This window comes from Semicossyphus pulcher, unplaced genomic scaffold (genome assembly GCF_022749685.1).
Source record: "Semicossyphus pulcher isolate SPU_LCO1_2020_fin unplaced genomic scaffold, fSemPul1.0.p SCAF_9, whole genome shotgun sequence".
Classification (NCBI taxonomy): Eukaryota; Metazoa; Chordata; class Actinopteri; order Labriformes; family Labridae; genus Semicossyphus; species Semicossyphus pulcher.
Genome location: NW_027211770.1, coordinates 11,653,346 through 11,941,703, shown reverse-complemented (window position 1 = coordinate 11,941,703; position 288,358 = coordinate 11,653,346). Strand labels below are relative to the sequence as shown.

Genomic DNA, 288,358 nt, shown 5'->3' with positions numbered 1-288,358 from the left:
ACTGTTTTCGCCTCCTCCTCCTCCTCCTCCTCCACCTCCTCCTCTTCTTGCCTCTCTGTGTATCTGTCCAGTCCGGGAATGTTGACCACCGTGGCCTGATCCTCCTCTTCATCTCCTGACTGCCACTCTGCGTGTTTTTGTCTCTGACGGTCGTACTCTTCCACAACTCATCCAGCTGTAAGGTGAGTAGCACGTTGCCGGGTAGAAACGCTGTGCTCATGCTTCTTGCTCGTAAGGGGAATGAAAAGTACACGAGGAGTGGGCAGGGAGCGCGTGTAATAAAAGTTTAATACGCTGTTGTGATGACATAAACTGTTTTGCGGGTCGGAACACGTGCGCACTGCGCGTAACCGCCTCGCGAGACCCGGGTCCACTGCCTCTCTGACACTGCCGCTCATTGAAGTTTGCTAACAAGTTTATTCATCGGCTAGTGCTGTTGCATTCAGCTACAGGAGGACTTTACTGTATTTCTACTCGTGTGAATCTTCCGCCGTACACTGTTCCGGGGTAAGAACGCGTGCCGACAAGCTGTCTGCTGAATCTCGTGCACTTTTCTGCACCTTACCCAACTGTTACTGTGATTCAAGTGTGTCTCTGGGGAACAGTATTTTGATCCCAACAGCCTGCCTTGTTTACAATTGCATAACAGCAGTCTACAGTGGCCCATAGCCTACTTTCTGTCCAGTAGGACTCGCGCTCCCTGCGTGAACCCCCCCGCCCCCCCACCAAACTAAATTCTGTGAGAGTTTCGCCAGTCTCGCCTTATCGCCTTATCCTTTTGGCAGCATTTGCTTTGGGGGTGGGGAGGGGGAGAGAAAAGAGGCGTTTTCCCAGGGTTACTCATGTAGCCCTATTGCAGTGGTTCCCAAAGTGGGCTCCGAGGACCCCCAGGGGGTCCTTGGGTGGGTTCCAGGCGGTCCTCAGTAAAGTGAGGAGTTGAATCAGCTTTAGTGCTGCTGCAGCTTAACACAAGGAGAGGAAGACGTTTTTAATCACTGAGCTGACTGTAAAAAGTGTTATCAGTGCACTTGTTAAGCTGTGCTGGAGTTCAGAATCAATGGAAAAGCAAAAGTGCTCCCACAGGGACTGAGTTAAAAACTCTTATCAAGCTGAGGCCTAAGATGTGGGCTTCTTTCTTGATGTGAATCTCAAGCTATCCCTGGCCTCGTCATTTACCTCCAATCATCTTAATCTGGCTGTTGCCTGAGTACTGTAAATTCATACTGTAACTCCTCTGTTGAATATTTTTTTCCTTGTAACATTTGTTTCAAACCCTGCTGCAGGTTACATCATCTTGATATTACAATACTTATTCTCAGTTAAACAATTCTCTCAGAAACTATGCTCAATGATGCTAACACTCACACACACACACACACACACACACACACACACAGGGAGAGAGATGGCCTGATCATTATCTAATCTAAATGAATGTGCAAACGTCTTGACAAAGCAACTCTTCATAGATAGCCTAATCTGCCCTGTCATTTGGGCACTCCTCCAAATCAATTTCTTTATTGGCTGCATGTGGTCTCAGCAGAAAGTTGCATAACCAGCCAAATTTATGATTCTGGGAACTATCGACGTCGGCCTGTGTGTTTTGAATGCAGATGGGGGCTCTCACTGGGAATGTGGGCTTAGACTGGAAGGAGGCACACAGGGATTGATGCACATGGTTAGAGTTTGTAGGTGATGCATACTAAATCTGATCTGGCAGTGCGCAACTTGAAATTTAGGGTTTGTCTGCTGCACAGGCAGGATTATTATTGCAATGCTTAAAGTACTGATCATATTTGAGTTATATTTTGTTGGTTTGTATAAATGTAACCTAAAATATTACATGGGCCTGTGATATCCACGTGTATCGTTTGCGGGCCCCTGCAATGGACCACATCACAAACTTATCGTAGCTGAATTTAATAACCCTTTCCCACCAAAATTAGGGTGTTGATGCAGGTTTTTCAGACCCGAGAAGACCCGCTAATGCCGATTGTCTCTTTTCCAATTGCCAGTGGAGTATACTCCTTTCGGTCTCTTTTCCGCTGCATCACATCCGACGTCACAAACGGGCCTGAAACGGGATTAGTAAACAATAGAACGCAGAAAGCTCTTACATTATACTTATGGGGGCCAGTGAAGATGTTATGGTAGTTAGGTCTTTATTGTATCTATTACTCATTCAAGTCTATTTATCAAACTCAGCGCTGACAAATTTGGAACGATGTTCGAGCGCTGCTTGGACGGAGACGGGTGGAATTTGTAGCTGCGATGACAAGGAGCTGCGTCATAGCATCGCGCTGGAAAGGGGGCGGAGATTAGCGTGTCGACCCGGGTTTTGTGTTTGCGTCTTTGCCGATCGGAGGCGAGGCGATAATTACCCGAGTAATTTCACCCGGGTCTGAATGCCGTTTATAACCTTTCCCACTAAGCAAAAAGCCGGATGTTAGCGGGTTTTTTGACCAGTGGAAATGGGGCTTAAGATATTTTATCATCGTCCAAAGAATTGTTATTCACTCCCCAAATTTCTAATGGTAGGACCTTCCTGATAAGGGAAATACAAGTTAAATCAAGTTCAACACTTGGCAGGTTAATAACATCTTGATTAATTAAAGTCTAGAGTACTTAAACTCATAAGTATGTCTTAAGTTTAACCTTAACATACCTTTCAAGATAAAGACAAGCAAAGCACAGTCAGCAACCTCTCTGGAGTCACTCAAGTGAAACACACAACCTGGCCGGCCGCTGATATTCCACTCAACTTGGCACCTCACACTCCTGCTAAAGTGTGGCTGAATATGGAGCAGTCTGATCATGTGACTGCTGCTACATACAGTCCAAAAACATACTAAAGCTGTGTCTTTTCAAGCATGTCATTTTTCTGACACGCTCCCATTCATAACCAAAAGAGGATTTCTCTTTCCCTCGCCCCTGCCCATTATTTCCTGCTTTCTTTCATTTAATTATGTTGTGGTCACATCTCTGTGCACATGGCAACCGCTCTCGCTGCGGTTTCTTTCACCCCCTCAGCACCGGCCCTGCTATTTCAAGTCCATGCTCAGTAAGCACAGGCATGACGGGGCATGAACTCCGCAAGACTACAGGCTGCCAGAAGGCTGCTGACTGCACATATTGCACATAATTATACTTACAATAAGCTATACTCAACGTGCTCGTGGATTCAGACTTGTATATTCTGTCTTTTCAGGAACTTAAGAGTCAAACATGCCTTTGCTTCTGCTCCCAAGCTCCCTTGGTTTTTGATTGAAATGCTGTATGCTTGGCAGGGATCACCCAAGAGACTTGTTGTATAACCAGAACCTTCGCCTCATTTAAACTCAAGGACTTTTCTTGATGTACAAATGCACTTAAAGTCAGATACGCTGCTTGCCCTTGCTTGTGTGCATATAGCTCCAGCTGCCACCCAAAGGAAAAAGTAACAGAGATATCCTATTAGCTGGTATTGGTGGTATAAGAGCTTGTGGTCGTGCTCTAGGCAGCATTCCATTGGGTCTTGCGTCAGCCAGCAGTCATTCAGCACTGGTTAGTCTAGGCTTATACACTGTTAATACCCCCTCCCTGATGTCATGACACCATTAACCCAAGCCTGCTGGGGGAGCGCCGCGCAGTTCATGTCAGTCGACTGACGCTGCCTGGATCTAAAAGCAGAGCGACTTCAGCCACTGGACAGAAATGCGCAGCTGGGCTCTCAGTGGTCAGAAACTAGTTTGTACTTTCAGCTAAAGAATAACTTTGTTTGCAGTCGCATTATCAGGCAGAGTTTCTAGATACTTTTATCTCCTGTCCAAATGTTCTACATTAGGTTCAGTTCCCACAAACTTGGCATTACAGCATGCTACTTCTGCCTTTGGTAGTTTCAATTGGTACTTAACCACAACTTAAGACAAATGTGACCACATATTGCAGACATTATAGCCCAATTAATGTTTTATGTACATGCTATGTCAACTTTACCGCTGAGTAATCATGTTCTGCTTTGTAAGGAGTCATTTCTAAGAACCCAAACCCCTGCCATAGCCGATATAGCAGAAACTTTGTGGTATTATTCCTCCCTCTCCTCCTCCACACTGTAAATATGGACCTGTCCTATACACACCCCATTCTCACCGCTTTCCTCTTGTGACCTAAGGTGATGCAATGCTTGCTTGCCTAACCCACAAAGTGTACAATGGATTGGGTTTCTCACTGTCTGGTGTTGGTCCAAATGTGGCTGAAACCCAAGCCTGCGTGAGAGGCAAGAATGTTGCCTTTATTCTGAAGGTAACTGAACACCTGAAGGACTGTTTCCTGGGGTGGGTGCAGGTAACGTTGTGTGGATACGTAGAGATGCGTCAGACAAGCTACCATGTTTCCCTTTGCTCTCATATTCTCTTGCTATTATCTCTGTATGTCTGACGTTTCTCAGTTTATCTTTGTCTTTTTGTCCATCTGTCTACCCCTTTGTCTGCCCCCCTTAATCGTCTCTTTCTTTAGCTAGCGTCTCTCCGAGTTTCACTGTCCTTATCTGCCTGTCTCCCTCCAATGATCTGTGTCTCACCATACCAACTGGAATCTGCCATGCAAAATCAAAACAAACCACGCTTAGTTGGCTTTAGTAGATGTACCGTACAATTTTTTTTATCTCCCAGTCCAAAACCTCAGAACAATACAGACAGTTTTATGCCCTTAACCTCATCCTGGTTCCCTTATACGACCTACAAACAGCCCCTTTGACTGGGCCTTCATGTACTTTTGTGTACCGATTGCATTTAGTGCTCTCTGGTTTTCTTGTATTATACCCAGACTTTGAGGCGATCAGGGCTTACAGTGGTGTACTTTGGTAGTTAGAAATCGGGCTTATGCTAGTCCTTCCTAATATGAATTTGCCACCCAAGGTAGTTAGCATTCCTAACTGCAAGAACGTAAAATAAATCCTCAAGCGGTCACACCGTCTCTTATACAAGTTTGCTTCCAGGGTCGGTTTTATTTTTGTTTGATGCACAAACTCAATTATGTTTACACCAGTTAATGTGAGAGTACAGTGTCCCCTACAGCGTCAGTCAGTTTGAAGAAGTTATGTGCTACCAACAGGTGTAGTAAAGATGGCCTCATGAGAAGGCGAATCCACCCAGCGTCGCCCTCTGGGGCCACCATCACAGCCAACTGGTGCACAAGCACAATTGCTCCCAAACCCCCTCCATTCATCTACGCCATTGCATAAGACCAGTTCTCCCATGCAGCCCAATGAAATCCTCATCCAATTAGGCACTGTCCATGTTTCCAAAAGGCCTTTCTCTCATAGACTGGTGCTATTCAGCCTCCCCCGGCATGACATCAGGCCCTCTCTTATAGCCCCACTTTACGCTGCTGCTCTCAAATAATGAAAGCTGCCAATTAATGACTAATCAACATGTGCAACAAGCACATCCAGCGAGGAGTGACTACCATCTAATCTGCTGATTAAAACAGAAGACAGAGATGCTCTGTTCGACTCTCTCGCCCCGTCTCGCAGTGTTGCATTGCTGCCGAAACAACCGCCGGCCCACACACGCACACACACACTTGAGTTGATGTTTGGAATTATTTGAAGATTTAATTTTAGAGTTTCTGGAAATAACTGAAGTTTTCACCTTACTGAAAGGAATTTCCAATGATTTTAAGCGTTCTCAGAGTTCGTTTGCAGATTTAAAGTTGTATTAGGACCTAATTCTTTCCGTGTTCTTTATCATTGTTTTTTTTACACAATTTAAAGACTTGGCTGGACTGTAATGTTCAAGTTGAGCTCTTAGTTGCTTGTGTTAAAAATGCACACATTTTTAGTGCTGCCCAGTGCCTATGGAGCTAAAGGGCTAGTGGGAATCGGAAATCCTACACAGCCCGTTTCCATAGGTCGCCTCGCCATCGGAAGTTTTGATAACTCACAGCGTCCGCCTAAATATCCACACTTATGGCGTCCGGCCACTTCAAACATATATTAGAATAATTGACCTCCCCTCTGTAGGGGTTGGGTTACGGTCAGTTCATTCACTTCAATGGGCTTTCCATAAGTCCCCAGACGCAGAGTTGGATCTGTGCCATTTCTTGAATTAAGACGCTGTTTATGTTCTGGACTGTAGCAGGGCAGGATGAGGGTAGGGGTCGGATAGGGGGGCCAAGGCCGGTAGAGAGTCTGGAGGAGAGGGGGGAGGTAGCTGGTGCGATACAGTGCAGTAGGGGTACATAGAGGGATGGGATGCTTGGGTGAGTTTGGCGGGCGTGGTGCTTGAGGGAGTGGTGTGACCGTACACTGTAAAGAAGCAGATGTAGCCAAAGTGGCGTCATCCATTGGTTTGAAACCCACGTTTCGAAGTCTTCAGCATTTTGGCCATTGAACCAGAAGTGTTTGGACGAAAAGGTGGATACATATTTTTATGTTTCTGTCCTTGTTGACAGGCCACCTTGGTAGTGATCACTGGTAGCCACACCCTAAAGCATACACTTTATTTTACTCTTAATGGGAACATAATTTACAAAATGACCATCATGCTGTAGCGATTTAAGACCATACACTCATTCGGAAAATGTTTACTGCGGCATCAACTGAGAAGTAAGGTAGTTTTACCATCTGGGTTCATGCAGTCAGTTTGCAACCAGTAGAGTCTCCCCCTGGTGGCCATTAGAAATAAAGCAGGTTAAGGTAATTTTGTGTTGGCTTCACTTTTGAAAGCAGACACTACGCTCAATTCTTATACAGTCTATGGGTGTGGCTAATGTCTGACATTTCAGATTTGGAAAGGTCGATGTCAGGGACCCGTAGAATTTGTTATACTGATTTCAGGTGGATATCTTATCCATATAGGATGGAAAATGTGTTATCAATAGCCTCAGTCAGATATGCAATTTGAGTCCATTGTTGTCGATGGTTTTCTGCCAAAGGGGAAGGATAGAGAAAGAAAGATACATACCGCTAAACCCCCCATAACCCCATCCAAATTTTTCTTTGTGTGGATAATCTTGAAACCTGCAACAGTAGATCTGGGCCCCTTTAAGGGCAGCTGATACCTACTGTTAAAAGAGCACTGCCCAAACACCATTATATTGGAATCGGGCTTTTGACACCTGGTGAATCTATGTGAAGTACCCACTCTTCTTTTGGCCCCCTTTGGTCTCCACCTAAAGACATGTATCTCCATAACTGATAAATGCATCACTATGTATGTTCACCAACTAGTTGCTAACATTGTTTGTCTGCAAGTAGCATTTATCAGATCTTTCTCAATGAAAACAGTTGTCAGCTCTGGTTGTAAATAATGCAAATTAGAGTGTAAAAAATGAATTAAACAGTGATGCGGCCTTTAGGCCATAAAAACAAAAACTCTAAGCTGAAAGACACGACACCGCTCCATAGAGCTGAAGGGCACCTGTTTTTCCCATTGTAAATCAACATATTGATAATAGGGCAAACCTTGACATGTGCGGCTCTGATCTGACACCTGGCCATGTATCATCCTTCACAGCTAATTTCACCTGAGATTGGTCTGTTGAGATTCTGGGACGGTCTCTCAGCTGGCTATGGCTGTGAGTGCATCAGATTTATAGCTGGAGTTGCATGGGGTCATAAGCACCAGCTGCCAGCCAAATGGCCATCTGCCTAATCGAGATACATTTCTCTCGAACCAATTTTAATCAACACAGTTTTCTCTAAAGTAGTGCTACTCTTATGTTTAACCCAACCAAACAGCATAAAATAACACTGTTTATTTTTGTTATTTCATCCCTGCTACGTTTGACATCTATCTCTGTGATGCCCCGGGGCTGCTGTAGGAGTCCACAGATCACAGGAGACCCAACGCAAAAGTGACGGGCGTGGGACGTATTTATTTGCATTCAGTCAGCTTCATTAACACAGGATGAAGTTTCAGATTTGAAAATATGAGAGGCTGTTTATTATCTGGAATATATAGTGTGTGTAAATGCGTCGTCTTCCAGTGAAACATATGTAACCTACCAGGAAGTCATATCCACCAGGTGCGTTATTGCACTAAAGACATTTCCTTGCATCTTCTTTATATCTCTATACATTTAATTAAGTCTCATTTGAGCTGGGCATGAACCACCAAGGTTTTAACCAGTCTTCTTTTAATGCGCCTCAACATACTGCTTACTGCAATCATGATTTGGGGGATCAGGGGGGATCTCTACAGTATTGTGCGTCTGCAGGAGTGGTTGGTAATGGTTTAAAATCCTGCAGGAGCGGTTGGGTGCGACACAGAAACTACAGTCCTGTTAGACCTCTACCCCAGGGTGTTGCAGATAAAACACTTCCCTGACACTATGCGACCCCTAGAGGCATAAAAAAGTCCCCTTTTGACCTTATGATACCTGAGTAGGAAGCTTACAATCAATGTGAGTGCGTGTGTGTGTCTTTATTTTTGCGTTGCATGCAAATTCTCGCACATATATGTTGCTCACTTTCTCTGCTCACCATCCAGCTGGCCCACAAATCAATGCAGGTTGGGGTTTACTATATTGCACGTTTTTTCACCATGTACCCTATATGGAAAGAATGTGCTCTCTGCATTCCAAAGATGACTGAGCGGAGCTGAACGGCCCCATGTTAAGCTGTGTCCAGTCCAATCAGCTGAAGTCAAGTTGACTGAGATGAACACATTTTACAATTAAACACACAGGGGAAGAGGTTGACACAGCTGCACCGATGCCGCGATAGAGCACTAGTTGGTTTTGGTTGTTGGTTACATCGGCAGAGGTTCCATTAATTCCAAATCTAACCAGAGAGAGTATATGCTGGGTTATTATTTGACCAACATTACAGACTTTAGGCACCCGTTTCCATACAGTAACTCCACATTTGTTGGTTTATGTTCCTGCCAATCTTAGCTAGCATGCATTGATCGATTCAGTATCGTACATGGTTGTTGTATATAACCACATATGTTCCAACAAGTTACGAAATACAAGACCTTTTGACACCGTAACAAGCTCCTCTGGTACGCCACCTTTGCCATCTCACATTGAACCAAGCAATGCCAGCATAAATCCCAGTGTGTGTTTTTATGCTGTACCTTCCTGCCGGCTCCGCTGTTTACACAGACGCCATTACACCTCTGATCCTACTTCCAAAGCCAGCTTAGAGAGGCAACGACTTTGCCCCACCTTTACGCCTCCATGTGTTTTACTTTGAAGAGGTGGAGTAACAGAGGCATAACAGTCCCACCTTGAAGTGGCAGTGTAAACGGGGCTCCAGACACTTCAATCCAGCATTTTAATTATGCAAAAGAAATACTGGAGCAAGGGAATGTCTTTTAAAAACTTATAGTGCAACTTTGAAGAAAACATACCGTAAGATCCGGAGTTATTTCAAGACTGTTTCAGTTCATTTTAATTTGAAACACATTCAAAACAGCAATAAAAGCCTACCATCTGTATTCACCATGTCGAGTTTGCAATCCTGCTAGCTACCAGTGCGCTAGTTGAGCTCAGCCTACGGTAACGTTGATTGTTGTGAGGGTGGCAGCTGCACTGGCGATCATGACAGCGTACGTCTGTGACGAAGGTTTAGCTAGATTATAGCGCCATCTTCAGGTAGTATACCGTAACCCCAATAAAATACTGCTCTCTGCATTTTATACTAGTATACTGGTCGCATCGGTATATAGGACGCAGCCCACTTTTTAGAAACAAAAGTATAAAGAGTGTGTCTTATCCATCAAATTAGACGGTAATCCTTCATTACAATTTGATTTAATTAAGTTAAATTATATGTTGGATAAAGTTTTCAAGACCCTCTTTTAGGAGCTATAACACAGCTCTTCTAGCGTCTGACTTCCCAGCAGACTGACTTTCCTGACTTGTAACCTGCACAAATGCATGCTTAAGTCTTTTCTGGATGCCCCACTATAAATAAAGTGACAATGTTTTCCTCGTTGGGAAGGGACAGGAATATGTATCGTGCTGTGAACGCCTTATCGAAAGCGTTGCGGCTGGCAGGCAGACAGACAAGTACTGACAGCAGACGTGTAAAGAGAGACACAGACAAACGGACAAAAAGTGAAGCAGGAAGACAGACGGGCAGAGATACAAACTAAACAGGCAGACAGGTTGACAGTTGAGATAGACGGGATGACAGTTAGAACTGACAAACCAGACCAACAGGCAGATTAAAAAAACAGGACATGTTTGGCAGTTCAGCTCACATTTATTCCAGGTTTGGCCTACACACAGTTTGTGGGGTTAAAAGTTTAATATTTCCATTTTCCACTCTCGGTATTTTTATTGGACTCCTCGGAAAAGCTTCAGGAAGGGAAGAACTTAATGACCTGTTATTTAATATGGGAGGAAGTTGTGGTTTAAATAAGTAATGAGTGTATTTAAACCATAATGAGATTTAATATACAGGATTTTAAATGTATATTTATCATTTGCAAAGAAAATATTCTTGCAAAAGTTTGCATAAAGTCGGTTTTGCTTTGGGATCTCTTATCCCTCATGGCATTCGTTGCCAACGGAGCCCTGCAGCATTAAAGGCCTCTGAACGTCCATGTTTGGTGTGGTGAGCTGGTCAGCCACTGATCCAGCAGCATGTCAAACAGGAGAACTGTTCAGGGAAATGTTTCAATTAGGCTTTACTTTAAATAGCCCAGGTTTCTGGTGATCCCAGGCCTCGCCTTTGGCTTCTCTGCAGGACTTATCACCCTGGGATGTTAAAGCTGGACCCTGGAGATGTAAGCAAATATCATCAGCACATTAACCCTGAGAGTGACTAAGCATGCTGACCCATCAGTACGTGCACAAGAGCAGCTACACCGCACGTCTGGCTGCTTTTGATGATTGAAGTCGCTGAGCTCAGGGAAAATACAGATATCTTTATAAGTGTTCTGTTCTGACTAATCAAAATAACTTTTTGTTTATATGTTAACATCCTGCAGAGTATGCAACACTTGTGTTTCTGGCACCAGTTGCACCACAAAAGTGATTTTTGTCATTTACTGATTTCATATAATTGATCTGAAATGTTACAGCGTAATTAAATTGACATAGTGAAATAAAAGCCTAAACTAATTATTATAATTGTATTAGTTTATATGATCTCTGAAGGTGTGCTGAGGTATCTGGCTTCAAGACGTTAGCAGCAGATCCTTTAAATCCTGTAAGTTGCGAGGTGGGGCCTCCATGGATTTGATTTGTTGTCCAGCACATCCCACAGATGCTCTATTGAGAGATCTGGGGAATTTGGAGGCCAAGTCAACACCTTGAACTCGTTGTCGTGTTCCTCAAACCATTCCTGAACCATGTTTGGAGTGTGGCAGGGCGCGTTATCCTGCTGAAAGAGGCCACTGCCATTAGGGAATACCGTCTCCATGAAGCAGTGTACTTGGTCTGCAACAATGTTTAGGTAGGTGGGACGTGTCAAAGTGACATCCACATGAATGGCAGGACCCATTAAGGTTTCCCAGCAGAACATTGCCCAAAGCATCACACTGCCTCCGCCGGCTTGCCTTCTTCCCATAGTGCATCCTGGTACCATTTCTTCCCCAGGTAATCCACGTGATGTAAAATAAAACGTGTTTCATCAGACCAGGCCGCCTTCTTCCATTACTCCGTGGTCCAGTTCTGATGGTCACGTGCCCATTGAAAGCGCTGGACGGGGGTCAGCATGGGCACCCGTCTATCAGAACCAGCATTAGCTTTTTAGCAGTTTGAGCTAGTAGCTCCTCTGTTGGATCGAGCCACACTCCCCATGCGCATCATGACCCTCTTGCAGGTTCACAGGTTTTCCTTCGTTGGACCACTTTTGGTAGGTACTGACCGCTGCAGACCGGGAACACCCCACAAGAGCTGCAGTTTCGAGGTGCTCTGACTCAGTCGTCTAGCCTTCAGTATTTGGCCCTAGTCAAAGTCGGTCACATCCTTACGCTCGCCACGCTTTCCATCAACATATATCCCACCCACTGACAGGTGCCATTGTAACAAGATTATCAATGTTTGCGCGACCTGTCAGTGGCCATAATGTTATGGCTGATCAGTGTATATGTAACCGTGCTGCGAACTGTTTGCTAAAACAGGAACATTTTTTGGCTGATCTTCTGTGATTTTGGCAGCAGAACCCAACAGGAAACTTGCATGACATTACTAATCCATCACAATGAACATGAAGGTCCTGTTTTGTGTTTGGCTCCACGTATTGGCACCACGCTGTACAGCTTTTAGAAGCTGTAACTATTCTTAAAAGCTTTCTTGTAGGTGCGATTATGTGAAACTCAAGACATCTGACATTTAGACTTTGGACGAAATGATCTTTTATCTCAAAGACTGTGTTCTCGTACTGTTTTTCTTTTAGATTTAGTTTCCTAATTAAGAAATGTGTTGGTCATTGGCTTAACCATGGCCATGGACCCTCAATAATTCCCTCCACATCAGGTGGATGTTGCTTAAACCTGGGAGCAGAACACCTCCGTACAGTGTCGTGTTCGGTGCCGGTGCTCCCAAGGATTTATGATTCATGATGGGCTTTATTAGGGCCCTTGCGTTTGAAGTCGCCCTCATGCAAGTTTGAGCAAAAATCACTTTAATTAATCCAGATGCTGTCACCTCACCGCTGGGTACAGCCACCGTACCCCCAAAGTTTCCCCCTTTCTAGTGCAGCGACAGCGGCTGGATAATTGCACTGTCAAGGTCAGAGATGGTTAGCTTTCAGTACGCTGTTGGAGTGGAAGGAATCATATCAAAGGGCTCTGAGAGGGTCTAATCCCCGCACTGGAATGGCTTTGATTGTGTCAGGGAGCAATTAAGCATAGGTGCGTGTGTGTTTGGTCAATAAATCAGTCACAGAGAGTCACTGTGGCACCTTTGAGCACTGGGTTGAGAGGTATTTTAATGCTACATGGAACGCCTGAGCTTTTTCCCTTATTTCATCACGCACAGAGGAAGCACGATTTACACCAGTGATGTTAAAGGCCATACATTAACTTCACTGGAATTTAATATTATGTATGTAATCCTTATAATATACAAGCAGCTGCTTTGATAGGGGATTTAATTTAGCTTCCACTGTAGAAAGTTGAAGTCTACTTTTGTCCCTCTTGCACAACCTGCTGACTCCTGAAACATAACAAACACACACACAGTTCAGCCGCAGCCAGTCAGCGAGTGTGTGGCGGCCGCCTAATGAGGGGCCGCTCGGAGAGTTTAGGCTGATGTTAATTTGTTTTGTTTTTGTTGTAAACTGTGTGTCTGTAAATAATGTGTAAATGACGAGCTGTCCTTGCATGCCAGCCGGCCCGGCCACCAACACAGTAACACACACACATACACACGTACTGTATACACACACTCATTACGAGAAAGCCCTTTCAGGGGCCCGAGTGATTCTGGTGCCAAGCTCTTTGTTTAGAAAGCATTCATGGTTTGCTCATTATTAGCGTGCCCACATTTGGAGGTATGAAAAAAAACTAGTTTCATTTTTAGTTCTTAAAAAGTATTTGGGAAGGCAGAGCGCTGAGTTTAATTTATCCTATCAGCTGATACAAGAAACGTATTAACGACGGCATGTTATCATGAGCAAATCAAACTCTAATTCTGCTTGTAGCAGCTTAAAGCATAAGTAGATGTTTGTACTCTGTGCTGATTTTCTATCTTACAGCCATAAGGTGTCTGTATGCTGCATGGGAAGTGCTTGTTCGATGGTTGAATGGCTTCAGAAAACCCAGGCGACCAGACATTTGTATGGGAAGTGTTCTTGTTTCCGTTTGTGTTACGTTTTTAGTCCGAGTAGTATTGACCAAACAAGTATCAGCATATGCAGGAAAAACAGTTTTTAATAATCTCTACAAACAGACATCTGCAGCAAGTTCAGGTAACAATCCGTTCTAGATCAAAAATTCTACTTGAGGCATTTGCTTGACGCTGTCTCACAAAAGCCGTTCAGCGTTCAGATTTCCCTGACTTCCCGGAATGCACCAGAAACGATCGATCCGACCTCGTGTTCAACAAACGTGCAAGTAAATCACAAGAACACATGGTCGCTTCTCAAGTTGCTAACTGGACTGTAAACAATGCAGCACACAGAAATTATCGCTAAGTGCTGGCTAAACAGGAATGCCCGACATGTTGGCCATTGTCCCTAGAAGCTATATCGTCGTCAGACTATAGCCGATGGGTTTTAAGATTGACGACCAATTAAACACCTTTTTACAAGAGACCGCTAAAAATGTATTCATACATAAACTTTAGTTCTGGCTGATACCAAGTACCCCACACAAACCAGTGCAATGAAAAAAACATACATAGTATTGGTGCAAAAACGCAAATTGCTGACATAGCTAGCTTTGGGTTATGGTTTACTCTCTGCTAGCACCGCACTTTTGTTGTTTGTTATCATCATAATAATTTATATGAAAGTAGTTCCTCTCTCTCTCTTGCTAGTGGTATCTAATACATACAGTATATTATTGGAGGGTTAGAAAAAAGTTGATTGTCTTAGACCAATCCAATCCAACACCACAGTATATTAGATTATGATGTTGGACTGATGCAAAGACAGAAGACTGTAGATTCATGATACAGCATTTAAGGCTGTATCTGTGGCATTCCTGATACTGGTATCTGTATTGGAACAATTTAAATTACTGAACCTCACCCACCAGTTTATCACCATGCCATAAAGCATTTGCACCTGGAACGTCCACAAACATTCGCGTCTCCTGACTCGGGCAGACAACACTTCATACACAGATTTGTCATTCGCTCGTGTTACCTGTGTCAAAAAGTTTTGTTATTCAGCAGCCTGTCCCGTTTGCAGTGTGTTTTCGACTGTACGAGCAGCAGAGTGGCCCCATCACTGTACACTGACTAGCTGTTAAGAGAAAGCAGGATACACAACTCTAAAAACATCAGTAGAGCTTCTCAAAGACCTTGAAAACTCCTAAAAATAGAGACTTTACACACCCACGCACAGCCACACATGTGCAGCATATGTAAACATACACACATACTCATGCATGCAGAAACACATGTGTGTACAAACTGTACACACACTCCGCAGCCACAAGGGCAGCCTGCTCCAAACCGCTAATGCAAACATGAGATAATATTAGCGTGCTGTAAAACAGGCAGGTCATATTTTTAAAATACCAGCAGGGGGTCATGAACTGCCGCATAAAAGAGCATCACAGTTGTGAGCCGAGCTGCTCGGCTCCAAATAAACCCCGCTGTCTAACTTAAGACCTGGAGAGGTGCCTGCGGGGTATTTTTGGGTGTGTGTTTACAGGTGTTTGTTCAGCTTCAGCAGTGCCAAGAGGTTAATAGGATACCCACTTTAAGAAGTTCAAATAGACTAAAGTCCATGTTGTTGAATTTGTGGTTATTTTGACCCAGGGATGGCCGGGAGGGAGGCTGCATGGAGGAGAAGAACACCTTAGAGCAAGAGCTATTAAATGACTTGAGAAACAAAACAAAACAAAAGACAAGACCTACAATGATAGTCTATTTGCCGGCACATAGAGCCCCATTGTGAACGCGGAAATGTTGAGTACCAAAAGGTTTTAAGGTTGAAATGTCAAGTATGGGTTCCCAGCATTTAGAAACTGCCAGATGCTAACTTGCATATTTGGCAATTAGCATAACTAGCATAATTACCGATATGCCCAATATTTCAAACGATTTGGACAATATTGAAGTGGTTTGGGGTTTTTTGAGGATGCTAAATCCATTTCTGATATCGTCAAAATAAAAAAATGGCTGTTTAAACACTAACACCACTAAATGTCCACCAATGGCGCTTTTTGCGGTGGCAGTGCCCACAACCTCAATTTCAGAGCACTTCTCGTCGGCGCTTACTGTTGCTAGGTTACGAAAGTTGTCTGGCGGCACTTCCGCTTCACTCGGTAGTGATCTTTAAGTCTGTTTTAAATCGCTCTGTATGCTTCATGTTTGCTTTAATTCAATGACATTTTACAAAGAAGACATAAAAATGTTGGAAAGGAATTGTGTCCTGGCATTAGCAGCAACTAATGCCTCAGAGGATTCAAAAATTCATCAAAATTGACCCACCGGGAGTTGAAATATGGCCACTTCGGGTTTAAACAGCCATTTTGAATTTGGAAAAATAGCAGAAATTGATTCAGCATCCTTAATAACCCTGGAAATCGCACCAGTTGGTCCAAATTGGCCAAGCAGTTGCTGAAATATTGTCCATACAGGTGATTATGCTAATTATTGCTAGTTATTCTAATTGCCCTATGCAAGTTAGCAACCAGCATTTTGTAAATCCCAGCGACCCATACTTTACATTTCTAACACTTCTAACACTTTGGGGTACTCAACATCTCCGGGTTTACATTGCTGGGAAGTAGACTGTGAGGGAAGCATCACGTTTCAGTCTACAGGCTCCACGAAGTGAAACCAGCTCTTTTATTGAACAAATAATCTCCAGTTCCTGCACTTTAACCCGATCAATAAACAACAAAACCTCTGCTTGGCTGTGCCAAAATCTTGTGTGTTGTTACAAGACTTGTTGCTATGGTAAAGTAGCTCTACCCTAAAGTGGAAATCAAACATGAGACCTGGTAGTTTGAGTAATTTCTGCTGTAACATGATCACCTTATTGGGGACTGGATTTGCTTGGTGCGAACTGCAAAGTGACTAAGAAGTTTAATGTCTTAATCCTGTTATAAAATACTTGGGTGTATTACAAAGCAGCTTTAATATTAGTACTGAAGCAGATTTTAACTCTTTTTCTGATGCTTCACATTTACAACCAACCGGTGTTGCTCCCTTGATGCTTGTTGCTGTTGTTTACAGCGAGTATATGTGGGTTAAGAAGTGCTCTGCGCTATATCCGTCTCCTCAGAAGCTAGACTTCATCTTCCGTTCCTTCTGTCATCCTCCTCTCCTTCCTCCCTAGGACCTTCTCACCCTCCCCTTTTCCTCCTTTGTAGTTTTCCACTAACCTCCATTTGTCTGCTCTTCTTCCTCTGCAGGTTGTGCTCTGTCCATCTTGTATTGAAACCGAATCCAGCCCAGCAAGTTGTACGAAAGAGCTGAGAAACGCAGAACATGGCTGTGGCCGGATGTCCGGATTATTTCCTGCATCATCCGAATTATCAGGTAAATGTGATATCCTGTGTGGGGTTTCCTTTCAGTGAGTTACAATCTGTCTTTAATCAGAATTTATTTGCTACTTTAGCAGCTTTAAATGCTAGAAATGAAAATGCCAAGACTAATTTAACCAGAAGGGACTTAATTTAATAGAAACTTAAAGTAGAAATGTGCCAGTGTTCAATGAAGTTACATTGCATCCTGTCCGTAATCCATAACTGAATCTTCTGGGAAATTGTTAGCTGGATGAGATTGTGAAATGTGAACCGCGTCGCTGCACAAGTCAAATGCCTCCTTTTATTTATATATTTAACACAGGAAACTAATAATAAACCATCCAAGAAGAACTCGAGGTACTGTAATGTGCTTCCAAGAACTCTGAAAAAAGGTGAGGGTGCGGATTCAGGTCACTGCGGTGCTTGCCAACAGTGCCGCCTTTCTCAGCCTCGCTCTCTAAGATGCTCTTAGAAGTGCATTTGACCTATTAGTAAGAGTACACCAGAGAGAGGAATAAAAGAACAGTATGGTCATAGTATTTCCTGTTTTATCACAACATTCCACCTCTGTGAGCACATTGAATTCACAAAGAGCTGCAGGGGGGACAGACTGTTAAAGAGTGTTGGTCCAACAGACACACAGAGGCTTCTTCTCTTAGCTGACACGCCCCCAGGTAACAGCTGCTCTTTTCAGTTCTAGTCTATGGCCGGCCCATTTACTCACAATCCAAAAGGGCTTAGTCTGTGTGTTTTGTATTGAGTTTATTTAGCGTGTTTCCTTGTGCAGAGGAAGTCATTTTTCATGCTACTTGTACCAGGAAATCCTGTTTTATGTTCCTAATTCAAGTTATCAGCTGCTAACCAACTGAATTGAAATGAGGAATGACTCTATGGCAGAAAAACATGAAATATTTTTTTCAATTTGACATCATGCAAATTTTTATAACCTGTGTTTATGACGATTGACTGTAGCTCGCCTCATTATTAGAAAAAAAACTCACCTAATTTTAATATAATGAAGTGGTAATCATGATAATCAGCAGCACTTGTTATGAGCAGTTGTGCCCCATAGTCTTAAGTTAACCAAAGCATAACAAAAGAAACGAGTAAATCTCATTGAAACTACTGTATGTTGATAGATGTATGTAGATATTCAGTAAAGGCAAGTATCACAGTCTGACAGATATATCGCTTGGCCGATATTATGGGCCAATATGGGCCTATAACAGATATATCAGTATCAGTTTATACAGTATGTTTTCCAATATAGAATAAATATATATATATATATATATATATATATATATATATATATATATATATATATATATATAAAGAGAAATGAAGTAATCGTGTTGTTTGGTCGCTTGGCAATTCATAGTCCTATCGGTGCCAAATCTGTGCACAATCCACACAGTAAAGGCGTATTTTCCTGTAAAATCATGATTTGTATCGGCCTTAAAATATCGAGGTAGTTTTGTATATTTTGTGAACTTTTCCTTGAAAAGGCAGAGCCATCCTTTTTTCGTTTAGCCATGCCGTATTCCAGAATCAGAATCTGGGTTTTTCGGTTAACACATACAAGGAATTTGTTTTGGTGCAAGAACAATTAACATAGAACTAGACTAAAAATAATTAAAAGACTCACATAGAACAAGATAAAAAAAACAGGCAATAAGAATTTAAAAAATATATTAAAAAACAAAACATATAATAAAGGTATAATAAAAAATTATACAGATGTATTTGTAAACATCCCAAGGTTGTAAACATCCCTAGGTAACACAATTTGTTAACTAATTCTCTCACTGTGATCCTTGAGATGCAGAGTCATGTTTGGCTAATGCCCATTAATCTCATCTTAATTCATTAGGTTGAGTTGTACACTTTGTTCTTTCTTGTTTCTTGCACGCAGCAGAGAAGCGGTAAGGTATATGAAGCAAAGAGGGACAAAATTGATTAGGTTCTTTGAGTTCAAGCCTGAGAGACCTGACGTCTCTGGTTTAGTAGATTTGTTCACACCGGCCCCTGTGGAGCAAAGGGCTTCCAAACATTAGTATTAGGGCAGTAGCACTATTAGCCTGATCAGAAGCAGCTCTGTTGTTTGCTTGTCATCTGGGCCATGGGTTTATCTCTGACCTTTGACCTCTGAGCTGCTAGAGGTCAGAGGGTTCAGCCTGTTAGAGTCACCCAGATCTGCAGAGCTTAGAGAGACAGACACCAAAGATTCACACGAGGTACTGTGTGTGTGTGTGTGTGTTTGTGTGTGCTCTTACTTACATGAGTGAAGTCAGGGTCGCTAGTTTGAACACAGCAGATTTTAGTGTCCAAAAATAGAGCAATGTAAATGTATATTGGCTGATCCTCTCTGCGTATACATGTATGTGCTCTCGGCATTTGTAGGTGAACACCTTTCACACTATATCCTGTTATTAAGACATTTTCAATGGAAATAAAAGAGGGATATTCGTGTTTGGCACGGACATGGACTGTTCCATTATCGGCCGGGGGTGAGGAATCATTTAGTTATTATGTCTGCCAACAGTTTGGATGACTGCTGCTGCTGGAGCTACAGTGTACAGCCCCTATTATACAGCACACGTACAGACACACAGTCACTCTGCTGTTTGCAAAGCATCCAGCTATAACAGAAGTACCTTGACTGGCAGAATGAGAAAACCCATTCACTGTAAAATTCCAGAGTTACGTAAGATTTTTCGCCCGATAAAACTGAGGCTGCGATTCAAAACAGATTCGAGTGAAGATAACATTCATACTGAACTCGCAGGGATTATATCACCTCTTTAATCTTGTTTCTGTTGTATGATAGTGACTGGTGATTAAATGCAGGTATGTGCAAAGCAAAGCCAATCTGATTGTGTAAAAAAAAGCACTGTAAGTGGCAGATGATAGCTGATTTAAGAAGCCTATCCAGAGCCTCTATCATATATTTAATAAGGTTATATAAATGTAACCTTTGCCCTCATGTTTTATAAAACTTGATCGGATTACACACTAAAATGCTGTATAAGCAGAGCTCAACAAATCTCTGTATTCCAAGGAAATAATATTGTCTTGTACAAACGTCTGTACGCCCTCCGGTGTATTAAGCTCCTGCAAATCTTATGTATGATCTCTGGACAAACAAGCAGAGTCCAGCACTCGAGCATCATTTGGCTGTGAGAGAGCCTGAGATTGTTTTATCTGGGGCTAAACATTAACAAGATCCTGCGATGTTTCCCATAACCTACCAGTATTCCTAGAAATCACAAGATTAAATTTATCTTTCCTTCAGATTTTGCAATGTAAATATTTCATTCATTGTATTTGTTAAAGAAACATTGCACAAAAACCTCAAGTCAGTCTGCTGTCACTTTCAGTACTCTGGAGTAGGAGGGGTGGGAAAAACCCAACGACATATCATCGCAATATAGTTAGACACAATACATATTGTGGGGATTTCAAACATTGTAATATCCTGAGGGGACTAAAATGCTATTACAGGGATTTTAAACAATACAAATAGCGCAAAAATATTCATGCAGCCCCTTCAGCACCTTGGTGATTTGGATGTGAATTACTGCGTAGAAGTATTTCTTAGAAGCTAAACTTGTATCTACGTTATTACTGGACATGTAATATTTCCAATATTGTGATAACGATATGAAGTGTGATAAAAAATATTCAACCTCAGTCCTGTCATGTTATTATGGGGAGCTAATGCCATTATGGTAGAAATTTGAGGACGCTATCCTCTTCTCCAACGGGCCCTGGAAAACCTCCGCCAGACTACGTAAAATGCGCCATCTGGCGGAGGCCAGGGAGCTTTCTAAACTACACTTCCTCAATCTAGGATGCCCGCCTCCGATGTCATGTCTTGTTCAAAATCGTCAGGTTTGAAATGTAGACTGCAGACCTGAAGATTTTTTTAGGCGATCCACCAGTATATTCTCGTCGTATTTCAGATTCTGTACCGCTCTGAGCCATTGCCTGCAGCAAACAGTAGTGTTTCACTCCAGCGTCTCTCGCTGGGCCGTTCCTTTCAGAGGGAGGGGCGCAATGCATGCTGGGTGTTGTAGGAATGTAGAATGGGCGAAACCACGAGCTGTTTGTACAACTCTCCCCACAGCTATGGCACCAGTTTCAAATATTATTGCTTCTATTGGTTACAAAGAACACCAGCTCTGACTGTGAAATGCACCTTTAAGCATGCATATTGGCTATAACTTACTGTTTCTTTTTCTGTCTGCTGCTCTGTATGTTTAACACAATACCTAAACACAAAACCGAAACACATCCAAAAAGCAGGTGCTTATCACACCCATGTATTAATACACTATTGCCACACAAAATATCGAGGTACTATGCTGTTTTGTTTTTCCCCCCACCCTAGAGCTTATAGTCACTATAATAACTTTATTATCATAAATGCATAGATTCCGGTGCGCTGGTGTAGCTCAGTTGGTAGAGCAGGTGCCCCGCATGTACAGAGGCTACAGTCCTCGACACACTGATTGCAGGCTCGACACCGTCTGTCGATCATTTGGTGCATGTCCTTCCCCACTGTCTACTTCCCACACCTCTTCTCTCTTCAGCTATCATGTATTCAATGGCAAAAGCTAAAAGAAATAATCTTTAAAAAATACAATCACAATATAATATAATAATGTATATAATTGCATGCTTTATGAGCAGAATTATGTCTGTATTTTCTGCTGCAGGATAAACAGCCTAGAAATTCACACATTTATCCAAACAAGATGGCCTGATCACGACAGGGAGAACCTCACATGTTCTGGTTTCTTTTGTAACATCTTGGATTTATGATTTTAAACCGTAACCAAACTTTTGTTTCTATCTTATTTTGAATGTATTCCTGATTTACAGAGGGACCAGCGAATAACAATCACTGACAACTGTTCCAAATAACCGGCGTAAAGCTTTCAGGAAGTTTTTCTTTGAGCTTAAGACACTTGATGGATGTATTTAGATAAAAATGTAGTATTATACATATAAAATATATTAACATAGGACATGCAGTAGTCTGGGTAAGCTGCATAATACAGTGTAATCATACTAGTAGTTTAACATTGTCTAAGTATAATGAACAATAATGAAGGCATTACAAAAAAGAACATAGGCCAATCTGAATTAGGAAGAAAAACGATAGTAAGAAACCTGACCTAGCTTATGTTGTGTATATACTGTATGTGTCATAGTGCAGCTTGTCAGGCTCTCAGCTGAGCTGTGGCAGCAGCTAGAGCTACAGCTGAGCCTCTACTGTATAAACAAACAGATAAATGAAGCAGTAGAGCAGACATCGCTCTGACCCCCTGATCTCATTCTGTCTAATTATGTAAGAAGGGATTTCCTCTGGCTGTCTTGTGTTTCTGTATGTTGCAACAGGACTGTGTCAGTTAGCGTTAATGCTGTCAGCAGGAATGGCCCGCCAGACGTCCTGGGAGACGACCCTTGAGAAAGATTTTTAAACCTCTGAGATAAAATCTGCACCGAACAGAAACTGCAGTTTTGTTTTGTTAAACTTCGATCAAGCTGGCTCTCAGCTGTTCCTTCCTTTCCCAGAGCCTCTTAGCAAGTCAAGTATTGATCATATTCACTCCCCGGTCACAACATTTAACCTCAGTCTGACCTCTTCTAAAGGCGTAGCTTTGACATGCGTCTCAGTCCTTTCCTTTTTGTTTGAGGCCCGATCTGCAGACCTTTGTGTCTGTCCTGCTTTCAGGGCCTTAACCTTGTCTCTGGCCCCTTTTAAAAGAGCTGAACCCTCAACCTCTCAGAGTCCCTTTCAACTTCATCAATATGAAAGGGCTCTTATATGCTGCCTGTCAAAAGTCGGCATGCCCTCAGACCTGTTTTGACCCCTCTTTAAGAACTCACGCAACACGTGTGTGTCTGTGCGTATGCGCCCGTGCCTTTGTGTCTGAGTGTTAAATAATTTGTGAGACTAAAGCAGGATGAGAAAGTGCAAGAATGACGTGTGCTTTTATTTTCTTATTTTCTCTCTCCTCTTTGTACTCGCACCTTATAGGCGCCTATAAACCTATAACCCAATGCAGAGTTAGCAATAGCATGGCTGAGAATTATGCTAAATGGGATAAAATCCCAAAGTTAACATGCTGTCAATTGTCTATAGAGGCGTCAAAGGCTGTCTGGGTTTTGGATTTTTGTTGGTACGACCCACAAAAGAGATCAAGGTGAGCTTTAAAGGTCCTTTAGTCCCTTTAATGTGTTGACTCATTTACTCCCAGACAGCCATGCAAAGCAGCATTCAAGACCAGTATATGGTGTGAAAGAGTCCCTGCGTTTTTGCTCAGTGGAGCTGAACCATGACCATCCTGTCCTGAATACACACACAGACACACACACACACACACACACACACACACACTGCCGTTGTGCTGTACCATCCCACCAACCAACCAGCGTCCCAGTGCTGTTTGGGTGACTGGGTAGGGATCAGTCACAGTCTGGTAGCTGGACCCCCAGACGGAGTGTGTGGATGATGGGGTTTGCTGTGTCACGGGGACAAATGGGGTGACGCGGTGGTTATTTTACTGTTTTTTGTTTTTTTTAATTCAATAGAAGGTTAGTCCCATTAAGCTCCGAAATCTCTTTTCCGATGCAGCAAAGACGGCTGGAACTCGAGACAATACAAAGACGGAACAATGCAATGTAATGATTGGATGCGGTTGGGTTAGTTGGTATAGAAGAGGGGTTGGGGGGGGCGGAGGTGGACAGAACCCTATACTGACGGTGAGCCACCAGTTATATCCAGTTTAGGCTGAGAGGTTGCACCAGTACAAACGTCCCGGGGAGGAACACCTGCGGCTTCTTCTCCACTGAACATTAAAGTTAAGCAGGGAAATGATGGATTATACAGATCCGAACTGTGCAGCCGAGCTTTTATTTTGAAGAATGGAGGCATCAGAGTGGAATCCTACTTCAAGCTTTCTCACAGTGAGTTCATTTTCTTTGCACTGCCCGTAAAGTCTTGTTAATACAGTTACTACAAAATGTAAAAGTAATCTAAAACCTTCAGATTGTAAAGCAGCTTTTATTTACAGTGTATTTGGTTTGTTTTAATATTCAGGGTAAAAAAATGGTGTTAAAGTTGATCATGTTCGGATATAAATCTGTGGCACTCGGTGTACAACTGCTCCGTATCTCATACTGTAAGGACATGCACGTATGACATCACTTTGACCAGCCTGGACCTGCTTCAGCAAATGAGATTTTCAAAATAAATCTGTGGGTCTTAAAAAAATGACATGATTGGCACGAGACCGTCGTCTTACAGTGTCTCTGGAGGCAACAAAGATAACTTAAACTGACGTGATGCAAAAAGCATCTGTCATGGAAAAGTAGGTAGAATAAATAATCATAGATAATAATGTGTGTAAAAAAAAAAGGAAGGCGCTGCCTGCATTGTCTGTCGCTGCTGTAAATGAGGCAGAACAAGTAACCGCAACAGCTTTTATTACAGCATCAGAGGAGGTCTGCTGTTACACACAGTCGTGTTTTTTTATTCTTTCTGAGCACAGTGGACCGCCCCAGGACGTTCTGTTCCCACTCGTGCTGTCAGGCCCTGAGCGGGACATCCCCCCCCCACACTTACACACACACACACACACACACACACACACACACACACACAATGGGTAACCTACAATTGTCCTCTTTAGAAGTTTATAAGTGAAACAAATAAACATGAAATATGTTGAAATGTTAAATATGTTAAACATGCTTTTGGGGGTATTTGTTTGTTTTTGAGCCGTTGTGCAGTGACTGAATATATGGAGAAAGAGGTCAAATGAGGACACTGTGGTTCAATGTTATCATCCAGCCATGTTCACACTCTGTTTTCAGACAGTGAAAAGGGCAGAGGCTTTACAAGTTCAACTTTGTTTGAGTGTTTTGTACTTTATGTACCATTTCAAAATGTCATCATATTTCTTTTTAGGTTTCTGAGCATTGGTATTGTTTTATTTTAACACCTCTTCATACGTAGATGTAGCTTTAGCTTCACACAGGAATATTTATAAATAATAATATATAAAGAAAGTGTTAACCCTTCATGCTCCTAGCCCACATTTTAAATTCTGTATGGTGTTGCACGTTGTCTCTTAGACAACCAGCATTGGTGCACTTGTAGAACTTTTTTGACCACAGCACTGTTTGTACTGACTGTATTTAAAAGTTTCCCCATATTGTTCTTGGATTTTTCAATGGGACGCATAAAATATAAGTCTAAGGGGCGCTGGTTTAGCTCAATTGGTAGAGCAGGTGCCCCATATACAGAGGCTACAGTCCTTGACACACTGATCGCAAGTTCGACTCCAAGCCTGCTGATTATTTGGTGCATGACATTCTCCACTCTCTGCTCCCATGTTTCCTGTTTTCAGCTGTCCTATGAATAAAGGCAAAAGCCCCAAAAAATCTTAAAAACTAAAATAAAGGAAATATAAGTCTAATGAAGTGGTGTATGTGTTGGGAGGCTTAACCACACTTTTATACTATACTATAACGTGAATTAATTCACTGGTGTTGGACCCTCTTCATTATCTGTATCTCTGTCTACAACAAGAGGTCAATTTTAACTCTGTGAACTTCATTTGAATAAGTATCTCCTCTGCCATGTGAGTGATTTAATGCTCAGGCACTTTTACCAGTTGAAAACCAGTAAAATAAACAGGCGGCTGTTGGACGATGGAAATGACTAAATGTTTTCTCTTTTTTTCTTCTCTTTCTTTCTCAGCAGGACAATATAGACCGGGCCTCCAATCACAGACAAGCTGACCTAATTGGTCCGGGCTTCCAGCAATCAGCCAATCGGAGTTCTCCTAGCCATCAAGGTTGGTCTTTAGCTCCCAATAGATATGTATGTGTGAGTGAGGTGTGTACTGATGCGTGCACAATAGACATATGCATTATTCTATGGTTACATTGGGGTTGTATGACACGGAAAAGTATACTTGGTTATGCACTGACATCAAATTACATAGGATTATACATACGTAACAGGACATACGATATGGTAATGCACACTATTGGGACCTACTGTACGTTGACTTGGTGTAACATAAACCTGCTGTGTATTTTCATACATAACTGAATATGAAAAGGTCATAAATATGACCAGGGAATCTGGGATAGCTACAATGAGTTTGTATATCTGTGTGTGTGTCCCAGGGTGTGTCCCAGTACAGGGTGGAAAGCAGCCCGCTGCTCATTATCCTCCTCTGGTCCGGCGGCGGGTCGAGGGGGATGATATATATTTGGGTCTCTTCCGCTGTAAACATTTCAGCAGTTCAAAGTGTGATCTGCGTGGACACAGGGTGCCATTATAATTACGCCGCCTATCTAATTGTGCCATACAGGGTTCATCCATGACAATCGGAGCATGAGATTTAAGCACAATATTGGCCCAGCATGGGAGGTAAGGGCGGGGAGTCTGCGAGGACTCGACGACTGAATTAGAACGCTTGGCCCCGGCATGGGAAATAAATGGAGCAGAAATTACATTGTCATTTTACAGAATCAGCCGGGACGGAGGGAACACGGAGCGACCGGAGAGGCGGGCGGAGGGAGATGACTTTAACTAAGGAACATTTCTGTTTACACTGTCTGATCAATGATATTTGGGGGCACGGTACAGTACATTATGTCTCACACGTGTTGGAGCCTGATTGATGCGCCCTGGTTTTTTACACATTCTGTCCCATCTTCTCTATCACTCTTTTTTTTTTATAGCTAATCAGGTAATTTGTGACTATTTCTAGTCAACTAGCTTCTAAGGTTCACAAGCTACATTACAAAGTCTGCATTATCTGAGAAGAGATTTAGCCCCGGTGCCTCTGGTGTTATTATTGGGAAGATTATCCTTGCTGACGTACTTTAACTTGTTTTCCAGTAAACCCTCTCTTTAATACTTTTTGGACTATTATAGAGCCACCAGCTACTTGCTGTGTTTGCTACATAAACCTATTAACTTTGGAGGAAACAGTACGGCTTTGTTGGAACATGACCTGCCATTATTTCACATGTTTGGAATGAGACGCGATTGAGCAGCTTATCGGGGTATTTGCAGGCCAATATTTGATGTCCAGAAATAGAAGTTGCTCCACAGGATACTCCCAACTTGTAATCCGTGGATTGTGCCATGCACGTAATATTTTTCTGTGAAGTCGAGGCTTTTAGAAAGTTTAATATGCTTTGCCCACTTGTGTCTTTAAATAACTATGAGAATGACGAGGCCGCATTGTCCCGAGCAGAGGCATGACACGTATGTGAGTCCTCTCCAGTCTCTCACTGATGCGATGTCACAGGCTTGCACTGTGCAAATGCTGTCTCCTCTTTGTTGTTTCTCTCAGCCACACGCCACAGTGACTTCAGTCGTATAGCTGAGTTCATTGTCTCTCGGGTTAGAGAACTTGCTCCCTGCACGAAAGCCTCGTATGAAAGTTTGAAATACACAAAAAGAGGTTGTTATCCGCATTGTGTTTGTCTGTGGGTGCGCTGCAAATGTAATATGTTGAAAGAGAAATGAGGTGTATTCTCTTGAGTCCAGATATATAATATCAACAAGCACCAGGAAAGTGTGTCGCTCCAGTTTTTGGTTGGCGCACAGGTGCTCAAATTCAGCAAGTGCAGTAGTTCCTAGAAGAAACAAGTGTCGATATATTTTCTGAAATACGTTGCAGTTTTTTTTGCCTTGCATCACTTTTTCATCTCCTCAACATAACTTTCATGTAAAGTTCAGTAAGTAGATCTTCTACAGTTCAGAGGCAGGAGACGTCATGCGTGATTGTGACAGCTCTAACCGTTTCTTCTCCTCACAACTTTTCTTTACCTTTTTTAATGACGTCTGAACCACACGTTTATGTATTTGGGTCTTTCTATATGAGAGGTGAAAAGGGGTTTGTCGCACTCAGACGAGCCTGCAGCTGCTAGGCAACAAATCCCATCAATGCTACCAATGCATTGGAGTAATTTGAAGGCGTAGCTCTGGATCTCCAGCTCCAGTTGTTCCAGTTATGCTTTTGTAGAGGGAGAGTGTCATGCCATCGGCATACATGTGCGGGCACACATGCACACAAACAGTGGGGGGATTGCATTCCTGTAACTACTGTTTAAATATAAAGGTTGGCTGTTCCTTTCACATTAAGCAAACATGTTTCAAGTTGTTTGGTAGAGCAGAAAGTTCTACAAATTCAGGTTATATCTCTGTTTAGTAAAGATAAACAAAGCTAAAGTCCAGCCATGCTAGCTGCTGTGAGGTTAACATATGGTTAGTGTAAGATAAATGCTAACTTCTGCATGCTAACATGCTCACTATGACAATGTAACGGTAACTCATGTGGCTGACAAATTGAACCCCAGTCATTGTGTATTGCAAGCCAATTTGCTGCTCAAAGCATGCTGGGTTACCTAGCGACGCGCACCAGGCAAGCGGTGCCACTTTTGTAACAGCTTTTGTCCCTAATTATGTCATAATAATGCATCTAAAGGAAACGGTGATATACTTTTAGTGAATAAACCTTGTGGGGTGTTGGTTTGATTGAAAAGACACCTTAATTCACCCCAACAGCAAGTTGGAGCGACTGTAGGTGAATTGGTCGCATGCAGCGGTATGCGGTACCAGTATGGCCATCCCTATTTTAAAATTCACAGTTTAAAATTCAGAATAAATGGTTCTTCCGATACTAAGTGATACTGAGCATTGTGTGGAGTAAAATAGCCCTATCACGTGGTCTCGTTCACCCCGTTTGAACCCACTCTCCCTTTTCCTTGCTCCTGCTCCACAGCTCCCTCTAAATGGGATCCTGTCTCTCTATTTACTCCCGTCCCTCCTCTCCATGTTCATCCCTGATTCCCCTCCCTCCCTCTCTCCTCCTGTTTCCCACTAACCTTCCCGCACTCTCCCCTCCCCAATCAGGAGGCTTGGCCCTTGGTGGGTGTGTGAGCTGTCACCACTGGCATTGTACTCGACAGTGCAGAGCCACGCTTTACAGTTTAGACCAGCTCTGTCTATCCTCCCACTGATCCCTCTGAATGGAAACCCCTCTGCTGGGCTTGTATTTATCCCCCTTGTGTGTCTCCTCTGTGTGTGTGTGTTCAATTCAGGCACTGTATACCCCTTACATTCCTCTCTTCTACAGAAGGATTGCCCCTCCTCTTTGTTTTTAACTAGCAGGAATGAATAAAAATGCATAGACCACATTCCTGAGCTGAGTAAAAACAGAGCGCCATATGGATCCTCCGTCCACACAATGGTTTTGTTTTCCCTTTGCTAATGATCAGACACGTTCAAAACTACTTATATGCAGATTTTCACCAGTCTCTTTACTCGTGTAACCGTTGGGTGATACTGTATTTAGTGTAGCTCAGACAATAGAGCAAGCTTGGGCTATTTTTACCCCTAATTTAACCGGTTCTAGGTTCTTATACGGGGGGGGGGGGGGGGGGGGGCGGGATTGAACTGAAGCCATGGGAGAAATTAAACAATGAGGAAATGAGAACAATACTGCCAGTGTTATCCTTTGACCCATCAGAGGTGTTTGTGTGTGGTTATGACTTCTACAGTGGCCCTGAAAAACGAACGGGTGAATAGATAAAGGCCTGATTATAAAGTTTTTGGGACATAACAAGCATTTCAGAATGTCATGATGGGCATGCTTGTGTTTTTTTCTGCCACTTTATAGATTAAAGATCAAGAAAATAATTGTCTTATTAATCACCATTGTGACTAATGGGTTCTATTTCTGTAGAGCAAAGAATTAACTAAACAACTTAAAGTGGTAACCTCGAAGATCTCAGTTTCGTTCTCTTTGGCGGCACCTATGGTGATAAACAGTAATTGCGGGAGCACACTTCCCAGATATGCACATGTGTGACGTCCACGGTTGGCTACGGTTGTAACTGTTGATTTCCCTTGCTGACGGTCGCTTTCCTTTTCAGACCGTTTGCCTTCATCTGAGCGTTGAATTTGTTTCTTTTTTCGGAAAAGCAGCTGCTAAGCTCCGCCTACCCTCTCTGGCAGACCAACCACTGCTGGGTGATGGAAAACGCGTCACTAACTGGGCGCCGCTTGTGATTGTTTCCTTTGTTATTGCACAGTTTTAGCCATGAAGCTAACCTCTCTTCTCCTTCATGAAGCTCTAGACGTGTAAATACATCATTTTTATACCCTTGTTTTCATGTTGTCTCTGCTGCATTCCCAAACAGAAGAGCTTCAGTCATTGTTTTTTGTAATCTTTTGTGTCGATACATCTTCAAATATGTTCTTGCTGTCTGTCAGACATCCCGAGCTGCTGGTGGTCCACTTTGTTGTTGTCTTTGATCTTTACATTATAGGATTATTTTCCATTTTTGAACCGTCCAGCAGATGCATCCAAACTGTAAAATGTCCCCGTTACCAGCTCTATCTGCAGCTCGGTGTGCTCCCTGCTGCCTGAGCCGCTCTGATGATTTGAGCGGATCTAATTAATGGCTTTAATATTGTGGCGTGCTGTGACCTCTGTGTGTTTGGCTGCCAGAAATAATGTCTCCTCCTGAACCTGCACAGGCCCAGTATCCCACTTCTATTTTCTGTACTCCATGTCAAAGTAAGACCAACCATGGCTGTCTCCCTGGTCCAAATCTTCATGGGTTTAAATCCTGTGTGTGTGCGTGCCTGCCTGCATGCTGTCTGTGTCATCAATCTGTCTGTCTAACAGCCCTGTGCATGACGCAGGCCTTTGTTTGCCTGATTGTGACATGCATAGGTGATGGGAGGAAATGACTGATAATGACGCAAAAAACCTACGTCCACGAGCGAGCGTGTGGGTTGTGTTTCACCTTTGTATGAAAACAAATCTGTCGTTCCCGTCGCGAGGCCAAACTAGGTCAGAATCATGAGGAAACGTATTCTCTCTCCCTAGCTTGAGGGCACATGTCTCACCCAGTGAGAATGATGGATGATGAGCAGATGATTGATTCAAGGTAACACGCTTTTGCACACTTTTTTATGTAGTTCTTGTTTCCTTGTAGCATTTCTTACTATGATCATGTTATCCCCACATTGTTATAAGCGCTGCTGCTGGATCCTGGTCATATTTTCCATCATGAGTTGCAGGTGTCTCGCCCTGTCCTTAGCCTTGTGTACGGCCTTGTATGCATCCTGTGTCCTGTGGTATATAGCTCTTTAGCTCTCCAGGCTATCTATAAGTAGCTGCTGCAGCTTACCTGTCACTATTAATACCTACAGATTAACCACCTGTGATTCAGTGTCACCCGTGATACAGCTACCTGACACGTTTTCTGGAAAAGCTCCTCTCTTTAGTTTTAGCAGGAAGCTTTTAGCATCAGTGCTAAATGCTACTGCAGACAGGGACTGCGTGCTTTTACCAGCATGCTAACCTGTGGCTACTGTTTTATTTAAATAAAAATTAGAAAAAATCTAACTGGAGCTGATTTATTGCTAGGCTAAGGAGCTGAATTTCCCCTTTAATCGATCAGGCTGTTTCTCCGGTGTCTGGTGTCAGCAGAGCAGTGGGACTTTTAGCTGCGTTAGAGTGGCATGACCCTCGCACCACCTCTCATGATCCAGCTGTCAGCTGTCCTGCGCTGTGAGCTGTAGGGGAAATTACATGAGTCATACAGGACATGGCACATTTTAAGCCCTGGAGTTGTGACAGTGGACTGCATGATTAAAATAAATAAAAAAATTGAGCTGTATATGCTTTAATTCGTCCATCAATTCATTTGTGCAGGTTTTATTTATACTGTAGGAGCTAACAAAAAGTTAAAAACGGCATCTATGGTATAATTATAAATAGAAAATACAAATAAAACCGCATTGAACCATATTTTTACTGTTTGAAGAGACTTAATCTGTTGCATTAATATACCAGGATTACATTGTAGGGCCACTGAGAGATGAGAGAGAGAGGATTCAGCTACATTATAAGTTCCCATCATACTCTCTCATTAAGTGTAAATACAATGTTCCTTCATCCTTCCACATCCAATCACAAATGTCTTTTCACATTTTGTTATACTGTCATTAATAATATGTACATGTGAGGCTGTGTCCTAAGATCTGCATGGGGTCCCCTCACATGAACCCCACACACATGTGAGAGCCTCCTGCCTGCAAAAGTAGAGTCTGTCTCCCCCTAGTGGTGAACCGGCGTCCTGCAGTGCAGTCGAGGCCTCATGCAGAGATTTGATGATGAATTCATGGGATAGATTTCTCTTTCATAATGAGGAATTATTAAACATAAGATGAGTCACCGCTGCAGATTGTGATTTAAAAAAGAGCAAAGTTAGGCGCCCCGGTTTACCCAGATGATAAAACTTTCACAGCGTGAAGCAATTAGGAGAGCGAGCCTTCCTTCAATGGAGCTCGTTTCAAACTAAGATTCAACATGCTGCTGCAGTCGGTTGAAAAATTCACTTCATGAATTTAAATGTGCCTGGAGGTTTTCACGGCGGCTTTGAGGATAGACTCCCCCGACTGAAAAGAATTCCACCTCCTGCCTTTAAAGACCTTTAAAAGGAGAATTTTTGATACATGGGGGGAATTTAGAGTCTTACGGTGCGCTGCCTTCACCATGAACTCCAGTGGTAAGAGTTTGAAGAGTGTTACAGGCAGGTTTGTACTTGTACCTGTTATCCCTGGAGATTTGGCTCACAGGGCAGCACAATGTACGCAGTCAAGATAGTCATGCTGATTGAGCACTCTGGCAAAACTGGTTACGAGTGTGTGTGTGCGTGTGTGCATGCCAAGGTTTTGTGTCCTTCTTTTTTTGTATTACTTGGAATTAAGGTGGTGCAAAGTGAGGTCACAGGTTCAAATCCTGGCCACAATGAAATGATAGAGAAACTGAAATAGAAACGGAAAGTCCCAACAATATCCAGAGACTTAACTTTTTTTGTTTGCCTCAACTATTTTAAACCAGAGCAGGAAGCTTACAGGATCTTTTCTCTTATTGTGTTTTATTGCAGTTTATTTCCAGCTGCAGAGATTTATTTCCTGCTCCACGCTGCACTTTCTCCTCAGCACTTCTAAAACAAACTTCTCATTTGTTTTATAGCAGCATGTCTTGCTTCAGTCTTGCTGTCAGTAATGTGTTCCTGTCTATCTGTGTTTCCCCCAGAGGATGATGTCGATCTAGAGGCCCTGGTGAATGATATGAACTCTTCGCTGGAGAGCCTGTACTCCACCTGCAGTGGTCAGCAGACAGAGTCCACCCCACTACTGCACAATGGACAGACCTCTTCCTCACACCACCATCATCATCACACGCAACACAACCAGCCTCGGCAGGGTCAGCACTCGCACGCTCTAAGCCACGTATCGCCTGAACCGCCCTCATCCTCCTCCTCGTCCGCGGACTCACCCCAAAGTGGCCTCCGACGGTCACAACCCATGCACATCCTCGCTGTCAGGTAGGTGTTTGCACAGCATACTGCAAGTAGATTCTTAATGCACATTGATAACTTTTTTTTATCCACTTCAGCAGCTCAATGTTGGAGATTTTGTCTGGTAGGCAGCAGATGAGAAAGGAGCTGAACCCCAGAGGAAGCTGTGCAGTTAGCATGAAAGACAGCTTTCAAATCGAATGCATAAAAACTTCAATAAACCATAGACTGTATATGAGAAGTGGAAGCATGCCCACTCTTTTGAGTCCTGAAGATCGGCATTTTGCCTCCACCATCTTTTTTTTAGGAACAAGTAGTGACCATATTTACAGTGTTGATATGCATTGTTACTTCCATACCCTACCAGAGACGCATAATCTGCATTATCGTTGATTTAACTTTAAATTAGACCATTATTTTAATAAAATATCATCATCCTGTATTGAAAAAGGCTTGAAACTTGCATTTGAGACCATAAAATCATTTAAAGGAGCAGTTCGCCCCCTGGAAAAAGCCTCTGTCAGTCAAAGCTGGTGTTCTCTGTAATCGATAGAAGCAATAATAGTTGAACTTGGAGCCATAGCTGTGGAGAAAGTTGTATAAACAGCTCGTGTTGTCGCCCATTCTACATTCTAAAGGAACGGCCCAGCAAGAGACGCTGGAGTGAAATACAAACGTTTTTTCTGCAGGCAACGGCTCAGAGCGGTACAGAATCTGAAATGCGACGAGAATATACCGGTGGATCATCTAAAAAATCTTCAGGTCTGCTGTCTACATTCCAAACCTGACGATTTTGAATGAGACATGACATCGGAGGCGGGCGTCCTAGATTGAGGACTACATAAAACGCGTCATCTGGCGAAGGTTTTCCAGGGCCCATTGGAGAAGCAGATAGCGTCCTTACAAAGGCACAGAGCGAAAATGCATTTTTTTCCTACCATAATGGCATTAGCTCCCCATGATAGCATGATAGGACTAAGGTTGAAAATTGGCGAACTGGCTCTTTAGTAATAAACCAACTGAAAAGCGGGGTCATTTGTCATTTTCTGTTCAGAGAATGTTTTTATCCAGTAGAGTCTCCCCCTGCTGGTCATTAGAAATAATGCAGTTTTAAAGCACGTCTGCATTGGCTTCACTTTTGATACAAGATGCTAGGTTCGCTTAGAGTCTGTGATATAAACATACATGTGGCTGCAGAGGTCCATATTGAATAAGAACACTGCCCTTTAAAGATAGTACTTGTCACCGTGAAGTAACCAGCTTTAATTGCTTTCCTTCTTCCCCTAAGGGACCTGGTTTCATCCTTATGCTTGTGTTGCGTTTAAGGGAACAGAGTAAAAGGATAGGTTACACTTACTTAAAAATATCTTCATAATAATAGACCCGTTACTAAAAGAAAGGTCAAAATAAGACTTCAGTAGTGCATGTGCACACACACACTTCAGGTACATACAGATACACACACCTGGGTAACAGACGTATGGCACTAAGCATCAACCATGCTCCATCCAGTCCATACATTTGCACATGCAAAGCCACACTCGCACATAAAGAGCTGCGACCCTTTCTTGTCTCATGCTGGAAAAGAATCCTCTCACTATACACTGCCATCCCTCCACACCATCTTGATAATTGGGCATAGCGTCTCCTCCCCGCTCCCTATCTGTAGCCCTTGAATGACCCGTTCCTCCCTGTCACTCCCTTTTTGTCTCAAAGTGCACCATCAGGAGGAGAAAGGTAAAAACTCGCATTGTTTTAGAACCAAGTGCAAATGTCTCTCTCAATTTAAAGAGCGGTAAACCATATTCTGCATACTGCTGTTATCGTACACACTCAACAGTGGGTATGCACACTCACACATGCACAGAAAGGCAGCAGAAGTATGGCTGCATACTTACAGTACAGAGCTGGTGTCAGCTCTTATTATCCACCTCTGGAGGATATGACAGGAACAGAGGAGGGATGATCAGGTAGTGGGGTATTCTGTCTTATGAGCTCTCTCTCTCTAACACACACACACTCACACACGCACAGACTGAGGCACTGAAGATCTTATTATTCAGGCCTGACCTCTGGATAACCCTGTTCTCAAGCTCAGATGGGACGACATCAAAAGGCCCGCTCTCTTTTGAACTCACTGGGCTCTACAGAGAGAGTTTGACAGAGAAAGAAAGAAAGCGTCTTCCACAGTGATTCTCTCTGTTAGATCCCCAGCTAGAATTTCGCAAACTGACCCGCCCATTTTTAAAATATAACTGAATCCTGAAAAGTTTATGATCAGCTGTCAAATCATCATTCCTCTCTCAGGCCGTACACTATATGTGCCTAATTTAAAAGCTGCTTTAAAGTGTGCTCGTTTCAATATTGATGCGTGATGAATATTGCAGAAAATTAGCCTGCAGGCTGCAGGGGTCTGTGATTTCCACTTGCTGGGAGACGGTTCATTATGGCTAGATCAGATGGAAACAGACATGAGGCTGGATACTGTACAGCAATGCTTTATTAATTCCAACTCTCTCTCCAGCGCATATTTCACATGTGTCAGCGGCTCTCATTTCAAAGTTTTCCCATTGCACTTCTTGGGGTCACGACCTCAGACTTAAACTACTTAGCATGTTTGACCACATTAAGACTTTGTCCTGTTTATGGTGCAGGAGGTTGCAGGAGGAGGAGCAGCAGCTGAGGACATCATCTCTCCCGGCCATCCCAAACCCTTTCCCCGAGCTCTGCAGTCCAGCCAGCTCCCCTGTGCTCAGTCCTGGATCCCTGCCTCCAGGAGAGGCCTCCTCTGGCACATATGTAAGTCACACCCCGTGAAGACGCTCTGCGGGCGTGTTTCAGGAATTAAGAAGAAAACAGTTTACGTTTTCCCAGCAGTGCTGTGGGTTTAATAATTTACTACACGTCTTAAGTTTGTGTGGTTGGATACTAAAGTTAGTGTTCTTACGGAAAGTCAGATGCTTTCGTTTTGAAAACAGGATATGAGACATCAGCTGATTTACTGTTATTAGAGAGGTTCTAAGCCAGACACCGATACCATTCTCATCACACAAGCATTTACCTGAAACCAGTTGATTTTGTGGAGGAAATTTGTTTGGAATGCAACAAGTTATTATCCTTTCTGTCCTTCTTTGTCTGAATGAATGGCATATTTGGTGGCTTTAACGTGCCCCAAAACTCACAAAACTTTGATCATGCATCAGGAGTGGCCCTCGAGCATGTGTGTGGCAAAATACCTCCGTAGCGCCCACTACAAAATATCAAAAAGGGGATGGAGGCTACTTTCATTCACATGTATGAAAGTTGGTGTGCATATTTACCAGGTCAAGACCTACAAAAAAGCCTCTTGCACCCATACCCAAAACCCAACAGGAAGTCAGACATGTTGATTTTCATTTCAGGTTATTTGCTTATATTTGGCGATTAAAGGGTCCATATTTTAAAGCACTCCTAAACTCTTAAAAGTTTACCCTGAGTTTTCGTCAAAGGGTGTGGCCAACAAGTTTGATGTTTCACCATTAAACAGGAAGTTGTTCTAACTCTCATATACAATGTTTAATCTTCTCCCAATTCAAAATGTATGATGAGAGTCCCAGCACTGAGCAGATCTACAAACCATTTCTATCACAGTCATAGCGCCACCGACTGGTAAGAGCTAAGAGCAACTTTCATATACAATGTTCAATCTGCCCTAAATTTCACATATTTCATAAGGCTCCCTTCCTGAACACGATAACGTGTCTATATTTACTCATAGTCATAGCGCCACCTACTGGTAAGAGCCGGCAGTAACACTCATATACAAATTTGCTCCAAATTTCACATGTATGATTACAGTCCCAGCCTGAACAAATCAACATATAAATGTGGGTTATGTTGACCTACTGGTGCATACCCCACAGCCTGTTCATCGCTGCTTGCAGCTTCTGTTGGATACGACATTGGGTCGGTGCACTGACTGGCATACTCTAAAATACCCGAGTTCGCATTTTAGGCTGTTTCTGAAGGTGGTATCAGAACAACTCTTAACTTTTATGTTCTGTTAACTGAAACATGTTCGACTCAGGATACTTGTTTTGAAGGATGCAGTATTTGAGTATCATAAATTAGCTGTGTTTAGCGGTCAACTGTGTCGGCATTCGGGAATTTTCCCTGCTTTCCATCTGCCCCATGTTCTGCTCATCTGAGGCATGTTGATTGCTTTCATGTGATCGCACTGTGCTGTAAAGTTCATGTGTGTGCTCAAAGGGTTTGTGGCTTTGCTGAAGAGGTGAAGAGTGGAGGAGCAGACGCTGCGCGGGCACGTGTGTGTGTGTGTGTGTACCTGCACACACTCTGCTGCATTTCTCTCAGCCTGTTTACATTAGTGTCTTCATTTGTTGAAGAAGATTTAGAGACCGGTCTGTCTATTCCTGGAAGTCGGAGTCCCTCCATCGTCACTTTTAATGATCTTCACATGGGGCCAGCCAATGCGGGTTACAGTAACATACCAGCTTACAGTAATGTGAGGGCGGACTATTTCTCATAAATACTCTTGTGGCTGTGATCCTGGCCTGTTCTGGTCATGGTTGTTATGGTGCAACAGCTGCCAAAAACGACCTGCTCTGTTTTTCAAGCGTCAGCTCATAAATCACTTGATGAATTGATGAATCTGAAGCGTCCAGTAAATGCTTAAAGAGTTGGGAAGTTGTGGCTTTGATTTACCATCTGTGACATAAATAAAGCTCTAAATATTTAATGTTGGACTTAGCCATGAAAGGTTAAATTTCTTTGTAAGCTTCACGTGTGGGAAAGTTGTTTCTTCTTCTGTGGGAATGTCGGAGGCTTGAATTACTGGCTGCGGCATTAAATTCAACACTGCATGGTAAATGTTAGTTCATACAGTAAATAGGTCAAAGATTAATGTCTGACTAAGTGGTTTTGAGTTCTGCGCTGAATTACTGGCTGTGATATAACTTTGGCTCCGTACAAGTAAAACAGGCGTGTCTGGTTAATATTCAAAAAAGCATTTTATTAGGCTGGGGGAGCTGCACGGGATGGGGAATGCTGTTGGTTTTTGAATTCCCAGACGGCCTGTTAAGCGTGAGTATTAGAACAGGAAGTTGAGAGGGGGAGTGAAGGAGGCGCAGGGGAATGGGAGATTAGCAGAGGAGGTAAATTATTTCTGTGATCACACGATGAAATATCTGTAACAGTGTGACAAGGAGGTCAGTAAAAATGGACGCAGGTCCAACAAACTTTTCTTTATTTGAGCCATTCATCTCTATTAGGAGCTACCAGATATGTGTTTGCCATTCATTACAGTTATGGCTCTGAATCAAAGAAAGCAGTTCCCTATTTATCAGCTGGTGCCAAGACTTCAAAGAGCAAGGATTCATTGATTTTATCTTCAAACCGAAATGTGTCTGCACACTTAAAGGGCCAGTTCGCAGATTTTTAGCCTCAGTCCTATCATGCTATTATGGGGAGCTAATGGTAGAAAAAAAAAGCAATTTGGCTCTTTGCCTTTAGAGGACGCTATCTGCTTCTCCAATGGGCCCTGGAAAACCTCCGCCAGACTACATAAATCGCGTCCTCAGGCGGAGGCCAGGGAGCTTGCTTTGGTTTGAAATGTAGACTGCAGACCTGAAGATTTTTTAGACGATCCACCGGTATATTCTCGTCGTATTTCGGATTCTGTACCACTCTGAGCCATTGCCTGCAGCGAAGGGGTGGTATTTCACTCAGCGTTCAGAGGGAAGGGCGCAATGCATGCTGGGTGTTGTAATAATGTAGAATGGGCGAAACCACAAGCTGTTTGTACAACTTTCTCCACAGCTATGCCGCCAATTTCAAATGTTATTGCTTCTATCGATTACAGAGAACACCAGCTCTGACTGACAGTGGCATTCTCCTTTAAATCTCACAAACATGCTCATATATTGCTCTGCTAGTATAGTTTTGGTTTATTTTTTGGGCATACAGAGACGTTTGTTTGTGTAACATGAGATTGTTCTAATATTTTTAAAGAAGGCCGGCTACAAGTAGTTTTTAAAGTCTGATTAAAGAGAATAAAAAATCCTGTGGAGTCGAATAATTCACCTTACATGGTGGAATTTGTTTAGCTTTGCCGTTCATCTGCTCAGAATGTACTGAAATCTGAACATTTCTATAAAGGTAAGCTGCCACAGAGATACAGGAAAGACAGTTTTTATTTTGCAGGGATTATCAGACTTTTGCAGGAGAAGGAGCTGTGGAAAATGGAATTCCTTTTGTCTGTTTACCATGCACAAACAGCCTCATGTAAACCTGTGTGAGCGTGCTGTGCATCCATCCATGTATAGCGCTGTGTTTGTTTTTTAGATGCATGTGTGTTTGTGTGTTTGTCTTTGTGAGCTCTGTAAACTATTTACAGCACTGGCAGTGTCTATCCATTGTTGATGGCAATGGAAAATATGTCTCATTGTGGTTGTTCTTCAGTGGAAATTCAATTCAGCACCTTTCCACTGAAAGAGAAAAAAAACCCTCCTGCAGAGGCGTCTCATCACACACATGTGCTTTGGGGTCCGGAGGCATGCAGAACAGTGGTAACACGGTTTACTTACAATCACGTATTCCTCCCTCGACTGGTTGAGTGGGTGATCTCTTTAGGGTTTGTCAAGTGGGATGGTGAGCAGATAAATCATTGCTCTAACCTTTTTTTCATTTCAACCAAACACGCTCGGTTTGGTGCCAGCTTTCTGTCTCTATCTCGCTCTCCCTGCACTTCAGCCAGCCTGCCTGCTGGTGAGAAGTTTCTCTGTTTAGTTTACTGAATTTTCCGACCTCCGGGCGCTTTCTGACAGACTCTTATACTTGTGTCCCTCTGTTCCTCCTTACCTCACTCCTTGGCCTCTGTGCTGGAGGCAAAGGGACGCAGCGCTCGGCTGTCAGGAATCACTGGGCACGCTGTGTGACACGGCCACATGACTCCCAATTACCTCACTTTCCTCCGCTCTCCTCTCCATCATGTCTTTCTTCATTTCCCCACTTTAAGCCCTCCTTTCCCCTGCCTGTTTCTGTAGCTGTACATTCGCAAAGAGGAAAATATGATATAGTTAATCATATTTAAGTGCAGAATTAAAGTAATGTAGGCCTTCATACTTTCCAGGTGATGCTGCAGAAGATTGAGGCGTTTACAGCAGCTTTGTGCGCCAAACTGAAGAGTTAAGCTATTTTTGTAAATTGCAGCATCAATGAAACATTCAAGACCAAATCAGACTTAATACATTCAGCTAGTTTTTAAGCAACTGTAGCTGTGTCTCAATTCGGGGGCTGCATCCTTTAAAGGACACGTCTACAGAGGATGCACCATTCGTAGCCTGTGTAAAACGCCAAAGCCAGACTGAAATGAGACGGTCTGGTCTACGAAGATTTCCTGTTTGATAACCAGCTGTTCCCGCCCTTACCCTTGTGACACCAAACGTGGCTCCTGTCACGTAGCAACAGGTAGCTAGCGGGCTAACTAGCTATTATAACCAAAGTCACGTAACTTAACCTATTATTTTAAAGATTATTGTTTCAAGGCCCCTTTCATTAATTTGTTTCGCTACCTATTTGATTGAGTTGAAACCAAAAACTTGGACATTTAAAGTGTATTCCTCGGCTGTGTAATAGTCGTCCATCTCATTTAGATTGCGGTGCAATGAATCTAGGGATAAGTTGGGGTCGCGACGGATGCCCCAATGGATCCGGGAAAAGGAGGATGTATTTGTCGGCCGCATCTGAAGGAGGCTTCGAAATGCGACAGCCTTCGACGCTCCTATGGGTCACAATAGGCCTTCAAATACATCCCTCGAAGGATGCAGCCCCTGAATTGGGACACAGCTTGTATGATTAAGATCATCGAAACAGGAAGTTGCCTTCTAGGAGTCCAGTGTGGCATGTGTGAAAGTGTGCACAGTTGGTGCATTCCCTGTTCCTGCTAAGGGGTTGTACAAATATAATCTGTGTTTCATGGACTTCTTAAACTCCAAACATCTTTCCAGTGCCTTGCTTTAGTGTTCAAACTCCTTCCACTTTTCCACGTGGATTTCAAATGGACTTATTTGCCCTTTTTACAGTCTAATTAAAAAACATCTGTTGGATCACAACTTCACCGAAAGGCAATTGGATGCACATGATCTCATTTGGGGGTTTTTACTCGAAAGCACTCGAGGATTTTGATATTTTTATTTGTAAATACTTTCCAATACCATGTAATCCCCCTATTTTGGTCAATTACACACAAAGCCCAATAAAATCCATCTAAATTTGCAGCTGTAACATGACAACATATGGAAAAGTTCAGAGGGGGTGAATACTTATGCAAGCCACTGTGCTGCCAAAGATCCCAAAAGCAGGTACTACAAGCCTGCTACTCTTGTGAAAATACTGTGAGCTTGTCTGGTGTAATCCATGTCGTGCAATGGAGAAACCTATAAGAAGCCTTAAATGCAAGGCTGCACGTTTGTGTATCCATTAATTTTCAGTCCTGGATCGCGACAGCCTGTCCTCAGTAGTGCAATAGAGAGCGCTGTTATGTTCTTACTCGGACACGGTGTTCCCAGAGCTGCCCCAGTCCTTCTAGTGTGGGAACACTGATTTTCATCACTGGGTTGCCAGATTTTGCTGGATTTACTGTACTTGGACTGGATGTCCTGCAGCTCACTGGGCTCTATGGTATGGCTCGATCCCCGCACCCTGTCTGTGTTTCATTATCTCTACATTGGTCTGTCTATCTCTGTGTGTCTTGGACTGTACGTCAGTGTTTATGTCTGTCTCTCACAACTATCTGTCATCCCTCCGTCCTTTTGTCCTTCACTCCAAACTTTGAGTTTATTTAACAGTCCTGTTCTTGTGAGGTAGGCAGGACTGGAGTACTGTGCACTGTGTCCCGAAGCTGCTCAGCTGAACACTCATTCACACATGATGAAGTAAGACTCCTAAAATAGTGCATGGTGTCAGACGAGCAGTGGAGGTTGTGTTGACACTTACAATGTTAGCAAATGGGCTGTCGGTGCTCGGTGCCAGCATCGTTGTCCAGTCACACAAGGCTGATTAAGAAAACAGAAAGATAGTGCTGTCTATGTAGTGAAGGTTTAAGCAAAGCTGCTAAACGTTTCTTTACGTTTTCTAGCTTTAACATAGTATTGACCAGCTATATTTCTTAAGTAGGAGACAGCTTAGGATGGTGTATAAGACTGGTTACATTTGGAGAATAAATTCAGTACAAGCAGAATGTACTGAAATAGGTACATAAGCACTTTGTACGTCTTTTGAACAAGGATAATACTAACGCTTAGGCTGCAGCTATCTATTATATTTTATAAGTGAACAAATTAGACGGTTCTTAGTTTGATTCCTGGTTCGGATAAAGTGGCCCTTTCTGTGTGCATGCATGGGTTCCCTCCGAGTACTCCGGCTTCCTCCCACAGTCCAAAGACATGCTCGTTAGGTTCATTGGTGACTCCACATAGCCTGTAGGTGTGACTGTGAGTGTGAAAGCTTGTCTGTCTCTCTGTGTCAGCCCTGTGATTGGCTGGTGACTGGTGCCCGTCTCTCGCCCAGTGACAGCTGAGAAAGGCTCCGGCCCCCCCACGAGACCCTGAACAGGATAAGCGGTATAGATAATGGTAAAATAAGAAAAGACAGAAATCAGCATATGATACAGCAAATGTCGACATTTCTCCTTAAAAAATGACTTAAATAATAAGTTGATTGTTATAATAGTTGCCGTTCGATAAATTGTTGCAGCTCTAACTACCCCTGTTGTGTTAGAAACATGCAGCTATATGTGCTGCACATAGTTCATCTTTACCTCCTACTGTAGATTTATGACACACGTATTTGGAATACATGCCTTCACACATTTGTATAAGGGGAACAGCTGTACTACACTCCCTAAATTATGATTGGCAGGTGAGATCAGTGTTTTTTCCTGAGGATCTTTTTCTTACCTGAAATCACCTTCCTGGAACCTGCTGAGCCACAGAGACCCTGAAGGCATCATTAACATTTGCTCTAATGACGGTGATGCTGATCACTTTCCACCTCATCTCTCTCTCTCTCTCTCTCTCTCTCTCTCTCTCTCTCTCTGAGTCAGCCGACTTCAAAGCTGTGACACCCGCTTATCAAAAAAGCATTCAGTGAATGCCGTCAGTATCAAATGTACTGTACTGCAAGTTAATTTGAATGATGAGCTCATGATGATAGCAGCCTCTGTGTCAGCCTGTAGAAATCATGCGACCTGTTTTAAATAATTCTGGGCAGAAAGAAGTAACAGGGAAGGTGTGATGCAGTAATGAGACGGACAGCAAAGTGTCTCTCTTTGCAACTCGGCACCATAAAATCTGCTGAAAAGACCCTGAAATATCATTATCTTTGATATGCTGAAAATGTAAATGCTGCATGCACAATGCTAGTCCGCCCCAGCAGCTGAAAGAAATCTGTTAAAGTAACCAAGTTTTTATACGAGGGGAAGTTTTTAAACATATTCCCGGGTATGTATACTTCAGTGTCAGTGCCACCAACTCACAGAATGTAAAACTTTTTTCTTTAGATATTTTCTGGCTATTATCAAATGGGAAAGCTGTAGCGAGACTGTAAATGCAGGAGCATCATGCAGGGATAAACATGCAGCCAATGGCAAGGGTTTGAATCGAACTAGAGCAGCAGATATCAGCACTCAGCCCTGGTTCATTGGGATGCACGCTCTATTAGTTGAGTTACGAGGGCACCGCACAGAAGTAAACTTCATTTTAAACCTGCATTAATCGATATTTTGGCCAAAATACGCTCTAAAAACAACACTGACAAATTATCCCCTTATAAAGTTGATTGGTGACGGTGCCATATCCAGACTAGGGCTGTCACTTTCCCCCAAAATACAGTTCAAACAAATTCAACGTGATACAGAATTCGTTCAAATTAAACCGAACACTAACGTCAATGCTGCTGGCTTATTAAAGGGACCGGAGTTAGCCCTGAAGCTAGCTACAGCTTCGGCCCTGGAGCAGAACGATAAGTCTCACCTGCGCTTTCTGACTACGGTCGGGACGCTGAAGCAGGAAAGTTTACAGCGGCTTGGCTCGTTAGTTTCCTCCATTGGTTCGTAGCAGGCAGCGTGTTATCGCCATCTGTGGGAATACAAGGCACACTCCTTTAAACGTGAGAGCATTCTGGGACTCTGGGATTACTAATTTGTTGGTGGGCGGGCGTTATCTGCTCTGCTTCAATTTCATATTCATCATTCATCATTACAGTCTGAACTATTAACATTTCACCAGGTTCGAACGATATGTCAAATTTCGCTTGAAAAGTGACAGCCCTAATCCAGACATCAGATTATATGCAAACACAGAGCATCAATCAGAAGTCTTGTTTCATAAATACAACTTTCCGACTCTCCTTTTAGCTCCGTTTTGGTCTCCACCACCTATTTGTCTTTTTAGCTGCTAAATGCTCTAAAATGTTCACCAGATGGATGCTAACTTTGTCTGCCTGTCGATGCTGGAGAGGTAGCGTGTCACAGTGTGAAAAAGGGGTACCTGCTGTAAAAGAAAAACAAAGTGGTACGAGTGAATTAACAATTAATCTAAAAGAAGCGTAGATGTAATGAGAGCTGAGGGTTACTGCAGAGTTGGGCCTTTATTTTCTGTGTATTTGCCACTACGAATGACATCTTTCACACATTGCTGATAAATGTGATGATTAAAGCAGCTTTAAAAAAAGCACTTCATTACCAGGTGATCTTCAGTCTTCAGCTTCTTTGTCCCATTAGCATGTAGACACTACAAGCAGCCGTTCTACTTGCAGAAAGAAAGGCAGTAAATGAGAAACACGGGGTACGTAGATGATGGGCATCGATCCATCATTCCTCCTCTCGCTCTCAGTGCTGAAACACGGCATTCCTCGCCTGCCTCCTTCCTCAGTGTTGTAAACACTCCGGGTCAAAGGTCAGATTTTTCCACTGTAAATGGAAAAGCAGAATGGAATGCTGTCGATGCCCAAACTGTTGGCCTCGATGTGTGGGAACATCTGTGGGGGCGCGCACCAGCGTGTGTATGTGCGAGTGTTTAAAGTAAGGGTGTGTTTGTGAGGAGGTTCAGTTTAGTTTATTGTGTGTGCGTGTGGGATGTGCGCTTAATGTATGTATGTTTGTCTTTACGAGAAGGGATACTTATTCTGTGCATCTGTGGGAGTGTTATGTTTATATGTCAGTGTGTGTGTGTGTGTGTGTGTGTGTGTGTGTGTGTGTGTGTTCTGCCTCTCATCGTAGCACTGATGTGTTCTGCAGGCCGCGCTGCACCAGATCAAAGGTGACACAGCGCTAGAAATGTGCTGGCTCACTCGTCCTGCAGATTTTTAATGGATCTTAAAGTGAGATACCGAACACACACACACACACACACACACACACACACACACACACACACACACACACACAAACACACACACGTACACTTGTATTGTGTAATAAGCAGCTAGCCACGTTTTTATGTGTGCAGTGTGTGCGTCTGTGTGTGCTCATGTGTGAGATTTGCTCTGTTTATGCCACTTGGATTGTTTATGTCTGTGTGATTATTTGTAGCTGATGTGGATGTAAATAATGCGCTCCAACTGGATGTTTTATTAAGCTTGTGCGTGCAGGCATCCATGTGTGTATATTTGATTCACGTCTGCCTGTTGGCCTCATTATTCCTAACATTACATCCAGTCTCTGAGCACAAGACACACACACACACACACACCCTTGCACACTCTTGCATGTTATCTGATGCTCTTTGTGGCAGAGGTAAAGAGAGCATGCTGGCAGTTCAGTAACCCTTTGTCAGCGTGCATGTGTCCCTGCTGTCCTACTCTTTCTCAGGCACACACACACACATACACACACACACACACACACACACACACACACACACACAGATCATTGAGTGACTGAGGGGATTTGCAGTTTGCAGTGCTGTGAAATACAAATTGTTTAGCTGCTGGAGAATAAATGTAACCTGGAGAAGAGGCAGGCAGGTTGTGGTGGAGTCTGGAACGTGTCATGTGTCAGGGCCGTATTTATCCCCTGCTGCTAAATGGAAACATGCCTCGACCTGCTACTGCAACACATACACAAACACACATGCACACATACACACGGCCTGTTGAATAATAAAGGGGCTGCGATGATTAGTCTCAGTTATGTCCCAGTTTAAATAAATAAGAATTTAAAATTGGCACTGGACAAACCCACTTGGGAATAGATCAGCGTCTCATACGTTGCTCCTAGAGACCCTGAGTTAAAGACCAAGAGGAACTTATTCTGTGGCTGACTTTTTCAGACATTTTCCATTATGCAAATTGCAAAACATAAAAAAAAAAATCTTCTAAAATTATCCTGTTACATGCTAAATTAATTTACACGCTTCCAGTAAAACTAGGTCAGTGTGACAGCAACCATCAAGACATCTGCAGCTCACATCAAACGGCTACACTGGGGCAGAAAGCTGCGTGTGATGACAGCCCGGAGCCAGAGGAAAAGCAGCAGTGGGTACACATACAATCTAAAATGAAATCAAGCTGTAGTGATTGTGCATAAAATCATACAGCATGACTGCTAAAACACACATTGCATTGGGCTTTTGCATAAAACATGCACTGTGAAAGCAAGGTAACGACACTGATATACTGTAACACAACATACAGGGTTACAAAAATAGATAGATGACTAAAAGTCTAGGATTTTGAAGTCAATTTGCATTTTGTCTGTCGAATCACCGCACCTCATGTTTTGCTGCATAATTGGACACAGAGAAATGAAAGACAAACTGCACAGCAGGCTGTAAACAATCCTCAAAATGAGTCTTTCTCAACATTTTTACAGGGAGCCAAATAATCTGCAGAGGTCTCCTCTTCCCCTAAACGAACAGAATTAACAGACCTTGTAATTAAAACTGGTAAAAACACAGGAGAAAGCAGTGTCGCATCTCTGAGGCTCGCCAGGGATTTAGGCACTGAAGCCGAGCTGTTGCTAGCTCTAGCCTACTGGCTGACTAAAATACTTCATCCAGTTATTTGGTGTAGTTAAAACCAACGGTGACTAGACTTTAAACAACAAGAAAAAAGTCACCTGAATATGTTTTAATAACCCAAATAACAGCATGGTCAGCTCAACCATAGAGACCATTTGCTTGCTTGGAAGCAGCAATTTAAAGTTATAATCTTGAAGATCTCAGTTTCGTTCTCTTTGGCGGCACCTATGGCGATAAACGGTAATTGCGGGAGCACACTTCCCAGATATCCAGGCAGTGTTGCATGTGTGACGTCCACAGTTGGCTCCGGTTGTAACATTAATTTTCCTCGATGACGGTCGCTTTCCTTCTTAGACTGCCTTCATCTGAGCGTCGAATTTGTTTCTTTCATCATGACCACCTCTGATCATTCTTTGTTTGTTCAGCCATAGTAGATTACTGTTTACTCACAACATTTGCAGAGACCGGAAAAGCAGCTCTTAGCTCCGCCTACCCTCTCTGGCAGACCAACCACTGCTGGGTGATGGAAAACACGTCACTAACTGGGCGCTGCTTGTGATTTTTATTCCTAGAAAGTCGCACCAGACACCCAGTCTGTAATACTGCAAATGCAAACGCTTTCATCAGTGGGCCATAGGCTCAATCACCATTGTGTTACCTCATTCGGCGATATGTATATATATATGTATATATATTTATGTAGATGAAAATCTTTGAGATTATCACTTTAAAGCTGCCAGGAAGTCCCAATGTAGCCTAAATAATGCTCAGCCAATCAATAGAGAAACACAAGCAGACTATCAATAGGTGTCTTAAATTTTTCCATGATGTATGAACATGCCAAACCTGTTTAAAAATGTCCATGGCAGGAAACCACAACCCTTACATATTACAAAAAAGTTAACATTTTATTCTCCACTCAGCTCATTGTGTATTATATGTAACTAAATTAATGTCTTTATATGTGAGCTCGACAGGAGGACCACCCAGGCTCTGCGGATGATGCACCTTTAATGGTCCATCCTTCACTCCTCGTCCCAGAAGGCGAGGAGGTGTAAGATTAGAAGCCACAACTTTCGCCCAGCTAATAGAGCAGGATCCCATTACTCCTGCAGCTAATGGGAATCCCTGATAGCGTTTGCGCTCTCCTCCGTCTCTGTCTCTGTATTTTAGATAGTCAGATTATCATTGTGCATTTATCCACCCCGAGCAGACGACTGACTCTGCACAACAGTGTTGATGTAAAGAGTCTTTTACTCGGCAGATGATACAATTAAATCTGACAAACTTTGTGTGCCTGAATCTGTTCATACGCATGTGTCTGTGTTTGTGTGTATGTGTGTTTCACAAAGAGAGCAATGTGTTGCTGCCTGTAGGCATTTCATCTGGCCAGAGCTGAACAGAGCTGCTGGACTCATGTAGGTCATGGAGACTGCATCTCTCCCTCGCTCTCTCCCTTTTTTGCCTTCCCTCTGTCCTCTGTCTCTCTCTCCCTCTCTCTCTCAGGGAAAGTAGGACAGCTCAGATTTCTCAAGCTGCTGCTGTGAAAAGGCAGAAAAGGAGGGAAGAAAGAGGAATAAGCAGGAGGAGGATAGAAAAGTACATGAAAAGCTGATTCATTAGGGTTTTTAAAGGTGTTTATTACATTAGATTATTTTGCAACTGTATTATTTATGTGGCATGTACCTTTGGAAGCAGTTTCTTCCTGCTAACTGGGAAGTTTTACAGCATTTATGTAAAAAGAAGTCCTTCAGATATCAACAGAAAACCACTGTTATAAGACAAGCACTCAAAGAGACAGCTCAAGGTCAAAAGCTGAGTCGCTTTGTGCCTCCTCCTGTGTTTCCAATTGTCACAAAGCCTGAGAGAAAGCTCATGAATGACGGAGAGGCCACTTTTATATCAAGTGAAAAAAATAGCAATCGTGAACAGACAATATGGCGCTAAGTTTTGGTATCAGAGGTTTGAATGCTTAAAAGCCCCTTCAGTGGAATTTTGAGACAAAGACAGACGAGCGACCTGCCTCAAAGAGCTGGCATTGGCAGAGAGAGAACAAGAGAGAGAGAAGGAGAGAGAGAGAGAGAGAAAGAAGACACTGTGATCTTGGCATCTCCAGAGAAACTCCCTGTTTGGGGACAGTTTGTACAGAGCTGTGGTACACACTGAGATTCCTGTGAATGGGAAATGACTGTTAGCATTTCCCTGTGATACTGGTTGTCCTCTTTTTAACCCATGAGACACGACAACCTGTAGATGCATCGCAGAATTATAACAACTAATTACCAACCCTCTACAATTTCAAAGCTTTGTCTAATGTATAACATGTATTAATAGAGATAGAAAGTTGGGTCGCGGTAAGGCCTATGCTTGCCGTACAACCAGTGGACCATTTCCAGTATAATTCCAAAATCATGCCAATGATGTCATCCTTTGTTTGCCCAATCACATTTCCCCAGCCCCCTCCTTCTGCCCTCCTGCTGAAATTGGACAATGGCTCCAAATCAGCACCGGTCTGAAAGGACATTTGCCGCCTGGGGTTCGCTGGCAATCAGCCCCGGTGCACAATTAAGCATCCGCCCCCACTTTTACTCCTGTTGGTAAAATATTTGGCTCCATGCGGGGCCTTTCTCAGCAGGTAGTGACAGTAAATAGAGGAGAGACTGTTCTTGCATCATCATAACCGGGCCTACATGGCTTCTAGGAAGTGCAGTGTTTGTGTGCAAATGTAGTTTCAGTCAACAGGGATGTGTTGTTCTTTTCATCCAACTGGTGATTAAATACATACTGGAAAGTTTGGCCAAACGGATACTGCCTGGAAATGTTAAATAGAACCTATATAAAGCTTTTTTTACATCAGTTTGTGTACACAATCTATCAGAACGTTTTATGGCTCCATTTTTCCAGCTTTCTTTTCCAAGAAGCACAATTTTCCTTGTAACTTCACTTATTTTTAGGGTCAGATTTTTTAATTTTGATGAGGCAGAAGGTAGACGAGGAGATAGAGGGTTATGACATGCACAAAGGTCGTCAGGTTGAATGGAAATCATGACTGTTGCGTCCTCCATCGAACCATCCATTTGTTTGGCTTGGCTAGGGTCAGGTCGCGGTGCCAACAAGCTAAGCAAGTTATCCCAAACATCCTTCTCCCCAGCGAAGTTTTCCAGCTCCTCCTTGGAAATCCCGAAACATTTTCAGGCTAGATGGCATGTATAATCCCTCCAACGAGCTCTGGGTCTACTTTTAGGTCTCCTCTTAGTTGGACTTGCCTGGAAACCCTTCGACCGGAGGTGCCCTGGAGGCACTAATCAGGTGCCTGAACCACCTCGACTGGCTCCTTTCAATGCAAGTAGCGACTCTACTCAGAGCTCCCTCCGGATGTCTCAGCTCTTTATCCTATCTCTAAGGCTGAGCCCAGCCACCCTGCAGTGGAAACCCATTTCTGCCGTTTGTATCCATGATCTCATTCCTTTGGTCATCCAGAGCTCATGACCATAGGTGAGGGTTGAAATGTAGATTGACTGGTAAATTGAATCCCAAGGCGTTCCCAGGCTAGAAGGGATATATAACCCCATGAGCGAGCTCTGGGTCTACTTCAGGTTCTCCTCTCAGTTGGACTTGCCCAACGGGAGGCGCCTTGGAGGCATCCTAATCAGATGCCTGAACCACCTCAACTGTCTCCTTTCGATGCGAAGGAGAAGCCACTCTACTCAGAGCTCCCTCCGGATGTCTCAGCTCTTTATCCTATCTCTAAGGCTGAGCCCAGCCACCCTGCGGAGGAAACTCATTTGTATCCGCGACCTCATTCTTTCGGTCACCCAGAGCTCATGACCATAGGTGAGGCTTGGAAGGTAGATCTACTGGTGAATCAGCTCCCTTTTCACCACGACGGTCCGATACGACGCCTGCATTACTGCTGACGCTGCAGCAACCTGTTGTGTCCTCTGTAGCCATGATGCTACCAAGGAACTCCCAGTGACCATAACTAAGCAGAAAATATACTTTTTACCAGCCCTGGGCCTTCAGATGCCTTATAGATGCATGCTGTGTGTATAAGTCTATATAAAAAGTATTGTTGTGGCTTATCTAAGAGTCTGACCTAAATTTGTGCCTCAGGACCTCCTTTGCTAATTACATTTGACCCGGCTCTGCTCCAAAATTTTCCAACCTTCAACTTTGTGATCCTGAGTGGGTGTTAGGACTCCATTATCCTTCACAGACAGAGCGGTCTCTGTGGGCTAACTAACTATCCAATATACAGTGTACGGTCCAATGCATGGCTGCACAGGGGCAAAGATGGCAGCCTTCCACTGTACATGACTCTGTATTGTTGGTGTGCACTCGGTGTCTTTCCCGCCTACATTTCTCTCTATACCATCCCTCACTCTCTCCTCCCCCCTTCCTTCCTTCCTCCCTTTTCCCTCTGTCCTCCCTCTGTCCTCTGCCCACCAAACCCCGTTCTGCCTTTTTTGCTTCACTGAGCCCAGATAGGCCTTTATGTCTTGGGTCTTAATTTGACGCAGTAATTGGATGACAAGGGACAGTTCACCGTCTCTTCCTCATGAGTCAGCAGAGTTTTCTTGGCTAGCGCCTCCCACCTCTGCTGACTACAGGCGCTGAGCGGGTACGGCCAATTGTCCGGGGCCCATTCAGGTTTTTTTGTGTCTCCATCTCATCATCCGGATGCCAGTTTCCAGGGGGCGGCCGAGACCACACACAGCCCCACATTACAGTCAGAGGGGCTTTATAGAGGGTACTTGTTAATGGGAATATGAAGCTGGGGTGGGTCGTGTGAGCTAAATCAGCTTATCAATGGCTACAGTTCTTTTTTGGCAACACGTAAAGAGGTTTTGTGGGGCAGCGACGGAGCAGATAAAGCTAAATGTGGACAGTGGAGGGGCTTGTCTTGGCAAGACTGATGACCTGCTAAAAGCCAGCGCCTTGTAAGTCTCTTTATAGAAAGCAAGTAAATGGAAAACAAGTCAATCCCTGTGTGATAAATTTGTACAGCCCAGACAATGCTACACTGTCGGTTTAAAGGGAGTTATCTAAAACTAGATCAGGAAATGTTGAGATCATGAAGATTTTCCACTCAGGACACAACCAGGTATGTTTCAGGACGGAGAAACTAGAGCTTTCGTTGGTGTAACCAGTCCTGCTTGCTCCAACAAGCCATATTTTTCAAGGATTCAATGTCAAGTGATATTTTCAGAAAATTAATCCAAAATTGCCATTAAATACTGTAATTCCTTGTCAATTTCTCCAATGTCTTTTAAAATCATAACTTTATTTGTAACTCCAGGAATTACGTGTCACAAGAACAAGATTGTGACGTACGAGTCTTAAGAATACAGCCAATGACTCTTGCCTATACTTCAATCTGGAGAGAGAAGTAAATGAAGGAACATTTATTTTACAATGATGACATGGTAATGAATCATGGATGCGGAGGTGTTGGGAATAGACAGTGGGGGATGACATGCACCAATTGATCGGCAGACCGGGAGTCGAACCTGCGACGGGGACTGCAGCCTCTATACATGGTGCATCTGCTCTACCAACTGAGCTAAACCAGCGCCTTCTTCCTGACTGAACTTACACTAGAGCTTCATTTAACGAAAACTATGATGAAAAATGCTTGTCATTGACCATTTTTAGCTCGTCAACATCTTGTCTTTGTCATGGAAAAGTGGATTGTTGATAATAAAAACTCTGACACGTATGTTTTGTTTTCGTTAACGAGACGAGAGCAGAAAGAGGTGCTCACAGAAAAAGAGTCGCCGTTTTACGTGTCATTTGGCGCTTTTTCTGCACAAAAAGTAGCGATCACCAGCTGTTCGCTTCAGTCAGACTGTTTGAATCAGAAGCGATAATTAAATAGAGCGTGTTTTAATGATTGATACCAACACTTCTGCTGCAAATAAGGCCAGAGAGGAATGTGCAGTATGTGCTACTTTAACTGCGCAGTTTTGTTCTGTGGCTTTACATGCGTAACGTTGTGTTCCAGAAGTTTCCATATACACATACAGTATAACCTCAGATGAGGATCTATTTTGCCCGTGCAGAACATGAAACAATTGATGTGAGGACAGATGAAAGGACTCTACAGCAGATTGAACCTGTATCAGGCTGATTGAATTAGTTTAAAGAGAGAAAATGTTTTGACCTTTTATCAGCTAAAACTAGACCAGAATGTTTTGAGTTTTTGTAAACTGAAACTGGACTGAAACTATAAAGGGTTAAAATGACTAAAATGTGACTAAACATTAACGTTACATTTACTAAACTAATAAACAGTTTCATCTTAAGACTAAGACTGAATTTAAAATAGCTGCCAAAAAGGGCTGTGTGAAGGTGAGGATAGGCCATTATTGAACACAGCCTGAAGGCTAAACGCAGGGCAAGAAAGTCCCCTGCGTGCGTGGTAGTCAGAGAGAATTCCCTTGTTTCAATATTCCAGGAAGAGTTGACAAGGAAGTTGATGCATTAATTGAAATTGCATACGAATATCTTGAAAGACACTGTCAATCAAAGTTAGTTTTTATTCAGGGCGCTGGTTTAGCTCACTTGGTAGAGCAGGCGCCCCATGTACAGCGGCTACAGTGCTTGACGCACTGATCGCAGGCTCGACTCCCGATCTGCCGATCATTTGGTGCATGTCATCCCTCACTCTCTACCCCCCACACCTCCTGTCTCTCTTGTCCTATAAATAAAGGCAAAAGCCAAAAACGTCAGGTTTTATTCAATAACTGTCTCTGCTGTTTTAACAACAATCACTCATCATCCAGGTCGCCTGCCTTTTCAACTCCTTCAAATTGCCCGCATGTAATGGATCCTAATGTGTGCGTGGGCTTGTATGCCTAATGGCTAATAGTCTTTTAGGATGGTAATCTCCCACAGTAACTCCTATCTGATGTAATGGCCTGTAATGTGTACGTAATACCAGTGGAACTATTTATAGAGCGGCAGCCAACTCTCGGAGAGATGGATGCGTGTGAGTTGCTGGGCGTGCACACACACGCTTGTGTGCATACTTCAGTTTGCACAAAGCACGTTCTCACACAGTGCAGTTTACTTTCTCTTTGTCTCATCGAGCCCGTCTAGTTTCTGTCGAGCTGTGTCTTTGTGTGTTCTTGTGCACGCTGAAACTCCAATATACACAAAACCTCTAAGATGTATGGGCTTAGCAATATGTCTTAATGTGTGAGCACATCTGGGTGCCTGTGTGTCTGTTGGTGTGTGTGTTTGCCTATGTGTGTGTGTGTGTTGCCTGAAGCTCTCAGTCTCTCCCTGGGGGATTACATCACAAGGAAGTTATCAGACCTGAGTCATCAGAGAGGTTGAGAGGCCCCGCTCTGTTCTGCTCCTCCGTGGAAATGAGGACACAGTTAAAAGAAGATAAAGAGAAATCTTTTCTTTCTCTTTCTTTTTCCCCACTTTCATTTTCTTTCTTTCACATTTTTTTTCCCCCTCTTTTTTAACTTTCACTTTTTCCTTCTCTCTCTTCCCAACGATGCCCCCCTCTCTTTTTTTTTTAACCCACATGTCTTTGCCTTTAAGAAGAAGAGGTAGAAGTGGAGTAGGTCATTTGAAACGTGTCACTCCGCAGTCACCTCTATCTGCTATCTCATTCCTTTCACTCACGTGGCAGTCTAATGATATCGCCACACTGCAAGATAAGATTTCCACAGCTCCCGCCCAAATGACTCCTCGCATGGTCATCTGATTTGTTAGCAGCATTTGTGAAGGCAGAATATGACGAGGTAGCGTTGGTATGTTCTTGCAATATATTCCACTGTAGTCGGATAAGATTTGGAGTAAAATAGATCCCAGAAGAAACAAGCGTACTCTTTTAATTAACCTCAGTTTAATCCCCCCAAATCTGAGCTTTTTTCACCATCTTGTATTCTACTTATCCTCTGCAAAAAGTGCTCCTGAATGCGTCTCTGATGTCCCCTGTGCGCACATCCCCTGCGTCTGACCGGGGATACTGCGCATGTAATCAGCCTGAATTTGACCTCTGTGTGCAAAGATCTGACTATCCCTGTTCACATAAGACTATAACTCCATACTAAACCATGTAATTAAACAGGACTTAGCTTAATGCTGTGTGTCAAATAGGATTGTAGAGTTTGCAGTGTTATGTTTTTGCCCTGGAGATTGGACACGGCACAGTGGGGATTATTCTTTTAATATTTATGTTCATATTTATAACACTTAATTTACTACTTATTGCACTTTGCCAACTTTATCCCAGCTCCAGTGGGCTTTACTAGGAGGGCATGTAAAGGGTAATATAGTGAGCAGGTTGTTATAGTGGAATGAAACCCCTGGTGAGCAGATCTCCCGCTTATTACAGGGCTACTTACTAAACACATAATTTGGAAACGTTTTTATCGATTTAGAAATAATTATATTTCTTATAAGCAGCTGTAAGTAGCTAAACAGTAATCTACTATGGCTGAACAAACAAAGAAAAGCTCGATGACTACAGATACAACTTCAAAAATAAGTGAAAATCCAAAGAAAAAGAAACAAATTCGACGCTCAGATGAAGGCAAACAGTCTACAAAGGAAAGCGACCGCCAGCGAGGAAAATCAAGAGTTACAACTGGAGCCAACCGTGGACGTCACACATGCGACACTGTCTGGATATCTGGGAAGTGTGCTCCCGCAATTACCGTTTGTCGCCAAAGAGAATGAAACTGAGATCTTCGAGATTGCCACTTTAACCAATCAGAATCAAGTATTTAACACAGAAGTGTAACATAATGTAAATAATAGTTCCCCACCACCGTTAGCACCATGACTAACTATTAAAAGTTGCTATTTCAGTGACAGTGAGATTTTGAGCCCTTCCTGGCGTCCCACCAGTACCAGTGCAGCTTAATGGTGTGCATGACAAAGCAAAAAAAACCTGCTACATACATATTAGGGTCCTTACAGGTTTATACGCTACAAGCTGTTCACTGACATAACTGTAGAAGCAACAATGCAGTACTTGCGGTGACTGTGTTTAGTATGTACCTTAAGAAGTAGCATTACATGTGGGTGACGTCGCCTTTTGCATGGGAGTTGAAGTAACCTTTAGGCTTTGGGATCCAACATTTGACTTGACTAACAAGAGCTGAACTTTTAGGCGTTGCTAACAGACACTCTGGATTATGATAATCCTCCTATCCTGATGTTGAAAGAGACACCTGTGTTGAACCTTCAAAGCCAGGCCAGGTCATACGAGGTGTGCTGACTTATTTGCACCAATGGGAAGCATGACATGTCTCCTAAGCAGTGGATCATATCTCTATAACTTATTTCATGTCAAAAGGGTGTAATAAGAAGCAGCCATAATAATTACACTGTAAGAACCTGTATTGCAGCATGTGCAGCCTCTTTGGGGCTTTCCCCTCTGGCTGACTAACTGTGACGTAGATGAGGGTGTGTGTGTTGGTCTGTGTGAGTGTATAGGCAGGGAGGGGGGGTGGTGGGTGGGTGGGTTGAGCAGCAGCTGTGCAGGCTAGATATGTAGTTAACAGTAGGAAGCATTCATACTGCACATTCTGCTGCAGTGTGTCACCAGACAGTCTCTCTCTCTCTCTCTGTCTCACTTCCTCCTGCTTCCCACTCTTTCTCTCCTCTCTTCTCACGTCTGTCTGTCTCCTGTTTCTCCCTATCCCACTCACACACACCCACATACGTGCCTGTGTGCATGTGCAGTCATTCACACACACACACACACACACACACACACACACACACTCACCTCTCTCTCTCTTTCTCTCTCCCCTCCCCCAGCCGCAGACTTCCCCTCTCTCTCCAAAGTTTCCCGCTATAGTAAATTAAGACGTATCTCTTCGCCTGCTACTACTTTTACCACTATTTCCTCCTTCCTGCTTTGTGATTATTCCTGGATTACACCTCACCCACACTTGAGCAAACACACACACATATACACACTCGATTTCCTTGAGAAAGCAGTGAAATAAAGAAGAAGTTGCTTCAAGGACGACGTAAAGCTGTTGTCGCCTGTCCCAGACGGGGTGTGTCAAGGCTTTTGTCTGTCTAATGCCGTATTAAATATCGGAGTTAAAAGGAGGGGAGGGGGGGCTAGTGTGTGTGTGTGTGTGCGTGTTAGAGTGTGTGCATGTGTGTGCTAAAGTCTCCAGTTTTTTTTGTTCTTTGGAGAGAAAGAATGTTGGCACGAAGCTAGCCACCAGGGGAGGCGGAGGAGAAGGTCGGAGTGCTCGAGTGCTGCTCCAGGTTTGTTTCATTTCATTTGCTCTGTAATGAGTCTTGTTACTGCTGTGAGAGGCAGGGAGATCTGACTGGGGAGTTCAAAGTTAAGCCACAGGGAGGGAGGGAGGGAGGAAAGGAGGGAAGCAGGAAGAAGGGAGGGAGAGGAAAAGAGAAAAGCCGACAAGCCCTCACTTGAAAACTTCTGCACATTTAAGAGGCAAGAAAAAGAAACTTTCTCACTCCTTCCTTTATCCCTTCTTCCTCTTCCTGCTCCTCCTCCTCCTCCTCTTCTCGCCCCACACCCTTCTCAAATGATCCCCCTCGCGCTGAAAAGAAACTGAAGCTCGCAAAGAGGTCTAAAAAAGTTGGCTGTGTCTGTGCATGACTGTGCGTCTGTGTGTCTACTGGACTGTGTGTGTGTGCCTCTCAGTGTGTGTGTGTGTGTGCGAGCCTGGGTCTGTGTGGGAATGATTACATCAGCCTGCTGCAGCCTTATGATTGGTCGGTGAGCGTGTGGTTTGATTCAGTGTGCCTCGGAGCCCGTGGCTGAGGCTGTAACCCTTTGTGAGGGGGAGAGAGAGAGAGAGAGAGAGAGAGAGAGGGAGGGAGGGAGAGAAAGAAAGATAGTTGTCAGACTCAGCCGGCACTGGGAGCACTGTACTGTACCTGCTGCCATCCGATCACTGACTGTCTCTGTGTGTCTGTCCTGTGAGCTGAGCAGACACCGGCTTTAGGTCACACAGGCAGTTTCTTTTTTTAAAGACAGAGCTGGCGGCCTACATACACTGAAGGACTTCTCTGCAGGCTATGTGACAGGTAGCACAACTGCAACTGTCAACTGTCGGCATTCAAATTTGTCTGGAGGAGACAGGGCGACAGAGCAGCAAGGTTTCCTGTCTTACTGAGTGTGTGTGACTGTGTGTGTGTGTGTGTGTGTGCGCTGGGAGCCAGGCTCACTCCAAAAAATGCCTTCGTGTTCCCCGGACTGCTGCCTATTGCGGGCCGTGGAGGTAAGACCGCCGCTCTCTTTCTGTGTCTCTTATCTCTCTCTCGTCCCCCGTGTGTCTCTGCCTCTCCTCGCCTCCTTCTCTCTCTTTACATTTTAAGACCATTTCTCTTTGAAGTGCTGCTGCGCTCCAACCAGAGGCGACACACGCACTGTGTAAATACCTTAAAGGCTGAAGACAGTTTGTCTTTTTCAAGATGTGAGCACAGCCGTACAGAAAAAAAAAAAAAAGAGTCAAATACGTCAGCGGCTCTGAATGGTCGAGGCTTCCTTTTTGCGTTTGACCGTTGTGGATGGACGGGGCGCCTCGGGCCTGGTTTGTGCAAACTGTGATGCTGTGAGCTGCATCTTTGCTCAGGGAGAGGACAGTATTTTTCTTTGTCATGATAACGTTATGTGGGAAGTGTGCATACATGACATGTGTAGGCTTAGTAGGCTGGATTCCTGTGTAGGCTAAGAAGGCTGGATTCCTCTGCAGGTTGCTCTCGCTCTCTCTGTGGGTCTCTGTGTTTCCTGTGAATGTGACTGCATGGTTTCTTTTTGGAGAGCCAACCTGTCGACACTTAGCGGAGGACTACTGGCAGCTATGCGTTTCCCGGATTTTTTTAATAAATCTCTGACGAGGCAAATCCTCGAGAATCCAAAGAATATCTGGATGTGAATGTTTGTCTCTTACACATACGAGTGTTTACCTGTACAGATGCAGCGTTAACATTATACTTGACTGATCGGTCGGGGCTTTATATGTGTGTGAGTACCTGTTTGAGTCCGTATTATTAATAGACGCAGAAAGAAAGCAGGTGTTCTGGACACATTAATGTAAATGAATCACTCTGTATCATAATGTGTCCATTGTCTTATCCCTGACCCAGTTTCACTTTGTAAAACAGAACTCGTGTTCAGAAGTTTAGCTCGAAGCAGCGTCTCATCTCTGCACACTTGCTTACATACATTTGCTTGATAAGCTATAATTGGAAACACCATGCTTACTTCCCCTACAGCTACAGTACAGTATATACACTCATTTTGTGTAGGCAGGCCTGCTTTGTGTTCACAAGAGCAGATGCTTGTTATGCACTCCAGTATATTTGCTTCTATGTTACATCAACAATATACGCTATAAGGAAAGCTTGTCTGTGATTTCTAACACCGCAAGTGTAGCTTTGAGTGTCTGTTCTTTTCTATTGTGCGCTGTAATTACAGCCGTATGTATGGTGTAGTGTATGGGGCACTATGGATGTTTGAAGGAAATTGCCGGCTTCACCCACCTATTAGGCTAAAATGGTAAAATGACTCCATCAGAACTTTGTATTCCCTGTGGGGTAACCATCAGAATCCATATTTAAAATGACATGTTATCGATCACATATCATTGACACGCTCATATCTGGTTTAATCTGGGGTTTTTGTGTCGCTCATTTGTCTTTTTTTATGTCTCCATAAATAATAACTGAACTCTTATTTGCTGTCTCCTCTCAGATTGTGAAGATCTTCAGTGAAGACGGCATGGGCAAAGTGGTGGAGATCCCCGCCGACATGACGGCCAGAGACCTGTGCCAGCTCCTGGTTTATAAAAGCCATTGTGTGGACGACAACAGTTGGGCACTTGTTGAACACCACCCGCTGCTCGGGCTAGGTAAGGGGCACTATCCACACACACACACACACACACACACACACACACATAATCAGACACATCAACTAATGCTCGTTTGTGTGGTCTGAGACAGGCCACACAATCACTGACACACACAGGTGCTTTCACATGCATGCCCGCATACTTGTGCGGGCAGACAGTTCGGGCGCATATTCTCACGCAGGCATGTATTCAAGCATGAGTGCATGTGCATACTATACAACATATGCACGCATAGGGCCACCGTGTCCAGTGATCTAATCATGTACAACGCAGTCACTGTGTGTAGCAGGCTTGTGTAGCTGTGCCATATTGTCCACACATGGAAAGGAGATGTCATTGAGCCGCTTGTCATTGGAAAAACATGCAGGTTTGAAGTATTGATTGGCATGTGTACGAGCAGAAAGTGATGGAAATAGACGACGCACAGCACATGAGGTCAGACAGGCTAACGATTTTCTGACTCAATAGGAAGGAGCACGAGTTGTATGCAGGGAGCTAGATTACAGGTTAATTACAGGTGTGCTGAGGTGAATTAAATTATTGTTCTGCAGTAGGAGGCTGTAAAAAGTTATTACATGCAAGTAAACATCACATTATCAGTACTGTAAGCAGCCCCTATTAAAGCCAACCAATACACTCAGACCTCTCGGGGTAAAAGCAGAAACTCTTTGGCCCCAACTTTAACAAACGCAGCGATTGATAAATGTTCCAGCCCTGAAGCCTACGTCTTAAGACTCTTCTGAGCATTACAGAGCAACTTAATTTAGTGTTTGTGGTGGAGAGAAAAGTTTCTGGTTCATGCAGAGGATAATGATAGCAACAGAGAGGATCATATGGTATCTGACATCCTTCGCTGCTATTTTTAGCTCGGACAGGCTCATTTATGGTCAGCAGACCGCCTGGAATCAGGTCTTTGTGAGACTTGAGATTTAAAAAAAACAAAATCAGGGTATGGACAAAGAACCAGGACAGAGCCACTCCAGATCCTGAGCTACTATTTTTTAAGAATAACTGTCTTGTAAAAGTTGATATTCTGATATTATGTTTTCTTAAATTGTCTCCAAAGGAAGACTGCACGAAAGGTTTTGAGTGAAATCACCTTAAATAATCGCTTCAACCTTTGTTTAAAGAGCACTTTCCAAAATTAAAGTCAATAAGTTCTTCAAAAACACAGCAAAATAAGACTGATAAGTTACTGAATCATCTGTTTTAAAGTTGTAATGTCGACGTTCTCTTTGGCGGCCCCTATGGTGATAAGCGGTATTTGCGGGAGCACACTTCCCAGATATCCAGACAGTGTTGCATGTGTGACGTCCACGGTTGGCTCCGGTTGTAACTCTTGATTTTCCTCGCTGACGGTCGCTTTCCTTTTCAGACTGTTTGCCTTCATCTGAGCGTCAAATTTGTTTCTTTTTCTTTGGATTTTTACTTATTGTTGAAGTTGTATCTGTAGTCATCGATCTTTTCTTTGTTTGTTCAGCCATAGTAGATTACTATTTACTCACAACACTTGCAGAGACTGGAAAAGCAGCCGCTTAGCTCCGCCTACCCTCTCTGGCAGACCAACCACTGCTGGCTGATGGAAAACGCGTCACTAACTGGGCGCCGCTTGTGATTATTTCCACAAGTCACCACAGACACCCAGTCTGTAATACTGCTAATGCAAAGGCTTTCATCAGTGGGCCATAGGCTCAATCACCATTGTGTTACCTGATTCGGAGATAGATAGAGACTCAACAAACATTTATTTAAATTAAAATCTTCAGATTATTGCTTCAAAATAGACATCAATACAGGGAAGGTAAAAAAAGAAATAAGATACAGTTAAAAGACAATAATTAAAAAGGCCAGCAGATGAGAAGCTAAAGGAAGAAGGGGTGATGATTGAAGGTTATAGATTAGTAGACGTTAAGCTGTAATTGATGAATACTGTAACAAAACCTTTGCTCCTCTCAGTATCAGAGGCTGTGTGATGTTATCGATCAGGGACTATCAGTGACACAGCCGGGAGGTGATGGAGATGGATGATGAAGTGTTAAAGAGGCTGTATTTCATGGCCCGCGCTGCATCAGACAGAGACCTGGGGATTTATATCTTGTAAAAACACTCACAGGTTTGATATTCTTTTACACCAAATGTGACTCCACATCGACACAAGAGAAGTATAAAAAGTATAAAGTGAAGGGGTTTTAATCCGTTCCTGTATAAAGAAGCTAATGAGCTTTGCTGATTGTGTGTTACACTTGGCCGTATAACAGTAAGTTCAGAAAGCTTTGGCCAGCTGAATGTTAGAAAACCCAACCTCCCCCTGAGGAGAGGGTGATTATAAAGCACTTATGGAGACAAGTTGAGCCTGTGCTCTGCGCTCGTGTCTGTACAGTTTAACAGATGTGGGAGAGAAGGGGGTGTAGTTTTATATAGAGCAGTGGGCCTGCTGCTGAAACGTGTCTATAGAAAGAGGCCCGGTGAAAAACAGATGTAAAAACACTTTATTTTATTTCTATGATTTGACAGCTTGTGTGAGTATATTTTTATGTTTTTAAATGTAGTCTGACATCCACTCTGTGTGTCACGTTGTCATGTGAGGAAACCTTTCAAAGTATTGCGTTATTTAAAGGACCCCTCCCAAAGTTCTAACCCAATATTTCACCATCCATCATGATCTGATTACATTTCTCATCAGAGCTGCCAACACCGCGCTGCCAAACACAGTTAGGCCGGCTTGTTGTGGATGACATCATTCTTGGCTCGCGCTCGCTCTTTTCTATTATAGGCCTCGTTTATTCAGACGCACCTGTACTGCAACTGTATTCTCCTCAGCTCTGGAATAACCACTCATTGTGTTTTATGTTTAGAAGTTACAGTGAGTGAGATGTAGTGAAGCAGCGGTGTGTTTATTGTTCAGATTGAAGGGGTGCATTCTCAGCTGCAGAGCCAGCACCTGTCTGACAGAGTATGTGTGTGTTGGTAGGCGTGTGCGCTTTTGTGCCCTTTGCAAAATAGTAATAAATGTCCAAATGATAGTAACTGTATTTTGTCCCTCTAAATATTATATGCATTGTATATGTCTGACATGTTCATTGCAGTAATTTAGATATTTTAACTAAAGATTTGGTTTGTTTGGAGCTTTTAAATGGCTCCGATGCAGCCTAAAATGTGGTATAGGTTATCAGCGATGGAGCTAGTCAGTGCAACAATCCGATACTATAATGAGTTGTCCACTATAAAATTCAATAAATAATATGTAATATATCTGCCACAAGTAACTACTGTTTAAGAGAGGCAAAACAACTGCTTTCAGGTAAATTATCTTGTGACCATAGCAACAACAAATGTGCGATGCTAGCCCAGAGGGCAAAGTCAGTCATAGCCAGGCCTGGGGAGTAACCGAATACGTAATTAAGTACGTAAGTCGTCTTTATTTGCAGATTTTGTGTGATTTTTTAGTAATCCAAAAGTAACTGAAAGTTATCAGTTACGTGACTTTAAAATTGCGATACTTGGATACTTGGATACTTGGATTAGGTTACTGATTAAAGCTTCTGTGAGGAAGTTTCAGTTTGTTTTGATTTTGGCCCCCCCTGATGACAAAGCCGTAAATCTTTTCTCTTTGCTGATTTTGTCCTGTACATGCTTAAGGGGTTTTTTTTTTTCTTTAAATCTCATCCTGCTTTCTTTAACATTCATATGGATCCCTCACTTTAATTTTTTACCCTGGAAAATGTAAACAAAGGCAGCGTGCAGTTAATCGCTTCTGCCCCCGCCAGCAGTTTCAGGCATTAAAAATAACTGTATAGAAATAATCGATATTGTCGCTGATGGTCTGATTTGCTTTTGTAGCTCATATAGAGTCATCAGAATTAATTTCAGTCTGTTTCATAACCGGCGAAGAACTCCTCACAGGAGCTTTAACAGGTAATTAGTGACTGTATCAGAATACATTTTAACCCTCCCAACACTGCTCATAGCTAGCTAGCAAAATGTCAGCAATCAGTGTTTTACAATCACACATTTTAAGTTTGTAATTTGTTGTTAAACGTTAACATAGATTTGGGGCGCTGGTTTAGCTCAGTGGGTAGAACAGGCGCCACATATACAGAGGCTACAGTCTGTAACGCAGTGGCTGCAACCCCCTCTCTTGTCTATCTTCAGCTGTCCTATTAATGAAGGCAAAAATAGCCATAAACAATTATCTAAAAAAAAAAAAAACACTTAAATTAAAGCAGTTTCTTTCTTTTTTTTAAATTCTTTATTTAGAGGATGGTTGAGAACATTTGACAGAGAAGTAGCTGTGCAGTTACAGAGAGCACAAAGAGTCGGTTATGAACAGTGCTCTGCAGTAAATTCAGCTTTTCTTAAAACCCTGTCCATCTCAATATCCCTGTTTTTCCTTTTTTAACTATATGCATTTTATTAAATGCTCGATAATATTTACATTCTGTAAAGAGGGATGTGTAGTTACGATAATGTTTAGTTATCACTATCAGGAAGTAAAAGATGCTAATGAACATCTCCAGCTGCCTGTCAGTAATTAACTGCGATTGTAAATGCGTTTAAAATACTTCTTCATGTTTCGTGGATACTGTTTGTCGACTGACTCAGAAGGAAGTTGTTTGTGGAGCGTGAAGTTTTTTATTTGTACAATAATTAAAAAGGTCCAATGTGTGAGTGAACACAGTGTACGTCTGCACGGCACATGTATGTCGTCAAACTTCATGTGTGCACATGTGGTGTGGTGGTTGACGAGAATAGTTTCAGAGCGACACGAACAATAGCTTGTTTGAATAGAGCGGACTATTCCCGTACATCGCTGCCCACTCTTAGTACGCTGCTGAATGGGATAAACTGGGCCTTTGAGATAAGTCACACTGACCTCTGCTTGTCCCCCCCCCGTAAAGGTTAACATCTGTGGGACAGTGAGGTAGTGTTTTCAGGGTGAGTCACTGTCACGAACACGAGTGAGTCATGAGACAGGCGACAAGCAGAAACAGAGAAGAAGAGTCGTGACAGCGTTTGAGGGATGTGACAGAGGACATGAAAAGGCGAAGAGGGGACGCATGAGGAGTGATAATGACGCGAGATAGAGCCGTAAAGTCTCTGAAGTTCACTCCACGTCAAAATAGACATCAGAGTAATGTTGCAAAGGTTCAACAAGTTACAACATTTTAATTAAATCCGCTGGGGGAAGGAAGTCTTTTATTAAAGGCATGACATAGAGGACGTGTAATGCAGTTGGAATTGACTGAGTCATGACCGCTTTCAGCATCACAGTGACAGAATATAAATCAGCAGGACCTCTGACCGCCACATGCGCACGAGGACATCACAGCTTTACGAAAGATGAAAGAGAGAGGCCTCAGACACAGCTTGTTTGATGAGCGGGAGCCATGAAACCAGTCTGCATTATGACTTCCAATTTGGAAGGTCAAATTTAACCCAGGATCTTTTAAGATAATTTAATTAAATATTGTCTGAAACAATAGATGATTTTAATTGTTTCGTCCTTTAAACTTGTGTTGAGGTTTAGTTTTTATCAGGTGTTAATGTGTGTGTGAATCTAATGGGAGCAGGTTAAGGAAATTAAGATTATTAGCACTTAAAAACAGACTGAGCATGAAGTGAGTGTACTTTTAACTCGGTGTCTTTTTTAATGATTAATACACTCTCTGTTATCAGTGTTTCTTACAAGACAGAAACAGATTGTTTCCTTGAATATAACATCTACAAAGGTCACCAGAGATGTCCATTGTTCTAGTCTGATATGCTTAATCTTAATCACTGTGATATGTTCATATATCAATAAAACATACACATTCACTCCTTTGACAGATCATAAAACCTCTATTTAAAATGATCTGCTTGTGTATGTACTGATGCTGTGATGTTAAATACTAACCTCTTATGTCCTCGTCTCTCTCTGCTTCCCCGCAGAGCGCTGTCTAGAAGACCACGAGCTGGTGGTTCAGGTCCAGGCCTCCATGAACAGCGACAGCAGATTCCTCTTCAGGAAGAACTATGCCAAATATGAATTCTTCAGAAACCCCCTGGTAATTGCTTTTGTGAAGACATTTGTTAACATAACGTGTCAGTCCTGACATCTTCTTGTTGAAATATGTGAGACATACAGCCTGTGAAAAAATGCACCTGTGGCAACAGCTCCTCTTGACTTCCATTTTTATCATGTTTAAGAACTAAAAGGGGTCATATCTTTTAAAGGGATATTCTCATATTTTAGGTTTCACATTTTGGGTGTTTATTGTTCACAGTGAAAAAGTGAAAGCTGCATAATTACATGTTTTTTCAGAATCACATTTTTAAAAAGGTCGCCTCTGAAATGGGCCGTTCAGAACAGCTGCAGGTTTCTACATAGAACCTTTTATTCACTGAAATCGAGCAATCGTCATTCACCGTCATTCACCTCAGGCTGCCGTCTTGCACTAGCTCATAGTTAAGTCAAGATTTCAGCTTACCATTACGATACCTCCTGGTGATTCTGGCTCGTACTTATAAGGCTGAATAACTGATCCTAGAGCAGCCATGTTTTCTACAACTTTTGGAGTGACGGTGCAGCGCAGCCGCTCCCCCACGTGGGATCGCACACGTGGGGGCGGGGCTACGCGGTCACTCCAAATACTGTCAGCCAATCGTGGCTAAGGTCTGACCTTTGACTGTCTAAATGGCTTGTTGGTTTCAGGAGGTAGAAGAGGCTCCGAAAAATAATTACATTCAAATATGTCTACAATTTTTAAAACGAAACAAACTTTACTAACGTGAATCGGAAAGTGATTGCACAGCTAAAATAGGTTCCCTTTAATGTTTAGATAATTTGGCTTCATAAATGACAGCAGTATTAACCCACATTGTTTCTTGGATTTGTAGAGTTCAGTCAAATTAAAAGAGATATTCACAGGTGCGATTTGGTTTGAGGAGCGTTCACTTGACTCAGAACTAAAATTAGTTTAGGACATATTCTCTTAAAATATCATGACCGCAGACTTCTGATGAGATTTGCATGCTGTTGCTTATTCACATATTCCTCACGGTGGCTGATATTTTCTGTCTGTCTGCCTCTCTCCTTCCACCAGACGTTTTTCCCGGAGCACATGGTCGCATGGTGCCAGGAAACCAGCCGTACTATTCCACCATCTCAGCTCCTTCAGGTACATACAACACACACACACTCTCTGTGTCTGTCTCTCATTCTCTCCTCTCCTGACACGCACACAGCTCAGCTTACCTCCGAGTCAGCAGCCTCTTCATAGTGTACAATCAGGCTGACATAGCTCACCTCTGACCCTGAGACAGTGTGTCTCGTCAGAGTCTGCAGTAATAACTACTGTTGATCCCCTGTTGACACATGACTGTCTCGGCACACGCACCGCAGGCCCGACACTCGCGACGGATGGAATTAGGCAGTCAGAAATAGAACATACAGTTCCTCACTCGCCTACCGTGTGTTTGCACAGCCCGCATTCGCACACCTGTGTCATGCTACCACACAGACACTTCACAAAAGACGTGCAGGGAAAAGAAAAAGTCTGGGATTCTTGGGGTTTTGAAGAGCTTTGGTCTTAATGGATGGAGGGTTTTCATGCAGTCTGGCTCTCTGCTGTATCAAGTAATGGAGCTGTCAGAGTCAGAGCCATCGCCGCTCACAGAAAGCTTTTAACTCCCCGGCTCATCATAAAGACGTTCTGCTCTGTTATGCTCTACATAGAGGAGTCAATAGATGAAAGGGGATGTGGTGTGTCAGGAATCTCCAGTGTTTGATTTACTCTAAACATCTTTGCAGCACTGTCCAAACCGAGACGCTTTCTGACCTGAGCACAACAAGGTGTTTTTGCATTATTTGCCACTATGTAAGATGCATAATATGTCAATGGAATGCAGCAAAGTGTAGTGCCTAAAAAAAAGAAAGCTTTCTGAATGATGGCTGCGTGTGAGCGTGACTCCGCAGATGTCGGAAAAAGCTCATGCGTGAGGCCCATCGTAGGATGTTTCCAAAACACTGGGAAACATGTGCTTTAAATATCGAAGAGTCCTCTGGAACAGTTTACCTTCCAGCCGCAAGCCACAAACTCCAAATCAGCTCCATTAAGTCGACCTGCCACTTCATGGTGAGATATTTTAGTGAAACATGGAAACCACAAAACTCAAAATACTTCAGACACCCACGAGACCCTAAAGGAATGCACTGCATGTTGATTCAATGTATGGACTATGTTTATCATGGCAGGCACATGACAAATCATGAAGCTTTAATTTAATTTATTTTGTTCTCTGTTTATTTATTTATTTGTTTATTTGACAGGGACAGATATTGTGAATTAAAACCAGTGTAAAAACACAGGATGTGAAAATGGAGTTAGCAAAATGCTAATGCTAAGAACAAAGGCGGATGACATAATCAGATGAAAATACACAAGTAGGCACATTTAAAAAATGCATCATAGGCCCTGCTCAAAAAACGGATATATTACGCATATACTGAACATAATATTTATATATATATATGCTGTCAGCCCTTTTTCGTGTCTACGTCCTTTGATGTTTCAGACACTAGCACAATGTCTCGCCTTGTCGTGGTCGCTGCTGGTGTGTGTTAAAATCCAAGCTGTCGCTCATCTCAGCTGTCAGTCATGATGTCAGTCACTGATGCAACGAGCCCACATGACACTGCGCTCTTTGACAAAAAGCAGTCGCCCCCCGTCTGTGACGCCTCTACAGATGCTTTCTGCGTTCGCTATTCGGCTCTGACGGTGACGGAGAGCTCACAGGCTTCAGATGTGATCCTCCTGAGGCAGAGGGTCCTTCACGGAGGATATTAAAGAGTGATTAAACCCAAACTGTTGTGAGCTGATCCCTCCTTCCTCTTCCTCTTACAGAACTTCTTGGCGACCAGTGGCTGTCCAGAGATTCAGGGTTATCTGTACGTGAAGGAGGTGGGGAGGAAGTCATGGAAGAAAGTTTACATGTTCCTGCGGCGCTCGGGACTCTACTGCTCCACAAAAGGAACCTCAAAGGTACCCGCAGCTCCATCTTTTTCATCTTCAATGCAAAGTGTGTATTTCCTTGTCATTTTATAAACGTTTGACATTAAAATTTTACGGTAATAACACAGTAAATATTCCAGATTGAACGTAATTACCTTCAAAGAATCAGCCTTTCATTGATGGTGGTCTCAGTGTAGCTGCGGGCCGCGTCTCCCTGTGATGTGCTGACTTATTAATTATCTGTCTGCAGGAGCCCAGACATCTACAGTTACTAGCAGACCTCGAAGACAGCAACATCTTCACTGTCATCACAGGGAAAAAGCAGCACAGTGCTCCCACGGACTACGAGTTCTGCATCAAGGTGAGTCTCACATGAGAGAGTGAGATGAAACTGATTTATAGTAAAATATTCATTGACATCCTGTCTAATGATAAATGCTGCTGCTTCGAGGTTTTGCTGTATTTCAAAATGTTTTTGATTTATTTACATCATTATTTCTTTTACTTTTAAGCTTTAAATGTAGAAAAAGAGCGAACAGGTGCAGCTCTCTTTCCCTTATCAGCTCCACCACTGATGATTGTTATAATAATAGTCCAGGTAGCGAGGATGATGATTACTGTCTGTGCTCTTATTCTGAAAAATGCACATTTTCAGCCCAATAAAGGTCGAGGGGAGATGAAGGAGTTGAGGATCTTGTGTGCTGAGGATGAACAGGGCAGGACCTGTTGGATGACAGCCTTCAGACTCTTTAAGGTAACACAACGACACTATCACAAATGTAACATAGTTTCTGTGGGGAAGCAGAGCTAACAAACTCTGATCAGAAAGTGGGCCGGGATTAAAACTGAGTTGGGATCTTATCTTATAGACTGCCACCACACTTGTTTGACCAGTGAGTGTCTTTTTCTTACAGTACGGGATTGTATTGTACCAGAATTTTAAGATTCCTCAACAAAGAAAAAACTTACTTTCACACTTCTCAGCGCCTGTGGTGAGTTTGTCTCTTCATTTAAAATTCTGTTTATTCTGTTAAAAAAAACTTTAAACCTACACATCGAATCAACAACAGCATTGCTTTGAAAAATTGAGCAAACATTGTGCAGAATATGCAATGTATGATGTATTGCATTGCCTGTGTGTCCTTATTTTGACTCTCATGTATCTCTGTCGCCCCCTAGCGGAGCGTATCGGAGAACTCCCTGGTGGCGATGGATTTCTCAGGGAGGATAGGCAGAGTGATTGACAACCCCGTCGAAGCTCAGAGCGCTGCCATGGAGGAGGGGCACGCGTGGAGGGTGAGACACAGCCTCTGGTTTTCTCTTTATCTTTGTCAACAGTGCAAGGAGCAGACCTCTAAAGATGTCTACAGATGGAACTATTTTTTCTGCTCGTATATGTATAAAGCAAATCTTCCTCTTGTTCTAAGTTGTTTTAAAGTGACAAAAGGCGGCTGCCAGAATATGAAAAATGTCAGGTGTCAGATCAGGGCAGGTCAAGTCAGTAAAAACCAGAGTCAACTTGGCTCTTCTTTATTTAAGTTTAACTATGAGTTTAGTAAAAATGTAAACGTCATGTTTACGCGATCATGAACTAATCCCTGTTGTTCTGTCTCTTTGTGGCCTCTCTCTCAGAAGAGGAGTCAACGAATGAACATATTAGGCTCCCACAGTCCGCTCCACCACTCCTCACTAAGCTCAGGTACGTACATGAACTTTCTCTACCTTTAACTTTTTACAGTTTAAACTAGAAAATATATATTTAAACGTATTTTCTTCTTTATTTTTCTCTGCAGTCATCCACATAGCTCAGTTGTGGTTCCACGGCAGGATAACCAGAGAAGAGTCCCATCGCATTATCCACCAGCAAGGACAAGTAGACGGGTAAGGGAGCAGGAGACACAGCACCATTTAGACATGAAGTTCACTTATTTACTAAATATGAATAAAAAGTTATTTAAATTTGTTTTTCACCTGAATATTTCCTCCTTTCTCTTGTTGCACAGGTTGTTTCTGCTGAGAGTCAGTCAGAGTAACCCCAAGGCGTTTGTGCTCACTTTGTGCCATCACCAGAAAATCAAACATTTCCAGATACTACCGGTACGCTTTTCTTCATGTCTGATCATTTCTTTTTGTTTGTTTGTTTTATTCAAAGAGAAGATTTAATGTTGAAATTTCATGTAAAAGGAACAAGTTGAAATTGAAAAAAACGTAAACAATTGCAGGCTGCATAACATGCTTGGAAAATACCGTCTGATGAGTTGGTACTTTGCAGTTTAGAAGGTTAAAAATAAAGCTCCTGTAAGGAATTTTGCATTGGTGGCTGAAATTAATTCTGATTACTCTGTATAACCTACAAAAGCAAACCAGACCATCAGCGACAAGATTGATTATTTCCATATAGTTATTTTTAATGCCTGAAACAGCTGGCTGGGGGGTAGGTGTCAGACGAAGCAATTAACTGCACGCTGCCTTTGTTTACATTTTCCAGGGTAAATATTTAAACTGAGTGATACATATGACTGTTAAAGAAAGCAGGATGAGAGTTTTTGTACATGTAGAGGACAAAATCAGCAAAGAGATAAGAGGTACGGCTTTGTCCACAGGGGGTGCCAAAATCAACACAAACCAAAAGTTCCTCACAGGACCTTTAAATAAGAGGTTTTATTATCAAACCAGTTTTTATTTGTCTTTTGTGATATGTGTTTTTTTAAAAAGACAATAAAAGCATCTTTTATGATAAAATGTTAGCCCTTTAACTTTACATTATTGCTGACTGACAAACATTATTTTATGGGTCTCTAAAGCCAAAACATTAATAAAAACATGAAAAGAAAATATTGAACTTACTATTACATAAAAAAATAGTTTGTCAGTTTGAAATAAATTACAGTATTATATAAAAAATGTATTTCTGATCTGTTGCTAACACGGCCATGCGTGTAAAACCATCGTTCTGATCTTCTTCCTCCTCTCCTTCTCTGTGCTGTCTCTCTCCTCTCTCTTGCCCGGACCGTTTGTCTCCGTCAGTGTGAAGAGGACGGCCAGCTCTTCTTCAGCCTTGACGACGGCGCCACCAAATTCACCGACCTGATCCAGCTGGTGGAGTTCTACCAGCTCAACAGAGGAGTGCTGCCTTGTAAACTCAAACACCCGTGCACCGTCGTGGCCTTATGACATCATCGGATCATCGGACCCCATGAGCCCTATCACTTGACCTGACTCTGCCTAAAACAAACAACACAGCACGAATCTCCCCGTCGGTTGATTCTGTGTGTTTTTATCTTTACAAGAAGCTGGTGAATGACTGACGTTGTTGTTTTATATTGTTGTGAGTCCGCCGGAGACTGCTGACTTGTTGGATTTTTGTCGGTTTGCATGGACGTTTGAGGAGTGGGATGCACAACTCGCTCACGAGACTCCTCAGTAAGAAGAAGATAAAGGAAATGAACACTGCCGTTTGTGTCAATAAAGTTGCAAAATCTTCCACAATCTTGCTACCCATAGTCATCAATAAGCTTGGACGCAGTGACCCTCGAGGTTTCGACTGTACTTCCCTTCAACTGGACAATCGGCAGGACAAGATTCGGTGCGGACCACTCTGCTCTCTGCGAACAAACAGAAGTCTTATCACACGTCCTCAAAGATCGAACTGTAGACGGAGAGTTGATTGTCTCTTTTAGTTTTGCACTCATGGTACTGGGAGTGGCCTTTGACGGTGCATGACTTCTAAGCTGTCGCATTACAAAACTGTGAGATGGCGCCACCGCCCTCTAGTGTCCGAGGCATGTAAGGACATGTCCAAATTCAACATGGATGAGAGCCGGAGGCGCCGGAAAGAGTGTTGCTTTTTGAATCCTTTTGAGATTTGTCGAAACATCTTGAACTGTCAAAGTATTTTTCTAAAAATGGACTGTACAAAGTCTGCATTGTCCACTCTCATCTCTGAACACACAGGGTTTCTCTTGTTATCAAAATTCTCTTTGATTTTTTTTTTTGTCTATGTTTTGCATCCTGGATATTTGCAAACCTCCGACATTCACATAAGCTACGATAAGTTCAGTCTGTAGTTGGTATCCTATTGCACGCTATTTCTATAAAGTATGTCCCATGCAGCCTCCACACAATGAGCATCACTGAAACAGCTGTGTCATACAGGGTGAAATCACAAGTAATAAAGCTAAAAGGAGGAAGAAACCAGGTACACATTCATGGTGATTGCAATGTGGAAAAGTGAAATCAGGTAACTATGTAGGAGTAATTTGCAAGTGCAGGAAAAAGTTGGACTATAGAGAGTATCAGTCTTTTATTCGATCTTCCTCATCAACAGCACAGGGACGGATAACCACTAGCATCTCTTTCAGGTGTTTGTCAAGTGACAGCAAATCAATGGAAACTAAAATTATTCGTCATTGTCGAGTTAAACCAGAGATACAGTGGGAAACTTCGTCTTTCACATATGTTTCACTTATAGCTCCACAAATGCTCCTACCTGTTCAAAGTGCGGTCAAACACACAGTGCATGTGGTTAGGGACATGGTTTAGTGCTCTGACTCCACTTTGATTGATTACATTCCATACAATGCTGCCTTTTACTACCTGGAAGTACTCGTGAACTAGCGGTATCAAATTTGCACCCACTGCCTTCGGCAGCACGCTGTCTATGAGAAGTTAGCTGCTGTTGCTACAGTGAGGGAGAAACGTGTAAGGAGAGAGGATCAGCAGTGTGGCAGCAACGTCGAACTGGAAACTACAGAGCCCATTTAGCTTATTTTAACCTCTTAAATTAAATGTACTGCCTCTGGTGCAGCTTGTGCTTTTAATTGGCGATAATGAGAGCATCAGAGCGAAAACAGAGCACATAAAACTCTTATTGGATTAGTTTGAGGGCACTGGATGCACCTGCCTTTGTCTCAGACTGTGCCGTTTCAGCAGAAAATCAATTGTTTTCCAGATAGCAGCCAAGGTCGGTCAAAAAAAAAAGATTTTAAATGGATCCTCTGTTGTGTTTTGGCCAAATCTACGCTGGAGCTCCTATTATTAACAGCAGTGAAAGGAACCTGGATCAAATGTCTTTTTAAATAGATGAGGAGACCTTTTCGGCACCTATTGATCATGTCTGGATCAATGGAAGTGAGTAGATAACACGTGAAGGGCAAAACCCATCTAGTAGGCAAATAGCCAGAGTTACAAACACAGATTGAAACCCTGTCACTTCCAGTAAATTCAGTTAATAAACACGTTCTTTGAATTTTCCCACCATAATCAGATGTTCTGTTGCCAGAAATGTCTAAAAACTACTCATTTTTTTAAGTGTTATTTGGTTCCAGCATTGGTGGTAACATGGTGAGAACATCAGCCAGCAGACAGTCAGATCTCTGTCCGTAGTCCCTGTAATGCCTCATCCACGGCCGTGATTTTCCCCCTGCAGCTTGTCTTAAGGTTCATCGAACATCTGAGATGCAGAGTACCCGCACCACACTGACTCTCTGTGCATGGTCACCGTTATTTATCTGAGATGCAATGACTCAATCTTTTTTTTTTTTTTAAGTATTGTTGCAGCAAAATGTATTTATTTATCTGGATGTGACTGATTACTTGAAAATGTTAGATTTCTTTTTCTCGGCGCTGTTCTGTACTGTTTTTTTCCTTTTGTCATGACCATGAGATGATTGAGCGGTGTGATTTATATTATAATTATTATTATTATTACTGTAATGACATAGCATCGATCGATGAATTTTTGTTTCCTTTTGTTAGTGTCATTCAAACACAAATCAAATGTCGTCATCAACACGTGTTAAGAAGTGATGTTTGAAAGCACACTGGTATCAATGGTGTTAACATGGTCATTCCAACAGAGGGGGGTGTTGGGACATTGAAAACAACAAAATTTCCCAGTTTTTATGTTTTCAAACCCTGTCATTACTGGTGTCATGTCTCCCAGATTAATTGGGACAAAAAGTGAAACCCTTAAGTTTCCTCATCACTGCTTTGAGATAGCCCAACATTTCAAAAGAAATGGATGTAAATTAAAGTAAAAAGCCACAAATGTTTTGGGAAACTGTGTCAATAAGCCTCAAATTCTCATAATTAACTTTTTTTTTTAAATCTCGAAGAAAGATTTGTACAAATTTAGATGATGATTTAGATAAAAAGCCCTTTCAATGAAAATGTTCAAATTAGATAGAAGACATGCAGAACGACGACATCCCGGCCCTCACCTTTAAAACTGCTATGAACAGGGATGTGATCGTTATAAATGAGGAGTTTTAGCTTCATGTGCAGGGATTCTGTCTTTTATCCGGATAATAATAACACAAATTCAGTTGTAGATGCTGAGAGTCATCTTAAGCTATTGATATGTCACTGTATTGTTGATGTTTCTCATCATACGTCCCCCAGCTCTGCGGTCGTCCTCACACTCACATTACATTGATCCTGTCTGAATGAGAGCAGGTGTCGGCTTGTAACGGAGCAGGGTTTGCAGGGTCTTAAATGCAAAATGCAGAAGGTAAATTAAACTAGTAAAAAAAAAAGACATCAGGGGATGTGGATATCTATGTTCTTACACTTAACAGAAATGAATGTAACTGGGTCGCTCAGGGTCCCTTTGGAGGGTTAAAAACTACTGGTCCATCAGAGTTTTTATCAATCTGGGACTTTTTCTCCATTACGTGCGCCTCTAAACCGCCAGTTGACGTGGAAAAAAAACGTGCAGCAAATTCATTAGATCTATTCAAAGAGTGCATTAAACACAGTCCGGTTATGTTTTAGCTGTTTATAACACTGCCTGATGTAATGGCCTCCTACCTTAGCTGATTTAAAACATCTCTAACACTTGTCACCTGTTCAACATGGCAACAAATTCTAATCTAATCTGATTCATTTCATCACGTAAAATCATTTTGAGATTATCAAGCAGACATAGTGTGAGGTTTCAGGAGACAGGTAGTAAGAGGTGATGAGTCCTCTTCCTCTGCACAAACCAGAAACAACATGCGGACCTAATGACAGACAAAGCTACTGTACGGGGGGATCGATCGTACCTAAAGCCTGCAGTTTTATTAAGGTGTAAAAAGTGTCACTCCTAACGATTCTGGTAAAACGCTGTTGTTTTCAGTTTCAGTTTATTTTAAGTAATTGGGGCCCGATCCTGCAAAGACGGATAAATCTGTATCATCTTGACTCGTGTGCATTTTCATCACATTGTCACAATGCAAGATACCGTGGCTGTACAAATAAGTAAAGTAAAAAAAATATATCTATATATAAAAAATATAAACTATTATGTATTTCAGGGAATGCAAAAAAGAAAACAGTAACTTTTCTCTTTTTTGTAAGAGAGAGCTCCTGTGTTCAAAAATGTGCTTTGCTTCAATCTGTAAATAGTTGAATGGCTTATAAATCTTAATTGTAACCTTTTCAGGTATTTTTGTACAAATAAGGGACTGATATATTCTGTTTATTGTAATTAGAATAAAACATTAATACATTGATATAAAAAAACGAAGTGTGTTTGTGTTTATTGGGGGAAACTTTGTTTAAAACGTTTGCTATTTAAGAATATAACACTGCTGTTTCATGTGTGTATGGTGCTATAGAAACCATACTGTAGGTGCGTCTGTGTTCATAGCTGTCTTTTTCCAGATGTAGGTGTGTAGCATCTTTTAGAACAACAGTTCCTACACATATAACATATATTAAAGTAAATATCTAATTAATAGTATGGGAAGTGTAGTCCTTTGTTTTTCCACTAGATGGCACAACATCACAAGTTCAAGGGCTCATAAAGTAAAACGACTCAGAGTATTTGGTTAACTAACTAATAATGGGGAACAGTAATGATACATATCACATCAATAAAGCAAAAGATGTGTTATGCAGAATGTAAAGTTACAAAAATCATGTTAACATGAGGTCAAACAGTAAGAAGGCTGCTTATCCTATGAGAGCTGACCCTTTGACTCCATCTCGGCCTGTCACGCCCTGTGGATTATCAGTCATGCAAAAATCGTGAGGTTACAAGACTTAAGGTTTTGCTGTGGGTGAAGAAAAGATTAACATGTCTGCAGCTTTGCAGTGTGTGTAACTTCTGCAGAACCTTTTACACAGGCGTCATGGACAAAGTTATGTTGCAGTAATTTCATATAAAAACAGCATTGTAATGTTACCAAATGCAGTGGCTCTGCAATAATTTAATGTTCCATTATTCTTGTTCACCAAACTTTGAAGAACTGTCAGTGAAGTGTTTAAACAATCTAAAGTCTCCACTTTGCCACAGATGCAAAACGTGCATGCTCCACTCTACAAGCTTTATATACCATTCTTTGTATCAGGGTGTGAGGGGGACACTGTTGATATAATGAAATACAAACAGCAATGATCTATGAAAGCTTTAATAAAGGACCTGTCAGCAGTGATTGAGGTGAAGACATGATCAGTTAAGATTGGTATCAGTAAAGTTGATCAACTGACTTTGTGGAAGCAAACATCTTTAAAATGTGTCATTGTTGAGATGCAAGTTCATTCCTACACCTTATCGTGTTGGTAAGATGATGAGAGTCTACTTCAGTGTAAACCATCAATCAGCCAATGGGAAACAAGCAGTTTTATCACCCTAAAAACAAGCACAGGTTGAACCTTCAGAAGACAAAAAAGTCCTCCCCCAAAGTCTCGACACTTTTGTATGGAAGCCTGATGCTGCCAAGACGGACAAGGAAAAAACAAGCAGAATCACATTACAAGTTTAATGTTATATCCAAATATGTTCATGTTATTGGAATATGTTAACCATATACATGTTAACTTACATTGTTACTTGTTATAATTCACAGAATAACATGATAACTTTATTATGACATTTTTACCCTCTTGTTTGATTTGGAAAAAGCTCAGAGTGAGACATCTTGCTGCCTTCTTATCTCTGTTAAGAGTTTCAAATGTGCAATACTGATTGTCAGGATCATAGATTTACTGTAGATATATATAATGTAGCTGGATGGACGGAGGAAGAATGTGGAAGAGACTGTTAAAAGAAAGAATAGGAGAATTATGCAATTGTCATATTTGTTTCAAATAGCCTTTTAGATTAATGATTTTGCTTTTTGAGTTCACTGCATTATGTTTAAGCAACATATATCTGCTTGGTGTGATATTAGAAAAACATTTCTCTTTGATACTATAAACATTTTAACTTTTTAAGTTTGCATCATTATCTTTAAAAGTCATTATATCTTGTATTTTGTATCAGTTAAGAACATATCATATTTATCAGTTAAAGTCTGTCTCTGTTTAAAGCTGCAAAGTAAATGCAAAGTCGGGATGCATGTAACAGGAAGGAGGCCCCAGAAAACCACAAGGGCTGAAGTAAGGATGGGCTGTCACCTTCATTTGAACTCAAAATGTACCCTTCAAGACGGCTGCTCAATATGTCCACGTGCATGTGATGCGTGTGTGCGCGAGAATGGACTACCTAATTGATTGGCACAGGGAAAAAGGTCCCTTCATGCGCGTGCTGTTTGAAAACCAAGAAGTTAGAAGTCAGGCTTGGTGAGGCTTGGGACCCTTATAGGTTCTTGAGACGGAGAAAGGTTTCCATGATTCCCCTTAGCGACCCCTTTTAGCTGGGGAGATATAAAAGAGAGACTCGTTCCAGCAATTATAAGGCAACAAAAACTAAGTGAGTAGTAAAGTTTGTCAGGGAGCCGGGAGACCTACGGAGGCCAATGGGTAGTATCACATAGGAGAGCCTACCCCCCTTCCCAGGTTTACATTGCTCATAAGTGACTTAAGTTGAGGACGAGGACAGTGAGTGATCACGTAAGGGCCCACAGTGGTTACCAGACAAGAGGACAGATAAACTAGCTGAGATTAATATTAAGATTTAAAGGAATAAATTGTTATTTATTATTATAGAAGCAAAGTTAAAATTAATCTTTAAAATGACAGATCAAAATTAAGATTTAAAGTAAAAAATCTTATGAATCATTTGCTTGTAATAAATTACAATTAAAAATTAAAAACTTAAATTATATTCATTATTAACTAAAATTGGAATCTTAAGTTAATCATTCCTCAAAGGGCTAAGGGCCTGCTAGCATAGTCCTGACGATCTGTGAGTGCCACAGGCGACAGATGACGTACCGTCGCCAGCAGGTTAAGCCTCAGGTTTTTGGCGCCCTGAGGGCAGCCTGTTTCATCTCTCGTCTCTCGCTTCAAGACGATGTGCGTTGCTAGCTCACCACAGCCCGAGGTTGAGGTGTCCATGGAAAAACAACAACTATCTCTCCCTCGTTCAACATGCGTCTTCTCTTCCCCAGAATGCCGAACTTCCACTTACAAGTAGCTTTATAACAATAACTCCCTCTTCCCTCCCCTGAACTACTGCTCAGCCAATTACCCACTACGGTGGGCACCTCCCTCAATAAACAGCTGCAAAACAACAGCAAAAAGAAACAGGAACTTATACCCAGCGTTCCAACATGTATATTATATGTATTGGTCAGGTAGTGACAGAATGCTCCTTTGACACAAGCTGCACCATATCACGTTATATCAGGACATATAGTAAGTTGTTAAAACAAGAAAAGTTTCTAGTTATAGCTTGATAAGCTTGTTTGTCGTACTGACATCAAACTATCTTGTTATAACGTGAAAAGCAACTTGCTACAGCAAAAAACATGTCAAATGTTCACATTATAACATGACATGAGGTTCCTTTTTTTCTTTTTATGGCTTAGAAGCAAAATGCTGCCGTATTTTTCTGACTCCTAAGGAGACACAGAGCCTAAACATTACAGTCAATTCTTGCCTAATTTAACTGTGTTTTATTGTCGTCAGTGAGAACAAATCGTTCTTCGATCTACGTTTAACATCCAGACCTGAACCAGTCCTCCAACAGTTTGGACAGATGACCTCTGCGAGCCTCTGGCTGTCACAAATGCAAACTCCGTCTTTTGACCCTCCTCTAAAGAAGACATTACAGATTGGATGACTGTAGGACTGTATGACTCATTACAGTCACGGCTGGGACATGGGGGCTTGCCTTTTTTTTTTCTTTAAGGCATTTAAGTACCTGACATGTGTCTGACATGTTTATTTTGCACTGACACATTGCTTTAACGTGTTATTTGGTGTAAAAAAGGCAATTAAGCTTTATATCCGCACAAAAAAATAAAGCTTCTAATATTACTAATACTAAAACTGTGCTCCTACTAGGACTATAAAATATAATCAAAAGTAAAATACTAGAAAGAAAGAAAGAAAGAAAGAAAGAAAGAAAGCTTTGCTGTCCTCCAAATTGTTGAAGCTAGCGGGAAACACATGTTACTGCAAAGACGTCTTAAAGTAAGTCATCATGTCAATCATGACATGAGCTTAGAAGTATCTCCATATCACTATCAAATAATTTAAAAAATAATCACTGAAATATACAACATGCTGTATCTAAAAGGCATGAGCACCTCTAATTCGGTCAATTTATCTGAACCAGTAAATAAGTGAAAAAGCTGGTGGGACCGTATATTAGTATCCTAATATTGTTTGTATTATATGAAATGTGATGATATGAATTTACATTATAGTAAATATGAGGCTCTCCTGAGGGTTTTATAACCCCGGGAATAACCAAAGGCTACAGTGAAATATTGTGCATACAATGTGAGCGATAAACGCTGTTGGTTGCCTCTGCCTTCACTGCATGTCAAACGTTTCCATAAATCCATTTCCCTGGTTAATCATGAGGCGATAATATGTGAATCACTCATTACCGACCCATCAGGTCCCAATACAATGGAATTGTGTTCAGTAATCCACCAAACAGAAGTTAAGGAGTGCTTCCACTGCGCCATGAGCAAGGGAGCTCACGGTATGCTAGCAAGATTTAACGTCAATAATATCGCCTGCCATCGACATACAGTAGATATAACTCGACATCATGTTTAACTGAAAGAATAGCTACCTGACCAGCCATGTCGTTGCCTCCAAATCAACATCAAGACATTCATAAACAAGTAATCTGTGATACAGAGTTATTAGTAAGTAAGTTCAGAGGGTGAGTGCACTTCTTGCAGCTTGTGAGTTACATTCGCTTTCCTGTAGTGTTGAGAAGTACTGAAGGACTCCATGTAGCGTTGTAAAGAACAAAGCTTTCTCCTTTGTCTGTACAGTTTCTCTCTCCTCAGCCGCATGGCAGTCATCAAAGTTGTCATATTTTAAAGAAATGTTGAAGTCACTCGTAATACTTTGATGCTTATCAAGTTGCAATAAATCATAAACGGAGGCGTGCACTGTCATCCTGTTTTAATAGTAAGTCATATTTTGTACCATCTCTTGGGCATGTGTTGTCAATTGTATATACTTTAAAGGCCCATCTAGGGACGAGGCATTGCAAATTAGCCACGGCTATATACTGCATGTTGTAATGTGTGGCACTCGCTTTATTTACTTGCTTCATACTTGTCCCTATACAAACAAACATTATAATATACGAAAATACATTTATGACACATGCTGAGACTTTGCAGCCTGTACATTAATAGAACGGTGAGTAGGAAGTTTCAACTGAAATACTTGGTAGGTGTGCATTATCAGAAATTAAAGGACACCTTGCAGCCAATCAGAATCAAGTATTCACCCAGACCATGCTATTATCACTAATACTGTCATCCTCTTTTCTAACAATGTAGTTTGCTTTCATTGATTTGTCTTCCATTTATCTTTTCTCATAGAGCCGTTTTATTCTAATGCTTTGTATGTCTATCTGCAGGTGAAATGCACATTTACACAGGTGTATGTGTGTATTTGCTTGCGTGCGCGTCTGTTGACGCACAGTAATCACAGCTTCAGAACCTCCTTGTGATTCAGTCTTTCTTGCATAGGCTGCGAGCCCCGTTCCCATTGGCTGGCCCGGTGGGGGTTGGGGGGGGTGGGGGTGGTTAGTGGCTAGATAAAAGGAGCAAATGTCTCCTGTCCTGGTTACACACACAAACACTCTCACCACGTGCCTGTCTGTCCGCCCGTCTGTTTCTAGACGCTACAGAAGAGGACAAGATCCACCATCCAACAGCACTGCTGAGGCGGCTCTCACCTGAAATTGTAAGTGCACACACACACACACACACACACACACACACACACATGCACCCGCGCACATCCATACAAACATGTTTAATCCTATTTGAGAAGAGGATAAGGATAAGTGCTCGGCTTCTCAAAGGGTGCAGGGTGAAACACTTGTTGATTGATAAGCCACTAGTGTAGACCTGGGGGGGGGGCAATGTCCATTTGTACTATTTGAACAAGCAGAATGCCAGTCATCTGAAACACACTATCTTTTAAAGCTTTTACTTCATTCTAGTTCATGTTGTAGGAGTGAAAAAGGTTTATTATTTAAAATATGTCATTAACAAATAGATTTGATTCAACTTTATTGTATTTGCAAAGAGAACAAGTACTGAACCTCTAACAAACGTCCCTCAGTCATTAAGTTGTGTGTCGATGGGGTCAAGGAAATCTTTATGAGGCTTTGTTTCAAACAGGTTTATGATGCTGCCCTTTGTTACACTGTGCTATGAGAGAGTTTATTACAGCAATTTATACAAATAGACTTTCAACTTGTTTTAGAAACAGACCAAGCTTTCTTTTCACCTCAGTCCATGCAGTGAAAGCAAACTAAGCTATGATCAGACTGGCTTAATGTGTCAGTAAGAGGGTCAAGGGCTCATACATATATGCATTTAAACTGTGCACGCTCATACAAAGTGTGTCAAGGAGCATGGCTTAGGTTGGCGTGAAATGAAATTACTCATTACTACCCAGAAAGTACTTACAGAAGAATTGTTAATGGATGTTGTTAATATATGCTGTAGTTCAAGACTGATGTTTACAACATGCAGGTGTGTTAAGAGTAGAATGGGATTAAATGAGATACATGTCCATAATGCAAAACATCCTTCATTATTTTATCTTAATTATTTTAACAACATAAAATAACATTATTGCAAGTGTTTTAATGGGCTTTTTATTCTACTATTATATTGACAGCTTTACTGGAATATAAACAACATATTTGAGATTTTGATTTGCAACTGTGAAATACAATCATTTCATAGCCTAATTAATCAGTAGCAATTAGGAGCTTCATTTAAATACTGGATCCTATAGTGACAATTTAACCTGTGAACTGCAACCAGAACTGACATATTTATACTGATATCAAGGTGTTTACAAGTATTCTCAAATATCATATCATATTAGTATAAAAGTTTTCTGTGTGCATACAGATTTGCATGTAATACAATGTTAAAGACCAGCTCCAGTCATGTTTTAAGACATATAAAATGGTCTGCTTTTAACAATACATTGTGTCCGATATATTTTTTCTGCAAAATACGTGGAATTACCTCGTAAAAATCCTCCCAAAGCATCCCCTCCTTCTCCCTCATTAAAAACTCCTGAATCTGCATAGTCCCCGCCCACTATGCAAATTTCCAACAGCCCCCTCTGTGTAGAAAACAAAACACGTCTCTGCCATCGTTTAGTGGCTACTTGTAGAAACTTAGCTAGTTTAAAATGTAGTAGTTAGTAGTAGTTACGTTAACGTTAGTAGTCAGTAGTGAGTTTGCAAAAATTACGATGACAGTTACAGCTGGATCGGTGCAGCATCAGCAGTGATGCAGGCGTTGTGGTGGTGAAGAGGGAGCTGAGCCTGAAGGCAAAGCTTTCTGTTTACCAGTCAATCTACGTTCCAACCCTCACCTACGGTCACGATCTTTGGGTCGTGACCGAAAGAATGAAATCGCGGATACAAGCGGCCGAAATGAGTTACCTTCAGAGGGTGTCTGGGCTCAGCCTTAGAGATAGGGTCAGGAGCTCGGAGATCTGGGGGGAGCTCGGAGTAGAGCCGCTTTTCCTTCGCGTCGAAAGGAGCCAGTTGAGGTGGTTCGGGCATCTGTTTGGATGTTCACTGGAGGGGGGCTTTAAATGAATCTTTATTGGCCAGGTATTTATTAGGAATATAAGGTATTTGACTCTTAACATTGCTCTCCATGTAGCTACATTCATAGAAATAGACACACAAACATTAAACTATTTACCTCAACATTAAACTACTACGTACAAGCTTCCAGATAAAAATATATTTAAAAACTAAAATACATTAATAACACTTGTAGTCAATGAGAAAATAGTGCAATGATGAAGAGTGCAAAGGATGCAAGAAAAAAATGGATTAAATAGGTAGGTTTGGTATTTACTTTATAAAATCATTATAATCATTTAAAATGTGTAAACTGTTTTGATATGCATACATTTCCAAAAGAGTGTCAAAGGAAGCAACTGCTGTCTGAATAAACATTTTCAGTGTACTTATTAAACTCATGTCGATACCATAACATAGGTTCATCCAGGGTGAAGTGACTTTTATGGATATAAATTATTAACACAGAGGGCCACAGGTGGTATCATAAAGCAGGTAAAGTCACTCTGTAGTTCCTGGCTATTTTAGTCTGAATGAAAGCACTCAAAAGTCACATTCAACCATTAAAATAACATCCACTTGAGCTCAAGTGCTAAAATGTGTCTGTGCTGTGTTGCAGTGGCAGCATGGATGCAGCAGAGTTTCGACGCAGAGGGAGGGAGATGGTGGACTATGTAGCTGACTACCTGGAGAACCTAGAGCAGCGGCCGGTCTACCCGGATGTGGAACCAGGATATCTTCGTTCCCTGATCCCCACGGAGGCCCCGACGGAGCCTGAGAATTATGAGGATATTATCAAAGATGTGGAGAGGGTCATAATGCCCGGGGTGAGCTTAGACTTCGGCTGATTTGTCGATGCACATAATATCTTTATTGATACTAAAATTCTCTTGTGTTTCACTGAACATTCATACTGTAAACCAAGTTATCTGGAGGCAAATATTCCCAGTACTGCATAATGAACATTTAATGTTCTCCTGACTATTAAAACAATAACCAGAACTGTTTACATGGTGTTTCAGAGGTTAGCACTGTTGCCTTTACCTTAATTTAACTTGTTTAAGTCTCCTTTGTTTTTGATTGGCTTATTCTTTTGTTGAAACTAAATGAAACTTGAAAAATCAAAGTGTTTTTTTCTGTCTGTTCATCACAATGACTGTATAGATGGACGACAGGTCTCCATCTGCTCTTATTGTACGAAATTGAAGCCAAAATACCCCCGTGACGGGCGCTGCCATATTGCGATGATGAAGTCATTTGGAGCCAGAGCTGGAGCCACCGTAGCCACTTCCACTAACCAAAACACACACTTCAATAACCAAAAAAAACAGCAATGATCCTGCACATCGCCGAATTTAACAGCTGAAAAGCTTCTTGTGTTGGTCTGAAGCAGACGCTCACAGATATGGAAACTTCAATGACTGTAGTGATTGTTTTAGCTACGTTACCTCTTGCCGTTCCTCCTCTACTCTGCTAATCCAGAACAGACCGGCTGCAGGAGCCATATTTGTTAACAGAGCTGTCAATCAACCTTTTTTCAGCGTCAAGTAACTAATCAAAAATACACTTGAAACAGAAAAATGAACACTTGTAAATCAGCATGATAAGAACTAACTATAATGACAGAAAAGCTTTTTTTAATTTGATGTGTATTTTGATTTTATAGTTTGACTCATGTCCCATCTGTTAACATGGAGGAGGCGGGCTTTATGACCTATACTGCAGCCAGTCAGCAGTATATGGGAGCTGTCATGTCGTCCATCTTTTTATACAGCCTGTGGTTCATTATTTCTACCGAGTGTAGCACGTGCTAGGTTTTTCGATGAACCTGCCAAGAAACAACACTATTTTATAGTAGGTTGCTCAATGATCACCAGAGGTTCTTTTAAAATATCAAAAGTCTTTTCAGCCATTTATTACACAAATTAATTACTTTGCGGCTAAAAGAGTGCAGTTTAGTAAAAACATGTTATGTTGTGCTATAACAGCTAGCTAGAAGTTTAAGCTAGCTAGTTAGCCAAACATTAGCAATAATTCTTTTAAAGAAGTGGCACTTTTTTTTTTACTATTACCATTATTATTATAGTTATAAAGTAAACTATAACTTTGTCAACCTTTTCATGTTGTCTTCCAGATCACTCATTGGCACAGCCCGTACTTCTTTGCCTACTTTCCAGCTGCTTCCTCTTACCCCGCCATGTTGGCTGACATGCTGTGTGCGGCTATTGGCTGCATTGGATTCTCCTGGGTAACAAACACTTTGCTTAGTCTCCGTAACTGTATTTTCGGACTGTGTTTATGAGCGGTATATGAAAAAACAGAACATTTATGTATTTTATTTTGGGTTTGCGTGTCTCAGGCTGCCAGCCCGGCCTGCACAGAGCTGGAGACAGTGATGTTGGACTGGCTCGGGAAGATGCTGCAGCTGCCTGAACATTTTATAGCCGGAACTCACGGACACGGAGGAGGTGTCATCCAGGTAAATGTCTTTAATGAGTATTTGTACATGTTAACTTCCTGTACGAATGTCAAAGAGACTTCTGCTCACATTTACAGTATACTCTTCTGTACATTAAAACTTGTGTATAGCCAAATCAGAGGCTCAAATGTAGGCTTTTATTGGCTTATAAGGACCGATCCTTTCCGAGTATTTATTTTTCCATAATTGCTCTAATTTACTTGATAGTTTGACTTTCAGAACAACAAAAGGTGAAGATACACATTCACAACTCACTTCCCCTGAACATGTATTCATAAGCAATTTGTGCGCTATTGATTTGCTGTCTCTTTCCACGGCTCACGCCAGCTGAAAATTGCCAGGAAATTGCCTTTTAATGTGTCACCCACAGGCAGGCACGGACGCTGATGCGGCTGGGATTGTTTCGTGTGGCGAAAGGCGAAGCATTAGTTTAGTGTTCCATTGACGGAAACGCTGTTTGTGCGTGTGTGTGTCTGTGTGTGTGCTCATGGGAGAGTGTTGGAGCATGAGAGCGCACTCTGATGACTGATCATTTCAGGCCTCCTGTATTGTGACCACCTGAGTGTGAGGATGTGCGTTCATCTGGCTCGGGGTGTTTTTGTTTCTGTCTTGCCGCCGTCCTTTTTAAGTGCAGCTTACCAGCTCACTATGGCAACCAGTGGGGCTCTTGTCACTGCAGCGGGGCTAATGAGTGTCAGCACTCTGCCGGCCTATTATTATAAACCTTGTGCCAAAACAAAGGGGGAATGGGATTCACAAAGACCTTGGGTGACTTTAGATTTCCCTTTTTACTCCGTCTGACTCATTAGACTTTGGTGGCGGAAAAAGAGAGTTTGCTTTTTGTTAAAATAAATTAAGAAGGACAAAAGAAAACAGAGACTCATTGACGAAAGCATCAGAGAAAAACTGATGTGCACCCATCTATGGCTCCTTCTATGTACGCAGAATTTAAGTTAAGGCTTATTGTGGTAATAATATCAACTTGGTTAGATTTGAAACAGAACCAGTTTACGTCAGAGTTACTGATGGCTTCGAGGATGGATGAGAGGTGATGGACTTAAGGCTAAAGGTGTGCTCATGATTACATCTCAGGGCTTAGTGTGTTTGTAAACAGGGCAGGAAGCAGGAAGTACACTTTGGAAGCTTGAGGTTTTCTATTTTTGGTTTAGTCTTTATGAGCCAGAGACCTGACACTCACAGTGATTTGATGGTTAAATTGATTGATTTTTTCTGTGGGTCTCTAGTCAGGCTTAATTTTACTCCTCCTCTTTCTCCTTAATTTTTTACGCCTCTGCTTTTCAACGCAATTACAAAAATAAGATTATGTGTCTAGCAGGTGATTTGTGTTATTGACTGAATGATCTGAACATTTCATTGACTGTCTCGGAGTAATGTCCTCTGATTCCTCTGAAGTCACACTTTGCCTCATTAAACAGCCTCAAACATTTCCCACTACATCAGGCCGGCTGAATGATGACTAACGGCACAGGTTCTAACAACAGTCATTTTCTTCTTAATGAGGACACGAAGGTGTCACAGCGGTTTAAAGGAAAGGATATCCAACAGCACATAATGTTCACATTTGTGTTTTTAAGTGTGTTTTTAAAAGGTTTGATTTGAGTGTATGTATGCAACAGTCTGAACACAAACATTATAGCTCAGATTAACATGAATTACAGGCTGTATTTGTCACTTAAAATAATGCAACAGGAATACACTTTCACATCATATTTGGCAAAGCAGGTGCATGTTAACCCCAGATTTTATTAACAATAGTTTCGATAGTCTAGAATCCTGGCTATGATAAATGATTTGTTTGCTTTTCTGATACAACAGCTACTATATTTTTCAACTGCCAACAGATGTTTGAACAGGGCTGCTCCGACTGTGGCTGGCTGGATTAATGCCCCACTCATCGGAAATGTCAAGTTACAAAATCTAAGCAGATTTGTGCTAAACATCATAATCAACATTAACTTTCAGGAATTAGTATTCAAATATATTTTAATAGGTCTCGCAATGACTGAATCCTGCTTAATATAAAGCATGTATAATATAATATAATAATGTCTAGATTAGGTTGTTCATAAGATTCAACAAGTTGTCACTCCTGGTAGTAAAACAGAATTGTCCCCCGACTATATAAGTGTAGGAAATATTAATCTTTGGTATTAATTTAACACTGGAGCAGCATTTACAGGTTTCTTATTCTCTTAAAGGGCACAGCGAGTGAGGCGACCCTGATGTCTTTGCTTGCTGCTCGCTGTAAAGCCGTCCGACACGTCCAGGCCTCAAACCCAGAGAAATCTGAGGGCGCCATCCTCTCTGAGCTGGTGGCGTACACCTCTGACCAAGTAAGCACAAGAAGAGATTTGTAATGTTACTTCAGTCTTGTTTAATGCTAAGCTTATTCTAATTCCTTTTATTTTACACACATTTCTGTCTTAATGCATACAGTTTTATTGATTATTTTCAGATATTTTTAAATTATATGTTTAATAGAACCTAAAATGTATTTATTGTTTTATGAAGCACGGGGTCTAAAAACAAATTTTCTATTTGAAATATTGATGCAAATATGATGACATCGGCAAAGTGTCTGACTCATTCAACAGTGTTTGATGTGAACTCAGATGATTGAAGGTTTCCTCAGTGAGAGAGTTTTGCAGTGATGTAGAGAGACAGAGGGTCATGCAGGCAGCAGCTCTGATCAGCTTTAATACCAGGCTGACTTACTGACTGGGTTAGAGAGTCGCCTGAGGGCCACACAGACCTTTACAGGGAGAGCAGTGTGTGGTTCTTCTACTGAACTACACTGTTCTTTTGTCTGGGTGGACATGCCACAGGTTTATTCTCATACCAAAAGCAGGGCGACCTATCAACTCACATTTATTGCTTTTCTTACAATTGTTGCATCTTTTCCCTCCTCAGGCTCACTCCTCAGTGGAGCGCGCTGCTCTCATTGGAGGAGTGATGATGAGGAAGGTTCCTTCGGACGACAAGTACGCCGTCGTAGGAGACGTGCTGAAGAAGATGGTGGAGGAGGACAAAGCAGCTGGGCTCATCCCTTTCTATGTGAGAAAAGACAGAAATCTACATAAGCTTCCACAGAAATTAGACACACAAAAATAACATATTGTTAATGTCATCATCTGTCAATGGATTACTTTTGCAACACATGTAACTCTTAAAACAACCCACACAGCCGCTAACAAAGATGCAATGAGCCTGTGCTGCTGCTGTGCACTTCCTGAGGCTGTTGAAGGATAACATTGTTTCTGTTCAACCTAATGTTTGTCTATCTGGTTAAGGACAATAATCTCTGTCTCATCTGGACCCACAGATCACAATCAGAGAGCAATAATCAGGAGGCTGCAGCAGCTCTGGATCATTTAAAGTGATATCCTGTGTTTGAATACAAGATGTAGATCTGTGCTTCTATGAAAGCAATATGTCAAAGCTTCAATTTCATTTTCTTGTATGAAATGATTTAGATCCAGTATGTCATAGTTGTAGGAGAGAAAGAAGAAAATGGCAGGTAAACATAGCACTTCAAGGTGTTCATGGTTTGTATGTTTGTGTCTTTCAGTTCTGCGCGACTCTCGGCACCACTCCATCATGTGCGTTTGATCGCATCACCGAGCTGGGGCCTTTATGTGAGTCAACAGGAAAAGGCTTGTGAAGCCCAGTTTGCTTTGTTAGCTGTAAGGCTCACACTTTGATTTAGAGAAGGACCAGGGATGTAAGAGACATTTAGATTCTTAGGTGTAGTATGTTTTAGTTTTGAAAATATTCAGTAATTTTTTTAACAAGCTAAAAACAGCTTGAAATAAATCAATCAAAAACTGAAAGTATGTTTTTTCATGCATCATAAACTCATACATTGGATTAAAAAACTTCTCTTGTCTTGTCTGTTGTAGGTAATAAGGAAAATATCTGGATGCACATTGATGCTGCCTACGCTGGGAGTGCATTTATCTGTCCTGAGTTTAGGCCTTTGTTAAATGGCGTTGAGGTGAGTATTCAGGTTCATACAAAGCATGTAAAATACAAGCTTGTGGGTAACAGTTGGACTGTAGCTGTGTCTCAATACGGGGGCTGCATCTTTTGAAGGACGCGGCCTACGGAGGATGAGTCATTCGTAGCCTGTGTAGACCGCTAAGGCTGAACTGAAATGAAACAGTCTATGGAGGATTTCCTGTTTGCCTCACCAGCTGTTCCCGCCTTTAACCTCACCAGATGCAGCTCCTGTCGCCTAGCAACAGGTAGCTAGCGGGCTAATTAGCTATCATATCTAACGTCACATTACTTTTAACCTATTATTTTAAAGATAATTTGTTTCAAGGACCCTTTTGGTTTATTTTAACACTTGTATCTCTAGCTATGTGACTGAGTTGAAACCAAAAGCGTTTATATTTAAAAGTGTTATCCCTGGCCGTTTAAGAGTCCGCAATCTCGTTTGAATTGGCGATAAATCTCTGGATACGTTGATGAAGGATGCACCTGACGGATCCTTTGTGTCCCAGGAAAAGGAGGACGCATTGGTCAGCCGCATCTGAAGGAGCCTTAGAAATGGGACAGGCTTTGACGTGCTGCTGTGACGCAGTCGGCCTCCAAATACGCCCTTCGATGAATGCAGCTCCTGAATTGGGAGACAGCTTATATTTTGGCTTCTCTGTCAATTTTCCATGACTAAAATTCTCCTGTTGCCGCTGAATGAAACGACAACCTATTTCTGTTCAATTGGTTGTGAAATCCATCTCACAACAGCTTAGGAAGGAAACACTGACTGATTATATCCAACTGCTTCACTTCTGTTTGAAAATGGCAAAACGTTAATGTCAAGGAGGAAGCACGCAGGAGTGAGTAATAGGCCGAACAATCGGCTGCGGCGTAGGAGCTTCAGTCCGCCTCTTTTGAGGCTGGCGAGGCAGCTGTTGCTCCCGAGCTGTGCAGAGACGCAGAGATAAGGACGGAGTAATTTCCTGAGGCAGCGTTAGACCTTTATATATCGCTGTTTATTTGACACACAAGTTCAAACAACGCTGAAGGCCAACAGAGAAACAGATTTGACTGTGAAAAGACCAACTGTTGTTTCATCTTTTCTCCCACTTAAAGCTGTTTTTCCACTAGATTAACATTACTGTTTAGTATTTTTAATCCAGTGGGAAATATAGACGGTTCACAAACTTATTTTGAATTACATGTAGTAATATTAGGTGCTGTTTTTATACTGTAGTTTTGGCCTATTAATTTAAACCAGTTTAAAGTCAATGAAAAATTATCCTGCGAGGACAAGAGGAAGGGTCCTGGTCATTTAGGATGAGCGTGCAGCCCCGCTGGAGGGTTTGTTGCTAGGATATGAGTGATGGGTGAGCAGGCAACCAGCCCCCCTTTGAATCAGTCAGCATGGCAACTGTCAGCCCGGAGTCTGCCTCACATTGTCTCTCGAAGCCGTGTTATTGCATTTACGGTGGCAGAGAAAAGGATATTACAAAAGATAGCGAACAATAAGATGAGGGCAGATTAGGAGAAAGGTTTGTCTATCTTTGAATAAACGCTGCCAGGAAAAGGTTTTTTTCCTCTGTGCCATGCGAGCTGTGGGCTGCATGTTCCTCTTTTGCATTTCAAATAAAATGTGGCTGCTTTAGTGGAGATGACGATGATGGTGAAAAGGTTGTCTCTGCGTCAGGGATGGTTAATGAAGATGGATTATGGTGTGTGTTTCTGCAAAAACAGATCAGAAAAGAGACTTTTATGACCAGTTATAACATTACATGTTTTTGATTTTATGCAGCAGTCTACAGACATTTACTAGAGGCCACTGATACATAATGAAATCAAAAATGTTTTGAGTTCATTTTTGTTAATTCACACCTGTCGTTACATTTATATTTTCTTTGTTTCTTGTTAAGTTTGCAGATTCATTCAACTTCAACCCACACAAATGGCTTTTGATCAACTTTGACTGCTCTGCTCTGTGGTGAGTCTTCCATATATGACTCTGCTATTTCATAAATACAGCAATATTAATAAAAAGTGAATTGCTTTGGTGGATAAACAGTCTGTTAATATAGTGTTTTAAACTGTGTAACCAAAGGGAAAGTCATTTTTAGCAGTCAGAATAAGAGTGACTCATGGTCCCCTAAAGTAAGCAGTGGGTAGTTAGTGTCTTCTCCAAACTGATGTCCATCTACACCTGAGTCATTTACAGAGTAAAAATAGACCCACGCCGTCCAGCTGCCTTTTCTGTCAGCAGCAAACAAAACGAGGCGTGCTCTGCACAAGATGGAAACAATGGTGGTTAAATGTCGACACTTTTTTTCCATCATCTACGGCTCAGTCTATTAATACTGGATCATTTTTAGTCGTTATGTAATATATATACAATATATTGTCTGATAATGCAGCACAGTATCATTGAGTCCATATATTTATTAACATCTTTTGTTTTTTTTGCATGTCCTGTATTGCGAGCCTCTGTGTTACATGTTTTAAATAGATTTTAATCTCTTATCTTATATTATGTTTTTAAGTTTGTCAGAGTGACTCGAAACATCTGTCCAGTCCAGGGACTACAGATGAAAAACGCTTCTTAAACTCTGGCACATTTACAGCAATGTTCCTGAATGTGCTCTGTCCCTGTTAAATAAACTAATACATATAAATAAATAAATAAATAAATAAATCAAATTTAAAAAGCGATCAGATTGTTTTCTACTAAAAGCATTACTTGAATTTACTTTATCCAAACATATATTTAGATATACTGCATGTCAGTTTCTTTTTATAATAAAGGAACTAATTTGGTCTCACGGTGTTTTCATAGAGATTTGATGCAGTATTTTGAATATACTGTGCTGTTTAGTCCAGTACAACATACTAACAATACAACAGAATACATTATAAGATAGTATGGCACACTGTATGTGAAATACATAGGGTTTACTTGAGTGCTTTTTGTTGTTCGACAGGGTGAAGAAGAGAGCAGACATCATTGGAGCCTTCAAGATGGAGCCGCTCTACCTGAAACATGAAAACCAGGAGTCAGGTACAGTCATTTCTCTCAAGTTATTTCAGTCAGTGATCACAGATCAGATTGTATGCGTAACAAAATAACAACCACAGTTGTGACTCTGTTTGCTGTTGAATTTGTGATCAGTTAGGCACATTTTAAGTCCAGCATTGATCCTTAAACATCTCAAAATGCAGTGATGTGTAGCCTAAACCAGAAAAACACAAGCAAGAAGATGAATGTGAAACCGCCAGACAGGTGTGTGTGAGTGTGCACTTGTTTATCTGTCTTTGTGGGGACCGGTACTAGAGCTTCAGAGGCAGGACATTTTTGAGTTTTAAGACTTAATTGACCTAATTTAATTGATAAATCAAACATGCATTGTCCTGTCTTGTAAGCGTGAGTGTGTTCACAGAGAGGACTACAACTTTGCCAAGAGTTAAAAAAAAAAAAAATTCACACTTACCTTTAAAAACCCACAATATGACTCAGTATCTGTGTGTGCAGCGACTGTGCATGCTTGTGTACACGCTCTTTGCCTGCAGACGAAATCAGACCTGCACTATAATTTGTCTGACAGACAAGCAGACAGAGACAAAAGACAAACAGCCACCACCCTCCACACTGCGGCACCTCACAAAAGCCTCACTCATACAATCTGGACCCTTCCATCTAATTAGTGGTTATTAGCAGCAGCTAACACAGGGCTCCATTCTGTAGAGATGAGCTATCTGTAGCTATTAGTCTGTGCGGACTGACAGTGCTGTGATCAGAGAGATATAGTGGGTGGGAGCAATGACGGCAACACCAGGACAACAGAACTGAATCCAACAATTTTCTGAAGCTATAGAAATCTGTTTGTTTAAATTTATATATGTGATGTGACACGTTTCACTGAATCCCTGTGTATCTGTCTTTTAACAGGGCTGGTCACAGATTATAGGGTAAGGTTACTATTTATGGACTTTCTATAATTTGCAGGACGTCAAGCTTACATCAAACTTGCTGAGGTTGAAGCTATAACCTCGTGCTCTCTTCCTCCTCTGTGTTGCAGCATTGGCAGATTCCACTTGGAAGAAGATTTCGCTCGCTAAAGATGTGGTTTGTCTTCCGTATGTACGGGCTCACAGGCATGCAGGCTCATATACGCAAGGTAGGGCCCCCTTTCTCTATGAAGCCAGAGATATATTTGCTTTTAACTTGGCATGCGCATGATGGCTGCCAAGTGTTCCCTGCATCTGTTTGGACCATCGGCTGTACACGTCCTCAAAAATTAACACTACGAGATGCAGTAATGCACATGAGCAATAGGGGCAGTGTAGAGGCAGAGGGGATGTGACAGGGTCAACACAGCAGCAGGGACAACAATGGCGGAAAGACAAGCTGATGTACCATGTCCGCAATATCCAAATCTGAATGATGTGTCATTGCTACTGCACAGCCACAATGTTGGAGAAATGGAGTGGGGATGGTACAGACGGTGTGTTCTGTCCACCGAACACTCAAAAGCTGTCGCTTTTTCTGCCCTGATTTCAGAATTAGTAACCTCCTCTAGTGTTGCCATGTCTGTTGTTTACATCCCGCACATATGGTAGTTGCATACGACCTGAGCTCTCTGGTGTGCCCTCTAGAGGTATCCTCCAGTAACCCTCGTAGTGCATAGACAAGCATGTGAACGATTATATTTATGATGCAGCCGGTTGTGTACACGAACGCAAGGTTAAAAAGCAAGCCTTGGTGTTCCCAGTCCACATGTAGTTTTAACCTTAAATTCTGCTTTGAGATCGTTTTGTAATCTACACTTCAAACCCAACAAATCTTAATTACATACAAATTCCCTTTTATTAAATACATACAGATCTACAATTAAATTATCTGATCACAATTAACTCAAAGGCCTGACCTCTAGCTTATATTATAAACAACTAAAAGATTAGCGTAATGCTTACAGTGGTGACAAATCTGCTTCCTTTTTTCTCCCTCTTTGGAATTCACTCCTAATCAATCACTTTAGGAAATAAACACTTGTGGCACTCACATATGCCTTGTCTTAGTAAATGCCACCTCCTTCCTCCCTTCCTCCCACGCCTCACCCCACCTAATCCTCCTAACCACTAAAGTCCCTTCAGGTCCCTCATCTCTGCCTCCATCAGCACATCCTGTCAGTCATACACGTCTGCTCTGTGTCCTCTGTTTATAGCAACATTTTCCTACATTTCTCCTCCCCCCCTTGCCCATCCTTTTCCCCTTGCAGTCTCTTCTCGATGCTTCACCCCTTTCTTTCTTTCTCCCCCTCATGCTCCTCTTCCTCCCTCCAGTCTGCTCTGTCAATCAAATAAGCCTGTTTTGTGTTTACTCTCCATTTTAAATGAAGCGGCATGATTGATCCCTGCAGCCATAACTCATGACGTACTCCTCTACTTGATTAGACAGATCAGTCTGAGCCTTTTGGTCCCATGTAGATTTTTTTTAAAAAAAGGAACAATATGTTTAAACAAAAAATGGGTTTCTTCTTTCCAGTGGAGTAGAAAGTAAAATCTACTTTGTCTTTTATTTTCATAGCTTTAACGCTAATGAATTATCCTGTCAGACAAAGACAAAAAGAGGTTGTAAAATGAAGCATTTTAAGGACGTTGGCAAGCTGAATATAAGTCGTGTTTAGGTTCAGGTGGTCATTTAGCCCAGTGTTTGGCATCATTAAGAAGGTAGGAAAAAGTGGAGTTGCGTTGGTCCATATAACTGTGATTAGATGCAGTGCTGTGTGTTTATAATACACATGCATTTAGTGTCTAAGTGGGCTCTTTAATCATAAGTAGATACATTAAGTTAAAAGAGCATGTTTGATCACACTGCCATTTGATTTTTCTTTTCCAAAGAAGTAAATTGACATTTTCCTGTGTGCAGATTTTGATACAGACTGTTTGATGGTCACTTAGTCCTGATTTGAATTTGTTTGAAGTGAGCCTGCAAGGCAGTGCTTCCAACCGGGATGTGTACTATCCCTTAGCATGCTCTTTTAATCTAATCTGTTTGGTTACTAATATATACAGATGGTCCCATTTAGTCAATATAAAGGGGTTACACTCCTGGGTTGTAGTAGAGAAGTACAGACTTATCTGTATGGCTGACAGCACCCTCATGTAATGATACAGCACTGCCATCTAGTGGAAATAGTAGATATTACAGCCTTTAGATGAGTTGATTTCATGAGACCAATTGTTTACTTATTCTGTAAATTAAAGAAAGAGCTTAAATAGACATTTTTTTCCAGAAAATGTGCTGTTATTTTGTAATGAACTATCTTATACTTAATAATTAATAGTGTACTTTGCCCTTTAACTTACCTGTTAAATCTACAATCTGAGTGAACATTAGGTATTATGGTGCTCTCTGAAAACCGATTAAAATAAATACAAACCAGAACAGAGCAGTGAAAGTGTACCTTTATGGACAGAAATATCACTGACAGCCCCCGGTTACCGCAGCAAGTCGTTGACACCCCAACAGCTCCATTTTACAGCGGCAAACAGCTAATAAACTAGCTATCATTAACTAATACTAGTCCGCGGAAGCTCTGGCAGGTCTCGGTAGCTACCAGTAGTTCCACTGACAGGTCTCGGTAGCCACCAAAAGTAATAATATAACTATTACTAATGATATAGCTATATATAACTAGCGATTATTCGCTCTGGTAGCGACCAGAAGCTCCATGTAGTGAAAGAATTGGTCAAAATCATGGGTGCTGCTGATTGGCCAAACAGGACTGCTGTGAATCTGCACTCGATGGCTCTTTCTCATGTGTGTCTCAGAAAACTGAAATTGAATTTTAAGAACTGAATTTGATTTGTAAAAAATCAGAATTCAATTTCAGATTATTACATTCAGTTTTAAGTTAATTGAAATTCAGCTTCAAAATAATAAATACAATTTCAAATTATGTGATTCAGATTCAGATTTTTATTTCAACTATTCAAGTTGAGCATTTCAAATTCAAATATTAATAATTCAAGTTCACTTTCTACTGACAGATTTCTGCCCATATACCTTCATCTACATGCACACTACATCATTAGCTCCATGAACACAGGCACATTATAATCCATGTCTTCTCTTTACAGCAAGTGGGTCTGGCCAAGGAGTTTGAGAGTCTGGTACGAGCAGACAAACGGTTTGAGATCTGTGCCGAGGTCATCATGGGACTGGTCTGCTTCAGGCTCAAGGTAACAACATCCAGCATAATGGACTTGAAAAGCCTGTATGGTCTTTCAAGAAATGTATACCCTGTAAAATATCAATCTGCTCATTGCCCAAGGCAGGTGAAAATGCAATTCTGAATGAATATTGGTCCCTTTGCTGTAATTAGCAAACATTATAAAACATGTAACATGTCCAATGTTGTAACCAAGATTAACCCAGAGGTCTGTTGGGTAGGAAAAAGCATTGGTGTTGTAAATAATTTAGCCGCTTTCTCTCTCAGGGCTCCAATGAGCTGAACCAGAACTTGCTGAAAAGGATCACTGATAACAGAGAGATCCACCTTGTGCCTTGCCAGCTCTCCGGCCGCTTCGTCCTGCGCTTCGCCGTCTGCTCACGCACAACGGAGTCACGTCACATCCAACAAGCATGGCGGCACATCACACAGATGACCTTCGAGCTCCTGCAGGAGCCCAATCATTGACCAAAAGGCTGCATGAAGGAAATTACCAAAGTTAGGACACACATTTCATGTTGCAGATGTTAAATGTCATAAAGGGAATGAACAATGATTTCACAGCTTAATTATTATCAAGTGTTTCTGTCTGTAGACGAGATTTTTTTATTTGCTAGCTATTACACATCTAAAGGAACCCAAATGTGCATTAAAGAAAATGATGCCGGTTCCAAATTTGTCTCACCATTTATGTCTCACTGTTAAATGATCATGTTTTCACATCAACACTCACCCATCCCCCCTGCAGACTTCTATTTACTGTCTATGCTGCTTCTGTGTCTTACATGCGTAAAAATGTTATCTGGTTTGTGGTGCATTCAAGGCTTGGTTTGGCTGCCAGTTTAGGGTGAGAGTTTTGATTTCTGCGATGAATGTATTGCACATTGTGTGTGTATGACTTTCATGAATTTCTGAGCCCGTGTGTGGCTAAAGTATATTGCGGGTATGTTTTGTGATGTGCTTTAAGTGAGAAATAAAAACAAGGATTAAGATTAATTTATCGCATTACTTGTCTGGATATAGTGAAAATTGTATGGAGGGCTTCACAGAGCGTGTGATGTAGAGGAACACTATTCATAGCAATCAGGTAAAATCCCTTTTATAAGTGCATTAAATAATATAAGACCTCATACAAAAGTATTTTAATATATACTTACATGTTTTTTTTAAAAGAATGCTTGTTAAATGATATAGTGTCTTATGCACATAAGAGTACTATTCAACTGCAGCACAAGATAATCCCATTTTCTCTGCAAGTTAGATAGAGAGTTAATTATACTACATTTGGAAGTACACAGAGCCATTCATCGTATTGTAACTGTAATGATGGAGAAGAGACACTTTTTAACCTTTACTGTAACTGTACCTAGCGTGATGTTTTTGGGTCAAGACAGAAAAGAAATAATTTAGTGGAGTTAAAAGAACAGAGGCAAAATGTGAAGATGCTCAGTACATTTATCACTGTCTTACTTTGGTGCCTATAAGCTCATCCAAGTTTGGCATTGTGTGTGCCATCACTCTCAGTTCCTTGAGCCCCCGACTTTAATCTCTCAGACAGGCTATCATGACGAACAAATGTGATTAAGAAACATTACTGTAGTCTTCTTCCTGCATCTGTGTGTCAGTGATTCCTCACATTTGTGTGCCTGCAGATTTGTAAACATCAACAAACCTTGTTGTAAATTTCTATGATTGTGTCGAAGTCCGCTGCTGTTACTGATCAAGGCGTCTCTTTAGCTTGGCCGTGTGCTGCATGCAATGGTAAAGATGAATTTAAATAAAGTTTAATGTAGTACGCACAGTGTTTCCATCTGTTTTTCAATATTTATTTAAGATGTCACTCTGCTTGGTGTAATCAGAGGTTATTTCTCTTAGTATATTACTAAGAGTTGTAAAAATGCAGCCTGATTTAGTCCTGCTGTCCATCTAATGCTGTACACTTAATTATAGTTGACAGGCATAGACTCACACAACTACCCATTTTGCTGTGTCCTCAGCCGCCTCTGAGCATCCTAATCTCTCAGGACAAAGGTCTGTGTTCTATAAATACAGACGAGGATTTAATATTAGAGGTTAATTCTTAGCCCCTGATTACTTTGGCCTTTCCATTCATTCACTTCAAAAGCTAAATTAAGATCAATCTCAAGGCATCGTTGTGATACAGGAATAGTAGACACGTTGAACATCTCTGCAGTAGAAGACAGGAGTGTACAATATCGACAATAATACAGCAGGTTTAGAAAATGCCATATAGAAAGGGATCATGTGGCCGTTTGTTATGAAATAACAATGCCATGATAGAGGTCCTAGTTTAAGTACTATCCACAGTGTACTTTACCTGTATCACCTACAGTATATGAATAAAATATGTGCTTTTACTTCAGATGGGTTATTGAGTGAAATATTCACTCACCAGCCACTTCATTAGGTTAACTGTTCAACCTCTCGTTAACGCAAATATCTAATCAGCCAATCACATGGCAGCAACTCAATGCATTTAGGCCTGAAGACATCGTCAAGATGATCTGCTAAAGTTCGATTTGAACAATAAAAATAGCAGTAATGTGGTTATAATTTGCAAAAACTAAATGTTTCTTAAAGTCGAGGTGAAATGAAAAATGTAATTTTACTCCTTTTAGATCCCCGGTAATATTGTGCAGCTATTTGACAATATAGGCAAAACCCCCCCCCAGAAAATCAATTTCTTCGTATTCTTATATCAAAATCTGGATCTGGATCTGAAAAACTGGATCTGAACTGTTTCCGAGCAACACAAACATTTTCCTGCACTCCTGCTGCTTTGTGAGTGTCCACATTCTAACACTGACCAGCAACTGTAATGTGCACTTATCTGTATAGACTTCCTTTGGTTCCAAATATCTTTAAAAATGCCTAAATACTCTGCAGTTGGGTATTTAAAGTCGAGGTGAAATGAAAAATGTAAACGAAAAATTTTAATCCTTTTAGATCACATCCCCGGTAATATTGTGCATCTAATTGACAATATAAGCCAAAGAAAATACAGACCCTTTATATTATGCTACATCCATGAAGTGTGTTATCAGTGCAGGAGTGTATTTCTCCTCTGAGCGTCTAGGATTGAGTCCACTGGAGAAAAGGAAACATCACGTTACCCTTCACATACACACACGTGTTGGTTCATATGAGCACAATGACTAAAGTACAGGTGTAACACCTGTTTTACTCTGCTTTACTAAGTCCATTCTTATTACAACGTCCTAATAACCACCATGAGTTGTTAAGTCCTGCTCTGCCCTCTGCTGGTAGAGAACTGTTACTACATCCACTGTGCAGAGGAGAAACCTTTTTAACGTAGTGACAATGAGGACTTTCCTCTGGCTTCAAGCTTTACAAAGTTTAAGTGTAAGCATCTGAAAGTTGTGAGGAGTTGTGTACTTTGTATGAGTCTGTGTTATTGTGACTTCTCTAGGAATACAGGCAGAACATTAGATCCATTCTATTCATTGCACTCCTGTACTGACTCACATGAAGTATTCAGTGAAGGACACTGACACAGGGGCCTTTCATAGGACCCGGACTGTGTATAGTTTAGCTGTGTATGAAATAAAAACTCTAATGCCCCTTGTACCAAAATATGTCAACTGTGAGGGCAGAAACCGAAGTTATCCACAGGAAGAGTTCTTGAATAGATGTTTTTTTTTTGTGAAGAGTAGCATCATGATACACATGATGAACACAAGTGAACACAGAGCATAGACAGAAAGAAAATAAATGAATAAGTTGAATAAAACACAGAACAAACAACAACAAAAAAAACCCCAAAAAACCCTGACCCACCCATCCTCCCACTCAGGCCCTCAACCCTCCCTGGAGTATTACCTAATGTTACGCAAAGTGTAGTTCATATACAGGATTTGAATTAGTTTAGCCTTTCAAATAGGAGATTAAGGGGTGCCAAATCTTATCAAATTCCCTGAGTTCTTTCTAAATGCAGAGTTTCTGTTAACTCCATGAGCCAGTGTTTGACAGTGGGCACTTCTTTCTTCTTCCAAAAAAGAAGAATGAGCTTTTTAGCAGTGAGAAGTCCATGAGATAATAGGCATTGCTGAGCTACCTCTAGTCTCCTTGTGCCTACCGATAACCCTAAAGTGATTAGTACTGGGTCTGGCTCTAACCCCACCCCCAGCATCTTTGAAAATGTTCTAAATATCCCTGACCAAAAGTTATGCAGGTTGGGACACAAGACATAGCTGTGCAATAAATTTGCATCTGGTGAGTCACATGTATTGCATTGAGATTAAATTTCTGGAAATATTTTGTGTAATTTTGTCTTTGAATAATGCAATCTATGCAAAACTTTAAATTGTATTAAACGATGTCGTGCATTAACCGAGCAAGTGTGTATATATTCCAGGCTTTTATCCCAGATATCTTCTGTCAACTGAATAGATGTTTTTATTGTGACAAATTTCACCCTGTTCAATAAAATCATTTACCAGGAGCAGAAAGTAGAAAATGGATGACTGACAGAATAATTTATATTTACCTTTTGCATTAAATGTTCCTGCTTCATGTCGCTCTGCCTCCTCCTCTTCTCTCCTCTGTCGTAATGATCGCACTCTTTCCTTTTCTCCTCTGTTCTTGGATTTTCTCTTCTGTTCTCATCTCTTCACGTCTCTTCTCTGATTCTCTCTCTAAAAAACAAACAGGAAGTCAGTGTTTTAATCTGCAAAGAACAAAGATTAACAGGTGAATTATCCAACTGGTACACTCCAAATTAAAAAACATGTAAATACCTTTTTGTGATTAATCACGATTAATTGCCTTTGTAAAATACCCCTCATCCATGCAAATTACCAGTTACTTGACTAAAAAGTTATTGAATTACTTTATAAATTACTCCATGTAAAAGTGATTATTACTGTATAAAATTAAGTTTTACATCAGTTTAAATATTTGCTTTAATTTTATCATTAAAGTGCACTATACAACTATATTATTGTTGCCTACCTAAATTTTCCTTTTCTAGAATTTGCATTTGAACACACCATGGTGACTTTTTTCGTTTACCGTCGCCTAATGGTCATTTTTCTGAGCCGAACTTGAACACATCATAATATAACTTTATGGCACCTCGTTAAGTTCGCTAATTAGCTTTTATTCTGCGGATTTCAACACGGATTTCAACATCGGATTACTATTTTTAACTAACGGGACTTACTACAATGTTTGAGTGCACTTAAGGAGGCTGCTTTAAGCAGACGACCTGTCCTGCAGCAGCAGCAGCCAGAGGTGACGGAGCTGTTTCATCCAACAGACAGTGAGGGTAACGTGACTCTACTGGAGATAGAAGTCACTGAACAGACTGAAGGCTGCAGAAGACTGAAAGGACCGCAGCTTTCTGTCTGTCTGATGCTGTCAGTCTTTGCGGTGCTGTAATGTAATGAGAAGTTGGAAGTTATTGTTTTCTGATTGGCAGTTGGGCGCTAACTCGGGATAGTATGAAGTCAGTGCAGAGGTCTCACTCCCCACGTGTAATTGATGGACATTATGCTTAAATATTTACCGAGAATTGCTGTTGATATAGTAACTACTTCACTGTCCCGTCGAAAACTATTCAAACAAGTTGACAGCGCGGGCTTGTTTGGAACTATTGGGAGCTGCATGATCCACGTTATCATGTGGCGGTGACACCAAAGAGTGTCATTAATGTCAACGGCTCTGGCTCAAGCCCTTATACGTTGCGCCCTTTCATTGGACGTCAACACGATTAACATCTCAATGATTGGTGGGGTTTTTTTGGCGTCATCTGGAGCTTTATTTGAACTGCATTTCGTCATATTTCTGCCAGGTAAGAAAACGAGATGCTGCAGTCCGATTAAAAAATGAGTCGCATAACAATCAAACAGGTTATAGCGGAGGCGCTGGAGAATCTGAAAATAAAGGATTTTCTTGGGTTTTGTGACCAGCTGAGAAACCGCAGAGAGGAGCCCCGGGTCAGCTTCAGCTCCGTGGAGGATAAGAGACGATGGGAGATCGCTGATGTCATGGTTTCAACCTTCACCGAGCCCAAAGCTCCTCAGGTAGCTGTAAGCATCCTGAGGCAGATCAACTGCAACGACGAGGCAGATCAACTGGGTGAGGAAACATTGAAGGCTGACATGCACGGTTCTTTAAAACATCTAATGGAGAAGTGTGCAACTGTATTTTTATTGTAGACATTTACCAGATGACAATATGAAAACAGTGTGGAAAGTGTGGAACATTAATTCCACACAAACACACACCACACACAAAATCTGTAGTAAATGTAACTGTACCGTATTTCGCACACTGAATACTACAGTTGGCTAATTGAAGTTAGCAAATGGTAGCCAACTGTAAACCTCTGCTAGCCGTCTAAATCGATGGCGAACTTTCTGTTCAATCAATCACTGCAGAGGTGGCAAAAGTACTCACACTCTGTTCTCAAATAGAAGTCCTGATACTTGTGTAAAAAAAGACTGGTAAAAGTAGAAGTACTGATTCAACTCCTTTACTCAAGTAAAAGTAAAAAAGTACATGCTCTGAAATTTACTTCAGTACAAAAGTAAAAATGATTTTTTTATGTCAATTATACACAATACTTGTTTTGATAACTTGGCAAAATGAAAAACTAAAAATTAGTGCTGTCAGTCGATTAAATTTAATCTGATTAATCAGTTTTAGGCTTTGATTAATCACGATTAATTGCCTTTGTAAAATACCCCTTATCCATGCAAATTACCAGTTACTTGACTAAAAAGTTATTGAATTACTTTATAAATTACTCCATGTAAAAGTGATTGTTACTGTATAAAATTAAGTTTTACATCAGTTTAAATATTTGCTTTAATTTTATCATTAAAGTGCACTATACAACTATATTATTGTTGCCTACCTAAATTTTCTTTTTCTAGAATTTGCATTTGAACACACCATGGTGACTTTTTTCGTTTACCGTCGCCTAATGGTCATTTTTCTGAGCCGACCTTGAACACATCATAATATAACCTTATGGTACCTCGTTTAGTTCGCTAATTAGCTTTTATTCTGTGGATTTCAACACGGATAACTATTTTTAACTAACGGGACTTGCTACAATGTTTGAGTGCACTTAACGAGGCTGCTTTAAGCAGACGACCTGACCTGTCCTGCAGCAGCAGCCAGAGGTGACGGAGCTGTTTCAACAGTGAAGGCAACGTGACTCTACTGGAGATAGAAGTTACTGAACAGACTGAAGGCTGCAGAAGACCGCAGCTTCCTGTCTGTCTGATGCTGTCAGTCATTGCGGTGCTTTAATGTAATGAGAAGTCCGTATGTCTCTGATCATTGTTTTCTGATTGGCAGTTTGGCGCTAACTCGGGATAGTATGAAGTCAGTGCAGAGGTCTCACTCCCCACGTAATTCTATGTTGTGCATTTCAGCGTGAGAAATACCATGTGTGGCGTGAGACCGTGAGAACTGGCTTAAATGCGTGAGTCTCACGGCCACTGCGTGAGACTTGAGACCCCTGGTAATACTTATACTAATATATACTAATATTTTTTCTTAGGCCTTAAAAAGTAATATTGCCAGAAAGATGTTTTAACAGCAGTGATACAGTATTTATTCAGGCTTTGTTGATTGTGTTAAAGTCTAGAAAAGCAAATACTGCAGGTCGGTGGTCTTGATCCTGTGGGGTCTATGTTTTTTACTGTATGTGTCATTGGAAAAAGTCTTTTTTTTTTCGGTCATGAGTTTGTCACCATCTTTATTTTTTTTCTCTATAGATTCAAAGACTAAAGCCTGTATGGATGTAAGTCCAACTTCACACATTAAAAATGAAATGTGTGTGTGGTTGTTATAAATGATACTCATATTAGTGGTTTGTGTTTGTTTTCACCTTGTTCCTCTTCTGTAGAATGGTGACCCTACCCTCCGTAAGACCTTGAGGGGGTTGTTGGAGCTGAAGGCCTCAGAGGAGGCTCTGAAATATTCGCCGTGTCCCTTACAGGCTGCTCAACAGGGTGGTCTTCCAGTGAAGACGCCAGAGGAGGTGGAGGCTGAAGCGAAGACTCTTGTTCTCTCTGAGGGCGGGGACCCCTCGAATTACAGGCTTCTTCTGAGCAGGTTTACCCTTCAGTTTGGGAAGTACAAAGGTCAAACCTTTAAATGGCTACTGGAGAATGATGTGGGCTATGCTGCCTACATAGTCACCGGCCACCAGAAGAAGAAAGCACACACTCAGCATCAGGACCACTCACGAACGGCCAACACGGTACTGCAAAGAAAAAAGGAGAGGCTGTCCACACACTGACACTTGCAAGCTACTAGATGTTTTCATTAACGGGACCTATTAAACCTACAATTTCTTTCGGCCATCCTCAGATATCCTCCCACTCACTTTGTGCTTTTAACAGCTCAATATATAGGGTCCGCTTGACTAAATTATTATTATTTTTTATTAAACTTCACTGCACGTGTTTTTCCTTAAAGAGTTAGAACTGACTGCAAGGTGTGTGTTTGAAAACTTGCCCCTATAATGAGGAATGTAGAAATACTTTTAATAATACAAATGTTTTTCCATTTAAAGGGTTCTTTGACCGCATATGCAATGGCTTACCCGGAGGTTGTGAATGAAGTCAGATCAAACTGTGCGTATGAGAGATCTAAAGAGAGATCCCGCCAGCCAGGCCGTGAAGGAGAGGCCCTTGTTGGATTTGGCGATTACCGCTTGGAGACGCTGCAGGATCTGTACGAGTCCAAGGACCCAAGAAAAATCAGGTATTTAAGGTAGCATGACTGAGTTTGGATCTCAGTCTAATTACCGACCTTAAAGCCCCTGCTTTGCTTTTTGTACACAGCTATGTCAAGTTCCTCCGGAACAAGGAGTCAACCTGCGACCCAGGGACAAAAATGGCAGATGCTGTCAAATACATTCTGCAGCGTGACCAAGCACAAGCAACAGCTGCAACCTTCTAACAAACTAATCAGTGCTCGCAGAGGGCCCAAACAGAGAGTGATCAGAAAGAAACGAGTCCAAAGTAACAGAGGACTCAAACACAGAAAATGCAAAAATGTAAAAAGAAAGTATGTATGAAAAAGCAAACACTGAAAAAGGAAAAAATGAAGATTCAAACAAATGAACAGAAACAAATAAAAAACAAATCAAAAAAAGGACTATCAAAGAAATGAATTACGAAGAAGACAAAAGAAACTACAAGAAACAATCTGTGTGGAGTTTGCATGTTCTCCCTATGCATGTGTGGGTTCCCTTCGGGTAATCTGGCTTCCTCCCACAGTCCAAAGACATGCTCGTTAGGTTCATTGGTGACTCTAAAAATTTTACTAACGAAAATTTGTCTAAGCTTGTTTGTATAATTCTAATGTTTTTCTCTGCCTCTGCAAAGCGCTTTGAATTGCCTGTGTTTTGAAATAAACTTTCAAAACAAACTAGTCTTGACTATCCTTTAAAACTCTCTAGAGTTAAATTGCTTATTGAAGACAGAGAGCAACAGAGATGAAGTGAAAAAGTTTATATTGATTTCAGATTGGGTTCAGCAGCTCCTCTTGTATGAAGATATTCTTGCTGAAGAGTTCACTCAATACGGTGCAACAATGTTCACTTACTATATGAAACAAGATGTGTCTATACAGCTGGTTTTTCAAGAATGACATTCACTCGGTAATGAAACTGGGTGTTGATAGTTCATTTATTTATTTGGACTCTCAGGATAAGACCTCAAAGCAGGAGTCTTCCCTCCCTGATCCACTGGCCATCGAAATCCAAGAGGAGGTTGAAGACTCAGTAACAAAACACGAGCCTTCAACCTGGAAAAAATTCCGACACTTTCTGGGGTTGAGGAAACCACGGAAGTGGAAGAAGAAGAAGCAGGATCACTCTGACCCCTCCTTAGCCCCCATCTAGACCCACCCTTCCCCCATCATCTCCCCCTAGGCCAGGGGTCTCCAACCCTGCTCCCGGAGAGCTATCTTCCTGCATGTTTTAGATTTCTCTGTACTCTAACGCACCTAAATTCAAATGTTCTGCTCATTATCAATCTCCTGACACGCTTCACTTGGTTGATAACGAGTAGATCATTCATATCAGGTGTGTTTGACAATGGAGAAAGCTAAAATATGCAGGAAGGTAGCTCTCCAGGAGCAGGGTTGGAGACCCCTGCCCTATGCCATATCCCCCCCACCCCTTCCCCTTGTGGGTTTTCTCCAGGATGCTCTGGTTTCCCCACAGATATTTAGCTTAGGTTAATTGGCTTACATCTCAATAAAACATTTTTGACAAATATTAAATTAAAAATGTTGACACTCTCATTTGGAATCGATATTCCAAGAAAAACAAATGAATAAATACAAATACTAAAACTAAAATTTCTGCAGAAATGTTTATATCTTGTCAGGTCAGTATTGTTGCAAAAAAGGTTAATTGGCTTCATAATTGTCAGTTATATTTCAGCAAACAATAAAATTAAAAATCATAATATCCAAGTTAAGTATATTGTCTGCTTTAAATTGTCATTGGTATTGAAACAAAACAAAACAAAATTCTGAAAATGTCATCTTTATATAAATGTATGTTTAGGGGTAGTAGTAGTTTGCAGTGGTAAGGTCGAGTTATTAGAGAATTCTGTTGACTTTGTCAATTCAACACACTTTTCTGACACAAATATCAGCTTCGCAGTTTTGGTCGTATTCCCACAGCATCCATTTTTCTCTCTCGTAATGCTCAAGCTCAAATGCTGAATGCTCACTTTTGTGTAACTAACAAATCATTATCATTTCAACGCTGCTCAGTTGAACTAAACATGCCGCACAAATGTCTGCGGTGCTGCTATCATCAGGTGTTTACATCTACAAACAAGGAAGAAATGGAAAACGACATTTAATTAAAAGGCTTGAATAAATGCATTTTTATAAACAGGGAATTATCTATAGCCAATTAGATCATTTAAGTGCAGATTTGAGAGTTTGATTTATTGTACTCATTAAGTGTTGCATCTGACTGCATGACAACCTAAATATAGTGTCTGGTAGCAGTTCTCCACAGTTAAGTGATCACTCTTTACATGCATGGTTTACGATCTTTCAGTAATTAATGCCTCCTCAGTTAGTTAGCTATCTAGCAAATTGGTGATCTTAGGGTTCCAATCCACATTATAAAGCTTTCTTGGTAGAGTTGAAGCTATTTCTCTGGCTTTAAATGAAACATCATAAACCTAGCAAGAAGTCATTACTCAAACATACTAAATCATGCATGACGAGAGAGTTACAAGTCACTTGTGGAGAGCAGCTACCAGATCATATGGTGAGCTAAACCTCAGGACAACTCTTTAGTGTTTCTTCGCTTCCAAATGACTGCCCAAATGTAGCACTAGGTGGTCATGTCGCACGACGGAAGTAAAGGGTTTACTTTTAAAAATGTATTTGTTTATGGTGCATGATTTTTAAACAAGTGTTTAATTTGCATTGACGAGAGATGTTAAAACACTTGGGCATCAGTGACATCTGACATGCTTTTGATTCACTACATGACCATCATTACATTTAGAAAAAAGGTGTAAAGTGCATCATATCAATACGTCAAAGCGCCCCCTCTTGGCTAAATAATAAAACTGTAGCAGGTGTACACAATGAAATATAAGTGATCAGGTACTTTACTCTAGCTGGAGCTAAAACGGTAACAATTTGCAAGAGCAGTCACTTTTCTATTTTCTGCCAAACTCACTTAACTGTATCACTGTAAACATATTGTATATATGTTTGTCTAGTGCAGGGGTGTCACACTCATATTAGGTAGGACATATGAGACCTCATAGGCCTTTTTCACAGTGGACATTTTTACTCCCAACAGGAGGAAAAGCACAGGTGTTTATAGTTGCATTAATGATGGCTGTTTTCCATTTAGCTGCTTCAATTTCATGGTCCTGCCTGTGTGCATACTGACTGCCTGTCATGGCTTTCTCAGACACCTGAATAGAACAGAACCATTGTTAAAGTTATTATTAACACCAGTGCTTTTCCTCCTGTTGGGTGTAAAAATGTCCGCAGTGAAATAAGCCCATAGGCCCATAGGGGCCGGACTATTTTGGCCCACATCATTATGACTTAAGCCCTCTTGTTGTCAAACGACCAATCATAAGTGCAGCAATAAGAAAAAGTATTATGATATTTTCCAGATCTTCTTGTGACCATATGGGTAAATCTTACTGGTGTGCTTATACTTAATGCTGTCAAATTGGCCTCTCTCCGAAGCACAACTTTTACATCCATGCTGTCCTACAATTGTAAAAAAGAATAAAAATATGCATGTTTGATCAGAAATTTGTAAAATCTCACCTGAGGGTTAGAAATGAGAGAAAGACATTGTTAAAGTTATTCTGCACCTCTGTGATATGGAGAGACAAAGCTGCCATTTGTCTCTCTGAATTTTTAGACTGGTTCCAACTAATGGGATAAATATAGGTTTTTTTAGTGCACAAGAACACCAAAATTAATTTCTCTTTGGCATAATGTCCACAAAAAATAAACTAATGTTTTCTATAATTATGTATTCACCAATGAATCTATTTATCAATTTATTTGTTGGAATATCCTTATTTCACATGTAACAAGATGTCTACATAAGTCATTGGGTGAGAGGCGGGGTACACCCTGGACAGGTTGCCAGTCAATCACCAGGCTGACAGACAACCTTTCATGCTCACATTCACATCTAAGGGCAATTTTGTAGACTCGTCAATGAACCTAACAAACATGCCTTTGGACTGTTAGAGGAAGCTGCAGAGGGGATACACGCATAAAGGGGGAGAGCTGCAAACTCCGCACAGAAAGGCCCACTACAGATTTCGAAGCAGAAACCTCCTAGCTGTGAGGTGACAGCGCTAACCACTGTGCACCTCTGAGCACGTAATTATTTCATCCATTTCCTCATGTTGATACTGGACCTCAACCTTTTTGTAAGAGACTTAAGGGGCATCTTGTAGAATTATATATTCAAGATGCCCTCTTAAAAGACAGGCATTTTATCATTCATGCATCCAGGGAAACCAATACTGACTTTAACAAAGTGCAGGTCTCTGCATGTTCCCTGAATAACACTGAAACTGCTTCCTGTGAAAATACTCTGTCATCTGTACCTTATGTAGCTTAATTCACTTGTCAATGATTAATGATACAATAAACCTTGATTGCTCTAACTTTTCTGTGCTTTGTTTAAGGTGAGGCCCTTGCCTGCCAGCAAATGTTTTCCCCTGAATTTAAAAGATGTGCTCCTCCCTCGCATTCGTCCTCACTTCTTGCGAGATTTGGCCCCAGGTGTGAGCTAGTGACATACCCACTAACTTGCAGCTTCTTGTCTGGCTTAATGCCAGATGCCAGCTTGTACGAAAGACTATTCAGTCCAAAAGGTATTGCTCACCTGGGGCAAAATACTCCAAAAAATAGCTCCACATTACTGCCAAGGGGCTAGTTTTGTCCCAGAAGTTTTGGCCACACCAACTCCGTGGTTGGAGTTTCACCATAGTCACCCGGTGCCCATCTTTCAATGAAAACACGCTCAGGGAGCCTGGGATGCTGCCATAATGTTGTGCTATTGTATTGCAGGCTGTAAGTCAAATAAATCACAGGCATCTGACAATCAATATCACCTTATCACTTCATATAAGCATCTTACCAGACCTTAACAGACTCTCGACTGTAAAAATCCAGAGGAAAGTCTCGCCATATTTCAAAGTAAAAAAATGTATTTGTAACCCGCTAGCTACCTTTAGGCAACAGCTAACTAACATTCAAACACTTCTTTGATAACATTACATTAGGTAACCAATATCCTTTTAGATAATAAATCACGTAGTTATTAGTTCGAAGCTAACATTATGTCAGCTAGGGATTTAAGCCGTTCCTAGTCTATCATGTAAAACTACCAAACCATTTTATTAGCTTTTAGCGACTTCCTACCTAACAGCAATATAATCTAGTAGGTGGGCAGGATGCTAACGTTAGCCTTTGTCTGACCATAGCTAATAAGCTATCTACTGTTTTATGTTGAAAATATGACCAGATTTCCCTCAGATTTTCACTGTTCATTGTCTTTTCACTCGCTGCTAAATCTGAGAGCGATTAATTGATATTTATTGTCAAAAACCAATACAACTAACAACCTTGACACAACAAATGCATTTGAGCCTCCCACCGTAAGCATGACGTCATGGCGGCTGTATGAATACTATGGCTTGTTGCAGATTTAAATGCAGGAAACAATATGGTATGCTCTTATCTTGGTTAGCTAAGTTTTGTTGCTATTGATCTTAAGTAAACAGTTACCTTTTCCTTACTTTAACTAAATATTCACACCTTTAAACTCAAAATAATGATGTGTAATCTCTCTGGAACATTAAGCTAACAATATTAAGACCTTGTGATTGCTAAAGACTGCCTTTTTACTGTCTACTTATCCTGGTGTGACTGTAATTTTCTGCTCATTGTGTAGATAAATCTGTTAGGATAATTTTTTAAAGATCTAATTTATCAAAGTAAAATCCATATTGAAAAAACTTTTTCTTTTAACCTTAAATTCTTTAATACTATGTTTAACCTACAATTGGAGACAATATATGTACAGTTGTCAAAGGGTAAATTATTCTTTTGAGTTGCAGTTGCACAGTTTGACCACAGGAGGTCACCCTTACACATCCTGCCATGACAGAGACATCTTCCGTCAAGCGACAGCTACACAGTTGTCACTGGTTGACCCATATCCAAAAATATGCTGTGGATACTGACACTAACACTTACACACTTTTACACGACCTGCCCTTTGCTTGGCCAACATGTCTTGGGTCAAATATACTGTTATGTATTATGTGAAGACACTGTTACTCCATCTGTGTGTTGAGTTAAGACTTCACTGTCTACATTCCATCAGAGTATCTTCTTTAAGCAAACTATCAGAGCACTCGAACTGAGGAATATCTTCTTGCTCAGGGGTGTAGAACAGTTTTCTTTACCCCGTGCAAAAGCAGTCCTTTCACCATTTAGTTGTCTAGCTTGTGAAGTTCAGTAAACAAGTCAACATGCTGCAGGATTCAGGCTTACTTCACAGTAAAGCCAAATGAAAAGCAAGTAGATAAGGCTTCACAATCACACATTTGACTTCCTGGAACAAGAAGAGGGTCACAGTTTGTGGTTTTGTCTGGAACTGGAGTCAGGTTTAACAGTATTTTCTTTATCTTTCAGCATGCATGTTTTAAGCACTCATCCTTACATTTGCTAACGCCATCACACAGCGGTGACATGCTGCTGTATTGTATGTGGCTGTTGAATCATTTAGATACCTTACTTTAGCTGGCAGCCTTTCGTTCCAACTAATCAATGCTTTTATATCAACAATGGACCACATGACCAATTACTCATGGTGAAAAAAAGAGAATTATCTGCACTTCCATTCACTTCTACAAAGCTTTACAGCATCTTTGAGCTAATGTTTAGCTCGTAACTTTTAGTATTAGTCCTCCACTCTCATGTTGTTTTCAGGCCACAACAGGCAGCTATTTTCAGTTTTAAAAGAGCTCTAAAAGCACTGCTGCACATCTCCTGCTCAGCACCAAACAGCAGACAGCTACTGTTAGTGACTATTAGAGAACATAGTAGAGTATTTAGCAGCTAAAAAGACAGATATTACCCCCTCAGGAGTTGTTAGAGAGCAAAACAGAGCTGAAAGCAAAGTGCATATTGGACTTACTAAAGTTGGATGACACAAAAAAACGACTCCAAATGGATGCTAATGTTGCTCAGTAACTGATAGTGTTGCGTTCAGAACGTGCCAAAAAAAAACTTTTGAGGTCAAGCACTGAAATGATTCTGTAGGCTTTGGGGCTGTTTTCGTCCATAAATGAAATAAAATTTCTGTTGTCTTATTGTGCTGAAAGAGATGCATAAATCATTATACCATAGTCCTACTGCTAAGGCCAGTCCAGCACATGATGTCAGCTCCACCGTTTCCCGCACTCTCCTTCCAAAATCTCATTTGAGGTTATTGGTTTGGTTGCCCCACACGCGGTCTCACTTGGGAGACATAATCTGGTCATTAGGGTCCAGCAGCTACCAGCACATAACCGAATCTGAAGTCACGGCTTCACCAGAGACCTCAGAGATCACGTTACACGGCGAACATTTAATGCCTCGTGTTGAACTGATTGCTGTTAATACTTTGAATTCTGTTAGGATAAGTGTTTCCTTTCTGATAATTCAATAGTGCGATGAATGTTATTTCATAGCTTCAGTTTGCATGACATGTATGGTTGTGTGGCATCTTTGCTGAGGGAGGTCTCTCTGTTACATCAGTGGGGAAGGAGAGGGTTTTGTGTTGTACGCAATTGTCATAAACAGCTTTCCACAGCGGCCCCCACATCGAGGACCCTGTTGAGTTGGGTTTGAAATGCATCAGCCCACACATTAGAAACCCACGCATTAGAGACTCAATCAGAAGGCTTTCTGCTGTTTTGAAATGTCGTGTTTATTTTTATGCTGTCTATGGAAAGCAGTTTATGCTATTAGCTGTATACAAATGCATTGGTATTATAAGTATTAATGTGTTTGTCCAACTGTTTATTTCCTGATATCACTTTAAGATCTGTAATAGCCCCATTAATCTGACAGGAAACAGACAGTTTTTGCCTATAAAATGTTACTTGAGGGCTATTTTATTTCAAGTTTATTAATTTTTAATACCTTTGCACAAGCTTAGTCATTTAGACAGCACTGCAACCAGCTTGACAGCAGCCTCATGATATGGTATTGCAGTAAATATATTCCATAAATTAGGCAGCTAAATGGTTTTCAAATGGTATAAAATCATTGTGATTATCAAATGCATCACACAAATTGCATTGCATTTAATATACAGCGGTTGAATGAGAGAGTGTGCTGATATATGTTTATGTATGTTAAATAAAGCGGTTAAGCATGAGTAAGAAAGAATGTAGAAAAGCGACCAAGCAAAGGGTAAAGGAGCAGCTGATCGAGCGATGGGAGGACACCATTATCAACCACCGCTCAAAGTGAGATATTCACCTTCCCAAGCCCAGGGTCTGCGGATTCAAAGTGCCTCTGTCCACTAATTGATCTGGCCTTAACACCACCACAACATTTCCTGCCCAGCCTGCGGCGGGACGCTTTCTGAAAGCTCAGATTCGTACACACACACAATTAGCGAGGACTTCTCTGGGCAGCTGTCCAGGTCTCAGCGGAGCAGCTACTGTCTTAATGTATAGCTGGTAATGCTAAGAGGCTGATGCGAAGCTCCTATATTGTATTAAGAGGGCTGCACACAGCTATATAATATGTTGTGTTCGTGTTTTCAGAATAGTTGTACAGCAGGAAAAAAAGTTATATAATTTAATTATTAAATAATGGCCAGTAATTGCTTATATGCATTATATGCATTAGCAATTCAAACTTTGACTGAAGTTTATAAATTTCATTTTGACCATCAGCTAATGAAATATTACATCGACGTCCCCTATAGCACTTAAAAAAATGAACCCCTCTTTGTGCACATGAAGCATGATTAATGCGTAAGTCATTTACAGCTTTCTCCTAATACGTCCAGCTGCACGCACTTTGAACTACCCTTCTTCATGTTGTTCCTTGAGCTTAAGAAAGAAGCTGCTTTGATGTTTGGTGAACATTTCCTACACGATGAAGATATGCAGAGGTAGAAAGTAATTACCTTTACTTGCATTACTGTAATTGAGTAGTTTTTTGTGTACCTAAAATCTGTAATTTTACTTTTACTGAAGTAGGTTTCGTTTGAAGTTTTGTACTTCACTACATTTTAGATCCCATCAAAAAGTAGGCCTAAATAAAAAACGAAAGGGAAAAAAATCACGCCCCGCAAACAACTGCAGTGAATGACGGGCAGGAGAACAAATCGGCGCTTAATCAGATGGAGGATGGAGACGGATAAGTCAGACAACAGTGGTGCAGACCCGGCTGAAGACGAAACATTCTGATAATGAGATTTTGGTCTTCTTTGGTTCATTTAGGGAAAGTCACAACACCTGTGACCTTGACCCGTTTTGATGAATAGATTTGCAGTGTGACTGTTGTTGATGTTTGTTGGAGAAAAGAAAGATGGTCTCCAAAATCTGCAATTTATGCCACCTTCAACGGTTGTATTGTTATAAAAAGTTTTATGTGATGATTGAACTAAAATTACACATTTTATTTTTCTTTGCACTTTAATTTGTAAGGATTTTCCTTTCATTAAAAACAACTAGTTTGACATTATTATCCCCTTGTCCTTTTTGCACAACACAGGAGAGACCCCCTTCCCGTCGTTACAAAAGTAACTACGTAACTTTTACTTTAAGTACATTTTAAACAAGCTACTTTTTACTTTTACCTAAGTACATTTTTAGACTGGTAATTTTACTTGTACTTAAGTAAAATTTCATCAAAGTAATAATATTTTAGTACTCTTTCCACCTCTGAAGATATGTAACCAGAACCTAACGTAAAGGCAGGCTAAGGTTAGCTTACTGATTTACAATAAAATACAAAAGAAGAAAAGTGTTCATGTTTGTGTCATCAGAAATGAAAGCTGATGTATTTTAGAGGTTAATGGGGATGGGATTGGGGCTGGATCATGCAGAGTGTTGGTAAGGAATGGCAAGAAAGCAGGAAGGAATCGTTCCCAGAAAAAACGGAGGCCAGAGACAAAAACTACCAGAGCAGTAGACAGCTATCTGGCAGTAGGCTGGTTGATATACTGCAGGTAAATGAGCTGATCAGACAGCTGTGCGGCCCAGGTGAACAGGATCAAGGTGATTGAACGACACACTTACATACATAACACACATGGTTGTCTCATACCAGGATTGTGTATTTGAGTAACTAATTGGGAACAAGAAGCTAAAAAATACCCAGAAACCTAGATGTGAACAATGCAGGTTGAAAAATATCCACAACATTGGTTTGAAGACAGTTTGGTGGATGGAAATTCAGTTGAGGATACACAACATATTTGTGACTCATTCAGCCCACCTGATACCTCACATATGTTCTACATTAGTGGAGGCTGGACACACAGGAGCTCTCTGCCTTCCCTCTATTTCCTCTCGAGGTGAAAATCTAATTTTCAGCACTCGTCTTTCCGGTTCATTCAGACCGGTGGGTTTCAGGTCTCACATCAGGCAGCTAAAAATAATTAATCTTCATTCACTGAGCGCTGAATCAGACATGTAATTCACTTTGACCAGCCCCATCACTGTCTTCGTTGTGGACAGTGTCGATACCAGAAGACCACCCACGTGCAGGCATGTTGAGGAACTTATAAAGCAGGCACAGTGATGCTACTGACTGACTGCGACTGCATTTCTGGTGTACTGAATCAGAAATATGACATAAAGCAAAGTGCAGATTGGAGGAGAAGAGGTAAGATTCCCATACCCTTGAGTGTTGTTCACATTCCTCGTAAACTAAAGGCAAAGAGGCCCAAGGCTGAGATCGCACAAAGTGAGTCACATTGTTCACTGTCACAGGAGGCTTAGTTTGACAATTTGAGTTAGATCCCTGTAGAGCTGAACAAAAGAGAGTCAGTGTGAGAAGGAGAGTGTGGGTATGCAAATACAACAGTTGCACCTACCGGTACATTCATATATAACAATTTTGAATCAGTGCCAGCAGGATACATTTAAGGGTAAACTTAATCCTGTTGAGATCTTAGACTTACAGTTGAGGCCATATATTTAAATCCAACTCTACTCAAGACATCCAAACTCCATTTTTCAAAACTACCGATAATTCATGTTGCTGATTATCTCATTACAATTGCCCCTGTCAGTGTGTGGGATATGTCAGGCAGCAAGTGAACATCTTGTTCTTGACGTTGATATGTTGGAAGCAGGAGTATAAGGATGTTTTTGACTTTGACAAAGGCCAAATTGTGTCCAAAACTCTCTTGTGGGGTGTTCTCGGTTTGCAGTGGTCAGTACCTACCAAAAGCGATCCACAGAAGGAAAACCGGTGAACCAGCAACAGGGTCATGGGCCAAGGCTTATAGATGCATATGGGGAGCGAAGGCTGGCCCGTGTGGTCTGATCCAACAGAAGAGCTACTGTAGCTCAAACTGCTGGTTCTGAAAGCGCCTACAATGGGCAAGTGAGCATCAGACCACAGAGCAATGGAAGAAAGCGGCCTGGTCTGATTGATGTTCTCTTTTACATCATGTTGATGGCTGGGTGTGTGTGCGTTGCTTACCTGGGGAAGACATGGCACCAGGACGCACTATGGAAAGAAGGAAGCACGTATCACTTACCTAAACATTGTCACAAACCAAGTACACCCCTTCATGGAAACAATATTTCCTAATGGCAGTGGCCTCTTTCAGCAGGATAATGCGCCAGTGGTGTAGTGCAGGGTATACGCGGGTATACGGCGTATACCCACTTACTTTTCAGTCAGCATTGCCTATACCCACTTCTCAATCCCCTCTGATGCGCAACATTCATGTATGCAAGCCAAATTGCCCAATTATATTTTATAGGATGGTGACATGCATGACCCACCCTACGCTGCCTCTCATTGGCCAGTACTCATTATGCAGGACTGATGAGCCAATCAGAGGCAGAGTAGGCCGGGTGATACCTGGGAAAATAATTATTGCCTAACGGTAATTTTGCTAGTTCACTTTTAAACTATTCGCCGTTGGAATACGCTACTTAACGTTTATGAACAGCCAGGTAAGATGAAGCGGGCTATTCAAACAAAAATGTCCTTTCTCAATTCCAAATGTCCTCGCGAATCTACACCAGCCAGCAGCTCAGCTAATCTTAGCGATGCTAGCAGCTCCGTTAGCCCAGACCCCTGTCACAGAGGATGCCCATGCCGCCTCTTCACCCACAGCTAAAGATGCCGGTACAACGGCTGATGAAGACTTCAACTGCGGTGGGTGGGCGCTTTTTTATTGCTGAAGCTTAAAAATCAAGATTACTGGGGTGACTTTCCACATTTGAATAGCTTGTGGTCATTGTTTACCTTGTCACATTTAGGCTATAGCCTGTCAGTCAATCACGTTTGTTGTTTTATTGTAGACATCACTACTCACTAGTCTGTGGGGCAGTATTGGGTCAGTAATTTCATAATCCTTATTCCCTGAGGTCAAGCAGCAGAAATTATGTGACAATGTGTAAATACTACTGGCCCATTTTTGGTTAAACTAGATAGAGTAGTCTTACATGTCACTGTTTATAAAACAGGGCGTCTATCATTTGCTGAATGGGCTGCTCAAAAACAGGGCATGAATTAAGAGTATACCCACTTCTCCAGGGACCACTACACCACTGTAATGCGCCCTGCCTCACTGCAGAAATAGCTCAGGAATGGTTTGAGGAACAATGAGTTCAAGAACTTGGCCTCCAAATTCCCCAGATCTCAATCCAACCGAGCATCTGTGGGATGTGCTGGACCAACAAGTCTGATCCACGGAGGCCTCACCTCACAGCTTACAGGACTTAAAGGATCTGCTGCTAACGTCTTGGTGCCAGATACCTCAGCTCACCTTCAGAGGTCTAGTGGAGTCCATGCCTCGACGGGTCAGGGCTGTTTTGGCAGCCCTATACAATATTAGGCAGGTGGTCATAATGTTGTGGCTAATCGGTGTTCATTTCCATGAGAGAGAATTTCAAAATAATACACAAGATGGACCTTCTTTTTCAAGCTTTATTGAGTAAAACTGATATTCGATGGTTCAAAAGTTTAAATACACTTTGTATTTGTTGAAACTACCTTTTACTTACTACTTTAATCAGACTTGTAAGGTAGCCCTGCATGAGTTTCTTGAAATACTGTGCCAAAGTTTCGGCCCATTTCCCCTAACAGAATTGACATTACTCAGGTTCGTAAGCCTCCTCACTCTGACATTAATTTTCACTTTGGTTCATAAATTCTTGATTGGATTCAAGTCAGGGCTTTGTGACGGCCACTCAAAGCCCTTATGTGGAGTTATGCTTAGGAGTATTGTCCATATGGGCGCCACTGTTATGGCCAAGCTACTTGATGGCTCAGATAATCGACCTTCCTCATGATGATGTCATTGTTTTGAAACGCACTCTTCTTGTGCAAACAAACCCCACCAACATGATTTTTTGTCGACCGTACAATGTTCACGCATTGCAACCAAGACAATTTTTGAAATACACTACCAAATTATAACGGCAAAAACTGATATAACTTGCCTTTTATTTGTCAAGCCCAATGACTGTATATAAAGATGGACGAAGTGTCTCCATCTGCTCTCACTGTACAAAATTGAAGCCAAAATACCCCCTTGACAGGCGCTACCGTCTTGCGATGGTGACGTCATATGGTGCCAGAGCTGCGCAGTAGAGATCGGCAGGTGGAGCCGCCACTCCCGCTAACCAAAACACACACTTAACTTAGTGAAAAAAACCTGCAAAGATCCTTCACTCCAGCGTGTTTTAACATCAGAACAGCTTCTTGTGTTGGTCTGAAGCAGACGTTCACAGATATGTAAACTTCAGTGACTGTAGTGATTAATTTAGTTACATCTCCTCTCGCCGTTCCTCTACTACTCTGCTAATCAGTAACAGATCGGCTGCAGGAGCCGTATTGGTCAACAGAGCTGTCAATCAACCTTTTTACAGCATCAAATAACTAATTAAAACTAAACTGGTCAGAAAAATTAACACTTGGACGTAAATCAGCATGATAAGAACTAACTATAATCACAGAGAAAAATGGATTTGATTTGTATTTTGATTTTACAGTTTGACTCATGTCCCATCTGTTAACATGGAGGAGGCGGGCTTTATGACCTTTACTGCAGCAAGTCAGCAGGGGGCGATAGAGAGGGTTTGACTTCACTATTAGGGAGCTGTCATGTCGTCCATCTTTTTAAACAGTCTATGGTCAAGCCCCACAAACTCTACATCCTACGCTTCCCATGATGCAACTGGACATAGTTTTGTTATGATCCCTTCTGCCTGCTTAACTCTTCCCCACTCCCTTCCTCCCACTTTTTAATGTAATTTTGTGTTTTAATGTGTGAGTCACAGCTGACATACGCAGGTTAACTTCCCCAGATGTTCCTCCGGAGCTAAAGTAGACATTATACAGCTGTTTTCAGGGCCTGCGTAGGACTGCCTGTGCACAGAAAATCGACTTTGACATGTAAAATTGATGGAGTACTTCTTGGAGAACAATGTGGTCTTTGCGAAATTCAGTCAAGGTTTTAATGGTCCCAAAAGAACGTCACTAACTCCTGCATGGAGCCGATGCTTCCAGAAAGCTTAAAGTGGATGGTGAATGAGTAAGGCTGATGAGAGGCGAAGCTACGTCCATAATGGATGAATTGATTAGCAAATTAATGAAACAATGGAGGAGTGGGAGTGTTTCTGTACACACATGTTGTTTGAACTGGTTGAAGTTGTTTGGGCAATTGATCTGGATGTTGAAGGCTGATGTATTTTGACAACTCTCCACCCTCATTAATGGCTTATTGGACATACACACGGACATGCATATATGCAGGCAGTTCTCATGTTTCCGGAAAGTGCTGCAAAAATCCAAACACGCGCACAAGGACACGATTAAAAGTGAGCTTTTTTTGTCTGACAGCAAAACAAACACACTTGAGAACAGCAGGGTTTTCCCTTTGCTTCACAGAACTTTGTCAGACTGATGAATGACTCATAGTTTGCAGTGTGAGAAGGCAAGATTCACATGGGATCAGGAGCCTGCAAGTACCAACACATCCTTGATTGTTTGAACAGTTCTTGATCCTGCTGCTTTCCATCCATGTTCAATTCAGGCCTGACAAATAAGAGCTGACTTTGTGGTAGCCTGAGCATAAGACACTCAGCCACTCTGCACTTTATCCTATTGATTACATCAATTAAGTCCCTCTCTCTCTTCTCACATTGTTTCATACGTACTCAACAGTACCTGTGCTTAATCATTAGGCACCAGGAGCGGCCTTGCATCACTCTCTGGCCGGGCTGCCTGCTCTGTTTCTCTGGTGGGAGTGGTGAAAAGAGGAGTGTGTGCACATTGCTCCTCCCATGTTCCCTCTCTCTCTCACTCTGCATTTTGTTGGGGTACAACACTTCTGTTCCTGTCGGCCAATCGCTCTTCTGATCTCTCCCGCTCACAGGACACTCCCTTGCTCTCCTCTCACTCTCTGTCTTCATTCCTTTGCTGCTCCCTTGTTTCCTCTCTCTTTCCCTCTGCACAGACATCCCGCTCCAGGCCAGGATCTACAAACCTGTTCCTCAAGGTAAGAAACAAACACATCTCCTCTTGCTCCCATGCATTTATTTACCTGACAACAAAGCGTTTATTTACCTGGAGGGGGTCATTGTGTGAGGTGATTTACTGTCTCAGGCTGGGGTTAATTTATGTGTAGGTGTTCATCTTGGCTCTTCACCCTCATTAGGACCAGTCCCTACAGGCAGGCGTGCCAACACGGGCAAATAAGGATGAGTTATTTACTTCTCAGCTCACATGGCTGCTTTTACACCTAAAGTGCGGGTCAATGTTGTAGCTTGAATGCAAACTTTAGGCTTAGACTTGCTGATTTCCTCTGTTTGAATTTCACTGAAATTTAAAAAAGAAGTTCTATTTCACTTTGAGATGTTTACTTTGTGCATGAATGAAGACTAAGAGGGGGCGTTCCACATGAGGGTGGATAACAGGGAGCACAGGGGTCAGCCTTGTTCTTTGTGTGTGGTTTTACACCAGTCAGCCCACAGCGTTTGATATGTAGCACACTCTGAATGCTATATCAGGTGAATATGCAACGGTTTGCAGTGTAACAGTGTAACTTAAGAATGGCACAAGGCTAGAAGTTCATCATCCTGTAGAAGAGACATTCAGGGACAATAAGAAGAAGTCAATATTTCCTATGTAAGAATATAGTTCCGTTGCCCTTATTCCCCTTTGTAGAGGTAAAACTATGAATCAGACTATGTGCACTGTAAGGTTTAGTGTTAAACACCAGTGGAAGGTGTATGCATGCACTGCCAGAGTACAAAGTACAAAACTACAGCAAATAAATCAACAAAACGATCCGATTCTCTTTGGTGCGAACAGGAACCGAGTCGTAGGTGAGAACCGTTCTTTTTATAGTTGTGCCCAAATTTCACTTCCCGCTCTAGATCCACTCAACCTCTATGCCGAATTACCACAGGCAGCTTTTTTCAACTGCAACTCCGCTATACGAGGTCACGTGCATCAGAATCATGTCTCATGTCGCCACAACACAGTGCCGACAGTGAGCAACATTATAACCCTGCTTCAAGTTTGTTGTTTTTTTGTTGACATCTCAGAGTTGTCCCAGTTTGCGTGCGATGTTCTGGTAATGTCTTGCGTTTTTATTTGGTTCCCAGAACGTTCTTTTTAATAGCAGGAGAACGTTCTGTGAAAACATTTTCAGAAAGTTGCAGTGAGGATGTTCAAATCACAATTCAGGAACGTTTTATAAAAGACGTTCTGACATCCCAGGCCTCAATAACATCCTGAAAATATCTTCAGAATGTTGCAGTTAAAACGTTTTGTCTTAGTTTAAGTTTTAACGTTACAAGAACTTTATTTGAAATGATAAACATCCTTAAAACTTTCTTTGAATATTAGATTAAAAAGTTTTCTTTCAAACCTTATTAGAACTTGTAGGTAATGTTAGCCAATGTTAAGGGAACGTTCCCTGCTGGCTGAGATATCATAAATTATTGGCAAACCAATAACGTTGATTAACTGTTCCTACATCATGCTGCTGTTCCCTTTTACATTTTAAAAGTGCAGAATTTTGTGTTGACACATGAGAATATCGTGCAGGTACATTCGCGACCACTCTCTACCTCGTAGTGTTGTGACGTTCACAAACGATGAGCCTTTCTTTTGAGCGGCTTTCGGAAAGGAACAGAGCCATAATTACCAACACTAGTAAAGGCAAAAACGAATACTCGTGTCAGAGGGAGAGTCTGAACTACTTTTGTTTTAGTTGTATGACGCAAATATCCTCTAAACATTTGTTATTTCAAAAGTGTGGTTACTAGCGCCTGAGCTTGAACTATCATAATGGAAACAACAAACATGGTTCAGTCAACCTGGAGCCAACAGGACCATGATGTTAACGACCAGAGTAACCATCAGCAGGGCAAATGACGATCAATGAGCTCAAGTTACTACGTGCTCTTAGAGAGGCTTGTCCGTCATGTCAATAAAAATGAGCCTGGATCAATAGTTGGGTTAGTTATGATTGAAGGCAATTTGTCATGTTCTTTAAAACAAGCAAATTAGCAAAATTATAATGCTGTTTGTGTTTGTGCTTAGACATGCAGCAACATTAACTCGCTTCATTGAGTGTGGGAAAAGATGGTGTTGTAATCTTGGCACGATTGTGGCATATATTTTCATTTTCATCTGCTGAAAAAAAAGGGAACGTCAAAGAGTACAAGTGTAGACGTAAGCAACCGACATAAGCTGGTTTTCCAACACACAGCTGGCAGAGGCTTGACAGAAAACTGACGGTACCCTTAAATGCACCCATAAGTCTTTGCACAATGTTTGGAAAACTGACTCTGAAAATATGAATGTCTGGAGTGCAGCTGTAAAGAGATATCACCAATAAATCGCACCCTATATCACATATATATATATATATATGTGTAGTGTACAGCAGACTGCTCCGATACCTCAGACATGTCCTCAGGTTGTAATCCTACCTCGTCTAACAGCTTTGACCTGCCTGTTTTTCGCTGACGTTGCCGCGGTGACTCTGAACTGCTGTCATCTGAAGAATAACAAACACCAACATCATGGTGTTGTTACAGTCTGACGGAGGGGGATTCAAATATTTAGTTTAGGGATTAATACAGCTGAAAAAGGATTTTTTTAGAGTTGCTTTAAAGCGAGGAATAAAGAGGGAGACGTTGGATTGTGTTTGACAGTGTGATAACAACACCTGCGACAAGCCGAGGCAGCACCGGCTCACAGCTAACATGAGGTTGTAATTAGAAACCGAAGAAACAGCAGGATGTGGAAATTTTAACAAGTTTAAACAAGGGATGTGTTTACTATCCCCTGTGTGAGTCACTCATTGTTTGCGTGACTACAAAAAATACGCTACTTTAAATGAGTATGTTCAGTCCTTGCAATTACGTAACATTGCACTGCTGAGTTTGCTAGTTTTAAATATAGATTATCTTCCTACAGCATATTCACTTATACAATGCAGAACACAGACATACGTTGCATGTGAGTTAAACAGAATAAAGCAGAAAAAGAGCTGCGTTTTGTGTTACATATGAATAAGTTTAAGGCTATGACCCATAATTGTAGCCATATTGCGCCTCTATATGACTACATGAGAAAAATGTGTGCTTGATTTTGGTTTAGGAACAGCAGTTTGCATCAGAGAAATATCCTTTTATCTTAGCGTGTGTAGATGTCTCCATCAAAGCACACATGGTGGATCTGGCACGAAATTCTGTTTTCCATCACTCAGTATACACGCAACTCACACAGCAGTTTCCTGCACAACAAGACAACACCATGAAAAAGATTTGACTGAAAAGGTTTGATCTCCGTCCACTCACTGTGTGACATAACGTGTTTGTTCTAGGATTAGAGTGTCTGGCTGTTAACTAACACATGGCAGCAAAATGGTCGTTCTTTAGGTTTCGAACTAGGTGGTTGTTATTGCACATGCAGTTTAAGTTTATATAAAAAACAACAAAACAACATTCACAGCCTGAGGCTTAATTCATGCAGCTTTCATGAGACAGAAGTAAATGTGTTGCAGGCTGTTGATCCGTGCCGTCATATAACCTGTTTTCTTCTCGCTGTCTGACAGGCCCTCCAAGGTGCAAACTCACCCATTTTTCTCTCTATGAAACCAGCACCTCCTGAAACTCTCTTGAATCACACCACAATTCCCCTTCTTCAGCGGCTCTTAAACAGAGACATGAGACATCTTGTTTTCTCATTTGCAGATCATAAAAAACACGCAGCACATTTCAGTGGGCTTTTTGTTGGTGTTGCTAATGTCAATTGCTTCCAATAATGCTTCCATCATCTTTTTTTTTTTTACCAGCTTATGGTTAATAAAGTGGACTATTTTTGCTCATCATCACTTTTTAAACCTCTCTGCACGCCATCACTGAGAGCTGAAATGCTTTTAGTAACAACCACAGTTTCTTCTTTTTTACCTCTTTGTTGCCAACAGGAAATGGCTTCCAAACGGCCGATGGGCTACAAGTGTCGCATAGCAGCAGTGGTACTTCTCCTGCTGGGCAGTATTGCTGCTCTTGTCGCCGTTGCCGTCATCCAGGACACCTGGGGGACTAAAGAGTACACATTTGAGGTGAACGCACACATAAACCTGTAGGCACTTTATACTTGGCTGTAGATCTTCTTCACTCTAGTACAGTATAAGTATTAGCACGTAAGAGTTGTGAATGTGATGCTAAACATTATCCAGATGTCAGAGTCAAGGTAGGGTTTCTCATCAGTCAGCCTCATGATGGATGGTGGCCCTGCAGGACCATGTGTGTTTATTTAAAGGGCTGCTGGGAGTTGTAGCCGCCTCCCGGTAATTTAATTTAATTCTTCTAGTCTCTGCTCTTTGTCAGATAAACATCTCTAGTGCTTTTAGACATTGCACCAATTAAGGTAAGTAAAGGTATAAATCAAATGTTCTCCTGTAACATGATTTCTTGTCTTCTGTCTTCTCTGCAGTATGGAATAGTGATAGACTCGGGTTCATCTCGCTCAAATGTGTACCTGTACGAGTGGCCGGGGGAGAAGGAGAATGAAACAGGGGTGGTGATGGAGAAAGCGAACTGCAGAGTTGCTGGTGAGTCTGTTGTCTGTACAATGACAAAGGAAAATTGCAGTTTGCCGTTAAGAAAAAGCACGAAAAAATTATTATTTTGGGGGGGTTAGTTTATGAAATTAACATTGATTTTACCTTGGCTTTGTGTCCACAGGTGATGGTATCTCAGAGATGAAAGTTGACCTCGAGAAAGATGCCAAATCATGGGAAGCATTCAACAACTGCATGGCCGACATCATGAAAGTCATTCCTGCTGAAAAACACAAAACCACGCCTCTCTTTCTGGGAGCTACAGCTGGAATGAGGCTGCTACAGTAAGAAAATGTTGCTTTGTTAATTCTCTCGCCATTATTTTTAACAGAGAGTGACAAGAAGGATCAGAGCCGTTTAAGCCCGTTTATGACCCATTTATGCACCACATAGTTTCTCCCAAAGCCCCCCGAGTCACCAGGAAGCCCCAGCAGTAAAACATGTTCAGACTGCAGGCTTCGGTAAAACTGATGGTGTAACAGTGCTGCAGGTCAGTCCAAAAATGGGGTCTTCTTGTGGTAGTTACATACGGTGCTTAGCCTACTGAACTTTAAAGGTCATAAATGTATGCTTCATGCGGCTCCTAATCTGATCTTTCACTCTAGTCTACAGTGTCCCTACCTGCTGGTTCAGGAATGCATTTTATGTCAAAGATAGATAAAAGGTTTGTCAAAAAGCTGATTTTCTGAGGGTTTGTTTTGTTTTGTTGGTTCATTTCTGAGGTCTAAGTCCAAATACTCCATACGTACATACATACGTACGTGAGTTAATTCTGTTACGTTAGTAAAAAAATGTTGAGAGTTAGATGAAAGGATCAATACCACTTTCATATCTGTGCGGTAAATACAAAGCTGGGGCCAGGAGACGACTAGCTTAGCGTAGTTTAGCTTAGCTTAGACTGGAGCAGGGGGAAAACAAGTAGCCTAGCTCTGTTCAAAGAGAAAGTGGCTACTTGGCGATAATCTCCGTGATACAAATCAGAGAAGAGGATTTTTGTAAGTATCGAAACACGAAGAAATTATATTTTAATTAGTAACTAGGCAAGCTAGGTTTTCATTACCTTTCCAATTAGCTAGGCTAACTGTTCCTCTTGCTCTCAGTGTTTTTCAGTCACTGGCCATCATCTCACGACAACATAGCCTCTGGGAGCAACAGCCAACTTTTCAGGGCTTCCACTGTAGCTAGCAGTTAGCAGTAAAAGACCAAGGCTTCCTTTCCATGTGCTGCATTGTTTACAGTCCGACTAGCAACTTGAGAGATGACGGCTAATAACAGTGTTAGCTGCCCTTTCATCTAGATCTATTTAATAAAAAGCTAAATTGTCAGTCAACAGCCAAGAGTCTGCATTTTTATGCTGAATCTGTAAATAGAGATAGGTCTTTATCTTAAGCTAAGCTAACTGTCACCTGGCTAGCTCTAGTTTTATATTCAGCACACAGACATCCCATCTGCTTATTGAACTCTAGAGAGGAAAGCCAAAAAGTGTTTTACTGCTACTTAGCACTTCTGTTTCCATTGACATCTGTAACTCTCTTCTTTTTCTGCTCTGTTGTAAGTGAGAAGGACGAACAGCGGTCCAATGAAATCCTGGAGAGTCTCAGAGAATACCTCAGCTCTACGCCTTTCGACTTCAGAAATGCCTCCATCCTTACCGGCCAGGAAGAGGGGCTGTACGGGTGGGTCACCGTCAACTACCTCATGGGAAACTTCCTGGAGGTAAAACACTGTCATTAGTCTATGTCAGTCAAAGTTAACTCACTTAACCGTATCCTGCTTTAAAAATAGAGCCATCACATGGTCAAGCATACAAGCTACCAACCTTTTCCATTATATTTGCAGAAAAACCTGTGGAACACGTACATTCGCCCGGAAGGGGCTCAGACTGTTGGGTCCATGGACCTCGGTGGAGCATCGACACAGATCGCCTTTTCAGTCCAGGATGATCTCCAGGGGCCTGACTACATGCATGTCAAACTGTACGGTTATCCTTACAACGTCTACACGCACAGTTTCCTGTGCTACGGCAAGAATGAGGCCGAGAAGAGGGTTCTGGATAAAGTAGTTCAGGTACGCAGCTCGTGTTTTTGTCTTGTATGTGTGTGAAGAGGGGAAATTATGTCATGTCTCCATGGTACCATTATAAGGGTGTTGGTTTATTTCTGAGCATGCTTCCTGTGCAGTTCATGTTCATGTTCGACATGCTAATGTGTGTATTGGGAGTGTGTACTTTTTTGCATGCATGTGCAGACCATAAAGCATTAAATATTGATCGGTGAACACTGCTGTCCCTGAGTTGCTAACAGACAAAGGGAGACGAGAGAAGGATGCATTATGTCATTAAGAATATCGATCGGAGCGTGAGTGTCGTTAGTCTGCTGGAAATGCATTTTTCTGGCATCTTATAGCTTAATTCTTGAAACTATTAGTAATTGTGGCTTGGGAAATATGCTACGCTGTTAGAATTTGTTATGGGAATAAATTTGACCTCTTAACTCATCCTCCCAAAACGTCCTATTCCTCTATGTTCCAGACATCATCTGACCCATCCTTCATTATAAACCCCTGCTACCCTGAAGGCTTCAACATCACCTTGAAGGCGTCCTCCATATATGACACAGAGTGCACAAAGATGCCCAAAAACTACAACCCAGATCAAGAGTTCTTCATGGTGGGAGTTGCAGACTCGGACAAGTGCGGCAGCATAGTGAAGTCCTTATTCGATTTCAAGACCTGCCCCTCAAAACAGTGCTCCTTCGACGGGGTGGAGCAGCCACCCGTCACTGGAGATTTTATGGTAAAAAAACACTGCAAATAACACACTGAAGAGAGGGGGAAAGGTGAAAACTGACTGACTTCTTGTTTCCTACATGTTTTCACCAGGCGTACGCAGGATTCTTCTACACGTATCGGGCGCTGCTGGTGAACGGCACGTCAGATTTTGATGAATTCGAAGCTTCAGTTAGGAAATTCTGTCACTCTAATTGGACAGTGGTAAGTAAATCGGTATAAGAGGAGAAAATGTGGAACAAACAAAAAAAGCACACACAAACGTAGAAGAGCTAGTTAACATGCCATGATAATTTAGAAGTAGGCACTTTGTTCCTCAGGCAAAACACCCTTAAAACAAAGCATTTTAAAAATATTAGGTTAATTTACGTGATGTTAGTTATGTTAGCTAGTTAGCCCGCTAGCTACCTGTTGCTAGGCAACAGGAGCGGTGTTTGGTGACGCAAGGGTCAGGGCGGGAACAGCTGGTGACGCAAGCAGGAAATCCTCCATAGACCAGACCGTCTCATTTCAGTTCGGCTTTAAGGGTCTTCACAGAATGGTGCATCCTCTATAGACCGCCTTCTTTGAAGGCTGCAGCTGAGTGCAGGAGAGTGTTTGGGTTACTTGGCAACAAAAGTCTAGTTTCAGTTAAGTTGTGGAACTAGTTGAGCTGGTGGCGCAAAAAATAATAATCTGTTATTAATTATTACGTTTTACTACTATTTGCTGCATGTATAACTGTTGTATAATTATCTGCAACCTCATGCATATGACGTGATGATATTCACTCCTTCTCGCGTGATATTGCTTAAGTATCAATAGATATTTAAATACTTATATCAGAATAAAACATAAAAACTTAAATAGGCAATAAAGTAAAGCAAAAAAATGTAAAAGTAGAACTTTTAAAATAAAATAAAATGTACATTATTCCACATCTTTGGTGGGGTTATTGTTTTGAAGTAATCACCTAACTCATTGGGAGATTATCAACGTGAGAAAAGTTTCACCAGTACATTAAATACACAGTAAATTTGTCTGATCTTTGTTTCTCTTCTGTTTCAGCTAAGGAAAGAAAAGAATTGGATCTCTGACAAATACCTCAGGACGTACTGTTACGCAGCTCACTACGTCTTCACTTTGCTGGCAGATGGATACAAGTTTGACAAGGAGACGTGGAAAAATATTATCTTTCAAAAACAGGTGGGTTGAACAAACACATAATCCTCTGCGTCCCTTTACGCAGCTATGACATCAGTACATATCCACTCTATTTGATCTCTTTCATATATTCTTTAATAAAATAGTGATGCTATTAAATATGAAGAATGCAACCATCAAAATGAGTCAGTGGCAGTTTGATGGGAGTTTCTGTGCCTTAGCTGTCAGCATTCCTTCATGTTCAGACACTGGCGTTTAACAGTGTTTGAGCAAGGCCACACATTGGGACCCATTAAAGATGGATGGCTGACATACCAATCATATGCACTGAAAAAGTTGAAGCCGGAGTGAAAGGCAGCCAATGTATCGCTGCAGGACGCCCTCAGGACACGGAGCGTCTTTCACAAAGGAACTCCCTCAGCAGAGGGGGATTCCTGGTGTGTGACACTGAGTCTATCACTCATGAGTCATAGAGAAAGAAAGGAGCTATTAAAAAGTGGCACATTACACCAGCAGTTTCCTAATTGCATGGCGGCTACCCTTTTGACTCACCCAGAACGATCTTCAACAGCTGGCAACGCTCCCAATTTCCAGTCTCACCAACAAGAGAATGAGTGTGCTGTTTGGTGCCTTTGGGGTGTCTGGGACTCCTTTAGAGGATTTCACAAAACAGACACACTTAGATTCTTTACAGGGATGTTCTTTGGTTTTTGTTACTCATATTTTACCCTGGAGCTGTGTGCATCTTCATGACAGGGCTGTCAGAGCTGTAACTACTCTAGACGTGCAAAGCAATGTACAGTATTAGCTACGGTGGCTGAGAAGGACAACCCAGCTGTAACAGGCCGAAAGATTTTCATTTAGAGAAACGGGCTGCAAATCTAGACATGATACAAATTTAAAAACTCATATAAACAAGTGGTGCAAATGAAAAACAAGTGCTGCAAATACATGAACAATCTCAGCAACACACAACAACAGAAAACAAATGCAGCAGAAGGGGCTTCACGTCGAGTCATCACAACAGAAGTGCTCCAGGCCTGCATTAAGCCAATGCAGAAGTGCAAGACAAAACCTGCAGTTTCTTGAGTGTCTGGCTGCAGAAGCAAAAATTTTTTTACAGCAGAAATAAGCATGTCTGCAGCCTATTATTGTACGGATATTTTTGCACTATACAGTGCTCGCTATACCCGGCTTGTTAGCTCACACGTTCATCTGTTTGTCGGCCAGTGCATAGAAGTCAGAATTGTTGTTGGCTTTTCCCTCAGAGAGATTATGGATTATGTTATATGGATTATATATATGATTATTTATATATAATATAAATAGACAACTGCCGGTCAGTCGCCACCACAAAAAGAATCTCACTATCAAAACATGAGGGCAAACATGCTCGTTCACCAGCTAATGAATCAGCAACGGGTGTAGACTATGATAACTTGCCGTTTGCTGACCCCACCCTCCTCTCCATCACCAAACCAACATGGCCGCCACATCCTGAACTCTAGGCTTCATTTGCGCAGACGAGAAAGCAATGGGTGACGTCACGTTGGCTATATCCATTATTCATACAGTCTATGTTTAACTCATATCCATAACTTTTATTTCACTAAAATCCAGTTCCACTTAGCGCCCCCTACAGGCCTGGAGCGCTTGTGTTGAGAAGGATGGATATGCAGCATTTTTTTTGTTGCCTTTCTTGCTGGATTTGTTTGTAGCGTGTTTCCATTGTTGTATATGTTTAGGATAGATATATGTGTTTTTGAATTTGCATTATTTCTGAATTTCCAGCCCTTTACTGCCACTGTATAACATGCAAACTCACAGTGAGACCTCTTCTCTTCTCTTCTCCTCTCTACAGGTAAAGGACACCAGCATAGGTTGGAGTTTGGGCTACATGCTGAGTATGTCCAACATGATCCCGTCTGAAGTGAAAATAATCCCCCCCATGACAAACCCCGTCTTTGCCGGCCTCATCTTTCTATTTTCGGCGCTCACCATTGTGACATTTGTTTTCATTTTTATCATCCTGGTTCGCACCTGCTACTGAGAGTGTGACTTACAAAGGGAACAATCTGCCATTGTAAGCCTCGGGGGCTGCTGTAATCCTTTAAGAGCTACAGTAGCATGACAAAGGCACTTATACTGACAGGTACTGATGAAAATACTTCTGCTTTTCAGCCTGAGACATTTACCGCCTTGTGTTTCAGTTATTGGAGTTCTTGAAAAGTGGAGTAATGAAAACCTCTCGCTGCGTTTGAGCTAGCTGCAGATGTGAGGCGGTTTTATTGCTACATTAAAAACAAAATACACAATTAAAATACTTTTTAGTTTTGTACCTCAGGGAGACGTTCCTTTTACTTTTTCAAGCTCCTCTAAAGGGAAATATTTTTGTTACAGATAAAAAGGTGACACAATGGTTTAGCTAAAAGTAGCACAAATGATAATACTCTCAGGCAGATCTCATGTTTTTATTCCTGTATTATATATATTATTGCACTGAATGCATCCTCTTTACATACAGAATGGTAGCACTTTGCTACGACTTCTCTGTAGTGTTTTGTTGTAGCGTTTTATACCAGAAGTACACAGCGATACTCCACATTTCATGAATGAAAAACCTCCCTAATAAATAATGTATGAATGTGCAATGCGCCATTGTGTCGTTATGATTCGGCAAAGCGAGCACGTGCAACATGAAGACCTTTTCACAGATTAAGGGTTTCATTAAGAGTATTCAAGATTTGAGTTTTGTTTGCTGAGAAACTAGTTTACAGATATTGATGAGAACGTGGTCATTTCCATTTTTTTAGTTTGAGAAAGTAGACAATTAGTCTGAATGGAAAAGGCATGGCCAAGAGGGCGGGCTGATTGTCGGAGCTGTGTACGAAACACACCAAACAATTGCATCCAAAACATATAATAAGTACTGTAAGTCACCGGCTGTGTAAAAAAATTACATTTGATTTTAAGATACATTTTTGTATAATATTGTTAAATTTGTGGATTATTACAATATATATAGCAAGAGAAATAGGTTTCTTCAGATGGATATACAGCACATCATCATTTCTGACCGAAAGCATGAATCAAAGCAAGTGTGCGTGTGTGTTAGTGCTTGACATTGTGTGTACATGGTGCTCTGTTTGGGGAACTTTTTCAGTAATGTTTTTGTCTTTGCACTGGAGAGATTGATGCATGATTCTCATTTATTACACTGACTGTATTGGATGTGTTTTGATCATAATAGTGCTTTTTCAATGCCGTATATAATAAAGTCACATACTAACCGATCTTTTATGGCTGATTTGTGAGATTAAGGCCTCTGTTTTTCATCATGAGACACCTTAATGATGAAATTACCTGAGCCTGAATGTCATTTAATATTACATACTAAAGTCAACAGATCAGATTTATAAATTAATATGGTGGATATTAAAGCAAAACAATGCCTGTTCTACATCTGTGTACATAAAACAACTGTTCAAATCATGCTAACACACAGGCACAACCACATGCATCTCCAATAACCTCTTATAGCCTATAATCTTATCCTCTTTACTACAGCGCCCTCTGGTGGTACTGCGTTGTACCTGCAGAATACACAAGATGACCATTGACTGTTTTAAACATTTTTTATTGAAAGATTTGTCTAAAAAGAAAACAAAAAAGAAAAAAGACATTTGAAACTACAGCAATATCCACTGGTTCTACAGACACTCTCAGAATCACAATTTGAAAGACATGGGAGGCATGTGACCAAGCAAATAAAAAAATAGCATCATCATCAAAGTTATTTCTGTTGCATCTTCTTTTACACACCTGTACAAAAAAGATCTCATAAATATTACTTTTGTTCTCGCCGTCTCTACTCTCTCTCTCTCGCGCTCTTCTTTCAATAATTTATTTTCCCATAGAGGTTTGTTTCTGGTTGATTTTGGTTGAACCATGCTTCTCCTATGTGTCCGTCTGTTCCTCCATCTCCGTTAGCTTCCTTTCATTCCAGCTCAGGTGGGTGTGGCTTTGAGAGCGTGACCTCCAGAGCAAGTTTCAGACAGTTAAAGTCCAATGAGGATTTCTTTTGTTGTTATTTTCGCTCTTGACAAATGATGCAGATTCTACTCTGGAGATTTGACCCATGTGATGAGAGAAATGTTCTCATATTTGTGTTTTTTGAGGGCTGCAGCCAGGAACATTTCTCTTCTTTCACTTTAAAAGAGGCACAAGCTTAAGATGTGTGATGCTGTAAATGTCCCAAAGTCATACAAAACGATTTACTGTCTTTATCTTGGCTCAAAGTGGTCGTTTGCCTCTTCCACACCCACCCGGCCCAAGACAACCTAAATCCCCAATAATGAAAAGTATTTAGCAGCTCAAACATCATAATCGATTCTCAAAAAAAAGGCAACACAAAAAGAAAAACTAAACATCTCTCCTCGTCCTTTTAAAAATACACAGAAGCTGAAATGATTTTGTTCCTCTGACAGAGATCAGCATCTTCGCTCACATTTTAAATGGCTTGTGTTTGGCAAGACAGTGGCGTTAAATGGTTTGCTGTGCGAACCGATAATATGCATTCAAAGGTATTTAATCTAGAGGATTTTGGCTGGCTGCACGATGATTTACAGCAGGGGTCTCCAACAGGTAGCTTGCGAGCTAGATTTTAGTCGCTCCCCAAAAGGTTCACAGACAAAAAAATCCTTCTACAATAAATGCACCTTGAAAGCCTCTTCCCACTTTAATTCAATCAAACACACATGTCCCACCCCCCCCCAATTCAAAATAAGATGATAGGCCTATCAGCTGTCAATAAAAAACGTCTGAACCTAACCAATCACAGCAATGTTGCAGCAACCTCCATCGACAGGGCGGGTCAGTTATGCTGTATACTAGTTGAGCTAAAGTGAGGAGTAAAAGCAGTAAAGCAGTGGGAAAGTTTTTATTCATGAGTGTGGAGGACAAGTGTGTGTGCCTCATCTGTGGTACCGACGTTTCAGTCGACAAAATAATCAACATGTGGCGCCACCAGCAATTAGAGTGATGTAATGCAAGTCATTTTTTCAAAGTAGCTCTCAGATGAGAAAAGGTTGGAGACCCCTGCTTTACAGCATCTCAGAGCCTGAGCTTAGGATTTGAGAACGGTCACTGCAGCCTGGAGAGGGTGTATGTTGGCTGTATACATAAGTTTTAAAGTATTATACCCACCTCCTCCTTTTTCTCCAACCACAGGGCGTCTGCTCCACAAATGCATTCTCATTGATCATAAGAGAATCAAACATCCCAGAGCGCATTGAGGCCGCTGTTTTCAAGACACACTGCTTCCTGTGAGTCACCGATACGATCGTCTCACACACAAACAAGCGAGAAACATCTCCGTTTCAGAGGTGAAAAGAAAACATTAAGAAAAGCAACATACAGTAAGGAAGATCTCTTCACTACCTAGTTTCTTCATCTTTGGTATAAAAATGCCACCTGTAGGCTGCTTTTGTTCAACAGTTAAGAAAGACTCAAGAAACTGTCAACAGTTTTACTAAAACTATTGCTTTTTGCACATTTAAAAATCCTAGCGTGTTTTTTTTTTTTCTTCTTCTTCTTTTCTTTTTGCAGTGAGACAAGCAAAGCAGGCAAATCAAAAAACCGTCTGAAGGTTAAAAATATCTGAAACAAACGGGAAATAAATCCATAAAAAGTACAAATGTGATGGAAAAACTCAACTTTTTTTTTCTCCAATGATTAAACCAAACTGTGTTTGGAAGCAGTGGATTGACCCCACAAGTCGTGTGAAGGAAGATTTTTTTTTTTCATACCGACCGACATGAGCTGCACCGCACCACATAATTTAAAATCTTCATACAAATACAACCTTTTTTTTTAATCCTGTACAGATAGCTTTGTAGATTTCATCTCCAACAAACCTCTCAAATCATTCAAACATTAGTCTTTTTTTTTTTTAAATTCAACACTCTGGAAACTTTTGTCCCAAAGTTTGAGAAAATTAAGGCAATAAAGATTTACGAAAAAACATTGATATCCTAGAAAACTACTCAAATAATAAAAAGAATGAAAATAATGTAGCTTAATATCAAAGGAAGACAATCTGTTTTTTCTCCTACGCTTTTTGCTTCCTTCTTTTTTTTTAATAAAAAAGTCTGAAAATCTACCTGCACATTCAAATGTTCTTTTTTTCTGTACAGTTTGTTGGTTGAGTTTTCAGTCTATGTCCTCTCTTCTTCCTTTGGAGGCAAAGTCCATTCTCACAGTGAGAAATGATAAACTCAAAGTAGCAGACTGCGTTTGATTTCATCGTCCTCAAGTCCAGAAAACCATCACTTCTTTTTTTCCTTTGTCTTTTTCTTGCCTCAACCAGGTAAGAAACATAATAGATTTTTTCTTCATGTTGTCATGTATTTGGTGCCTGTGCACAGTGGAAGCATCTCCCCTCAGTGTTGCCCGTGTCACCTCTTTTTTTTTTGTCCCCGTTTCATTTTGATTCTCCGTGTGTCTCCAGCGCCTCAGTGCAGTCCTTCTGAAGGCAATGCAGCAACGATTCCCACCAATCTCCTTATCTAGGGGAGACAGAAAAACAAGTCAGAGGAAAAAAGAAGACTGTGGACAATGTCACGGTTTCAAAAGGAGGCACAACATCCTTTGTCTGGACGCTGTTTGTAAAGAAAACCGCCAGCTGGTTATCTAGGAGGCAGAAAACAAGACGAATAAACACCTGGAGGGAGATAAAAATTCAGAGGGTGTTGTACAAGCAAAGGTTGACATGATTCTGTGAGCAAAAAGCACAGAACAAAACATTTTGTCTACACACTGAAGCCGCCTGAGTCTGGTTACAGCCACACAATTCAACAGGATTTATTTGACTAAAATCACAACCTTAAAAAAACAGTTTACTGTTACTCTTTTTCTGTCCGGTGTTTTTCCATGCTTAATAATGAAACATCTTGGCATCCGAAATTTGGGGAACACACTTAAAAGAGCAATACCTTCCTCTTTCCAGGTGGTTCTACAGGATATGCGTTTGTATTTGAGGCACCCAAACGACCAATGAGCCACAACTTTTCTTTTTCATCTTTGGTAGTTTATTTCAAGAGCCACAAATCAAACAAAAGGATCAGTCTCACCGAAGCAAAGGACGAGGCCGCTGCATCACCGTGCGAACGGACTTCCTCAACAATAAGCTTTTGGAGGTTTGGCAGTGGTCTAAAACTGCATACATGAGGTGCTGCAGTCGCCTGTCTCCTCCGCCTATCACAGGTGAGGGGGGTGTTGGTCATGAAACTGTGTGAAATTAACTCTGATTACTCTATATGACCTACAAAAGCAAACCAGACCATCAGCGGCAAGACTGATTATTTCAGTATAGCTATTTTTAATGCCTCAAACTCCTGGGGGGGGGGTTAGGTGTCAGACGAAGCGATTAACTGCACGCTGCCTTTGTTTACATTTTCCAGGGCAAAAGTTTAAAGTGAGTGATACATATGACTGTTAAAGAAAGCAGGATGAGATTGTTTGTTAAAAAACACCACTCAAGCATCTACAGGACAAAATCAGCAAAGAGATAAGAGGTACAGCTTTGTCCACAGGGGGCGCCAAAATCAACACAAACCGAATGTTCCTCACAGGAGCTTTAATAAATAAAATCTAAATATTCAATAAATTATTAAAGCAACTATGTGGCTCCAACAACAATTACCTGCTTTCTTGACAAGAATCGATGATGAATGATGATCAGTACCAAAACAGTGTAAAATTTATGATTTAATGAGGGATATATTTGCCAATGCCAAATGACCAGCAAGCCGAGGTTTATTTCCACTGTTTCCAGGCCTTTTTTTGATAATTGATTTAAGAAGACTTCCTGGCAGCTTTAAAGTGATAATCTTGAAGATTTTTATTTAACTTTCGCAGAAAAAATCACAAGTAGCGCCCAGTTAGTGACGCGTTTTCCATCACCCAGCAGTGGTTGGTCTGCCAGAGAGGGTAGGCGGAGCTAAGCGGCTGCTTTTCCGGTCTCTGCAAGTGTTGCGAGTAAACAGTAATCTACTATGGCTGAACAAACAAAGAAAAGATGGATGACAACAGATACAACTTCAAAAATAAGTGAAAATCCAAAGAACATGAAACAAATTCGACGCTCAGATGAAGGCAAAAAAAAGGAAAGCGACCGTCAACGAGGAAAATCAAGAGTTACAACCGGAGCCAACCGCGGACGTCACACATGCAGCACTGTCTGGATTTCTGGGAAGTGTGCTCACGCAATTACCGTTTAGCGCCATAGGTGCCGCCAAAGAGACTGAAACTTTAAAAAGCTTTATTCTGAAAATGGAAAATAAGACCTCTCTGAAATGAAAATACTAATATTCATGGTACATCTAAGTTAGGTTTATATTAGTGCCGATCACATTCCCACATTGTCCCACATTGGCATCCATCCGTAATAGAGACGTCTATTGACTCACTTAGTCTGCTGGTAGGAGTAGGCATGATCTCCTGTATTCTCCACTGATAAAGGCTGCTGCCCGCTGGCGTCCTGCGAGGAGGGGGCTGCTGTCTGTGGAGACGAGTCTGTCACCACGCCCTGACACCAGAAACAAAGACACAAGTCAGATATGAAATACTGTCAGAAGGTTTAATTTTAACTTCTATCAAACAAACGAACTCTCTGTCCCACACAGCACTGATAAAAAGTTCCCTCAGAACATCAAAAAAGTTTAGCAAAGACAGAAACTCACTTGGTATTGATTAAAAGGGAAGCAAACACATTTCTGCTGCTTATAAAATTATTCGATAATAGTTCCTCTTGCCTCTGGGAGTTTAGGTAAATTATTGGAAATATCTCACCCTAACTCACACCCTGACTCTGATATTATCTTGGCTTATATCCTTAAGTTTCTCCAGTGGCAATAAATAAGCAACTGACACAGAGGTCTCACTGAATTCCTACGAAACGATGACCTGTATAAAACACATCCTCATTTACTAGCATCTAATTTATCCAAGAGGGGCAATGTAACAGAAATATATGTGAATTATAGTGAGTGATCCTAAATATCCAAGCAACGTGAGGCCTGTAAAGCTTTTTATAGGCTGCTGTATGAAGCTGGTTTGAGGAGTTACAACAATTAAGTGAATAAACAACCTCTATTTGTCCTTACTTCCACTGTGATGGCAGAGGCAGGCACTGCAGTGTACTGGGGAATGTAGGTTCCTTGCATAGGAGCAGCGGCTGCAGCAGGCATGTACTGCAGAGAGAGGGAGGGGCACAGGCAGTATAATACAGGCTCAAACAGTAAGTCCTTTATAAATTAAAAGTACAGTCTGACATTTCCTGAGACATTTTAAAATATAGTCTACCATTATTTGGCTTGGTCCAGGGTCACTGCACATTTTAGACATATTTTAAACTTCATGAAGGCTGTTGTTGCTAGAATCTCTGCAGACTAATTAAATAAAATGTATTACAAGTGAAAAAGACGAACACTGAGATTGTTTGGAGGAGGTAAGAGCTGTGACTCACGGTGCCTGTGGTGCCCAGAGACAGGTGGTTCATCTGCTGGGTGAGAGGAGCCATTACACTGGAGGGGTGAAGAGACAAACTAGGCTCGATGGCGGCGGCTGGGGTGATCACAGCACCCTGAGGCAGGAGGGGAGGAAGGAAACATGACCGGTTGAGGTATAGATATTGTTGGACAAAGCTAAGAAACAGTTATATCCAGTCATGAAGTGTTTATCTGACAGGCAGAGTTAAGGGTGAGGTGAAGGAGGGATGGAGAAGACGAATGAAGGGATGGAGTTGTTAAATATTTTGTGGGATGTCCTTATTTTTATTCTTGTTAAGAGTTTGATGAGAAGATTCCTTCTTTTATCAGAACGCTAACTATAAAGCTACAGAAAGGAGGTTCTCAGCTTAGCCTAGCTTAGCCTAAAGAGTGGCAACACTGAAAAAAGCGAGCTCTCTCTTTTTAAATGTAAAAACCTACAAATGAGCACCTACAAACGTCACAAATAAGTTACCTCTTGTACAATGACAAAGAAAGTTAATGAACAAACAAGAAAGCATGCTAATTTAGGACACGGCTAGCATGGCTGCTGCATGCTGTCCCCTACCCCCCTGCAGCATTTCTGTAAGCTACGCTATACTAACACTCTTTGTGGGACATCCTTATTTTATTTTCTTGTTAGGAGATGAATGGGAAGATTAGAATGGGACTACCCTTTTGTTTGAATGCTAACTATAAAGCTACAGAAAGGAGGTTCTCAGCCTAGCCTAGCTTAGCCTGAAGAATGCCAATAGGGACAAAGCTAGCCTCTCTCTTTTTAAATGTAAAAACCTACAAATAAGCACATCATAAATAAGTTACTTCTTTTGTGTAATTTGCACAAAACGTGTTATTTCGGACATGAACAGTGACAAAGAAAGTTACTGAAGATAGCATGGCTGCTGCATTCTAGCAGTCCCCCATCAGCATTTCTTTAAGCTACGCTATGCTAACACTCTTGTGGCTGTAGCTTTACTTTGCTGGACATATTTGAGAGTGTTTTTAATCTTCTCATCTAATTTCAAGCAAGAAAGCAAAAACCTGTATTTTCATATGAGCCTCTCCGTGTTTACTGCAGGGAAAAAATGATGTTTTTTTATTCTACGTAGCTAAGTAAGACATTTTTAAAGACTTGCAGCTCGTAGAAATAGCGAGTAGAAAGACTTCCAACCTAGTTAAGTTTGATGCCTGCAAATGGTTTGACTTTGTACACGGCATTACAGCTACCTTGGCAGGCAGGCTTGACAGAACACACCTCTGAATGCAGCAGAAAGGCTTTTACAGTAAATCTGCTCCATGTGAAGGGCTTTGATGCCTGCTAACACCTTGATGCGCTGAGCTCCACTTTTCCAGTACAGCTGCTGCTACAGACTCAACAGCTCTGTATAGATTTAATAGGAGGCTCCTCGCACAGTGTGCTGCTGAGACGCCTGCTAACATTCCTGTAGAGGTAAACGCTGTGCATGCGTGATTGCTGTTTAACTACACTTCCCATGAGCGCAGACAGACAGCGAGCATCAGTGAAAATGTGTCAGCATCGCTTCAGAGAGCAGTCAGCACGTCTGTGGCTGCATGTTGAGACAAGAACAGGTATTAAAGGTGTTACATTTAGGTATTTTAGGCTAAAGTGTGACTGTATGGTCGTTTGAACAGCTGTGTGTGAGTAGGGTTTTATAGGGAGGCTTGAATACATAGGTAAACACACACGCACACTGGGTAATGAAAGTTTGAGCTGTGTAAAGCGTTCCTCTCGAAGGCATATACAGTCTGTCAGAGTTGTTCACAGTAGCTGATCTGTAAGTGAAGATTCTTATGTCTGCAAGCTTCACAGGGAGGCGCGCACACACACACACACACACGCACTCAGAGCTGTTAACAGTAGTGAGCACGCTTCCTCCTGACTGCTGTCTTCATTGGGAGATCTGTTTGAAGAACACACCCGCCTGGCTTTCAGAAATGCTCTGTCAACACAAACCTGAACATCACACACACATAGTAGCATCCACGCACAGACGCATCAACAGATCTACCCACGAACCCGCACAAATCTTTGGCTCCAGCAGGTAGATTAAGCAGCCAGAATCCAGCTAATACCCCGGCTTTCCATCCATCTATATAATACAATCTCTGCTTTAATGATTTCTCATCCTCCCTCGCTCTTTCTCTCACTTCATCCAATCTCGCAGCGGGCCTCCACGCAGACAGAAAGCCGCACAAAGCAAAAGGAAACCCACAATGACTAATTGTCTGCTCTGATTTATCGCCGCGCAAGTGTTAAACTCGCCGGCTCCGTGTGTGTCTGCACGCGGGCGGACACCATGCATTAGCCACTGTGTGATGAGTGTGTGATTGTTTGTGCGAGAGCGAGTGCTCATGTTTTTTCCTGTATCAGACATTTTTTTTTTCCCGGGGTAAGCAATAAACGAGCGCGCAAGACAGACAGTTATCTTCTCCCCGAGGACATGAGAGAGAAAAACACAAGATCTGCTTCAACTTTGAACTCGCACTTTCTCTCACTCACTCCTTCCTCTCTTCTTCTTCTTCTTCTCCTCCCTCCTCTTTTGCTGTCAATTTTCCAGCAGAGAAGTGAAGCAGACTAGCAGAATGCTGCAGGCGGGCACCGCGCAGCATCAAATGCGCGGTATTAGTGTAATGACACACTTTTAGTGAGAAAACCAGTAACTGAAGCTGGTTAGACAAGAGGTGTGTGCGTGTGAGTATGCAAAGGATGTGAAGCGGCAGCTTTTGCTCCCTCTCAGGTGGTCTGGAAAGCACATAATTATTTTACAAACTGAAACTACACCCTCAGTTATTTTTACAAGATTTTACAGGAGCACATAAAGCCACAATACAGATACCGCTGGGTCGTAAACTCATAACATGCACTCACATGCATGCACTGTATAAAGCACTATTCGGAGCCTGGGTTTTGTGCTGATTTGTCTGTTCTTCTTCACCCCATTTGTCTTCTCAAATGAGTTTAACATGCCGCCTTCCTTGTCTCTCTTGCTATGCATGGTTAGGGTAATGCATTCATTTCCTGTAGGGGGGATTTGTGAGTAATTATGCACAAAGACATCCTCTCACTAATTAGGATGTAAAGACAGCGGGTTCAAGTAATCTGGGCATTGCACCAAGGCTCAGAAACACACAGTCCTTAAGGCACTCCACTGTGTGTATAGGTGCGCTTTGTGCAAGTGTGTGTGATTTAACTTGAGAGAGGGCATGTTCACAGTTAGAGGTGTGAGTGCACATATGTGCACCTTCTTTAGTCCTGCAGGATTTAAAGCAGCACTTAGCTCTGTCATTCCTTCTTCCTTTCATTAACTTGTGTGTCCACAGCATAGACTGTATAAAAAGATGGACGACATGACAGCTCCCTTAAAGTGAAGCCAAAACATTTTGAGCGCCCCCTGCTGACTGGCTGCAGTATAGGTCATAAAGCCCGCCTCCTCCATGTTAACAGATGAGACATCAAACTATAAAATCAAAATACACGTCAAATAAATGTTTCTCAAACACGGTTTCTGTCATTATAGTTAGTTCTTATCATGCTGATTTACGTCCAAGTGTTCATTTTTCTGACAAGTTTATTTTTAATTAGTTATTTGATGCTATAAAAAGAGATTCAAAAGATTGACAGCTCTGTTGACAAATCCGGCTCCTGCAGCCGATCTGTTCTGGATTAGTAGAGTAGAGGAGGAACGACGAGAGGAGACGTAACTAAAACAATCACTACAGTCACTGAAGTTTCCATATCTGTGGTCATCTGCTTCAGACCAACACAAGAAGCTTAAATAGGCAGGCTCTTTACAATTTTTTTTCAGAATCTAAGTGTGTGTTTTGTTTAGTGGAAGCGGCTTCTACAGCTCCACTCGCCGACCTCTACTGCGCAGCTCTGGCTCCAAATGACGTCAACATCGTAAGATGGCAGCACCCATCACAGGGCTATTTTGGCTTCAATTTCATACAGTGAGAGCAGAAGGAGACTCGTCGTCCATCTTTGGTCCACAGTGTGTATCTCTATGTGTGTAAGTGATGCACAACTTAACCTCCCAGTTTTGGTGCTCCAACATTTAAAACTCTAACTGTGTGATTGACTGTTGACTAAGGCCTACTCGTGTGCATCAACCTAAATGTGTCAATGACTGCACAGCTTTAATCGAAGTTAGTCACCGCTCTTTAACCGTGCTTGAGCAGCGAGGAGGAAGCCACTGCTACCATAGGAACAGAATTAAGCCACTGTGTCTCTCCCTCCGCCTCCCTCCCTGCTGCAGCTTTAATTTGCCAAGCTCTTCTATATCCAGGAAATACAATGACTAGCCTTCGCCTTTGTTGTCTAACAGGGATTTTGACTATGCAGAGACAAGGCTGGGGAGCAGGCGCGCGCAGCACAGACATGCTTTTGCAGCAGTTGTTTTCTTTTCTTTGTTCCCGATTTATTCTTTGTAATCCCGCCTTTCCTCTCGTTTCCCCGCGCCTGTCTCTTTACCCTGTCCTCTCTCTGTCAAACACACACAGTTCACTTATTTATTTATTTCCTCTTTTCTCCAATCTCTGAGGCTCTCCCTCTTTCTTCTCCCAAGTCTTAGGAAGTCGTATCAAGCGGCCTGCCAGATAATTAGATGGGACATTTGTTTGAAAACACATTAACAGAGGGGTATTATCCTCTCTCACAGACATCATTTTAATCAGACATGACAACAGAATGTTTTTAGGAGTTGGCAGATCGACACAAAGAGGAAGCAGATAGGAAGCGAGAACTACAGAGAGAATTTGGAGGCTGCAGAATTTGGAACAAGTTTAACTATTGTGTTTGCTGGATTCCCTCAGTGCACGGCTGATATAGCAAATCTGTGCCGCTGCTATCATCCATCTCACTGCTGCTGACTCTTTTAATGGAGCAGAGCTGAATTTTCTAGGTATGAAAAAGTCTGCAGATGTTGGCGAGAACCCAACTCATTAAGTGTTACAGTTAGATAAAAGTGGGTGATAAAATCTGACTTCTGTCTCTTTGTAAGAGAAGCCGACTTTATTTCCTGGAAAAACACGTGTAAGGTGAAAGCCTGCTCTACGGGGGAATCTTACTCCTCCTTTGCAAGACATCCCAGAGGGGACAACAGCATCATGGGATGTCGTGGCTGCCGCGTTTTAGGGCTGCAGCTATGATGGCCATGATATTCTCTCTGAATTGTGCACTCGTTTTACGGTTGACTCTCTCACTTCTTGACGGATTTTTCTATAAAAATGACATTCATTTCTTTCCCCTGCATGCAAACTCTTCCTGCAAAACAGGTGTGTGATTAAAACTGAGAATAAAAATTAAATGCATGTTTTACAGTCCAGTTAAACAGTTAATATAAAATCACTAATGCACACTGAACCTTTGGGAATGTGAACTACTGTGAATAAATGTTTAGGATGTCATAAAGGTTATTTTCACCTAAAGCACGCGTGAGCAGAACCTGAATCTATCCTGCTGATACTTCTCTTCTCCATCGATGCTGCTGTACTCAGAAAACCAGTGAAATATTGAGCTTCCACCTGCCGTATGAAGCAACAATTAAAGACAGATCTCTGTGCAGGCCATGGAAAAAAACAAAGGAAACCTTGACGTGTGTGCGCTTGTGTTTGCGTGTGAGCTGGTAAAAGAGAAGCGAGGGAATCTGCAGGTGAGATTTACAGTGTTATTGACTGCACACCTACATGCACAGTCAATGCTTTCTTTAAACGACACAGAAAGAATTATTCACGCTTTCATTTCTTCACGGTTGGACTATTGCAATGCCCTGTTTATGTGCATGAGCTGTAGCCCAACTTCAGATTGTGCTGAGCTCCGCAGTCAGACTCACGAAGACAAAGCGTACCTCCCACATCATCCCAGGTTTAGCTGCACTGCACTGGTTACCAATATCTTTTAGAATCCATCTTAAAATCAACTCATCACATACAAGGCTTTACACGGCCTGGCACCAGAGTATATAAGTGAACTTTTAACGCATTACTGCCCAAGGGTCAAAAGGTGATTGAGCTTTTTCTGTAATGGCAGCTCAGCTCTGGAACAGTCTTCCACTTCGTATTCGATCCGCGGACACTGTTTTTGATTTTAAATCCTGTGTTAAGACACATTTTTACCATATTTCTTCATTCATTCCTTTCTCACAGTGTCAGTCCCCGACTACCCAGTAATCATCCAAATCAAAGAACTCATCGTCCTCTCCCTTGTTACTCCATGCCAGTAACTTTAGCCATTTTAGCTAATTTTATGAGAGCTCTGGTGTGCATACTTTAACGTTACTGTGTTGGCCACTTCATTAGGTACACCTGAAAAATATAATGTAATCCAATACACCAGCTCAGCCATAACATTTGCTTTCATGTTGCCTGTAAATGGTAAATGGACTGTACTTATATAGCGCTTTTCTAGTCTTTGCGACCACTCAAAGCTGCTTTTACACTACATATCACAGTCACCCTTTCACATACTGATGGCAGAGGCTGCTACATAAAGTGCCCAACTGTCAATCAGATATCACATTTGTCCAATGTCTTGCCCAAGGACTGGGGGAGTCCTACATGAGGGAGCTGGGGATCGAACCTCCGACCTTCCGATTGAAAGACGACCGACTCTACCACTGAGTCGGTGCCGCCCTGTAATGTACAGGCTTTTCTCTAAGCTGTCATACAGGTGTTAATTCAGTGATATATCAGCATCAAGGTCATAATTGTTGGTGGAGCTGTACTGAGCTGCATTATAATTAGAGGTTTCTAATACTGTGGCCTCCTCATGTGTGTAAATAGGAAGGACAAATATAATTGAGTTCAGTACAACACCACCTTTAACTACGGCCTCAGTAACAAACAGAATTGAATTTACACACTTCAGACTCTCAGCAAAACAAAAGTGAACAAAAACTAAACTTCATAAAAGCAGAATCAGTGGCAGTGCTGTTGGATTGAACTGCATTATACTGTACAGGTGTACCTCATGCAGTGGCCGGTGAGATGTGTGTTAATACAGCGTGTATGAGAGTGTGTGGAGCTCAGTCAGTCTGAACCCACGAGATTCATGAACAAAAAGGTTATCACACTGGATCATGTGTGTGTGGAGTCGCCTTTATGTTGATGTGTTTGCATATTTTACAGCATCACCCTGAAAAATGATCAGGAAGACTATAAGCACTATTTTTGCCACCACAAACTTGTGCCTGCAGTTTTCTTTCAAACCACCAGGGGGCAGCCTTTTATTATAGATTCAGACTGAGGTCCGCTGAGCTCTCCATGCTGCTCTAAGGAGGTTATTCCCAGGCTGATTCAGCAGGCTCGACCTTAGATGCAGGGATAAAGTGTTTTTAAATTTTAATGTGTGTGTTTTGGGGACGACATTGGTTCGCTCTCATATGATAGACTTGTCAGAAGTCTTTCAATACTTAGCGTTTGCATTTTTTCAGCAACTTGCTCCCTCATTCGCACTCAAATATGAGTGGAAATTACAAACAAAAGACATTAATTCTCTTACAAAGAAATCATATTGAGCATTTAAGCAAAAAGAAGACGTATGGTTTCTCAGATCGCAGTTTGCAGAAATCCTGTGGAAGCCAATTTGAAGGCATTGACGCTTCTCATCAGGCTCTTTCAAATGAGAATAACTGAGATGAATCCTGTATATTGTGGGATTAGAAGACTCACAAGCGCACGAGGAGTAGGAACAGAGACACGCGTACACACAGAGATGACAGGCGGGAATGTAGGGCGACAAGAAGGCAGAGAGAAGTGTCGGATAATGGACAAAAATGACTCCGCTGGGGAGACATAACAGGCTGGAAACTTACTGTAGGTTGCATAACATACTGTTGATGTGGCATCCAAGATGTACTCTGGACCTGCATGAGAAGAAAGTAGGACAGGAGAGAGGATGGAGGGAAAGGTAGAGGTGACGACGACGTGAGCAGATATGACGAAGGAAGGAGAAAGAAGAGAGAGAGGAGGGAGGGGAAAATAAAGTAATTAAAGGACGAGGGGATGAGCGCGAGTAGGAGGATGCGGAGGGGAGGTCAGGAGGAGATGAGAGGAAAGGCAAGATCAAAAAGAAGATTGTTATAAGTGGATAAAGAATTGAGGAAAGGGGACCATAAAGAAGGACAATTGGAAGACAGAATGACAGGAAGGGAGCGAAAATGAGAAAAGCAGAGAGAAAATTAATCATTAGCTCGAGTCTTTACAAGCCCATTTCAGAGCGTCGGTCCCTGCGGCAGTGTGTCTTAAAGAATATTACCGCAGTAACAAAGGGTCCACTATACAGTATGTTATGTTGTAATTATAAGAGGATATGAAGACCACAGAGAGCAATACAGTCTAATAATTACTGCTTCACAGTGAAGGTTTCATCATCAAAGCCCGTCCTGGCCACAAATCAACACTTTCATCTCCTCCTGGTGCGCGCTGCCCGGCCCGAACACGAGGAGGAACGCGTCCCCGAAGACCCCTTTGTCACATGTGTGCACTAATTGTATATGTGAATGCTCGCCCTCACCTGTCTGTGTGTGTGTGGAGCTGAGAAAGGCGGGTAAATGCAGCATGCTCGGCTGAAGGTGTGTCTTTGCGTAAGCCTCATTTTACAGCAGTGCTACAGAGAAGCTGTGGGGGGAGGGCTCCTGTTTGTTTTAAAAGTGTATGCGTTTGACAAAACTGAGGATCAAGCACTGACTCAGTCTCTCAAAGAATACAGCTACTTCGCCAGCCCGCTTTGACATGAATTGGTTCGGTTTGTGTGTGCGTGAGAGAGAGAGGATGCAACACATGGGAACAGAGAGAGAGAGAGACAAAAGGAGGATTTGTGCCTGAGAATGAAAGATCGATGGGAGGAGTGCTGCAATATAAGCCTGTGTTTTATCATAGCTAGACTAAGCATTGTCTGTAATGGAGAGAGATGATAACTCAATTTCTGTGTTTAAAGTCGTTCCTTAGAAAAGAGAAGCTCCTCTTCTTTGACCTGTTTGTCCAGGGACTACACGTAGGACAACGGGGAATAAAGTGCCTAATTCCTCGTGTATCAATTCAAAGCATTAATCATATATTTCAAAAGGTTCTGAATGACTCGTTCGCGTCTCTAAAGATGAAGCAGCTGTTATTCGATATTTTTCTTTCCGCAAGAAAATCCTGCGAAAAGACCAAATCCAACAACGTGTTAATCCGTCTCTCAATACTCTCAGACTTCCCCTGTGAGCTGCACTGAAAGCCCCATTTGTTCTCACTCAAGACGGAAATGTTTTAAAAAACGGATCACAAATATGTACTTTTATTTTCTAAAGAGGCTCTTAAACAGCTGGGCACTTTTATTCTCAATAAATGTAACAGATAAAGTGCATTCATTGGGGACTATTTTCAGACGTGGATTAAAACATTTGGCGCGCCAGTGATTATTAACAACAGCAGGATTGACTCAAAATAAACTACAGTACCCATGTTCGTGGTAAAAAGGGAGCCGGTGCAACAGAAGCTGGGTTTACATGCACACTTATTCTCATTCTGACTGAAGATTTCGGGTCAGCTGTTTACATGGGGTGTGATCCATTACGCTCTGGAGTTTAAATGCGCCGGGGCATTTAATCGGAACAACTGTGCGACATGCGCACATTATGCATTGACTTCAGCACATGTGTAACTTCACAGCTGCACTTAAAAGCTTTTGAAATAGTGGCATAAGAAGATCGAAGTATAAGAAGTCCTTTCCCTCTCTCTCTCTCTCTCTGAGTATGTGTTTTTCAAAGCTTGTGTGGAGATGCTGCTCGCAAAGGCAGTCGCACACCACGAGGGGAGGATGTTCCAATGTTAAAAATAAACGCGATAGAATTACAGAATATCGAAAAGTTCAATGTTTTTGACTTTTTTCCGTCGAGCCGTCCAATAATATAAAGGTCTCTTAATGTTTGAATTAAAAACATGCTCTCCGAGGTTGTCCAGTTTAACTTGGATGCCTCACATCACCACCCATTAACGTCAAGACAGGGGGCATGCGCCGAAGAACGCAGTCAGGGCGCGATTGGGTCAAATAGTTTACATGGTTCAATTTTTCATTTGATGGGTTTATGAGAAGGTTGATTTTTATTGGGAGGGGACAGTGAATAGTGTTGGAAACAGGGGAAGAGAGAGTGGGGATGACACTCGGCAAAGGGCCGAGGGCGGGAGTTGAACCCGGGGCCGCCGCAGCAAGGACTGTAGCCTCTGTATGTAACTGCCGATTTAACTGCTGAGCTAAACCGGCGCCCAGTTTGGGCTTTTAAACTGATTATAATCGGAATATTAGGCTCCATGTAAACCCAGTTAGTGTAGCTTATTTATGTATTATTTACTTTTTTCTTTACAATAGAGCTTTATGGCACACAACATGGCCGCTGCATCAGGCTCTGTCCACACAGATAATACTATTTAAACAAATCGTTTCATCGTTTGTTTTTGGTCTTTTCACTGGATTTGCTGTTAATGACAAAAATATACAATATCTTCTTTTACAGCCACTGAGTTGCAGTTAATAAACTAAAGCTTCAGTCCTGCATGTTTTTACCGAGTTGTTAACTTTACTCAAGATGCTCTCAGCTTGTATTAGATGCCCATGGGAGGCCATATTGGAGCTGTGTTGTCTTTGCAGCGTCTCTCGGCTGGTCTAAGTCAAAATGTAAGTCTGGTGTTTTGTAGTAGAGGGTACGACAAGACAAAAAACAAATATAACAGTTTAAAGTTCCCTCAAAACGGAAAGAAATCAGCATGAAGAAACCACCATGCTACTGTTAACGTTATAAATATAAGCACACAACTTACATTCTTTCCTAAACACCCAATTTTCCAACACACTGCTCAAGATTCGCCCACTGATTTTCAGAGCTGTGCAGGCGCTTAAAGCTTGGTTTAACTGAGCAAACTTCACTGAGGGTCTACACACCTGATATGTGGAGACAGGAGAGGCAGCGATGAAGGGTGTGATGGACGTCTGTGCAATCATCCGATTGGTGGAGATGCTGTACGGTGAAGAGTAGAACCTATCGAAGCAAACAGGAAGAGGTTTTATTTTAACATCATTAGCATCAACAAACTTACAAGTGGCATGCAACTGGATCACAACACTTAGCTCTCCATATGTAGCCTCCTGCAAAGGTGAAAATGAGCCTTTCGTTCCTCTTTGTTCTCAACCACCCAGCTCACATCAACACTTGGCTGACAAAATGGATCAGACATCATCAAGGCTTTCATGGAAACAATAAATATTGCAGCTCCACTCGGTGCCACACCATCAAAGACGTCTCGCAATGAGACTTGACACTGCACCGGAGTGCACATCATGTTACAAAGCAGTCTGCTCCACTGCTATGCATAATAATGAATTATCACCTTAATGTGTGAGTGGGTGAAGTATTTCAGTATTACCCTTTATGTTCCTCCTACGCATAATCCACTGTGCAGAGCGGCATCTGTAACATCTGCATTTTATACTCTGTTTACCTCTCCTCCTATACCTTCGTTTGCCCTTCTGATTTAGCTCTCTCTCTCTTTTTCATTTCACCCCCTCAGCCCTGCAGAGGCAGAATGCTGTGGCTCGCAGTGCTTTATTTATCATTGTGTACCTAGAGAGGACATGTTTCATCCGCCAGGCCGTGTTGCTGTGCCCGATCGATCCCAAAGTGTCTGTTGACTGAATAATGGAGCGAGGGAGGGGAGAACGAGGCAGAGACAGAGAGGAGACCTCCCCGTCCTATCGCTAACACAGCCATGAATTTATGAAAAGCAAAGAGACGTAATTGGAAGACAAAGGACTTAAAGCCTCTGAAAAGGTGGCCTAGAATAGTAAAAATACTAACATGGTAGCGTAGTTGAGTCTCATTTAACATCCACGAAAATCTGAGTTTAATAACCTTAAAAAACACGTATAAAAACAGCTGTTTCCAAAGACTGTGTGGGCATGGCTGATCACATTTTGATTGACATCTGCCTGCTTCGTCTTGAGTTGTCTGAGTCAGAATCCTAAGAGTTAGCTGAATCCCTGCCATGTGCAAATTTTCATTTCAACTGGTCAGTAATAATCTGATCTTCATTTAAATAAATGTCTGTTCAGTCACTATCTATCACCAAATGAGGTAACTCAATGGTGATAAACAGTAATCTACTATGGCTGAACAAACAAAGAAAAGATTGATGACTACAGATACAACTTCAAAAATAAGTGAAAATCCAAAGAAAAAGAAACAAATTCGACGCTCAGATGAAGCAAACAGTCTGAAAAGGAAAGCGACCGTCAGCGAGGAAAATCAAGAGTTACAACCGGAGCCGACCGTGGACGTCACACATGCAGCACTGTCTGGATATCTGGGAAGTGTGCTCCTGCAATTACCTTTAATCGCGATAGGTGCCGCCAAAGAGAACAAAACTGAAATCTTTGAGATTGAAACTTTAATTGTGAGTTAAAAAATTTGTTGTCCATATCAAAGTTAGCAGTTAGCATACACATGCAATGTTAGCCGAGATGCCCACACTTGTTCTCAAAGCTAGGAATGCAATGCTAAATGATGAATCCGTAACATTAGCTGGTGCTGTATCATTATTAAGCTAAACTCCCTCACCGATGCTCAAAACCAGCTGCCAACAATATTATCTATGTCTCAAAGAAAGAATAGACAACTGCAGTCCAAACTTAACACCAGCAGCCCTCAATACTTGGCTCAAGGAGGACGCTAACGCTGGGTGTAAACAGCTAAATAGCTGCCGTGTGCTTTTTTCAGTGATTGGTTCTCAGAATTGATTGTAAATTTGAAATAAATACCTGAGCTTAACCACGCCAAATTCAAATCCAATATCAGGAAAATTTGGGGATATTTTGGTTTTCGATTGGAATTTATATCTAATATTTTTAAATGCTAACTATTATGTACATAAACCCCAAATTACAGTACACAGTTAGAGGGCTAAATTTGGATCTGTTTCCAGGGGCTGTAAAAACACAAGTTTGGCCTACTTTTAATGGTTACGACAAACTCGTGCTGATAAATATCCCATAATGTAACGTTAACTGTCTCAAATACAAAACAATATACAACAGTATCCATCCTATTCTGACATCTGAAATGTCCGGCTCTTAAAACCAGCCACAGTCAGGAACAGTGTCTTGATTGGTGCTACTTTGACGCGACACCAGCAGCCATCTCGTCTCAGGGCTGAAATGAGTCGCTGAGGTGCTCGTCTGTCCTGCTATTGCACTTTCTGTTTCACATTACATTTGTCCGGTGATAGTGCGAGTAGTTTTGAACTCAGCTGCGAGATGCAAACCCTCAGATATTCTTAAACTGCTGCAGTCCAGGCCGTGTGGCTGCAGTTGGTTTCTAACTGCCTGCGATAAGCTCCAGAGCGTGATGGTGCTTCACAGGGATTTTTATGCTCTACTTGGTGAGTTGGCGCCTGAGTGTAGTGGTACATAGAGAGCAGAGCTACAGTGGTTACTCTACTTTTGCACAATAGGATGTGGCTCACTTCCTTGGCACGAGAAAAAGAAATCTAATGAATTATTAGAGCGATATATTTCCTCTTGTAAGGTTCAGCTGTGGTTCATAGCAGGGCTGGTTGTGTGCTCGATCTTAGGTGTGTGGACAATTTCCCCTTAACTCCTGGAAAGAAAGGAAGGATTTTTCTTTTACTTTATTTTTGCGCCTTTCAACTTCATCTTACATGTCTCCTTGTAGTACATAGTCTCCTTGAGTTTTCTTTAGGTACAGCCCTAATCTCTATTTTCAGATTCTACATAGAAATGGATTATAGGTACGGGAAGTGTTCTGGTTTCCGTTTGTACTACGCCTATAGTCTGAGTCATATTGACCAATTACATATCAGCAGGCTGCAGCGTATGCAGGAAAAACCGTTCGGGAGGAGAGCAAATGATGATGATTTAGCTTCTTATTAATCTCTATAAACAGACATCTGCATGCTAACAGCTAACAATCTGTTCTAGATAAAAAATTCAACTTAAATTCCCTTGACGCTGTGTCACAAAAGCCGTTCAGCGTTCAGATTTCCCGACTTTCTCGAATGCATCAGAAATGATCGATCCAACCTCTGTTCAACAAACGAGCATTTTAAAAGTAGTTTTCTTCTCCTCTTGAGGACAGACCTCACAAAGCTTCATTTTGACTGTTTCTTACGTTACGTTAAAAACGTTTTCTGTTTCAGGTTCATGCCTCAGTAGTTAACCTGAGTGAAGCTTCTGTTTAACTTACTTACAGTTAAACTGAGACTCAACAGAAACAGATGAACAGTTGCTCCTCCGGACGCCATTTATTATGCAGACACATAGTCACTTTTGATGTGAACACACGCTTGCTTCTCAAGTTGCTAACTGGACTGTCAACAATGCAGCGCACGGAAAAGGAAGACTTGACTGGAAGTCTTAACCGGACATGCCCGACATGTTCACCATTGAGACTGTATCAACGTCGATGGGTTCTGAGATTGGGTACAGCCCCAAAGGACAAACGCGTATCCTCTAACTGCATGTTTTTGTAAGCAATAGCATTGCATGTCTGCACTTCATGATGTGTTTAAACTTTTTGTTAAAATTGCAATGTTTGAACGGATTTATTGTGGAGGGATGTGTTGGAGTAAAGTTGGAGTAAAAACTGGAACACATCAAAGTGGTGTTCAGTGACAAGAAGAAAAAACTCCTCTCCTGATTATATAGCGGTACGGATCCATCTTTCTGACTGACAATTAATATATGACTTACATTAGAGACAGTGTATTACTATCACTGATGAATACAAATGAGCGAACGCGGCCGTGTTATTCGATACGGTTCTCTGATTGTGTTTATCGTATTTTTCATTAGAGTGACGTGTATTGAGAGAGAGAAAGAGTAGGCAGAGGACAGATCCAAGGTTATTGATGGAGGCTATTAGTCCTGAGCAGCGCGCTGTCAATAGGGACTCCAGCACGGCCATTTAAACAATACACTAAACATGTAATTGCGAACAGAACATTACAAGAGATTGAATTTAAAACCTCTCTATGAATCCCCGGTGTGACCTCGCAGCACTGTCAGGAGTTTGCCCTGAAAAATTAGACGATGATTTAGTGCCGACCTCAGTGACTTTTCGGCGGAGAAATGCGGGGCGGCATGCTAATATATATATACGTGTGTGTGCGTGCGTGTGGGCAGGAGAGAGAATAAAGAGAGGACAGAGGGGACGGAAAGAGGCAGGGGGAAAAAAAGAGGAGAATGGAGAAACAAAAAGATGGCAAACAGACGAGATAGGAGGCGGGAGATTGGGAAAAAGAGACCCAGAGAAAGTGAATTTGGTGTCTCCCTGATAAAGGAGCGGACAGGCAGGAAGCCAATGCAGCCAGGCCGGCTGGGACACATGTTTCCAATAACATCAGATTGGCATCAGAACCTAAAAACCAGCCAGGAGAGACTTGCAAACCTGTAATTGATTCGTACCCTTCCCCTCTCCTTGGCCTGACTTTATTTTTGCCTTTGCCCTCCTCTTGACCCCTCCAAGCCCTTCCTTTTTATCCAGCCCCCTCTCCCTCCCTGCTTTTCTCCTCTCTAATTAGCCGCATTAGCATTTCACAGTCATTTAGTGCTTCGCCGGAAGCAGCTCCGATGACCTCGGAAGAGAGGTTGCAGAGGGCTTAAGCACCGAGAGTGCACAGATGCTCGCGTGTTAGCATGTATTTACATATGCACAAGCTCACAAACAGATACAAAGACACCAGAAATGACCAAAAGCAGAGCATCTGCTCCGAAATGGAGAGCAGGAATTATAAGAAGAAGGGGACAAGACAATATTTTGTAGCAGACGGGGAGAAAGAAGAGTCGATGCACGATAAAGGAAGACTTAGTATCAAGGTAAAGGGAAGTAAAATTTGTGGAGCAAAACAAAACAGGAGAGAAGAGGAAGAAAAGGGAGAGTCGGGATACAAAGAGTAAGTTGTACTGAGTCGACAAGAAGGAGGAGAAGAGAAACACAGAGCTGCAGGGAAGCGTCTCCTGGGATCGCATCACCAGCAGCATTCCTAGCAGCCGGGACCGATCTCCAATTTCCCCCCTGAAACAGGCAGACGCTCGGCTGTCTGCATTCAGCCTGAGAGCACTGCAGATAGCAGAGGCTGACGAAAGTCTTACAGCAAGCGCTGCAACACCGCCCAACTTCCCTGTCTGCAATCAAAACCTACATGTCTGACAGCTTGTATGCATAGGTGCATAAATAAAGGCTCCGTGTGCGTCGCTCAGATCTGAGAGTGAGGGCGAGAGAGCGACAGGGCGAGACAAAGAGTGTGTGTGTGTGTGTGTGTGTGTGTGTGGCCCATGTGTCTTGTATCTGTTTGAATACACGAGCGTGTGTGGTCTGCTCATTTGCATGCAAGTGCTCCTGTGCAGATTAATGCTGATGGCTGGCTGATGGTAGTGTTCATCTTTGCAGGTTTGCTGATGTGAGAGGGTGTCAGATTTGAACAGGCTCATAAACAGGTGTTCAAGTTAGGACATCAGCAGTATGGTGGGCTTTGCTTTACAAATATTTGGCAGAGGATCAGAAGTAAACTTTGCATTTAAAGATGAAGACAGTAAATTTGAGAAGAAAACTTTGCACCTACCCGTTCTGCATCCCGGAGGGATCATACGTCAGCGCCATACCACTCTGCAGGAAGAGAGAAAGAGACACCAAAGCCTTTTACATCATATATGTGTACTCTCTCCTTAAGATAAGGATGTTTTAACGGTTACTGGTGGTGCAAACTATATTTGAAAACTGGAGAAGCAGAATTATGCTTCAGCACAAAAGCTTTGACTTCAACAATATTAGTGTGTGGGATGCAGAGGCCTGCTAAATAAAGAACAATTGATGATGTCCTCAGTAACACAAAAAATTCAGTTAAAAGCACTCATGTTTAATGAAATTATTTGGCATGGTTTGGTGTGAACCTGCACCACTTAAACTGTACTTATCCAATAATAGTAACAGAAACTCTAAAATGACCACAAAAAGTCAGTGTGGGAGTTTTACTGCATAATAGAGATATAACAACACTGCAAGCTCAACGTGTTCTGTTGAACTCTGTTAGTTTTCAATAGATTTTGGTATAAAAACAGGTCCCCTTTCATTTCATTACAAAATGATGAGCAGATTAACAACAAATGTCTAGATGAGAATTTCTTCAATAAAACATAAATCAAACTTTAGAATTTGGCGTGACTATCTTTCTTCAACGCCACAAACACATCTTTTCACTTCACTTGCATAAGGAGCAAATCCCGTTAATGGACGGGGTGACGCTATGCATATCATTATGTGTGTAACCTATGGCAACCACTTCAGCGATGAGCGAGCCAGCTGTAATTGTCTTCGTAATTTTTGCTAACTCACTACTTGTGCCACCTAGTGTTAGGTTTTGAGTTGCTGTAGCCAGTTAGTGTGGCAAAGTCGCAGATGAGCCAGCGATATGAAACAGTTTAAAGTTCATTTCCGCGAAGGAAACATATGCCTGAGTATAATCATAGATGTTGTTTGTGTTAATCATGTGAATTATAATAGTTTGTTTGTTGCTAAAATAGTTTGCGACCGCGAAGCTAATTTGTGTTAACACATTAAGGGCAAATCCCATCATGTGTTAGCATTGAGCTAATGGCCATGTCCCTACATTGCCACATGGTTGTCGCAGTTATGCTAGCCAACTAAAATATAATGTTGTCAACATGTTTTATGGTACATTTGATGAAATGTGGTTGTAATTTTGCATTTGCAGTTTTACAGTAGCTTCATTTGAGAGGCAAAATAAACAGCCTCAATCTTCAACTCTCATGTGGAGAACTGTTTGTCTATCTGCCAAACTACACACTAACGTTAAAGTGAGAGCGGAATACTACTGACTACTAACGCTAACGTTACTACTACTAATCACTACATTTCAAGCTTGCTAAGCTTCAGCAAATTGCCACTAAACGATGGCAGAGACGTGTTTTGTTATCGCGACAGAGGGGGCGGTTGGAAATGTACAGTTTCAGGTATTTTTAATAAGGGAGAAGAAGGAGATGCCATGAGAGGGTTTTTACAAGGTAATTAAACGTATTTCGCAGAAAAAACAGAGCTTTATCTGTCTTAAAACATGACCGGAGCTGGTCTTTAACAACACAAGGCTATACAGTATTAAAGGTGAAATAAATGCACACAAGGTCAATAGAAACAGACGTAAATCCACAATGCACTACACCATGATCTGAGGTGACAGCGGTGCTGAGTTTAGAAGTTGACAGATTAGCAGTTATTTCCAGTAGTAGCGTTTTATGAGCACACAAAGAGCGATACATGAAACAATCTGGAGGAAAATGAGAGAAATGGTTGGTGGTAAGTTTTGAAACCAGTCTGTCTGAGCTGTCAAACACACAGTTGGTGGTTGTTGTAACAGCAAACATCTGCACTGTCAGTCACGAAAGTTGCGGCAGCCAAAGATACTCAATCAGCCGAAACGGGCCCAAATGCAGAATTATGTAAACACCTCTCACAGCTTTCGAGTCAATATTTAGTAAATATTATAATCAAATTTTAAGCTTGTAATCATCAACATATGAAGCCATTACACGCTTTTACACCAAACCTGCAGGTAGGGCTGCTTGTGCACCAACAGGTGACAGAATAAAGCTTTGGATTACAGCTGCATTATATCAGTAGAGTACAGAGTGTATTTAAGTTTAGAAGTACCTTTTGTTCCTCCTCCTCTGCATTAAACGTTGTCACTTTTAAGTCAAGTGTGCATCATTAAGCGACACTCTGTCTGTGTCTCACTTCCTCTATAGTGCAAATGAATGAGACTGCATTTCTCGCCGCTGAGCTTTGAAAAAGATCTTCATGCACTTGACTGCCTCTTGGCAATGTTAACAAACTTAAGGCAACAATAGAGTTTGTAGTCCTCTAATCTTTTTCTTCTTCTCTATCTCCCCCCCTCCTTCTATTATCTGCAGACACACAAGTCATTTGTGCTTGCTCTATATTCCACACAAGTCATTCCTCTGCAAATTGGCACGTGAGTTGATAGTGTGCCCTGACGCTGAACTCGGCTGAGACGTTTGGTTTTCCCCAAACACGGTCTCTTGCCAAGACTGGGGGAAAATAGACTGCAGAGGCAATAAGGAGGAGTGCCAGATATTGATGACATCAAATAGCAGAAATGCATCATTCCAAAGCCCGGGATCGTTTTTATACCAGTTCTGAATCAAAGATCTGATTTAAAGCAGGTAACAACTACATTATACATTCACAAGAATCCTAGTTTTCACCTTGAGGTAGATTTATATTCACTGCTGGCTCCCTGTCGATCTATTGAGTTGTCTGTTTGAACAGAGCTGGAGGAGATCAGCTCTCTGAAGCATCTTTATGTTTGCATCTTGTCCTCTAAGTTTCCTAAGAGCTTCATCCACCAGCAAAACACTGAAAAAGTATGCTAAGAAGGGTCTCACATAGACTGACACTGATGTATTCTGCTGTGTGTGAATTCACATGAATCAATAATTGAATGGACCGACTGGTGACAGGCCCTGAGGCCAGAAGGGTAAGAGGGGTCATCAAGACAGAAAATCTGTTTGAATTGACAGATAACATCAAGCCCAACAACCACAGTGATGACAAATGGACATAAAGCATCTTAAAAGTAAAACAACTTCAAAGAGAGTCAAAAAGACCACAACAAATGCAAAACAACATACACACAAAACGACCATAAAGAGAAGCGATACGTAACGACTACAAAGAGATGTAAACAACCACAGAGAGACACAACGTGATGACACTGAGACTACAGAGACACAAAATATCCCCAAGGATGACAACAGAGAGATGCAAAATAGCAACAAAGGGATCTAAAAAAAAACAACCATCAAGAGACATCAGGTAACTTCAAAGAGACATAAAATGAACACAAAGCAGCATCAAATAAGGACAAAGACAGAAACAACTACAAACGCACTATTCAACTACAAAGACACATAACACCACCAGAGAGACACAACATGACCACAAGAGCCCCCAAAAATACCATAAAGAGACAAACTGAGGATAAAGACACACAAAACAACTTCAAAGTCATACAAAGAGAGAATGAACTATGATAGACAAACAAAAACAACTACAAAGACAAAAAAAATTACTACAAAAAGAGACACCACCACCACAAAGATGAAAAATGACTCCAAAGAGGAACAAAATAGAAACAAAAGAGACACAAAAACAACCATCAAAAGACAAAAAGAAACTACAAAGGCACATAAAATGACCAGAAAGCAGCATTAAATGAGGACAAGAAGACAAAAACACTACACAGGCGCTATTACAACAACAAGGACACATAAAATGGACTACAAGAGCCATAAAAACTACCATTCAGAGACACAAAATGATGATAAAGCCACACAAACGAACTACAAAGTCACTCAAAGAGATGAGAACCATGACTGAGAAACAAAAATAACTACAAAGACACCAAAGTTACTACAACCAGACACAACCACCACAAGAACACACAAAAAAGCAACAAAGGGACCCAAAAGAGACACAAAAACAACCATCGGGACACAAAATGACGACTAAGAGACACAAAGTAACTTCAAAGAGACATAAAATTACCACAAAGCAGCATCAAATGAGGATAGAGTCAAACATACTACAAAGACACTATTACAACTACAAATACACACAACCCTACCACAAAGAGACACAAAGAGACGAGGAACCATGACGGAGAGACAAAAGCAACCACAAAGACACCTAAATTACAACAAAAAGAAACAACACCACAAAGATGAAGAATGACAACAAAGAGACACAAAATAGCAACAAAGAGATCCGAACAAACAAACAAAATAGAGACATAAAAACAACTATCAAGAGACAAAATGACGACCAAGGGACACGATGTAACTTCAAAGAGACATAAAATTAACACAAAGCATCAAAAATACTACAAAGACACTATTACAACAACAAAGTCACACAAAACCACAACAAGGAGACACAAAATGACCATAACAGCCACAAAAATGTGCATAAAGAGACACCAAATTTTGATAAAGCCACATAAACAAACTACAGTCACACAAAGAGACAAAGAACCATGACTGAGAGAGGAAAACTACTACAAAAAGAAACAACACCACAAACATGAAAAATGACTACAAAGAGACATATTAAAAACAGACGTACTTAAAATATTTGTACTAAAAAATGTGTGAGTGTCTGGCTCCTGCTCGAGAGGGATTGGGGGGAGTATACTGTGCACAGGGGCCTTATGTCTCATAATCCATCCAAGTGTGTCCTATGTGTGTGTCTCTGCATCAATGGTATATCTAGCTGTGCAATATGTGCTCCTGTCAGAGTCTGAAGGCCGGACTCGTTAACGTGTGAGGGGTTTCTGGGAGATTAAGGTCCAATGTGAGGACGCAGTGAGGCCCCTTTTAAATCACTTCCACAGCCAGATGTCTCCATTAGTCTGCCTGGGTCTGAGACCTGGCTCGGATAAATGCAAAAACCTCTGAAGAGAAGATTTCACTCAGCCAGGCCAAAACAACTCGTCTGGACTTGGACGACTGACAAATGTGAGGAAAAATCCCACCGAAAGCTCGAATCATTTATTTTAAATCCAGATGACAATTCACAAATGTTGACAAGAGGTTTACAGGCTAACACGGGAGGCCTCTAATGTTAACTAAGCCCTGATGTGATGCTTTTTTGGCTGCTACACGCCGAGGTCACGCACACACTGTGGCATCCTGTTTGTGTTGTGGCGGCTCTCGTTTCAGCGCTCGGGTTGTTTCAGCCTGGTTCCATTTCATTTCGCTTCACCACCCGGCTCTTTCCCAACCTCCGTGTGATGAGAATGTTGGGAAACCGTTCAAGCTGCACTCTGCAGTGCGTGGGCGGCGGCGTTATTATTCACTTTCCCCTTGTCTGGTAAATTAACGCTTTGGTATCGACACCAACAACTTCTGAACTCTGTGCATTGTGCAACAGTCAATCTGCTTTGCACGAGGTTTCATTTTTCCTCTGAGGATGACAGGCTGGAGGTGGGAGTTTCAACAAAAGGAGAAACAACTTGGCATTGGGGTCTTGCAGAAACCTTGCATTTTAAATTCAACAACCTTTGTGTATGCCGGCTTTCATACTGTCAGCTGCTTCTCTAATCCGCTCTACAGTATGTTATTGGAAATGAAAGCTGGTAATGAAGCAGTAGGGGGGCCTGTCAAGCCATTGAACGTTGGTAAAATTTGATGTCAGAGGAAAAATCAGCCCAATAATTAGACTTTAGGACTTTTTAAACATATTGTAAGTTTTCCTGTGGAGGAGCTGTGGACGGTGCAATCTGTTTTACGGCATGTGACGGTTTTTCACTCCCTTTTCTCTGACTATTTTGATAAGATTACTGCTGTGCTTTCCTAGAAAACTAAGCAGGAAAACGGTTTAAAGGAGGTTTGTGTGTATACTGTACTCACAAAGGTTGGAATAACACCACTTTAAGTTTAGTTAACTTTACTATTTCCTGTTTAAAACCCCTTCAGAAGACATGCTGATGCATAACTCTGCCTGAGGAAAATTTCTACGTTGCTTTCTTTCGAGTGGCTAAAAGGGATTATGTTTAAGCAAATGATTGAAAGACATGGTTCTTGTGTTACACTTTTCCAAGAAAAAGCTGCTGCGGCTGCTGAAAGAGCTTTTTATTGATGATTAAATAAACTTGCGAGCCTCACCTCTCCTTCCCGTGTCCATGGCCGACCATTCTGGGGATACTTGACCTGGGTCTGCCTCTTCTTCTGGCCTCCGTCAGCAAACTTGCACAGCAACGGCTCTGCAGGGGCTGCACAGGAATCAGACGGAGAAGGAGGCAAGGACAAACACAGGGACGCATTAATCATCTTAATAGCAGGAAAAAGTTAAATTTCATGCGTTAGATTACATTTCAGAGATAAGATTTGAAGACGTGTTGTGCTGTGGCTAAAACAAATACATAACATAAATCAACTGGACCTGAAACCAGCACCTCAGATTTAACATTTATCTCCTCCAGCTGTAATCCAAACATCTACACAACAGCAGTTATCGTACCATCTCTACAACCACAATTCAGCAGCCTTGACGTGGAAACAAAGCCACGGGCTAATCATCAAAGCACGCTGAGCGTGGTTCAAACGACAAACCAAACAGGCATACTTAATAAGCTAAATAACTCCACACAGCTCGACCCCGGGCGATTGTGATTGCTCCAAACACAACATGGTCCTTTTCTGGACCAGAGAGAGAAGAAAGCCTTGATTACAAATAGGATTACTTGAGTGTGACCTCCCATATAAAAGTTCACCAAACTCTAACTCCCACCTGATTGGCTGCAGACTCAAACACCCGACGGCCCTCTGAAAAAGCAGGAAGTGTGTGGATTGGAGCAGGATTACCTTAAAGAAAAGGGGCTTTGTTCTGCATCAATTTATTTTGATGTAAAATAATTTCTTTAGAATTTGCTGGAAAGTGTGGATAATGGTTTCTATTTCTACGAAAAAAAGTCTGTCCTAACATGAACCGGGGCGCTCGGAGAAGGCTTCTGATGGCGGACAGACGAGAGACAGTCTGATATTTCATGTGATCTCTGAAGCTTGGGTACGTTTCTTGGATTTCAGGTGGTTGTTTGACAACACGCACACAGAAATGTGAACAAATGCAAACTCAAAAACAGCCTTTTACTCTGCCTCCTTGTAAAGAACAAGCGGAGAAGACTTTAAAGATGATAAATTACAGAAATAATTGGATTATGGATCATGCCGTCTTGGGTATACAGCTACCAAAGCATGTGTACATCCTGAGATGCTGTGCAATTAGAACGTGCATACATTATTGTAAAGATGTAAAACCATTAGAAAAGTAATATAACAGTATATTATTTGTAATTTGTGTATATATATCTCAGACTTTAAAGCTCCTGTGGGGAGTTTTTATCTGGTTATGAAACAGACTGAGATGAAAACTGATGCCTCTTTATGACCTACAATAGCAAACCAGACCATCCGTGACAAGACGGACTATTTCTATGCAGAAATCTTTAATGGCTGTTACAGCTGCCATCGTTTTTTTTTTATTTTTTTTACTTAGTTTCATTTTAGTTTCAGCCACTTACACAACATTAACAATTTTTCCAATTTATTCCTTTTTTTGCTCTCCTTCCTCTTCCTTACAGCTGTATCTACATGGTTTATAGTACATTATACAACAGTTAGTTCCAAACCAAGTAATCTGATTGGACAAGAGCCATTCCATATAGAGAATAACATCACAGGGACTCTTCACTCTGTGTATCACTCCGCTTCAGCCAGGTTTTCTGAATATTGCTCATTAACATTACAGCAGACCGTGTTTGTCTACATTAATCAGGCTGGTACCTCTGACTCATACAGCAGACTCTTATTTCACTGATGATGATACATTAAAACACACAGATAAATGTACATGATAGAAAACAGCTGATCTGTGAGAATGTTTGGGTTGCTTGGCAACAAAAGTCCAGTTTCAGTTAAGTTGTGGAACTAGTTGAGTTGGTGGAGCAAACAAAAAAAGAATGTAGAGGAGCTGTTGTTGATTAATACTTCATGGTAATACTTGCTGCTTGTGTAACTGTTGTATAAAAAGCAATATCACACTCGAGGTCATGATGTTGTACTGAACAACATCCCGGCTCCAATTATATTCAGTACAAAATCATTACTTCTCATGTGATATTGCTTGATTACTTGGAATACACAAAGATATATATTACAAAGCACAAAGCACAAAGAAGTGCGTTAAGTTTGGAGGGCAAAGCTATAAGTACAATTCCTTTGTTTAGATTTTTACGGTAAAGACTCATGTTGAAATTTCTGACTGCAGGGGGAGATTTTGCATCGACGTATGCGTGTACAGGACAAGATCCGCAAAGAGATATGAGGTAAAGTTTCTCACAGTAGCTTTAAACATCAAAATCTTTTATAGTTTAGTTTCCCTCCTTAGAAGAAGATTCTGACAAGATTTGGAGGACATGTACAGCAACAAGTCCAGAAGAGTGAATCATCATAACAGCATGATACAATAATAAAAGCTTTTAAATATCTTTAGAGACAGAAACTGTAAAAGCAGCACGTAACACTCTGTTCATGTCCTGATTCAGTTTCAGACATCTCTTGACCTTGAAATCGATTAAGACACCTACTTTTACACATTGCCTCTTTACTTATTACTTCAAGACGTCCAGTGAGCCGTGTTTGAGTCATTGACTGCATCTTATAAAGAGGCTTTTCAGTGACACATTCATGTCTTTTCTTACTGGCACTGATTTCAAACTGCGTTGAAAGTCAAATCCTCACACTGCTGCTGCTGCCTGGAAATAAAGACGTTTCTTAGAAGACTTCGAAAGCAATGAAGAAGCAGAGGCGATATCATCATTCTGGTACTAATTCACACATTATGAATGCCAAAAATAAATTACACAATTACCTCGCCTACTTCAAGAAAAATGATTCTTTTTCTGAGCAAACTGAGAAGTGAGGAGTTCTCAGCGGAGGACAACGTTTAGAGCTCAAGGTTGAGACGAGAGTTTTTTGGAACGCCTCGGGCCTCGCCGAGCATGCTGAAGGTACGTATGAAGAAACACAGAGCCGTGTGATTACACAGCATTTAGGACTACTTTGTCATTATATATCTGAATAACAGGACACACAGCTGGGCCTCTGTTATCATCACTCACCTTAGCTATTCATCTTTTTCCATCACCCAATCTGCTCTTTGCATTCATTCACATTCGGTAAACATCTGTCATCCGTGTAGGTGTATGTTTGTATGTGTCAGTATGTAACACTACGAATACGCTGCTATGCCTAGAAGGAAACATATAATCTACATATCTACCTGGGCTGGTAATGGAGGTTTTTACACTGACTTTATGTTAAATTAAAGAAGAGAAATTAAAGAGAGAAACATGGGTTCCTCTAACTCAGGGAGTGTATTAAAGTTGGTGGCACTTATGTTGATATTGTCTGCATTATAACTGTAGTCTATTTCAACTCTAAAGTTCCAGAAACTGTGGAGCCATGGGAACAAAATTCAGTCGCTTTAAGTCCATTCTAAATGCATTTCTGCTCCTGTTTCCGCTGCATCAAATGAACCATGAAGATAAGCAAAATAAGTCCATTAGCGCATTAAAAACCATTATAAACTATCTGCACACAAGGAAAAAAAGTAATGCAAAGTCTGTGTTGTTTGCACGGGTGTAATTAATGGATGCAAAAGAGAGAAAGAGACTCCAGGCACCAAAATGAGCAATGTTTCTTCCTCGACCTTCTGCAGGTATTTTCCGATGACTGTATATACAGAAGTGAAGCCAAAACACCCCCAGAGCGGGTGCCGCAGACGCCATCTTGTGCATTAGCTGTGTCCCAATTCAGGGGCTGCATCCTTTGAAGGACGTATTTGAAGGCTGATTGCATCACAGCTGCACTTCGTAGGCTGTCCCATTAGAAAGGCTCCTTCAGATGCGGCCGACAAACGTAACATCCTTTTTCCGGGCAGTGAAGGCTCCGGGTGCATCCTTCGCGGCCCAATGTATCCAAAGATTCATTGCACGCCATTTCAAACGAGACGGCGGACTCTTAAGCCGAGGAATACACTTTTAAATGTGAAAGTTTTAGATTTTAACTCAATCAAATAGCTAGCAATACAAATGTTAAAAAACCAAATGAGCCTTGAAAAGGAGTGCGTTTGGTGACGCATGGGTAAGGAACAGCATGGGACACAAACAGGAAATTCTCTGTGGACCAGACTGTCCCATTTCAGTTCGGCATTAGCGGTCTACACATAATACGAATGACTCATCCTTGGCGGACTGTGTCTTTTGAAGGATGCGGCCCCTGAATTGAGACACAGCTAGAGTCTGAGCAGTTGAGATCGGCTGATGGAGCCACAGTATTGACGTACTGCCCTTTCCGCTACCCAAAACACACATTTAACCTACAGAAAAACGGCAAAGATCCCTCATTTCGGCACATCCAATAGCAGAGCGGCTTCTTGTGTCAGTCTGAAGAAACGTTCACAGTTATGCAAAATTTAATGACTGTAATGATTGTTTTAGTTACGTCTCCTCTCGCCGTTCCTCCTCTACTCTGCTAATCCAGAAGAGATCGGCTGCAGGAGCCTTATTTGTTGACAGAGCTGTCAATCATCCTTTTGACAGCATCAAATAACTAATTAAAACTAAACTTGACAGAAACCATGTTTGAGAAACATTTATTTGACGTGTATTTTGATTTTATAGTTTGACTCATGTTCCATCTGTTAACATGGAGGAGGCAGGCTTTATGACCTATACTGCAGCCAGTCAGCAGGGGGCGCTCAAAATCGTCCATCTTTTTATACAGTCTATGGTACCTTTAAGACTGATGTGGGCAGGATTTAAGTGTCGGTTTAAAGGTGACAGAAAATAAATATTTATCCCCATACTAAATAAAAGCTCATTTTTGTGTGTATATGCTGGTTATTATTAATGGCACTACATGAGTACGAGAAAATATGTCACATGCGGACACACACACACACACACACACACACACACATTTGATACAGACTTAAAGACAGCATCTGTGTTCTGTTGCTGTTTTGTTTTCCTGCTGTGACACACTGAGAGAAAGCCACATTGTCGACAGCTGACAACTTGTCAACTTCATATTCAAACACTTTCTTCTCTGCACACAAAGACAGAAGAAACTCCTGCTGGTCTGAGACTATTGTTTGTCCTCTGCATTTGCATTAAAAGGATACATCTGTTTGTTGGAGTCAATCTGTTATTGTCATGCACCGAGCTCATCACATAGGCAGCAGAAAGTTTTTGGAATTAAGAGAGATGAAAATTATTTGTTGTTAGAATTAGTGAGGCAGCAGCTGGAGCTAAGAGAGCAACATACCAGTAGGGGATGCCTTTTTGCATGATCTGACAGACGCCTGCTAAAGAATGACGGACTAAATTGACAGATGTTTCCTTCTTTCACTTCCTCAGTGTCCCTCATATTAAAAAAGTCCAACGAGTAAATCATACAACATGATAACAGAGGGAAAGTCCTGTGGCCTTATTCCATTCTGCATATCCCACTGTATAATATTACATCCACATGCACAGACAAACATTTACACACCGCAGTGTATCTGACATTAAACACCAGCCAGGTGCTATGGGCCAGTTTACATGCTCAAACAAGCCCACACATACATCCATCAAATATTGTACAGCTTGAGCTTGAGTGTCTTTCAGAGTCTGATGCAGGAGGCCAATATTTGTTCGGGTGGGAAATAAGGCCCATATATGGAGAAAGTAGAATCAATAGATGATTCATATTTTTGTTCAGTGCTGACACATTGTTGGACACATGCATTTTAATCCTGTTATTATTTAAATCTGACATGTCAGATTATACTGTCATGATGTTTTACAATACAGCCAAAATAACAAATACAGGAGGATTAAGGCCCACACTACAAGATTTTTAAATGTGAGAGACCCCACACATGACGACAAATAATCATGGATTTAACAGTTTAGTTCCTATAGTGTGTGGAGAGCAACAATATGACCAAAACAGCACACCACACACACACACACCAACAGATTCAATTCACCAACAACCACAGTCCCGACTCGCAACACTGGAAATTTCGCAAAATCTCTCACGGTCAAACGTGACTTGGCGATGACAGCTTTTGGACTACTAACTGAAAATTGAAAATTCAAAAAGAAAAAACTGGATGAAGTCGTGGAGAGGGTGTGAACATGGGCTGTACGTGTTAGAGCGTGAGTTGTGCCTCTCCTTCAGTCAGCTTGCTTTCCAATTGGCGTAAATATTGAACACGATTTGAAATCAGAACGGCCCCGATGTTCTTCAGAGCAGATCGGAAGAAATAAAATCACTCCTAACATACCTCACACCACAGGAACATCTGGCAAGATAATCTTTAGAACCATGCAAAAAATAGTGACTTTGCTTACTTTACTCGGAAGGGGGGAATCGGGCCTAAAATGGGCCGGATTATTTTGTATCTTGTAGAGTGTACCCCGCTTAAGTGTGTGAGCTGTGGCTTACGATAGCTAACTAAGGGTGCTTTCACACCGGTTCGTTTGGACAGATGAGAACATGCATTTGAACTCTGGTGCGCACCAAATCACCGGACCATGGTCCGTCAGAAAAGAAAGGACTCGGTCCATTTCCAAATGAACCACGGTTCGGTGCGATTCAGGTGAGAACTAGGGCTGTCAGTTGATATGTATTGATAAATATTTAATCGCGATTAATCGCAAATTAATCTCACATTTCTTACCTGTTGTAAATGTACCTTAAAGACATGTTTTTCAACTTTTTAATACTCTTATCAACATGGGAATGGACAAATATGCTTCCTTTATGCAAATGTATGTTAATATTATTATTGCAACATTCCAAAACAATGACAAATACTGTCCAGAATATTCTACAGAATAACCTCTTTTCTGCTCACGGAGGTTTGTTCCTGCTTGCTACACTACTGCTGCATCCTGCTTCCTGATTTAACAAACTACGGGGGCGGGCAGAGGGTCATAAAAATAGAATGCACGTGCGTTAATTGCGTGTCGAAATAAATAGTTGCGTTAATGTGTTATTATCGCGTTAACTTTGACAGCCCTAGTGAGAACATAAACGGACTTACAGTAGGACCTAATATAGGAAGCAAAGCAAAGAACAGTGCATTGTGGGTTGTTAACAGATGTTGACGCTTGCAGAGACAGACACGCAGCGAGGCAGCAAGAGGAGTAGAGGACAAATGTAGGAAAGCGACGAGGTGAGGGCTGTAATGGAGACTACTGAGTTATTCAAACTGTTAAGTGAAAAACTAAAGGAGAATGGAACTGATCAAACTGTGAAACAATGTTGGTTCAAAGTAAAAAAAAAACTCTTTAAAGTCCACGATTCTCTCTCTACTTGTAATCTCTCTTTGTTTACTTCACATGGAAATTTTGACCAATCAGAAAGCAGCTTCCTTGGGCATTAAAACTTCTGGTCTGCTGGTAAAATATCACAATAATGTAGAGTTCCTGTTTGAGTGAAGGAGTAAAGGAACACAACTAAATATGTTGTTGGAAAAGTCCTACTATTGATTTTCACCTTCAGAGGAGGCGGATATCTCTCATCGCAGGCATAATAAGTCAATTTTGCTAAAATTACTCTCACAAGTCGGGATTTAAATTGGGCTCAAGCCGTGGAAGTATTGCCACTGGCTAATAATTAATTAGTATTGGCTTATGTACAAAAAGTTAAAAGGTACACTGTGAAAATCAGCCAACCTATGAAAGCATTTGGTCTGTTGAGTCATTTCATTAAACAATTAATGTGTTCAACAGAGCCATTAGTTTAGGTATTTGTCTAAAAGCTCTTCTGTGTTTTATTCTCACAGAGCAAATGTAGAGCGAGGAATATAAAGGAGTTAAAATGAAGTATTATAGCACCACACGGATATCATTATAGAAATATCTGCAATGCTCTTGTTCACAGCATATTCAAACTATAGTGTAAAAAAGGACAAGAGAAATGAAACTATTGAGCTTTAAGTGATGCCTGTGGTGTAAAATGGAGATATCATTCATTTCTCCAAGGGAGGAAACAGACAGAAAAACCCTCCTGCAATTCAATTTATTTATTCACAAGCACAGTGACAAGTCATAAATACTGATGATGATAAAGACAATAATAAATGTTATTTATTCCTGAGGGGGAAACTTAGTCGCAGCACAATCAGGAGGCAACAACAACAAGCACGCGGCATCAGAGACGAGATTACCTGCAGGAAAAGCTGCATCAAATGAATTATTCAGCCTGCTGTCACAGCCACATTACTGCAATCTGTTGCATTTCACAAGAGGCCTTTAAAAGGAAGAAGGACATTTTTAATTGTCAGTTTGACCCCTGCTGCTCTCACTCTCGCGGCTCTGTAACAAGAAGTGATGAATTCATGATGAATTTTGGTACAGCTGCGTCTGCCCCCGTAAACGGGTCGCATTTGGACATGTCAAGTTAATTAACACAGTCTGAAGCAAATGTTTGGACAGATCTGAAGTCGTTTTCAGTAAACAAGACATGGAGTTGAAGAAATTAAATTCAATCCAAGTTGAATGAGCAAAACTTATTGCTTAAGTCACGCATAAATTGATCTTTGTAACCTCTAGCACGACAATATTCTCAGTCTTTCTCAGGACTGTGTTTTAATTGTCAGTGTCCCCACAGGAAGGGATTAAGGAATCATACTTCCCAACATCATCGCTAAGTTTACAGAGCAAACTACTGCACTGTGCCCTCAACAGCCCTCATCTCAGAGATATTAATGGAGGTAAAATTAGCTGTGTAATGGATGAAGTTTGGTGGAGCTTGCTGTTACCTTAGAGGCCCTGTTTATGCGTGGTATAAATCATGCATCCTGGGCAGTGTTGGGAGTAACGTGTTACAAAGTAATCTGTTGGAGTACTCTGATTACTTTTTTGTTGTAATGAGTAACGTGTTAGTTCTGCAAGTCAAGTAATCCATTATTCAGTTACTTTTTCATAAGAAGTAATCCATTACTGGAAAAAATTATGCTGTCTTTACCTTTTCCTTTTCCTTTTCCTTTTGTCGCAACAAAAAAAGAAAATCCCCAAGCACTGTTTCTGTTTCTCTCCTACCTCATGGCAGGTAGCTGCGTACCAGCGGAAGGTAAACCTACAATTGTGTCAGTGCACACGCGCAGCTAACTAACTTATGTAGAACAGGGACATTTTGAACTGCGAAGTTAAGTTTTGTTTTTGATACTGCCCCCTCCTGGTCATCTATAAGCACGAGCTTTGAGGAGTGAATTTCCCTCAGTACCGATTCACTGTGTTAGAGGACGAGCTGCTTCTGCTTCTCCTGCTGCATTTGAGTCCTACATTGTTGCCGTGGACACTATTTGTCTGTAAGTACCATGTTTTTGATTTCTTTGATGTAAATATGATTCTTTGAGTTGGTTATTGTGAAAGTAGTCATTTAGTAGCAGGCAAAGCTTTAAGCTAGCAGTGTGACTCAGCATTTTTGGTTTGAAGATTTCTGGCGGTACATCGTGTCACAACTGTTTGTAATTTTTACTTTTATTGATTAAGTTAGCAGTTTGTGTTTTGTTGCAGTTTTACAAAGTGTGAATTCTTCATTAAAATATCAAGAAAAGTTACGGCGTGTGCTTTTTGGAGGACTCACAGCTGTTGACTAACTGTCTCACTTTGAATACAAGCAACTCATTGCAAGGACAGTATACAGATGGCAGAGAGGACAGTTTTAGTAACGCAAAAGTACTCTAATGCGTTACTCCTCTGAGTAGATAACACAATACTGAACAAGTTGGATGACATGAGCGCCAAAGACGCATTAAGGATTAAATGATTGCTAAGACCACATTCAGATGCAGATAGCCGTGTTAGTTAATGTCGCACAGACCAAATTGAAGGACCCTCTAGTCTCTGTAGGGCGATGATGACGTCTTGTGACAGACCCCTCACAGGTCCTTTTTGTTTATTTTATTATTTAGGCCTAACAATAATTTTATTATTGTCTGGTCACAACATTTTTTTAGTGGGTTGTGAATAAAAGGGAAGAGGGCGAGATGTGACCCAAGGCAGGTCATCATAGATTGTAACAGTAAAACACAGTGATGATTGAGAGGTTTCATAACATGGATCTATCTGTCTCATAGCTCATACAGGTGCTATTCAAACCTTATTATTACGCTGACAATCTATATTGTACAGTGGCAGACATGTGCAATCACGCTCCAAGCAGTTTCCGTTAGAAGAAACAGGCTGCAAATTCAGAGACAATACGCGGCCTGGAGCACTTGTTTTGGCTTTTTGCTGCATGTTTTTGCCCTCGCTGGCCACCGTAATATTGACATTTGAATTTGCATTATCCAGAACATGTGGTGACCCAACACACTACATGCACACCTTATTTGGTTGCTTCCAATATTCAGACTCGAACCAATAATAGTTATTTAGCTGAGACATTTATGTACATGAATCTTAACTAACAAATAGAGCTACACATTTCCTGTTTGTTTGTTGTTATTCTGAATTTGCAAGACAATGTATTTTTAGCTTCATCCCTGTGAAGAATTTGAGAATTAAAATACTAAAAGAAAAAGACACACACATAAAGCTACTATGTTGTGTGTCCTTGCACATGTGTGTTTCCCTGTAGTCCATCTAATTAAACCGCATCAATCTTTCCTGAGAGCTGCGAACTTTACAAGGGCGACTAACTGAAGTGAACACACAAGATACTTATGCTACACGTGCGTTTGTTCACAAGCTGAGAACAAGATGTTTACAACAGGATTTATTTGTCCTCATTAACCGAGGCTTTCAGCAGCTGATTTAGCAGTTTCATTTATCCATCAAAGTGTCGCTGCTTTTTCAAACGGTGAACAGATTCACTCCAGTTCTGTTGTCGTGCATCCTGTCGCTGCAGACAGAAGATGCAAATAGGAAATAAAAGACGTGAAGGCTGCAAAAGATGTCAGAAAAACGACTGCTGAGAGAGGCTGCTTGTTTGCCTTTCTGACTGTGTGTGTAAGACAATACAACAAATAAGAAATGGAGTCTCAACCAGTGGCACTTTCTGTTTAACTAAACAGATGTGCACGTAGGTGAAAGGGAGGATTGTTTGTTCTGTGAGGAGCTGATCACATACTGTAACCACTCATAGGAGCTGTCCGACATTGCAGAACAAAGATGGGCAACACAAGTGTGAAACCTCCAGCTGAGAAAATGGACGGATCCTCTGCTCTGGTGAGGAACACGAGACGATATAGGAGGTAAAGAAAAATATTAGGGAGGAGGAACGCACAGCTTACTGTAGATGCAGGAAACATACAACTGATCTCAGCCTTGGTGCTTCTACGCATGTAAACCATCTGTGCTTAGATTAAAACATTTAGCTTATTGGCACAACGGTTTCAGCTTTCACTGTGGGAAGACGGGACATAAAATGAAAGTGGGACTCAATCCCTCAAATGGGGGGAAAAATTCTCATTTAAAATAAAATCTAATCCATTAGCGAGCAACATGGGAAATCATTCAGTTGGAAAATGGGATCCAATTCCCAAATGTGACAAATGTGGATTCCCCGAGCTTGGCTGAATGGGAAGCCATCTTTTTTTCCCCCTGTTTGAGACACGCGGCATCAAAGAGCTGAAAGCCCTGGGACAGAACAATGTGCACTCCAGAGGGTTACTGGTTCGCACATGAGAGGAAGCCAAGTATGTGCCACCAAAATAAAAGAGATGTATTAGAGAATGTTTATTCATATTGCTATTAGCACTTTTACAGCATTAAAAATGTAGGATGTGTCTACCGTGATAAACAAAACAGAAATTTAGATGATTTACACAAATTAAGCTAATGTTAACTAGCATCAAATATCTTGCTCAGTGCTTCTAAAGCATCACATCAAACACTCATAAGGACGTTAAAGTGCTGAATAATTGTCTCCACATATTACATGTAAGCCGACACCGGGTCTGACAGAGCAGCACTGCCACATAATTACACAATATTTTTCTGGGAAAAGCCTTGTTCCATTTTTTCCTCCATTATCAGAAACATCAAGTAACAATAATTTCCTGTTTATGGAAGTACAGTATTGAACCGCTCCCGCAATGAACGGGGACTAAATGCCTCATGATCCGACCAGACATTGAAGACTGTACGCATTTTTAAAAGCCTCCTGATTATTAGTGAAACCGCAGAGTGATAATGGGCCGGCGTCTGAGATCTGGTGTCGTCTAATTTCTGTCCTCTGTTTGTTTGTCCCACCGTTAAGGGCGGGCAGGACAGAAAAACTGCAGCATCAGATAGTGGGACAAATAGAGAAAGACTGATTGGAAAAAAAGGTTAAAGAGGAATGGAAAAGAGATGAGATGTGCGACAGAGGTGATGGAGTGAGAGAGGATAACTGGAAGGAGACAAAGAAATAACAAAAACGGAGAGAAAGACACGAAGGGGAAAAGCAAGAAACAATTTATTTTCCTGAACCTTGTGTCTAGTTATTTACTTATTTATATAGGTAGATAATGTCATGTAAGCTTTATACGAACAGGTCATAGAGAGTTGCCTTTGGATAAAATGTACCATATTTGTAAAATTGGGCTTCTTGAGTATCAAATCAGGCCTTATAACCAAATTTCAAATTAGCTTGGATAAAGAAGATCTCTTGAGAAACTCTCACCCTCTGTTAAAGGGTCTAGTGTGTGTGTATGTGTGTCAATGTGTTTGTGCAAGTTAAACAGCAACTTTTCTGTTGTTGGTTTGTCAATAAAAAAAGGACAGAAAAATAAAAGGAAGATTTAGGGCCTGTGTCCACTAACAGCATTTTTTACGCTGACAGCGGCCACAACTTCAATTTTAGAGCGCTTTTCACCGGTGCTTACTGTTGCTAGGTTACGAAAGTTGTCCGATGGCACTTCTGCTTCCCTTGGTAGTGACCGTTACGTCTGCTCTAAATTGCTCTGTTTGCTTAATATTCGCTTTAATTCAATGAAATTTTACAAAGAAAACAGTGGAATGTAGTCGTGTCCTGGCGTAAGCAGCAGCTCACCTGGAAATTGTACCCTCGAAAAAACAAAAGAATAAGCTTCTCCTCCGCCATTGTTGTTGACAAAGTTGGTATCTGAAGTCCCGCCCCTTCTTGATTTTGATTGGTCGGTGAGGGAGAAGTGACAGTGACGAGTGCAGCAGTGTTTCCAAAGTTGAACTATGAGTGAAGCAACTAAAAACAGCTGATGCAGAGGGCGTTTTTGCGCTCAGGACGCTGCATTGGTTTTGTATAGAAAATAGGCGCTGCCAGTACAAAAAATTATCTCAGTGGTCATAGGCCCTTAATGCTTAAAATGGTATTTGCATGCATTTTTGCAGTTATCTTACAAAGATTTGACCCTCAGCTTATGTGCAAAATCTCAATAATATAAATGAAATGATTCCTCACCAGACATATAAGATATGTATCCTGTCTTTGAGTAGATTTTTGGGAAGAGAAATGGAGAAGGAGAAAAGTGACGTTTTCTCCCACATTGGTCCATTAAACCAAAATAAACTGAGACTCTTTGTGCACACTTCTGAAGTCGCTATTCCCTTGTTATCAAGTGCTAACAATTTTAAATGTCATCAAGAATAAGAATGATTTATTATTTTAAGCTGTGACAGGAAGTGACCTGGTCATGATGAAGCTGTAGAAGATACAGTGTGCACTCTTTATGGATGGATGGGGAGGGCCTCCTACTGGCTCTGACTGTCTTCCTCTCAGTATGGGGGTATTATCGAACAACAAGCACAGAGAATGCAGCGTGTTAACTAATGTGCATATATTCCAGATATTTATTATTATTTCATAAGTAACTGACGAAAAGGATATATACTGTAGATCTGTTTAAAGTGTGACTAACATGCGGCACTCAATAAAAAGGTCAAGAGCTGAGACATTCAGGTCTATGTCAGATCATCTCCTCTCTCTCTATGACAGGAGAAGTCAGGACGCTGAGGATCAATGGACTTCCTGTTAACGAGGCCTGATGGACGCTCTGGTCATGTGATCAATGTTGCCATAAATCCTGCTGCTTGAGAGTAAAATATTACTGCTGCCCGTCGATACATCAGCCTGGAGGAGCAGACTGTGGGATTAATCAGAGGCACGCACTGAAGCACACATCACTCAATGATATGCACACATACTGTACGTTACACTGCACCAGCAGAGCATGCTGGACTTCTGATACTATGTTATTTTAAGAGAAAAAACTTAATGTCGTAATGGGACTGCATTAGCCTCAGAAATGCCGCACACTGTCACTGACACAGAAAACCAGTGACATAAATCAGAGGAACCTGGCACGCTCTCTCTCTGGTTATTAGATCAGTAAAACACACACACACACACACACACACACACACACACACACAGTGGAGAGAGGAGAACATCCCTGGCAACGTCTAGTAATGCATCTCTTTCAATATAGAGGTCAGAGAGGTGTGTGTGTGTGCAAGTTTAAACCTGCATTAATTCATTTTTTGTCCAGGTGGGAGAGCACAACAAGATGTAAATACAGCAATGACAAATTATCCACCTTACGGTGAATTTATTTCCAGTTTGGTTCTGTGCAGTTAATTAGTTTAATTCAAATATTCAGTCTCCTTTTAGCTCTGTTTTGGTCTCCTTTAACTGCTGAGGCAAAAAAAAAATTGGGATCTTTAGCTGCTAAATGCTCCTCTATCACTAGCTACTGGTCCGATTATAAGACGACGCCCCCTTTTCAAGACTAGATTATTATAATTTTTAAATTTCAATAAATCATTAACCATTGACGTGAGGTCTCTTTACAGAGCAGTCCTGAAACAGCTGATGACAGCTCTGTAACGTGCAGTCACATACTCGCACACTCTCCCGCTTTGAGGACTTCGGTACGGCTTTGTCTGTTAGCATGTATTAGCTAAGACTGTTTGCATTTTTATAGCTCGCCGTCTTCGTACATTACACTCTGTGACACCACATTTCATGGCTGCTTGACTGTTGTTTAATGACGCTGCTTCATTGATAACCATTATCTTAAAATAAGCATTTTAACTCCAGAACTTGGCCTACTTTTTAGCCACTGTGTTCCAGTTGATCACCGTGTCTCTCCATCTTTCATCCCCCTGGCACTGTAGGTGTGAGTGATGGCTGGACTCAGTCACGAGGGGTACACCCCGTCATGTATTCGGACCAACACGGTTTGCTTTTAGTTGCCTGCTGGTTATCTACAGTGGCATTTTGAAATGTATTCTCTGAAAACAGCTGCCTGCTGCTTCAGTTTGGAACAATATTTTTATGTTAACAAAGAGAGAGAGCAACACAAGGAGCTGAAAGATGCTAAATAGCTCAGCGGAGAAGATGTGGTCTGCAGAGTTTGGTGATGATTCTGTGCGGTTTCATGACTATAGGTGAAGCCACATCAACCAATATCAGTAAATTGTGCTCTGTCTGTTTCATGTTAGAGTCTATAAATAACCTGATTTTGAATGCCCCTTCATTAGTTAGCTGATAGTGCTGGTAGTGCTGTTTTGTTGCTGGTAGGAACAGTGTGCGTTTCTCACAAGCACAGGCTGCAGAGAGAAGCAGCACAGGACGCAATGTTGCATCATTCACCTGCTGCAAAACTACACAGCTTTATGTCACATATACAGGAAGTATAACAGCGTGAGAAACTGAGCCGCCCACCATGCTGTACCTCACAAATCACACTGCCCAGGAGCAGGGCACAGCTTTCTGTCTGTCCCTGATTTCCTCTCTCCTTCCTCTCTATCGTTCAGTATCTCCATCTCTCTTCTCTCTCATTCTGTGTCTCTTTCAGTTTGCTTCTCCACACTCAGCTTCCTCATCTCTCACCTTTTCCTTGTCTTGTTATCTCACTCATGTTTAGTCATCCCACTGTGCTCTCTCTCTCTGTATATGTCCGTCTCTCTCACACCCACACACCCCTCATCATTTCTTCAAAACATCCTCAATCTCACTCTTCCTCTCCTTCCATCCTCCCTTCCCTTACCCCTCCCCTCCTGTCTCCCCCTCTGTGTTAAAAGTCAACAAGTCTTTGCTGTTAATTTGGGGGACAGATTGTTTGCTTTAGGGGATGTCTGTATGCGTGTGTGACTCAATCTGTGTCCGGTACAGTCAGGGATGTAATCAGTCAGATCTTCCTACTAAATCAGCTCAAGGTGGTGTAAGGAGCGGGGCAGAGAGATGATGCTGATAGGCTATCAGTCGCACGGATGCTGCTTTGTACACGCACAGATGTTGTAACACCAGCATACAGAGATGTCTTTTTGCATAGCTGTAACTGACATGTTTATTTCATGAACAGGCAACGATGATTGGATAGGTTGGTTTTTGTTTGCAACAAATAAAGTGAAACGAGTCTGAAATCAAGGTTGTTTTTTTCCTGCAGCATCCAATAAAATATTTTTTTTATTTCCTAAAAGAGGATAAATTTATGCTCGATGCTGGATATCGGACCTCAGTAGGGTTAGGATTATCAAACAAAGTGTGTGTTGAGTAATGATGATCAATAGTTGGCTTAAATAGCTCGGTCCTATTTTATATTTTGACTTAATGTTTCGTCCTTTAAATCAGGAAACTTCAGTCCGTATTTTATCCTAAGATCTGCCTGTTGTAAGATATTAAACTAATATTAATATTATTGAATACATGGAGACACTACCTCTAGCAACTGTGGACATGCTGTAACCTTTAAACTGGTTCCACTGTAGGCTAACGTCCAGTCTTAGTGAAATCTATGTCATGACATGTGATTTATTTATATACAGCTGCAGAAAAAGAGAGACCACTGTGAAAATATGTTTCTCTCTGGTTCTACTATTTATAGGTCTGTTTTATTGCATTGCAACATTTCTCCCTACGTCCAAATAAAAACATAATTTAGGTCTTTTATTTGCAGGAAATGACGACTAGTAAAGGTAATCAAAAGAAGCAAAACAAATGTTTTTCACCTCGAATGATGCAAAGAAAACAAGTTAATGTTCATTTTTAAGTTTTAACTCAGGAAGAGTTCACAAATCAACATTTGGTGGAATTACCCTGAACTACAGCTCTCATGCATCTCGGCATGCTCTCATCAGTCTTTATATGTTGCTGTTGCCGGGCGACGTTATGCCATGTTTGGTTGTGTGATGGCTTGTGAGCATCCGTCTCCCTCTTGGTCACATTCAGGAGGTGTTCAGTGAGGTTCAGATCTGGACAGGGCTGCCCATGGCATGAAGAGAGAGATGCTGGTTTAAGGAACATTTGGAGTGATCTCTTAATTGTTCCTGGAGCTGTATATGTTCATGTGCACACATGTACACCTTATTTTCTCTCTGTCGACCCTTTTTAAATTCTTTTTGTATTACTTTTTGTCTGATATATTATTATTGCATCATTGAGCTCTTTTAAGAGGGAATAAATTGTACTGTTTTTTCCATATTGAAAACACCTAAAATAAAATATTCCAGAAAAAAAAAACATCAGAAGCTCTGTGTGTTTTTTATCATATATAAACTCATCTGCTGTATTTTTCCTTCTTGCATTCGAATCTTTAAACAATATCCAGCCCTATTTATAGCCGTCCACCTTGACGTAATGTAAACATCACAACACCTCCTGTTTTCAGGTGATACACAACAACAGCGCTGCCTTCTCACCAATAAGACACAAAAGATGACTTTCATCACATTTTCAACACGTAAACAAACACCTGTGAACTCGCTGGAAGTGCTTTAAAGGTTTTCAGCAAAACTGTTAAAATAATCTGACCTTTGAGTGCAGCCTGGCTGCTGTGTAGGAGAGAGAGTGTATGATGCATCTCTATGAGTACGCTGACCTATACAGAGAAACGACCCTGTCGTAGCCGGTGCACAGTGATTGTCCTGCTGATGGACACCTACCTGTCATGCCTGGAGGAGTTTTCAAGAATTTGCCATTGAAGTTTTGGATCACGACGTCACACTTTTCTGTTGACTCCATCCTGAAGGACAGAGAGAGGGAAATAAGTGCTACTTGAGGACAATTCAGTCATTATTGTACATAAAAGTGTGCCAATGTAAACCTACTATAACTCGATATTTGTGCATGTAAATGTGTCTTCTAGCTCGTCTTTGCATCCCTGGGCAAAAAGCCTTAGGTAGGTGTATGCGTGCATCTGTGTGTGTGTGTGTTTCTGTGTGTGTTTTCGACGGGGTTTCCTCTCCTTTGTCCCTGTTTAAAAGCTCCATTCAGCCTGATCTGTTGTGTGTCATGTCCTCTTTGTCTGCCCCTATTCAGCTCCGCTCACCCAATCACAGCTCAATGACTAATTGCCTGCTTGGCAAGCAAAAGCCTGTGTGTGTGAATGTGTGTGTGTGTGTGGGAGAGAGAAAAAGGGTGACAGGAGAAAGAAAGAGAGAGTGTGTGTGTGCGTGTGGTATGTGAGCATGCATGTCTCTGTGTGTGTCTCGGGTTTTCTTCACATAGCAAGTGACCCTGAATGGAGCCCTGACTGCATTCTAATCATTGGCACACTCCACGGTGTAACTGAGAAGACCACACACGCACACGCACACACAGACACACACACACAGAGGAGGGTGACGGGGCCAAGGTTACAGGAGTGTGGACTTGTACCAGTGACGTTTCTCTTGCTAACTCCTCTTCATTTAGTGCAGCTAGACTGTAAGGGTTGATGTTATCACTGCTGTAGACATCTGCATGGACGCCCATGACCTTAACACCGCTATTTTGAAATTATGATTGTGTAATCGTGATGCATCACCCCTGACATGTCTGTCTTTTTATCCAATGGACCGGGTGAGAGGGGTGAGGAGGCTGGCGTCGGCGGATCTGAGGTCCTGAGGTGGGAGTGTGTTGGTGAAGGAGGTGAGTGAGGTAGGAAGGAGCTAGGTCGTGGAGGGCCTTGTAGGTGACGAGAAGGATTCTTTGTTGAATGGGGAGCCAGTGGAGGTTTTGAAGGACTGGGGTGATGTAGTCTCTGAGTTTTGGATGTATTGTAGTTTGTTGAGGATTTTGGTGGATGTGCCATAAAAGGATGCAGTTGCAGTAATCCAGTCAGGAAGTGATGAAGGCGTGGATGAGCGGCTGAGAAGGAGAGGGAGGGGCGAAGACGGGACGGACCAGATCTTTTGCTTTTTCAGTCCATTTATTTGTATTTTTAATCAGCTCGGCTCTTTTGTGTCGTGATTTTAAACAATTGAATCAGTCTTGATCTCTGACTTTACGTGGACGAATCCACTTGAGTGGTTTGGAGGAGAAGACGATGTTGCCTTACAGTACAGGTAGCATGTTTACAGTTTTTGACAGTGACGCCTCTAATCAGATGGACTTTTCCAACATAAAGGAGGCCGCAGCAGACATGTACATTTTGTTTTACACAGCTTTTTTTTGCCACTAATGTCGAGGCCGTGCACATGGACCCATAGCTGGAACGGCACATCTGGCACTGGCATAAAAAGCAAGATTACAGGTCTGAGCCTAGTGAGAAATGTAACTTTAATTCTTCACATACTGAACTCCTTATGAAAGATTCTTAATCTGGAGATATACTTGCTTTTGACTACGTGGTGGTGTGCGCATGATGACGCATTCCCTGAGTCTGTTTGGAGGGTCGGCTGTGCACGTCATCAAACATTAATGCTATGTGTATGCGAGGTTCAGTAGGCACATGACCGGTAGTGGCAGTGTAGAGGCAGAGGGGATGTGACAGAGTCAATTATCAACATTTAAACGATGTGTCATTGCCACTGCGCAGTGACAAACATGCCAAAACAGCTGGAGACAGATCCGGCACCGTTACGTCTGTGCATGGAGGAAAATGTTGGAGAAAGCCGGCGGTGTGTTCTGTCCACCGAACACACAAAATCTGTTCCTTTTATCTCAATGATCTCAGAATTAACATCATAGTAACCTCCTTGAGTGTCGCCATTTTTGTTGTTGATATCTCGCACATCCAGTAGTTTCAAATGGCCTGAGTTCTCTGGTGTGCCCTCTAGAGGTATCCTCCAGTAACACTCGTAGTGCATAAACAAGTATGTGAACAATTACGTTCATGACGCAGCCGATTGTGTGGGTAAACACAAGGTTAAAAAGAAAGTACATCTCCGGTCTTACAGAACCTTAAGTGTTGGGGAAAGTCTGTGAAAGTCTGTGTGCATGTGTGTGTCTCTCTGTGCATACCTGGCAAAGCCGACTCCTCTGCTCAGGCCGTTGGCGTCCCTCAGTATCCGCGTGGAAATGACGTGACCGAAGGGCTTCAGCATATTCTCCAGCTCCTGCTCGTCCATGGACAGCGGCAGGTTGGAGATGTACAGGTTGGTGGGGTCCTGCTCCTGTTGCTGTTGGGAGAAACAGAAGGTTTGAAAACAATTATTATCAATGCATTTGTCTTGCGTAGGCGTAATTATCAAAAGAAGTGGCCTTTCTGAAACCTTGGAAACAATCACAGTTATTTTGTGTCGCAATAAATGCTCCTTAAAACATAGTTACTATTTACTCAAAATCTGCTCTCTGAGAGATCAGGAGTTAATCTGCACAGAAAGGGGCTTGAGGTAAACAGAGGCTGCCCTTGTGCTAAGCGAGGCAATCCCTTTTTAAGAGTCTAAAATGCTTCAAATGAAGAAATAAAGGACTTTCCTTTAACTCTCACTAAAAGCTGGTTTTGCAGCAGTGAATGCATTAAAGTTTAAGGCAGGCCCCAAGTTTGTTTTATTTCCATATTTATGACTGAATATCCCACTAAAAAAATATATCTTAACTCAAGTGGCAAACTCTCCTCAGAAGAGGAATAAACATTTCATTGAAAAGTCGGTGCACCGGCTTCCTGCTCAGAACCCCTGAAGCAAAGAGGAAAAACCCCCTCAGGATTCAGAGACGTGCGCTGAGTTTCATTCAGTTTTCACAAGAAAGAGGGAACCTCCTATAATGTGCCTCTCGTTTACTTAAACCAGTGTACTTCAATTATTTTGGGTCTGTTTAAGCAGCACTCTATTGAAATGATCCAAAGCCTGTGTGAGCGTGTGTGTGTGTCTAAGTGCTGAGGATGTATGCAGGAGAGGCTCCAATAGCTCCATTTTGCCATTGAGACAGACAAGAAATAAAGAGTGACGTGAATTTTAACTAACTGATTCCATCAAAGTCTTAAAACACATATATAATTCCCCAAAATGTTTCTGTTAACGTTTAAAATGGTTCAATGATCTCTCATTGCTTCATAAGAGTTTAAACCTGCATTGGCTTTATCTGTCCTCCAAGCTGTAATTGCTCATGTATTCATTTTGGCCTTGGTAATAACTAGCACATCCTGATAATTGGGTCCATTTATTACCAATACGAGACTTTTAAAGAGCAGCTCCAGTCACGTTTTAAAACGTATAAAATGCTCTCCTTGAAATAATAAATTGTATCTGATATGTTTTTTCTGCAAAATACGTTTAATTACCTTGTAAAAATCCTCCCAAGGCATCTCCTCCTTCTATCTCATTAAAAATTCCTCAATCTGCATAGGCCCCGCCCACTATGCAAATTTCCAACAGCGAAAAAAAACACGTCTCTGCCATCGTTTAGCGGTAACTTGTTGAAACTTAGCTAGCTTGAAATGTCGTAATTAGTAGCAGTAACATTAACGTTAGTAGTCAGTAATGAGTTTGCAAAAATTACGATGCCGCTTACAGCTGGCTCGCGCATCGCCGAAGTGGTTGCCATAGGTTACACATAATGATATATATAGTGTCATTAACGGGATTGGCTCCTCAGGTTTGTGACGTCTCAAACATGCCAATCTGAAAACGTGTTGTTGAGCCTGTCCTTGGTACACTGCAGTTTAAAAGGCCCAGCCGTGGAGATGACGGCTTATGTTGTCCCTTGTCTTGTAGCACATGAGAAACACCACATGGAGATGTTTACAATGTCAAACACTGGATTTTTACTGGAGGGGGTCTTTAAAGGATAGCAGTTATTACATTTTCTTATGATTAGTCCCACATGTTTTATATTCCTACGATCTTACGAGCACAAACCACAGCAGGAAAACAAGCAACAAACTGAAACCGAATCCAGTGCAGAGCTGGAGTGAGACACTGATCATAAATGCTGTCATGGAAAATGGAACAAATACTAAAAGTGTGTGTTATGCTGTCTGATTCACACTGCATGGTAAGAATCTACAATGCTTGGTTTAATATTAGTACTATGGCAAACATACATTTCTGTGTGTGTGCGTATGTGTGTGAATACTTGTGTGAACGTGTGACAAAAAGTCTGCCCTATGTGGCTCATTTCGAGCATAAATATTTCCTCTCTCCACGGAGGATTTCCGTCGCATGCAGCAGAGCCGTTTGATTTCCAGAGTGGGAGTTCCACTTCTGGCCGACTGTGACCAAAGCCATCTATGTAATCAGTGACTCTGAATAAGCAGAGCAGCTCCACTGAAGAAGTCTGAAATATTTTCACTTTCTCTCTCGGTCTGAGTATCTCTGTGCGTCAGCAGGGATTTTCCTTTGGCAGAGCGTCCGACACACAGAGAGTGCTGCAGTCGTCTTCCCACACAGGGCAACTGGCTTTCAATATAATCTCCTGCATTTGTGTGTGTGTGTGTGTGTGTGTGTGTGTGCTGCGCTTTAATGAAAGCAGTGACAGGCGAAAGCAGCAACATCAAAGGCGAGGAGTCATGTGTAACAGCTGTGGAGCCTGTCATTGATGTAAGAGTCATCTTCCTTACTGACTTAGATCACTCAGATCATCATCACGGCCCTCTGCTTTTCAAAGAGCTGCTTTTCAACACAACTATTAAAATGTTGCTTTTAACTTCTCAGAAAGTCGGTCTTCAAACAACAGCCAGGTGTTCGCATGAACATTCAATCGCTCCTCCTCTTCACAGAGAATAAAAGAAGTGGTCGTGGCCTTTTAGTTTCAAAAGGAAGCCAAAGCTCAAGTGCCTTAAACCTGCACTTTTTCTAATGGCCAGCAGGGGGCGACTCCACTGGCTGCAAAAGGAAATCTGATGGTATAAAACCAGATGGTAAAATGACTCAACCTCTCAGTTGGTTTATGATGGAAAACTCGTCACTAACTGGGCGCCGCTTGTGATTTTTTATGCAAAGGTCGCGCCAGACACCCAGTCTGTAATTCTGCAAAGGCAAAGGCTTTCATCAGTGGGCTCACTCACCATTGTGTTACCTCATAACTGCGATAGATAGTGGCTTAACAGACCTTTATTTACATGAAAAACTTCGAGGTTATATCTTTAATGTTATTGACAATGAAGTATAATGTTTGCTGTTGTACGTTTAGGTTAAATACAGAAGAGTCTGGAGTTGCCTCAACATCATCGCAGTCTTTCCTTTGCGTAGCCAAAATGGTTTTGTTGCTTAAACTTAACTACAGACCAGTATGTGGACTTAAACCTGAGAGCTGCACTTTGTATGCAATCCACCCCAGCTGCTTCCTTATAAACAAGGTTCTGTACATATTTGTGTCGTTCATAGGGCTGGGTTTAAAATATCGATTTTTCCGATTCGAATCGATTATCATTTGAATGTCTGAATATCGCTTGATAAATCCCGAGATCGATCTTTAAAAATGTGTGTAAAAAGGTGCTGATCACTCTTGTTTCTGAGCGCTCCTGAACGCAGCACGACTCAGTGCATCCCCTCGAAAAATGGCAGTGAGGGAGACATGCCCGGACTTGTTTACTGCAGCTACAATGGAGACATCACTGATCACCTACGGACTCTTTTCATCGTGTGTGCGTCCATGAATATGTAAGTTAGTTTTGCACTGATCGATTCGAATTGAGAAATCCTTATCGATACCCAGCCCTTGTCATTCACCCAGAAAGCAGTCAAATAATATACAAGAGTTAGTTCTCGGAGAGAGGAAATTATTCAAGCCGTCACACATGTGGATACCTGGTGTAATAAAACATGTCTTTGTCTTGTACTGATCACATACAGAGATGTTTTCTGTTAAAATCCAGATATATTCAGGTTTGCAGAGGCCCAAACAATCATCTCATGGGACCTTGTTTATACACAGTGACAAACTGCAGTGCAGTGGTTAGACTCAGTGTTATTGTGCCATGCAAAATAAGAAATAATGGGAAACAACATCTTTATCACGGATTTGCATACCCAGTCACTGTGAGAAACCCTTAGAATAAAAAGTAGAACTTTAAGGAAAAACAGTGAACACCCGAGGGAAGATTCAGCAGTGAAACACTGTCCAAAGCTAATAAGGCTAAAGCTAATAAAGCTATCATTGTACAGGCTACAAGTTAATTCAGAGTATAAATCAGTGCAGCAGCTCAAACAGATCCATCGCTCTGTCACGCTGTTTAAAGTCACTGAGTACCTGTCTCTCAAACAAATTAGCTCCAGAGCAAACCTGGGGCGATGCTCCGCTGTGCTTTTAACTGTGGACTTTGTCATTTCTGACAATAACTTGCTCATTTTGACATAAAGGATCTCAATTTTCAGTCAGACTGGTACTCAGTGTGCAGTCGGATATCCTCCGGCTGTGTATGGAGGATCTGCATGTTCTCCCTGTTTGCATGCCATAAAGAGATTAAATGGTAAAACAGAAGATTTCCTCTCCCTGCGGTCAGCGTGGTCACACGCTCATTTCATCCAAAGACAATATGTCCTAAACAAAATCTCACGGTGGTTTTTCCAGTTTGAGCAAAAAGTGGGTCAGCTCTTTTTGTTTCACACGCAGTTTTCCGTACAGTTACTGTAGCGATGCTACTGACGCCGTGACATCTCCTCCTCTGCTCCTCCGCAACATCTGTGACTGTTGAACAATCCTTCCTTTGTATTTGTGTTGTCTTATCTGGGGAAATCAACAGTGTGATGGTTAAAATCAAGAGGGGCATCGTGCAGGGCGAGTAAAACCACATTCAATAACACCATCTCCACATGCAGTATTTGCAAGTGCCTCTGGGATATGAAGTGCTTCGGAGCAGCCACATGCGAGTGAACTCTGCTTGACTTTGCTCAAAGTTGCCGTCTGCACAAAGTTACTTTGCGGTGATCTCTCACTCTGCATGTTGCAAATGACTCACCTCTCTCTCTGTCTCTCTCTTTCTTTCTCTGTCCCCTCTCTCCCTCCATCTCTTTGTCTCTCTCTCCCTCGCCCTCCCTCTCTCCGTAACATCTGTCACGAGCTGGAAACAGCTTCACACCAACTGTGCCTCTCCCTGACTGTGTAGCCTTCCCTGCCAGCCAGTCAGCCCGTGTTTTCAGCTCCATTAAACCTCATTGCTGCATCATTACAGCAGGTCCGCACCTCTTATCATGTTACTTCCTGGTTGCCCTGCAAGGCAACGACACCTGCTGAAGAGCTGGAGGGTAAAGAGAGGGCGAAGAATAGTTAAATACCTGTGGAAAACAGCGGTTGGTTGTGCACGCGGGATGGATGGAGATGAGTTGAAACGGTACCTGAATGTCATATTTCTTTGCAACCCTGTTTGCATCTCAAACACTTGACAGCAGAAATGACACATCACAGCCTCACATAAACCTGTAAAGGAGCGAGCAGGTATTGTAAATGGATGTATGGAAACCAAAGTGGGACTAGAAGTGCTTTAAAAACAACCGCGGAGGCAGTATATGATTAGGGAAATGAGACTTTCTATTCATTATGTGTTGATTCCTTCCTTTTACCTTTCAAGACGTAATCCTGCTCATTTCCTCTTTTAATCCATCCATTCTTCCTCCTCCTCCTCTCTATCCTTAACTTCCTCCCTTGCTCACCCTCCTCCTCTTGTCCTCTCCTTTCTTTCCCTACTTGCTATTCTCCCCTCCTCTTCCTCAGATTAAAACCTAATCTCCTATAATGGTAGCCTTCCTGGCTCAAATGCTATCTGAATGCTTAATTAATATTTAAAGAGCAGAATGTTTCCTCCTCTCCAGCCTTTCCTTGCTCTTTTTCTCCCCGTACATTTCTTACATTTCCCTCCCTCCGCCGCTTCCTCCGTCTTCCTCTTCCTCCAGCCAAGTCCTAATCTTTCATAATGATTGTCTGGGTGTCTAAACTCCCTGTAACGGCTTAATCAATACTTAATGAACATACCATAAATACTTTATGAAGCCTAAACCATGAAATCCCCAGGGTTTCATTAGCCATGGAGATATACACTTTTCTCCATCTCCATGATGACTGGAGGCTCGCTGAAATCAACACTGGATACTGATTACCTCATCATTTAGTCTCTGGTCAGCTCCTATTACTGTAGGCATGCTGTTCGGCTGCGGCTGCCTCTCATATACACATCTTTGCCCGAGTAGTGGAGTACAAAACAGACTTGTCTATGTTAGATGTTATTTAAGTAGGTTTTAAGTATGGGTCTTATCACGCAATCCACAAGGCAGATCTGTCTGTATGTTAGCAGATGTCAGCCCCCTTTTCACAGCCTGTAAAGGTCATGGAGGTTGAATAGTGGGGCAAAGTAGTTCCGCCTCGGAGGTAGTAACAGAGGTGTAGCGGAGGCAACACAGCATCAGTGTAAAAGGTGGAGCCAGCAGGGTGGAACAGCGCCGTGTTTGTGAAGTTTGCTCTGTTTTGTTAACATGTCGTGGCTTTTTTGCTTCCATAACGCTGTGTAAAATCACACACTGGGACACCAACATTACAGCGCTGTGTGGTTCAGTGTAAAAGGCAGTGTAACGTTTGTTAAAGTGCTGTGGCAGGATCTTAGTGTAAATAAGGCTGTTGTTGCCTCTGCAGTTCGCTGCACGGCTAGTTTAATTTTCTTGTTGGGTTTATCTACATGTGAGAGCGATATAAATGTTGGTAATATTTAAACTTGTACAACAGTTAGTTTCATCCAAGTAATTTGATTGGACAAGAGGTATTCCATGAGTGCTGATATGCTGTATAACAGCACTGGGACTTTAAGCTATGTGTATCACTCTGCTTCAGGCGACCTGAATACTGTTAATTACAGCAAACAGTATTTGTCTGGATTGATCAATCACACATGCCACCAAAGCAACTGCCAACAATTTATCGTTTTACTGGTTGCACATAAATGGATACAAAATAAATAAAGATATAGGTACATATAAAGAAGTGCAAAGTAGCAGAAGTGCAGGAAAATGTTTTCATTATCACTTAGCAACAGTCTAGTTTGAGTAAAGTTGTGGAACTAGTTGTTTTGGCGGAGCAAAATGAATTTAAAAAATCAGCTGTTTCTTTTTATTATTTACTTCTATAAGCTGCTTGTTGTATGAAAGAAATATGTCACTCGAGGTTATGCTGTTGTACTGAATATCAGCACGGCTGTGATAACCTTGGACAATGCACCTACTGCCTCCTTTGTTATCACAGCCATGCTGATATTTAGTTTAACAGCACTCCTTCTTGCGTGATACGCTTAATTATACAACAGTTAGGTTCGACCAAGTAATCTGATTGGATAAGAGGCATTCAATGAGTGCTGACAGAGAGGCAACATCACTGGGACTTTTCACTCTGCGGCCTCGTGCCTACGGCTGAATCACAGCCTTGATAATATTAAGTACAACAGCATGACCTCGAGTGACATATTGCTTAGGTGAGGCATCGCCACATGCTTGAACCACCTTAAGGCCAGTGTGTTTTTGCAGGTTGCAGATGTACAGTTCAGTATGTACTATTTAAAAAGAGCTGGTTTATTCTTTAATGTGTGCGTGGGCTTTAATGTCTCCAGAGAATTTTGTTTAATCTGCAATGATACAAAAAGGGCACGGCCTTTATCACTGTAGCCACTTCCCTTTAACTTCAAGAAAGGACAACTTCTGAAGCAGAAAAAGAAAACACTCAGTAGATTCTACAGCAGGTTTTCGCTGTGGTTAATTGGCTACAAAGGTCATTTAACTGAGCTTACTTTTTAAAAGATTGAGCTGAACATTCAAGCATCATTAAAACTGGGACTCAAGGCTTTTCAAAATGGCATACTTATAAAAATATTCAGGAGTTGAAAAGCTGTTTTCCACTCCGTGGCTCTCTAGTGGCTGTGAAGTGGCAAAGAAACTCTGACTATTCAAAGAAACGGCATCACACTCGAGTAAGTGAGAGACCGACTATGTTTAATTCAATGTTTTCTCTTTCTCTCACTGCACTTTAACGTGGCATCTTCCTATCTCACCCTGTCTTTGTATTTCCATTCACTTCCTCTACTGTGTCTCTACTGTGTGTATTAAAAGGCCAGTAATTCATCACAGCGTCGGAGCAGAGTGCAGAGCCTGCTACACACAAGTGTGCAGGCTGCCTGTCTGCCAGCCGTCCAGAGCTGGATCAATCACCCAATCCCGAGACACCAAAACCATCAGGGAGGGTCAGACAGAGATAGAAGAGAGAGAGAGACAGAGAGGAAGGATGGAGGTAGACATATTGAGAGATATAAAAAGAAATGGGTGGATTAAATAAACATTTCCAGGCTGGATGCAGATAAAAACGCTCTGTGAGTTGATCTGTCTCCCTTTGGTTTGACGCCAAAGAAAGAAGACATTTTGGACTGATAGGATATAGATGCACAGACAGACTAAACAACATCCAGACCTGGCTGCAATGTTGCATCTGTCGTGCTCTCCTTTGTTGTTGATGCTTTTGTTTATTCCTCAGTCTGACCACACAAACACAACTTATGAGTGTGGGCCTGATTCCTAACAGCTGGAGTGGAAGGGCTTTTATTTCCTGTGGTTGTGTGTGGTTGTTTTTGCTGCTTTACGGCGCGGCCCTGAAACTTTTGCAGCCAGAAACCCAAACGCTGCTTTTAGACTCATCGAAAAAATATGACATTTCTTATCTCGCAGGGATCTGGAAGAAACAGGCCTGTGATCCATTTTCGGTTTAAGTCGAGATTACAATTTTGGTCGACTGTGGGAAGCCAATTAAGACAAATACATTTTTGAAGAGTTGTGCAACAAGATATAAAACACATGCTCACGGGAACGGATGCAAAACAGTTCCTTACTCTTTTAAAGTCTTTTAAAGGAGCAGTTCGCCCCTGGAAAAAGCCTCTGCTAATGAAAGCTGGTGTTCTCTGTCATCGATATAAGCAATAATATTTGAAATAAGCGGCATAGCTGTGGAGAAAGTTGTACAAACAGCTCGTGGTTTCGCCCATTCTACATTCCTGCAACACCCAGCGTGCATTGCGCCCCTCCCTCTGAAAGGAACGGCCCAGCGAGAGACGCTGGAGTGAAACACTACCGTTTTCCAGTCAAGGACATTGATCGCTGCAGGCAATGGCTCAGAGCGGTACAGAATACAAAATATATGACGAGAATGGATCGTCTAAAAAATCTTCGGGTCTGCAGTCTACAATTCAAACCTGATGATTATGAACGAGACATGACATCGGAAGCGGGCGTCCTAGATTGAGGAAGACGATGCGTTTAACATAGTCTGGTTGAGGTTTTCCAGGGCTCATTGGAGAAGCAGATAGCGTCCTCCAAAGGCACGGAGCGAAACTGCATTTTTTTTCCAACCATAATGGCATTAGCTTGCCATAATAGCATGATAGGACTGAGTTTGAAAATCGTCGAACTGGCCCTTTAAGAGATCTAACCATGCAAAAGCAATGCAAGGCTATAGCACATAAAAACCCATGTTCAAGGTCTACACACACAAACGCCTTCATAAAAGGCCTCAAAAACATAGTGCGCACAATACATACACATCCTTCTCCCTCGAGCTGCCTTTCTTCTATTTGTCTCTCCTCTTCTTGCACTGAATGCTGTAATCAAGGCTAATGGGACTCAGCTGTTGGCCAGTCTAATTACCTGGAATGCAGACGGATGATCTGGGAGAGAGGCCTTCACAGAAACACACACACATGAACGCAGACCACATGCAGTCACGAGGCTTCCATAGAAAAGTGTTTCTCTTTCAAGCACCTGCCATTCAAAGAAGTGTGTGTACCACAGTGTGAGTCAGCCTATGTGTGTATAGTGCGTTTCTTTGTGTGTTAACTTAAGTGCCTTTGTGCACATGAATGCATGCGTTTGTTAAAGGTCAATAAAAGCGCAAGCAAAAATTTCCATTCCTTCTCCGAGTCAGGAATTCCCAGTGAACAGTCTGGCAGAAAAAGGCATGTTGCTAAATTTACACAAAACCTCTCCGCTCCTTATTCTTCTGTTTTTATTAACTGAATAATTCAACTTATTTTCCACCTGGGACTTTTACTTTCACTCATGCTTTTTGCTTCTATCCAAATTGTCACCCACTTTCAAAGACTAACTTCTTTAGGAAGGTTTCGAACACAGTGTGAAATAACCTTGAGCGGAAATTTAGAATTATTTAAGTTCAAAGATAACTTTTAAACAGCACAGTGGATACAGCAGCATGTTAGGAGCTTCACAACTCCCAGAATTTAAAAGAAAGGGATCAACTGAATCGTCATTGAGTGGATTTAAATGTTCAAAACGTTGGATTTTGAAGCAAATCTCTTGCATGTCTGATAAGTATGTCTGTGTCATTCTTGGCCTCGTCCGCCTGATGTCGTAGCGTCTGCCTGAGGAGGGAGCAGGCTTCAGGGAAATCCTTGCTTTAAATGATTAATGGGGTTTAGAACCAAAGAGGGGAAATGTCTCCGACACTGCAGGTACACGCCCAGCTTTAGAGAGAGGCCGAGACTGCGTTTAAAGCTGCATCGTCAGAGAGCGGCCTGTTTCGTGGAAGTTCAGAGGGGCTCATTAAGGACTGCAGCAACACATACACACGCATACATACATAAATTAAAAGTAAAAACATACGCAGAGCCATAAACAGACGGGTCATGTTGGGTGGAGATGATCAAGGCAGGAACAAGGGAGAAGAAAGAGAAGTGTGGAAGATAAGATAAGAGAAGGGAGTGAGAAACACAAAGATTGATAAGTCAAACGTTATATGGTATACAGTAAAGAGTCATATAATTCTAAGGCCCACAGTGCACTATGCTAAATTGATGGCCACTATAGTAGTAAAATCATATCACTTAAGCTATAAAATGCTTTACAGTTAATTTAAATAGTACAAGAATAACGCTGATAAACAAGATTAAACATGCCAGTAAAAAGGGGATACTAAAATAAAATGACTAAAGGTTGAACATGGTAATAGTAATAGAGACAGTTCAGAGAGGACCTACTAGAGTTTAAAAAATCCTGCAGGAATTTGGCTGGGGAACGTTACCATGCAATGTATTAACAGTCAGCGAAAATGCATGTTAAACACAAACGTATGGACAGTTAGTTAAAGCTCAATCCTACGATTAAAATGTTTAAAAATAAAAAAAACATAAAAAGCAAATCGCAATAACCGCATACTTTCTAAAGAGTCTCAATTTATAACTAAAGTCTGTTCGAAAAGAGCGCAGGATGAAGTGAGGAAAACTGCTTAAGTCCCACCCCTTTCTTCTTTTAAACTGTATCAATTTGGTCTAGGCCGAAGCATTCAAAATAACACCAAAGAATACAGGTACCTAGCTAATCAACAAAAATGCAACAACCAAATAATATGAATTACACAAGATGCACAGTAGTGATGTTAGTCCAGTTTCGCACGTTGTTCTTCTGTTCTACATCTGTTCAATATGTTAAGTACAATGAAGGTACGTTTTAATAATGTCTCACTTTTTCAAAATACATGGTTGTTTAAAATGTTTTGGCTATTGTTCAAGGAAACAAGACAGCATCTGTTCGGGCCCTGTGTTTTCACATGAATGGTTAAAACATTATGAGCAGTCTTCTAGAGGAAAAATGACCATACTGTGCGTCACAGTAATTGATTGACTGGGTTATAGGGCGATATAAAGTGGTACATCATCAGCAAAGAAATATAAACTGGACCCTGTTTCTTTTATGAGGCCCAGTGGCAGCGTAAATATAGGAAATAGAAGAGGACCAAATATTGATCCCTGGGGAACGCCACATGTAATCAGGAAGCGCTGGAAGAGGCCTGTTGAATGACAACAGAAAATTCCTTTGTAATTTGATAAAAAGATAATATAGAATTATCTTTGCACTTTGAAAAGTCCTTAGTGCCAACCTTTTTTTAAAATACAGACAATAAATGAGAATGGCAGCTCATATCAAAAGAACTGTAAGGGTTAAAGACAACAGATTTGACCATGGACTACATGTTGAATGTGCCTCATGCTATTACAATTATTATCAATCATATACATCATCATCGTTAAAGAAACAATCTAAACTAAAGGTACTAATAATAAATCATATAGTTTTATCTTGGTCAATAATGTCATCATACTATTTGCCAGATGAAGCTACATAATTGATATGAGTGTCTGAGTTGGATAGCCTTTTTTCATCCTCAGTATATCAGTTTCATGTCTCTCCAGCTTCTTGCTAAACTCACCGTTTTGCACATCAGTGCTATTCCTGTTTTATTGCACAGTATCTTGTAAAGTGTGACAGGACATGTGGGGGAGAGATGAAGAGAAGTGGTCAGCTAGTCAAGAGCGAGATTCAAACCTTGCAATCCGTGGTGCTTGCTCTGCAGCCCACACTGCGAACCTGCATTACCTTCTCTAACAGATTGAAAGCAACTTCAGCTGTGCTCCTAAAATGACTCACATTCTACCTCCTCTATTTCCTCTCTCGCTCTTCTCCTTTCACTGAATTGCTCCTTGATTGCCTGTCTGTATCAGAACATTTCATTAGAAAAATGCAATAAACTAGAAGGCTCACTGGATTATCATAGAGGAAGCACTTTCTTGGATAAGGGAAGAGAAAATTAATAAAGAAAGTTTTTAGACAAACTTATTGAATGCAGTTTTTTGTTTCTGGCTTGCCTGCTAATGGCATGTGGCTTGTCCTCAGACAAATTATTGGGAAATGAAGTTAAGAGCCACAGCCAGAGTGAAAACAAATTAAAGGGAAACTGCAAAATTAAAAAAGTTCTGGTAGAGTGCAGAGGAGGACTAGGTTTGTGCTCTCGGCACTGCGGTGATTAAAACATAAAGCATTGGCTCAGACGCAAGAAGTGGCTCAGAGGAAAGAGAGGGGCACATTTGATTCTGTCCTGAGATGGTGTTTTTTCCCCGATGTGTCCGGCAAGGCATGCATGCACAGACGTATATGCAGGTAGAAAAGTTGAATAGGTAATAATTTTTCATGCAATGCCCTGGTGATGTCTGCAGAACTTGCATCACGCCTCTATTCTATCCTGCAATCGGACAATCGTGCATTTTCATAACAATTCCCCTTGACAGCACACAAAGACAAGTCCATGTCAGAGTGCAAATGAGTGGCTTGAAGGCAAAGGCTACAACCTTTATTCTCACCTTAATTGCACTGCAGTAAAAGTGTTAAAATGAAACTGTCATATCCAAGGGCATATAACACTTGCAGCACTTATAAAAGTTACAAAGGCTGGTTGACTTGCTGTATTATGGGGAGTTAAGCTGTCCATGTCCACCCACACCTTCTGCTGGCCTCGACTATAAAGTCCCGGAGGAGAGGGATGCTGGTTTACACTTCAATAAAAGACCTTTTTCATCAACTCTGCTGCTCTCACTGCATCTGTCACGCTGCAATCCAGCCATCAAAGTCGAGCATGTGCACGTGTGCGAGGACGTGTGAATGCATTTGTGTGCTGTAAGTGGCGAGCATCACCTGAGTGCAATCAAAGCAAGGGCAAAATAGTATCAATTCTCATTTTTCATACCTTTGACGGGGAATTGAGGGATGTATAGGCTATTTGGGTCACAGTTAAACACATTCACACCATCTTTCCTGGACAGAACATTCCATAGGCGTCTGAGAAGCTCGACTGGAGGGGGTCGGGGGTTCAATCTGCTCAAGGGCACTTACATGGAGTTGTTGAAGCTGTGAGTTAAAATTCATGTGACTCTCTGGCTTCTAGTTTGAAATATACACCTTTAATTCTTTATTCCATCATCCTACATTGCTTATAAAAGATTATTTTCCTTTAATACCATGTTTTATGTTCCCTCTGTTTGTGTCTGCATCATTTCAAACACATCCTGTTTGGGGATTTGTTAGATTAAACAGTGTATCGATTTAACAACAGCAGCTACATGTTTACTTGGTTGATTTTCACAAACTGTAATATGAGTGAGCGAGCGGCAAAGTCCGGCTTAAGTGGATTTATTCGCCTTAAACACACACACATGTATTTTCTGTGTGCATGTTGTGTGTTCTGCGCTCACACCTGACACTATTTCATCCTGATCAATGCTTTTGTCCTACAGACCTGAAGCTGGAAAGCCGTGGCCTGTTGCCATGGTTATCTCTATTTGAAACCGGAGGGATTAACCTCCAGGCGGATGGCTCGGGAGAGGAGAAAGACGAGGAAAACGTGAGAGAAAAACAACTTTGGGTGAGAAGAAAATAATGATGGAAGTAGATGGAGCCAAACAGAAATACAGGGACAGAGATAGAGACACACAGAGATAGAGACACAGGATAAAGAAAGATATGGGGACTAAAAGCAAAGAAAGGTAAGGATTAGAGAGTTTAACCAGGGTACTATGTCCTTAAAGGGCCAGTTCGCAGATTTTCAACCTCAGTCCCATCATGCTGTTATGGGGAGCTAATGCCATTATGGTAGGAAAAAAAAATGCAATTTCTCTCTGTGCCTTTGGAGGACGCTATCTGCGTCTGCATGGGCCCTGGAAAACGTGCCATCTGGTGGAGGCCAGGGAGCTCGCTAAACTACACTTCCTCAATCTAGGACGCCCGCCTCCGATGTCATGTCTCGTTCAAAATCGTTTGAAATGTAGACTGCAGACCTGAACATTTTTTAGACGATCCACCGGTATATTCTCATCGTTTTTTGGATTCTGTACCGCTCTGAGACATTGCCTGCAGCAGTAGTATTTCACTCCAGCGTCTCTCGCTGGGCCGTTCCTTAAGGAGGGAGGGGCGCAATGCATGCTGGGTGTTGTAGGAATGTAGAATGGGCGAAACCACGAGCTGTTTGTGCAACTTTCTCCACAGCTATGGAGCCAATTTCAAATATTATTGCTTCTATCGATTACAGAGAACACCAGCTTTGACTGACAGTGGCTTTTTCCAGGGGAGAATTGCTCCTTTAAAGTGTGCTCTCTAGTGTATAACATTTTGGCTTTACAATACACACCCACAGTACTTCAGCTCATTGAAATTAGCCAAACACAGAAAGAGTTATGTGAGTAACTCTATTTACCCAAACCAATTTGCCAACTTTTAAATTTTAGTGTGGTTTGGATCGCCTTGGTTTGCTTTGGAAAGCTTAGAGAAACCACTGTCATGAATGTCAAAACCAAACAGAGGGATTCTCCCATTGTGATGTTGCTTTTTCACTGGCTTACCTTAGGAAAAACAACCAAAAGTAGCCACTGCCATCACACTCTCAGCACAAACAGTTTAGCAAACGATCCTGTCTCTCAAACATCAGTGTGAGTTTGAACCTAAGGGCCCCCCGGCTGAAGAACAGTCCCAGCTGCAGATGACACATTCAAAGCAACACGTAGCAACACGTAGGGGAGCTAATTTAATGTGCTGGCGGAAAATAAAAGCATGTAAACTGCACCGGTTTTGCGTCAGAAGGTGGCTTTTTGAAGATACAACTTCTTTGCAGTGTGCAGCCTCTCTGAAGATGTGCTTGTGGTGTGTGTTGCTGCGGCCCTCAGATGAGAGAGCGGCGCTTTTTCTCGCCATCTTTAGATGTCGGGACGAGGGCGTAGAGGGGCCAGCTGACAGCTTGGCGGACCAAGGTTATTTACTTTTAGAAGGGGAAAACCGGCCTGAGTCAGCAAACACTAAAGGGCAGCGGGCCACACGCATACACACACTCATTCATATGCACATGCACAGACATGGACATCTGACTGTTTCATCTCTGGTGCGTGTGTAAGATCCCACGCAGATAACTCACACACACACACACGCACACACTGCCAAGAGGTTAAATAGACCCATTGCTGGTGCACCATTGAGAAAACAGCAGTCAAATTACCGTCATATCCTGCACCAAGGAGACTTGTATACACCAAGAACCCAACACTAAGCAATCAACCAGTTAAAAGCATCTTATCACTAACACACAAGCTTGTACACTCACACCGGACACACACACAAAGAAGACAGAGGAGAAACGCAGCAATTACACATGATTTATTATAATAGCATGCATAGAGCATAGACCCGAGGAACCTTTATATTTAACATTCATGGGAGCAGCCAGGAATTTTCATCCACTCTCTGGACCATGGCTGCTAATGTCCAATTTGCCCTCTCCAGCCAGAATGTGAATGCTCCTGCAAAAGGACCGCCACTGGCTCTCAATTGGATCTCCTAAGCTCTTTCCATAACCTGTAATGTCCTTTTTAAGCTGCGACCTGAAGGTAAACCTGCAAACGTACATACTGCACAGAATTATTGCTTTTTCCTGTAAGTGAACAGCGCTCTTATTACATGATGATTGAGACATTAAGATGTGTACGCCCTTGACTTTCAGAGTGTTTGCTGCTGCAAGGTGTTAACACAACTAGACATTTTAAAGAGACATCAATTATATGTGTTTGAGTAATCATCATGCATGACACTTTTCCTAAAATTGCAGATATATGTAAGTAAGTAAGTAAGTAACCAATAGATGGCAGTTTATTCTTTCATTCTTAGATAGATTATTTTATAAAGGATTAAAAAGAGGATGGATTGAGTGCCTCATGCACAATAATCTTGTCCAAATCTCTCACATTGTTTGACTTCAACCAAACGTGTAGTCTGAGATAGAACATTTTCTGTAATTGTTTTGTAGCTATTACCGTAAAATCCAGAATATAAACCGCACTTGAATATAATACGGGTCTGTTTTGGGGGGTATTCCAAAGGGAAGAAAGGTTTTCCATAGTTATTTATTAATAAAAACATGTATACAAGCTATTTTAACACTATTTATTTTCATTTGAAACGCATTCAAAACACACAGCAGCCTACCATCTGTTTTTGTCATGTCGAATTTGCAATCCTGCTAGCTCCCGGTGCGGTAGTTGAGCTCAGCCTACAGTAATGTTGATTGTTGTGAGGGCGGTGGCTGCACTGGCGGTCATGATGGGGCATGTCCGTAGATTATAACACCATCGTCTGGGTAAAATACTGTAACACAATAAAATAGCCCTCTCTGCACTTTATACTGGTATATTGGTCCCACTGGTATGTAGGATGCGGCCCACTTTTTAGATTATCTGCAATGCAAACATTGAATTAATTTAATATATTAGCGCGGAGACTTTCTAAATTTCTAAATGTGTTTGTGGAACAAGTGAAGTCAAACTTATCCAAAAATGATGAATAAGAATATAGTCATTGGTGAACTGCAAAAAATACTGTAATTAGTTAATTACTCTCTCCAGAGCAAGTTGATACCTAGCCCTATCAAACCATGCAGATTGTTTCAGTTTTACTGTATAATCTGAGAGCTGCACGGTGGTGCAGCAGTAAGCGCTGTCACCTCACAGCTAGAAGGTTCCTAATTCAACCCTGGCTCGGACGAAGCAAGCCTTTCTGTTGGAGTTTGCATGTTTGCCCCGTGCACGCGTGGGTTCCCTCTGGGTACTCCGCCTTCCTCCCACAGTCCAAAGACATGCTCGATAGGTTCATTGGTGACTCTAAAGTTGCCCATAGGTGTGTGTGTGTGTGTGTGTGTGTGAGCATGAAAGGTTGTCTGTCTCTATGTGTCAGCCCTGTGATTGACTGGTGATCAGTCCGGGGTGTACCCCGCCTCTCACCCCATGACAGCTATATATATATATATTATACAGCTATATAGGTATAGATAATGGATGGATGGATGTTTTACCATATCTGTTGAGAAATGTTGCCGCTGTGTCCCATGGCTGTCCTCTCATGAGTCTGGTTCTAGCCTGGCAACAATATAAAGAGTGCAGTCTAGATTTGCTTCACATGTTAAGTGTCATTAGATAACTTTTGTTGTTATTTTGCTCTATATAAATCGAAATTGATTGACTTATAAAAGTATGCAAGTGACTGACGTGCACTGTAATAGCACTGACAGCTACGTCCTGGTGTCTCAGAATAAATCACAGACCTGACTGTGCACGGAAGTGTTTGTATCTCAAGCATTTCAATGGAATAACATATTTCAAAGGGTTTAAACAGCCCTAACCATGGTTTCGTGTAAAGTCGCACACTGTATATCTAACTAGAAGAACGGTGTAACAAAACACAGATGTCTATGAAGAAACATTTTTTGCACGTTAGTACCTCTCACCTCCAGTTACTGGTATTCATCCTGACTTTTAAACTAGCAAACAGCCCACCACAGCTCTACAGAGACACACGCACACGCACACACGCCTTTCCTTTGAGTAAATGTTACGAGGACCGGCCAGTAATGCAGGGGTTTGCTCGATCGTGATTCTTTGTGCATTCCTGTCCAGATCAATAAAGAAAACTGACCCTGAGGAACTCAGAAAAGAAACTTTCAAGAGGTAGAGGAGGAAAGAGGGATGAAAAGGAAGGAAAGAGAGAGAAAGACAAGTGAAGAGGAAGAGTAGACGGACTGATGGGCGCAGCAAGAGGAAAAAGCCTCATTGGTTTTCAGTGGGCATGTGCAGACTCAGACGTACTAAAAGGTTACAGCATTTGATTTGTGGTATTCTACTCTGAAAGCTCTCTCCCTCTCTCTCCCTCTCTCTCTCGCTCGCTCTCTCTCTCGCTCGCTCGCTCCGTGTCTGTCTGGAGGAGCAGTTTGGATACTGCTGTCCACAAAGTTTGATCGATGTCTGAATTATGCCATCGGATTGTGAATCTAGCCGACTCTGCTGCCGCTCGCTGCCTGCCCAATGACAAACAACAAACACGCCTGGCCACCAATAACAATGAGGGATGTGAGGGCCGAGCAGCCAATCAGAGAACAGACTTAATAGCATCGCCATAAAACAGGGACATTTCACTCTCCACTGCTATTAATACACTTCATTCATAAGTATTCCTCTGCGTGTTTGGAATGGGACTTTAAATTCAGCACCACCCTTTCTTCCTCCAGTCTTTTATTCCCCTCCTGTACTTCCTCCGTCTCCTTGATTACTCTGCGTTCCTCCCTCTCAGAGTTCAAGCTGCCCACTCCACATTCACTCCATCTCTCTCGCTACAGCTCGGGCTTCCCACTCCCTCCCTCCATCAATCTCTCTCTCTCTCTCTGTGCACCCTCCCTCGCTCCAGCAGCCCACTCAAAGGCTAATTCCACAGAGGGAGAGACTGCGAGGAGAGGCGTTTTTATAGTGTTTTCCAGTTATCTCTGTCCTTATAGAGCTGTTCTCAAACCAGCTCCATCAAAAACCAGGCACCACCCCCACTCTGCAGCTTTACCTACTCTATTCCTCCTCCGTTCACGGCAGCATTTCCCTCATCCCTCTTTGTTTTCAGTCCTCTCCTGGGGGTTAATGCTGGGGTGATACTGGATGTGAAGGGTTTTATTCCTAAATGAGGCATTAACCACATTAACTCCAATAAAATGTGGCTAACAGAAGCGTCTTCTTCTACATAAGCAGCGTTTTAAATGTCATTCTTGTAGCCTTTGACTTCAAACATGAACACTTTTATTCGCTGCCAAATCACATATTTGTTTTGCAATCATTAACTAACTCTGGGTTTAATTTGCATGTGTTTGCACTACCTTTACATCCATTACACACACTGTGCTGTGCTGCTATTAGCCGGCCTGGGGGAGAAATTAAACATGTTTTATTTCATTGCCACCACTTGAGTTTGCTTTTAATTGGATTTAATTGATGATAACTTTGAGGAAACATAATGACTGTGTCTTTATAAACAACATATTAGTCCTGGCTTTTAATCAACTGTGTTGACTGCACAGCATGTACATTTATTTTATTTGTGCATGACCTCATGCCATGACATCACGGTCCAGATGCTGTAGTATTTATCCTATGGGTTGGGACAGAGTGTCCATATACACTTTTTATCCTCACTTTTTTCATCCTTATTTTTGGCTGACCACCAAGGTCAGCCCTACACATGGGTCTGTATGTGACTGACTGAGCCGTAGAGAGAGAGAGTTGCGACATCGCAATGACAGATCATGGAGCACACTGGACCTCCACTGACGCGACTCTCTGTCTACACGGCTCTGGATACTTGTTCGGGGAGTAGACGGGGCTGCTCCTCTGCTGCTCGTCCGCTGTCCTCACCTACGTCAGCAGTGCGAACCTGCTTTCAAACATGTTGCCATCGACCTCATAAGGACAGTCCTTGTAACACATTGCCCACAAAAGCGCACATTGACCTGATGCGGTCAGCCACATACTAGGTTTTGACCTAGTCTTGTTATTTAAGGACAGTAATAATGATATTGTGTTTTTTGTTCTGTCTCTCTCATTTAACACAACATATTCTCTCAACTCTCATGCACAACACACTTCCTTTCTTTACTTTCCCTCAGTAACTACATTCTTTAATATTCAGGCACCTCCTGTTGCTCACCCACCCACTCAACTATGTAAACTCTTACTTATCATCCTTTCCCACCAAAATTAGGGTGGTTTTCAGACCCAGGAAGACCTGCTAATAAAGGCTGATTGTCTCTGTTCCCATTGCCAGTAGAGTATACTTATTTCGGTCTCTTTTCTGCTGCGTCACCATCTGATGCCACAAACATGCTGGAAACAGGGTTAGTAAACAGTGAAGATGTTACAGTGGTTAGGTCTTTATTGTATCTATTACTCATTGAGTCTGTCTATCAAACTCGACAAATTCGGAACAATGTTCGAGCGCTGCTTGGACTGAGATGGGCAAAATGCAGCTGAGATGACAAGGAGTCGTAGAAGTTACCGATGGAGCATAGCATCACGCCGGAGAGGGGGCGGAGCACAGGTTTTGTGTTCCCATCACTGCTGATCGAGCCAAGGCGATAATTACCCAGGTCTACTGCAGATTAATTTGACCTGGGTCTGAATGCCAATTGTAACCTTTCCACTAAGCAAGCTGAGTGTTAGTGGGTTTTTTGACCAGTGGGAAAGAGGCTTAACATAGTTTATTCTTTTTTATATCAATTTTTATTTATTATTAGTTCTCTATGGCATGGTGTTGCCCTCAGGCCACAAACTACATTTTTGAACCTTACACCGTCCCTTTAATTCCTTAAATATAAAAAACAAACAAACATATCACAGACATCTCTTAGTCCAATAAAATGAGGGTCTGAGGTGGGTGTGGCCTTTTGTCTGAGGGTGGTGGCGGCATGATAAATTTCTGTTTAAATTAAATTAAATGTTTGTATTTATTTATATAATAAAAAACAACACTATGAAAAGCTCCCAAAAAATAGGGCGAAATATTTTTTTCCCCCTGTCTCTCTTTGTCATTGTTGCTGTTGTCTTTAGTCTTTTTCAGTCACGTTATTCATCGTTACTGTTCAGCACTTTTCTTACATAAGAAAATAAAAAAATGTTTTTGTTTCTAGTACAAAAAGCATTTTTTAAAGCAGCTTTTTGGACTTTTCTTTCAGAGTGTAGAAATCACCACTAAACCACCACCCTGCTTTCTGTCTGCTCTGTTCCTGCTGTCAGGCGTGATGCAGGGAGCTGCAGAATTCATAGTCTGTTAATTGCTGCCGTCCACAGAGATATGTGCACTTTATGAGTTATAAAGCAAGAAATCAGTGATGTAAATTAACAACCAGGGACTTTTTAAAATATGAAATGTCTGTAATCTGATCCAAAAAGGACTAAAGCCATGAGTAGTATCTGCACAGTTTGAGGTAAGGCCTTTCCAACACAAAAATGTATCTCATGGGCTGACTGCAAAGGGATCCCTGCGTGAAGCTGCACAACTACAGAAAAACAAATGGCATACATCCCAGTCTGATCTTTATATGTCCTGGTCTGAGTCGGTCACTGCGACTGTTCCTTATTTGTCTGTCGGCCTCTTTTTTTCTGACATGCTCTGACAAACTACACTTCAAAACAAGGCTCAACTCCTGCTTCAAGCACACAAATTATCATTTTTAATGAACACAAAGCATACAGTATTCATGCGTCTGGGACCTCTGGATGGATGGCTTTTGGCGGCACGTCACTTCAGCTACAGTTTGCTGCTCTAGGCTGGATAAACACAGCAAACTCTTTCAAACAACAACAGCTTGATATCCAAGAATATAGCAGACTGTAGAGAGAGGAAGGGAGATTATTATAGTTTCATTAAACAAGGTGGAAATTTTCACCTTGAATTAATAAATTTGTGTCAAAAAAAACTAAAAATATTTAGGCCTGTGATGGTAACCGCGTGACCGCAATACCGGTACGGTTATGTGTCGCCAACCGTATGTTTATTGTCTTTATTACATGCAAATACGAGTGCATACGGTGTGAAATCTATAGTTTGTTGTCGTTCACAACAATACAAGTGAAAATACACCAGATTCATATTTGTCAAACAAACAGAGACAGGCCTCAGGGGTGTACTGCTACGCCGGATTAAAGGGTTAGTTGGGTCTGTTGAGTCTAATGTCAGAGTCTTCCATGTCACGAAGCTGCCTCTCTTATAACCTGGCTACATCACCATGGTAACTTACTCTGCAAAGCTGGTTATGTTCAGAGTTTGGGCTTTAAATCGTCTGTAAAGCGCCGTCCTTTCATTAATAATGTCCTGACGATGTTCTCCGCGGGTAATATAGATCCTCAGCTGATTTGTGTATACGGAAACTTCTGGAACTGTTAACGCATGTAAAGACACAGAACGAAGCCGTGCAGGTTCAGTAGCACCTACCGTATGCATCACATCCCGGAGCCTATGCATTCAGTGATGAATATATGAACCCCCTCCAGTCTCCATCTTCTCGTTTTGACCTGTTTGCTTTAGGTTTAATTAACACTTGAAATTAATATGTGTGTGAATGTGTGGTGAATCTTGTGACAGAAGCAGGTGAGGTCTGGTCTAAACATAAACGTTCATCAACGTCTTCAAATAGTCGGTGAAAAAACTGAACTTTTGAGTCAGTCATTTCAACCGGGGCCATAGTCATTTCTACGGAGAAATGCTTGCTGGGAAACGGGGGTAGGCCTAAAAATATTACAGGTTTTGGTGAACATATAGTGTTGAATAATAATTAGTATAACAGCAGTGACAGAAATAGTAACTTTAATTAGTCTAAGTGTTCTGTGTGTGTTCAAACTGCTCTGTTGCCCCTCTCTAACTATGAACTAACCACTAACTCAGATTTAATTTGCAGCTACATCATTGTGTTTTTATCCCTTTGATGGTTTAATTCACAACTTACTGCAACAAAATAAAGAAACCGTCGAGTGTCACCAGAAATGATCGTGATTGCTGTTGTGATGAGACGTATTTTTTTTCATTAGCAAAGCCACAGAGGAGCATTAATCACCCAAACACCCATATTCATCTTCATTTTCTCCTCCTTCTCCCTGCCTCTCACCCTCTCTCATCCTCCCATCCCGTCCATCTCTTCCTTTCCTCACTTATCCACTTAACTCCTCCGTCTCTCTGCCTCCTCCACACACAAAGACACGCACACACAGGGCTGGTAATGCAGGGTTAATAAGATTGGAGAGCAGCTGATGGTTGTGCACATTCAGGCCAGATTACATGTAATTCGATTGGGTTTCACTCACTCGGCCTCCTCCCTCCTCTCTCCCTTTATTTCCTCCTTCTCCTCTTTGTTCGCCTCCTGCTTTTGTTGGACCGGAGGTGGTCCGGCTTCACAAAAAGTCACAGCTTCACACAGCAGGAGCACATACACACATGTAGCTCTGTAGAGTTGCTGTGAATACGCTTGCAGACACACACACACACACACACACGTCCTTGGCCGCTTGGCTGTCTAAACTTTCAAACCGAATGTGATTCATTATCTGTATTTTACAAAGTCAACTCCGCCTTGAACCACACGCAAGGATGGGGCACACGGGGGAGAGAGAGGAACATTTTAATTAATCACATGTCTAATTTAAGATTTTTAAATAGATGTTAAAATATGAAGAAAGGAGACGGAGTGCTGCTTGGGGTCAAAAACAAAAGAGCTGGCGACACTGAAGTCAAACGATCAGGTGCTCTTCAAGGACGGGGACAGAGATCGAGTTAGAATTGAAAACAATGATCGTCCAGACAGACTGATTGGAAGAGGAACTACGGCAGGGCAGATGGACAACATACACATTTGATCCTGGTGCGTAGAATGAGCTGGTAGCTGAAGACATTTATTGTGGCAGTCTCATTAGACACGGCGCAAAGGAGCAAGCTGTTTCTAAAGCCTGTCATCCCCAACTCTCAAGACAAATACTACAGGAGGAAGTGCAACAGCTCAGCTCACCTCCGTCGGGCAGGGAACTCTCATCCGGATGGTCTCTGTCTCTTTAAATATCTTCTAACATCACAACTTTAAAGATGATTTTATTGGCTTTTGCCTTTATTTGATAGGACAGCTGAAGAGAGACAGGGAATGTGGGGCGGAGAGAGTGGTGGATAACATGCACCAAACCGAACCTGCGACTGTAACCTCTGTGTATGGGGCTCCTGCCCTACTTCCGGAGCTAAACCAGCGCCCCCACATGGTTCATTTTTGCACACTGTTTTGCACATAAACACCTCTACCTCCCTGTTTATATTGTATATCTTTATTATAGTATTTTTTTATACATTAGTCCAATTTGTTGATTTACATATTTAGTACGGTTGAGCATAGTTTCTTGAGATGAACATATTTAGTTTAATTTAATTTTTGCTTTGATAAGTTGATGCTGCCCATATTCCCAGTTTGGGATCAATAAAGGAGGAAGATGGACAAAAAGAAAGTCAGCCAGTCAGTCAGTCTGTAACGTACAGAGGCTAAGGTGTTCCACATGTGGACTCATGATAGACAGACTCCTTCTACTAGTCAGTTCTTTGTATACCGCGTCGTGAACACAACAGCGTGAGGGTGCACACGCTTCAAAATGGTACACATGACATAAAATAACATCTGTTCTTACGTTAGCAATTAACAGGGCTAACTAGCTCTCTGAGTGCAATACAAGCATAACGGCATCATGTTTAACGTGGCATTTTTTGAAAGGGGCCGACTGTTGACAACGCTAATAGGCAATGCTATGTGGTCATTTGTACAGCATGACATGCAGTCAGAGACACACAATCAAACAATAACACTTCCAATGCCCACAAAAAGGTCACCATACTGCAGAATTAATAATGTTTATGTACTAACTTACACAATCTAATCACTCTGCTACACGTTTTGTAGCCGAGGTTCATTTTCTAAAGAAAGAAGAAAAGAGACCATGAAGCCGACAGCATTCAAAGTAGCAGCATTAATAAAGCAGGTTTCTCCTATTAAAAATGGGGGAGAATTAGTCTGCTTCAATAATCAGAGCGCTATTAAATTACACATTACGTATATACGCATGTTTGAGGATATCAGGGGGTGAGAGAGGAAAGCACATGAAGTAAAACATAACAGAAGGAAAGGGACACAACTTAACAAACAGGTGACGGATGAGGACGAGGAAAAAGAGAGGTGAAGAAGAGAGAGAGGTGGACGGAGGAGAACAGTTTAAAGAAAGACACCAGAGAGTGATGGACGAGCAGAAAGCAGAGAGAGAGAGAGGCGCTCACGTCTTCCAGGCTATATGTTTGTGTTTCCACTCATCAGTCGGCTCTGGCGTCCTCCTCTGCCCATCACTAACCTCAGCTGTCAGATACACACACACACACACACACACAAACACACACCGAGATACATAGGCCAAGCTAGCACGCGATAACACACGCTCTTAATACATCAGTAAAGCAAGTCAGGAGAGCATCAGACATCTGGCTTTCATCAGACACACATGAAAGAGAGAGAAAGAAAGAAAGGGAGGAAATAAAGACAAAAGAAAGAACACACCTGGAGGAACCCAGGGGTTTAATCAGGGCTGATAAATGGCAAGCATGCAACGAGGTGCACTTTATATATGTGTGTATGTGAGTCCTCTTCCTCTTTGTCATCACACCGAGCCTTCCTCTTTCAACCCACACAGACCCCCCTCCCCTCACTCTCTCTCTCTCTCTCTCTATCCCTCACTCTCTGTCCTCACTCAACCCTGTAACTAATGACTCTGGAGGAGGCAGCGCAGCACCTGCTGCAGACAAACACACACGCCGAGCACCTACAGAGAGAGGAGGGAGGACAGAGGATGAGGAGGTTGTGTGGAGAGGCGGAGGGGGGGTCAGATGAAGAGTACAAACTAGGCCAAAAAAAAGGGGGGATGAGTGGGAGGTAAAAAAAAAAAAAAGAGAAGAGACAGAGAAGGGGAAAGAAAGGAGGGAGGCAGCAAGGACAAAGTGGAGGAGAGGAGAAGAAAGGGAGAGAGGACGGGAGGGAGGTGTGAAGTGTCACTGCCGGTGGTAGCGTCTCTCTAATTAGCATAGTGACCTTGGTCTTCTGTAACTGTTATTGTGTACACACACACACACACACACACACACACACACACATGCACACACATGCACAGCGCTCATATGCATAGCAGAGTGAGTGTTTTTGTGTTTGCAGGGTAAAAGTAACGCCTCCACTGAATTTCAATATTTTCACATTGCTAAATGCTTTTTACCTGAGGGTCAGTCTTTTGTAATTACAAGATTTGAGACACACTTTCTCTCTCTCTCACACTCACACACACACACACACACACACACACACATACAAATAGCTTTGTTTTTCAGCAAGTCCAGCATGTAATTGGTTCACATCAGGATGCAGGATCCATGGACACGAGGACAGAACAAAGATACACAAACTCACCCTCATCTCATACCTGTTTAAAGGTGAAGTTGATGGATTTCATTGTGTTTTATGTGATGTAAGGTGTTTAAGTGTCAGGGTGATTTCAAATGTTAATTAAGTATTCAGTGTACAGAAGCATTTACAAAGAGAGAAAGTGAGAATGAGACAGAAAAACTAACTGAGTGAGCTGAGAGAGGGACGGGGAGTTCAGCTGCAGCAGCAATCATCTTCCAGGTCAACAGTAATTACCAAGAAGACTGAGACAGTGAGTGTAACACACACACACACGCACACACACACGCAGGTTCTTCCTTCTTCACATCTCAGCTTGCTCTATTTTCTTCTCGTCGTTTTCAACCAAAACAAGCCGCTATCACAGAGACGGTGTCAGTGCGAGCTGCAGGGTTTAATGGATAAATGTTTCTCACGGTGAACACCATTATAAGAACAGAAAGAGTCTAACAACTGTCTTCTAATGCATTCACAGGTAATGTCAGGAAGTTGCTTTAATCTTGGTTAACTTTGTCAGACCTCTTGCGCTCAGCTCTTTCACACTCCTCCACGTGTTAAACTTCGTACCCTGAGTTTAGTCTCTCAGGCTGCATATATCCACACATTCATCACATGCAGATGAATGACGGAACAATTTCTGTGAGTGCCCTCGCAACCAGAAGCACCTGAGTAGTGCAGTGCATGTGTGAAAGGGGCCAAGGTGTTCAATACAATGCCTGAATTTGGTTTCTTTTCTGTCCTCTAACTTGGTAGCCAAACCTGCTCATGTATGTACCTGCAGTCAGTATTAGGTAGGGTATCAAGAACTGGTATTTTTTGGTACCGGTACATAATCTGTCTTGTCGGTATTTAACGTTCACATTACCTTTTATTTAATGTCGTTTTATTTCAATTGTTTCATCCTAATGTAGCTGGCATCCGTCCCCCTAGTGATGATGAAGCCGTCGGCGTCAGGCAACGACGTTGCATTTTTATGGAGGACAGAGCAAAGCGTTTGATAGTTTGGGCTCGCTTTACCAAATTTAACTTAACTTAAGCCTTACGGGGGCAACATCAGCAACCGCACATACATACATACATACATACATAACACATACATGTTCAACGGTCTATAAATCTGAAGCAGTGCAGCGTGTGTGACTGCTTTAGCAAAGCGGCAAATGCTAACGTCGATGCTAGCATTACTGCTAGTACGTACACAGCCTCAAAGTCCCAGTGGTTCCTATGGCAACGCTGCAGATGGGATTAACCAGACTAAAAAATGCATGGTTCTTACAAATCAGCCTGTCGATATTTAGTCACTGTTGTTAGCTAGCTTCGGTTATTAGCTAATTTATGTTGCGATTTAATCCATAGACGGCATCAGTGAAGCAGCAGCCCCAGCTTTATCTGCAGTGGGTAACGTTAGCAGAAGTCAGACACCCAAGTTAAACCCACTCTCCATCACTAAACGAGGGAAAATTTAACAGGAAAGAACGGTATTGATAAAATCCTTTCGATACAGATCCGTACTCGGCATGTTTGAAACTCTTTCTCACAGTCTGTCCTCCTTGACCACTTTCTCTGTTACTGACTGTTCACGTTCCCTGCCAGACAAACCTCGGCTTTAGCGGCAATCCTTTCCCCGTGGTCTATTTCCGAGTGCAGGGAAGTGTAAGGAATGAGCTGGTCTAAAAGTACAACTAAAGTTTAATTAAAAACAAAACCTGCAGGTTTAATGCAGCTCCGGAGACTTGGCAGTAGCCTCAAACTGCATTGCATCAGGCCCAGTATACATTACTCCTGCAATATTTCCCAGCACTGGTGTCTCCTGAGGGATGCTTCCAACCTTCCTGTCGTCAGCTGGTTTATCATGATACGTCTGATACATGGATCACGATCCATCTGATGCTGCATAGCTCCACAGAAAAGCTGCCCTAAGCTTTACACACAAAATAAGTTCTTCATGCTTAATGACTTCTTGTAATAGAAGAATTTGGGGTGTAACGAGTATAACAAAAATTTGGCAGCGGACAGAGTATTACCACCAAATAACAGAACATTGCCAAGCCCCAGTTTAATCTGCACTCCAAGGATGGAGGACGTCTGGGTGAAGCAGTGAACCAGCTCTTCTGTCTGGGTCACGGTTTCACCGTCGCTCTGTGATTATCAGAATTGTCTCTTCTTTTTAAGGCCAGATTTTGTGATCGTTTCTTGTCTTCTTAAAAGAAAAGGCTTCTTTGTGATGTCTTGTCTAGACCTGTCAGGCTTTATAAAGGCGTCATGCTCGAGAGAAGACAGCACTAGAAGCATTTTAAAAATCCTGCTGCTGGCCCTTTAAGGACACTCTAAATTGGTCAAAAAAGGCTGATATTTGTGCAGAAAATTAGTTTAATTTAATCACTAATTTAAGTAATCTATCTCTTAATTTGAAATGTAATGACTGTATAAATATTCTTTCCTCTCTCACAGCTTTAACACTGACACAGATTTTTTTTTCACATCATTTATCATCTGAAGCTGACATATCTTCAAAGCGACCGTACTCACGATTAAATGTAAGTGAGGTTTCATTTCTCGATGATATAGCCCTCTCTGTAAGAGAGTGAGAGACACTCCGGTGTTAAATCTGCTGTGTGGATAAATGATGATGTTCACCTTTTTAAGTGTGACTGGAGGAAAGTGGAGAGATATTAGAGCTCTATTACCTGAGCTTTTATTCACTGCTATATATACTGTAAATTCAGACAACCACAGAGACTCGCTTGAACGTCTGATCAGACGGCTCCTGCTGCTCGTCCTGCGTCCTCGACTGCACAAAGGTTTTTGTATATTTTGGAACTAAGACTTAGCTTATTGAGTCTCCTGATAAAACATTTAACTACAGACAGATTTGCAGCTTAATGGCCTCTTTAATTACAGTACATGTCAAAAAAAAACCCAACAGCTTCCACTTGTGTCTAAATCTTTACATTTAATCAAATCCTTAGCTAAGAGAGATAACTATTATCAAACCACTTAAAACCAACATTTTTGCAAAGGTTCTGGGGTTTCTTCTTTTCTTTTTCTGTCTACGCTGCAGTGTTCATTTCGTTAGCTTAATTCTGACGATAAACGTTCGTCAACGACCTTTTCTCAATGACGAAGACGAGACGTTGACGAGCTACAAATAGATTGGATTGGAAAGGAAAATCTTTATTGTCCCTAAGGGGCAATTTGGTTTGCAGCAGTAGCACACACCAGCAATACACATCATAAAGACATAAATACAAGGACAGGAGACATAAACACATACATAACTCCCATGGATGCCATCATGATAGATACAAAGCCAACAGTCCTTAATATGTGCAATGGCAACAGCACCTACAGCTTGTTGAAAAACCCAACTGCTGATGGAACAGATGACCTGAGATATCTGTTGGATTTGGCCCTCCGAGTGTAAGTGAACCTCCTCCCTTTGGCAGAAGTCTAATCTCCGATCATCAAAGTTAAAGCTGACTATCTTTTGGCAAAGATTAACAATATTTCCCAGCCTATTTTTGTTGCCAAACCAGCAGATCATCGCAAACCAACAACGTTTACAAGATGACACAGGACTAAAAAGTTAGCGGTAGGCTGTCAGACATTGAAAATCCACGATATTTTCCCCCACTGTGCCTCTAATCTGTCTGTCAAAATACAGGCAATGCATTCCTGTAACTGGTTGAATTGGTTGAGGGGCACGAGCAGATCCCCCTGAATGCGACCCAGCCATACAGGTGATGACGTCCCTAGGCGGCAGCTTAACTACATGTCGGCATCCACGCAAAAGGTCGGAAAAGGAACAGATGCACGCACTTTATTTATTTAACGCAATTCACTGTAGTAACGGGAGACAGAGAGACGCACTGGGGCTACAAATTATGTGGGAAGAATGGGTGGGAGAGTCCAGGCTACATTATCCAAGTAAAGGAACCTGGGGCCGGTTTCACAAAGATCGACTCTGACTGTGGCTAAACAGTCAGACTTCAGATAGACGTCTAAATTCAACCGTTTCACAAAGCAGTTCAGTTCTTGACTATCTTAAGCAGGACTATGATGCATTGAATTCTGGGTAAAGAAAGACTTTTTTCAAAAAAAAAAAAATGGCCGACTGAGTAACCGCATCTAACCGCTCAAGTCCTTTTACCCCAGCAGAAAATGTTTGTCTATTGGAGGTCATAAGGGCATTTCAGTTCAGCGAAGAGTGTAACAACAACAAAGAACAGTAAACAGTTAATCCGACCGTTAAAAGGACCATCAAAAACGTTCAAAATTGGGTGCTACTGGTCAGCAGGTGTCACTGATTGTTACCATGGTAACATGGGTCTCAGAGCTGAGTTAGACTGGGGGCAAGGTTTCTAATTTTTTTGGCTTAAAATGAGTCAGTCTTTAATTTTGTGAAAGGGTCTAACTTGCATTAGACTAATATTTGAGCTTAAAACTGGCCTAACTCTATAGACCGGTCGAGAACAGCTTTGTGAAACCGGCCCCTGTGGATATCACACAAGTAAAAGTCTTAAGAGAGTGAAATTATGCTCTACAGATTCAAACACTTGGTACAACCTGTCACCTTGACATCAATTTCTGATACCTGTATGAGGCTAACTGAATTAGTTTAAAGAGAGAAAACGTTTTGACTAAAAGTAACGACTAAAATGTGATGACTTTTTATCGACTAAAACTGGACTAAAACGTATTAAGATGTGGTCTCTAACACTAGACTAAAAGTATAAACTATAGAGGGTAAAAAATGTGACTAAAACTAATGAGCATTTTCGTCTAAAGACCAAACCTAAAATAGCTCCTGAAATGAATTCTGATAGGCTGCAAATATGTCAAAGCTTTGTGAGTCTCAGAACTTTGATGGAGGTGGAGGTATTAGAAATGTAATTTCCTGTAGCCAGCATCATGAAATATTTTCCATTCCACGTATTTATATGATCACATTATTATAATCAAGTCTGTTTATTTAACTTACAAGCATTTCCAAAGTTTATGTCTCATGTTTCTGGTTATTTAAAGTCGAACATGCCATGCTTTGCTGAGTTTATCTTTAGATCCCATGAGGACATGTACCTATAAACGATGCTTGACCCAGCATTTCAGTCCACCACAGGCCGGGTAGCGATGCCCAAAGTCAGACCACTTCAGCTCCCTCTCCGAACCTTTCTCCAAAAATTCTTTCAAGCTAAAATTTGCATTCCTCAGATGTCTAATCTGTCTTCCAAAATTCACGTCTTTTTTCTCTCGCTCTCTCTCGTCTGCCACCTCACTCTGTCTTTGATGGAAAGCTTTCAACTATCTCAGATTGGAATAAGAAAGTTTCTGTCCCACATAACCTACAAACCTCGGTGTACTCTGAGAGGGATGTGGGAAATACGGGCATGAAATGTGTCTCAGTCTAATTGGAGTGTGTTGTGTGGGAAACGCAATTAAACAGCTCATCTTACAGGAGGATGAAATCCAACATTAGTGCTTTTTTCGGACTGACTCTCTCATTGAACCCTGGTTCAGGAAAGTTACCCGGGACATCGGCGGCTCTCTGCGCATAATTAGTTCATGAAACAGTAAGAAGTGTGTGTAATTTCATTTGGAATTGACTCTTTGCCCTCCGCTCCATCCCTCCGGAAAACTCAATCTCGGAGGAGTGGAGGGTTCTTCTCTCTTTAATAACAGCTAAACACATCAACAGCGCTCCTCCAAACGCCCCCTCCCCCCCCAGCAGTTAGGAGCAAACTAAGAGATGGAAGTCTAATGAAAAGAGGTTTAATAGAAGAGCAAGGCAAAGGTGGCTCACAGGCTTGCTGCTGTTTAATTCAATGGGATGCTCCTGTTGCCTGAAGACTGGCCCATTTTAATTGCACTCCTCTCTCATTTATAAAAAAGGAAGTACGCAGCGATACGGCTTTAATGAATGCGAAGGGAAGGCAGGCTATTCACTGTCTTTCTCTCACGCGCATTTGAAGGGTAATGTGATTGTGCTGCTTAGGCCCACATGTTCTGGCACAGCATTGTTGCAGCCTTGTTGCCAGCTACACAAACACACACACACACACAACTCCAAGGACTAACATGAATGATTATAGGCAGAGAGAGAGAGCAAGGATACGAGGAAAAGGTGAAAGAATGACCTAAAAAGGAGACAAAGGTGAAGGAAACTCAGCTCCATCCTTCCTCCTTGATCAATAATTCCATCATGACCAAAATCAATAACTATACGGACTCAATCAATAATCATCATTGACTTAATCAAAGCTGCACCTATCAGTCTCCCATGAATCAATGCAACAATGCATCATGATTATCAGCATCCCGCTGCGGTTATTGTAACCACATCTAATATCACCGTCCTCATCCATTATCACCACGACACCATCAGCTCTCTCCTCGTTTAACAGACTGATGGAGTCCACCTGAGGCCTGTGCAATGAAGCAGGATTAGGGGTGACTTCAGATTTAACCCGGAGTTTTCAGGGCTTCAGCAGAGTTAACTTCTTGCTAGCGTACATTGCAGCTTATGCTGAACACCCGTTAGAGATGAGAGATCAACTCTGCCTACTGACCAATCAATTGTCTTGATCCAGGAGCTCGGTGCACGGATCACGAGAGGGTAGAAGGGCAAGAGTGTTCAGAGATCTGCAAAAACCCTTTGGATTTCCCACACGATTCTTTATTATGTCAGATATTCACTGTGCTTTTTACCAACATCATCCTACTACAGAGTTTGATCAAAGCACTAAAGCCTTGGCATGAAATTAAGATATCTTATAGCTCTGAGTTGACCCTTCGCTCAGTCCTGCCCCCCTTGGTTACTGTGGCTATGCCTGTCAAGCTTTCACACTGGCATGTATACATTATGGTGTTTTCAACTATTGCAGTGAGAGATGAGCCAAGGGAAATAACAGCAAATTTCTGGAAAAATTGTTCCCAAATATCAGAGAGCAGAAGACAGAAAGGACGACAACACACATTAGAAAGCTACATCCAGAATATAGTTTGTCAGCGGAGTGTTGAAAATGAAGAATGAGAATGAATCAGGCACCCCACGTGTTGACAATTCATGTTAAAGACAATCAGGAACAACAATGTTCCTGCACAGCAGGGTAAGTCAATATATTGTTTTATTTTAAGCTAATGTTTAGTTATGACTCCCTATAACTTTCATTATCTAATATGTTTTAGCTCATTGCTAGCAAACCTAAATTATCCCACTTTTCCATTTAGTTTAAAGCTCGTCAGGATGTCGCTCACATATCGTGGGCTTGATCCAAACACTCCGAAAGGAAGCCCTGTACGAGTTTGCCCCAACAATGGCACAAACCAAGGGGTGGTAAAATAAAGGCTGTGCCGATATCATCTGTGGTGGTAGCAAAGGCCAGACAGGATCGTAAGCGGAGACCAGAACTGTCTTCCCCAATTTTTAATCCATGTCTGACATCTCTCCTCTCGAGTTTTTGGCTTCGGAAAAGAGAAAAATATGACATCATCTTCTAAACATTGAGGATATCTGCTGTCGGATATATGCGCACCGTTTCGGCATTTCTCCTTGTTCTGACAGCTCGACAGGCCTCCCGTGCCTGGTTACGGTTGCTAACGTAGGATTGGACAGTGGCCGTTCAAGGGAGGGGCTTAGCGAAGGGTCAATTATGTTTTCATATGTACTTTATTGACTGCGAAGTCTATTTGACACCATCAGGGTTGCGGCAGAAAGAATACATCATAAGAATATATCAGAGCAACACATTAATTTAATGAGACACACAGATGCTTACATGGTTTGATCTGCCCTGATGATGGGGCAGTGATATAAGAAGCCCTAACTTACGCACTCACACGATCAGCTGTCCTTCCTGCATTTTAGGAGCTGCAGCTGTCGTGCTATTAGCCTGCATGTTGGTTAACTTCTTCTAATGTGTCTAATATTATATTTTACTCTTGGTTTGTGAGATACCTTGCTCTGCAGCCAGGATACCTGTCCATGTACTGCAAACATCCCCCATTTCATGAACGCCCTCCTGGCTCGATGAGAAAACTCTGGGTTTACTTATCAACTTGATTACAAGCGTCATGTGACCACTAAGCGCTGCGTAGTTCTTTGGCTATGGGAAGCCATATAACAGAGATTTGTTAAAGTTGCTGCGTAGTTCAGGCCTCTGGAGTCAAGCAGCAAAACAACACATCAATAACAACACGTAGACTAAAGCAGAGAGTGGAGGGGGGGCGGTGTGAGGCTTACCTTTGCCATCTGTGCCTGGACTCCGCTGGCTTTGAGTGAAGCCACAGCCTTCTGGGCCGCTGCAGGGCTGTCAAAGTCCACAAAGCCATAGCCTGTGCATACAAACACACACACACACAGACAAAAGAAGATGATGAGAAGGAGGAGTAAGGTGAGCAGAAAAGGATAAAACAGCTGTGAGCGAAACCAGCCCGCGTTTTGTTTCCACCTCTGCATAAATCCTCTAAATGTGTCAGAATCCAGTCGGCTCACGTCTCTAATGAAAGCGGCTCGTTCCCCCATTAAACGCGTTTCAGCTCAGAACATCAACAGAGCCGGTGTCATAACAGGAAGCCATCGTGTTGATGATCCAAAAGATCCTCTAATGACTGCATGAGTTTTTGTGCTGCGGCTCGCTTTAATGAAATCATGTCTACGGTTTGTAATGACTCTAATGTGTTGCAGTGTGTTAATGTCTGCTCAGGAGATGAACACATTCGACACCATGTGACTCAATGCTGAAAGACCTCCTTAGTTTGACATGTAGAACCGACCGGATCCTGATTGTCTGACTATTAATTTCCCACTGTATAGCATGTGAGCCCATTTTATCCCTATGCCACACTAAATCTGTCAGTGCATATACCGTGCCTATAGTAGTGGTCAGTTGTGTATGGCTCTGAAGTGACATCAAGAAAAATTCTCTGCATTTAATGTAGCCATTAAAGTGATAGAGCGTCTAGTTTCAAGGAATAAAGACGCAAAGAGAACGGGCATCAATCAATTTTATTGCGATGATGTCCGTGTTATTTTGTGTGTCTTTGTATGTGTGTGCAAAACTGCTGATGTTGTCTGGCCCTACAGGAAGCACTGGAGGACAAAAAGGTCTGAACACACACACACACACACATCAATCACTACTTTCAGAGATGCTCCGAGTTTTACTGGGCAACAAAAGGATGCAAAACGAGACACAGTCTGTCTGCGGTGTGAATGACAGTTTGCGTGCAAAAGTGTGTGGCGCGTGTGAACAAATGTGAGAATTGTTTGGACCGTGTGTTTAGAAGAGGGAGTAATAAAAAAGAGAGAAATTGACACGTGTGCAACAAGCCGGAGAGAATAATGTGGGGAAAGCACAGCAGCTCTGAGATTGCAGCTGTAGTTTGGAGTGGGCTGCGTGTTAACACAATTAAACGATCCACATTTCAAACGCTGCACTCATTGCAATCCTAAATGTAAACATGCTAGGAGTGAGGGAATACACCCCTCTCTCTCTCTATCTCTCTCCCCGTCTCACTCTCTTACCCACAAACCCTTCCTTCCTAACATCTGTTCCTGTCTCTCTGTGTTTTCCAGGATCTGGAGCCTCGCTCTGTTACGCCGATAAGCTTTTTTTTTTTCATTGTTCAAAGGCAGCAAGCTGCTTTCACAGCAAGATATGAGCTGCACACACAAATATTTATACTGCTGCTAATGAGAAAGCCATAATTTAGCCAAAGTAGGATCACACATACACACGCACGCTAGTTTTTAATGCAGATCACATACATCATGCACGCATTAACCACTGTGACAAACACAGATCCAGACAAGCATGGATACAACACGCAGAGAAAACACATCCATACAAATATGCAGGCATGCATACACCAGCATTGACAGCTTTTTAATCTATATTTATCTAATTAGGGCCACTCCACAACAGTCAAACTAATTGAAGATGCACAAACATACAGTGTTCATGTGCAGCCTGCAGGATGCTGGGGTTTAATTCCAGAGAAATTTGTAAAGTTTCATATTTTATATCTCACATTTTAACTAACAGGTGTTTATTTAAGCAGGGACTGTGCCTGTAATTAGTCTGAGAATACAACCCAATATTACCTTCACAGCGTGTAATTGAGTCACAGCTAGTCCAAAACAGAGAACTTTTGTTTGATGGCAGTATGTTTGACATAATTAACAGTGGCTACAGAAAAAGGCATTGTATTGACCAAAATGATACTTTAAAAGCATCTACACTAATTTAAAAAAACTATTGTTATTGGTAGCAGCAAGTACTACCGCATCCATTAAAAAACGCTGTGTAATCCCAGCTAGAAATTTTTTGATCTGAGAATGTTAATGTTATGTCTGGTAATGCTTTGAGCGGGAAGTTTTTATTTGCTTCCCAGGATGTTCCTTTTAATAGCAGGAGAACGTTCTCTGAAAACACCTTCAGAAAGTTGCAGTGAGAATGTTCAAATCATATTTCAGGAATGTTTTGTAAATCCCGTTCTGTTAGTTCAGGCTGTACTAACATCCTGGAAAGATCCTCAGCATGTTGCAGTAAGCATGTTTTACCTTTGTTTGTATGTAACATTGAGCAAACGTTTTATAAAAGGTGTTCTGACATCCCAGGCCTCAATAACATCCTGAAAATATCTTCAGAATGTCGCAGTTAAAACGTAACAAGAACTTTATTTGAAATGATAAACATCCTTAAAACGTTCTTTGAATATTAGATTAAAATGTTTTCTTTCAAACGTAATTAGAACTTGTAGGTAATGTTAGCCAATGTTATGGGAACGTTCCCTGCTAGCTGTGAAGCCCTTTGTGGCTCCAGCGTATGCTCACTGATAAATTGCCTGAAGTGATGTCACTCAAGTCAGCATCAGCTGGGGGTGAAGCAGCTACAAGTTTAACTCCTGATCTCTGTTAAAAGGCTCCATTACCAACTACAGTTTTATCTCCAGGCAAGTTGTTTTAAATTGAGATGAATTGTGGGTAATGTAGGCATTAAGTTTTGACATGAACAATGTCGAAACTAAAACAGATTCTTCTGGATTAATTTTTTTACATTTTTAAAAATGATTCATAATAACGGACAGCTGTGGCTCAGTGGTAGAGTCGGTCGTCTCTAAATCGAAAGGTTGGCGGTTCGATCCCTGACTGCTACAGTCACATGTCGAAGTGTCCTTGGGTAAGACGCTGAACCCCAAATTGCTCCCAAAGGCATATCACTCGGTGTGTGAATGTCCACAGTTCCTGATTGGAGATTGGCATAGTAGCCATCAGCGTGTGAACGTGTGTGTGAAAGGGTGAATGTGACATGTAGTGTAAAGGCCCGATCAGAAAGAATGCGTTTTAGCAGCTGGGGGCGGCTTTTTTGTCATTGTTTTCAATGAGAAGCTTTTTTAGTGCCTTGCATTTTTCCGCTCTGTCTGCCTCACATTTTTGAGGAAGCGCTCTGAGCGCCTCGAGTTGAACTCAAAGCAGAAAAGCGCCTGATGTCATTGGCATTTTTTCTCATTGTCCAATCGGATGAAAGGAGAGGCGGGCCTTCTGTCAGTTTACAATATAATGGTTAGGTTAACGACAGCTATGATTCGGTGGTTGCCTTAACAACTGCAGAAAAAAAGGTGCAGCGAGCTGCTCTTTTTTTTAACCGTAGGCTTCAACACAAAAAGGCAGTGCGGTGCGCCTCGCGTACAGCCTGCAAAATGCGCTCTGTTTGATCGGGCCCTAAAGGTGCTTTGAGTGGTCTGAAGACTAGAAAAGCGCTATACAAGTGCAGTCCATATAATGAGAACAACGCACAATAAGTAATACTCTTTTAAAGACAAACAATGCAGTATTAGAAACAAAGAGCTGTATGAGTTTACTGTTCCCAGCTATAGTATACTGTATGTTATTAATGTAACCAATAATTATCAAAGCTTAACATAATACCGTTCCTGATCAGTAAAGCTTCCGTATATTAATGAGATCCATCTGCCTCTTCACGAAACGTTTCACTGTGGCGCTGATTCATTTAGAGTAATTCATTTGTAAAGAAATTTATCTAACCTCTTTTTTTTTCCAGCTTTGTAATTATTTAGCTTGAATGGATTCACAGTGTATTATAATGGCTCAGTGTTATGAGAGCAGCAGGGGGTTCAGTGTGTGTTAGAGGCAAAATGATGCTTTTAAGAACTGTAACGTTCTTACATTTTAAATCCGCTATAATAAAACATTTTGTTGCTTAGTTGCTTTAATTGATTGATTATTTTGTTAATGTTGAACACAGTCAAGGAAATATTGATAATCAACGTTGGTAACATAAAGCGCTTATAGGAGATGCAGTAGAGAAAACAGATTGTCAGATTGTGCCAGTTTACAGGCATCAAACTGGAGACGTTGCACTTGAATCTGCAACATTACCAAGAGCCATTCATAGCAGCTGCTCTGTGTATCCACTGTGCAGCTCATATCAGACTTGTCCTCAGTAATATAGTCCAGAAAATTGAGTCCATGCCTCGGGAGCCTTGAACATGATCTCTTAATAAAATACTGTTGTAGATGTTGTTCTGTAATCTAGCTCTGCCCGGCACTTTTTTGTTTGTCCTTCCATCCACAGAAGTCTGAGTGTCGGCTTGTTCAGAAAAATATGTCACATCATTCCCAATCCGAGGGGCGCGAACGACGCGGACATTTTCTCTCCCAGCGCTCGTTACATTGAAACGCTTGTTGTGATGGAGATTCGGCCTTGAGATTTGCGATTTGCTTTGACTGTATTCATCACTCAAGGAGAGATCTGTGTTTTCAGAAAATTCATTTGCCCCTCTCTCCGGGGAGGTCAGAGGTCAAGTACCAGCGCCTGAACACGGCGCAGGATTCATTGTCCTGCTCAAGGACACTTCAGCTGAGGGAAAGCTTGTTGAGTGTATGCGCTGACGCCTGCCTGTCAAGCTGCCGGACGACATTCTTCCTCCCGAAATGTAATATGTAAATATTCATTTAACCTTAAAACTGTAACCTACGCGTCTTTAGTTGTGTGGAACTTTACTCTCATGTGGATTTGAGTGACAGCTCTTCTGGACACACAGATAAGGATTTTTCTCGAGAACAGAAGAGTGAAAATAATTTCTCTGAATGATATAATCCCTCTCATTTGCGCCCCGTCCCTCACATCTGCGGTCTCATGATGACACAGAGATGAAATTTCATCTCGCTCAGTCAGGCCTGACAAATATTCCACTGGTGAATGAAAAAAAAAAACATTTATTACCAAGTGCACACACACGTGAACACACACTCATATCGGCTCATGGACACAGATGGAAGCACAGATAAACATGAGCACTCACACACACACACACACACACACACACACACACATCCCTAGCTCCCATCTAATCTCCTGAGCTCCCAGAGTTCCTGGCCTTGGGCCATCAGAATTGGCTAACAGAGTAGAGAAGGAAAAGGAGGGAGATGTGGGGGGGAGTAAGAGACTGGCAGGCAGAGAGAGAGAGAGAGTAAGAATGAGACGAGCGACCCGAGAGGGAGGGAGGTTGAGAAACGGCAGGAGACGTGGAGACGGGGAGAGGGAGGGAGGGAGGGCGCGCTTGTCTTTGGGAAATGGAAATCCTTTACAATCTAAAGTGGTTTCCTCTCCCTTCCTTCCTCCATCCTGCGCTCTGTGCCCTCTCCCTCCCCCGGAGCTCCCACGCTGCTAACTAGAAAACTGTCAGTGTGTTTAACATCGAGCCCGCTGCAAAGCTGCAAAGAAAATCGAGATGTTATCTCAGAGATCAAAGCAGAATCTTTGCTTTCTTGTTCATTTGAATGACAAATAATTCCACAGCTATTCTCAGGATAGCGTGTTTAGGGCTATACATGTATAACATCCATGCACCATGTATTGGTATATTTATATATTGCTCCAGAGAGAAACATATACTCGGACCTTTGGAGGAAGTTTCAGAAGAGCGCAGAGTGAAACCATCACAAAGCAGAGACATGACAACATCTGTATACAAACGTATTGAACGCTCTCCCTGCAGACTGCTTTATTTATCCGCCTGTCTCTTTGTCTACATCTCTACCTCTCTCTTTCCTCTGTGCTAAATCTTCCTGAAAAGAAGAGGCTGTCTGCTAAATCATCACTTCCAAAGGGTCTCCTTCCTTTTCTGTCAACCCCAGGTTATTTTTACCCCCTCCCGGTGCCTCCTCCCTCCCCTCCCATCCTTCCCTCCCCTCTCCAGGAGAACTCTCTGTGCCAATTTGTACTCTCTTAGTCACGCTAAGCACTTATCTTGTCCCCACTGAATGCCTCTGCAATCAAACCAACACTTATCCGGTTGTAAGGCATGCTAATGGTCGACTGATAATGAAACTCCTTCATTGTGAGTTAACAACTGGCTAAGGGGTGTATGAAGTCCGCATCACCAGCAGGGAAAGTGCTGACGCAGCCGCAGCCTGTAAAAAACGCCGATGCTGCAACAGCTGCAGCTGCTGCATTCTGTGCATTAAATAAGAAACGTAAATCTGAAGCCGGACGTCTGCATTCAGTTCGGCTCGCTGATGTTTAGTATTCATAAAAGCCTCGCCTCGGATATATACTGTATGTACTATAGTGCCAGATCTGGTGCCAAGAATGCCCCTACTATACACTTACAAACACTTTTTTTTCTTGACTCACAAATGCAGAGACTTTAACTTTCACAAATAAATCACCCAGATTTTTAATGATCTGTTTACCAAAAGTGCTGCTTTTGTTTCTCTTCCACAATATAACATTATTCCGGTAAGAGAAATGGATATAAAATATACACCAAAAAAGATGATTTATGTTCACACATCCTCAGGCTACAAATTAAAAAAAAAATCAATCTGTATTGATTCTTATTTCAACCGAATAAGCCCCCAAAAATCGACGAAGCGTGATTAAAGCCAGAATCTGCTGCTAATCTGCAGCCATTAAACTCTGCTGCAAACATAAATCTGATGATGTGCTGACTTTATATGAACAGTCATGGCTTCTTGAATTATAACCGTTATAGCATCAAATATCATTCACTGAACTTTTTATCCAGTTTAAGACAAGGTGCAAAACACATCAACATGGACTGTCTGACCCTCTCTGGCAGACCGACCACTGCCGGGTGATGGAGAACGCGTCACTAACCGGGCGCCGCTTGTTGCGAATGTCGCCACAGACACCCAGTCCATAAAAAAACGATATACTGCAAATGCAAAGGCTTTCATCAGTAAGTTATAGGCTCAATCACCATTGTGTCACCTCGTTCGGTGATAGATAGAGACTTACCAGACATTTATTTAAATTAAAATATTCAAAATTATATCTTTAACAAAACCCCATTAGAAAACGACCAAAGCTAACTATGTGTGGGTCTGTGACTAAACACTTTCCACCTTATGTCTGTAGCTCTTAGCTCTTAGGGTGCTTTCACACCTGACAGCTTTGGTCTGGATTTTTGGTCTTCACTCAGAAAGTCCGGTTTGTTTGGACAGGTGAGAACATGCATTCGAACTCTGGTGCAGACCAAACTACCGGTCCATGGTCCACCAGAAAAGGCAGGGCTCGTTTCAAAATGAACCACGGTCCGATTGATTCAGGTGAGAACATAGACGGACTTAAATTAGGCCCTTATATAGAAAACAGACATTGTAACAATTTGGTCTTTGATTAGGATCAAACAAACTGACTTTTGGTGTGAAAGAAATCTTAGATTATTTATCCTACTGAAGACCTCTTAAAATCAGCAACAGCCAGGGCCTGCAGGTTCCAGCAAACATAACTCAAACAGGAGAGTATTTTTGTAGAACTATTTCAGCTGTGTATTAATACTGAATCTCTACTGGGTGAACAGCACTTTGTCGTTTCCATAATATTGTATTTTCTCTTATTTGTTGTCTCTTCTACAAACCGCTGACCCGAACAGCTGTTGTGATACCGTGTGCTGCATGCGTAGGTATACAGGGCCGCTGTGCAGAGGAAGACATAGTGCCGAGGGAAAGGGCTGTCTGACGTCAATGTGAAGCTGTGACAACAAACTTAAATACAGCATACCTTTAAACTGAAATGTTTGTTTATATGTAGGACTCTTTAAAGTGGCTAAAGTACGTGGCACTCCTGACCCCGTCTGCAGCGCTGCTTAGCTTAGCTTCTGTGTAAGAACTCTGGCCGGCCTCTCCTAACAGAAGCCGTGCTGACAGTTATTTACTGCCATGGTTCTCAACTGGTGGGTCGGGACCCAAAAAGAGGGTTGCAGAGCTTCTTTTCAGTGGGTTGCGGATGTCTGCTTGAAAAACAAAAGTTGTGGTAAAAAGTCTGTGCTGTGCTTTTATTTTGAAGGACATGGGTTTCCCATGACGTGCCTGCAGTAGTAGTTTATTTACCCTCCATGTATCTGCTGATTGGGTAATCCCAGCTACAGTTACATTTACATTATTGAAACTTGATGAGCCCGACAGTAGTTGCATTTATGTTGCACTTTAAGTTGAAACAAGACGAGGTCAAAACCTAGAATGTGGCTGACCGCATCATGTCAGTGTGCGCTCTTGTGGGCAATGTGTTACAAGGACTTTCCTTATGAGGCCGATGACGACGTGTTTGAAAGCAGGTGCGCGCTGCAGACGTAGGTGAGGACAGCGGACGAGCACCAGAGAAGGAGCAGCCCCGCCTACTCCTCGCACAAAGTATCCAGAGCCGTATAGACAGAGAGTCGCGTCACTGGAGGACCAATATGCTCCATGATCCGCCATTGTGATGTCACAACTCTCTCTCTCTACGGTTGTGAAAGTAACGTCACTCACTCACTCACTCACTCAGTCACATACAGACCCATGTGTAGGTAAAAGGCTGTTCATTGAACGAATTGTAGAGAGAATATTTATATATCTGCCACCTGCTGGTCATTTTACTCGACAATTATACCGTTGTGTTTTGTGATGTTGACATACTGTGATGTTTGGTTCCATCTCAGGTCCAAACTGGACCATTTTTTATTAAATACATTTGAGTGGTTGAAACATTTAGGTTACGATTTGTCCTTAAGGAGGTGCTGATGGGTCCTGAGGCTAGACCAGTTGAGAACCACTGATCTACTGTACGTACCACACTTACTATTGATAAGTGCCTCATACAGCCCCACTTGAAAAAAACCCCCGAACTATTCCTTTAATGGCAGAAGAACTATTTGGAACGAGTGTAAAATACATCACAAGGCCCGAATTCACAGTTACAAAGGAACATGTGTTAAACAGTGCGGCTCATTTATGGAATTGAGGGCGCTCGATGGCAGAGTGCAAAATGATAAACCAGGCTTTAGACAGAGCCATGCCGAGTATGATCAATTTATCTTCATGAGATTTGTTAACAAGAAGAAAATTATACAGTATCACCACTTTAGCAGTTTAAAGATGGTTTTGATTGATTTGTAAGCACTGGATGAAAATGGCCACGATGTGATTTTAAATAAAACAGATGTCATTTTCCATTTGTGAATTATTCATAAAAAAAAGCATGAAGCCATAATTTACAAACATAATCATGAACTGGAGCACTGAGGCTGTATTTAATCAGGTTTTTAAAACTCCCAACACCAATGAAAAATGTAATGAGTTGAGAAAACGGAGGAATAACTGATAATAATTATCACTGGGTTTATTGAGTTTTCTTGCCGCTCTTCCGTTCTGCTGTAACGATGTCAGGATAAGCATGTTAATCTGCTTTCGGGGCTTTAGCTGTGTTTGATTCTGTGATGCCAAAGCAGGTACTGGCAGGATAAACATTTGTGAGATTTATTGGACCGGCCTAATGGAAAGAAGCAAGAAAAAAGAAGTAAATGAGATTCAAGAGGTTTGATGTTCCCTGAGTGATGATCTGACAGGCAGGAATCATTTACTCAAGATACTCCATCCCAGGTAATCACGGCAGAAGAAGTCTTAGCATTTGCATTAAGATCTCGGACATAAGCGTCAATCAGACCGACTTTCTCTGCCCTCGTGCGATTGAACCTGATAGGCTGATTACAGGGCGTGTGTGCTGTTGTCCTAAAGCATGTCAGCGTACCTTCGAGCGCGGCCTCGGCAGATGAGTAGCAATCATGCAGAACACATGCTCTTGCTCGCCTCTTCAAAAGCAGACGACTACAATCACATTGATTAGTGCTTTGTTCCGGCCACTCCAACAATCAAGCAGACCCTCATCGCGAGACACTCGAGTGCGTCTCATTCACCACAGAGACTATTTGAAACACATTGTGGCCGTCGTATAGCGCTCTCTGTTTGGATTTGGCCGATGACAACAATGCCGACATGTTGCTTTCAAAAGCTGCTTTACTCGAAGTGTCATTAGGGTGCAATCCTGACGTCATCTTCACAGAGAGCTTAAGCAAAATAAAGGTATTCGAGTAACGCATCATTTAGATAGATTAAAGGATGTGATGCTTGTAATGGCAGCCAATACTGCTGTGTTAAATCAGTGAGCCTCACCACATAACACATATTTCTCAGGCAAACACATGGACTTTGTGCAACAGCACATCAGATGGCTCGCACAAGTTGAAGTAATTTGTTCTACTTTGACGTCACGCTGTGTCTTGAAAGAGATTTCAGCATATTGTAAAAAGATGTGGGCATTGATTAATTTAGAATCCAAGAAAAATATAAGATGAAAGGAAAGACAAAAACAAAAAACACTCCCCATTGTGCACTGATTGGTCCGCCTGTTTCATTAACTGTTAACTGATGTTCTCCAAAAGTGTGTGAAGTATTGGGCCACTTGTTATTCACCACGCTGTACAGAGTCAAAAGGATTGTCACTCACCTTTACACTGATTGGTGTTCTTGTCCAGGATGGCCTTAGTTGATACAATCTTCCCATACCTGTAAAAAGCACAATAACATTCTGATCAGCCTTTGAATCAGTTATTATCAACATATCGGTTCTTTAAATCCAATGCAGACATGTTTCTAGCCACGCTGCATGCTGCATGACCCTAGGGTGGCGATGGCGGTCGGGTCAGTCGGATGTTCTGTCCACTTTTTGTCTGAAAGGTTTAACAACTTATGGATGGATTACAATGAAATACATGGGCAGCTGTGGCTCAGTGGAGAGTCGGTCGTCTTTCAATCGGAAGGTTGGTGGTTCAATTTCCAGCCAAAGACAGGCTACATGTCAAAGTGTCCAATGTGTGACAGTTGGGCACTTTATGTAGCAGCCTCTGCCATCAGTGTGTGTGAATTGGTGAATGTGACATGCAGTGTAAAAGCAGCTTTGAGTCGTCGCAAGACTAGAACTATATAAGTACAGTCTATTTACCAAATATTGTATCTATATGTTTTAACCCCAGGGGATGGATCTTTCTTACTTTGGTGATGCCCTGACTTTTCATCTAGCTCCACAAGTGAAGATCACATTTGTACATTTGAGAGAGATGTCTCAACAACCACTGCATCGACAGTCATTTTCACCTCAGGATTACTTCTTGCAACATTAACATTGAATGTCTATGAAGGTTTTCCAGGTCATGGTCATTGTAAGATTAATCCAAAAGGCAACTGGACTTTTTGGATTAAGTTTAGAATGACCATGACCTGGATGACTGAGAAGCTTCACAACCTACAGAGGCCTATATTCCTGGCTCCGTCCACCAGTCAGTTTAGAACTGCAGAAGCCTTTCAGATGAGAGGTGAAGCGTCTTCAAGAACTTCAACCAAGTCCAGTTGCCTTTTGGATTAACTTTACAATTAACATTAAATCCAGCACCATCAGGTGAATCTGTGTTTTTGCATGATAAAATGTTCAACTGTTGAAATGTTGAATATACTGTAAAATCCTGATTATAAGACGGCTGTCTATTTTTGAGTGTATCCCAGAAAGAAATCGTTTTCTACAGCTATTATTCAATAAAAACGTGTACACAAGTTATTTCAACACTATTTCAATTTATTTTCATTTGAAACACACTCAAAACACTCAAAAATTACAGCCTACAATCTGTTTTCACCATGTCGAGTTAGCTATCCTGCTCGCTACCGGTGCCGTAGTTGAGCTCAGCCTACGCTAACGTTGATTGTTGTGAGGGTGGCGGCTGCACTGGCGATCATGACGGCGCATGTCCGTGATGAAGCTTTAGCTAGATTATAGCGCCATCATCTGGGTAAAACACCGGAACACAATAAAATACCTCTCTCTGTATTTTATACTGGTATATTTGTCGCAGCCCACTTTTTAGATGGAAAAAACATATTAAAACTGCGTCTTATAGAGTGAATTTTAGGGTACTTAAAAGCATTTCTGTTAACAGAAGCTTGTTGCGATTGTTACAGTAGCTGTGCAGTGTTGGTGCACTAGCTTTCTTCAGGTGCAACTTATTGTAATAATGTTTTTAAGAGGATAAATCCAATAATAATAAAATTAGCACACAAAACAGAACAAAGTCTGATGATAACTCAATCCTCCACTCTGTCCTTATCCATTTCCAATCCCCCCCACAGGCCTCAGAGAGCCCTGTCTCATATGATGATAATAAGCAGACATCTGTATGGCACCCCGTCCAGCTTGTAAGGCTCATAAAAGAGACAGAAAACCTCCACTCCTCTTTCTACCTGCTCCCTCTGCCAACGCCTCTCCTGTCCGATTCGTTGCCTTACTCTCTGTTAGGTTTGACACCTCTGCCTTGCTCTTTGTCTATCCTTATTTTCCACCTCCTTTCCATTTCTATACTACAGCTCCCAGAAGAACTTAATAATGTTTTTATCAGCCTGGTCTTTCCATCTTTCTGGGAAGAGAGGAGCGAGAAACAGACAGGAAAGTGAGAAAGAAGCTGAGATGAGAAATAAGGACAGAGAGGAGAGGGAGAGAAAGACTCCCACAGAAATGTTGGATGGCTGAGATCAGCCTGGATCGCTGCCTGGATCTATGGATGAGACTTTTTAATTAATGTTTTAACACTGCTGCACAGTGACTGACTGGCTGGCTGAGTGACTATCAAACAGATTGACAGAATGACAAGCTGGCTAGCAGACTGGCTGATGGCCACAGGTGAGGGATGGAAGCATACACACTCTTCCCTTTAAGGGGGAAAAAAAAACGTGAGACAACAAGGAGGGAGACGGGAGCGATAAAGAACGAGGGAAAGATACGAGCGGAGAGGGTGAAAAACGTGAAGGGAGAGAAGGGGAGGGGGGACTCGGAGGAATGAAGAATAGACGAGGAGAGGGAGAGCAGTCAGTCAAAAGATAAAAAGAGACACTGAAGGCGAGGAGGAAGCGCGGTAGTCAGGGAGCGATCGAGAGATAGTAAGAGGTGTTTAATAAAGAAGAGATCATTTAGCTGTCACCATCAGGAGAGTCTCTGTCAGCCAACTGCTTCTGTCAGCGAGCAGAAGAGAGGAGAGCCTCGCCCGCCTGACAGCCGCACATCAAACTCTATTGGGACAGGAGACTTTAGAAAGAAAGACATAAAAAAAAAGGCTTTTAAAGGCTGCTATCACACATAACACGACAGCTGAGCAGCTTATGATCTCCAAATTGGTGCAGAGAGAAAATCACTGCTTTTGCTTAATGCTCAATTTTAACACATCTTCCTGCGATTTAAGATATTTTATGGGTATTTACAGACGCGGTGATCGGGAATCAAATCAAATGTTTGCCGGGTGTTTTCTTTTTTACTAAGTCACGGCTGGTGGTAAACAAGGTCTTTGGCCCGCAGTTTGGGGAGCAATCCAACCATCGCAGACGTCGAAAACACTGACAAAAACAAGGCAGGACTAATCGCCCACACACACACACACACGCAGAGGCAAACACACATGCGGACACACACGCGAGGCAACATCACGATCAAAAAAACACCAAAGCTGTAATCACACACATTACACACACCATCTGGCAATACCCGGCTCTTTGTTGACTTCTGCCTCTGTGTGATTCAAACTTGGAGTGTGTGCGTGTAAACACCTACTGTGTGTGTGTGTGTGTGCCTGGACTCATCTGACGCGCGCACATACTTTGTGTGGGTGTGATTCCTTGCGATTGCGTGCTTGTGTGTGTACGAATTCATGACAAAGATCTCATGCACCGTCGATGTTTTGGCAGGTTGTTTTTCCCGGCAGAAAAGTGAAACATTTCCAGACTGTTTGTTCGTTTTTGTTTGTGAGAAAGAAAGAAGGAGAGAGAGAGAGCGCTACCTGGATCGACACAGTATGAGTCTTGAAAAATATGTGCACAGATGCCTGTTTTTACAAAGTGGAAAACAAATACAGAGTGTGTTTAATGCGTGCTGTGTTTGTGTCACCATCAGATCAATGTGTGTGAAGCGTAAATCCACCTGCGTCTTCTTTAGTTGCACAATTAAGTTGGACTGAAAGACAAGTAGAGAGGACAGATGACGGCATGGCCTTGAAATTACAACAACACAACGCCATCCAAAATGTGTCTCACTCTGGACTTGATCACTGCTAAAATTCCATTTCCTCCAGATAGCCACAACAATCCGCTATTGTGCTGCCGAAATGGAACAAAGTATTGATAATAGATCAGATGATGAAGTAAGGAGGTTGAACAAAGTGCAGAGTGTCCTGTTCTGTCCCAACTGGAAGCCTTTTTCATTGATTCCAGCAGCAGAGAGCGGTTTGAAATAAAGCCGACCCGCACTTGACCCGACGGCAGTGACACATGAGACGCTCATAAAAACTACTCAAATACTTATAACATACCCACAAAGGACCAGGGAGAGCCAGATGGCAGGGGTTAGCACGTCCTCATTCCAAAGAAACAGTCACTGAATGAGATCGGAGTATGTCATTTGTTTCTATTGGATGTTCGGGATGACTAAAGGGTCCATAATGGGAGTAAAGTGTGAAGCAGCGTTGGAGCGACTTTCCAACACGCTTGACAAAGTGAGCTAAACTACAGCGAAGGCTGGGAAAGCGTTCCCTGAAATATGAATATAGGGATGCTCGTTCACTGTATGTGATGGATTTCATTGGTTTATCCAAAGTCTGCTACATTGATACTTATAACAATGTAAGTCCCATCCAGGTGACGCCACGTTAAAACCCAATTCAAAGACAGGAAACAAGGCTGCCCGAGTGTATAACTGAGCTCAAGAACACTGGTATATATCCAACAGGGGATGTGGTACAGAAGATGCTGTTGTTACTCTGTCACTCTGGTTTATATCATTTACAAACATTTAGACAAACCCAACACAGATGGTGGTGCACGCTGTCCAGATTTTTCATCAGCATTAAACACAATAAAAACAAACATTTTGGTGACCAAAATGATCCAACAGGAACTAAATACTGAATTAGTCCGAATATAAGATGACCCTGATTATAAGACGACCACCCCCCAACTCCCCATTTTTCAAGACTCATTTTCTTAAAGACTTGAAGACCAAATACCTTTCAAAAAAATCCAATAAACCATTGAAGTGAGGTCTATTTACAGAGCAGTCTTGAAACAGCGGGATGACGGCTCTGGTAAGGGGCACACCTTTTCAGTAACACTCTCTGTCAATCTCTTGGAAGCTGCCGCTTTGAAGACCACGGTACCATTTTCTCTGTTAACATCTGTTAGGACAAACTGTTAGCATATTATAAGACGCAGCGGTTCGCTGGAACCGTTTTCCGGGCCGGGGTGAGCAGGTCCAGTCCTGGGGGGCTCCCAGGCTAAGCCCGCTGAGAGCACAGGAGAACGGGGCACTACGCGGTGGACCGTGATCTTTTTGGGCTCGCCATTTTTGGACATTACACTCTGTGACAACGATTATCATAAGTCCGCCTTCAGTTGGTGGTTAACTTCGTCTACTTTTAAGCGATTTGTTCTGGATGATCTTGCCATCTTTCATCCCACTGGCACTGTAGTTGTGAGTGACGGCTGGCCTCAGTCATGAGAGGTACACTCGCTTTACAGTAAGTGGCGCCGTGTAATGTTGTTAACCCCGAATGTAAGATGATCCCACTTTTTTAGATGTATGTCAAGAGGAAATAAAACTTTTATTCGGACCAATACGGTCGTTGATTCTCTGGTTTGCCTCTTTTCTCACCAACAGAGTCCAGGTTGATAAAACCCTCTCATCTGCCATCACGACCGATGCTGGTGCTCCCCAGGGTTGCGTGAGTTCAGTTTTTACTTGAGATGACTGTCGTTCAGATACGCCAAATCAGTATGTTCTAAAGTATTCTGATGATAAAGCCCTGGTTTCTTTGTTAAGTCACTGAGACGACCCCGGGCTGCACCAACATGCCGTGATCAAAGTGGTTGAGTTGAGTGATAATAAGGCTCTTGAGATGAAAATCATATTTGGTTCATCATCTGACTCTCATGAAGCTCCTATTGTTGTATGTATATTCTTATAATACTTGGGTGTAGTGATCGACCACTTGTCCCCTTGGAAAGGCCACACTGAGTTTGTCTGCAAAGAGAATACATTCATACTTCCTGTTTGTTTGTATTAAAGTGTTGGATTTTAATCCTTCATATTCACACATTCTGCCTGGTAGCTTCCTCCTAACCTGCAGAAGTACCTGCATTTGGTCAGAAAAGTTGTTTTTATATCATAAAGTACTCTCCAGTATCTTGCTAACCTAAAATTCTCTATTTTCCAGGCTTCACTGAAACGCTACAAAGCCCCACAACACTGAAGAAGCCAGAGGATGGCTCTTTCCACAGCATCAGTGGGTTGGGGGTGATGGTGGGTTCAGCTGACAGACTGGCTTTCACTATGACAAACCTGTTACGTGCCTTCTTCAACACAGAGAAACGCTTTAGAGTTTTTGCCAAAACCAAACTTTTGTTTCCTTTTTCCAACAACAAAAGTGTTTCACAAAGAAAAGCGAGACCGTGAAATTGACAGTATTTTCCACCTGTCAAGATTTAAGGAGAAATGTCAATATCTAAACTTGTGCACCCAGTTTTTGCTGGTTTGACAAATCTGTGAGCACCCTGGCTGTGTGTGTGAAGTGTTATTGACAGTCCTCAAAGGGCTCTTCTGCATCAGGCAGGGAGTTTCATCTCCTTGAGGAACACCTTCAGCCAACGGATGCTAGACGTTTGATGTCACACAACTCTCCAGGATATCCGTGAGAAAATATACATAATGTATAGGTGCACATTTAAAAGCTGTGTGTGTTCTGTCTGAGCGTATGTGTGGGCGTATATCCACGAGCGAATAGGCAGGTTGGTCTCTGTGTGTGGTATCTCCTAATTGGGGATCCAATGCAGCTCTCTTGTCTCTGGCATGTCCCTCATTTTCCTGCATCTGACAGTCAGACTGAGACAAACACAGAGGGAGGACCGAGAGAGTGCCGTGCCTCAGAAGCCTTTGAATTCATTCTCCGTATGTAGATGTTCAGGCGCTTTAAAGAGATGAAGTCTTGGAGTGTTCCCATGATGAAAAGGAAGTGTGCTGTGAATTCAGAAGACGGCTCGATGTTACTGAGGCATTAAGTTTATCTGCCAGGAGGGCCTTCCATGAAGCTTCAGTCAATCAACCTGGTTTGGTAGGAGACTCAGGAGTAGGCTGCTTTATAACCACAAGTTTACGGTCGTATGAGGTTCTTTTCCTGTTTCATCCTTATTTTCCTCTCATCTGATGACACTACAGTTTGGGGGAGAGTGTGAACTTTTGCCATAAAGATTTATGTCAGACCAAATAGCTGAGTATTACTCTATTTCAGATACAATGGTGGGTAAATTGGGTTTAGATGAGTGTAATCTCCACTACATCCCTGGCCCATAACTCTTCAGAGAGCTAGATGCCCTCTCCATAGAAGATCCTAAATATCTTTTTATCAATATAATTGCAGTGAAATTACGAGTGACAACACCAGAGTGTTTGCTACAAGAACTACTGACCCCAAAAGCCGGGTCTTGAAAAGAGCAACTCAGTAAAAGTTCAAAAGGGGAGAACGATGCATGTCTCGTCTGGAGGGCAAACATGGTGTTGCACTCAGGGGCGTGTCCACATTTTGGCCAAAAGGGAGCACCTACGTCTGAAGGGGAGGGATGCAGGGGTGGATACCCCACTTGCCACTCCAAAATCCTAAACAAGGATTGGCTATTTGCCTTGTCAGAGGCGGGACTTGTGTACACTATTTGGGCTGTGTTGCAACAGCCTCTTTCCATTTCAATGTGGCACACGTCCTTTAGTACTTTAAATTGTTACTCTGGCCATACATCTTCTTTATGAGTCCTTAAAGAATTAAGCTTAGAAGGAAGGGTTAGATAAATGCTATTCATTTGTGTGTGTGTGTGTGTGTGTGGACACATATTTAATGCCAAAATAATGGTCAAAAAAGTCTGGATCTGCCCCCGGTGGGATGAAGTAGCATTTATTTACCATTTCTATCTCCACTAATCATATCGACTTAAACATTTAAACATATCCCAACAGAGTGGAAACGTATAAATCTTCAATGTTTTATGCCACAAAAGCTACGAGCGACCTGTTGGTACAAAGCCCAAAAAGTTGGTCTGAACATAAGTCCCGCCTTCGACAGGGAAAATAGCCAATCATAGTTAGGTTGCAGATTTTGGTGGTTATTTTTGGGGTGGCACCTGGGGTGGCCAATCAGAGGGGCGTTAGGGTTAAACCTAAAGGAGCGGCCCCCATGCCACCCTGGGTGACCCTCCTGGACACACCCCTGGTTAAACTCATATGTACACACAAACGTAGAACAGATCAATAATGATGTGGTACGTTAAACATAATAACAGTTTTCATCAGTTGCTTTGGGCCCAGTACTTGAATGTCAATTGATGCTGTCAAAACAATAACAATTTCTTGCTTGTGCACAACCCAAGAAAACATTTCTCATTCCTTGTTTTAACAAATTAAGAAAGATTGCCCTCAAATTTAAATAATCATTTGTTCTTTGTGTCTTCGTGATCAAAATAGGTTCTGTTTCTTCTCAGGTTAAAAAAGTTTTACTCTCAAAAATGTTACGATTCTTTCATTAAGTTTATCACAAACAGAATAGTCCATCTTCATGTATCAATGACAATAACAAGCTGAGCTGCAAAACCAGAGATGTCAAACATTTCCAGAGAGAGAGAGTTTAAATTCTAACAAATTATCCAGACATTTTGAAGAAGGACTCAATGACTTATTCACCGACACAAAAGCTTCTGTGACACAAGAATTTAAGGTTTCTGGTGAGTTTGGTGAGCAATCTAAAGTGTTTTGCTACATGGAGCTGACTTCTTTAAAAATGTTTCAAGTAATCTGCCAAAGAAATTGAGAAGTCCTTAAAGAGGATGTCACATAAAGGAAACAGTCTTTGAGAGTGAGTGTACCAGTGTGTCAGTCTAAGAGATATGTACCGGTGGAAAAAATGGACACCAAACCAAAATATTAAGGCTCCTACTCAAGAAAAGGGTTGAAGCAGTATTACTTAAGCAGTAGATAGATAGATAGATAGATAGATAGATAGATAGATGTGAGAGAGGAAGAGAGCAACAACTAGTGTGAGTGAAGGCGGGCGAGCGAGCTGGAGAGAAATTGCCCTTGTGCTGGGCTTTACATTCCGCTCACGTTCGGCTCTGTCCCCAGACGTTAAAAGTGTGTCCATAGTTTGGGCGACCGGGGGAGTGATTGGAAATGTCAGCTGACAACAGCACTTTTCACTGACACTCTGAGAACTGGCACAGAGACAGAGAGAGGGGGAGGAAGGGGGGAGGGAGAGAGGAAATGAGGAGCATGACAGAAAGGGAAGGGAGAGGATGGAGCTGGTGGGCGGCTGGGCACACAAAAAAAAAGCCACGCTTGGTAACAATGAGGAAGAGGATGACATTGATCTGAAAGAGTGTGTGCGTGTGTGAGTGTGTGTGAGTGTCAAGGGACTGTCCTTTCGTTATTCATTGTAACTGTGTGCATGAATGAAATGCCTGTTCGTGCGCGTGCACGTCGTGTCACTGTGTGACAGGAAACTGCCACTCAGTCTATTTCCCAAAGCCGGAGAGAGTTGGAAACCCAAGGCTAAGCCTGCTGCCCAACAGCACACACACACACACCCCTCCCCCGCTGACCTTTCCTAAATGTTACTGGGCACTTGGCACACTGACGGGGCGTCTAATGAAACTTTTATTGGCCCCCATTTTTCACCCTGTTTTTCCAGAACGCCTCCAGGGCTGAGCTGAAATACAACAGGCTTGAACTGCAGCTGACACGCAGAAGGGCAAGGTATGGTGAGAGTGTGTGTGTGAGAGAGTGAGAGAGAGTGAGAGAGTGTGTGTTACAGTCTTCACATTTTATTATCTTCTGCCTTTTTCTTTATTCCAAAATCAATTAGATCAGTTAGAAGTGTTTATGAGATCATTTAAAGCCCTTACCTGCAGAATATTAAGGTCAATATATCATTCTCCTGTTACACTCGATAAGATCAGCTAACAGCTGAAGGCAAACAAGATCCTGTCTGGGAGAGATGCTTTGTCTTATGCTTCACAGTCTGTGTTGACTGTTTGTCCACGCCGGGACTATTGGGAATAAAACTTATAGCACAAAGGATAAAAGGTGCTATACAGCTGAACTTATAACAGTAAAAGAATAGCCAGGATAAGCACATCATATAGTGATACCTATACATCATCTAGAAGAACAAATACACTCAACTATATTGCTCTGAGGGTCGAGTGTCATTCAGCACGTGAGCTGAAATGCAGCATTAACATTAATAGTTTTACAAAATGCATGTGTTACTGTAATGTTACATGTTATTATTTACAGTAATATGAGTTAAATAATTTGTTATTTGTTATTTGGTATTATGTGCTCTGTGCTTTTATTTTGAAGTCCAAGGCAATAACAGTTGTTGTCGCTAGTTTTAAAGTTATGAAATCAATATGTCGGTGTACAGGTCTGTGTTGTTTAACCCTTTCCTTTGTTTGAACGACACCCGTTTTGAGTCATCATTGAAGCTTTCAATACACAACAGGTATAGTTGACAAGCTTCTGGGTGGACAGAAGGGTTATAGCAAGGTCACAAACAAGTATTGTTGCCTGCTATTTCTATCCGAGTCATTAAATGCAAGGTATTGGTTGTATTAAATTGTCTCACATAAATTAAGTCAATCCAGTGCGGTAACATGTTTTAAAAGACCTTGAGGAAAATTTTAATCTGCCTTTGGTTTTCTCTAAGGGGGGGGGATTATGCTAGTTACAAGCTTCATATTTCACTGATACCTGTGGAGTAGCTTAGCATAACTTACAGTAAAACAAACTTTTTCTGGTGCTCTGTGCAGGCCCTCATCCAGCCTCTCCCTGAAACGACTCAGTCAGCTCTGTCCCTTTAAGAAACCCCGCCCCCTACAAGCCCACTTTCTTCTGATTGGCCAGCTCTCTGAAGCCTGCTGAGGCTGCACTTTATGACGTCACAAAGTGCAGTGTGTAGAAAAAAACTGTGCCTGCAGACTGAGCTGAGAAGCCTGGGGATTACTCCAACATACTTTTACCTACAGATTTGAAACTTCACCCATGTTTAGTCTGCAAATCCAACATTGTAACATGATATATATGTCTTAAAATGTGACACAGCATAACACCCCCTCTTTAAAAGTTCTATTTTATAATCCTAACATAGAAATACCTCACATCCTGTTTGTATCCTCTATGATAGGGTTTTAGAAAGCTCTGTAACAGCTACTGATGAGACTGCCAAATGCTGTGTCTAAGGTTCAGAATTAACTTTCAATCTCAGTGTTTAGAGTGTTTAAACAGTAAACAAAACAAACTGCGTCATGAGAATGGATTCACAGTGGGTTAAAATGAACACCAGATCAGATTGTGTTCACGCATATCACAGCTGCTGGTTTATAAAAAGTAAATGCCTTCATCAGCTCCCATACCGATGTTTTAATTAAGCTTTTATCAAAATGTTCAGAGGATTGCCAATTCATGTCATTTCAAACTCTGAAGGTTTCCCTTGATAGCTTTAACCACAATGCAATCACATTTCTATTCAGCTTAATTTCACTAATATACTCATAGAATTAGAGGAATGACAAAAGTATTTCAATAGCCTTTTAAAAGGGATATTTGTTCAAGATTAACAGGTTTGCTGATGGGCAGAGGGGCGTGTTTGTCCCTGTGCAGCGTGTGTGTATAGATGACCCCGTACAGACTGGAGCGGATGGGTTAGGCCCAGCTGGGTTGTGTTTTTTCCTCTGAGGAAGCACAGAGGAGGAGCGCAGAGGTCAAGAGCAAACTGTTGATACTCATTATGAGCTGCTGTTGGAGTCTCGCAAAACTAATTACAACAAGCTGAGCTGAACGGAGCTGCAGTGAACGGCGCTGCTGTGAACGCAGCTCAGCCGCACTGAAGGATGCATCTGCAGAGCGGGGAGACGTAAGGAGGAACAGATTAAGACTTACGGCTGGCAGAGTTTGATGAGGTCCTGGTCAGTCGTGGCAGGCGGCAGGCCTCTGATGTACAGGTTGGTCTTACTAAGCTGCTCCACTAGCCCTCCTCCATGACCTCCTCCTCCACCTCCACCTCCTCCTCCTCCTCCTCCTCCAGTGGTGCCGGGGCTGGGCGGAGCCATGGGCGGAGGGGGAGGAGCATAGGACTGCTGCAGAGATAGAGAGGGGAAAAGGAAAGGATAAAGGTCACTTAAGGTCACAACATGAATAAAACATTTTTTGCCATTTTCTGAGTCTTGAATATTATGATGTGAAAAAAAAGCTATTTTAAGTTCCTCCCTGTCAAACAACACGATCTTTCCACCATGCTCACATCCATTTGAATAATTTCTTCCTGCATCAAGGCCCCACACCAATATCATGATTCAACAGGAAGCACATTAAATCAAGGAAGCAGGATATGTGTAATTAGTGGAGCTCATTATGATCAAGGTTCCAACTTTCATTACAGGAGCTTGTATAATGACAATAACAGGCTGTGCTGCAGCTTAGCGGCTAAATGGACTTCACTCATTTGTCAGCTTTCTACTCTCCCAACCACTAAGTGTTTTACGCAACATGTCAGCAATCATTCATTCACAAACACATTCTGCTACATTCACACTGACATTTAGGACGGAACACATTTCGGGCCTGGGTCCACAAACTCCATTTTTTTGCCTCACGACCTCAATTTCAGAGCGCTTCTCACTGGCACTTACTGTTGCTAGGTTACAAAAGTTGTCTGGCGGCACTTCTGCTTCCCACGGTAGTGATCGTTAAGTCTGTTTAAAATTGCTCTGTATGCTTACTCATCACTTTTATGAAAATGTGACAATGAAACCATGGAAATGTTGGAAAGGAGTCGTGTCCTGGCGTTAGCAGCAGCTGGAAATTGTACTCTTGAAAAAACGAAAGCTTATCCTCCGCCATTGTTGTTGACACAGTTAATATCGCAAGTCCCGCTCCTTCTTGTTTTTGATTGGTCGGTGAGGGAGGGATTGGTTTGGAATAGAAAATAGGCGCTGCCTGCGCAAAAAACGCTGTTACTCAGGCCCTCATTCAGCAATTTGGCTATAGAACAGTTCGTCTTGCAGACTAGAGCTACTGACTTCCAAATAGTCAACAACCCGCTGTCTCCTGAGCCACAGCCCCCAGTTGGAACCACTTTTAGTTGCCTTTAATGACAATTTGGTCAGTATAGTCTTCGTGACTGGAGGGACCTGCTGTGAGTTATTGTGTTATAGATGTTACAGTGTTAAATATTATAGATTCCAGAAATGTCTCGAGGCAATGACAGCTTTATTTAAAGAAAAGAATTCAAACATAGTAAAAGTTACATCTGCTTTCTTTTTCTTTGGATTTTCACTTATTTTTGAAGTTGTATCTGTAGTCATCGATCTTTTCTTTGTTTGTTCAGCCATAGTAGATTACTGTTTACTCGCAACACTTGCAGAGACCGGAAAAAAGCAGCTGCTTAGCTCCACCTACCCTCTCTGGCAGTCCAACCACTGCTGGGTGATGGAAAACTCGTCACTAACTGGGCACACAAAAGTCACCACTGACACCCTGAGATAATATTCACATTACGAATATTCGAAAATCATGGCCCATCTCGTCTACATGGCCCATGCACATTAACCACTGCGTTTAACTGGCGCACCACATCAGCTGTTTTGACAGGCTACTGAAACTTAAACAGAATCTCAATCTTAAAATGTGATGCTTTAACTTCCATTTCAGGCAGACTTTAAAACAGAAGAGGAAATCATCTTAAATCAAATGACATTCTCTTGATACCAGCGATCTTCACACTTCAAAGCATGTCAGTTATCCTTTAAACCTCACAGCACTGTTTTGGGAACATTTCCTGTTCTTTAAAGAGTTTCTGTCAAGCATCCCTCCACAAACCAGGCCATCCAATGTCTGTGCCTGGGCCCTTTATCGTCCCTAACTTACCCAAACGTTTCCTATCAGCCTGCACTGTCCAATTACACAGCTCAATGCTGACTTAATGACTTCATAAGATGACCGTTTCTGGCAGCGAGGAACGACACTGTGAGGATTAATGAGTGTTTGGATCTGATGGTTTCAGAGAGCAAACCAACCCCTGCCTGCCCCGCTGCCTTATAGGCAAACTATTAGGTTAAGTTTGGAGGAAGTAAACAAGCAGATGGCTCTTGTGACGACAGCGCTCAAAACACTGTCTGATGTTTGGAGCAAAACAGCCACAAAGAAATCTGGTGTCAGCGTCGGCCCCACTGCAGGGAACTGATTGGAACAAGTTCAAGACCTTTGCTGCAGTTTGAGAAGATCACAGGCCAGTTTCATTGTGTGCCACTACGACCAGGGAGAGAGAGACAGGCAGAGAGAGTGCAGAGAGACAGACAGGCGAGACAGGAAGTGTATGTGCTAGGGTGTATACTGTATTTAGCCGGTGTTTGTTCATGTGTGTACACAAATGCTCGTGAGCGTGTGTGTGCTTGTGCGTCTGAGCCGGTGTTTGTGATAATGACAGGTTGTCACCACACAGCAATGTGGAGCCGCAGCCAGCTCTGATATTAATCCATTACCTGTACTTCCCTCCACTGGCAGACAATTCCTGACACACACACACACACACACACACATGTACCACACTGACAGCTGAGAAAGACTGTGCTAACAGGACTCACACACAGCAGACATGTAGCAGTAAAAGGAGACGGTGCCTGTGGAGTAGTGTAATTTACAGGCTAGTGACTTACTCTAACAGCTCAGAATGAGCCCACACACTTCAGGAAACACATGACAAAGTACAGGGATAAAAAAGGCTACACTCGGTAATACTTCATCATAACGGCGGTGACAAATTCGATTCCACAACCACGTGTCTCCTTAAAATCTCTAACATTTGCAGTGAGGTCATTTTCCCCCAAATATCTCCAAATACCACGTTCACTGAGGAAATATCTCTCAGCAAGCTATAAATAAAACAGATGTGAGTAATGCATGAACATGCTAGAATAGACACAATCTGCTAATTAATGTATTAGACAACCAATAGGGAATAAATCACAAACAATTTTTATAATCAATTAATGATTAAGGTCATTTATCTGGCAAAACTGTGAGACATTCTGTTGCTTTATGTCACTGTACATTGTAGATTGTAAATCTTTTGGTTTTTAACTGTTGGAGTTACAAAAAAAGTCAATTTAAGATGTCATCTTGGGCCGTACGAACTTGTGATTATTTCTTACATTTTATTATATAAAGAAAAGATTAGTTGCAGCCACAATTAAAACCTAGCATAGACAACAAAAAGTGTTTTCTCTGTTCATGAAGAATCACTTGTTTAACTAAGACTGGCAAAACATCGCAGGATTGTAAATTGATCATGCCTCAACTTTTGCTGTTGCACATTGTCACGTCATCCAGCAAATCAACTATATACATGCAAGCAAACATTCCTGGCAGTTTGCTCTGTAACATGGACATCCCATTAGAACTGTAAAACCTCTAGTTAACTGGGATGAAAGATATATTTGTTGCTGTAAAAATTCCTAAATATACGGAAGACATGACAGCTCCCTAAAAGTGAAGCCAAACAATCTCTAGCTCCCCCTGCTGACTGGCTGCAGTATAGGTCATAAAGCCCGCCTCCTCCATGTTAACAGATGGGACATGAGTCAAACTATAAAATCAAAAAACGCGCCAAATAAATGTTTCTCAAACATGGTTTCTGTCATTATAGTTAGTTCTTATCATGCTGATTTACGTGTTCATTTTTCTGACAAGCTTATTTTTAATTAGTTATTTGATGCTGTAAAAAGGATGATTGACAGCTCTGTTGACAAATACGGCTCCTGCAGCTGATCAGATCTGGATTAGCAGAGTAGAGGAGGAATGGCAAAAGGAGGCGTTACTTATATCTGCTTCAGACCAACACAAGAGGCTGTTAAATACGCAGACAAGTTAAGTAAGTGTGTGTTTTGGTTAATGAAGGGGTGGGACATTGTTACCGTGGCTCCACTCGCCGTTCTCTACTCGGCAGACTCTGGCTCCAAATAACGTCACCAGCGCAAGTTGGCAGCGCCCGCCTCGGGGGTATTTTGGCTTCACTTTTGTTCAATGAGAGCAGATGGAGACGCGTCATCCATCTTTTTACACATTGGTCATTGGTAAGGAGCAACAAAAAAGAGGTTTCGTCTCATATTGTTGAACTGTATTCTTACTGAAGACTAATTTTCAGTTGCAGAAAACAAGAACACAGATACACTGACTAAAGTATCAAACTCCACAGGAGAAGCTGCCCAGCGCCCAGCAGTGTGCGACTGGTACTGAGATGTGTGTGTGTGTGATTGCACGTTGTGTCTGTGATCATGATGAAAACCTCCCTGCTTCAAAGCCTGAACTGTGTAGAGGGACGATTCCAGACAAGCCTTTTAACAGAGGTTTTGTTTACCGACCACCTCTGAAAAATAACACGGATACATGTTTCATAGTGAGTGTCAGACACAAACAAAACACCACAGACCTCATCATAGACATATTACAGGAATAAAAAGCTACAATGGTTAAGATTAAACACGTCGCACACATGACTTACAAGCGCGATGCTGGCACACCTGCAAAACACACACAAATATACAGACAGGCAGTATTTACTCACGCACACACTGTCAGCCTTATCTGTGTGTATTCATCTCATTCTAGCACGATTTGGAGCAGAAAACAGCCTTTCTTCACTCACACAAACGCACGCAGACGTCCAGGTATGCACAAATACACAAAACCTCTCTCCAGCTGACACACACACCTGATCAAAGGCCTTGCCCGGGAAACCTCTTTCAGCCAATTTGTGCAGCTGTCAGGGTCGGGCCGATAGTGAGCTGTGTGTGTAACGTGTCAGAGACTGTGATAGGGAAATCCTTTGAAACATTGAAATCTCTTTCTCTCTTTGGCATCCACGCTTGCTCCTCTCTTCACCCTCTCGCTCACTGTCAAATTCGACTCCTCCATCGCTCAATCTCTCACTTCTTTTCACCTCTATCCTTCCACTTCCCACATATATTTCTCCCTCGCTCCTCCCTTTCTCAGAGTCTCTCTCCTTTAAGGATTACTGTGCAGTCGGAGTGTGTGGACTGAAGGCTGCCTCTCAGCTGGTTTTGTTGACACACTTCGTACAGTGGAGCAGCTCTCGCAGTGGGAGAAAGGCTCGGAGGCAGCGACACAAACTGTCACACAAAGCAAACCCAGTCAACGTGTTTTTGTAGATTTCATGCACGGCTGAGAATGTGAACAGCAACACACCGCAAAACATTTCTGCAAGGTGTCATATATGTGAATGCTGCCGGCTAACTGATGAGCATATATTTGAGTAGACGGTGAACAGCAAAAAAGGCTGAAACCAGAAGGAAGCAATTTAAATTCCTGTTTTTCAAGACACTGTATAAATAATGTCAAAAGCAAGAAGCTGGGATGCAGTTACATAGCATCATTTGCTCACCTCACAACAGGTAAAGGAGATCTGTTAGTCTGTTTAAAGGTATAATAGGTAGGATTTAAGTAGGATCATAGAAAAATAAAATATAGACTTTTACAAATCACTTATGTGCCTGTGTGTTGGTGAGTGTGTGTGCAGACCCTTGTGAGACCCTTCCCTCTGCATCTATTCTGTTGTTTTGCTTTGCACAGGACGTTTTCAAGAGGGGCGCTGTTGTTGTTCCCTGAGCCAATCACAGCGTACAGGTGAGTGTGGGAGTGCTTCAAATTAGCAACTGGGCCCCATTCAGAGCGGCGAACATGGCGAAAGAGCGATGCAGAGTTGGCCTTCTTTCTGTTGGACAGGTAGATGCCTCAAACCGGGTAGGACAAGCGAACCGGGGGTTAGCATGCTAGCACAACGGTAACCAGCGTTTAGCATGCTAGCGCAAGGGTAGCCACGATACTGTCAGTGCTAGCTTGGCAGGTTGGGTGTGTTCTCGCACAAGAGAGTGAGAGTGAGCTTGTGGTGATAAAGAGCCCAGTAGGAGGGGCCCAGTTTGAATGTGTTGTTGACAAACTGCAAGGAAAAATCCTACTTATTAACCTTTAAAGGCCTACTACATAAAGTAGGCTATGTACATATTGACCTTGAAATTTAATCAATCTGTAAAAAAATAAAGTAAAAATTAGTAAAGAAACATAAATTCAGTTTATAGTAAAACCCAAATTTTATATTTTATATTTTTATTATGTTATTAAATCCAACAAATATTGCTCCTCTTTGCAAGCTAACCACTGATATGCTAGCTAATCAGGAGCATGCTAGCTCTAATCAGTCACTTCCTCAATACACACCTGGCATTTGACGCCCAGGATTGTACGTCATGTCCCTCACTAAAGAGTTTCTGAAGAGTAAGAAAAGCTCTCTCCAATTTAACAAGCTTGCTAACGGTGACATAGCAATTTCAGTAGCTTAGGGCACTGATGAACCATGAGCTCTCGTCTCATAACTAATATACAAACAATTCCTCTAATGTAACGTTTACACTCCAAGAAAGGAGGTTAAATAAAATGTGATGGTACAACACAGACAGCAAGCCCCGACTGTTTCCTCCATCGTGTTAGGTCCATTCTGTTTTGGCTGTCTGTTCAACCTTTCCATAGTGTTAATAGTAAAGCCTTCCCCTTTAAGTGAAAGGTTTTGCATGTGTCTCAGGAGAGAATAACCCACATTATTACACGGCTGTGTTCAATACTTGATTCTGAATGGTTCATTACGGCATTCAAAGGTCTATTATTTCTTGATAACAGACCGTTGTTATGAAGAACAGACCGTTGCTATGGACGCAGCTCTCACTATGAGTGTTAGAGACTATTTTCAAATGGAAAACAGAAAGAGAATAATTTCCAAATAATTTCTTAAGTAAAAAGCCGTGGTAAAAACCTTTCAGGTTGAGACAAGTCCTGCACAACCTGTCAGGTGGATAACAACCTGTTCATTCGCATTATCCCTTACTTATTCTCTACTGTGTAAAAGTGAAAGAAAAGAACAAGTATGTTACACTGACACAGTGAAGTGCTTGCTTTTCATGGGTTGAAGTTACAGCAGCCAGCAGATAGTGTCCAGACAAGCTCTGGTTCAAGGAAAGCCATTGTGAGTGTGCTCGGCTCACTGCACTGATTGAATAAAGCATTGTGTTAATGTAATGTTACCAGCAGTATCTTCACAGCACAGTGAAGGCTGCAAAAGGTAGTTAGAGAGCCAGACTAAAGCCCAGTGAATCAGCCAAACTACTATACAGAGGACCAAAGGTGGAAAGGTAAAAGTAGGCTAACAAAGGTTGTACTTACCATGCTAGCATAGTCTACCTGCTAGCCTGGGTACATTGACAAAGACAGAGAAGGGATGATGAATTAAATTGACAAAACATTCAGTCTCCTTGCTGGTTGTTCCAACACATTGGAGGAGCATTGTGGCTAACAGTTAGCACGCTAAAGGCTTATTATAGATGTTTTGTAATTCTTTGTAACGCAAAGTGCTAACAATGCTACTTGCTAAGATTCTCAAACCGATTTCTGATGCAGTGAAACACATATTGTATATCTAAATTATTAAATTAATATCATAGACACTCCGTGACTTTTAGCTTGAACTAGATGACTATAAGTCGACAAAGTACATCTTTACAGTAGTAGAAGGCAGCCCTTGTCAACATAACACACACTCAGATATCTTTAGATACTTACATACATGTTCACGGGCTTGAGAGTGCAGTCTATAGGTAGCCCTTTTTTGTCTCTACAGAGCTCTCTACTTTCCAAACAATGAGTCTCTCCTGGAAAGCCTTTAAAATTGGCTTCAACTGACCCCCCGCGCACACACACACACACACACTCAACCACAGCTCAGTTCTTTCCACAGTTCCGGTAAAAGCGGAGTGACCTTGCTAAGGTCAGGTTTCCTCTGCTATTTTCAGCAAAAGCGATTTTCGTTACTGCATACTGAGGCTCTGTGTGCGTCAGTATGTTACTGTTGTATCTGTGCACATTGATCTTTCTCTGAGAGACGGAGATAAAAGACGGACAGATAGGCACACATCAAATGTAGCACAGAAACATGGATGGAGCTATAGCTGTTCCATACATTAAACAATGCACATATCTGGCAATATGCCCCTCAGAGAAAACTGAATATGATGCAACACAATGTTTCACAGTGGTGTGGGCGTGAGACATTACTGAGCTGTATTCAGAGTGGGTCCATTACAGATGTAGGGATGGAAAAAGTCAGCGAGTGAAGGTAGAAAGGAAGGAGAGTGGAGGAAGAGAAGCTGCACAGTCCCACAGAGGGGTGAACTTTCGGTGAAAGGTAGGAAGGGAGGGAGAGAGAGAGCGGCGAGACGGTGACAGAGAAAAGAATAAAGAGATGGTGGGAGAGGGATGGCCGATGACGAGGAGTGGGTGAGGGGACATGGAAGAGCGGGTTGTTCCGGCCTCTTCCGATGCTTCCTGAAACACAGAGGAAAGAATGCGATGCTATTTTTGGGTCCAGCAGTGAGAATTTCTCTGTCTTACTCTCAGTGCGTCTAAACACAGCAGCGGAAGGGTTTAAGGGAGAGCTTATGAACACATCAGAATGGAAACACAGCTCCAGATATACCGTCCCCCGTTTGGAGATTACACAAGCAGCTAAATTAAGCCTTGGCTACTGTCGGAAAAAGACAACAAATCATCTTTTCAGGAATTTACAAAAATAGCTCGATTGCCAAACGGTCGTGTCCGGGCCTTGTTTGACTAAAAGACGTGGCCCAGAAAATACTTCAATTATTCCAATTAAGGAAGGAACATGGCAGATTTATGTGAGGCAGAGCAGAGGAGGCTGTAGCACACTCAGTTATTGCTGTGTACAGGTATAAATGGCCTTCTTGGAGACAAGCCTAATGATATCCAATACAGGATACTCACAGGTTTCCAAGAGTCAGGCTGAGGAATGTGTAGGCTGGAGCTATAGCCTGTGATTAGTCTACAGAGTAAATCATGTCTGCTCAAATAACACCTGAAGGTTATTTAATAAGAAAATTAATTTCCATATGAAGCTTAAAGCTTGTCCTGACAGGTAGTGCACCGGTTATCAAGTTTATAAGATTTAAAGACCCCCTCCAGTGTTTAACCTTGTGAACATCTCCATATGGTGTTTCTCATGCGCTGCAAGACATATCAGGGACAACATGAGCAGTCATCTCCATGGCTGGGCCTGTCTGCTTTTAAACTGCAGTGTACCAAGGACAGGCTGAACAACAAATTTTCAGATTGGCAGGTTTGAGACGTCACAAACCTAAGGAGCCAATCCCGTTAATGGACGGGGTGACGCTATGCGTATCATTATGTGTAACCTATGGCAACCACTTCGGCGATGTGCGAGCCAGCTGTAACTGTCATCGTACATTTTGCAAACTTACAACTGACTACAAATGATAACGTTACTACTACTAAATACTCCATTTCAAGCTAGCTAATCTCTATTTACAGATTCTATATAGAAATGTAGAATCTTTCGCAGGGACGTGGATATCTGGGACAGCAAGTGTTCTGGTTTCCGTTTGTACTACGCTTGTAGTCCGAGTAATATTGACCAATCACGTATCAGCAGGATGCAGCGTATGCAGGAAAAACAGTCCCTGAGGAGAGCAAAAGCAGGCGGAACGAAATGTGCCGTAATGACATCCGGCTCCCATCTGCGTCATCTGACGACGATTTAGCATCTTATTAATCTCTATTAACATCTGAATGCCCACAGCTAACAATCCGTTCTAGATCTAAAATTCATACAGATTTCCCGACTTCCTCGAATGCATCAGATTGATCTGACCTCCGTTCAACAGACCAGCATTTTAAAAATGTTCTTCTCCTCTTGAGGACAGACCTTACAAAGCTTCACTTGTACTTTTTACTGCATCATGATGTTGACATTTCGGCAAAGGTAAGACCCGTTAACTAAAGTAAATCACAAGAAAAACGGTTTCTTTTACTGTAAACACTGCAGCATGCGGAAAAGGAAGTCGTTTATTGTACATGCCCCGGCATGTTCACCGTACTATTTCGTCGTCAGACTATAGCCGATGGGATCCGAGACTGCAAGCTAGCTGAGTTTCAACAAGTTGCCACTAAATGATGGCAGAGACGTGTTTTGTTTATGCGACTGCGGGGGCACTTGGAAATATGCATAGTGGGCGGGGACTATGCAGGTTGGGGGATTTTTAATGAGGGAGAAGGAGGAGATGCCATGGGAGGATTTTTACAAGATAATTAAACGTATTTGCAGAAAAAATATATCAGATACAATTTATTATTTCAAGCAGAGCATGTTAAATGTCTTAAAAGATTACTGGAGCTGGTCTTTAAAGTAGTCATAACAGCATCTTCATGTTTCATTAAGTTCAATATAGAATGTTTTAAGAGCTACTTTCATGCCATTTCCAATAACGAGCCTGAACAAATGTGCACTAAACACACATCAAATATCCATCTTTGTGATCATTTTTCACTGGACAAAAACATACCAAACCAACCACTACATTTCACAAGTGTAATATTAGATTAAACTATACCCTGGAGCGGATTCTGGTGTAATTTAAGGCTGTTTTAGTTTTCAGATCATGGAGACACACTGCAGTTTTTTGAGACTGAAATAACTGGTCGGATATCATGTTTTACCAGGGTGTCTGCTAGTTTCATCAGCCGAGACTTAAGAGAGTTATAAAGTCAATCAGCATGGTTAAAAGATCACATTAAAAATCCAGAAAGTTGACCCTTCAGAATAAAAGCGCACGGCATATTCAATTTCTCATCAAAGGAGCAGTGTGTCGGGAAACCACAACGTTTTTACAGCTTGTAAAATTCGATTAAAGATGTAATGTTAAGCTGTGTCTCAGTTATTCTTCCTAAAAAAAGAGTCCTTGGTCCTGCATTTTAGAACTAGATGTGCTTTCAATAAGACCAATCATCCTTCCACCACTGCAGTTCATGTGCTTCAGCTTTCATTCTCTACAGACTTTTTGTTTATCCTTCCTCCCTATTTTCCCCTCCTCTCTCAGCCCCCTTCCCGAACGTCTCTTCCCCGTTTCCCTCCATCTTCTCGGCACATCAGGTCGTCCAGGTTGCTTCCCAGCGGAACGCCATGTTCCAGCCATCGCTACCTCTCTATCTCTCTTGTTAACATCAGCTACAACTGCATCAACAACACTTGAGCTGTCATAAACAAGTTGCACAAACATCCCCGGGAGGACATGGAGTTCGGGGTTTGGTGCTGCCTGACCTGCTGGGAGATAAGGAGGTGATGGAGAGTCTGTGGGGGGGGAGGAGTTTCTGAACTAGCGGTTTCCTGCGGCTGTGTTTTTGAGGAGGTCAGAGAGAGGGGAGGTGCAGGGTATGTGTGAGTTTAGAGGCAAAGTGTTTAACTGGAGAGTGATTTGAATCTGCATTAGGCTGCACAGCTATTGTTCTCGGGGTCAAGGCTGTGTGTGTGCGTGTGTGAAGGAATGTGGGAAATAAACCCAACCAACAGACAGTTGTGCAACAACTTCTACAGTACATTGGGTATTTTCTGTTTATTTGTTCACATAATGATATTCTGGAGCGTGCGTTGCATAAAGATGTTGGGACGTTTCACATTCATGCATTTTAATATTGGGTCAAAGTGCAGTTAAAGCTAAAACCACTAAGCTCACAGCAAGATGTGGCTGGCTGTAGACAGATTTATGTCAAACGTTGTCATATTCTGGATGTCTTGAGCTGAAAATGCTAATACAAATGCATGACGGCGACAGTGTCATGCTAAGTAAGGGATAATGTACAGTGAGCAGGTTGTTAAAGCAGAATGGAGACAAGACCTGCTCACCCTGAAGGGGCTCCTCTGCGATAATAACCTGCTCACTATACATTATCCTGCTTGATACAGGGCTATTTACTTACTAAATCAATTATTTTACTTAAAATATTGATTTGGAAATTATTTTATTAATTTAAAAATGGTTATATTTCTGTTTTCTGTCTGTTACACTCACAGTGTACATTTCCACTGCTGGTGAAGTAAGACATCCGGACCGCAGGGACCGCAGGAAGTCTGTTGACATTTTCTTTTTCATTCACCGCCTTTAAACACCTCCGTATCCCGCACTGTGTTCTGCTTTATGTTTACTTTAAGGGCCATCTTCAGTTTTGTAAATCTCACTGTCATAAAGTTTTTGCATCATATAACCTTTATTGCTATCTCTCCGCTGTTTTCGCCTCTTTTTTTCCCTCTGTAAACAAGCCAATGTCAAATTCACCGGACTTCTTTCGGCAGATTGATATGACTACAGTTAAGGTCTTTTCAGATGGGGGACAATTGACGCGCTTAGTCATTTTCATTGAGAGGCGAGCGGGCAGGTACGGAGGCGGGGGCAATCTGACAGGCGGAGCGACAAGCGGGCGCAATCCTGTGAAATTGTCGCCGTCATGCTCGTCTCATGCACACGCCCGGAGGGCCTTTGCATGGCAGAGCATTGGCACAAGACTGGATGTGTCAGGTAATGTTACGTTAGTTTTAACTTAAGCCAGGCTATATGTTACGTGAGTTGGTAACGGTTAAGTCTACTTGTTATAGCCTGCAGGGATCGATCTGAAAAGACCTTTAGTCCTGTGGATTGTGTGATTACAGCTGCATCCCTAGCAATGGTCTGTTCTTCATAGCAACGGTCTGCTATAGAGAAATAGCAGAACTCGGAATGATGTAATTAACCAGAATCAAGTATTTAACACAGCTGTGTAATAATTTGTCAGAACGTTCAAAGTACTCTGAATATAAGGTAACAAAAAAGTAATGTTGCAGTAGTGGAAGGTGGCTCAGAGATTTGCACCTTACAGCAAGACGGTCCAAGGTTCCAATATTCTTTTTGGGCTTTTTCTTCTATGGGTGCACCAAGGCCAGCATCCAAATTACATATATATTAGCCGTTTTATCACACAATATTATCAATCAGAATCCAGGGTTTTGCTAGATAACTCAATATTGACATTTTTGGCTACTCTAGATTCGACGGACATTGCTGTTCAGGACGACTGAAGGGAGTCAGGAAATGTGGGGGGAGAGAGTGAGGGATGACATGCACCAAATGGTCACAGGGAGTCAGGAGTTGAACATGTGACCAATGCGTCGAAGATGCGTAGCCTCTGTCCATGGGGCGCCTGCTCTACCTACTGAGATAAACCAGCACCTGCAAGCCACTTGTTTAGGTGGAATAAATGTAGCTGTTGTGTGCAAGGTACACCTGGCCAAGAAAGTGCTTCCAAAAATTAAAATAAAACGAGCAACACTTAAAGCCAGAGTCCATGCATAACTGCAAAAGTTTGCCAAAATACATAGATAGATACTTTAATAATCCTTTTCAGGAAATGACACCGTCACAGCAGCTTCAATCACAGTCAAGACACCACATCTCACTCTGAGCGTAAAAACATTTCGGCACATAAAAATAAACCCAAAATCTGTTTCTAAAAACAACCACATGGAAAGTTCCATTTTACAGCTAGCTAAGTAGTGTTTTTACTTTCTTTTCCTGGCCCTGTAAGATAATTAAGTCTGTCAATTCTCATGTTGAACATAATGTATGCACTTTGCACATTCACATCCAAGTCCTTGCTTAAGCTATTTCCTTGCTGAGTTGCTGTCAGCAACAATCACACTAACTAACAAATCTATCTGCAATAAAGCAGCTGACCTTGCACTCTGTCTATAAAAAACCTTCCTGACTGACGTCCAAAAAAATCATTCCACTGCATCATACTTCAAAACCCGTCGACGATTTTCCCTCCTCCTCTCTCCCAAACATTCTTCCTTCTTAATTGCATGACCTCTAGTATGCAAGTTACAAAAAAAGGGGAGAAAACATGCATATTGAAGAGGAGCGCTGCACAAAGCTCCTTTATTATGTATATTTATGCAAATGCTGCGTTAGTTTATTCAAGAAAGTCTCTCTCGCTCCTCCTCTCTTTGCCCTTTGGTCAGTGTTTCCATCCTGCAGTATGCAGAGGAGGTGCGTGATAGATTTTACACATGCAGGAAGGTTTCATTGTTCTTCGGTGACTCTCCTCAAAGTTGAATATGAAGCAATGTTAAATATTGCAGAGTTTTAACTGCAGCCACCTCAGTTCTTTGTCACCGCTAATGAACTCTGGATGTCTCCTTATAAGGTGAGCTGAGTATTCCTACCTGCTGCTTATCACCCAGCAGCGCTTCTATCCCTCTTTATCTCATCGTCTCCTCCTTGCATATTAATAATATCCTGTTGCCCTCTCATGTCGCTCACACCTACACTTTCCCAGTCAAACATTTTGCTTTCTCCTACGGCTGCATGACCACCTCTCTTTGTCTTTCGTCTTCAACTTTTCCCCCTCTTCTGCCCTCTCTCCTTTTTCCGTCTCCTCTCATGTCTTCCTTGTGCTCACCCGCCTCGTATCTGCCGCCCCTCCTCCCCCTCCCTTCCAACACCGTGCAGGAGATTAAAATATGAGGAAACAATCAAGCCCTGGCTCATTAGCATATGAACAGGGGGCCGACGGGCAAATGCAGAGACGACAACAGAGCCCTGGAAATCCACCGCCGTGCGTTTTTTTTAATCCCAGGAATGACTTTTTAGCGTATTTTGTTGAATGAGATGGAACAATCCTCCGCCAGTCCTTTCAGGCAGTCACATTACCATCAGAATAAGAGGGCATGCGAATAAGACAGAATGCTTATATAGCGCCAGGTCAAAGAATGGAGACTATAGAATAAGCGTGCAGACAGAATAATGTTTCTCCGCTGCAACAATGAAGAGCCGAGAAGATAGGAGCTGCCGTGCGTGCGTGTGTGGGTGCACGCACGTGTGTGATGGGTTTGTCTTCTCTCAGCAACAATGAGGAACTGAAAAGATAGCAATTGGCAGGTGTGTGCGCGCGCTTGTATGTCGAGGGGGGGTTACTCTCATTAGTGAATCAATTAAACTGTCTGTATAAGCGTAGCAACATCGCAGGTCATGACATACAGTGTATTATGTGCATAGAAGGAACCAGAAATTGGAAAGGCATCACAGTACTGGAGCAGAGCAATAACATGAGGTGCAGGGGAATAGATTCTGTGCTGTGAAAGTCTGTTGTAGAGTTGGAAGTTATGAAACAGCGCAGTAGGGTCACTGTCAGTCTATATTACCTCACATTGGTTATTATTACTCTTCAAATATGTTGTGAACCAAGATAAGCCCCTTTGAAATAAGCTATTACATTTTCAGGGAAGTACCTTAGGACACACGCGCTCAAATAAAACAAGACAAAAGAAAGAAATGTTCTTTAACACCATGCAGTCAGTTTAATGACGCCGAGGAGTCTACAGTTTGGTGACCACACGTCCAAAGCTAGATTTCCCAAGTCCCAAAGAATATCTGTGAAACACTAAATAACCAGTTGTCAACATTCATAAACAAATCATCCCTTTTTTTTCAAAAATTAAAATAATTATAATACAATTCTGCCTGTTTTTTAGTGCTTACGTAGGCATTTATCATATAATTTATTATGTACTATCCATTATCCATAACCTGACCCAATATAAAAACATAAACAAGCACCATTCAACTTATGCAACACTGATATGTCCAAAAGGCTTCTATCCTTAAAGTCGATGTTTTACAGGCATGTCTCTTTTATCCAAAACAAAACAAAACAAAAAAAGTTGCATATCAAGACAAGGCAAGTCAAACTGACTGAAATTAAGTTAAAAACACTCAATAATCCACCTACTACTCGCTACTTAAAACAAGACCATCATTATTTAATCTAAAAATATAACTATGAGACTTGATCTGCAGTTTTTGCAGTGTATGTGTCAATCAATCATTGTGTTGCTGCAAGGCTGTTGGTAGCCGATAAGTCTTTCTGCACTCTCTGACAAAGCCTGTCAGTATGCAGTTAGATGTCATACTGAGAAGAAAGTTGGTCTTTCCTAAAAATATCCAGGATGCTTCCACCCTTTCGTAAAGTATCTCACAACAAAATGATTGCATTCATGGTAAATGTGCGCTTGGCAGGAGTGCTAATGCTGAAACAATCGTCTCAAATCTTGATTAAAACACCTTTTTAACCAATACTAGCGTTTGTAGAGTGTTCAGTCCTCTTGGGTTCTAGTTATGGGGTTTAAAAATGTGGTTATCATAGTCTACAGCCATGCTAATAACTCTGTGAAGCTGCACAGTCATACTTTAAGCTAAACGCTAACTACATGCTTACATGCTAACAAAGGCAGTATTAACCTGAACACTTCTAGTAGAAGTTTAGCAATGTTCACCATCTCAGTTTGCCATGATAGCATGCTAATATTTGTTAACTAACACTAAACATAAACTACGTTGACAGCTGACATAGTTTGGTCACAGACTTTGCATTTATAGTTGCTAAATATAGCGGCTAAACATTAGCAAGAATATTAAAGAAGCACTGCTACTGTTCTTAATTAGCTACCTGGCTACTAGCTAAAAAAACAAGTAGCTGATTAGCTTCTATTTGACAAAAAACAACGTCTAAGTATGCCCTATCCCTTTCAGCTTTTGTGAATCTCCAAGGTCATATCATATGAAAACACTTGCTCCTGTTAAAGGCTCACTGAACTATGCTAGCAAGCAGGATGTAAAATTATAAAACATGTGATAGTGCAAGAGGCATCTGCTCAAAGATTATCTAACTCGTGATTTTGCATGAGTTATTCAGGATTTATGGGTAATTTCAGCTGGAAGTGAAGCGATACTGCAGCATCAATGCACCACTACATCTATATACAGTCTCATCTAATGCTGTAACAAGGGTCAATAAGCCTCTCTGCCTCACATCGACTGGGTCTGATTTAAACACACTTATCTCTGCCTTGTCTGCTCTCAGGGTCACTGACCATTCATTATTGCGCTGCTTCTGTTTCCTTCCCTCACTGTGTCGCTCGCTCCTTCTTGTTTCTGTCTCTGCTCTAATTAAATTCCTTCATCAAATCCGAGACGAGAAAATATTCAGGAATGGAGAGATGAAGAGGAAGAGGTGAAGAGGGACGGAGGAAGAGATCAGACTAGAACATATTGAGCGGAGTCCAAGCCCGCTGACTGAGATCAGATGATGACCTGGGGATATCTAGAGGGAAAATCCATAATAGGATATAGTAACAAAGGTGGAGAGCTGTTGTATCATTACGTTGTCTTAATTTTCAGGTGGACAATTAGACGGACACATGTCTGAAACATGTGGTGGGAGAAATTTATAACAAGAAGGACGCTGAACTAGAGCGACAAAGTAAAGAATTCGATGCATATAATATGGCCTAATACTTTTATACTCTGGCTTTTCATTCAGAAATGACTCTACACTGCATGATTTACCGCTGAAAGATTTACAGTCTGTGAACTGCGTTTGAACCTTATGTTAATGGAGTCAACAGCCAAAACAAATTGCATCCGGATTATGACGAGCCACTGGACCGGTATAATAAAAAGAATGGATGCCTCAACATTTTACACAGGAAATTACACTTGTTGGATTTCTGAATGCCACCATGAAATAACACCGGGGTAAATAATTTTACAACACGGCTGTGTTACATACTTGATTCTGATTCTGGTTAATTACAGCATCCGAGGTCTGCTATTCCTCCATAGCAGACCGTTGCTATGAAGAACAGACCGTTGCTAGGGATACAGCTCTAATCAGAGAATCTTGGGTCTAACTGTAATCATATCAATGTGCCGAAGGAAGTCCAGTAAATTTGACATGGGTTTGATTACAGAGGGGAAAAAAGAAAAGAGCCGAAAACAGCAGAGAGGAAGCAATACAGGTTAAAAGACATAAAAACTGAAGGCTATGACAGAGAGATATGCAAAACTGAACACAGTACGGGATACGGCGATCTTTAAAGACGGTGAATGGAAAAGAACATTTCAAAAGACAGTGACGAGACAGAAAACCCCAATCAGGTGTTGCGCTGATTAATGCTGTCCCGTTCACCTTGTCTTAATTCACGATCAATGGAAATGTTTCATTTAATGTGAGTGTGATTGTTGGTCAATCGACTCAATGAAAGGCATCAGAAAGTGGCTAAGTGGGCGGCTAACAGTTCGAGCACTTAAACATTGACAAATGATCACAAGAAGACATAGCGTTATCACTGTAAAAAGTATCTTAAAGAGACTGTAGTGGGGCGCTGGTTTAGCTCAGTTGGTGGAGCAGGCGCTCCATGTACAGAGGTCCTGGTCTGTGATCATTTGGTACATGTTATCACTCACTTTCTACTCCCCACAATTCCTGTCTCTCTTCAGCTGTCCTATCAAATAAAGAGAAATGCCAAAAAAGTCATCTTTAAAAAGACACTGCAGTTTGAGGCCAGATTAGGTTGTTCATAAAAGTAAGACGATCACACCTAACCCCTTGTTAGAACTGATCAGCTGTCTGCTTTTCAGCTAAAACAAAGTACATCACACGGCGTTCCATTAAAGATACAGTAAAAGATTCCCTCAGATATTCACATAAAATTGCAGATATCAGGGGATCAATATTTTGAATATTAAAGAAGTGAGTTTGGTGGCGTAAATGACTTCAGATTCACGGGGACATTTGCGGAAACCAAAATTGCAAGGTCGAGAAAAAGTTGCGGCAATTGGTTGAATTTGCGTGAAATGCAACATTGCAACTGCCTTGAGGGACTGAATAACAGCTGGGTTAGCTCATTTTAAGACGGCTACAGAGTTAACTGTTGCTTTGGACGCAGCTTTAACGGTGAGTGTAACAGACTATTTTCTCTTCGGTGTCCTGCTCACCCTTTTGGGGTTTCAACCCGCGATAACAACCCGGTCACTTCACATTACCCCTTACTTTGGTCTCAACAGTTACAACGTCTCTTTTGTTCCTCTTATAGATGAAACACAGCAGCTCACATTCATAATTAGACTCCAGCATCGAACCACTCATCAAATCAGAAGCAGACATAGTTCGCCCAAAACAATGGTTGAACAGTGAGGGCTGCACACGATGAATTCACCGATCATTACCCAGACAGTGTGTGTGTGTGCGTGGATTGATTCAAAGGCCTGATCAAATTACCTGGAAAAGGTTAAAAGTATCCATTACCGGCTAACATGTTTTTGTTATCGAGCACAGGCAGAGAAAAAAGGGGGGAATGCAGCTGTGTGGAGCAACAATCAGCTGTATCCTGGAGGCATAAATACAGAAAAGTATTGAGCGAGAGGGAAAACACATGAAACAGAACTATCACAGCGAGCGGACGCATGTTATTGAGAGGCAATGGAGTAAACAGAAGGAAATATTTCTCCAATATGCTTTGCTGATGGAACACATTCCCCGTCATCGCTGTTTCTTTGCTTTGGCCTGGTGAGAAGATGAGAGTTCAGATTGTGAATCTGAAGCTTCGGGACGTTCAGAACACACAACTACACTTGTTTTTTTTCTCCACTGAAGTCCTGTAATAGGGGAATATAACATCCAAACATTTTAAAACATCCCTCCGTTATGTTTTAGAGGTTGCAGGGACGTCGAGGAACAAAAAGCATAAAGGATAAAAACAGAGCGACAAAGATGGAGGCTGGAGAGGAGAAGAGAGAAGCAGAGGAGGGAGAAAAGGCCACCAGAGAGGTCACTTCTGCTGTTAATAATTTATCCTTTAAAAACCAGTCTGAGGCTTTAATTGGCGCTGTGGCTTAATCCTGACGCGCACACACACACACGCACCTCGGGGAGCCTCTCAGCAGCTGTGCTCCAGCTAAATTGGCTACAGTGCAGCGGCGGCAGCAGCGAGCTCCCTCCAGGTATCACACACTCAGCCAAAACAGCAAAAGCAGGCCTGCCAACGCCGTCTCATGAATCTGGCCGTGACACTTCTCAGCTTCAGTCCGTCTCTGGAAACAAATCTTACGGAAAATCAGAAAGACAAGACGAGGGACCCTTACGGCTGTTAGCTGGACAAACACTCGGCTCGCTTTAGTCGTAATCTGCATTTAGAAGAGGATGACGTGCGGTGCGGCATCAGAGGCTTCGGCATGATGATTTAAGGCTTGAATTGACAAAGAGGAGAAACAATGAAAGACAAAGTCATGACTGTCATGTAATAGCCGCACACCAGTTTGTTCTTCTTCTTTATTACAGCGAGAGTCTGATTTGTTTTAGTCGTCTCTGTGCCGGTATGAGTTGTTCAAAGCCCTTTTGTAATATAAAATCTGCAGGTATCAGAGGGAAAATGAGAATGTTCTTTTCAGGGCTTGAAAAATAGATCACTCTCAAAAGTTTTACTACTGAGCTTTCAAAGAGACGTGTCTGTTGGAGAGGAAGGCATTTTCAGCGACGGAAAAAATGTGTCTAGTTCATGTTTCTGTGTGAAAATACATGTCTAAAATGCTGCAGCTGTGTGTTGATAAGCAAGTAAAAGCGGGCAAATTGTGTTCAGAGTTTAGTCTTCGTGTAAACCCTTTAAAATGCCTCTCAGGATGAGCTGAAGACACTTCACAGCTCAGTGTAAAAACTACCTTAAAAACCATTTCTAGTGTGCTCAATCAAAGCAAGTTAAAAACATGAGGGAAATTACTGCCATCATCTTCCCTTCATTCTCTTATTCATCACCAGTAAACTTCCTGCTTTGTCCCGACAAAATAAAAGAATATTCCACAATGAATGTCATGCAAAGCATTTAACATTTGTCCCTCCCAACATTAAGCGCTGTCCAGCTGAAGGCGCTCTGGCAGCAGCGTTTCTGCGCCTGAAGGTTGATGAGCACATTAACCGCCCCCACATCCCGTCCTCACACATCAGCTCTGTGGGTGAGATAAGCACCGCGGCCCTCAGCTGATCCAAAAGGGAACCCCGGCTATCTGTCTCTGCCTTTATAGGAAAATGAGACACTGTCCGGCTATAAAACCTGTCTTTGCCTGATCCGTGACATCCAGGCCAGAAGGAGGAAGGTTTTGTAAGATTACAGCATTAATGCTCCTTAAAAAGAGACAAAAATGTACATGTGTCGCACAGAAAAATGTGTCATATTTATGTGATATGTAACTTACAGTATCAGACGGACCAGAGGGAGTTTCAGAAGATAGATCTGAGTCAATGAAAAAATACTAAATCATAATTTAAAGGGGACATATTTTAGCTGTGCAATCAATTTTCAATTACTCGAATGTGTTTTTGCTTCACGTTGGTAAAGTTTGTTTCGTTTAAAAAAATTGTGTACATAATTTAATTTCAGTATTTTTCAGAGCCTCTCATTCTTCCTGAAACGAACAAGCCGTTTTGCCATTCAGACCTTAACCACTATTGGCTGACAGTATTTGGAGTGACCGCATCGCCCCTCCCCCACGTGGATGAGCAGCGGCACTGTCACTCCAAAGTTGTAGAAAACACGGCCGCTCTAGGAACGGTTGTTCGGCCTTATATGTGCAAGCCAGAATAGCCAGGAGGTATCAGAATGGTAAGCTGAAATCTTGACGACGACGACCTGAGGGGAATGACAGTGAATGAAGATTGGTCGATTTCAGCGAAAGCAAGGTTCTACATAGAAACCTGCAGCTGTTATGAACGACCTTTTTAAATATGTGATTCTGGAAAAACACGGAATTATGCAGTTTTCAGTTTTTCACCCAAAATATGAGAATATCCATTCAAAAGATATGTCCTATTTAAGGACTTTCAGCTGCAGTCTAGGATATTTGTTTTTGACTTTTTCGACTGTGTTTTTGTGGGATGGAGATGAAATTTTTTCATCAATTGCAAAAAACACCTTGAAGAAAATATACCATGTCTCTATGGGGATCAGATTAGATTCTGTTTCTTGCGTTTTGTTCAGTAAAGGCCGGAAAGTCCCCACATTTATTCTCAAAAATAATCCTGCAGGCAACAACCTTTACTTTCTTTTATACCCCGTTAAAACCTAAATACTTTACAATGCACTGTCACAAAGGAAAAACGACCCAGGGGTACGCAGTACGTGCCAAAGACACACCAATAAAGTAGATTAATTATCGCACTAGCTGTCATCTGCATCACTCAGAAAATTATAGCCAGGCAACAAGCAACGACACCTTAAATCTATCAATCAGATCTATTTTATTGCACTATTTTGAGACGTTGTATAACCGTATGCCGGCACAGACGTTTTACCAATGACTCCCCAAGTGTCACCTCAGAGTTTGTATCATTGTTAACTCCATTTCCACCTTGAGAATTAGATTTCCAAAGTGAGATAAAAACTAGTCCGAGAGGCGCTGCAGTCCAAAAATCAGCCAGACAGCGAGGTTATCAGCCAGACCCCGGCACCATGAGAATACACAGTGTCTCCCAAATCCTATTGTACCATGAAATGTCACAGCACATTAGCTACAAGAGGGATTACCCTTCCTTGAAAGTAAAAAGAGGGAGAGAGGGAGGGAGGGGAGATAGAGAAACAGAGGGAGGAGAGGGTTACACGCAGGGAGCCGGTGGGAACGGGTATGTAAACACATGCTGGTGCGTTCAGGTGAGTGTGGGGAGAATACAAACTAGTTCCATCTCTGTGACCTCAAATGGCCTTTTTATGTCATTGTGAGCTCCTTTTCCCATAACGCCACTTTTCCTTCTCTCTTTTTTGATCCTGTTCTTCTTCCTCTTCTGTGCCACTGGTCATGATAATCTCTGGATCTTGATTTGGCTGCGCTTTTGAATTATACACACACACACACACACACACACACACGGTTTATCTGTGGCTGGGAAGTTGAGCTAGGTTGGCAGCCTGAGACCAACAGCTTGTGGCTGTACTTTGGAAGAAAGCACGAGTCTGCCTCTGTTGCTTTGTCTCTGTTTTCCCTCTTCGCCACTTTTGTCAGGCCCAGCTCCCTTCTGTCTGGGCTCGCCTCTCAATCTGTAATTCGGCTGGACTTCCCGTCTCTAAATTGACTCTGGCGAAGTTTAGATTGCATGTTTTGAAGTCTGTGTCTTTCAGCATTTCCTATGAGATGATGTCTTGTGTGACTTAATTCTGTCCCTCGTTATGCTGTGTATAATTTGATTGCAATCTAAAATGTGAATGTACTTCCAGTGCAAAAGAAAAAGGAGCTCGATTTAGCTGTTGCTCATTGACTTTTTGGCCCACTGTGGATGTTGAATCCACCAGATACCGCCTCCAGACTGTGACCAACTCCACCTGGGCCTGCTCTAGTGTCCTGAAAATGAGTTGTGCTTTAGACTCATTATGTTATGTCCATTATGCTATTATATAAGCTCTATGGTGCACATTGCAGTGAATATTTGACAGCATTACGTGTATGTAAAAGAACATTATTTATAGTATCATCAGCTGTTTTTTTCCTTCCTGCCTGCACCTCTTCTTAACCCCTCTTTAGCAGCAGGTTTGTATCTGAGCTCAGTGACGGCAGCCTAACAAGACATATCTATTAGTGGAATACATTGACTTTTAGGAAATAATCCTTTGGATCAACTCACTGCAGTGCGATAAGAAGATTGGTTGCAGTTACACCTCCGTCTTCTTCGTATCTAATCCACTCTGATTCTGAGAAATGTTAAATTCAGTCATCAGTGTGGAAGAGTCAAAAAATATTGGAAGAGAAACAGGTAAAAAAAAAAATGTATTACACCTGTCAGACTGGAAACATTACCATCAGATTGCATCTGCATTCTCTGTCTATTCTGTACAGATGAAAAAATCATCTCCAGTGATTGAGCGCCGTGTATGCAGGTGGGTCTCCCGCCGCACTGGCTGAGTGTCCCCCACATCATTGATTTCTGCTTCAGAGCGACAGAGAGGACTGAGAGAGACCTCTGCTGAGAGGATAATTCTAGGGTTGGTATTGGTAAGAGTGCGGCAGTTAGTATTTTCTGTCACAGCGGTGCACTGAATGCTCCTCCTGTTGGACGCGGAGCCTCCGCTGCATCTAATCCAGCAGTTGACGGATGCCGAGTGTGCTTATGTGCATACATGATGTCATTACATACAGATAGTTGCTGTAGATCTCATGTAAGTGTGAATGCATGTGTCTGGGTTCCTACTGTCTGTGTTAAAATAGTGTTTGCATGTTTTACTTCTCCAGTTTGATGTTACTGGTGGATTTAAACCTGCAGAGGCCAAGCGATGTCACAGCTCAGAATCAGAACCAGAATCAGGGCTTATTGCCATGTAGGTTTACACATACAAGGATATGTCTTGGTGTTATTGCTGCATCATGGTGAAGGTATGAATAGGATAAAAAACAGGAAACTGTCAAGAAATTTAAATAGAATAAAAATCAACATAAACATGGAAGAATACAAAAGACTACAAAATATGTACCGTAAAAATCTTGGTGTATGAAAAGAGCCGTGTAAAAGTGTTGCTAAGGCAGTGTGCGAAAGTTTACTGAACTTAAAGAACTTAACTGACTCGCTACTTAAAGAACTAAAAAACACACCCGTGAAGGGTTAAAAAATCCAAACAACCAGAAGATTTAGATTAAGACACACGTTTACAGTGACGCAAATGCTGGAAAGGTTTGGGAAATCTGGTGCAAACCAGACAACTTCAATAGTGTTGGAATGAGTGAATCACCTTGAGTCATAGGTCAAACCCAAAAACAGCACAAACAGCAACAGGAAACATCAGGAACACTCACAAACACACCAGAGACCAAGGAGAGTGTCAAGGTAGAGCTGGGCAATACGGCATAAAATGTGATCACTATGTTTTTCTATTAAAAAATATCGATCATTTGGTAAATGATTTGATAATGCTGGCAGTTTGGGGAGTATCATGTTAATGACAGAAGCCTGAAGCATGTAAAATGTACTGTACTTATATAGCGCGTTCTCGTCTTGCAAGCACATATGACATTCCCACACTGATGGCAGAGGCTACTGCTATATGTAAAGTGTCTAACTGTCAATCACTCATCACATTCACACACTGTTGGCTATGCCACTGGGAGCAGTTTGGGTTTAAGTGTCTTGCCCAAGGACACTTCGACATGTACACTGAGGGAGCTGGGGATCGAACCACCAAACTTCCGACTGAAAGACGACTGACTCAACCACTGAGCCACAGCTGCACCTAAATCACTTTTACTGTCTCTTTCCCGTCACTCAGTTTCACTTCTCTTTTTGGCTGACCGCTCGGGGGCCGGCCCTACACATGGGTCTGTATGTGACTGACTGACTGAGTAAGTGACTGAGTGAGTGAGTGACGGTGCTTTCAGAGCCAAATAAAGTAAAAAAAACAACGGCCCGGGAAACACTTCAAAATAAAAGCATTGTGTACAAACGAGGGGAGTCAGAATTCCAGATTGGGCTTTTACTTTGAATAAGCATACCGGAAGTGTTGACCTACTTTACTCTTCGTGCCTGTGACTTTTATTACAGGAAGAGATGTTAATATTGCTGTCAGAGATCAATAGGACTCATCACAATTCATTTTCACCGTGTATTTTTTACCGTGAGCCGCGCGCGAGCCTCCTAATCTCTACATTTTCGCCGTGTGAGTTGCGCGAGATACGTGTGTGTCACGCTGGCATTGTGAAGACTCATATGTTTTCATGCATTTCAAATGAAAAGGAACATATCCCTCCACCGTCACGCTCACGCCACGCTTCCAGTGTTACCCACAAAAGCGCACATTGACCTGATGCGGTCAGCCACATGCTAGGTTTTGCCCTAATCTTGTTTCTCTTTTGCAGGGGACGTTCTTTCTTTACCAGCACTTCAAACAGCACTCTGCAGTGGAAAGTGTACTCTCGTGTGTATTTACAGGCAATCAAGAAAACTGCAGACATCATTTCAGTGTCATCAGCTGTTATTTCTATCCAAATTGAGTAAAAATGCATCTAGCTTACCGTCGTTAATGGTGTAAATTCCCTATCGAGATCATTTTATCGCCCAGCGCCTTGTCAAGCTCTGAAAAGAGAGTCCTCTTAATATGCTTTGTATGCTTCTGCATGGAGGCCCTGCAGTGCACAATGCATACACAACATCTTAATGTGCAAAGTATATTATAATGAAGTTCAAGATGGCATTCACATATGCAGACACATGTATACATACTAACTAGCCTTTAATTACACACATCAGCTATGCACTGTATACAAGGCTAGAAGGATGCACACACACGTGTACACGCAGACACTGCCTCAGAGGCTCTTACTTGTCACACAGGAGGTGAAATCAATGAAATATGCAGATTGCTGCTGTAGCTCATGTAGCAGACTAATGCCTCTGTCTCATCCAATAGTTCAGCACAAATGACAGTGCGGTGGAGGAGTTCAAGCAGCACAGAACACAAGCCAAAAACTGTTTTATTATTATGAACAATTGTTTAGCAGTGCAGCAGTTAACACCTTGGTGTTGCCAAAATGTGACAGCCCCATGGACTCCCACTCACTCGACTGTGTTTAAAGCACAGTTTTGTTAATAATAAAAGCCCAATGATTGTTAAACCTTACTGCGCAAACAGCCTGCGAATAATATGAGAGCTGCAGCTGCTCTTTAAACTAAACAGCGGCGGAAAACACGTTCGATATTTAAAAAAGCGAGAGGGCGGACGACTTGTCAGATTTTACAAGCAGTGTTAGCACCTTTGAAGCTGTTAAGTTGTCTGTTTGAGTTAATTCAGGCACACCTCAAGCTTTTAAAACCACTTTAAATGTTATTTTTACCCTCAACTGTCAGTCTCCTACACACAGAGAGACTAACGTAGAGAGACAGTTCTGAAAACGACTTAGCCAACGAACTATTATTGTTGGAGACTAGCTTGACTTTAAACAGCGGGGCGCCTGGGTGGGGGAGCGGGAATATGCAGTAATTCAGCCTCCTGCTGGCAGAAACTGAAGGTTATAAGTACATTAGAGGAAATAAATGTCGAAAAAAAACAGCTGAATTTGTTGGTAATCTATTTCCAATCTGCCTCACGGAGATCTGGGACTGTCAGTATGGATGTACCGTGCTGTGGCCTGCTCTGTAAAGCTGCCATACATCCCCTCAACAGTGTTATTCACACTGGAAACATACACTGTGTACAGCTCTGAGTACTGCTGAGCTATAAGGACACAGTGAGTGTTTGAGTGGCTGCTGTGGCTCTGCTAATCTGCTGCCTTATTGTACAGCTGCACCAATATCAGCAGCAGAGTAACTGCATCCAACAGATGCACACACAAACTCCAATCGAGCATCCTCAGAGTCTCACACACACACACACACTCAGCACAGGGTGCGCTGAAAGGCCAGGCAGTACAGCACGCCTCAGTAGTGTGTGCCAGGCTAATCTAGTCAGGCCTTTTATCCCATCTCCTCCCTCCACTTCCACTTAAATCAACACTTCACTGAGAGCTACAAAGCTAGTTTGCACCCTCGACACACACGTACACACACGCACGAGGACACGTGCGCGAGCTTTACTTCTCCCCTTCGTTGTTACTCTCTGTTTATCTCTCACTTTGGCTCTCTCGCCTCATCTCACCGCGTCTCGGGCACAAACTCACATCTCACGCGCGCACGCTCTCGGAGGCGCAAACATAAACACACGGGCAGCCACACACCAAAACAGACGTGCACACGACACACTCTCGCAGGACTTTAAAAAGACTGGTGGTCTCTGAGGAGCGGCGGTAGTGTGAATGAATAGAAGCTGAATGTAGCTGAACAATCTGTGCCCAGTCAACCGAGCTGGCTGTGGCCCAGGCTGAGAGCGGGCACCTCTGAAAATAATTATCCACTGAACAATAATATGACCAGTCATTACAGGGCTCTCCCTGAACCATAGACTGTTTATAAGAAGAGGACAAAGCCTCTGCTTTTTAAAGTGAAGCCAATAGGGAAGTGTCTTAAACCTGCATTCTTTCTAATGTCCAGCAGGGGGCGAAAAGAACACCGACTGATTAAAAGCAGATGGTGAACTACCCGACATCACTGTTAATTTATTACCTCAGTAAACATTTTTCTAATTATTTCATGGTCTCAGTTGCTATTTGCAAGTCTTCCTCAAAACAGCATGGTGTTAATTTAGTAAATGATGGCCCCATTCAGGGTCAAATTAAAGAGATAAAGCAGGTTGCGCTTTAGGGCGTGGCTACTAGTGACTGACAGACAGAGACGTTACACTGCTTATCCACCCTGTCGTGCAATTATGATCACTTCTGGTACTAAAACAAAAAAACAAGATGGTGATAGCCAAAAGGCTGAACTTGATGCTTAGATGGTTTCACAAATAAGGGCCTGTGTGTGCATGCAGCGCCTTTTTTCTATATAAAGACAATGCAGTTCAGCATCCTCAGCGCAAAAACGCCCTCAGTGTCAACTGTTTGTTGTTGTGCTCACAGCGCTCTCATTTGAAAATTTTGTAAGCCACCCTCGTCAATGTCACTTCTTCCTCACCGACCAATCACAATCAAGAAGGGGCGGGACTTCAGATATTAACTTTGTCAACAACACTGGCAGAGGAGAAGCTAATCTTTTCGTCTTTTCTAGGGTACAATTTCCAGGTGAGCTGCAGCTAACGCCAGCACACGATTCCTTTCATCGTTTTTTTATGTTTTCTTTGTAAAATTTCCATGAATAAAAGAAAATATTAAACATACAGAGCAATTTAGAACAGGTCACTAACAAGGGAAGCAGAAGTGCTGCCACACAACTTACATAACCTAGCAACAGTAAACATTGTGAAAAGCGCCCTGAAGTTGAAGTTGTGTGCTGCCAGCGCCAGTAGTGGACACAGGCCCTAAATGGGTAATGTCTCCCTGGCTCCAACTACTTATTTGATACAGTCTTTGCTCTGAGCTACATCCATACTGATTCAGTCTGCAAGTCCTCAAACCTAAAGAATAAAAAGGTGACCCTCCAGACAAACCGTGGTTCCAAAACATTGACCTGAATTGTCACGCCCATGTGTTATTTCCTCTATCCTCATACATGACTATGCTGCTGCTCTTGGCCCTCTAGCTCCCCACATGTCCGTCTGTCAGAAAATCTTGGGGTGATTTTTGACAATTCTTTCAAATTCGAGAACCAGATCGCCTCAGTTGTTAAAACCAGTTTATTTCAGCTAAGACTCATAGCTAAGGTAAAGCTTTATCGCCATCCAAAGGATTTTGAGAGAGTAATCCATGCCTTCATTACATCCTGGCTCGATAACTCTCTGTATGTGAGTGTAGAACAGTTACCTCTGTGGCGTCTTCAGCTTGTGCAAAACACTGCCACATGTCTACTAATTAGGAGGAAAAAGCATGACAATATTACACCAATTTTGGCCTCTCTTCACAGGCTCTCCGTCTGTTTCAGGGTTGATTTTAAAATTTCGTTGTTTTTAAGGTTTTAAATGCAATGGCTCTGTCTTATCTTGTCGATCTCCTGCAGTGCTGTAGCCCAGCTGGAGCACTTAGGTCAACCAAGCACTTGCTGTTAGAGGTCCCAAGATCAAAGCTCAAAAACAGAGGGGGTCGTGCGTTTGCGGTGGCTGCTCCTAAGCTATGGACGGCCTTCTTATCCACATAAGAACTGCAAAGTCACATGACATTTTAAAGTCCCTGCTTAAGACCCATCTATTCTCCATGGTTTTATCTCTTCTATCTTTAGCTCTTCTGTTTTATTCTTCTATTTTAATTATTTTAGTATTCATGTAATATTAAGTATGTGGATTCTCTTTGGTGAACATGAATTGTTTTTTAAATGTGCTCCATAAATAAACTTGCTAAAGGTTTATGAAAGATCGTTTCTACAGCTGGCAAGTTGAAAAAAGGAGACATTTTTTTATAATCCGTCACAGATCGGGTGGAGCACCACGAGCAGCAGGCCTACAGGAAGTGCAACATGTTTATGACTATCGGTGTGTTTATTCAAGTGTCAAGTTGAAATGTCACAAACACCGGACCAGCATGCCAATAAACAACACAACATGGTGATGTGGTGTTAAACTATCTTTAGAAAATCACTGGCATATGAGCAGATGCACACACGCAATCTCTTAAACACTCACACACACGAACTTGGGGCAAAATAAACAGCCTACTTTCATGTCATTAGTGACCGTTCACTTTGGATGTACTCCCTGCAATCAGCAACAGCCTGTGTTCGGAATGCTTTAACATGCACACACACACACACACACACACACCCCCTCACACACACACACACACATAGTTACAGCTTTGATAAAGCATGAGAGCTCTGAAAAGTAATTTGACTGGGGCCCAACAAAAGGAGTGTTTTCCGAGGATAATCCCCGGCTGGGACTGCAGGGGTTCTGTGCGTGTGTGTGCGTGCGTGTGTGTACCAGAACCCTGGAGAGTGGGTGTCTGTGTTTGTGTGTTTGTACTTGTGCAATCCTGTGTGTGTTTGTGTATGTGTTTGTGTGTGTGTGTGAGGGATCAAGCCGAGCAGGGAGGGTTTTATTCAGTATTTCATTAGCGGGGAATAGGAGATGTTTGGCCTGGCCGGCCACCTCTGGCTCAGGGACAAGAGTGTGTCTGTAACCCAGCTAAACTGTCTGTCAGGGCAAACACTGTGGCACTTTTATAGACTTAAACTGTGTTTCTTTATAAATTCCCAGCGGACTGAGGGTGAAATCATGCAGGGGTAAAGCTCCAGAGTTTGTTCACACTTGGCGCTGTCCTGCTGGTTTGCTTGATACAAAATAAAAGCATCCTGTGTGCTTCAATGTCGTTTTAAGTGACACGGATTTAAACACCAGCAGCCGGTAAGGTGAGACGCTGGATCAGGCACAGCGTGTGCTCGTGTTTGTTGTTATTCTTTAATATTAAGGACCGCATGGGGTAATGTTTTCATAACATATTACAGGGTTATAGATTTGAATCACGTCAAGCATTTGTCAAAATGTAAATCTGCTTTAAGATGCATTAATCTACTAGTTTATCATGTCCAAGTGAGTCTTCTGGGAAATGTGAGGATATTTTTGGTGCTCTGCTGAAATAATCACTTGATGCACTGTGGTTGAAGGTCTTTTCTGAGAGGATTGGAGTTGTTTGGGTGGTTGACGGTATTTCAACCATTAATGCAGAGCGTCCTGCATGTGATGCTCATCGGTCCGATGCCTCCCTGGAATCTAGCCGGGTGAAGGCTTTTCAGTTTTATGCTTACAGATTTTTTCACTTTGTCTCCAACTGTTTTGAGGTTAAGACGTGGAAACACACTAATACTAACAATCAAACAGAGACCCAAGCAAACAAGCTTATTGAATACCAGGACCTTATTTTGTCGGCTTTAAGGTTTTAACAGTAATGTCAGGAAAGCAAATTTGCATTAAACAGAGATGCTGTGAAGAGCTCTGTGACTTTATTTTACTAAACCCTAAAGCCAGATTTATAGTTCATGCAAGGGTCGAAGTGTGCAGCGTGGGTTTTGACTTGTGGTTTGGGGTCAGACTGCATCCACTGATAGCACCATCACAACGCTAAGCAGATTTACATTGTTAAACGTGCAAAGCAGGGAATGTCTTGCTGTGTTTCATTAATAAATAAGAGGCTGACAGAGACAAACGTTGTCCTGAGTCCTGAAAAGGAGACGATAATGTATCCTATTTTCAATCAAACATTTTGCAGCCTCCAAGTTGCATCTCTATAGCTGCAACAACCCTGACATTTACCGTAAAATTCGGTGTATAAGACGCACTTTCAATACATTTTTATTCCATCTAAAAAGTGGGCTGCATCTTATGTACTGGTGCAACCTCTCTACCAATATAAAATGCAGAGAGAGGTATGTCATTATGTTACGCTAATTTACCCAGACGATGGAGCTATACGGTTGTTGAGTGGTGACGTCACATTTGTTTCCAGCTCCGTGCCGCTACAACGTCTCCAATTTACAATATGCCGCAGTGCTGTTTTTTGTTTCCCTCGCTGTTTTAAGTGAGGAAAACTAACTTGATTATGGCCAACGTTTCGTCACGGACATACACCGTTATGATCGCCATTACAGCCGCTACCCTCACAACAATCAAAGTGACCATAGGCTTCCAGCTAATGCTAACACTGGTAGCTAGCTGGATTGCAACTGGACATGGCTAAAACAGATGGTAGGCTGTAATCTGTGTGTGTTTTGAATGTGTTTTAAATAAAAATAAATTATTCTTATTATTAATTATATATATTCTGGATTTTTTACAGTAGTTACATTTTTGATATGCTATGTCCTAACCCGTTAACACAGAGCTGTAAATTAAGTCTTAAAATCCCACATTTCCCTTCTTGTTTAAAGTTTCTAGTCCATGTCTACATGTTATGCCAATCCCAGCTGTCACACGGCGAGAGGCGGGTCACAGCCTGGACTGATCGCCAGTCAATCACAGGGCTGTACACACTTGTTTCTTTATAACTATTAGTTAAGTACATCTATTGTAAGTGACAGTACTTGTGTCTTAATGCATTTTGAATCTTAAGTTGGATTTAAAAATGCTAAAAGATGTCAACAAAAAACAAAAATGATGTACAGCACCCACAGATGTATTATTAGTCTGCTGCTCCACCTGACCTGTGTTGGGTTGAGCTGAGAGCAGGTCCGCCCTATCGACTGCCAGAGGGATAAAACTCTTATGTTGTCATGCCGTCCAGCCCACCAGTGATGACAGCAACGTTAAAGAAACTGGTTAAGACTTCTTCAAGCAGAAGATAATCAGTTCAGTCTTTTTACTGAAAAGTCTCTTTACTGCAGCTATCACTTCCTTATTACTTCCTCTGCTGTCAGATATGTCTGGATTCAACAGGTCCAGCTCTCTGCAGGATGTTCAAAGTCATTCTGTGATCAAATATAGCGCCACTGGAGGAGCTGAATCCAGAAGGTTAAATGAGAAATTTACTAGATTGTGCTTACGGTCACCAACACATTTATACAAACTGTATAAATGAAATTCAGGGGTGAAATGTTCCTTTATTTCTGCACCAGGAAGAGACAGTGAAGGATACAAGGAGAAGGAGAAGACAGAGGAGAGATAGAAGGAAGCAACTAAGGATAAGGAGCCGCATCTGGGGGGAAATCCCTCAGGCCATTCTTTCAATTATCTCTCTGGTCCCTGGTGTAGGGATCACTCGCCCACCAACGCACAGACCCCCACAGCCCACCACCCACACATAATGAGAATAAGAAATGCACCGACCAAATCCCCCACACTGTCTGCAATAATGACATCATGCATTTAACGCTCAGAACGGACGCTGATAATGTGTGTTAGGGATGGATGTTTTCAATTACAGAAATGTATTCAGGCTGTGGATAAGAAGCATTATCCGATTATTTACTGTCACATACAAGCCAGAAACAGTCTGAATACATGTAGAAGATTTTCATTTGTTTTACGCGACGTAAAGAAAAGCTTCAGATTTCAGTTTTCATCCCCGGACGACCCTGAACAGGACCAATAGAAGGAATGAGGGCCTAAATTCATTACAGATGACAAAGTCTGAACTAGATGTATACTATAATAAAACGATCTTATTCATCAGCAAAGCAAAACAAGATCTCTTATCAACCAGGAAGAAGCGATGTGTTATTTAGGAAAGGAGACGACATCTGCCCATGTGTGCTGCACTGCCTGACTCATGTCCTGTGCCCACTCTCTGTGTAAACAGCCTGACACGAGGAGATCATGGGTCAACAGGTTTGGTGTAAAAAGCCTCCCACACAGATCAGCTGATGAACCTTTGAGACTACAGACACCAACACAGACTGAGATCCAGACACTTAACCTCTTTGTTACCTGATGAAACACATTTTTGTTCTAACAGTGAGAAACAAGAACACGTTGAACTGACAGAGGAAGCGAAGGACAACAAAGAAAAATACAATTTCAGCCTACTTTGCTTCACTAATTTATGCTCAAATAGAGGCAAAGTGCTGCGTTTAGTTAAAGTGGTGTGGACACAGTGAGCTGTACACGCTGCAGAGGTGAGTGAACTGTGGCTCTGCACTCAAACCTGGATGCACCCAATTTATAAAGTTTATTCTCAGTTACATCATCATATATTCCTGTTTGCTCACCATTTCACCAAACTTCCAAGATATTTCACTCTATTGACATTGATGTTTGTGCTGTAGCGGACGAATCGTGGGGGCAGAGGGTGCGGTTGCCACAGAGCCCACGTTCAGTGGGGGCCCCCTAATAAGCTTCGATTCAGCCATAGACTAAAGATATACAGACTTTGGTTTCAGCACTGTGGACAGTGCTGAAACCAAATGTCCTATGTCGCACCTATGTCGTCACTACGCGATTTGACGCTGTCTCTCAAAAACACAAAACAGATTTAAAATGCATCCAACATAAGCAAACAACCGAGTTACATTAAAGGGCCAGTTCGCCCTCAGTCCTGTGCCTTTGGAGGACGCTATCCGCTTCTCCAACAGGTCCTGGAAAATCTCCGCAAGACTACGTCACGTCATCTGGTGGAGGCCAGGGAGCTCACTAAACTACACTTCCTCAATCTAGGACGCCCGCCTCCGATGTCATGTCTCGTTCAGAATCGTCAGGTTTGAAATGTAGACTGCTGACCTGAAGATTTTTTAGACGATCCACCGGTATATCCTTGTACTAGCAATTGCCTGCAGTGAAAACGGTAGTAATTCACTCCAGTGTCTCTCGCTGGGCCGTTCCTTTCAGAGAGAGAGGCGCAATGCACGCTGGGTGTTGTAGGAATGTAGAACGGGCGAAACCACAAGCTGTTTATACAACTTTCTCCACAGCTATGACGCCAATTTCCAATATAATTGCTTCTATAGATTACAGAGAACACCAGCTTTGACAGACAGTGGCTTTTTCCAGGGGCAGATTTCTCCTTTAATGGGAAATTTAAAAAAAATGACAGAACAGATACAAAATATTTCACAAAAATAATTAACAGATGTTGATAGTGACAAAGGATCCAGGCCGCTGATAGTCCAAATCTCACGCACCATTGGTCGGCTGAATGCAGCGCAGAACGCAGACTGACGTGGTTTTTGGTATATATGTACTTTATCGCAGGCCGACATCAAACATTCATACTTTAACAGAAATATTGAGCAGCTTTTGTATCCGAACACAAAGTGGCTCAGACTTAAACATACTCCAACCTGGCCATAATTATACTTTACATATTTCAAAATGAAGTGTAATTTTAATGGAGTTATTATGAGGCTGCTGTGACACAAGGACACTGCAAAAACTGTGAATTAATAACCATCTTTATACCAGCTCTGCTCGTGAATGGATGCAAAGTGTCTAAACCATCATTATTTTCTTTATAGCTGAAGGCCACATCATGTAATCAAAAGATACTGGCATTTATAAAAGCAGGATAGAGGCTCTTTATTTCGGCAGCTTTGTGGCCGTGCAGGAGCCAGTGCCCTCTGCACTGAACACACACACACACTTAAAACAGCTACCACAGAGAGGTTGTGCTCTTTGTCTCTCCCTTTTCATCCCACCAATAAAGACTCTGTCGGGGCATTTAGCACGCCGGAGCTGTACGTCTCAAAGAGTTGTGATATCGGAGCGAATCTCGGACGTTTTCTCAGCCCTGTGTTCTTCTCTTGCCGCTTCCTTGGAGTAAATTTAGCTCTAAACATAATTTGCCGAAACATCTGCGTGCTAACTGGAATTATGTTTGCTGCCAGACAACATTAGATCACTGGATCGTGTGTCAGGAAGTGTTGGCGACTATCGGAGCCCTCAGCAATTTCCGTGGTGTAACGGTTGGAGGTGGAGGGCTCTGACTGGAGCTTTTAAGAGGCAGAGAATCCATTAGACAAGGGTCGCTACAAAGTGGCCAACTATTAAAAATGCAGCAGCACCATTATTCCCTGACCCGGCCTACAACTTCTGTCTCCTTCACTGCAGCGCTCTTTATTTCCCTTCGGATCTCTATCTCTCCTTTTTCCTCCTTTGAATTCTTTCGGCTAGCGCCATCTGTTCTCCTTTTGATATATCTCACTCCGCTCTCCTTTTTCTCCTCCATCATTCTCTCCTTCACATATTTTCTGTCACAAATCTGGCAGGGGTGAGACGTTTTTTAAGCCCCTCCGCCGACCCGCCGAACCTTTCTCACTCCTGTTCGACGTACGAGGCCCCGGCCAGCGTCCGTCCGCTACTGTACTGGGACAGGAATAGAAACAGCCCAGGGAGAATAATAACTGGACATATATGGGTGGTTAGGAGAGTCCCTTTTAAACAGTAAAAAAAAACTACCCGGGCCAGGCAAACTGAACAGATGGTAGGAGAGAGAGAGAGCCCAGAACACAGTAGGGGAGAGAGAGAGAGGGAGTAAGAGTGTTGGGTAGGGCATTAGAAGAAGGCAGCATACGGCTATTCTCTATTCCCTACATTTGCATACGATGCTATAAAGAGCAGGGACTGAATATCTGGGTCTTAAACAACAAGCATATGATAATATTGCTGGGTTGTAAAACTACAGCTGAAGCAGGAAGGCAGATGTGTGCGGGGAAACGGGGCATGAGCAGAATGCATGTTGTGCTATAAACCATACCCTCTGTTTACTTTGCACGCACACACTGTTCAGTTCCTGTGTGTGTGTGTGCTGCATAATTTATGGCTCCTGTTTCTGCTAAGCACTTTGTGTTTGACAAGGGGAGGTGCTGAAGCTAGGAAGGAAACAAGGGAGGAAGGAAGGAAGGAAGTGACAGGAAAGGTACAAGTTTTTTTTTCGAGGCGTCTTTGCGCATCTCAATTTGCGTCCCCGTCTCCCTCCGTCCTTTCTGATGTTTACTCATCACTGCAAAGCCAACCACCGGAGACATTTATCTAGCGCATAATAGAGAGTAATTGAATGTGAAAAGCTCATTTTTAAAGGGATGAAATATTCTATTTAGATGTCCGGGCGTGTCCGCATGTGTCATTACTTTGATATCAGCTGAATGCTGTTTCTCATTAGCCTAATTAAAGCTCCTCGTGTGCCACTGAGCATATTAGCACACTGATCTGCAGCAAGCTAATGATCGGCTGCTTGATAATGTGACTTTTTTTTCCCTCTTCTTTCGGTTTCTCTTTTATCTGGCTCTCAGCGATTAGCATCAAAGATTTACATCCTCAGTCAATCATCATCATCAGAGGCTGAGGAGATAGGACGCTGGATTTAGAGGCAGCACCATGCATATACATATACATGAACGCTCATATACAGGCGTACATAGAGAGAGACATGCACAGTAAGGTGAAGAGTTTCAGACAGGAAGCCTGTGTGAGATAAGAGAAATGAAGACATTAGGGGAGATGACATGGACTAGAAGGTATCACGAGAGTTTAAGTGTGTGTTAACTAAAGATAAGGAAGAGGCCAACCAAAACAGGACCATCCCCCAGTGCTGTATATCATCAAATGATGTTCGTCCGAACCTCAACAATGTCTTTTTCTGTGTAAACCCAACCAAATGTTTCATGTTATATGTGTGCATCTGAACCATAGACTGTATAAAAAGATGGAAGACATGACAGCTCCCTAAAAGTGAAGCCAAAACAAGGATGATTGACAGCTCTGTTGACCAACACGGCTCCTGCAGCCCTATCTGTTCCCGATTAGCAGAGAAGAGGAGGAACGACAAGAGATGTAACTAAAACAATCACCACAGTCACTGAAGTTTACATATCTGTGAACGTCTGCTTCAGACCAACACAAGAAGCTGTTCTGCTGTTAAACACGCAGACATGCGGGATCCTTGCCGTTTTCCCCCCCGGTAATTTAAAGCCATGTCTACACGTACACAGGTATTTTTCAAAACGTAGCTTTTTCTGTGCATTTTGGCCTTTTGTCACACCAACGCTGTTTTAGGTCATTGAAAACAGATCATTTGTAAAACAACAGCCAGGGTGAAGACTTTTAGAAACTTTGTGTAGACGGGGTAAACTGCGTTTTTGGCTCGTGACGTCAGGCTGTGCGCCGAATGAGGCGACATTCCCTGCAAAATGACGGACGTGACAAAAATGCTTCTAACCTTGCTAACAGGACATTTTACATGTTTACACATATATGTGCAGTAACTCGTCCACTACTGAGGAACAGAGGGATGCACTACTTGCGGTTGATTGGCCGCAATTTTCTTTTTCATCTTGGCATGACTGGGTTATATTTCTGCGTTTCTGTTGCTTTTTGCATTTTTTGTTTTTTGGAAACAAAATACCCGTGTGCGTGTAGACATGGCCCAAGTGTGTATTTTGGTTAGCAGAAGTGGCTATGGCAGCTTCACCGCAGGTCACAGGGGCTATTTTGGCTTCAACTTTGTACAATGAGAGCAGATGGAGACGCGTCCTCCATCTATATATACAGTCATTGATCTGTACACGCTGGACACCCATTAGATACTATGTGCGTCTGAATGAGACACTTCAGTGGTGTGACAGAGTGAGGGTATTTGATGACCTGGGATGAGAAGATGTTAAATCCACCCCAGCCACAGGAAAAGGCTCGAAACATGACAGTAAGAATCCTGATCTACAATCATTTGCACTTTGATTTGCTTCATTAAAAGATTTTTCAAACTGGATTTCCTGCAACATGTAAGAAAGTGTTTTGGGTGGATGAATAAATCATGCCCTCTGAGCACCATGAGAGCGAGAGGAGCTCACAGAGGCTCTTACTGTAAGAAAATCCTCCACATTGATTGAACATGATTGATAATAGATCTGAGCTGCAGCCCGTCCCTGCAGCTACGCCCTCTGGTTAAATTTTAACAAATCACAGCGAGCACGCAACAATGCAGCTGTGCTTCAGCGTTAACCCTCCCCTGATCCCCTCCAACCCTCTTACAGCCATGATTAAGGGCCACTAGGCTCACATAAGAGGGCACGCCGTCCCTCCCTGCCCCCTGCTAATGTACACTAACTGTTCCTACAGGCCATTACGGAGGCCGAGCATGAGCCATTCTCCGTTTAATAGCATCACATTTACACACACTCCGTCATCCGCCCCAGCATTGTTAGTTTAAGCTAGTCATTTCATAACTGCCTTTGTGTGAAGGCGGCGCATGTGAGCCGGTCTGTTTAAAGATTGCTATTGTAAGGCAGTGAAGGCAACACACACACACACACACACACACACACACACACACACACACACACACACACACACACACACACACACACACACACACACACACACACACACACACACACACACACACACACACACACACACACACACACACGATTGATTTCCACAGGAGGAGAGCCTCCACTCTCTGGAATCAAGATTAATAAGAGGTCATTTACATCTCCAATCAGATCAGTGAGGGAGAGAGGGAGAGAGAGAGAGAGAGAGAGGGGAGGGAGAAGGACAGAGGGAAAGGAGATGGAGTATAAGAGAGAGACAGAGAGAAAAACAAAAGATGGAGAGAGAGAGGTCATTTTAATCTCCAGTCAGATCTGTTATTGAGAGAGAGAGAGAGAGAGAGAGAGAAAGAGAGAAGGAGAAACAGAGAGAAAAGATAGATCGAGATAGAGCAGGGCAGGGCAGAAAAAAGAGAGAGAGAGGGAAGACATAAAAAGAGAAACACAGAGCGAGGGAGAGAGAGAGAGAGATAGAGGGAATACAGAAACAGAGAGAGAGAGAGAGGAGACAGAAACAGAAAGAGAGAGAGAGAATGAGAGGGGAGAGAGAAACAGAGAGAGAGAGAGAGAGAATGAGAGGGGAGAGAGAAACAGAGAGCGAGAGAGAGAGAGAGAGAGAATGAGAGGGGAGAAAGAAACAGAGCGAGAGAGAGAGAGAATGAGAGGGGAGAGAGAAAAAAGAGAGGAATGCAAAGGGCAAGAAAGAGCTAAAATAAATACATAAATACAAACAGGAAGTCTCTGTCTGCTCTCGTCTATTGTACATAAAGAAAAGACCCTGAAAACCTCCTGCATACTTACATCATTCATACCCACAAACCCGCACACACACACACACACACACACACACACACACATCATATTTAAAATCTGAGAGCGGCACAGGCAGATCAAACACTGGGCTGTTGTCAAGGTCCATATAGATGTAGAACAGCTATTGTACGGGGCCTTCAACACACACACACACACACACAAACACAGCTGTTCTTCTGGGACCTGGAGAGCTTTAATGACAGCAAGCTGCACTGAGATGGGGTCAGACAGGAGAGTCACCACTCAGAGGCCACACACACACTCACATTAACGCAGAACACACACAGACACTTATACAGTCTATGACTCACACACACACAATATATTCAGTCCACGCTCACACTCGCGTTGATGGACAAAGTTAGAGGCTCATGCACAGTCACGGATGCAAAGCTGACATAGACACGCAGGTTTTATTCATACATGGATGCATATGTGCGCGCACACACACGCACAGCGAGGGAACACCGAGGAAGGTAGGATCCAATTTGATTTGACCTTGACAACAAAGGAAGGAGGGAGGGATGGAGTGGAAGGAATGGAGTGATGTGGAGGGCAGATGCCTGTTGCAGATACTTGATGACCTTGAACCGATGGAGATAAATCATAGAAGAAGACATAACAGTGTGACACGGTGACATCTGCACACATAAAACGCTGCGACAGACGTGCATCAAGCGTTGGAGTTAATGTAACATACATGTGCACGCGGCATAATGGAGCTACAAATCACACAGGGATGTTTATGGCACGTTTGTCTGACGGGGCGGATTAGAAACGCAGCTTCTTTGTTATCGCTAGAAATTTAAATGAGATTTGGTTTATTATAAATCTAATGCAATCACAACTATTTGTACAAGTGTAAATATGCAGAATTACAGAATAAATGATGAAAAGCTGGCAAAAAAAAATGGCTGTCAAAGTTATTGTGGGTGTTATTTGCTAGAAAATTGCATTTATGAAGAAGATTAATCCTGTTTTTGTCACTTTAATTCTTTCTGTTGGGGAGGAAAAATATACGTATTAAGCAAAAACAACACTTCTGCCAAGAGACAATTACCATATACATGCGCAGCCATGAAGTTTCTCTCATTAAAAGGAAATTTAGAAACAACAACTTTTATATTATCGAGTCGCAGACGTGCATTTACTCCTCCAGATTAGCAGACAAAGAGCTGTTGCTCGTCATTACAACCACATCACAGATGTGCATTAACAAACAGTTTCCAGCTTCTGTTTGTTCATCTCGAGCGTGCTCTTAAAAACATCAGACAGCTCGCAGATGTGAGCGTTTGCAGCTCCAGGACGAGCGGATAAGTCGACATGCTGCAAAAGAAAATCTGCACGTGCCATCTGCAAAATGTTTCCCGCAGTTAATTGGGAATATTCACTTTCGTTTCTTCGCCAAAGCTGAAGAGCTGCCTCGGTAAATATGTTTACGACGACAAACACGGTGCTGCGTTTGAGTCAGCTTGGATTTGACGGCGCTGAACTAGTGTGAACTTTTAGTAGATTGAGAGAAACAGTTATTATGTAAAAACTGTAACCAATATATTCACCATATACTAAGCTGTTTATTTGACCTAGTAATGACACAATGATGTAACTGCCCTGAGCTAAAGTGATGAACTTGTGGCACGTGTCATAAAAAGCGTCTTAAATGTGGAACCTGTTTGAAATCAGGAAAAGAAAGCCGCCTCACAGACACTTTCTGATCTGCGAGGCGGCTCTAACACCTTTTTTCAACATGACAAATTTCATATTGCACCAATTGTGATGAGCTTGAAATGTTATTTATAGGGTGTTCAGGCCTTTAAAAGAGATATTAATACTTCCAGAGTGAAAAGGAGTTAAGAGTCGAATAGGAGGAATATTTGGCGTGCTCAGATGGAGCATTCTGAAGATGAAACACAAATATCAGGTTGGAGATTGGCTTGATTTTCTCTGTTAACTCATTTGAAGTCTAATGTAGGAAGAGAAACCCTACCGATGTGTTCACAATCGCTCTCGCTGTGTTGCTATCGGCCTGTGAACGCATCGCGCAGTCTGCGCGGGGTTCAAAGTTCGACATATTTTTAACAGCGCAGCAATAATTTCCTTACCTGTTCTTCCCACACTGCGTCCACCCAACAGCATGATCTCTATTCTCATCGCATCCCACTCCTACACTTCTATCTCCGCTTCGCTCTGCATCTCTCTTTCCCACTGACATGAGCGCATTTACTTAATACTGCAGCAAAACCTGCCAACTCCTCACACTTACTATCACACGGAAAAGGCAAAAACAAATGAATCACAACAGACAAAGGAGAGCGGCGGGGCCCGGGCGATATGATGCGGGAGCGATCGATCAGGCCTAAGTAATCCATTTCGCTCTTCTTGGTGGTAGAGGACTCAGAGTGTGTGTGCGCATACGTGTGATTAAGAGGATGCGAATAAAAGAGAACAAAGAAGTGTTTCAAGTTCCATCAATCACGTCTAGAACGTCCTATCATGGGAGAGTGTCGGCCGGTGAAAGGGGGGAGGAGGCTGCGTAAGAGAGGGACAAAAAGGGTCTGAGGAACGAGTGGGGCCTCATGCCCTGAACTTGAACTTGTAGCTGGTGGGGTCGGAGAGGGGAGGACGGGGTCAAGTGCTCAGTGTGGATGGAAAAGCGGAAAAACCCAGCTGAGTGACACCAATATCACCCCTCTCAGAGGCACAGACGGGGGAGAGCGGGGAGAGGGGATATGGTGCCATTTAGCAAGCTGTCTTGCAAGGCAGTTGCAGCATCTATCCTTGTGTTTCAACACAGGAGGAAACAGAGTAAATGTTGGCTGGGTGTGAGACTGAAATCAGACCCTTTTTTAGGCTTTTGAACGTGACATAAATTACTCAGAAATCAAACACTTGCAAGCATCTAAAAATGGAGTTCTGTCCTGATGTAGCGCGATACAGAAGGACATACAAGAGACAGCAGATAGAGGAGGTGCAAAGACAGTTCCTTCATGACAAACCAGTGTGTATTTACAGCAAACAAACACGCTTTGAGTCAGAGGGGTAAAATAGGTCACCCCGGCTGACCATCCTACCTTGGTCTGGAGATAGTGGGGGTAGTAGTAGGTGTAGTGGGGGTACATTGGCTGCTGTTCCAAACGTTTTCCCATGTAGCTGGAATCCGATTGAAGGTGCTGGATGCTGGAGATGGAGAGGAAGCTCGCAGGTGTGCGTGTGTGTGTGTGCGTGCGATCACTCCGAGGGGCTGGCCTGGATCCTTTCAGACGACTGTTTCCAAGAGTGGAGGATGCAGAGAGAGAAAACGCCGTGCTCTTACTGAGTGTGTGACAGACGCACAGAGGAGAAGATGGACAGGAGGACAGGATAGTACTTGGGTTTTTTTTTTTAGTCTGCCGACTTGTCTGGGAGCTCACAAAACCATCCTTCCCGAGGGTCTAGGAAAGAGAGACGGAGGGAATCCGGAGTGGCAGGGGGGGGAAAAAAAGGAGGATGGGGTGAGGAAAGGAAAGGAAGATATGAAAGGATAGTAGGAGGCAATACAGGAAACAACAGAGGGATTGAAGAGCAGGACAGAGAGAGGTTAAAAGGAAAAGGGAAGAAGAAAGGGATGAGGAGGAGGAGGAGGGAGGAATGGATGGGATCCGGTTGCCGGTTCCTTGCTCTCTCCGCTCTAAAAATCAGACTTCTTCTTCTTCTCTCCTGCCCTGAACATGCCCCTCAATTTGCTTTCCGGCGTCTCTCACTCTTGTCTCTCTCTCTCTCTCTCTCTCTCCGGCGTCTCTATCTCTCTTCCTGTGTATCCGTTTCCCCTGTCTCGTTCTTCCTCCCTCTCTCTCTCTCTCTCTTTCGCACCAGACGAGACCCCGATCCCACCGGGAGCTCGGCTGTATCCTGGAGAACACACGCTGTCCTCCGCTCGATCCTCACAAGACAGTTAAATCAGCGATGAACTCACGAATGGATGTGGAGCTGTGGAGAGAGGAGGAGGAGGAGGAGGAGGAGGAGGAGGAGGAGGAGAGAGGGTGGTCTGGAGCTGAAGCTGTGACTGCCTTTTTTCTTACTCTCTCTCTCACTCCCTCCCTCTTTTGTTAAGCTCCGGGGATAGATAGGTAGATATCGCAGGAGCCCGGCGTGGAGGATGAGCAAAAAAGAAAAAGCCACGGTAAAAACTCAGGAAGCAGCAGACAGCCTTATCCAGACGCGCACTCACACTGAGGAAAATCCCTCCTGATCCACAAGGTGCCTCCTCCAACTCTCTTCTCCTTTCTTCTCTGCAATCCCTCTCTTTCTTCTCAAGCTCTCTCCCTGACGGCTTGCTTCCCACTGCGCCTGGCAGCCGTCACTGTGTGTGTGTGTGTGAGTGTGGCGGCGGTGGCAGCAGCAGCGGCGGCGGTAGTGTTGTAGATGTGTGCGTGTGGTATGTGTGTGACCGTGCATGTAACTGAGAGGGGAGTGTGTGTTTGTGTGGCTGTTGCCGTCTGCTCCACTCTGCGTGCGGAGGCATAGAGGGGCTCGGCTTCAGCGCAGCGACGCTCCTCCCTCCCTCTCTCTCTCTCCCTCGCTCTGCCTGTGTCTCTTTCCCTCTGTGTTTTTCATGGAACTATAGAGCAGTGGGAGTGGTTGGTCCTGCCCTCGTTCAAGCCCCGGGGCGTGAGTGTGTGTGCGCGCGTACTAAACAGAAACCGAGAGAAAAGGAGAGAGAGACAGAGATGGGCTGTTCTGCCGGCAGGAAGGCGGAGCAGGGGAGGGAGTATGAGGAGCAGGAGCAGGGGTAAAGGGTGAGAAGAGGATACACGAGGAGTACAATTTGGAAACAGAGAGGCCCCCCTACTGGCACTCTATCGCCGCAGCAACAGCACATCACAAAAGCTGTCTTTAAAAGAGCAACTAGATACTCATATTTTCTGTTTTATCCAATCAGCGTCGCACAATCAGCCGACATCCCAAACATAAAAATCCACATGTGCACACGAGCTAGAACGACCCTCTAAAAACGTGTCCCTGAACGCCTCAGCGCGCACAGAGACGCTCCATTCACACACAAGCCCGGCGAAGGGCCCCAACATAGAGCGCGCATGTAGTACAGCAGTTGTGCGGCACAGTGACCCACTGACACAGTGCTGCCTGTTATGTGATGTAACCAGGTTTAAGTAGTGCTCTTACATAAGCACAGTGAGCCATGCATGAAAAGACTGCTCTGCCCTCTGACTGCAGCTGTGTGTGTGTGTGTGTGTGTGTGTGTGTGAAAAGAGACGCAGGCTGGCAGACAATGCAAGTGCACTGCAGTGGAAAAGGGGCATGGGAACTGAATGCAAACACAAATCGGACTCAGAGATAAGGCCTCGATTTCGCACGGGCAATTAAACTACTTTAGAGGCTGTGCGGCAAAAACACATCACTGCTTTTCCTAAAGGACACACTAATGACAAAGTACGTCCACATGCAACCTATAGAAGGCTGTAAATATCCGACTAAGCAAGGCGCCACAAACGCGTCCTCAAATTCCGTAAAAGTGACTTTGGAAGCTGACGTTCTCTTGGTTTGTGGAAACTCCAACAACAAATTAAAATCATATTTCATCCCGATAAGGACATGCCAGAGTAAAATAAGGAGCAAGGGCAGCAATTAAACCGACACCAGCCCCCCTCGCGACATGCTAACCAGTGTAAAATATGCATAAACAGCCTGAAGGGATACTCATAAATGCTACTCCAGATCTGAGGAGTGAGTAAACATTATGTGCGCTGCTCATGATTAAGGTGTTTACAGCGGGAACGGCTCTACAGACTGCAAATGGATTAATCGATTTCCAACTAATCAAGAACATTTGACATGACTCTGGTCGTGACTCAGCGCTGTGTGTTTAACAGCTCTCTGAGTCATAACCTATAACACAGTGAAGCAGTAACATCAGGTCTGGAGGCGAGCCTGGACTCAGTGGTTTCTGTTTCAGCTGCATCGCCTTGTTACACATTGGACAAATTGAGTTTATATATTGCCTTTTCTCAGGATCGCTCTATATTAAGGTCTCCAATCAACAGTTGCTCAACACAAACTGTTGCTTCAGTTTCACCTTGAATTCTGTTGATACAGGGCAGAGAGCTTCTCTAAAAGGCTCCTTATCTTACGCTGCACAGGGGTTAGCGCTGCAGCCTCACAGCTAGAAGGTTCCTGGTTCATACCCCGGTTCATAGTGGGCCTTTCTGTGTGGAGTTTGCATGTTCTCCCTGTGCATGCGTGGGTTCAACTGCGGGTATTTCGGCTTCCTCCAAAGGATCATTGGTGACTCTAAATTGCCCTTGGTGCGAATGCGGGCACGTCTGTCTCCATGTTTCTGCCTGGTGATTGGTCCAGGGTGTAACCCGCCTCTCAGCCAATGACAGCTGTGATAGGCTCCAGGCCACCGCAACCCTGAACAGGTTAAGCAGTATAGATAATGGATGGATGATATGTCAAACAAGCTGCACGGCTCTTCGTGCTGCGACCTCACAGCTAGAAGGTTCCTGGTTCGAACATAAGGGGCCTTTCCTTGTGGAGTTTACATGTTCTCCCCTGTGCATGTGTGGGTTCTCTTCCGGTACTCCGGCTTCCTCTAACAGTCCAAAGACATGTTTGTCCAAAGGATCATTGGTGAAACTAAATTCCCTGTGATGTGGGCATGAATGTGTGTCAGACTGGCAATCAGTCCATGAAAAGGTTAAGCAGATAGATGATGGATGGATGTAGAACAGACAAACAACAGTAAGATTTGTGTGTCACAAGATAGTTACACACAAGTCACTATCTAGCGTTGAATGAGGTAACACAAAGGTTATTGAGCCTATGGCCCACTGATGAGAGCCTTTGCATTTGCAGTATTACACACTGGGTGTCTGTGGCGACATTCGCAGAAAAAAATCACAAGCGGCACCCAGTTAGTGACGTGTTTTCCATCACCCAGCAGTGGTTGGTCTGCCAGAGAGGGTAGGCGGAGCTAAGCTGCTGCTTTTCCTGTCTCTGCAAGTGTTGCGAGTAAACAGTAATCTACTATGGCTGAACAAACAAAGAGAAGATCGATGACTACAGATACAACTTCAACAATAAGTGAAAATCCAAATTAAAAAAAACAAATTTGACGCTCAGATGATTTAAAAAGGAAAGCAGGGGGCCGGTTTGGCTATGAGGTTAAATCGGCGACCATATACAGAGGCTATAGTCCTCAGTGGTGGACCCGGGCTCCACTCCCGCTCTCGGCCCTTTGCCACGCGTCATCCCCACTCTCTCTGATCTATCGACTGTCCTCTCTTCAAATAAAGGCAAAAATAAATAAATAAAAAGGAAAGCAACCGTCAGCGAGGAAAATCAAGAGTTACAACCATAACAAAGGGAGCCAACCAGGGACGTCTGGTTATCTGGGACGTATGCGCCCGCAATTGACTTTTATCACCATAAGGTGCTGCCAAATAAAACGAAATTGAGAACTAATTTTTATAAACACCTGCAAAAAAAAATTAACAAGTATTACTTTATTAGAAAACCAAGTGGTCGTTTTAAATCAGGATCCATCACAGAAACTTTAAAGGACTCTGATAAATGACACATGAAGAAAAATCATGTCTGCTTAGCAATCAATGCTGTCAAGCACGGGCGGTGGAATAATCAATAGCAGCTACCATCTCTCCACAACAACCCCCGATCTATACTTTGATTAAGATCACATCGGTCAGTTTTCAAGGCTATCCACTCACATTACATGTTAGAACAGAACCTATACTGAACCAGAACCTACCTCAATGGAATTTTATGCTTTCATTTCAGGCCACTACTCGGTGAAAGATCTGTTCTGTCACTATACATGCAAGTCATCGCCCTCAGGGCAGAGGAGCCACCGCATGAGTCGATTTCACGGTAATTCCAGCGAAACTTCTCAGAGAAATGTACGCATGTGTCGTGCAACAGCGTGCAAAAGCAGGTTATATTGATTATCCTGCACTTGTAGTTAAGGAGTGTGCATGCCTGAGTCTTTGCAGTCAGGAGGGTTACACGCACACAGAGCTAAGCAGCGTGCTGGAGGAAGGTTATACATTCATTCAACAGCACAATGTGAGGAATGCCAATGCCGATTGGCGGCACGCAGGGAGATCAGGTGTGTGTGTTGTGTATATGAGTAGCACGCACGGCGAAGTTTTTCATGAAAATTAAGATTCTGCTGACACGGCAG

The 288,358-nt window shown here is 42.1% G+C and overlaps 5 protein-coding genes across 9 annotated transcripts; 4 read left to right on the top strand and 1 right to left on the bottom strand.

The window, feature by feature from the left end:
• The first annotated feature begins 86 nt into the window (after positions 1–86).
• Positions 87–74,666, top strand: grb10b (growth factor receptor-bound protein 10b). Of its 3 annotated transcripts, none has more exons than XM_069656323.1 (17): positions 87–182; positions 16,977–17,103; positions 25,867–25,963; positions 33,251–33,542; positions 36,170–36,314; positions 60,249–60,405; positions 66,340–66,455; positions 67,494–67,568; positions 69,294–69,431; positions 69,652–69,762; positions 70,057–70,155; positions 70,316–70,393; positions 70,581–70,697; positions 71,037–71,100; positions 71,195–71,282; positions 71,405–71,498; positions 72,429–74,666. In XM_069656323.1, the coding sequence occupies exons 2-17, from the start codon at positions 17,053–17,055 to the stop codon at positions 72,573–72,575; spliced, it is 1,869 nt and encodes a 622-aa protein (XP_069512424.1). In that variant the 5' UTR covers positions 87–182; positions 16,977–17,052; the 3' UTR covers positions 72,576–74,666. The 3 variants fall into 3 exon arrangements, with proteins under 3 accessions (XP_069512424.1, XP_069512423.1, XP_069512425.1); XM_069656322.1 differs by having other exon boundaries at positions 71,034–71,100; XM_069656324.1 differs by lacking the exons at positions 87–182; positions 16,977–17,103; positions 25,867–25,963; positions 33,251–33,542; positions 36,170–36,314 and adding an exon at positions 58,560–58,773 and having other exon boundaries at positions 71,034–71,100.
• Positions 74,667–84,983: 10,317 nt separating this feature from the next.
• On the top strand, positions 84,984–98,550 carry ddc (dopa decarboxylase). Its single transcript, XM_069656691.1, has 13 exons — positions 84,984–85,205; positions 86,513–86,626; positions 86,738–86,857; positions 89,077–89,211; positions 89,789–89,932; positions 90,447–90,513; positions 90,778–90,872; positions 92,773–92,840; positions 93,832–93,908; positions 94,797–94,816; positions 94,927–95,025; positions 97,991–98,092; positions 98,350–98,550. The coding sequence occupies exons 1-13, from the start codon at positions 85,005–85,007 to the stop codon at positions 98,548–98,550; spliced, it is 1,443 nt and encodes a 480-aa protein (XP_069512792.1). The 5' UTR covers positions 84,984–85,004.
• A 7,313-nt stretch (positions 98,551–105,863) lies between these two features.
• On the top strand, positions 105,864–107,427 carry LOC138584798 (uncharacterized). The gene is made up of 4 exons (XM_069657111.1): positions 105,864–105,880; positions 105,986–106,342; positions 106,658–106,848; positions 106,929–107,427. Exons 1-4 carry the CDS (start codon positions 105,875–105,877, stop codon positions 107,044–107,046), a joined length of 672 nt encoding a protein of 223 aa, XP_069513212.1. The 5' UTR covers positions 105,864–105,874; the 3' UTR covers positions 107,047–107,427.
• Positions 107,428–122,257: 14,830 nt separating this feature from the next.
• Positions 122,258–134,178, top strand: entpd3 (ectonucleoside triphosphate diphosphohydrolase 3). Its single transcript, XM_069656318.1, has 10 exons — positions 122,258–122,377; positions 126,326–126,463; positions 126,838–126,955; positions 127,089–127,248; positions 128,521–128,680; positions 128,804–129,031; positions 129,495–129,758; positions 129,845–129,955; positions 130,799–130,936; positions 132,756–134,178. Exons 2-10 carry the CDS (start codon positions 126,329–126,331, stop codon positions 132,942–132,944), a joined length of 1,503 nt encoding a protein of 500 aa, XP_069512419.1. The 5' UTR covers positions 122,258–122,377; positions 126,326–126,328; the 3' UTR covers positions 132,945–134,178.
• A 336-nt stretch (positions 134,179–134,514) lies between these two features.
• On the bottom strand, positions 134,515–284,120 carry LOC138583777 (RNA-binding motif, single-stranded-interacting protein 3-like). 3 transcript variants are annotated; one of them, XM_069655765.1, is made up of 14 exons: positions 283,233–284,120; positions 240,253–240,449; positions 228,697–228,755; positions 218,124–218,215; positions 183,299–183,456; positions 181,018–181,097; positions 163,211–163,317; positions 157,075–157,118; positions 151,382–151,478; positions 148,275–148,325; positions 140,421–140,537; positions 140,059–140,145; positions 139,363–139,481; positions 134,515–137,460 (listed from the first exon to the last, which is right to left on the bottom strand). In XM_069655765.1, the coding sequence occupies exons 1-14, from the start codon at positions 283,305–283,307 to the stop codon at positions 137,457–137,459; spliced, it is 1,287 nt and encodes a 428-aa protein (XP_069511866.1). In that variant the 5' UTR covers positions 283,308–284,120; the 3' UTR covers positions 134,515–137,456. The 3 variants fall into 3 exon arrangements, with proteins under 3 accessions (XP_069511866.1, XP_069511867.1, XP_069511868.1); XM_069655766.1 differs by having other exon boundaries at positions 240,253–240,446; XM_069655767.1 differs by lacking the exon at positions 134,515–137,460 and having other exon boundaries at positions 139,359–139,481; positions 240,253–240,446.
• Positions 284,121–288,358: the final 4,238 nt, after the last annotated feature.

Coding starts and splice junctions, on each gene's coding strand:
- grb10b (XM_069656322.1), top strand. CDS start 17,053: ATGGCTGTGGCCGGATGTCCGGATTATTTCCTGCATCATCCGAATTAT. Junction 67,569..69,293: donor CACCATCTCAGCTCCTTCAG/GTACATACAACA, acceptor TTCCTCTTACAG/AACTTCTTGGCGACCAGTGG. Junction 70,698..71,033: donor AGGAGGGGCACGCGTGGAGG/GTGAGACACAGC, acceptor CCTCTCTCTCAG/AAGAGGAGTCAACGAATGAA.
- ddc (XM_069656691.1), top strand. CDS start 85,005: ATGGATGCAGCAGAGTTTCGACGCAGAGGGAGGGAGATGGTGGACTAT. Junction 86,858..89,076: donor ACGGAGGAGGTGTCATCCAG/GTAAATGTCTTT, acceptor ATTCTCTTAAAG/GGCACAGCGAGTGAGGCGAC. Junction 89,212..89,788: donor TGGCGTACACCTCTGACCAA/GTAAGCACAAGA, acceptor TTCCCTCCTCAG/GCTCACTCCTCAGTGGAGCG.
- LOC138584798 (XM_069657111.1), top strand. Junction 106,343..106,657: donor ACTCACGAACGGCCAACACG/GTACTGCAAAGA, acceptor TTCCATTTAAAG/GGTTCTTTGACCGCATATGC. Junction 106,849..106,928: donor AAGGACCCAAGAAAAATCAG/GTATTTAAGGTA, acceptor TTTTGTACACAG/CTATGTCAAGTTCCTCCGGA.
- entpd3 (XM_069656318.1), top strand. CDS start 126,329: ATGGCTTCCAAACGGCCGATGGGCTACAAGTGTCGCATAGCAGCAGTG. Junction 129,956..130,798: donor GTCACTCTAATTGGACAGTG/GTAAGTAAATCG, acceptor CTTCTGTTTCAG/CTAAGGAAAGAAAAGAATTG. Junction 130,937..132,755: donor ATATTATCTTTCAAAAACAG/GTGGGTTGAACA, acceptor TCCTCTCTACAG/GTAAAGGACACCAGCATAGG.
- LOC138583777 (XM_069655765.1), bottom strand. CDS start 283,307: ATGGGAAAACGTTTGGAACAGCAGCCAATGTACCCCCACTACACCTAC. Junction 140,146..140,420: donor CTCTGGGCACCACAGGCACC/GTGAGTCACAGC, acceptor CTCTCTCTGCAG/TACATGCCTGCTGCAGCCGC. Junction 139,482..140,058: donor CCTCTGCCATCACAGTGGAA/GTAAGGACAAAT, acceptor TTCTGGTGTCAG/GGCGTGGTGACAGACTCGTC.